The sequence below is a fragment of the Orcinus orca genome, chromosome 15 (assembly GCF_937001465.1).
Source record: "Orcinus orca chromosome 15, mOrcOrc1.1, whole genome shotgun sequence".
NCBI classification, from domain to species: Eukaryota; Metazoa; Chordata; class Mammalia; order Artiodactyla; family Delphinidae; genus Orcinus; species Orcinus orca.
In genome coordinates, this window is record NC_064573.1 from 42,378,889 (window position 1) to 42,645,984 (window position 267,096).

Genomic DNA, 267,096 nt, shown 5'->3' on the forward strand with positions numbered 1-267,096 from the left:
CCGGGGTAATAATAACAATAATGGCTATCATTTATAAGATGGGCACTATCTTATTTAACCTCTAACGCAGGTATCTTCACTCTTTGTTCACAGTTGAGGAAACTGTGACCTGGGGAAGTTAACTAACCTGCCCAAGGTCATTCAGCTAGCAAGGAATTCGAGCAAAGACTCAAGTTCAGGCATATCAGGCCACAAAGACAATACCCGTGAAGAAAATTCTTCATCATCATCGTCATGTACGTCCACGTTCGCTACTAACCTTGAATTTGCCTTCAATTCTCTCTTAGACTATAAGCATCTAGAGAGAGATTTGTAGCCCAAGTATCAACATCACGGAATGCTCTGGACAACTGATGGGAGGATCATTTAGTATAATGCGGCATAATCCCCACTTTCTAGGTGTTTGGGTACTAGGATGAATACTCATTCCCCGTGGTGAACATGTCTCAAGTAAAAACAATGGTGTACATTCTGAGGTAAACAGTATGATCCTAAAAAGACTCCAGTAACCAATAAGTAATATCCTAATTTCAACATGTTGTGATTTCAGAGGCTGTTGGTAAGTGACGTAGAACATATATAGACTTCTTTATGAGTTCACTTTGGTTCTGGGGGTGAATGGGGGTAGCATGGCTGGGTGAAAGGAGCACGTGAGTTAGTTCCAAATTCTTCACGTACCGATTGCCTGGCCTAGGATGACTGGGTTAACCTCTCTGCCCTTAGTTTTCTCAAACATTAAAAGGGATTAATAATACATACTTTATAGGATTATTATGAAAACCAAAGGGAAAACTTTAAATTTCCTTGCAATGGTCTAAAACATAGTAGATTTTCAACAAGTATTGGCACTTAATTTTTACTCTTTTAAAATCCAATTCAAGAAAGGTTTGCTGAGCTTGTATTATATATTATGCAGCAACTGCAAAGCAGATTTAAAAAGTGATTAGGAAACAACACTCCATAAGCTAGAATGGGGACAGATGTGTAAATAGCTACCTGCAATGTGATATAAAAAGTGCTATCTTAACAGAAAGGACAAAGTGGGAACACACAGATAGGAATGGTTAATTCTTTCTTTAGGATGTCAGAAATCGTTTGCAGAAATGGGAGAATTTCAATCTATATTTGAATGTAAGGAAAGAAATGATAAGAATTTGGAAAGTTTTGAGTGCAGGCAAGGTTATGGAATATTAATCTGCATGAGATTCATCCATCTATTCACGCAAACATTTACTGAAAGCCTACTATGTGCCAGGCACTGTTACAACATGCTAGGGTACAAAAATGAGAAGACATGGTTTTCCTTCAAGGAGCTCACAGTAGTGATTGATACAGAGGGATACTTTGCATTTTTACTCTGAAATTTCCTGTCATTTTTATAAAAACTATTAATAGTACTTAGGCATATTTGTAAAAATGGTCATTGAGGCCATAACTCAGATCAGTAGTAAAGTACAATAGAAATTCTAGCACTGTTGCCATTTTTTTCAAAATAATTTCTGTCACAAGAGGAACATTTGTAAATTTCCATTATTGGTTTGTTTGTTTTTTCCTTCTTCCCTCCACAAAATCAAGATTTCAGTCCAGGTCAACTTCTGAGCTTCAACTGTATGCACTGAATATATAATTTGCACAAGATATATCTGCCTTTGAAGAGTTTATAATTTAGTGAGGGTATGAAATTATCTCTCTGTAGAGATTACGGTAAAATTCCTTCTGAAGATTTATCTTCCATGAAAATTTAGAAGGAAGATAATAGAAAGCAAAGTAGAATTTATTAAATTGTTCTTTTAGAGTACCTGTAGAATCATTTCTATCCTAGTTTCTGCAGGTACACAAGAAAACCAAATTGTGCTGGATTTATTGCCTGCTCTGGGGATCTTGACAGACTACCAGACTACTTGACAGACTACAGACTAAACTTAAGTCTCTGTTTCCTTGGAACCGTTGGACATAGGCATCTTGTATTTCTCACTGAGAAATTTTACACCAAAGAGACAAAGGAGATTAAGGCAATAAACAAATTGGAATGGCTTAAGGAGACCTGGCACTCTTCCATGATATGACAGCTCTCCTGTTTCTCAGACCGGATTGTATTTTTTGAAAATCCAGCTATACATTCTTTTAAGAGACACCCCTAAAACATAATGACACAGAAATATGTAAATAAAAGTAATGGAAAAAATATATTAGGCAAATACCACCCCAAAGAAAGCTGGTGTAGGATAAAAATATCAGAGAAAATAGAGAGAGTAAGGCAAATAGAGATAAAGATGGCAACACAATAGAAAAAGGAACAAACCACCAAAAAGATATGACAATCATAAACTTTTATGAGCCTAACAACAAAACAGAACCAAACCAATGCAGTGACAAGTAGAAACTGACAAATCCACTATGATAGTAGGCAGTTTTAACAATTCTCCATCTGAAACAGAGATATCAAGTAGAATAGAGAATATTTCAACAGTAAAATTAACAAGCTTGTACAATTGGATGGGTCTAACACTCTGCACTGAACAAACAGAAATACATATATATTTTTTCAAACGTATTTTCAAGTACACATGAAACATTTACATAAATTGCTCACAAATGAGTCATAAAAGAAGTCCAATATATTTTGAAGAATTATCTATGAAACACATTTCCTCACCACCAAGCAACAAAGTTAGAAAGCAATAATTGAAAAAAAGCCTCCAGATATTTAAAAAGTTTTAAATACATTCCTAATAAGTCATCAGTTAAAAAGGGACACACGATAGAATTTACAAAATATTTAGAACCAAATGATAACTAAGTGTTATGTATCAAAACATGTGTGGCAAGTCAGAGTGGATCTTAGAAGGGGATTCAGAGCCTGTAGATACATTTATTTTATAAAAAGAAAGAAAGAAAGAAGGATTGAAAGTAAATGAGTTGACAAATCAACTCAAGAGATTAGGAAAAGAACAGAGTAAACCTGAAGAGAGTAAAAGGTAAAGCAAATAATAGCAATTAATAAAATAGAAAATTAAGAAAAAGTAAATCAAACCAAAAAAAACTGGTTTTCTCAAAACAACAACAGCAACTAACAAATTCATAACTCTCTAGCAAGACTTATCAAGAATTCAAAACAACCTAAAATGTCTCTCAACAGAGAATTATGGATTCTTCATGAAATGAAATGTATAAAAGGTATAATAGTTAGAAAGAAGATTAGAGATTCATGGTCAGCATGGATAAATCTTAAAAACATGTTTGGCCAAAAAAGCAACTTGCAGAATATGTATAAACATATCATTTTTGTAAATGTCAAAAGTGTGCAAATCAGGACTATGTTCTATTTATGGGCACACACACACGTAGTAAAAATATGGAAACATTCATGGGGTTAACAAAAACCAAAATCGAGGTAAAGTTTACACCACAAGGGAAAGAGGGAACGAGGGAAACGGGATTGGAAACGGGGAAAGAGAGGGAAGCCTTGTCTGTATCCATAATGTTTTTTCTTTATACGCATCTGAAGTAAATAAAGCAAAAAGTTAGTATTTGCTTAAGCTGGATTGTGGGTAGACAGGTAGTCATTATACCATTCTCCGTCATTTTCTATGTATTTGAAACATAATAAAATTTTAGAAGTAAAAACGTAGTTATCTTACGTAATCTTTTGTTCTTTCTTAATTCTCTCTCCTATCCTTCTCTCCTACCCCACAACTGTAACACAAAGGTCCCAGGTTTACCAGTTTATGTACCCATGAAGTTACACAGATATTAATATATTTCACCTCCACCTGGATATCTGAAAAACCTCAAATCCTCTTCAGGTTTCTCAGGAACTCCCTAGAGATATTTTGCCTCCTTATTCAAGTCACTGCCACAAGCCTTTTAGGGAGGTTTACCCAGAACACCCAGCTCTGTACGTAAAAAAAGAGGTAGGCCAGAAGGTCCAAAGCCACCTTAGGAAGAAAGGAATTTCAGACTTTGATGAGTAAATGACAACCAGAGGTATCTTTCACTTCAAATACCAAAGCACCATCTCATACATACACTCCTCTTATTTTTCTTTCTCTTAACCCACCCTACTCAAGGCACAGTGCAAACAAATCGCCCTGGGATCACTGCCATTGATTCTGCTTCCACCCAGTCTGCTCTCTGACCCACACCTGACCCACAGCCTACCGTCCCTCACCCCAACCCACACCCAATTCAGTCTTGCAGATAAGTAAGAAAGGCAGGAGATGCTCTTTCCCCACAGTTCACGTGAAACAGGTATTTCTTCTGAGACAAATGTGGAGTTTCAATCCATCTGGATGCAAGTCATCTAAAATATGACAAAAGCTACTAATAAACAGTTATTTGCAAGGGATTCAAATAAAACTCTCATAATTCTTAAAATGGTCATAAATTGTTCATGTTGAGAATTAAAGTTACCTTACACTGCCTTTGTAGAGTAAGGTACTTAACAGCTATACCAGTGCTTTTAATGACAACTTTACTGTATTAATTGCAGGTACCTTTCATTGCTTTCTTGAATCTATGCTAAAACATAAAGCAAAGCAAAAACAAAAACAAAAATAAACAAGAATGAGGGCTCCATTCTTAAGCTACTATAAAAATCTTGCTTTAAATCACTATTTTAAGGCAATAGTGTGGTGTCTCTAGGGCACCAAAGGAGATACAAAGGCACATGTAGATTGCCGATTAGGACTATTACTTGGATACAAAGGGACTACTCAGGCGAAATAGTATTGAAATGGTGGCTGTTTGGTGTGTTACTTTATCAAACCCTAAACAAGCTATACTTCTGTAATTTCACCATTGTAAAAAAAACATGCTAGAAGAATGATTGATTTTAAGATGACTTTTATAGTAACATAGGAAACTCTTAATGTTTTATAACAAAATGCTAACCCAATCGCTCACTGTATTGTCAGGTGTTGTACAATGCAGCCCATATTGTTGGATCAGTAAAAGCTTCCATTTGATACCAGTGGGAAAACATGAAATGTTTGTACCTGAGTAATAAAATGGAATATTTGTTGGCTTAACTTTACTTCTATATATGTTTGAAGCAATATCCCCACTGGTATATATTACAAATGATTGAAATAAATTTGGCAGGAAGTCTCAGAAACCAATAATGGATTTCTCAGGACATAGGAAAATATTTGCATTCCTGTACCCATTTTAAGCCAGGAAAGGAAAATAAAACTTATTAACACAAATTTGATTTTATCTTATGATTTCCCTTCCCCTCTTCTTTCCCTCCCTCGCCTCTACTCACAAACCCCCCTCCCTCATTGTTTTCCCTTGAGGTTTTCTGCTTATCTCATAACCCCTAGCAATACAGTTCTTGCCCATTTCCATAGCTCCGTCATTTCCAATAGGCTTTTCCTCAGGCACACACAGCTCTCCATCTTCTTTGTTCCACATTTACCTTGCTTTCCCATTTTCAGGTTTTCTCTCAGCTCCTACCCTGTTTCACCCTCTCTGTCTTTTTAGTCTGAAAGGTAATAAAGAGGATATTGTCATCTTTACTTCCCAGGGAGCTCGAGATGGATTCACCCCAGAAGATGGTAACCCTATTTCCTTTGTCAATTTCCATTGTCTATGTTAACCATATAAATGTAAAGAAAGCAGAAAAACCCAAACTGGCCAAATGCACTCCTCTGTGTTTCTTTAATCCTGAGCAAGGTGGTGTAAACTGCCCACCAAAGTTTCCCTGAAAATCAAGGGCACCAAAGCTCACATGTGTATTAATGAGACCCAAGATCATGTAGTTCAAATAAAAGCAAATTAAATATGCTAATGTAAATCTTGGCATTAATGAGATTTACTAATAAGAAGAACCCTATTAACTCTTTTTCTGGATGGAATTATAACTAATACAAAAAGGTCAAATGCTTTATTAACTTATTGCATCTTCCCTCCAGATGTGGGATTTGCTTTTTGACGTGGTACAAGCCCAGTGGCAACACTTAGTTTAACGAAATTCTGAAAGCACTAAGTGTATTTCGTCAGGGTTTTATGTTTTTTTCATGAAATAATCCTTAAGCAAGTATTCTTGTGCTTTGCTTCTCACTTCCTGATTTCATCTGACCTTGTGACACTTTTTTTGGCGGAATAATAGAACATAAAATGATAAGATCTCATTTGACCTAATGTCTTTGAGCAATACAAATAATGTTGGATGATTCTATATCAAAATAAAAATTTTAAAGCAACTTTCTAGTCCCTGAAACAATTTGGAAGTCAATACCTTCCCCCACTATTAGAAATGTAAAATGTTTTCATATTGACTATGCATCCCCCAGAGAGTTTGATTTCTAGTGAATATGATTCTACTAAAAGATCAAGCCCCAGGTAAATACAACGAGCAATTGAAAACGTTATTACCTTTCCTTATAGAGAAGTATAGATCATACAACATAGACTAAATGAAATGGAAAAGACCTTGGGAAAGACATGGCACCAATATTTAAATTGTCTAGGAGTGGTGATCATTTATTCTTCTTAAAGATCTCCAAGGCAGAAAACTTGGCAACGTCTTTCCATGGTCTATACAGAGATTCACCACTTCATAGTAGAATTCCTTCTTAAGTTTAACAGAAATTTTTGAAATTCGTGCTATTGCAAATACGTTTCTGGGTTTAATATATCTGTGCATAAAACTTCCTTTCTCGGGCTTCCCTGGTGGCGCAGTGGTTGAGAGTCCGCCTGCCGATGCAGGGGACACGGGTTCGTGCCCCGGTCCGGGAAGATCCCACATGCCGCGGAGCGGCAGGGCCCGTGAGCCATGGCCGCTGAGTCTGCGCATCCGGAGCCTGTGCTCCGCAACGGGAGAGGCCACAACAGTGAGAGGCCCGCGTACCGCAAAAAAAAAGCCCAAAAAACACAAAACTTCCTTTCTGTAGTTAGGTTAATTTACTTAGGGCAGTTTCTCCAAATTTAATTGGCAAGTAGGCATTTAAAGCCTCATTGAAAATAGCCAAATGCATAAATATACACCAATTTACATTTCCACCACCAAGAGATGAAAAAGCCCATTTCATCATATCCTTGACATCCAAACTGCTCTTGATGTTTAAAAAAAATGCTTTGTGTAGGAGTAATCCACCAAGTTACTAGAGTTTAGCAGGAATGGGTGTTCTCATCTTCCTTTCTTCAGATGGTTTGGAGAGTACAAAACCGATTATATTGTTACCAAGGAGCGGTGGAGGGCCGAAGAAGGGCAATGTACTTAGTGATTCTGCAACATTTGCATTATGTGATCCTCCATGTATTTCTATTTACTTAATGAATCTTTATCTATTATTATGTTCTAGACTCTGTTTAAGACTCTGGAAGCAAAAATGTTGAATACACATTGTTGTTCTCAAGGAGGTTACAGTTATAACTGAGCCGTTTCTCTAAATAGCATACAGCAGCAGTTAAAAGGAGTTTGTATACCAGCCTATTATAAACAATTCTAGGGAGAAGTCTGCTAAATTATCTCTGTTGTTGGTGTTACTTCTAAATCATATTTCAACAAATATTTATTAGTACCTGTCATATGCAAGGCACTAACCTGGGAGATGCAATATGAACCTGAAAATATGGGAGAAATTAAGTGTGCCTAAAGGCAGACAAATCTTCACGGGTCTCCAGTGTTTCTGCACATCTTTTGAGCAGAAGCATTGATAGCTTTTGTTCCGGAGCATCCTTTCAAGGATGTATGTATAGAGAATGGTCTTAGAAGGTAGAGGCAATGTCTCCCTTTGGAGCAGAGGGCAGTTTCTGTAATGTCCAGTAATAAAAGTAACATCTCCTTCTGAAGAAAAGGTAGGTCAGGTTTGCCTATTAAAGATTTGGTTCTCAGGGTGTCTTAGCTGTAACACAAACTCACTGTGCGTGCAGCATCCACCTGGGCATTCTGAGTCACGCCACGGGACTTGGGGGACAAGGAAAACTGATGTGAACATGAAGTTCATGCTGCCTGATGAGCTAAGAGTAATAAATCCTTTATCTCTGATCTGGGAGTCTCCTGTCTTCTGCCAGGATCCGTGAAACTGTGGCAGGCTAAATTGTTAGTTCCAGAGTGAGTAAAATCTTGATAGTGCCAATCAAGAAGTTTACTATTTAATAAGGAGTTTAAGAAAAGCACACATATAACCATGGTATGTTACAACTGTGGTCATAGTTACCCAAAATACTATAGAGAAGGACAAAATTGGTTCTGACCAAGAGATAGTTTCATGTAGGAAGTTAAGGGAAGGAAAAGGAAAAGACTCAAAAAATTATCATTCTCTTCCTATTTCTCTGACCTTTCTCAGTATCTTTTGCTGGGTCTGCCTCTGTTGTAGGAAGCCCTCAAGATTCTGTCATTGTCCCACTTCTCTTTGCATCTATGTCCTTTGGGAAATTTTATCCATTCACATGACTGCGGCTGCCAAATATGCATCTTCGTCCTTAATTTCTTTCCCAACTCCAGCTCCCTGTTTCCAATTGTCTACGTCATATCTGGATATTTTACAGGTGACCCAAATTGAACGTGTCCAGAATTGAACCTATTCTCTCATCTTCCGACATATTCACTAGTCTCTTCCTGAAACTGTTAAAGGAATCATCATTTCCAGGGCCCCATGCAAGAAATCCACAAGGAATTCTCATTGCTAGGCAGGCATGTCGTCAGAACACAGTCAGTTTAATAGAATCAGCCTGAGGTAAACTATGCCACTAGAGTCTATTAAGTATTGATACTGTCAACAAAGACTCATTTTGACCTGGGGGTTGTCCTATCTTTTCAAAGTGACTTTATCTCCAGTCTGATCCATAATGGATTGACTTGATAGTTCCATGTTATTCTTATTTCAAAGTTCTCATCCTTGTCCTTGTGCACAATGTCCTACCCATACTGGGTTCTACACAGACCTGCTTGGGATTCATGATCATTTTGGGAGAGCTGTTTTATCCCATGAAGTGAATTAATAAACAGGTTCTGAGGATATTACCTCCTTAATAAATATCCTATATCTGTTCCCTTATTTTCATGTCTAGAATAGACTGTCCTGTTTCAACCCTTGATCAACCATCACCAGCGTCTTCTACTGTCTCCTATGTGTCTTCTATTTCTTTCTTTGAATCCATCTTGTATACACTTTCCAAAACACTCTTTTCAAAAATTCAAAGCTGGTTAACAAATTCGGTGCCTAAGACCTCGCAGTAGCTCCCATAACGAACACCATAAGTCACCTACTACAGGTCCTTTATGAAAAAGTTCAAGTTCCTTCACAGGACAGACAAATGTCTCCATGATCTGAATCCTATCTAACTCTCCAGCTTCATCTCAGCCACTCCTTCCTTCAAATCTCAAGATACAGCAAAATCACACTAATTATAGTTCTTCCCATGCAATATGCTGCTTCTCGCTTCCATGCTATTACTGACTTGGCTCCTTTTCTCTAGGGTTCACTTCCTAAGTCTCTCCCTCTGTCTTGTATTGACTTGGCTAATTTGTTCTGTTGCGTGCTTCACTAGTCGGTCATCTCCTCGAAGAAGTCTATGATTTTCTCATTCAGTTCCTTGCCACGTAAGAGACTCCCTTCATAGCCTCAAAATATCACTACACATCTCTAATCCCTACCACACTGGATTGTAATTACCTTTATTTCCTGTGTTTCTGGCTCTCTTACTAGATTAAGACACTTGAGAACAAGAACTTGAGCCAATACCTATTGGCTTGTGCCTGGCATATAAGTATTCAATAAATATTTATTGAATGAGTGGATGGATAGATAGATAGGTGAAGAGTGGGAGATGAGCTATGAACATTTATGTAGCAATTCAATCAAAGTACATTTAAAATTTTAATGAATGGAAAAATGGACAGACTATAGTATGGTGCTCTTTTGAAAGGGTATTAGTTACCATAATAAACGTATCAGCAATAGAATAGATTTGGCTGCTGTTCCTAATTATTATGAATATTTTCTTTTTCTCCTGCTAAACTCCTGATAAGTTAGACATGTAATAGATAAACTGGAACATAGTCAATATTTTCAAACTGACATCTTTAACCTTTTTTAAATGGTAAATACAAAGCATTTATAATACTAGCATATATAAAGAGCAAAGTTAATATTAACATTGCCTGTGTTTGTCCTTCTTCTCTTCCTCTTCTTCTTCTTTTTAGTGAATTCATTTCCATTTATATCAATTCCAAAGTGTGACAAATGACTTGAATCCTTGGAAAAGACTGTGACTTTCAGGTGTTCAGGTGTGACTCTGAAGCACGTGGTAAGGTAGAAAAAAGAAACTCCAGAGAATAGATGATATAGAATGATAAAATATTTGAAAATAGCAGGTAAGACTTTAACTTGTTGTTACAAATGAAGTAGTGGGAAAAAAAGGTGTTTTAATCATCTGAGATACAAAAATAATGCAAGATGAATACATTTCAAAATATAATTTCAATGAGAGTTTGAGAAGAAAAGCAGAGATGTTTTTTACAACTACAGGGTCAGAACCTCTGAGGAGACCTACAGAGAGTCTGCACAATCATTCTAATGAGACCATCTTCCACTACATTAGCTTGAATAGTATAGAGCCAAGTGGAACTCAGTGGTCTTCCCCCTCATGAATCCCTAGTGCTTATTCAAATGTAGTGTGATTTCAAGGGTAGATCAACTTAAGCTAGATATGTTTATCCCTCTATAGATTTAATGGTGAGGATTAAAAAAAATTAAATGCATTTATTTATCTATAATAATAAAGTCAAGAAATGGAAAAATTTATAAGCTCAGAAAATGCAAATGAAGGTCTTGAACAGAAGCATGAAAAGCATTATCTTCATAGTTATATACATAAATATTTGCCTACTAGTTCTTATTTTGACATTTGATGGACTTTTACTGTACTTCAGTATTTTGTCTGGTAATTTTCTTGTTAAATTTGACCTCCCCAAATATCTTCAAAATTTTTTCTTATTCTTCTAGTTATAGGTGTTCTTACTAAATTTAGGAAGAATGTTTTATCCAGGGTCTTGCATCTACTATTAAATATTCTGGCCCACTCATAGAATCACATGTAGTAATTGCTAACTACACTCTATTTTTGTTACTTCTTAGTACTTGTTCAAATACTTTTAAAAGCTTTTGCCTTTAAAAATTCTAAAGGAAAAAGAGTTTTAAAAGGAAAAGATAATGTGGAATCTTCAGTATCCAAGTTGTGGAAGTGAAAATTCTTACATTTTGGGAAAGTAAATTGGCAATATGTATCAAAAGCCTTAAAAAATAAGTTTACACTTTCTAATACAACAATTCTCCCTTATAGGAATTTATATTAAGGAGGAAAATCATGAATACGCCCAAAGATTTACCTATAAGGATAGTCATGAGGATGTTATTAATAATATAAAAATTACAAACAATAAAAATGTCAAATCATAAAGAGTTGGATAAACTATCCAACTCTCTAAGCATGTTTCTTATGTGGAATACTATACAGTCGTTAATTTTAAAAATCACATTTTGGAATACATATCAACATGGTAAAATGAGTGAGAAAGGCAGACTACAAAATTATAGGTTGATCCAAATTAAACAGATACACACACATACATATATACTATAAGTAGAAGAATATGCACCAGATACGAAGAGTGATAAATTGTTAGCAGGGTGATGGGATTATAGGTTGTATTTTTTCTTTTGGTGGATTTTCTATATTTTAAAAATTTTATAAAATAGACATTTAAACACCATTTTGGAGAATTTTAAATTTGTTTCTGAGGTGAGGGAAAGGCATAAACTCTTCAAGAAGTGGGTTTGGGAATGAGTAGAAAATCTACTAGAGAAGTTAAGCATGAGCTCAAGCAATTCTACGTAAATGAAGGTGACACTCCAGCCTTCATAAACCAGGAACCTGAGTATGAGAGCAGTCAGGGAAGAAAGAGGCATCCAGTTTGGACCAGGGTGGTCGGGTGTCCAGGAGAGGTGTCCAGCATAACCCCACTTTCCCTGTCTTTCTCTTTTCACTGGTTACTTCAAAAGAGGGGTGGAAACATATGATGGACTTTCTTTAGAGGATTTGTCAGCAGGGAGCTAAAATCTCATTATCTTTCAAGGGAGAGGCTTAAAAATGGAACTGCCTCTGACACTAAAACTCCTTTGAAGCTTCAAATCATCAGAACACCAACAACAAAGCTGTACACATCCTGTGAAGATTTCTGGCACTAAGAAATATTTACTAATAATTATTATTTGGGCACTAATAAAAATAAAATGAAAGGTTTTCTACCTGTGTTTTGTCACATTAAATACATTTATTAAGAAAATATAAATTATATCATGAACCATACCATTTTCTAGGTGGAAAGAATCTTAGCTTATCTACTTCTTAAGTGATATAGCCAATTAAGCTATCTATTTCTTTAACTAATAATGTTAAATGTATGATTCAAAACAATTTATTAATATATGAAAAATAAATAATTAGTGATTAGTTAGTAATGGTGCTTTATTTTAGTAAAGTACTTCTTGAAACTGCAGAATTGGATAGCTAAACTATGAATCACTTAACTACTCCTTTGGAAAGCCTTTCACATAATTTATAAAAGCACACGGGAGTCAGGACCACTACTCATCACCAGCAGCTTCTCAGACTGACATCTTGTGCTTGTTTGGGAGGAAAAACACCATCTACAAAGAGCTTGCTTCTTCATAAGCCCAAACCTATAACCTATAAAGTTACACACATGCACACACATGTACAATGATGATTTTGGTAAATACAGTAATTAAATTATCATTTGCTCTTTATATTTCTGATTATTTTTGAATTTTAGAAGCTCCTACAACTTCAGCCATAATGTTCCCTGCTTTGCTAAATTATAAACAATGCACAAAAAGAACTATTATTTAAAATGGTGGTTTTAACACTGTAGCTTGTGTTATGGACTGTGAAATAAAATTAGTGGATCATGACTGATGTTGAAAAAATTAAACAGTAAAGAATAGATTAAAAGATCAGGATTCAGTACACATTAGAAGTACACAAAAAAGTATTATTTTGGAAAACTTTTGTTTTGATAATATGTGTATTCTGGGTTGCAACGCGATACATATTTTTAAATGGGGCTATGTTGTATATGGTTTCAAAAAGCAAACATGCCCACAAAATCCAACTTGCAACTTGGAATGTTTTTCCTTAATATGGATATTTTCCCTTAATATTCCTACTTTGACACTGTAATATACGTATTATTCAATGATCTACTTAAGAAAGGCACATCCTGTATCAAAAGCAGGAAAGGAAGAGATGACAAAGTAAAATTCTGAATATGTTTTAAAATCCTTCCCGAAAGTACCCATATGGGATATGCTTCTCTATGGTATTTTGTTTACTCATTTATACATTCTCTTGATAGATAGATAAATAGATAGATAGATAGATGAAAGAGAGATAGATGGATAGATAGGTTGATCAATTTACCTATATAGAGAACTTACTATGTGACAAGTGCTGGGGATGCAAATGTAATAAAGCAAGGCTTTCTGACAGTAAAGTCCTGGCAAAGGAGACCACAAATAAGCTAACAAACAATAAACTAACAATATGCTAACAGTTTTAATGTGTTGTAACTGATGGTCTAGAGGTACATTTCTAGTTCAGTGACAAAATTGCAGAACTTGATTTTAATAAATAAAATTTAAATTTTCAGATGAATGAAAAGAACTGGGGGCCAATCTAATAGTAACCATTGTTGTATGGAACTAGAACCTTGAAAATTTCTAGACCTGATGAACATTAATCATTTAAAATCCAGAGATGCAGTGTCCTGCTAAATAATACAGAGTGTGAGGATGACTCGGCCTATTGATTATTCAGTTCAACATTAAATGAGCACTTTCCATGTGCCAGGCATGGTAACGAGAGCTGGAGAAACAAAGGTGAATAAAATACACTTTTAGTGGCCATGGCTAATTGTGGTCTAGTAGGGAAAGCCAACATAAAAACAGATAATGAATCATAGAGCAACTCTCACAATTAAAAGGGTTGGGGGTATTGCCAGGTACGATGGTGACACAGGGAAAGGAGTGGTCAGCTCTTTGCGGGAGACAGGATTTCACGGAAGAGAAAGGAAGAAAGGCATTCCAAGCCAAGAGGACCACCTCTTGAAAGGGAAAAGAGCTTAAGAGACCTAGAAAACCACCGGGGCTGTGAACTTCGATATCACGCTTGACCACTAGCATATTATATGACCCAGGACATTCCGATACGGGGAAAACCAACATGTAATGTTTTTTTCTTGCAAAGCTGATGATGCAGAGAATTAACGAGATATGTAGGTATAAACAGAAGTTTCACAGTTAGGAAGTCGTGAAATGTCCCTCCTAGGAGTCCTATAGTATCATATGCCTGATTCACTCCCGGGCTTATCAGCATCATTAGATCAGCATATGAAGGGTCATCATGGCCACTGCCTGGATCTGCTGGGTAGCAGGGCTGGCTTACTGTGAAATTAGTGTAGAATAACCCCATAGACTCTAGATTTAGGGACTCAGGTCCCACAGCTGGGAGCAGGCACCTGGGTTTCCTGTTTGAGGAATGATGCTCTCTACTCTTTGCCAGATGTAACTGTTCTTCCAAAATCAAATCATTTCCTCACCGCTCCATTTGCCTCTTCATTTCTTTTTTAAATTTTGCCCTTCAAAACCAATACTTCTTTTAATAACAACAGCAAATGCTTCCATAGCCCTTCCTATGTGTCAGGCCCTATTCTAAATGCTTAACATATATTAAAGGATTACATTTTCATATCAATCCTATGAGATGAGAACTATTATTGTTATCTTAGTCGATCTAGGCTGCTATAACAGAATATCATAGACTAGGGGGCTTATAAACAACAGAAATTTATTTTTCACAGGGCTGGAGGCTGGGAAGTCCAAGATCAAGGCGCTGGTAGATTCTGAGTCTGGTGAGGGCCTGTTTTCTTGTTCAAGACCTAATCACCTCCCAAAGGCACCACCTGGGGATTAGGTTTCAACATACGAATTTTGGGGGAGCACAAACATTCAGTCTATAGCGATTATCCCCATTTTTCAGAGGAGGAAATAGCAAGTTGCCCAAGATCCTGAATAGGAGCAGAGTCACTAATGAAACCCACGCCATCTGGCGCTGGAGTCAATATTTTTAATCACCATAAAATGCCGCCTCCCACAAACGTCAATTTAAAAAGGTATTTGGCAGGAACCAGGGAACAGCACATTGAATTCTGCTCTACAGAAAATTTTTCTTGGATGTTTCTTTTTCATAAACTGCAAAATCTTATAAGTTTTGCCCCTGTACACAGCTGTTATGCTTTTATGTACGTGGTTTATATCGGCCCAACAATCTTAAGGAACACGCCTCCTCATATCATGTTTGGAAGTGTAGGTCAGCCAGACTGAAAGATTACCCTTCTCAGCTGATTTATTTTCCGTAGAGTTTAACCAAAACTCTCTCTGTCTCACAAATAAGATCTTTCTGAAAGAGTTCTGCCACGACAGGAGACTTACATAAGAATTTGTAGCTCATTAAAATTTCTTCCCTCTAATACTCAAGGTTGAAATGAAAACTTTTCTGCAAGGCCAGCATTAAGAGCAAATCTAAGTTCTTTATTGATTAAAAAAAAAAAAGCTGATTGCATTAATCTTTTTACTTTTTATCTTGTCTTTCAGTCACAAGTCACCAATCCTTTCATGGGAAGGAACTACTTCTATTTCCTGAAGCTTTTAAAGAGGATATAATAGTCGCAGAAAGTTATTTTTTAAACTCAATCTACCATATATGGTTTTAGGATCTACAAACTGGTTGAAGGACCCCTGACCCTATCCATTCTTAAATGTTTCTTATATCATTTTTGAACTCAGCTTTATTTCCAGAAATGATTAAATATTTAGATAGAAAAAAAATTAGCTGGCACTTAGCTCCTTTAAGTTTTTAAAAATTCTTCTTTCTGTGGGCAAAACTTAGAACTTTATGGACCTGTGATTCTGAGTAAAACAGACACTAAAATCTTTCCCACTTTTTTTTCAAGACTTTTCCAAAAACTTAACATCAGTGACAGAAAGGTCAAAACTTTCAGCAGAAGACTTTTGTGAAAATTATCGCCAGTATTTCAAAGTGAGAGGACAGGGAAAGTGGGAGTAGAAGAATCTCCGTGTTTTTCTTTAATTGCTATGGAGAGGTTTATTCATTGGCACAGAACTAAGCCAGCCCACTGAAAGGCAGCGGATGTTTTCAAGTCCCCTTGGGCGGGCGAAGCAGGTGCTGTTTTGTCTTACATGCACTGAACACTGAATACATATTGAAAAATATAAAGAACTGATATGTAACCCTTTCACCTGGCCATCATTCACCTCTGCCGGTGTAAAATAACGCTAAAAAAAAAAAGATTAGCACATAAATGTCAGGATGTGCCTGAAGAAGCAGGAATCTTACAGCCACCTTTACATTCTGAGCTCTGTCTGCAGTAAGCAGGCCATACTCAATATCGGGGAAAACAGAGTGTTTGTCACGGAAGGCAGACTGTGGGGTTGTATCTCGGCAAGGCTATCTACAAGTGTGTAATCTTGCCAGGCTATCTAATGTCCTGGTACGCGTATCTAGAAAACGGGAACTATTCCAACCTTTAAGCTTGGGAGAGAAATGAGTGATAAAAGCATGTGAAAACATCCGGTCCCAGTCGTCTCCCAGTAACCCTTGGCGTGTCCACAGCTGTTGTTAGCCTCATCTTCTGCGGTCTCCAGCAGTTTGTCCATACAATGAAGGTACTAAACCGACAGACACCTTCCCCTGCGTGGGTACTCATCATTCATTACCTTTCTGCTTCTCGGTGCTTCGGCCTTTTCCATTCTGCCTAGCAGCCAAAGTCTAGACTGCTGGGGGTAACTACCAGCTGCGTTTCTGGAGAATTGTAGGGCTGGCGGGGGACACGGCAGGGGATGGTCCCCGCCTGCCTTTCCCAGCTTCGTTTGTCTGTGGAACTCTCAGGAGGTGGGCACCAAACAGGTCTTTTTTGTGTTCTGTAGTAGCAACTCCAGTGCTAACAGGGTCGGGGTAGACGGGAGAGTGCCCGACATGAAGACTGAGAAAGATTCCTGAGCTCGCTGCGTTCCTCCAGGGCGCCCTTCGGGCAGGCCCTGGATAGCGAAGGAGTGCGGGCGCGCGGTGGCGCCCGGGCGAGGTTGCAGGGCCCCCGAACGGTCGGATGGGGGAGCGAGAGCTAAAGCTTGCAGAGCGCGCCGAGCCGCCTGAGCCGCGGCCAGACCCGGGAGCCAACGGCGAACGGAGCCAGCCGGGCTACAGCGGGAGGAGGCCGAGAGGGAGGCGGGGCGGAGCGGGGCGGGGCGGGTGGTGCAGGGGAGGCGGGGGCGGAGGCGGGGGCGGTGTCTCCCCGAGCTGCGCAGGCGTCGCTCGCACCTTGTTGATTAGTCAGTGCTGGGAACGCTGCTATGGCGTTTCTCAGACCCGCGGCTCCTCCTCACACGCTCCAGGCGGAGGGAAGGAGGGGTAAAAGAAGGAGGAGGCGAGCGGGCGGCCGCCGCAGCTGCAGACCCGGGGCCAGAGGAGGAGGCGGAGCGGGAGCCGCCGCATACACCCCGGCCGCCGCCGCCCGCCGCCGCCGGCTTGCTGCGAGTCCTCTCCAGGCTTGAGGGCACGCGGGGCGCCTGGCCATGTCCCGCAGCGGCAGCTGAGCCGGCCGCGGGCCCCCTCCCTCCCCGCCGCCGCGCCCCCGGGCTGCCCGCGGCCAGAGTGCCCTGCGCCTTCCGCGCGCCCCAGACCGCAAGTGCGAGCAGCGGCGGCCGCCGAGGCGCGGGTGGTGCAGGCGGCGGCGGCGGCGGCGGCGGCGGCGGCGGCGGCGGCGGCGGGAGCGCGGGGCCGAAGGAGGCGGGGAAGATGGACCCGGCGCCCTCGCTGGGCTGCAGCCTCAAGGATGTGAAGTGGAGCTCCGTGGCCGTTCCGCTGGACCTGCTGGTCAGCACTTACCGACTGCCCCAGATCGCGCGGCTGGACAGCGGTGAGTCCCCGCCCGCGGACCGCAGCCTCGGCGCGTCTCTGCACGCGTGTGCCCGGGAGGGTGGGACCCTGTGGGGAGTGGGCTGCCCGCCCCCCAGCGTTGGACTTGGCTCGAGCGGCTGCCGCAGCCCTGGCGCGTCGCTCTCAACTCCCCCCAGCAGCAGCTAGAGGTGTGAAAATCAGAGCCCTAGTAGTATAATTTAAAAGGACGCAAAAAAAAAAAAAAAAATTCAACATAAGGGAAGCCTCTGCAGATAGTAATCTTGGAGGCGAGCTGTCTCTCTTCACCCGCCTGCAAGAATTACTCAACCTGGGAAACCCTGTATGAGTTATCTTAGGCAACTTTCTTACAAAATAATTGTGCTTTGGGTGGCACCTTTATTTTGGATACTCTCCTCCCCCTCCGCCACAAGAAGGAACAGATTTTAGGGGAAAGGCTCCTGGGTGACCAATGGAAGGGATCACATTTCTCGGAGACGTTTTATTACAGCTTGTCTGTTTTGTTTAACTGAAGAGAAAGTAATTTAGGGCTGTGTGTAGAAAATGTTTTTAGCAGAGGTGATGGTATGCTTAAGGTTAATTATTAGCTTAGCGCCTTTCTAGCCTGGAAAATAATTGAAAATACACCAACACCTGTATTGACTTGGAACTTGAGCTCGGAACTAAGAAATGCTTGTGTTTCCTGAAATTGACAACCAGAAACCAACCAAACGTCTCCCAGCTGTTTGTTCTGCAGTTTGACATCTACAATCGAGTAGATGGATGTGCATACTGTCAAGCAATAGATACCTTTCAGTTTGAGAGTTCTGACGTGTAAGGTGGCAGTTTAGGCGTGTTTTGTCCTTTGTGTTTTGGTAATAACTTCAGTTGATGTTGGCTTCGTGCGATTTCAGACTGTTTGCAGAAACAGGCTTGCTTCTGCTGTGGGGCTGCCAGAAGCACCTGGGTGCAGGCTGGCGGGCAAGCAGATAGAGCTGTGGTCACACAGGCCAAGTCAGAACAGCACTGAGCAGAAAGATGTCATTTCAAGTCACAAGGACTTGGGTTACTCCTTTTCTGGAGTACAGGAGTGAGTAACATGAGACGTATAAACGTCCAAAGGCATTTTTGTTCCCGTTCTTTTCTGTGGGGTTAGATCAGACATTTGAAGTACTGATGTGAAAAATAAAGGCAGGAAAGTTCATGAACGCTGAAAAACAGTCTTGGCATGCGTGTTAGCCTTGTTTGATTGGTGGTGGTAGTGGTGGGCTTTGGGAATAAACTAAGAGTTTTAAAAGTAGTAATGAAGTGCACGTGAGTTCAGGGAGGGTCAGGTGGTGTGTTGAGGCATTTCTGCTTAGAGTGGGCGTGCTTTAAATATGCGTCTGTAGATCAGAATCAAAGAGAGAGAGAGAGCGAGAGAGAGAGAGAGAGAGAGAGAGAGAGAGAGTGTGTGTGTGTGTGTGTGTGTGTGTGTGTGTGTGTGCTGACAGTGTTTCATTTACTCTTATACCGTGCAAAATTGTGCATATTGGAAGGTTATGTGAGTCCTCACCTTTTCCTACCGTCTCTCATCTCTGCACACTCCCCCAAAACTTACTAGCTAGGTAGTGAACATTGGTGTGTGTGGTGTAAAAGTCACCCAAAAGTTTCATTAAACTGAAAGTTGAAAGAGGCTGAATACCAGTTGCAGACGTGTTAGCTTTATTATCCACTTTCCTCTCTCCGCCATTCATAAAAAGGGTCTGAATCAACAGTGTACTCATCCCACACTTCTTTTTAAAATTAGGACGTGGGTAGCAAGTCTTAACAGCGTGTCCTTTCAAGCTGTGGATTTTGATCACTACGTGTAATTCCAATTCTTTATTGTAAATTTTCTCTTATTCCTGCTTGAGAATCACAGTGACATACACAAGTTTGGAATCATAGCCAAATACTGCTTTATACCTTGTTTCTTTCACTTAATCCCATTGTTAATGTTTTTTAAGCTGCATGATGTTCCATGGGATGATGGCTGTATATCTAGTCCCCTGCAGCGGACATCAAGCGGCTTCATTTTTTACTATTATTAAGTTGTGATGTAATGAATACTCTTGTACATAAATCTGTTTGTTTGGGTTAGTATGTATTCCTTCCCTGCTGAGTAAGCACGTAGATCCGTTTTAAGTCCTTGATACACATTGTCAAATTGCTTTAGAGGTTGTACTCATTTATACACAAATGAGAATTTTCGGAGTACCAGTGTCCCTACAGCCTTAAAACAATAAGTATTTTACAAACAACCAAAAAAAAAAAAAACTGCTAATTTGAAGGGGAAAGTGTTAGATTACCAATTAAATTTGGATAGACTTTAAAAGAACTGATGATAGATTCCATGCTTATGTTTTAAAATGTTTCACAGCAATGCTTAGAACATGTTAAGGATATGCCACCATGCTATATGTGAAATTTGTGCAGTCGTCGTCCTGTGTATGTCCTTTTGCCGGTTTTAGTACTGCAGGTACATTTTATACACGCACGCCCTATACTTAGACATGAAAGGTAGTCATTTTCCAAATCACTTGTTTTCAAAGAGGTTAAAGAAATGGAAAAACATGACAGTAGTTGACATTATGTCAAGAGAAAACTGTTGGCTATTTTAAACAATCATTAAAACCATTAAACATCTGATTTCATAACTTGATTATTGAAGGCCTACTATGTGCTGGTACATTTCTAAGTGCTTGATATATTTCTCATCCTTAGCACCCCATTTTAAGGACTTTGCGAGCCTTGAGATTTAGAGAAATTGAGCGACATACCTAGTAAATGGTGGACTGTGGTTTTCAGCTGACTTTCCGATTCTAAAGACACCTTTTATCTCAAACTGTACTACCTCCTTCTACTAAATGGGAGTAGATTTAGAGTAGGTCTAACGTCTGCTCTAAATAGCCCCACTGTCTCTCTGAGAGCTTGAGGACAGGAAAGTCAATATTTTTAAAACAGTGTAGACAGCGAATTAAGCGCTGGCCTCATCCATCATATCTAGACGATTTTCTGCTTCCTAAAGGAGTGGCTGAAAAGAGGTAAGGGGCAGAGGAGAAGAGAGTACAGAATCTGAGAAAGAAGGGAAAAAGCGGAGTCTGAGGGCTTAGGGTATGTAGATGTGTCTGTCGACATTACTCCTTAGGACATTTGCCATGTTTAACATACTAACTATACAATAAGTAAGAGCTTTCCAGTTCTTTGCCTCATGCATGTCAGTAATGAAATGCCAGTCAGACGCATTCAGTATTCCATCCCCAGTGGCGAAATTTGTCATCGTATCAGATAAATACAAAATTAGTGAGCCTTTATGGTATGGTCTCATGAGTCTTTCTGGAGACTAAAAGTACTCCAGCGGTTCTCCTTAGGAGTGAGGTACATCTCTTCAGCCAGTGTCTAATCCCCATCAGCAATGCAGTTAAGATCAGATATCTAACTTCATCATCAATTTTAGAAACTTGGCTGCAGAACCAGGTTCAACAAATGTGTTTATGACTAAGAAGAGGGTGGAGAGAATGCTAATCCTCACCCCATCATCAGCCCATCCCCGCTCAAAGCTAGGTAGGTGGGGAAATTGTTCTGTCTCTGTCTTTTCAATATTTTGTCTTGGAAGGGTTTTCTGAAGGGTTGTTCTACAGCAGTGTTCTTACAGCTTTTTTGCTCTTGTAGTGCCTAAAAATTCTGTAAAACCCTGTACCCTAAGCATGTTTTTAAGTTCATTGCTAAAACTTTTCATCCTAAGTTTAAATAGTTGCAAAGGATGTCATTTTTCAGCATATTGTAAATGTTGACTTTTTAAATTGTTACATCATTTAAAAAACTCTGTAGTGGAATCTATATTTAATTCCCAGTATCATTCATTTTTAAAAACGCAGGAGTAAGTTCTTAACAGTAAAAGTCTTACATCTTTCCTTTTTCTCCTTAAATTCATATTTCCATTTCCCTTCCCCTACAGACTTCTATCTCAATGTAATATAGTGTTTTTGTTTGTTCATTTGTTTTGGTAGAAGGAAGGATTTATTACTTGCAGTAAATAAGGAGAACACTGGAGATCTTTCCCAAAGCAGTGTCTCCCAATGTAATATAGTTTTATGCATGAAAGTGTCTTATTGATCACTCTGTCTTACGTAACAAAAAAGAATATAAATTGAAATGTAGTATTTTGTATTTCTTTTGGCCATAAGTCTCTTTTTATTTAAATATTTCAGGTTGTTTAAAACAAACAAGTGGAAATTACCTGTCTTAGAGAAGTTGTTCACCAAATGCTGGAGACCTGATCCTCAACACGCATCACCCTTTTAATTTGTTCCTTTGTTAGTTGCCCTGAGCCCTGTGTTCTTTACACCCTGGGGTAATGAAGATTAGAAAGATCTGGTGAAGGCGATGTAGATGCATTGCTTTTGTAAAGTGGGAGAAGGAGCTTTGCGAAGGGGAGATGACGGAGGACAGCTTCCCTTCATCAGGAGATGGATGTCCCTCCATCCCAGTCTTGGTTTCAGGCAGATCAGTTTTCAGACAAGAGAATATTTGGAAGTTGGGGATTTAGAAATTGACTCACGTATAGCTATGATGGTGAATCCCTTGGGAAGTGTTGGCTTTGCTTCAGACACATATCCCAGTTCAAAGAATGCTGGTCTAGAGCAGTGAAAGGTGAGCTTATGGTCCTGTCTGCTGAAAGAAGGAGGAAGACCAAGGCTGCGTGAATTGCCAGGGAGAGAGAAATAAAGATGGTGGGCATTGGAGGCAGCTGCGTATAAATTAGCAGCAGTCTGGCCCTCCTAGCTTTGTGGAGGAATCAGAGTTGACTCTAAGCCCCAGGTGTGTTGGGACTGTGGGAGCTTTGGTATTTGCTTTCTGCTGAGCTGCTTCTCTAACTTTACCATGTAAGTGCCTGGAGGGCTGATGGTGCAGAAACAAGGTGGACACTCAGATGGCAGTGAGGGTCCACGTGGCTGTTTGCAAATGTCAAAGGTGTTTATAGATTCAAGTTTTATCTTTGAAATTAATGTAAATTCCCAAAATCTGCTCCATGACTGGTGTTACTTTAATATATATTAAAAAATTTTTTCTAAAGTAACTTAATCTAAGTCTTTTTCTGGGAAGATGTGCTGTGCTTATCTTTGGTTTCATTTCCCCTGGCATTCTAAGTTGTAAGAGGTTACGTGTGCCCCAGGTGAGACAGTTGCTTAAAGGATACTGGATTTGGAGCCTAGAAACCTCCGTTCAGTTACATGCATTGCCATTTCTTAGCCATGTGATCTTGGGCAGTCTCTTAATCCCTTTGATTGATATTAAAGTTTTCTCATGCAGAAAAAAAAAATGTACGTTATACTTGCCCATGAATCTCATAGTTATTCATTAATCTGTTTATTCAATAAGCTAATATTTATTAAGGCCCTACTATGTGTCAAACCCTGTTATAGGTATTGGGACAGTAGCACGGAACAAAACAGAAAAAAACCTCTGTCCTCATGCAGCCTACAATCTTATGTATCTACTTACTATGATAGTTAAAGGCAATAATATATGTGAATACATGTGTATTTTATTATGTTTTTTAGTTAATTTATTGTTTTTTGGCCGTATCACGTGGCTTGCAGGATCTTAGTTCCCCCACCGGGGATCCAGCCTGTGCCCCCTGTGGTGGAAGCTTGGAGTCTTAACCACTGGACTGCCGGGGAATTCCCAATACATATGTGTTTTAAAACAATGTATATGTAAGATTGACATAGTGCATGCTCAGAGCAGTTGATGGGGAGGCTTCAGAAGCCCCCCCTTCTGTTGCCTATCATTTAGGCAACAGAAGTCCAGTGAATAATAAATAGATTTTGCTATCCTTACAGATAAAGAAGCTGAGGGAAACGTTCTGTGTGACTTTAGTCCACTTCCTTCTCAGTATTCCAGGTTATTGACTTAGTAATACACAGGTTATAAAAAGGTGGTGTAAGGTCTTTACCAGAGAGAAAGTCTTGTAAACTAACTCAACCAAGATTGGGTTTGGGAGAGACAGGAAGTTAGGTTTTTTTTTGTTTTTTTTTTCTTTGCGGTACGCGGGCTTCTCTCCGTTGTGGCCTCTCCCGTTGCAGAGCACAGGCTCCGGACGCGCAGGCTCAGCGGCCATGGGTCACGGGCCCAGCGGCTTCGCGGCATGTAGGATCTTCCCGGACTGGGGCACGAACCCATGTCCCCTGCATCGGCAGGCGGACTCTCAATCACTGTGCCACCAAGGAAGCCCAAGAAGTTAGTTTTAACTTTAGGTTTTAACTTAATCCAGAACCACATGTGAGCCTGACCTAGTGATACTGAGACACTGGAATCTTTTTTTAGTGCATACTCATCGATGCTTTTATCGAATTGATGATGATTTTCAGAGCACCTACAGTTGGAGAACTATTAGCAGGAAAGAAGTGCCTAGTATGATGTTATACACAAGGTGGGTTATGAAGAAAGTCTCTTGAATATTCTTTTATATACCATATACTTTTACTTTCCTCTCGTCATGTATTCTAGTTGACCATGCCTAAAAATTATGAAAAAAGAGTAGGAGAGGACCTTGTGGAGGACAGTGGATGGAGGTAAACATTTAGACCCACAAGACGAGATTTGGACATGGCTCCTTGAATGCTCTTGCTTTTCAAGTAAGATGGCTGTTTTGAAAGTCTTAAATGAGTATCCACATGACCAGTAAAACAAATCTTAAGATGCTCAGTTCATCTGTAAAAGGAAAACTGGTTTGACCATTGTGATCAACTGCATCATAGTTTAAAGAGAGTATTTTAGTCTCTTTACCTCATTTGGCTGCCTTGTTGAAATAGCAAGTTCTAGTAGACCAGCTTGTAAACTCGTTTATTTTTGTTTGAGATTCTTGAGGTATCTGTCTTTTCACTTAGTAAGCTGCAGTTCTAGGAAGAATCATAAACTCCCTCTCGTCTTCAGCAGGGCTATCAATCTTAAGAAGACCAGCTATTATATGCAACTTGAAAAATAGCTTTTATTCCTGGTTTATGTATCATTTTGTCATACTTGACAAAATATACCTGCTAAAATATTTTTTAAATCTCATGGGATTAACTCCTCTTTTAGATGACATTTCCACATGAAGATGCTCCCCCCACATCTCAGCCTCCACCCTTTTTCCCAGTTTCACAAGATTGTTCACTCGAATTTCAGGTTAAAGGTATTTAGGGTAATTTTTACTGTTTCTTAGCTTCTAAGCACAATGCCTGGTACATAGGAGGCATTCAGTAAGAATGTAATAAATTAATAAGCAAATTTCAGTATTAAAATTTTTAAGGTCCAAAATATCGGTATTACTAAAGCTGTCTATGACCTCTGCTAGTCTGACATAGAATTTCACGCTTGTTCCACTTGAGATAAGGTGGTAGGTCCTAAAATTAGCAGTAGGGAAAAGAGAGACTGGTAGAGCATCATGATGAAATCATGATTCTTAGGGTCATTAATTATCAATGTTGTAAATAAGTTATTTCTAGAAATTACAACTCAGTTTTTCAGATTTTTTTGCTTTCTTACTAGTTCTTTCATTCTGAAATTAAGATGCCTTCTTTACATATTACATGTAGCTATGTCATTGAATTTTTAATCTTATATCACCTAGAATACCATAAATCTTTGGGACTAGTCAACTCTTAAAACAATAAAGAAAAACCTGATTGGAGAGTCAGCTAGCCATTTAACTATCCATTGTCTCATCTTCTCAGGGCACCAGGGATTTTACTTCTAAGCAAAACAAGCCACTTGATTTAAGTAGTGTTACAAAACTACAACTGCTAATTTGATACAGTTGTCATCTTCCTAGAATAGCCCCAAGATTGACTTGAAACCATAGTGTCTTAATCCCAGACAATGAGTTTCCTTTTCTGCCATTGCAGGAGTATTACATAGTGGTAAAATAAAAAGGAAAAACCAATATTCCTGAGCTGTTTTCTAGTTTTGGGGATGAATTACTTTATATATACTTACAGGCAAGTCGTTTTAATTGATTCTGCTACTTCTTAAACCTACTTTGAAGTATTTAAATACCACTTGGGCTTTGATGACTTGAATGGTTGTTTAATAAATATCAAGTTATTGAATTCAAAATGCAATGTGAAGTCTTATGGTTATGAAGCTAGTTGTTATTCAGGCTAATATTTAACGTGTACAGTAAGTTACTACGATTAGCCCTGGTTATAGTTTAGAGAGGAATGTAATTGTGAGCAGTGCTTATGTTTGTATCCTTGTGAAGATTTAAAATAGGTTATATTCTGTTGTTTTTTTCCACTCAGTAGAGAAAAATTTCCTTGGTCAGACTTTTTTTTTCAAGGTGACAGTTTTCTCAATACCAGACTTTAAGATGTTAGAAATGAAAATTTGCTTTTGATAATTAGTTCACATTGACAGTATTTTCCTCCTAGCAGGGAACCAGATTCAGATATCCAAGAGTAACTGGAAAAGGGTAAATATTTACTTTTCTATTTTTAAACATATCTTGTTACCTTGTAGGTAATTAGGAAGCACTGGTTATAAGAGATTTTTGTCATCCATTCAAAAAAACGTTAATGAAATGCCAGAGGAAGCTCACTTGAATAACTCCAGGCCATCCATCTATGCAGATGCTATACTCCGTGATTGATATTCACTTTGAATTGCCACTCTCTTCCTTTAGCAACAATGGGCAAGTAGGGAATGGCTGGAATCAAGGACCTAACATCTATTCCATTGTCATTCCTCGTCCCCAGTAGCTTGTGCTATGAAATCTTCAATTTGTTTCAGGTTAACATTTAATGTAATGCAGAATCCATTTTTACCTTGGACCACCGACCCACAAAATCAGTCAAGCACCAGACCCAAGTTAAAAACAATTCAATTAGTTATGCCTAAAGAGGGCGAGAGCTCTAGAAGGTTCAGATTACTTATTTAAAAATAATAAAGAACATAAAGCTTCATTAAGATATTCTGCTGTTATTTTTTCCTGTTTATTTTGGTCCAGTCTTTGGTCTGTTAAGAGGAAGGGAGCCACTGAGAGTAAACAGGATCGAGAGAAAAATTTTCACAAGCTCAGCATGGCCAGGTACATCAGTTTAGGTTAATTTCAACTGTATGTAACAGGGACCAAAAAAAAAAAAGGTGGAGATTTCTTTTTCATATAACTAAAGTCTAAAGGAACACGGTCCAGGATGATAGGGCAGATCCACAGAGTCAAGGACCCAGGTTCCTCATGTCTTTCTGCTCTGTCATCCTCAGAGGTAGTTTTTTGTTTGTTTGTTTGTTTGTTTTTTGCGGTAGGCGGGCCTCTCACTGCTGCGGCGTCTCCCGCTGCAGAGCACAGGCTCCAGACGCACAGGCCCAGCGGCCATGGCTCATGGGCCCAGCCGCTCCACGGCACGTGGGATCCTCCCGGACCGGGGCGCGAACCCGTGCCCCCTGCATCGGCAGGTGGACTCCCAACCACTGCGCCACCAGGGAAGCCCCTCAGAGGTAGTTTTGACTTTATGGTTCTCAGTGGCTTCTAGAGCTCCAGCGATCGTGTCTGCATCCCAGACAGGAGGAAGGGAAAAAGGGTATGTTTTACTGCACCGTACTTACATCTCATTGGTCAGGACTTACACACTCCTATATGGGCAGGAAGGCAAAGAACTGGAGTCTTAACTGGGCACAGTGCCCAGGGATTTTTACTGCAGGAGAGGGAAGCAATGAATATTGGGAGCCGCCTAGCAGCTTTTGCCATTCAGATTTTTGCTTTGATGCCTTTTCTTTACTTTTTTTCTCCTATTCAAAACTTACTAAAATAGTCATGCCTTGTAAATAACTAGTAAGAACCTCCTGTATAGCACAGGGAACTCTACTCAATACTCTGTAATAACCTATATGGGAATAGAATCTAAAAAAGAGTAGATATTTATATGTATAACTGATTGACTTCGCTGTACAGCCGAAACTAACACAACATTGTAAATCAACTGTACTCCAATAAAAATTAATTTTAAAATAAATAAATAAAGTTACTGTGCATCTTAAGAAAAAAACAAAAGTCATGCTTTGGGCCCTAATTCCTTGACATCTCCTTGTTCAGGTTCTTCCTTAGCTAAGAGAGTAGGAACTTCTTGCCCCAACTTACTTTTCTCTCTTCATCCTTGAGCTAAAACCTTAAAGCGGTTCTATTTAAGAGGCCCCTTATTAGAGGTGGAAGTACTTTATCAGTAAGCCATGAAAAGTTGTATACTCTAAGAAATTGTTGTTAGAAGGCACTCTCACATTCTTTTTTGGTTTGTCTGCTTGTCAGGTTTTGTCCCAGACCTGATATACACATGGGGATAGTTGTCCAATTTTTTTTTTTTTTTTTGGCTGCATTGGGTGTTTGTTGCTGCGTGCGGGCTTTCTCAAGTTGCGGCGAGCGGGGGCTACTCTTCGTTGCAGTGCGCGGGCTTCTCACTGCCGTGGCTTCTCTTGTTGCGGAGCATGGACTCTAGGCATGCGGGCTTCAGAGTTGTGGCTCGCAGGCTTCAGTAGCTGTGGCTTGCGGGCTCTAGAGCACAGGCTCAGTAGTTATGGTGCACGGGCTTAGTTGCTCCGCGGCTTGTGGGATGTTCCTGGACCAGGGCTCGAGTCCATGTCCCCTGCATTGGCAGGCAGATTCTTAACCACTACACTACCAGGGAAGCCGTGTCCAGTTTTTTAAAGGTGCTTTTTTTCCTGCTCTATTTCTTTTGCCGGAGAGGCTTGGCGGGTTTTTTTTTAAAACATACTATTTCCCCCCCAGATATCATTGTTATAGAGAATTTGGAAACAGAAACAGAAATTTGGAAACATTTTCTGTAGACAGAAAATGACAGAAATGAATATCAGTGTTAATTCCAGAGGTTATATAATTTGTTATGTAACCTTTTTTTCTTTTTAAATTTTATTTATTTATTTTGGGCCGCGTTGGGTCTTCGTTGCTGTGTGCAGGCTTTCTCTAGTTGCGGCAAGCGGGGGCTACTTTTCGTTGCAGTGCCGGCTCGCAGGCTCTAGAGCGCAGGCTCAGTAGTTGTGGCCCACGGGCTTAGTTGCTCCGCGGCATATGGGATCTTCCCGGACCAGGGCTCGAACCCGTGTCCCCTGCATTGGCAGGTGGATTCTTAACTGCTGCGCCACCAGGAAAGTCCTGTAACCATTATTAACATTTTCCTATTATGCAGGCATGCCATGTAAATGGAGAATATATATAAAAGTGAGACCAAGCTATATGTAAAACTTTTAAAATTTTGCATTATATCATGAGCATTTTCTTTCATTATTAATATTCTTTGAAAATAAAATTGTCATGACTGAATGTGATTCTTCTATTACCAGTTAACCATTATTTGACTATTTTCCACTTGTTAGACATTTAGTTGTTTTGAGTGTTATGTTTTTGAGGCTATCTTTATACTTAAATTTGTCAGTTTTATACATCATTTCATTATTTGGGATTCCTGGAAGTGGGATTAAAAAAAATTTATTTTTTAGATTGTTGATGTGTATTGCTAGATTGTATCCGGGAAAGTTTGTACCATTAACAATGAATGAGTAATATCATTGTGCATCTTTGAATATCATAGGTGTTTTTCAGTCTTTGCTAATTTAGATAATTTAAAAGTTGGCACTTTTTCTAATTTGTATCGCTTTGATGACTAGTAGAATAAATTCAATGATTTTATCATATTTGTGAATTTTATGAGTTATTTGTTTAGTTTTTCGGTAGAGTGTTTTTTTAAAGCTTCTGTAATAAAAATAAAATCCTAGTGTCCTTTATTCCTGGTTTTTCTGCAGGATGTTTATAAGTAATCTCCAGGTTTCAGGTGGGCTTAATCACTTTATAAACTTCTGTTCTATTTTTTCCAGTTAATGTTCATAAATAGGTATTACCTGTTTCTGAAATTGAATAAGTGTGGTTAATTTACTTTTCTTCATCGAGTTGGATATTGGATTTAAATGTTATGTTCAGTGTTGCATTGTGGCCAGTCAATAATCTCATGAAAATCTTGATAAAACCATGTTGTGTGTTCGTAACTATAATTATACATACAGAATTTGAATCATGTCATGGAGAGCTCCCACTGGTATGTCATTGTTGACAAATTCCTGTGCATTGCATAAAACTAAGCTGACAAACTAGGTTCATTACTATTCACTTTTAAAGACTAAGAATGAATAGACAAGTTTATAAAAATATTTCATTATTTTTACATGTAATCTATAATGAACCCTGAAGTGCTGCATTTAGGGCAGGTAGAGTTTTCCTATTCTCTCTCTTGTAAGCATTAGGTTTTGGCAAATTGAGAACCTGTTGAAGCTTAGAATCTGAGTGCTGATGTGAGAGAATAAATACTAGAGATTCACAGATAACTTCAAGACCAGGAGAGAAGCAAACATGATAGTTTGAATGTCGTTTCATTTCCTCTGTTGAATATCTGTGCAAATGTCGACTTTGATGTAGTAATGTTTAAGAAGAAGGGAACTGGAGGTAAGAGAAGGAAAGCCCGGTTTAATTCTTTCTACGTATAGACAGTGATTGATGGGGGAATGAAATACTTATCCCACTGCCAACTTGGCACCTGAGGACTCTATAAATAGTTGTCTTTATCAGAGGCTTGAGGTGACAGTTGCTGAAAGCACAGTACAAGATGACTTTGAGAGAATCTTTTAGTGCCAAAGAAGAAGCCTCAAATTAACTTCACAGGGGATCAGGTAGCTTGTGAATTGTACTTGCCCCTCCCCCCAGTCTTCTGTCTTTTTTCTTGACCCTGTTGGGAAGCTGTCAATCTGAGCAGGTTGTATACAGTTGAATACAGTAGCTATCTGAGGAGTTTCGTGTTAATGGACACTAGAGGGGGAGGGAAGAGGAGAAATATATGAATTAAGTTATAAATATCATGTATAGTCTATTTAGTTTTTTAAATTGTCACAATGAAACAAAACTTCATTTCTCCCAATTATAAACATCATGTATTCACAATTAAAAATTTGAATGCATGGAAATATTTTAAAACTAAAGATAATCTGAGGTCCCACCATCCTAAGATAACTTGGTGACCGTCCTCTCTTGCATCCTCTATTCTCTTTCTCTCTTACACTCTTATAATTTTACAGAAACAAGGCATTTTATCTACCACTTTTGTGTTTTGTTTTTTTGCTTTCTCCCTTCACATCAACCCCCATTCCTCCAATCCAACCCTGCCTGCCCACACAATCCACTTTAATAATCCAGGAGTATCTTTCATATTTCCTCTATACTCATATAATTCTGCACTGACGTTAGATTTACAGTCCTCCCTCAGTATCTGCAGGGGATTGGTTCCAAAACCCCCGCAGATACCAGACTCTGTGGATGCTCAAGTCCACATAGTAAAAATGTCCGTAGTACAGTGGCCCTCTGAATCCATGGGTTCTGCATCCATGGATCCAACCAACCTTGATTCGAAGACAATACTGAACAAAATTCTGTCATTGCTTTTTAAAAACAGGATTATATTATACATACTTGTGTATTATACATACTTCTTGGCTTCTTGTTTATGTCACTCATGGGAATCTTTCTAAATCATCTGGTGTAAAACAAATTCATTCTTTGTTAACAGCTGCATAATAGTCCATGGTACGGGTATACTCATTCTTCTGTTCATTTGTGTTCAACTTGTTCCTAGTTATTGGTCTCACTAAACCTCCATGTACATGATGTTGTTAATTTGTTCATTATTTCTATAAAAGTCTGGTTTCTCTCACATATCTTTTACTTCTCCCCCAAGCATCTTTGATGGCACTGTCTTCCTGATTCTCTTAATCTCACATGCAAGGACCAGAATGAAATCTTTTTAGAAAAAATTATTTAGGGAAAGTGGGTCTTCTATCCCAGTATCAGAACCCAATTCACAGAAGTGGACCCGATTTAACAGCGGTTGCCCAAATGCTGTCCAAAAGTCGGTAACAATTCTCATTTCCATCACTGATGTATGAGAATACCATTTCTCCAAATCTGTGACAACCATTAGATGTTATAAAGTTTAAAAGAAATATTTGCCAGACTAATGGACATAAAATGAGATCTGCTATGTTAATTTGCATTTGCCTGACCATTAGTGATTTTTGTGCCCTTTTAATGTCTGTTTATCATGTAGACTCGCTCTTCTGCGAATTGACATATTTTTTGCTGCTTTTTCTGTTGTCATTTTATTCTTGCCAATTTCTAGGTGCTGTTTATATTATTATAGAGATTTTTTTCTTATTTACATTTACCTTATCTGTTGACTTTGCTTGTTATATGTATCCACTCAAGAGTTTAAAATTTTTACTTAGACAAGTGTCTTTTTTCTTTTTCTAGAAATTTCATGTAATGTCTGAAACATTTATATTAACATAATTCCACACAAATAACCCAATGAAAGTTTAGTATTAGTTGTTTTCTTTGTTTGTTTGTTTGTACTGCAGGTTCTTATTAGTCATCAATTTTATACACATCAGTGTATACATGTCAATCCCAATCGCCAAATTCAGCACACCACCATCCCCACCCACCACGGTTTTCCCACCTGGTGTCCATACGTCTGTTCTCTACATCTGTGTCTCAACTTCTGCCCTGCAAACCAGCTCATCTGTACCATTTTTCTAGGTTCCACATACATGCATTAATATATGATATTTGTTTTTCTCTTTCTGACTTACCTCACTCTGTATGACTAGATCCATCCACATCTCAACAAATGACTCAATTTCGTTCCTTTTGATGGCTGAGTAATATTCCATTGTATGTATGTACCACAACTTCTTTATCCATTTATCTGTCGATGGGCATTTAGGTTGCATCCATGACCTGGCTATGTAAATAGTGCTGCAATGAACTTTGGGGTGCATGTGTCTTTTTGAATTATGTTTTTCTCTGGGTATATGCCCAGTGATGGGTTTGCTGGATCATATGGTAAATCTATTTTTAGTTTTTTAAGGAACCACCATACTGTTCTCCATAGTGGCTGTATCAATTTACATTCCCACCAACAGTGCAGGAGGGTTCTCTTTTCTCCACACCCTCTCCAGCATTTGTTGTTTGTAGATTTTCTGATGATGCCCATTCTAACTGGTGTGAGGTGATACCTCATTGTGGTTTTGATTTGCATTTCTTTAATAATCAGTGATGTTGAGCAGCTTCTCATATGCTTCTTGGCCATCTGTATGTCTTCTTTGGAGAAATGTCTATTTAGGTCTTCTGCCCATTTTTGGATTGGGTTGTTTGTTTCTTTAATATTGAGCTGCATGAGGTGTTTATATATTTTGGAGATTAATCCTTTGTCCGTTGATTTGTTTGCAAATATTTTCTCCCATTCTGAGGGTTGTCTTTTCATCTGGTTTATGGTTTCCTTTGCTGTGCAAAAGCTTTTAAGTTTCATTATGTCCCATTTGTTTATTTTTGTTTTTATTTCCATTACTCTAGGAGGTGGATCAAAAAAGATCTTGCTGTGATTTATGTCAAAGAATGTTCTTCCTATATTTTCCTCTAAGAGTTTTATAGTGTCCAGTCTTACATTTAGGTTTTTAATCCATTTTGAGTTTATTGTTGTGTATGGTGTTAGGGAGTGTTCTAATTTCATTCTTTTACATGTAGCTGTCCAGTTATCCCAGCACCACTTACTGAAGAGACTGTCTTTTCTGCATTGTATATCTTTGCCTCCTTTGTCATAGATTAGTTGACCATAGGTTCGTGGGTTTGTCTCTGGGCTTCCTATCTTGTTCCATTGATCTATGTTTCTGTTTTTGTGCCAGTACCATATTGTCTTGATTACTGTAGCTTTGTAGTATAGTCTGAAGTCAGGGAGTCTGATTCCTCCAACTCCGTTTTTTTCCCTCAAGACTGCTTTGGCTATTCGGGGTCTTCTGTGTCTCCATACAAATTTTAAGATGATTTGTTCTAGTTCCGTAAAAAATGCCATTGGTAATTTGATAGGGATTGCATTGAATCTGTAGGTTGCTTTGGGTAGTATAGTCATTTTCACAATATTGATTCTTCCAATCCAGGAACATGGTATGTCTCTCCATCTGTTTGTATCATCTTTAATTTCTTTCATCAGTGTCATAGTTTTCTGCATACAGGTCTTTTGTCTCCCTAGGTAGGTTTATTCCTAGGTATTTTATTCTTTTTGTTGCAGTGGTAAATGGGAGTGTTTCCATATATTCTCTTTCAGATTTTTCATCATTAGTGTATAGAAATACAAGTGAATTCTGTGCATTAATTTTGTATCCTGCAACTTTACCAAATTCATTGATTAGCTCTAGTAGTTTTTGGGTGGCATTTTTAGGATTCTCTATGTATAGTATCATGTCATCTGCAAACAGTGACCATATTACTACTTCTTTTCCAATTTGTATTCCCATTATTTCTTTTTCTTCTCTGACTGCCATGGCTAGGACTTCCAAAACTATGTTGAATAATAGTGGTGAGAATGGACATCCTTGTCTAGTGCCTGATCTTAGAGGAAATGCTTTCAGTTTTTCACCATTGAGAATAATGTTTGCTGTGGGTTTGTCGTATATGGCCTTTATTATGTTGAGGGAGGTTACCTCTATACCCACTTTCTGGAGAGTTTTTATCATAAATGGGTGTTGAATTTTGTCAAAAGCTTTTTCTGCATCTGTTAAGATGATCATGTGGTTTTTATTTTCAATTTGTTAATATGGTGTATCACATTAATTAATTTGCGTATATTGAAGAATCCTTGCATCCCTGGGATAAATCCCACTTGATCGTGGTGTATGATCCTTTTAATGTGTTGTTGGATTCTGTTTGCTAGTATTTTTTTTTTAACATCTTCATTAGGGTATAATTGCTTTACAATGGTGTGTTAGTTTCTGCTTTATAACAAAGTGCATCAGTTATACATATACATATGTTCCCATATCTCTTCGCTCTTGCGTCTCCCACCCTCCCTATCCCACCCCAGTTTGCTATATTTTGTTGAGGATTTTTGCATCTATATTCATCAGTGATATTGGTCTGTAATTTTCTTTTTTTGTAGTATCTTTGTCTGGTTTTGGTATCAGGGTGATTGTGGCCTCATAGAATAAGTTTGGGAGTGTTCCTTCCTCTGCAATTTTTTGGAAGATTTTGAGAAGGATTGGTGTTAGCTCTTCTCTAAATGTTTGATAGAATTCACCTGTGAAGCCATCTGGTCCTGGACTTTTGTTTGTTGGAAGATTTTTAATCACAGTTTCAATTTCATTACTTGTGATTGTTCTGTTCATATTTTCTTTTTTTCCTGGTTCAGTCTTGGAAGGTTCTACCTTTCTAAGAATTTGTCCATTTCTTCCAGGTTGTCCATTTTATTGGCATAGATTTGCTTTTAGTACTCTCTTATGATGCTTTGTATTTCTGTGGTGTCCTTTGTAACTTCTCCTTTTTCATTTCTAATTTTATCGATTTGAGTCCTCTCCCTCTTTTTATTGATGAGTCTGGCTAATGGTTTATCAATTTGTTTATCTTCTCAAAGAACCAGCTTTTAGTTTCATTGATCTTTGCTACTGTTTTCTTTGTTTCAATTTCATTTATTTCTGCTCTGATCTTTATGATTTCTTTCCTTCTGCTAACTTTGGGTTTGCTTTGTTCTTCTTTCTCTAGTTCCTTTAGGTGTAAGGTTAGGTTGTTTATTTGAGATTTTTCTTGTTTCCTGAGGTAGGCTTGTATAGCTATAAACTTCCCTCTTAGAACTGCTTTTGCTGCATCCCATAGGTTTTGGATTGTCGTGTTTTCATTGTCATTTGTTTCTAGGTATTTTTTGATTTGCTCTTTGATTTCTTCAGTGATCTCTTGGTTATTTAGTAATGTATTCTTTAGCCTCGATGTGTTTGTGTTTTTTACGTTGTTTCCCTGTAATTGATTTCTAATCTCATAGCGTTGTGGTCAGAAAAGATGCTTGATATGATTTCAGTTTTCTTAAATTTACAGAGGCTCGATTTGTGACCCAAGATATGATCTATCCTGGAGAATGTTCTGTGTGCACTTGAGAAGAAAGTGTAATTTGCTGTTTTTGGATGGAATGTTCTATAAATATCAGTTAAATCTATCTGGTCTACTGTGTCATTTAAAGCTTCTGTTTCCTTATTTATTTTCATTTTGGATGATCTGTCCATTGGTGTAAGTGAGGTATTAAAGTCCCCCCTATTATTGTGTTACTGTCAATTTCCTCTTTTAGAGCTGTTATACTTGCCTTATGTATTGAGGTGCTCATATGTTGGGTGCATATATATTGATAATTGTTATATCTTCTTCTTGGATTGATCCCTTGATCATTATGTAGTGTCCTTCGTTGTCTCTTGTAACATTCTTTATTTTAAAGTTTCTTTTATCTGATATGAGTATAGCTACTCCAGCTTTCTTTTGATTTCCATTTGCATGGAATATCTTTTTCCATCCCCTCACTTTCAGTCCGTATGTGTCCCTAGGTCTGAAGTGGGTCTCTTGTAGACAGCATATATATGGGTCTTGTTTTTGTATCCATTCAGCAAGCCTGTGTCTTTTGGTTGGAGCATTTAATCCATTCATGTTTAAGGTAATTATCGATATGTATGTTCCTATGACTATTTTCTTAATTGTTTTGGGTTTGTTTTTGCAGGTCCTTTTTTCTCTTGTGTTTCTCACATAGAGAAGTTCCTTTAGCATTTGTTGTAGAGCTGGTTTAGTGGTGCTGAATTCTCTTAGCTTTTGCTTGTCTGTTAAGCTTTTGATTTCTCCCTCGAATCTGAATCTGAATGAGATCCTTTCCAGGTAGAGTAATCTTGGTTGTAGGTTCTTCCCTTTCATCACTTTAAGTATATCATGACACTCCCTTCTGGCTTGTACAGTTTCTGCTGAGAAATCAGCTGTTAACCTTATGGGAGTTCCCTTGTATGTTATTTGTCATTTTTCCCTTGCTGCTTTCAATAATTTTTCTTTGTCTTTAAATTTTGCCAGTTTGATTACTGTGTGTCTCGGCGTGTTTCTCCTTGGGTTTATCCTGTCTGGGAGTCTCTGCGCTTCCTGGACTTAGGTGGCTATTTCCTTTCCCATGTTAGGGAAGTTTTTGACTGTAATCTCTTCAAATATTTTCTCTCTCTCTTCTCCTTCTGGGATCCCTATAATGTGAATGTTGTGTTTAATGTTGTTCCAGAGGTCTCTTAGGCTGTCTTCATTTCTTCTCATTCTCTTTTCTTTAGTCTGTTCAGCAGCAGTGACTTCCACCATTCTGTCTTCCAGGTCACTTATCCGTTCTTCTGCCTCGGTTATTATGCTATTGATTCCTTCTAGTGTAGTTTTCATTTCAGTTACTGCATTGTTCATCTCTGTTTGTTTGTTCTTTAATTCTTCTAGGTCTTTGTTAAACATTTCTTTCATCTTCTCGATCTTTGCCTCCATTCTTTTTCCAAGGTCCTGGATCATCTTCACTATCAGTATTCTGAATTCTTTTTCTGGAAGGTTGCCTATCTCCACTTCATTTAGTTGTTTTTCTGGGGTTTTATCTTGTTCCTTCATCTGGTATATAGCCTTCTGCCTTTTCATCTTGTCTGTCTTTCTGTGAATGTGGTTTTTGTTCCACATGCTGCAGGATTGTAGTTCTTCTTGATTCTGCTGTCTGCCCTCTGGTGGATGAGGCTCTCTAAGAGGCTTGATGGGAGGGACTGGTGGTGGGTAGAGCTGACTGTTGCTCTGGTGGGCAGAGATCAGTTAAACTTTAATCCACTTGACTGTTGATGGGTGGGGCTGGATTCCTTCTCTGTTGGTTGTTTGGCCTGAGGCAACCCAACACTGGAGCCTACCTGGGCTCTTTGGTGGAGCTAATGACAGACTCTGGGAGGGCTCATGCCAAGGAGTACTTACCAGAACTTCTGCTGCCAGTGTCCTTGTCCCCATGGTGAAACAGAGCCACCCCCTGCCTCTGCAGGAGATCCTCCAACACTAGCAGGTAGGTGTGGTTCAGTTTTCCCTGGGGTCACTGCTCCTTCCCCTGGGTCCCAATGCGCACACTACTTTGTGTGTGCCCTCCAAGAGTGGAGTCTCTGTTTCCCCCAGTCCTGTCAAAGTCCTGCAGTCAATTCCCACTAGGCTTCAAAGTCTGATTATCTAGGAATTCCTCCTCACATTATCAGACCCCCAGGTTGGGAAGCCTGACATGGGGCTCAGAACCTTCACTCCAGTGGATGGACTTCTGTGGTGTAAGTGTTCGCCACTCCGTGAGTCAGCCACCCAGCACTTATGGGATTTGATTTTACTGTGATTGCGGCCCTCCTACTGTCTCATTGCAGCTTCTCCTTTGTCTTTGGATGTGGGGTATCTTTTTTGGTGAGTTCCAGTGTCTTCCTGTTGATGATTGTCCAGCAGCTAGTTGTGATTCTGGTGTTCTCGCAAGAGGGAGTGAGAGCACGTCCTTCTACTCCACCATCTTGTTTCCTCCTAGACAAGTGTCTTTTTCCTGTGTTTTCACTCTTGGCTGAGAAAGTGACTCCTAGATTGTATATACATTTTCTTAGATATTCTAGGAAGATTGAAAAAAAATTTTTTTTAGGGCTTCCCTGGTGGCGCAGTGGTTGAGAGTCCGCCTGCCAATGCACGGGAAACGGGTTCGTGTCCCGATCCAGGAGGATCCCACATGCCACGGAGCGGCTGGGCCTGTGAGCCATGGCCGCTGAGCCTGCACGTCCGGAGCCTGTGCTCTGCAACGGGAGAGGCCACAACAGTGAGAGGCCTGTGTACCGCAAAAAAAAAAAAAAAAAAAAAAAAACCAAACAAAAAACCCACAATTTTTAAAATTTAAGTCTTTAGTCCATCTGGAATTAATTTTTGCATATGACGTAAGATTTTTATTTTCTTTCGGACTGTTGTGCCAGCCCAGTTATTCAAAAGTATGCTTATTAAATTGAATATCATTGTCAAAGTTTTGTTCTTTAACAGTAGAAAAGACACACTTCATCCACACCTGTCTTTTAGGGATTGCCTTGGGCTGTGATGTAAAAACATGTAGGTTAATGAAATCTGAAAACAGATTTTTTAAAAAATTCTTTTTTTTAAATTCTTTTTATTAAAAAGAAGTTGTGGCTAGAGCTGTCCCTAACCTTGATTTACTCTTCTTTTCCAATAGCTGTGGGAGGTCTGAGATTTTTTTTCTAAATAAAATTTTAATTCATTTTAAAGCCAGTGCTACCCTGTTGAGTCTGGGAAATGATAGTAACTTGTTAAATGCCTTCTGGAAGCATAGTCCAGATGCTTTGGCAATAAGTTGTCTCCAGGGAAGAATTTGTTTTAAAATGATACTGTACTAGGCTGGTGTGTGTGTGTGTGTGTGTGTGTAAAAGAGAGAGTATGTGCCTTGCAAAATTTCAGAAGCATTTGCAAGGCTGTGCTCATCTTTTTAACTGTTTGATTAATTGAAAGTGTATTTACCCCATTATTTTTTGGACAAGGAGCACACTTCACACACTATTCTTAACGGATATCTGTGTTTATTGCTTAAAAATCCCATTATGACCCACATCTGTTCATTTTTAAAGGCTTAAAGTAAATTTCTCTTAATGTTTTCCTTACCTCCCCACAAATCGTGGATGGCATTGTCTTCCTGATTCCTCTTAATTTCACATGCAAGGAGCAAAATTAAATCTTTTTAGGAAAAACGTAGGGAAATGTGGACCTGGTATCTCAACGTCCCAGACTTTCTGCTTAAAAAAAGGAGAAATAAGTGTGAGAAGAGAACTCATACAGAGATTATTCTTTGAGACTTTTTCTACTGTAAGACCTTTGTGCAGAACTACAACAAAATCTCAATCGTGCATTCCATAAAGTCCTCCAAGCTTTATGAAGTTGGAGTTGGGTGTGTTTAAAAGTTTCATCACTTCTCTTTTTAGGTGTCTTTGTGAGCCATCTGAGAGCCAGGATCCTGTCTTCTCTTTCCATTGTACATTTCACAGGGTCTAGTAGGACCACTGGATGTCCACCAGATGGATCAGAAATCCTGTCTGAGTGACTCTGCCACAGAGCTCTCTGGACATTCCAGCTTATCCCTAAAGTATTTGCAAGCTCCACCCCCGGACACACACAGGTGTACATACTCTATTCTTCACCTTCTGACCTTTTAGCAAGTTCTGGGCATGGAAAGAAGTGGTAACCGGTTTGTTACCTTATTTGGAAAACGGAGTTTTGCAGATGTAATTAACAGTTTTGAGATGAAATCATCCTGGATTACATAAGTGTGCTCTAAGTTCACTGACTCCTGTCATTCGAAGAGAAAGGCAGAGGGGGGTTTGAGACAGACAGAAGAGGAGGGAGAGATTAGAGTGACAGAGCCACAGGCCAGGGTATTCCTGCAGCCGCCAGAGGCTGCAAGAGGCAGCGAACAGAATCTCCCCTAGAGCCTCCCAAGGAAGCACAGGCTTGCCGACAGCTTGATTTTGGACTTTTGGCCTCCAGAGCTGTGAGAATAAATTTCAGTTGTTTCAAGGCACTCAATTTGTGGAAATTTATTATGGCAGCCAGAGGAAACTACATATATACACGTGTATGCACATAAGCACACATACATATGTAAACACACACACACACATTTTGCTGGCCTATAGTTAAATAAAGTGTCAGATAATTTTTTTAACATCGGAAGTTATAAATGTGTCATCTCGTTTTCTGGATTTTCCCAGTGATAGAGTTTACCCTAACATCCATCAGTAGGCTGATGGATAAGTGGGATTATGGAATGTGGTTTTCACAGCGTGTTTGCTGAGCAGCTGTGGATCACACGCTCGCTGTCTTACAAGCACAGTATCAAGTTCCAGGAACATGAAGGTGAGTGAGTGCAGTCCTGATGCTCAAGGAGTTCAGAGGCCCACTGGGCAGGTAGATTCTTAGAAGTAACTATTATCGTGTAATAAGCGTGGAAACGCTTCATCCCAGAGGTCAGTTAATGTTGCCAGGAGCTCTGGAGGCAGGTTTCACAGAAAACATTAACTGACTGCTGAGCTAGACACTGACGAGTGAGTAGGGTTCCAGTGGGTTTAGAAGAGAGGATGCTCTTCCTGACAGAGGTTAGGAACATCCTGAACAGAGGCATGGAAGGGGGTGGTAGGAGATGAGGCTCAAAAGGCAGTGGGGAGCAGATCTTGAAGAGCTGTCACATGTTGAGGTTGGACCTTTATCCTGTGGCTTAGCTGCTGGCTCTTAGCCTTTCCCCCGCCTTCTAGGACACAAATAACACATGGTGTTATAACAGACTCCACTGCAGCAGAATCCACTCAGGTCCCCAAATTTGATGCACTTCAGAATGAAACAGTAAATAATGAAGTAGAGTGAGATGTTTAGCCTACCTCTCCCAATTCTCAGACCAACAAGGAGTTTTTTCTCATAACGTGTGAGCTACTGATATCAAGAGCAGTCTCTGGAGAGGCTCAGTGTAGAATCTTGGGCCATGTGTACTTCCTTGCCCAGCTAATGATAAACTCCATCCCATTCTGTCTCAAGAAAACCTACTAGAGTTTGTGAGTCAAGTTTTCATAGAGAAACTTGAGTCCACTCCAGTTTTTATTTTAGGAATAAATTATCTCACAGACTTCATATTTCACCCAATCCTAGTATTGAGCAACACTTTCTACAACCAGCTGTGTCACCGCGTCACAGCTGCAGATGAGTGTGTAGACAAAGGGCTCATCTTTGTTCCTGTGCTCCTAGCACGGTCCCTGGTCACAGAAGTGCTCCTCTAATGTTTGTTACTATGAACTGAGGGGAAATGTTGGACGGCTTTCCATATGGGAAGGGCCCAATTATTTAGATTTTAGAAGGATCGTTCTGGTGTCATTTAGAGCAGGAAAAATTTGGAATTATAGAATGACAATATTTGGAAGCTATGGAGTTATAATCAGGGAGAAAGATGGTCTGCAGCCAAACCTAAAGTGGGAGTGGAGAGGAGGGGGTGATATCCTGGAAATATTTTCAAGGTGAGATTTCCAGGACTGATGACTGGATAGATGGGATATGAGGAGGAGAGAAGCACTCAGGAGTCCTGAGGCTCCTGGGGGGCTGATGTCCTTGTCAGAGGTATGAACACAAACGAAGGAGCAGATTGCGGGTGAGTGCATTAGTCAGGGTAGACCCGGTGAGGCTGCAGTAACCACTACAAAATGTCAGTCTTTGAAAATAGCGGAGGTTTATTCCTCCCTTGTGCTATGTGTTTATCACAAGGTGGCCAAGGACTCTCCTCTATGTGCTCATCCTCCCTGCAGGACCCGGGCCCAGAAGCCCGTGTTTATGCTTCCACACCTGTTGAGGAAGGAGACAGAATACGGCTTATCACGCACTGGCCCCTTAAAGATTCTACCCAGAAGCGATGCCCCTCACGTCCCTCTTACATTTCATTGTTGGTGGCAAATCCCACGGCCACACCTAACATTCAGGAGCGTGGAGATGTGCAGTCTTGCCATGGGCTGGGAATATGACTCCAGTGACTGTTGTGCTAATTGGTGGATATGTTGAGCTTGAGGTATTTATTTAAGGGAAATTCCCTTCAGAAAAAAATTACAAATCATGGCTTGCATCTTGAGAGAGTTCAGGGCTAGAGAAATAGTGTTGGAAGATTTCAAAGTTGTTGGTCATAAAACAGGCCACAGGAGTGAGTAACATTGATCAGGAGGGAATAGAACCTGTGCTCATGATGGTAAAATATCAAGGTTAATAAGCTTGTGGTTCCAAATATTGCAACCCCAAAGCATATTTTTTTAGCAGTTTATTTTAACTTTTAAATAATTTTAAGTAACTGTTGACATAGGTGTTGAATTAATCACTTAAACGGAGTTTAGCTTTTTCACACTCCAAAATCACTGACTTGCATTTAGTAATTTAAAAGGTGCCGTTAGATTTTGCAGTAGGATTTCGGCCAATTTTCTAACCCAGCATGGAGGAAAAAGTATTGCCAAGGATAGCTACTGTATTTCGAACTAAAGATCAGTTATAAGTTGATTGATACTAAGATTGCTGAGTACTCAGAAAATTAGAATACCTTATAAGATTTTCTAACTGGTTGTGCCTCAGACAGAAAGATATGGGCTTAACCTTGCTCTAATGATGCTCTTTTTATAGCTCCGATTACTGGCAAAGGGAGTAGTTAATAGCACTTTTCCCCGTTTGCCGGTGTGCATACATAAGGAGACATGATGATTTTCTTCTCCATTCTCTTAAAAGGTTCTTGTGCTCCTGCCTCCTGACCTCCATCGAAGTCTACACCTAAGTTACTCACATTTTAATCTTTTCGTGTAGACATATGTGATTACCACAAATAAACCCTCCTCCCTTCAAGACTATGCACTTAACAGGAAAATGAAAAAACAAATCTGGTTTAATGCATGTCACCATTATTTCTTTGAAGGAAACTGCAGAATTACAATAGTAGTGATGGTAAAAATTCTGGTCTTCACAGCTGAGGTGAACGAGTATTTGTCAGGCTTCCACTTTTTGTTAGCACTGTATCATGAATGGTTGCAAAATAAAGAAGGAAGCTATACTTTTTGCCTTCTTGTCACAGACACATAAAACTATTAAAAGCAACTCTTCCTTATTCCTCAAGCAAAGCCATTGGTGTTTACTCCTGGACGATGATTATAATTAACATTTATTGAGGGTAATTACAGTGCTGGTTATGGTACAATACTTTATATACATTATCTCATTTAATTCTCATAATAGCTCTTTGACGTAAGGCTACCTACCAGGAACAAGAGGCTGAGAGAAAGGGAATAATATGCTCAAGGTCACACAGCTGGGAAGACGGGCAGCGAGCTGCCAGCCGGTTCTGGAGCCCTGCCTTCCCTCCTGTCGCCTGCCTCTCTCAGTTTTCCGACCAACGAGGAGTTTTTTTTCCCCACTCATATTGTACATTACAGAATAAGAGAATCTTCTGTTGATCATCTTTATTAAAAATTGAACCACTCGTAGGCAGGGTACCAAGAGTAGGCCTGGGTGCACTAACTGAAGTAAAGAGAACCACCAGGGCCCCAGAGAACTGTTAGTAGAAGATGGGAACTAAACTGGACACTGGGAATTACCAGCTGAGGGAGGTTTTCGTTTTAAATGTTTGTTGTCTTCCTGCCCCGTCCTCCCCAACAAGAAAGACTCAGGGTAGAAGTTGACATGGAAAAGCCGAGTAAGAACTGTCTTCATTTTTCCTTCTTGGCATCAAAAATGCTTGTTCCTTAATTGCCTTCCATGGTCTATGCATATGTGTGTGTGTGTGTGTGTGTGTGTGTGTGTGTGTGTATTTCTATATGTAAACCCATATGTATAGTCAAAGCCTTCACTTACCTTGGGGCGAGACTTGATGAAACTCCAGCCTTTCCAGAGAGGCTCTGCTTCTGATGTCCATCTGTCAGAAAGTCCACACTTGTAGTCAGATCCCTTCCCTTGACTGAGGAGTAGTGTATTTTATGGTTACAGTGTGACACAGCAAGCACTTTGGAAACCGAGCAGAAACAGGTTGGTACCATCAAAGGTGACAAGAAAGAACATAAGAGATGCAGTCAGGGCCTGTGGTCACACTTAGGCTCCGACACCAACAGATACCCTCCCCACGAATACATCTCTCTACCGGGCAGTATTTTCACATTGTGTATTGATTAGAACAACATTAGCGGTGGTTCTTGCCTAACTTCTTGGGGATCTGATGAAAGCTGCAAATCGACATGTGCACAAACACAAAGTTTTTTACATAATTTCACAGTGTTTGTTATCTGCCCACCTGTTGCCTGAAGCCAAGGACTCAGAACCGTGAATTAGCGTGTCCTGTCACTGCACAGTACATGGCCACCGTAGCGGGGCACAGTCACTGATGGCATTAGAAGGGGAAAGGCAACACCCCATCCTGGAAGTTTATTACTTTATCTTACAATCATCAGTTGACTAGGTAGCATTCTGCACGTTGGGATTTTCTCCGTGACGGAGGGGGTGGCAGTGCCCTGGGGTGGGAAGTGGTGAAGAACGTTTCTCAGAAGTGGAACTCTGTGCCATTCACACAAATCTGATTTCGCTTTACTTGGGTTCCCCCCACCAGAGAGCAGCAACTGTGGCCAGGTCTGGCCCGCTGCCTGTTTAGTAAACTGAGTTTTACCAGCCATACCGTTCATTCACATACTGTCTCTGGCTGCTTCTGCACTTGAACAGCAGAGTTGAGTAGTTGCGTCAGAGATTGTGTAAGCCTGCCATGCCTAAAATTTTTACTCTCTGGTGCTTGACAACCCTTGTCCTAAGCTATTTGTTCTTACCCAGTTTTCTTTGAGGTTGGTGTTGTTTATTTACATAGATGAAAGTAGAGATGTCTGTAGATTCTGGAAAACGAACTGATGTGGACGGACCAGGCTTATGTACACTCACATTTAACAGTGGTTTAATCAATGGTAGCTATCTCTTTGAAAACAAGGCAAGAGAGCTCTCCAGATAACCCCCTTTAGAAATACAGTAGAGCAGTCCTTGATTATTTGTAGTCTTATCTCTTTGTGAAATGGCTTAATTTTCACGCTAGGCTGGGTTCTCCGGTGCCCTCTCAGAGCATACTTGGTCAACACAAACTATATTATTTAGTGTCACACTACATAACACAGAATCAGGAAAGCAAAACCACCTCAGTAATCACACATAATGAATTTCAACAGCATAACTTCTAAATTCAATTGTGTGTCTCTTGGATTATCCATAGTACCTCTTTTCATTAATGTCACTAAAAACTGTCTGCAGAAATAAAAATGGCAGTTGTAGAAACATGTCTTTGATGGATAAAGCAAATGGAAAGAACAAACTAGTATTGACACAAGGCCCCTGACCTCAAGAAATTTAAATTTTAGTACTTTGTCTTTTAGTACTAGCATTATATCAATTTTTACAACTATTCCAGCAGATTTGGATGATTTAAGAAAGAGAACTGAGTCTGTACCAATCCAGAGAAGTTGTTATTAATCATTTATTGCTTTCCTGTAAAACAAATATAGTTTTCTAGACTTCACCACCACACTGATATATGAGAAGAAATGAAAAAGTTACATTAATGTGTATATTTCCTCTTTTTAAAAGTTTGCTTTTCTGTAAAGCCAAAGAATTTTTTTTATAATACTGAGAGAAGGAGTGTATATCATAATACTGGTAGGACTATGACTTAGAAATTTATTGGGTTTTGTTTAATAAGCTTTTAAATATACAAAAGTAAAATTTGAAAATTGAGAATTTAGTTGAATGATAAACAGCTAAGCTAACTTATTTCTTATTTGAGCTATACATCCCGCCAGAAAAAAAATTGTCTTAAATTTGGTAGTACATATTCAGAGATTCTTTGGCCTAAAACATGGAGGAATAATTTGTGTAGTAAATGTAAATGAATTATCAGAAACCTACTCATAGCTTCCTACTGAATGTAAATGAGATGGTGACAGATGCTGTTAATCTGTGTGAAACAGTTGTGACTGCTGTTTGTGTCTGCTTGTAATAGGGGCAGCATATATAGTTTTAAAAGCAGCAAAGTTGCATGTACTTAGTGCTCTCTATGTATTCAGTACAATCAGGGCCATTGATGGCTTGTGGCAGTTGAGCCTACTGGGATGATGTATACAGTAAACATCTCTTAATAAGATACTGCTGCCCAGTTACTGTTGTGAGATTGTGCTTGGTAACACTCACCAGGGCTAGATTTTTCTGTTTTCATTCTACACTTCATAGAGTTTCATCTTCCCAGAGTCTTGAAAATTTAACTTCCGCATTACTTACCTGGCATAATTATAGGAATTGCTAGGGGATTTGAGAAGGTGTGGGTGGAAGCAATAATAGTCAACGAAGGAAGCCTCATACAAGTCATGTTGATAAGCTCATGATTATAGCAATATATCAAATAGAGAAGCACTGCTACTACATTCATTGACTTCCTGCTGATTTTTGTGTTTTGGTTTGTTTTTTTTTTTTTTGGAAATTGTTATTCTTTTGGTCTCCAGTCAGACATGGATTTCAACCCCAATTCCCTCTTGACCCTGTGTGTGAATTTGAGAAATTAAGGAACTTTTCTGAATTTGTTTCCTATGTGGAAGATCCCGGCTTGCCCAGGATAGTCCCAGTTTGTGTCTCTTGTCCCAGAGTAATTATTAATAGTGCCCTCTCTCACTCTGTGAAGCGCCCTGGTTTGGACAGTAGATTACATGGATATCCTATTTATAGGTGAAGTGGAGGTAATACCTCCCCCCAGCCTTGTGATATGTGGTGATTCTATGAAATAACATGAAAATGAACAGCATGATTCTTTTGGTTTACAAAAAAATAAAATTTTTGTCACAGTAGATAACCTTGAATTCTAGAATAATGCTGAATAGTTTTATTCATATATATCTTATACATGCATACATATTATGGGGAATTTGCGACAGATAAATAGGTAGATATCGTATACATACATACATATATTAGTGAAATTGCTGTCTGAGAAATGGAGAGAATATTTTGGTGACCATTAATGGTGCATCAGGAATCAACACTCTCTGTATTTTGAAAGGAGTAATTACTACTGTATTTGTATCATTAGAAATTTCTGCTGCACAGCTCTGTGTATCATTGTTTCAATGTCCCTGTCTGCTATTTGAATTAATTTGAAGGCTGTGGTACCCTTGTGGCAGAGCATGATTTAAAATTTAGAGCAGTTCTTTTGATGAGCAATATGCATTTTACCTCAACACTACATTTCCTAGGATAACACGGTTTTGCAACTGAAATGATATTTGTGAGAGTGATTTCTATCATGCTACTATGATCTTATATTTTTTGCTAGAAAAATGAATCTAGTTTAAGACCATATGATTTGATTCTGGGATTATTAAATACGCTAATTTAATATTTGGGGTTTACTGTAGGGATTTTAAACTATTTTTAGAAGGTGGAAATAATATGTTATGCTATAGTAAGATGATTGTGCATTGGAATCTTACAAAGCAAACTACACATATTTCTACATAGAACTTTGGCAGTTTTAACTAGGAGTCTTTAGCTTCAACCATTCAGCTTGACTTAGTCATCTTTCATCGGAAGATTTCTGGTTTATATTCAAAAGCAAGAAATTATTCATGAATTCTAAGTTATACCATATGCAGTAATTTTGACAAGACTATTTATACTATTCCTTTCCTTTCCTTCCTTCCTTCACTGTGGATGGTGCTCTGGGGGATTATATGCCTCCATTTGAGGAGCAGATGGCTGTTAAGCATTTCTGATGAGCTGTCTTACACATATATCATAGGTAGTAAATTTTTTTCTGTTCCTAAAAGATGCTTAGAAAGGTCTATAATAGTTCTTTTGCCATTTTGTGTGTGTGATCCTGAATGAAAGCTATACATCTTTTTAAAAAATTCTATAATTCACCCTTCTTACTACTGAGTGTAGGTTTTTCCACTTGCATCCCATTAGTCTGTATAGGTGGTGATGCCCTTCTCCAAAATGAGGAATAAACGGCAGGCTTGGGGTGGGTAGTGGAGAGACTAGGTGATGAGGTCAGGGGCTGGATGTGCTGAGCTTGACTTGCTGATAGCACATCCAGGTGGAGATGTTACCCAGGCAGTTGCTTGCTCCCATCCATGGGCACAGGTGTTCTGGGGTCACATACAGGCGTTGGGTCCAGATTGATGAGTGGGAAGGGAGGCAGAATACTCTTCCAGAAGGAATTATTTCCTGTGCTAAATCTTGAAGGACAGATAGGGATTAGCCAGCTGAAGAGGGCTGCTCTGTTTTCCTTTACCTCTCAAACACTTCTTACCCGATGTGGCCTTCTATTAATCTTTGAAAGTTATACCCTTTTAAATGTTTGTGATATAAGCACATACACATTCAATATAGAATTTTCTGAACCAGTCCATCTAGGAAAAGAGACAAAGAGAGTTTTCCCTTGCCAGTGTGAGGTTAATTCATAAGGGCTGGTTAGAAAGAACTGGGATGGGATCTGGCACTGTTGGGTGGTTAAAACTTACAGGGGCAGCTTGGTTCAGCTGCTTTTACTGTTTCCTTTTTAGAAGTATTAACTCTCTTTACAGTTAATCCCTCATGTGACGACTATACCTTAACCAGGATAGAATGTGAAATTTCTGGTGACTCCTAAATATGCTCTGGGATTGTTGCTGTGTTTTGAGATCTGGCTTGATTATAGGCTTACCTCTTTGAAGCCAGAGAGGGCCTTCTGTCTTAGCCCAGGCCAAGCAGTTAACGCCGTTAGAAACCAAGGCTCACAAGAAACTGGCTCAGCCCTACGTCTGAGCTCCATGCTATTTGCACAGAGTAGGTGACTTTTTAAAAAAAACTTACTAACAGCTTTATTGATGAATAATTCGCAGCTCATAAAATTCACTCTTTTGAAGTGTACAATTCAGTGGTCTTTGGTATATTCAGGGAGTTGTATAACTATCACCACTATTTTATTGCTACCGAAGGAAACCTCGGACCCAGTAGCACTCACTTCTCACCCCGCCCTCTCCCTAGCTGCCAGGAGCTACCAGTCTTTCTGTCTGTATGGACTTGTCTGTCCTAGACATTTTGTATACATGGAATCATATAGTATGTGGCCCCCTGTGACAGGCTTCTTTCACATAGCATCGTGTTTTCAAGCTTCATCCATGTTGTACGTATCAACACTTCGTTCCTTTTTATGGTTAACTAATAGTCCACTGCATGGATTTATCCCATTTTATGTATCCATTCATCAGTTGGTGGCCATTTGGGTTGTTCCTACTTTTGGCTCTTATGAATACTGCTGATATGAACATTCAAATACGGTCTTTTGTGTGGACATATATTTTCATTTCTCTTGGATATATGCCTACAAGTAGAATTGCTGGGTCATATGGTAACTATATGTTTAATCAGTGGAGGAACTGCCAGACTCTTTTCCAAAATGTCTGCACCATTTTACTTTCCCACTAACAATGTATGAAGGTTCTAATTTCCACACATCTTTATTGTCTGTCTTTTTTATTATAGCCATTCTAGAATGTGAAGCGGTGTCGCATTGTGGTTTTGATTTGCATTTCCCTAGTGACTGGTGATGTTGAGTATCTTTTCATGTGCTTGTTGGCCACTTGTGTATCTTCTTTGGAGAGATGACTATTCAATTCTTTCCCATTTTTAAATTGGGAAATTGTTGTTGAATTACGAGAGTTCCTTATGTATTCTGGATACATGCCCTTTATCAGATACATGTTTTGCAAATATTTTCTCCCATTCTGTGGGCTATCTTTTCACTTTCTTTTTTTTTTTTTTTTTTTTTTTTTTTTTGCTGTGAGCAGGCCTCTCACTGTTGTGGCCTCTCCCGTTGTGGAGCACAGGCTCCGGACGCACAAGCTCAGCGGCCATGGCTCACGGGCCCAGCCGCTCTGCGGCATGTGGGATCTTCCCGGACTGGGGCACAGAACCCGTGTCCCCTGCATCGGCAGGCGGACTCTCAACCACTGCACCACCAGGGAAGCCCTCTTTTCACTTTCTTGATGGTGTTTTTGGAAGCATAAATGTTTTAACTTTTGATGATTTCCAGTTTATCTGTTTTTTATTGTCATGTGCTTTTGGTGTTACATATAAGAAACCATTGCTTAATCCAAGGGCACAGATATTTATTCCTATTGTGTTCTTCTAAAAGTTTTATAGTTTTAGCTCTTACATTCGGGTCTACTGAGTTGATCCATTTTTCGTTGGTTTTTTGTATAGATTACTTACAAATGATGGCTTTTCTGTGCTTCCCAGCTATTTTATCTTTGAAGTATTTCTGGTGTCTCAATCCACATGAAATTACATGAAAAGTTTTAAGAAAAATTCTTTTTTTTCACTCTTCTGTGTCTTATGTTTGGTCATTTGAGAGAATCTACTTACTGGCATACAGTGATTAATTTCAACTTTTTTTTAACCTACTGCTATTGTGAGCTGAAGAATACACATGTTCTCTTTTACAGTAGCAAATACAAGTCAGCGTAGTACTGAAGACTCTTGCTCTGTTAACCTGAACAGTTGGTCTCTGTTCTAGAACAATATCTTCATTTTCTGAGAACATTTGTTTGGGATCTTTCAATGAAAGCATCTCTCTTTCCATCAGCCTCTTATCTGCACAATGAACAAAGCTACTGAGTAGAGGGCAAAAGCTTAAGACATGCAGGTGATTTGGAAACTGCCACATCCCATATGCTGTAAATGCTGAAAATTTACATCTAAATCAAAGTTGAGTTTGGAAACTTCACAGTCTATTCTACTCTTCAAATAATATGCTACAAAGTTTTCTTATAACGTCATTGATTATTTTTATTTTTCATTAAAACAGAATGTTTTTTAGTGCTTTAATATGCCTAGTTCAGCAGGCAGTGATGCCTCTCGTTTTGTAAATAGCATGTTTTAAATTTAAGGGTGTCAGTGTCTCTTAAAATGTCCTTTATATTTCAAAGAGCTTCAGCTACCTTCAAATATCACACATTGAATGAAAAGCTGAAATGGAATTTTTGTACTGAATTCACATAAATCGGTTTCTATTCTTTAGTTATTATTTTGGTATACTTAGCTTTTCAGGTTGTTAAGAAAATCATTTTGTTCTAAATAGCTTAGCTTCATACTTTATGGTGATGAATATAAAAATTGAGTATTACCTGTTAAATACTGTCGTAGTTGTGATACAAAGGGTAACGGGCATTATATAAAGCCATAAACTAGTTTACTTAGCAATATTAAATAGAACAACAGATTTTCAATACTGATTTTTATTTTTAAAAGATAGGTCAATAATGGTTTCCATGTAGCAGTTCAGTAATTTAGTTTAGTAGTTGGCAAGACTGCTTCTAGCCACTTCAGAGGGGTTTCTTCTGCCAAAAGAAATTACAGTTTGCACCTGCCGTGAAAATGGATAGAAGCGGGGTTCAGCCTCACGGGATTGCCTTCTGGGGCTAGTTTGTGAACTGCCCGCAGCGCTGTGACAGTGACCTTTCCAAGGAACTCGGTAGGCGGCAGCAGGGACAGGAAGTTTGCTATATTTTGGAATGCAAGCAAAAATATTGGTACATTGTCTCTCCAGATGACTCTCAGAGCACTTTTCTTTCTGTACGGGGTTGGGAGGGTGGGCTATGTATGGAGAGATTTGCCATGTGGGTTGGCTTGTGTCCGAAGAAGGAACCCTTTCAGATTTGGGTCTGATTACAGAAACGGAGAAATAAAGCTGCAGTGGGGGCTGCTTTCATCTCTGGATATAAGGGAAGGCCTCTGTCTATTGAAACAGTTGCTTGTGTCTGGGTGAGCAGTCACCAAATAGAGAACACGACCACAGAAGTCCGGGTCAAGCTAGCAGCTTTCCTCATCTGCTTCTTCCATTTTTTTTTTCCGAAGCTGTGTTTTCTTGACTGGTGACTGTTAGTAGCAGCCTAACATTTATTGAGTGTTTACTCTGTACCAGGTGGTGTGCTTTTCTTTAGCTGGATTATTTAATCCCCACAGCAGCAGCATGGAGATAAACACTGTTATCTCCATTTTACAGAGGAGAATAGTGAATCTGGGTTGTCCATGGAGTTGGGCTACCAGAGCCCAAACTCTTTTGCGAATTTTGGGAAAAAAATTTTAAAATAGTCTTAGTTACGGTAAATACTGCTTTCTGTATATTTAAATGCATACTATCTGAGATCTTGCTTCTGCACCTCTAGGCTTCCTCAGAGGATCCTTGTCTCTTTCAAAGACACTGTAGGAACTGGGGTCCTAATGTCTCTTAAGTCTTTGATACAGCTTCTGCTAGTTATGATTACTAGCTCTGTATTTCATTGAATCTTACAAAATTATCAATTGTAAAAGGCACTGTTATTTTATATACAGTTAAGAAAGAATACAGATGCCAAATAAACTGTAGCAGTGCTTCTTATCACCTACAGTTTTATTTTATACTTGTGAAATAAGCTCTTTGAGACTTACTTAGACATAGATTTTCCATTCTTGGGCCATAGAAACAAGAAAATATATGTGAAACATATTTAGGTATTTCTCAGTCGTCTTTACAATCCAAGTTGAACTCCTCTGCTTTATTTTGCCACTCAGCTGTAGATGTCCGTGCTTTTCCTACACAATATGTCCTCTGTGCAATCAGGAGCATTGCTGAGACAGCATTTCTTAGGAATGCTCTACCGTTGTCTCCAGGATCTTCTTCCAAACTACAAGTTCTAATGAGTATGCACAGGAAATGAGGATACAGCAGAACCACCACCTAGCCAGCAGTGATTGTAAGATGGCAACCCAAGTTTGGAGATGCGTCATAGAATCAAAATATAGTACTGTGATATTAGAGGAAGAAACAGAATCAAAATCCCAGACTTCTTAACTTCATCACCTTTACTGGGGCTCATCTTTTTATCTCTGGAATGTGCTCGTGCTAATTATGAGTAATGATAACAAGAATACAGGCAGTGTGCTATTTCTAGTATTACACGTGGCTGGGTGGTTAATTCACTCTGGACAGTTTAATAGCAAATAGCAACAGTCCTGGGATCTGAAGCTAAAACATCATGATGTGGAGAAATGCCAGAAGCCGGCTGTAGTCATGTGGAAGCTGTGTGAGCTTAAGCAAGTTACTTCTCTGTGCCCCATTTTCTTCATCAAAAAAAGATAGTTTCCACCTCAGATCCTTTTGCTTTAATGAATTAATTTCTATAGTGCCTTTAAAACATTGTCTTCTCTACCAGTAAGTGCTATTTATGTTAAATAAATTAGTGAATAAACAAATAAATGACTGGTATCATCAGGAAGTATGGAGCAAGCTGTAAGCAGAGGCCAGCCAGCGAGAGAGGAGAAGGGAGCAGACGTGCAGAAGCCAGGAGGCCAGGGGCCTCCTGCCCTCCTGCAGGAACCTAGCACTGGAATCCCCTGGGTAGGGCTGGGGGCTGGGCTCGCACCTTCGTTGTTTACTTCATTGTTTATAGTACTTTCCCTGAGTGTAAATAAAGGTCGTGTGTGTGTGTGTGTGTGTGTGTGTGTGTGTGTGTGTGTGTGTGTGTGTGTGTGTGTGTGTGTAAGAGAGAGAGAAAGAGAGAGAGAGGGAGAGAATGGGTGCTAAGATGCTCCACCCAGCATGGCCCTCAACTATCTCAACCTCTGACCAGGAATCGTCTTACCAAAAATAACCCCACCTTTTAAAGTTTTTAAAAATTATCATTATTAAAGATGGCTTGGTCATTCTGTGACTTTGCAACCAAAGCATTTTAACTGCTTCTTCAATATCTTTTGGTCCAGAAATGACCCAGGATAAGGCCCAACCCACAGGTTGTAAATCTGTTGAGCCCTCTTCAGTTGGAGAGGTTTTATAGGACCGGAGAAGCCATCTGCAGCATCACCTTATCAGAAGTAAATTTACCTAAGCAATCACTGAGCTTCTCCTTTACAAATTTCCGTTTTGGGTTCTTGATGGGCGGGCCAATTCCGGGCTTATCTGATGTCAGCCTGGGGCAGGACCAAGGCTCTTATTCTTACGTAATTCTGCCTTCTTCCTCCATGTTCTTTTGGGGGAAGAACTGAACTTCGCTGCTTTACAACTCCTCACGTTAAATAACCGAACTTATCAGCACGGGGTGAAGAAAATGGGCCTTGGAATTCTGCAGCCTGCCTTCCAGTGCCCGTCAAGGCTTCACACCTCAGTTTTGTTCTTTCTCAAATAGGGAGGCTGGTATTTACTCCAGAGAGCTATTGTAAGAACCCTCTGCAATGTTGTAGCTTCAGCTCTTAGTCTTTCAAATACTAGTGCCAGCTCAATAAAGTCAGTAAAACTTGGTCACAATTAGATATCCCACCTTTGTCCAAAGCAGGGGTGCGGATGGGGCTAGGGATCAGATGGGGACCTTTTCCAACAATATATACTCCCCGCCAAGAGTCCTTGCTGCAATGAGCCACTCTTACTCCTTGGGGCGGGGCCAGAAGCCAGAGATGAGGTGCTGCTTCTCTTTCCATCCTCCAACCTGGAAGCTCTTGCTTGGGGGACACTGGGCCCCCAAATTATTCACCTTGAGAAGATTTAATGCTTATTTCAATGATAATTCCTTTAAAATCTTTTTTGGCAGACATACATATCTTCCAAGCAACCTTGGAAGGTCGTATTGTTACAGTTTTCATCTTACAGATAAGAAAACTGAGATTCAGCAGTTCGGTAATTGCCCAAAGATAAAAAGTAAAAGTTAAGTTCCATTGTAAACTTATAAATCAGCCAAAGTCAGTTCCTGGTTTTCGTGTTTCAGTGTCATTTAACAGGATGAGGCTTTGACAAGCTTTTGTTCTTGACACTCGTTTGTTCCAGGGGCAGGAAAGAATGGGGGTCTGTCTTCTGTTTCTGATCCCCCCTTTCTCAGCACAGTTTGTGAGATTCACAGCTCCCTGAGGGGAAGGGTCAGTTTGATAAGGGGTTCAGCTGCCTCTAGGGCTGAGGGGCCATGTGGAGGAGTGCTAGCTGTCATCATGGGAGCCAGGCACCCGGCCAAGGTGAGGAAAGTGTGAGGGCTTAGTAGGACCTTGTGGAAGGAAGTTCACCGATTGAAGCCATAAATTCACAGGGCTGGTGGCCATCCCACGGCTGCTAGCTTGCATGTGAACTGAGGGTTAGACCAGAGCAAACAGACTTTCTCTGCCAGTTAAAGCGGAAGCATGTTTATTTTTGTCTCTTATTTAGTTGTGTGTTGTAGGCCTTCTCCCTTCCTTATTTTTTGCTGAGAGTAGAAATGGCAGCTGAAGTTCATTCCTTTCCAAGTCAAAAAGATAGATTTGCAGGGCAGAAACAGAGGCACAGATGTAGAGAACAAACGTATGGACACCAAGCGGGGAAAGTGGCGGGGGTGGGGGGGGTGCTGGTGGCGGTGTGATGAATTGGGAGATCGGGGTTGACATGTGTACACTAATGTGGATAAAATGGATGACTAATAAGAACCTGCTGTATAAAAAAATAAATAAAATAAAATTCAAAAAAACCCAATAAAGGTACGGTAAATTTATAGAGGATCCCTCCCCCCCCAAAAAAAGAAAGAATATAGAAATGGGGAAGGGGAGCGTGTTTAGTTGCTCATATTTTGGGTGGGAACAGTAGTTCAATAAATTGTTTTTATTCTAGGCTTTTTAAGAGTGTTGGGTTTTGGCTATTCTGAGCTATTGGCTATTAGTTTACCATTGTAAAGAGACCAGTCCAGTTGTTGCTAGATGAAATATGAGGGTCATAAACATTGCATAAAGGTAAGCTCGGTTTGCCTGGTTTAATGATGTGAAGAGCACAGGAAGGGAAATAAAAGCAAATTTCCAGGTAAGTTAGACCTGAAACATTCTTTAAAGCATCAATTTGAATTATCTGTATCGGATTTTTAAGAAGGAAGTAGATACAGCGACTAAAGCATCATTCTTTGTCCCATTTTCTGGTGTTTGAAAGCCCCCTAGTTTCCACCTGTCTGTATCTGGAGGTAGAGTGGCCTTGACTCGGGGCCATTCAGCTTGGTACCCTGTTTCAAGGTGTAATCATCATCCTTGACATTCATCATCCCCGGTGCTCACTTTCTTCTTTACCTCTGAATACTCTAGAAAGTGAGTTTCTACCAGCATCTCTGGTTGTGGCATTTTAGACACCAGAGAGCTCGGGATCACAGTTGAATGCTTGCAGGCTGGAGTTGTTTTCACTTCTGTCCTTTCCGTATAGAACTAATGGCAGGCAGTTTTTATCACTTTACACATTTTCTCATTCAGCCCTTTCTCACGTCCCCGGTACCATGTAGCAGAACCCGGGAGCTAGAAGGAAGCCCCAAGACAGTCCTACCCCGACCCCTTCCTATGATGGAAGAGGCTACAGGAGGAGGCAGGGGCTGGAGGTGACTTGTCTCCAGGTCGCTGGCTGAGTAATGGTCGAAATATAACTAAAGTCCACGTCTCCCAGCTCTGTCTGGTGCTGTTTCAACCATAGCACGTTACTTTGGTTGGTTGAATTTGTTTGTTGCCCAGCTGTCACTATTGCCATTTTAATGATTCTATATCATTATAATGGTTTAAAATCTGTGTGTGACATGAACAGCCATGTGTTACTTTCTCTTAACCCATATACTAAGGGCTCCCTGTGTGCAGAGGCCGGGTTGGGAGCTAGACCTGGCATTTCTCGGTTAATTCCATGGTAACTTTTACAGTAGGTGAGGGAGCTAGGATTTGAATCTGTTTCTCTGTCTTCAAAATCTCTGCCCTCTCAGTACCTCACAATTACATATTCAGAATAAATAAACCTCTCGCACTTGAGGTTTTTTCAGTTTTAAATCAGAAAATATCTAATCAGAATAATGCGTTTTTCTTAAACTATTATCCTGCTTTGCTTTAATTTAGAAGTAAAATTCAAGAGAAGCTCTTGGAATGAATAGGGTGATGCATGTAAACAGTCCTAATAATGAAGCTGCATGAAGTTACAGAAATGACATCTGATTTAAGTGGCTTCATCAGGTTGGATAAGAAGGGACATTGATTGATAATTGGCTACAAAAAGAGGCCTTGTTTTTACGCAAGAGTTTATGTTCCAGCTGTTAATTTGAAGTGTTTCTTTTAGGTTAAAAAGATCTAGATAAATACATGTCCTTTTCTTATTGTAATAGTTATTTTTCTTACTTGTGCATCTCTACATTTAAATCATTGAAAGTTTTACACACATTCATCTAAATGAGCAGTAGAGCAGAGCTACAGTGATTGCAGGAGTGTGAAGCTGCAATGGCCCTATGTTCTGTGTTGTTCTATGTAACTTCCTTGACCTTCAGAGGCCCTCCAGAGAACAGCTCCGATAGGGCTGGTTCTGTGCTGCAGCTCTTACATCCCTTCCCATCCCCCCAACCCCGAAGTTCTCGTGTGGAGAACACTGATCTAAAACCTCTACCACCAGTATTTTTCTTTATCATTTGATGACTTAATTAGTTCTGCCTTCTTTATTCTCTTATCATACTCACTCCCTTTGGTGCCTCTCACTGTTCTTCTTGCCCTTTATCTAAGGAGAATGACTCAGTTTTTGTTAGAGGCAGTAAATACAGGGAAAGAGACATTGAAATTAATCAGACCTGAGATTGAAACTCAGTTCTACTGCCTTAACTAGCTGTGAGACCTCACTGACATGTTTTTACTTGTAAAACAGGGCTAGCAATACCTCCCTCACAAGGCAATAAGAAAGATTAACGAAGGTCATACATGAAAGCACCTAAAACCGTGCCTGGCACACTCTAGGAATTCAAACCTGAGTACTCCTCACCCTGTCTCTCACCCTTTTCCAGGTTCCATTGCGAAATTAGGCATAATATCTCTAAAGTAATTTCATGAAATTTTACATCTACAGCAGCATCTTTCTCCTTTTTAAATAGACTGCTTTTTCTCATATAACATTTTTAAACAACCAGATTTTTATTTTATGTTATTATTTTTGTTTAATTACTGCCATTATAACTACATTGATTTCTCCTGTTATGAAAAGAATCTCATTATTGGTTACATAGACTTTGTGGGATATTCTGCAAACCTATCTACCATGTATAATATTTCTACAGACAAAAACGACCTAGTTTTCAGACAGCCAATTTAATAATGTTAGAAAACTTTTGCTTTGTTTTTTAACTTGGTATTTTGAAAGAATTTTAGACTTACAAGAGTTACAAAAATAGTACAGTGAGTTCCCATATACCCTTAACCCATCTTCCCCTAATAACTGTAATAACAGTTATCAAAGTTAATGTTGGTTCAATACTATTAATTAAAACAACAGACTGTATTTGGATTTCACCAGTTTTTTGGCTGTTGTCCTTTTTTATCCAAGATTTAATCCAGGATCCCACATTACATTCAGTTTTCCACTTCCTTAGGCTTCTCTGATTTGTCACAGTTCCTTGGTGTCTCTCCTTGTCTCTCATGATCTTGACACTTATAAAAAGTATTGGTCATTTACTGTGACTCAATTTGAGTTTGTCTGATGTCTTCTCTTGATTAGATTGAGGTAATTTGTTACCGCCAAGGATACTGCAGACGTGATGTCCACATAGCTTTTTACAGGTCTAACATTAGTCACTTGGATGAGTTGGTCTCTGCCACGTTCTCCAGTGTAAAGTTCCTGTTGATCCCTTGGTAATTAACTAATATTTGGGGGAGACACTTTGAGACCATGCATATATATATATATATATGTTTCTGCTTAACTTTTGTGCACTCATTTTAGCATTCATTGGTACATCTTGCCTGCAGCAATGTTACAGTGGTATTCTAATGGTGATTTTCTTGTTCATTCATCCCATCTACATTTATGAATTGGAATTCTTCTGTAAGGAAGATTTGTCTTCTCATATTTATTTTTTTATTATCATTCATTTATATCAGCATGGACTCATGGATATTTATTTTATCCTTTGGGTTATAATTTAATATTATCACTATTTACTTTGTTGATCAAATTGTTCCAGCTTTGGCTGTAAGGAGTTCTCATGGCAGTTTCTGTGTTCTTCTGTGTACCTTCATCTTTTTTTTAAAAGCACTTTTTTACTTTCTGACCGCCCCTACAAGATGTTCCAGGCTTATTTTCTATTTACCCTACCTCAGCCCTCACTGAGGGCTTCTCCAAGGAGCCTTGATTCCTTTTAATAAAGGTATGTTTATTGCTACTGGAGTGTCACTGCTTCTAGGCCTCTCCGCAGACAAAGTTAGGAAATATATGTATGTAAACTAACAAATGTCTACACACACGTATCTCTGTATTTTCATATCCATCTATCTGTATATGAACTGAGGGGGTTCATACTGTATAATCTCTGTTTCATATCTAGCACAGGGTTCATTTTAACTTTTCTCTTCTGCTTATTTGTAACTTCTTTTTCCAGCAGTGAGAAGCTGGCTTTCAGTATCAAAAATCAATTGATGGTATCCATGTGGATAAATTTTTGGATTTTCTATTCTGTTCCATTGATCTTTGTGTCTATCCATTTGCCCATACCACAAAGTCTTGATTATAGTAAGTCTTAAAATCAGCCAGTGTGAGTCCTCTAACTTTCTTTCTCTTACTCAAATTGTATTGACTGTTCTAGTTCCTTTGCCTTTCCCTATGAGTATTAGAATCAACTTGTCTATATTTACCAGTAAAACTCCTGCCAGGATTTTGATTGTAATTGTGTTAAATCTATAAATCATTTTGGGGAGAATTGATATAATGAGTCTTCAAATCCATGAACATGCTATGTCTCTCCATTTATTTACATCTTCTTTTGATTTCTTTCAAAGGTTTTATAGTATTCCCTGTATAGAAACATACCTGTACATGTTTGGTTAGATTTATACATAAGTATTTCTTTCTTTTTTTAACAAAAATTTAAATGGTATTATATTGGAAACAGACGAGTGGATATCCTTACCTTGTTCTCGATCTTAGGGGGAAAACTTTCATTCTTTTACCATGATGTGTGATGTTAGCTTTGGATTTTTTTTTTTTTTGTAATGTCCTTATCAGATTAGAAATTTTCTGTTCTCTTCCTACTTGCTCAAAGTTTTTATCATAAGTGGGTGTTGTATTTTGTGAAATGCTTTTTCTATATCAAGTGAAATGATCACGTGTGGGTTGTGTTTTTAGCCTGTTAATTTGGTGAATTAGTTGGCTTGAAACATTAATCTCGCCATGAATTCTCAGGGTAAACTCCAGTTGAAAGTGGTATGTTACTATTAATGTTAATATTTTGTTGAGGCTCATGAGGGATATTGGTGTCATTTTCTTTTCTTGTGCTGTCTTTGTCTGGTTCTGCTATCACGGTAATTCTGACCCCAGGGGTGAGTTTGGAAGTATTCCCTTTTCTTTTATTTTCTAGAAGCAGTAGAATTGGTGTTATTTTTTCTTTAAATGTTTGGTAGAATTTGCCAATGATCTGGGCTTTGGGATTTCTTTTTTGAGAAGGTTTTCTAAGTACAAATTTCATTTCCTTAATAGAAAACTGATCAGGTTATATATTTTTTCCTTCAGTGAGTTTTGATAGTTTGGGTTTTCAAGAAATTATTCCATTTCATGTAAATTGTTGAATTTATGTGTGTAGAGTTGTTCTTATGTGCTTACTTTGTTTTCCTTTCCATGCCTGCTGGGTCTTATTGATAGCCAGATGTTGATAATTTTTTCTGATTTTGATAGTTTTTCTGTCTCTTTTGTTCTTTGTCAGCCTGGCTAGAGATTTATCGATTTTACTGATTTTTTTCAAAGAGTTAAGCTTTAGCTTTGATTGATTTTTTTCTCTATTTTTTTCTGTTTTTAATTTCATTGATTTCTGCTTTCATTTCCTTCTTCTTCTTAACATTTCTTTGATTTCTGCTCTGTTCCTTCTGATTGCTTTGGGTTTATCTCTCTCTGCTTTTTCTAGTTTCTTAAGGTTGGAGCTTAGGTTGTTGATTTCAGACCTTTCTACTTTTATAGTACAAGCATTTCATGTTATAAGTATCCTTCTAATTGCTGCTTTATTAGCATCCCACGTACACTGAAAATCCCAAAAGACATTGTTTTAATTTTTGCTTTTAACCACCATACAAATTTTATAGAAATTAAGAGGAGAAGAATAGCATACTCTCTTTTCCCAGGTATTTACCATTTCTGTTGCTTTTCTTTATTCCTGATGTTTCTTTCTGGTACCATTTCTCTGTTTGAAGAACTGTCTTTAGCATTTTTTTTTTTCCTAAGAGGAAATCTGGCAAACAAATTTTCTCTTAGTTTTTCTTCATCTGAGAGGGCCTTTATTTCACATTCATTTGTTAAGGGTATTTTCACTGGATGACAATTCTTTTCTTTCAGGACTTGGAAAATGTTCTACTTCTTTCTGGCCTCCATGATTTCTGATGAAAAGTCAGCAGTCATTTCATTGTTTTCCTAGACTATGGGTCACTATAATCTTCTGCTTTCAGGATTTTAATCTTTGTCTTCAGTGTTCAGCAGTTTGATCGTATGTGTCAGGGCTTGGAATTCTTTGAGCTTATTCAGTGTGGTGTATGCTGAGACTTCTGAATCTGTAAGTTTATATCTACCAGGTTTCAAAGCTTTCAGTCATTATTTTTTCAGACATTTTTTTCAGCACATGTTCTTTCTCTTCTCCTTCTGGGACTCTGATGACATGAATATTAGACTTTTTGGTATATTCTCATGGGATCCTGAGGACCTGTTCAGGTTTTTTTGTTTTTTGCTTTTTGTTTTTTTTCTTTCTGTTTCTGTTTCTGTTTTGCTTTCTGTTTCTTTCTGTTTTTTTTCTTTCTGTTTCTGTTATTCTGTTGAATAATTTCTATTGATTTATCTACAGATTTACTGACATTTTCCTCTATTATCTGCATTCTATTATAGAATCCATCAGTTAATATTTTAGTTACTGTATTTTTCAGTTCTAATGTTTCCATTTTCTCCTTTATATTTTCTGGTTTTAGGGAGAGACGTTTTATCTATTTGTTTCATGAGTGTTCACTGTTACTTCTTAAACCATAGTTTTAACAGCTGCTTTAAAGTCTTTGTCTCATAATTTCAGTATTTGGATTGGTGTCTGTCTTTTCCCTTCCAAGTTAATGTTTTCCTGGTCATTTGTATGCCACATAATTTTGGTTTTTAAGCGGGACATGTTGAATGTCCTTTTATGAAATTCAGGGTCTTGAGGTCTTGTTTAAATTTTAAGCAGAAAATTGATTTGGGTTCTGCTTTGCGTTAGCAGACATTCAACAGGTTAGGTTCAGGTTACAAGTTTCCACCTGCCTTTTCAGGCTGCGGTTCCACTGACAGTTCAGTTTTCACAACCTTTGCAGTGCTAATTGGATCTGACTTCCTTGTGCCCCACCCTGTAGCCAGGCTGGGTCTGGGCATTGTTGTATGCTGCAGTTAGCGCTCAAGGCGTTTGGTAGGCTGCTGAAAGTCGGAACCATGCACAGCTCAGAGGTGAGCCCAGGAGTGCTGTACAACTTTGCAAAATTTCTCTCCTGAGCTTCCTTCTCTTTGTGATCCTGCCGGCATTTTCTGGCTCCTTGGGAGCCCACTTCTCAGTCCTCTAGCCAAGAAGTCAAAGCTCTAGTTTTTCCTCTACCCTGCACTACCTGCAATTGCATTTGTGTCCAGGGGAATGCTGCAAGAGGCCAGGGAAATAAAAAAGCAACAGTGATTTGCCCATCCTCTTGGGACCACCACTTCTCTGGTCAGAGAGGGTTCCTCTCCTGAGAGTTTTAGGGACCTGCCGAGCTCCTCTCTGCCCATAGACAAATTTAGCAATAGTGTACAGTATTTGTGTACAGGTCTTTTATTCTTTAACATGACAATAGCAAGTTAAAAACGTGGTTTTCGAAGCTAGTAGGGTCAGCTCCATCCATCCCCTTCAGTGTATTTATGTGTGCCATTCATTTGTAATATAGTCAGATTCATTTGGTAAGAATGTTTTAAAGGTTGGGTTTCACATTTTTAAGATACTCTGAGACACCAGCACACCCTAACATGACTGCCTTTGGTCTGTTTTCTGGGTCTGAACGCATGCAGAGTTGTGCTTCAGTGTCAATTGTTTCTTCCAGTCACCAGCCTCCTCTCACTTTGATTTCACTCAGCAATGCTATTGTCCATTCTCATGGCAGTGCTATAGTACAGACTGATTTACAGTATTCTAGGACTTGATTGGTGATTATGCCATGACAGTTATCCTGTAATGCATTTGCTAACAGAAAAGGATAAGGCTTCTTTTTTTTTTTTTTTAAATATTTATTTGGCTGTCCCAGGTCTTAGTTGCAGCATGCAGGATCTTTAGTGGCGACATGCGGGATCTAGTTCCCTGACCAGGGATCAAACCCGGGCCCCCGGGCACTGGGAGTGCAGAGTCTTAACCACTGGACCACCAGGGAAGTCCCAGACAAGGCTTCTTAAAACTTCCAGTGACATCCGTTGTGTTTCAGAATTCAAATGAAGATATAATGCTGTGACATGCTGTTGGAAACCAAATTGTTACTGTATCAGGACTGGATATGGTAACATGTTGCTGGATTTCTTGTTAGTGGATTGTCTATGACAAACCATGATTTCTGGTCTTTTTTTGAATGTCTTTACCAATCTTTGTAGTACAGAAAGTGGCCAAGTATTTAGCTGGGTTTTTTTTTTTTTTTTTTTGCTTTTTTACATGTATACTCTAGGTCAATAGCAATAAAGATTAAAGAATGTCATTCCTCCCCTGCACCAGGAAGGGGTGAGCTAGAAAGGCTCTCTGTTTAGAATTAAAGTTCACCTCTAGTTGGATCAGTGCTTTTCATTAAAGAAGTAAAGTGTTCTTTATCCACATAGATTAAAATGTTGTCAAGGTCCCAGGCCGGAAACACAGCCGGCGAACTGAAGTGCTCTCTGGCTTCTCTCAGCTTGAAATCACTTTTAGAATTCGACAGTACTGTGTTGTGAGACTCCTGGCAGCACCTGAATTCAGAATAGCATGCAGCCTCTCCTTCTGCGGTGACCATGGCTTCCTTTGCAGAAGGGCTTTGTCTTGTTATGAAGGTTCAGGCTTGGTTATTGAGTGCCGGGGACAGTGATTCTGGGAGGTGGACATCATCATCCAGAGTGCTGAGGTTGACTTGTGAACTACATATATTTGATTCTTAGGAGAGAAATAATCCTAAGTGGCAGATCATCGGTGTTAATGTCACTAAAATGATTTAGAATATTAGTGGTGGGGGGGGGAGGGGAGGAAGACTATCAGGGGGAAGATTTAAGAGGAGTGGATTTCTAATAGCTAGTGTAGAATGATATATAGTTTGAATTAACTTGTTACTGAGATACAAGAAGCCTACCAGTACATACAAATTTGAACTGGTGCATTTCCCTTTATTCTTTGATGGAGATAATAAGCCATAATATGGGCAATAGATTCGAGATCTCCAAAATTGACCTTGTCCTTTTTGTCCCCCAGTAGTAAAGGGAAGTAAGTGATCACCACAGTCTTCATTTTTAGAGAGTTATCTTTTCAGGGAAAGGGGCAGTACCCAGAGAAACATAAAATTCATTCCATAAATGCTTTTGAAAATGTATACTTTGGCTAGGGCTTTGCAAATGATAAAAACAAACTCAAGCTGCTTAATCAGAAAAGAATACTGGAGTATCATGAAATCCAAGGGCAAGAATGCAGCAAAGGATGAAACAAGGAACTGAAAAGATGGAAAATGATCTCATTGGCTCATCTTGGGTTCATGTGTCCTCGCTTGAGCCAATCAGCTGTGTCTGGGCAGTCGGGCATGTAGTCCAAATGTTCTATGGGGTTCCTTCTCTGTGGGGAAAGAGTGACATTTATTGATGAAGGGTTAAACTAGATGGAACCCTGCGAAGTGATCTATTACAATGCCATGTTTAAACTTGCCGGCCTATTATAATTAAAACTCTAATAATGGTGTGTGGCCTTTAGGTAGGTTACACAGTTTATCAAACTCGCAAATATAATAAGCTTTTCAACCATTTTCCTTCACATGCTGTCATACTGTTCTAACAGTTTTCCTCCAGGTGGCTGCTGTGTATCTCAAAGATCACTGCATTGCTAATTATATATATATTTTAAAAATATAATGCCTTTCTTCTTACATAATCCACTACCATTTTTAGAACTCTCTATAATGTACTTTTCCTCCATGTATAGTCATATCTCTCATGCAATTTTTCTTAAATTGCCCTGGACCCCTTTTTTTCTCCATACTGTTGTATGTTACCACTTTTTTGAGACCTAAGAAATTTAACTTTCAGATTTAGAAAATATGGCTTTAATATATTAGTAAATGATGTGGCATTTTTGAAAGGTCACATTTTTTTATGGTTGGAAGGAAAATGGGAAATATTTGTGAGTCATTTTAGCTGTCTCAGTGAGTTTAATGCCAGTTTTTCTCTCTAAGGTTAGATGCTTAATTTCAACACAAAGTATCACTTTTCTCCATATGCCTGACTTTAATTTTTGTGACATGGCAGAATAGACTGATACAGTCCTTTGGAGTAGAAGTTTGCATGTGTGGTAGTGGGTGGTAAGCATGTTGCTTCTACCAGCTTTGCTCCTCATGACTCTTATGGTATTGGTGTTACAACCAGACCACAACTACCTTATATATCACCGTGGTCAAGCACTATCGGTTCTCTCTCCAGCTCTGTCATTTATTAACAGAGTGATCTTGGGCTAATTATTTCACCTCTTGGAGCTGTTGTTTTTCTCATCCATAAATTTGGAGAAAAGAGTTTTTAGAGCTATTGACTTTTAAAAACAATACTTAACACTGTTCCTGGAAATTCATCACTGATAACTAAATGGTAGTTACTATTAATTTTTAGTAGATGACGTGTGTTTCTTGTAAAATGCAACTTCACTAGTGCAAAGCCCCTATCTAGTTAAATTGATATCCATTTTGTTGCTTTGCAGTGGTATGTGGCTTTCCTAAACTTGGAGCTCGCGGAAGCCATGGTTAGAAGTTGGGGCAATGAGGGAAATACAGACATAGGAGTGAACTGATAAAATAATTGGCAAACTCATTAGCTATTCAGGGAATGTTAAACTGATTGAGTTGATTACTTTGTGAAAGCTCGAAGTAGAATTAAAAAGAAGAATTTCTGTAGAATAAAGTAGTAACATATTTGAAGACTGAAACTCACACGAAGTAGAAAATAGAAATGGAAAGAACAAACCTGTATACAATAAAGTGAAGTATAAATTGAAGCAAGAATTGCTGTCATGTATGTATGTTACCTTACATCCTGAAATGCACATTTTAATAAGTAAAAAAATATAATTTTTAAGAACAGTAAAACAATCCTGCTTTTGCCTGCTGTCAGCCAGGCCATTAGTAGAACATTTTATTTTCTTTTGGGCTCTAGAACTAAAGAAAGAAAACTGGACAAGATCCAGAGAAGAGTGATAGCAGGAACCAAAGGACTATTAAAAAAATAAGGCCCATGAGGAAAGGGTGAAGGAGTTGTGAATCTTTCGTTTGAAGAGAAGTTCAAGAGGCCACTTAATAAGTCTTCGCATATGTGAAGGGTTGTCATGAGAAGGATACTGAGTAGTTGTTTCCTTTCTCACTAAGAACTGAAGAAAGGGGAATGGTGCCAGAGAGACGTGGGTTAGATAAAAAGAAATACTCCTTGCAGAGAGAGCAAGGCATGAAATCTGTAGTCAGATTAGCTGGTCCACATATCTTTGACTGGACTAGACAGCCTTGGTCCTTGACCGTTTGGCTGTATTCTTTTGAGGTTGGCTTCACTGCACACCTATGGACTTAAATCTTGGCCACAGAGGTGGCACTTTAAAATCTTGTACCATCTTGAATTTCTTGACTTTTTCATGCCTGTTTCTCTTCTTTATCTGCTCCAAATTACGAGGTGGTACAGAGCACAGAATGAATTCTTGTAGCCACTGAAAGAGACTCTTAGACCTGAATAATTAGTAGACTCGTGAGGCAGGTGTCCCCTCCACAATGTTTGTCATATATACTTGGAATCACTGTTTACCTCAAACAGTATTAAATTACATTTAAAAATAGAAACTCTTTTCCTAGGGAGATCTTCACAGTTGTTAATGGGAAAAGTCTCCAAATAAGATTTTATACCACGATGACAGTTTAGCCGATTGGTTAAATAGCTGTGTTTCCTATCACTAAATATGGAAAAGCTTTTTTTTTTTTTTTAAGTGAGAGCTGCTGAGTTAATAGAGTTTAAAAGTGAAATGTATACAAAATCCTAAGCACATTTATAGTGGACTGTGTAAGTGAGTGGTAACTAACAGATGTATGCCAGCCCACTGGGGTGAAAATAGTGGAAGGGAGGAGCCGGGGGATGATTTGGTTGACATTTACTCAATCACACAGACACTTAATTGGGACTGGTACAGAATTTTAAGTGCCTTTTTGGGGACTTACTGTTGTGATCTTTCTTTAGAACAGCCCTGATATACCCTTCAGAAGGCTGGCCTGGGAGGACGTTGTCTGTGCCAAATTACAACACAGAACAAGGGGCTGTTCTCTTTCATTTGCTGAGAATAGTGCTTAATAAGTACTATTTGACAACATGCTGAATTAAGAGAATGTTATAAGGATGTTTCACGAAGGAAAGTGGGTAAAACATCTGATGTTTACAAGTTCTATTTACATGTAAGTTGACAGCAGGATAAAGCCATGCTTAAAGCTTTATTTTAAAAATTTTATTCATTCGTTTGAATATATATGCTGAGAGAAAATGCTTTTATCTGGTTCCAGATATACTTTATATCTCTGTATAGTTAACGCCAATTTTTTTCCGTGTTGGTTTGAAATGTATCAGGCCCTGGTAAACTGCCTTATGTTAACCAAATTCATGCAATACTGATTTGTAGCCCGGGATACATCCCTGATTATTTCCTGTTTCTTTTGACCTTGACTTTTATCCCATTCTGGTATCTTAGTTTATAATCATAAGTAAAGGGAGAAAGAACTCAAAAATTTTAATAATATTTCTATGTATATTTCAGTGTCATAAGCTAACTGTCTCAAGTTTAATGTTATCATAGATTGTAGCATATGAAAGTACTGCTGTGGGACATTCAAATGTAGTTCCATTTATTAACACACATCTATAATCTATAGTCAGGTATAACCTATGAAATAATTAACTTGTGTGTTGAAATATAAAATAGTATAGTGATTTGTGACTTCTAGCTAGGTTTCTCACTTAAATATGCTTTAAAAATGGGTTTAGATGACCCCCAGTGCCCTTGCAACTTGAAGATTCTGTGCGTCCCTGATACTGAGCTTGTGTGAGGCCTGTAGCCTGTCTGAATACATGGGTAAGTAGCAGTCTGTGTTATACAGCTGTAGGCTGATGATATACTCGTGACCTTATTTTAAAGAGAGATTTGTATTTTGTCACTGCAATAGGGCCTAAGGAAAACCTGAATTTTTGTGTATTCAAGTAATACATCCCTTCCTTTTCTTTTCCTTACTTAGGATCTAGTGCAGTTCTAATGAGCACAACAAGTGCTGGAGTAAAAAAAAGGAAGAGAGAGAAAGATATAAGGATAAACAGAACAATTAACTAGTGACTAGTTTTCAATGCTTAAAAAAAATACAGTGTATAGGGAGGGTGGGAGGGAGATGCAAGAGGGAGGGGATATGGGGATATATGTATAGATATAGCTGATTCACTTTGTTATACAGCAGAAACTAACACAACATTGTTAAGCAATTATACTCCATTAAAGATGTTTAAAAAAAATAAAAGGATACTCTTTTAACCCCCCGCAAAAAAATACAGTGTAAACTAATACCTTACCTTATATTTTATTCTATTAATACCTGGCAATTTTGTGGCATTTGTGATTCACAGAATGCACTCATCAACGTCCTCATTTAATCCTCACAGACAATTTATGAAAGAGGCGCTGTTCTTTGCATTTCAATTAGAAAACTGCTTCTGAGGGCTTCCCTGGTGGCGCAGTGGTTGAGAGTCCGCCTGCCGATGCAGGGGACACGGGGACACGGGTACACGCCCCGATCCGGGAGGATCCCACATGCCTCGGAGCGGCTGGGCCGGTGAGCCATGGCCGCTGAGCCTGCGCGTCCGGAGCCTGTGCTCCGCAACGGGAGAGGCCACAACAGTGAGAGGCCCGCAAAAAAAAAAAAAAAGAAAAGAAAACTGCTTCCGAGATTATTGTGACTTAACTGGGATCACGCAGCTAGTATTGGGTCAGGATTCAAACTTTGCACTCAGACTTCAGAACCAGCTGTCTGTCTTTTCTGTTCTTCACAATATTCATCTGGGCTGGGTTTACTCTGAAACTATATTGAGATATACAGTTTAGGTGGCAGTCTGCATATGTGCTCGTGTGAAATCTGGGTAAATCATTTATAGAACAGGCCGTTTAGTTTTCCTTTTCATCTGGCTTAATGAGATTGCATGGTTTAAGACTAAGAAACAGGAAGTCTTCAGTTGCTACTAACTGACTGGGAACCTTGTGTCCATTTCTTCAGATATAAAATGAAGGCAGGTGGCATTTAGGTTCTCCAAGCTTCCCTCTAGCTCTGAAATTCTGTGATTCCAAATTTATATATTAAAATTTAATTTTTAAATTAATTTAATAATTAAATTTAAAATTCTGCTCCATTCAGAATTTAAAAAAAAAAAAGTTGCCTCATATGATGAGCCCACCTTTTTTACATTAACTTTCTCCTAACAGTCTATGCCAGGGATTGATAGGCTTCGTTTGAGTTTTAGATAATATGGTAGCAAAATCCCAGATTCTATTCTGTAAGAAATAGTTATCACATGGTGAGACTCTCATTCTGAATTTAAAGAGTGAAAAATGACTGCAGAATGCCAATTATACAGGAGTTTATTCCCCAAATGTAAATTGAGACTTAGTATTAAGTACTTGGGCTGCCAAGACCTTGAGCTCCCAGCCTAGCATGGAAAGCCAGGCCCACAATCATGAAATGTCGTTACAGCTAGAAGGCCCCTGGGAAGGATGCGTACAGAGTGCCAGGAGAGTAAGAGAAGGAAACAGTTCCATCCGTGGGATGGAAAATGGAAGGGATGCACCAGTGAGGACTTCACCAAGAATGGGGTTTTACCAGATGGAGAAAGGATAGTAGACCATCCTAGGCCGAAGGAAGCATGTAAGAGAAGCAGATCCCTTAAGGAAACTACTTCAGAGAACCCCAGCTAGTTCTGTTTGTATCACGTGCTGGAGGTTGACTTGCTGGGAAGGTAAGCTGCACCTAGCATGGGAAAGTCTTGTATGGACTTGAGACTATCCTAGGCATTAAGGAGACATTCGAAGAAAGTAAGGAAGAACTGATGTCTTGCAAAGATGACAGAGAAGGCAGTGTTAGACTCTGAAATTTCTAGCTTGAACAACTGGGGGGGAAGGGCATTCTGGGCAACAGGATGAGCGTGAGAAAAGCCCATGGACACCCGAGATAGATAGCACACAGGGCTGTGCTAGTCTCCATCTATGGGCCCTTCTTTGGCCCTCTCATGCCTCAGACCTTCCCAGTGTGATTACTGTAGCCAGGTCAGGAAGGGTTCCATGCTGTACTCCATGGATTTTGGACTTTTTTCTCTCAACAGTGAAGAGCCATTGAAGATTTCTAAGCCAAGTAATAATGAAAGTAGATTTGCATTTGCAAGACTCTAATTGCAGCAAAATGGAAGCTAGGTTAGAGGGCTGCCACAATCTATACGGAAACACCCTTACAATATTCCTGCTGAGAGCTGTTGGGAGCCTGCATTAAGTGAGAGCAGAGGGATGTGTAGAAAGGGATGGAGCCCAGAGACTGAGTTAGAATAATGACAGCAATAATATTAGCTGAGATTTATTGAGGGCTCACCTTGTACCAGGTGCCTGGTGTAAATGCTTTATATTCACTAATCGTGTAAGCCTTACAACAGCCCTATGAAGTAGACACTGTTATTCTTATCATCATCATCTACATTCTCCAGATGAGAAGACTGAAGTACAGAGACATTAAATAACTTGCAGAGTTACACAGCCAGCAAGTGGCAGTTTGGGGATGTGAACTGAAGCACGCTGTTTCTAGAGTCCACACCCGTAATGACTGCATTCTGTCAGCAAGTGGCAGTTTGGGGATGTGAACTGAAGCACGCTGTTTCTAGAGTCCACACCCGTAATGACTGCATTCTGTTGCCTCTGGATCAGTAGGCATCCATGCGATTTGGTGAGGAGTTGGATGTAGGTGATGAGGGAAGAGGTACCATTGGCAGTGACTGCTTGGTTGACTGGGAGGGTAGAGCTACCCCACACAGAGATGCGAGGAGCCAGGGCTCTTGGAGGAAAGATCATCATTCTGAGATATATCAAGTTTTCAGGTTCTCATGGGGCGTTCAGCTGGTGATATCCAGATGACAATTGGATATATAGACCTGGACTCAGGGTTGGCCTGTGCCTGACAGTTGCGTGTAATTCTAAGTGCAGCTGCTATCAGGGCAAAGTAATGAATTGGCAAAGCTAAATATAGCTCAAACTATATTCATAATCGCCCTTTATCTGAAGGACTCTGGCGTATGCCCTTGCTGTATCTCCCCAGAAATATTTATAAATATTTCTCTACATAGGTCCATGCAGGTCCATGCAGTGGAAATACTGGGGAGGGAACTCCAGCGTCAGCATAAGTGGGACTAATCTGGGGATTCTCTGTAGTGAAGACAGCTCCAAGGCAGAAAACGCGTATTGAACCTGTGTATTGAACCAGTGCAGTTAAATGCTGTGTAGCTCTTTTGCATCCAGTTTTGGATTCCATTCTTTACAATCTAAATGGAAAGTACCCTTTACAAACCTCCGAAAAGGTGTGTGGTTTCTTGGTGGTCCTTGGAACAGATGAGTGAGGTGGTTGTTTAATCCCAGCCAGGGTGGCAGTTCAGGGTCAGCATCATGAAATCCAAAAAGCAGAGGAGTCGTTTAGAGCCAATGCCCAGCAGTAGTCAGATGCATTCAAGGAGGTACAGATGAATGGAGTTCAAGTGGTAGGCACATTTCTCTCCATGTCAGTGGACTGTACTTGCTTTCCAGAAAAAAATGTTCTTTCCCTCTCTATTCTAGGGTTTAAAAGTACAATCAAAGGAACGTAGCAAAGAAACCTTGGGACCTAAGCATCATATAAAAAGTAATAATTTTGAAACTACTTAAAAGTTCTGATTATTATATCCAATTAATTTTAAAAAGCCAAGTGAAATTGTTGGAAATTATTTTAAGCTTTATTTTTAAATACAGACTAATAAGTTTTAGCTGCATTCATTTCTCAATTTATCTGATCGTTAGATTCTGTTTGCCTCCAGAATCTTAAGTGAACTGTGTTCTTTTGGCCTACCTGAGATGTTAAACGTAAGCAGAGCTGCACTCTTACTTGACTGTGCCACTTAGCTTGGGCAAGGTAACAGCAGTTTCGTATCCTAATATCTCAAAGTATAAATTGATTGTGATTACTTTTACCCATAAAGCCTCTTTGGAAGAGACATGAAGTTTACCCATAATACTCTTGACTTAAATTCTATATCTGCTGTGTGCTGGAATGACCAGCTTTCTTCCTGTATCACTCTCTGTGGGAGGCAGAATTCTAAGGTGACCCCCTTGGTGGCCATCCCCTGGTGTTATACCAGATTATGTTATGTTATATGGCAAAGGGAATTTTGCAGATGTAATTGAGGTCCCTAATCAGTTGACTTTGAGATAGAGAGATTATCCTTAGTGGGCCCAACCTAATCAGGCAAGCCCTTCAAAATAGATAGTTTTCTCTGACTGGTTACAGAAAATGAAGGTCAGAGATACTCAAAGCATGAGAGGGATTCAACATAAGGCAGGTTCTTGTCCCTAAGGTAGGGAGGGGGCCACAGGGCAAGGACTTGAGAGCAGCCTTTAAGAGTCCAGAGTAAGTAGTCCTCCAGCAAGAAGAAAACAACTGCCACTGAATTCTTCCAACAAAAAGAATGAGTTTAGAAGAGCACCCTGAGCTTCAGATGAGAATCCAGCCAGCCAGCATCTTTTTTTTTTTTTAACATCTTTATTAGGGTATAATTGCTTTACAATGGTGTGTTAGTTTCTGCTTTATAACAAAGTGAATCAGTTATACATACACATATCTTCCCATATCTTTTCCCTCTTGCGTCTCCCTCCCTCCCACCCTCCCTATCCCACCCCTCCAGGCAGTCACAAAGCACCGAGCTGATCTCCCTATGCTAAGCCAGCATCTTGATTTCAGCCTGAGCAGAGAACTCAGCCATGCCGTGCCAGATTTCTGACCCATGTATAAGCTGCTAAGTTTGTGGTAGTTTGTTATGCAGCAATAGAAAACTGATACACTGTCCCTCGCTGCATTTCTCCCTATTAATGCTGGTTACTGGTCTTCAGAGCTGCAGTGTTACCATCTCTCAACTTAGTGTATTTTCCATCTGTTGCCCTAATAGCCACAACTGCATTAAATTAAGGAGAATCCTATTTCTTTTCCCCTTTTCTCTTTTAAAACCCTGAGCCCAGTCTTACTGGTTCTTATTGTGATTCTTCATCTAGGTTCCAGGCTTTGAAGGGAGATAGGGAAGGACTTACCCTCTTCATGTTGTTAACGTATCATCATGCTGAAAGTGATTTCAGGATGTAGTTTCTGTTCCATTTCCCTTTATTGACTTAGTTCTTGGCGATGTTATATCCTGCTGTCGAAGATGTTTCTCATGTTACCCATTGGAGTGGATCTGTTATCTCCATTTCACATGTAGCAAATAAGCAAAAGAGCAGTATGTGGCTATCCCATAGCAGGGGTGGGAGTGGGACCTAGAATAGAAATAAATGTGTGTGACGGTCTGGTGGGTGTTTCTAGAACACAGCAACGAGGAGCAGTTGATCAGACATGGATATCAGAGAGTCCCACCAGTGCAATCTGTAAGCACGCTAAGCAGAAAGTATCTCGTTTTGACTGTCTGACTTGGGGGGAAAGAACGCAGGCTGTCAGTTTTATATGTGTGTGATTGTTCTATTTCAGTCTCCTTGGTTTTATTTAGACCCTCTACCTAGTATTTCTCTTGCATCTAGAAGAAAAATAAATTTTGAAATGGAAGAAAATAATCTCTCTTTTTATTAAGTTAATGGAATAATATTCTGGACACTCGTCCCCTGGATAATTTATAAAATGATTTCTTTATTTCTTAGAGGTGGAAGAGAGAATGGAATGGGGTAGAAAGTTTTCCGTATTCATTTTGATTATATCCACATCATTCAGGTAAATTTCTTTAATTAGCTTTGCCCTTGCCTGAAAAAAAATTAAATATATTTATATATTATTAACTATATTCCAACTCTCTGCTGTCTAGCTCGGCAAGCTTAGACTTAGAACATGCTGAGTGATTTGGTCACGTTCACATAGTGACTCACTGATGGATCTTGGTGGGTGGAGCCCCCTCATTAATTGAGCCAGACTGTGCTTTCCCTTATTTGTCAATGTTTGCGAAACCCTTTCAGATGTTATTTAAATTTAACATAATTTAAACTTCACTAATAGTGACCTTTATGTATAATTGCCAACCTAATTTTGATCAATTAAAATAGATTTCTAATTTTAAAAAGTATATGCGTGCATAATACACTTGAGAACTCTTAGAACTGTATTTTGCCTTTCCTCAAGCCAGCCAAATATTCCATGTCTCAGATTACACACTTAGGAAGTAGCCCTGTGTACAGAGGAATAAATGTCAAAGTGATTTTTTTCGTTACATTTTGCCTCAGAAAATTGTACTAATAATTTATCTGTAAACAATATATCAATAGTTGGTTAGGTGATATAACTAACCAAATTAATTGATGATGTCTTTCCATCAATATCTGTAAACTCCTGGTTTTGCTGGGGGGAGGGGAGTTGGTTATTTTTTTAGATTTTTAGAAAGAAAGGATTTTTTTTTTTTGCTTTGTTTTGTTTTCCAGTTCTATTTTAGGAAGTTGCACCCCACTTATCAGAGACACTATGTACTTCTTTTAGGCCTACGATATCTTTATAGACTTGTCTTTAAAATTTGGTGATCTGATTTTTTTTTTAAGTTTCTGACTGTTTATTTCTAGTATGTTAATATGGTGTTCTTTCATGTGGAACTTTATTTTTCAGTTATATTTATTTTATTTTTTAAACTTTAAAAATTTTTTGGCTGTGCTGTGTGGCATGCGGGATCTTAGTTCCCCGACCAGAGATCAAACCCGTACGCCCGGCATTGGGAGCACGGAGTCTTAACCACTGGACCGCCAGGGAAAGTCCCTGAACTTCTTTATTACATGTATTTTGAAATTGTAGAGGTAAAGCGTTGTCTAGCTTCTGCCTTCAGGGCAACCCACCTGGAAAAATAGAAATCCAGGTGTTACTTGGCATCTGTATTTTTCATGTTACCCCTGTTTTATGTGTTCAGAGGTTTTATGTGTTCAGAAAAATTTTTTTTTAATTTAGTGGTTTTGTGTGTTGACACTGGAAACATCATTAGATTTTCAACAATGGCATATGTGCGAGTCTTTGTTTCTTTTTTTCAAAATCTTCTTTGGATTTCTTTTGAAGGCCATGCAGGATTTTTGGAAATCGACTTAATGGGAGAAAAATTCTAAAAACTGTCATATATAATTAAATATTTTACTAAGATTGTATCTTTTCATGTAACTTCTATAGCAGTGAATCATTTTTTTTAGTTTGATTCTTCAGTACTTTATATTTTATTTGTCACATAATAAAGCTCAAGGGACTCTAAACCACATTTGAAACTAAAAATGACAGTGAAAACCCTATAAGTTTGACTCATGGCTCAGTTTATCCTCTTGAAATAAAATTGTTGGATTTTTTTTAATAATTTATGTTCTTTTTAAAAAAAGTGTATTTATTTATTTATTTAAAATTTTGTTTTTGGCTGCGTTGGGTCTTTGTTGCTGCGCACAGGCTTTCTCTAGTTGCAGCGAGCAGGGGCTACTCTTCGTTGCGGTGTATGAGCTTCTCATTGTGGTGGCTTCTCTTGTTGTGGAGCATGGGCTCTAGGAGAGTGGACTTCAGTAGTTGTGGCTTGCGGCTCTAGAGCACAGGCTCAATAGTTGTGGCGCATGGGCTTAGTTGCTCTGCGGCATGTGGGATCTTCCTGAACCGGGGATCGAACCTATGTCCCCTGCATTGGCAGGCAGATTCTTAACCAGTGCGCCACCAGGGAAGTCCCAAATTGTTGGATTTAACATGACATTTACACCTGGTGAAAATCATCCCTTTATTTTAATAGTTGATGTGAAGCATACACTGCAAATCATTGCACATTAATTATCAGAGCATTTTCTCATTGGAGAAAGAAACTGTTGTGTACCTGAGTCCAGCTGGTAAGAGAAAGGGAACTAATTGAGGAAGGAAATAAGTCAAAGTCATATTTTTCACGAGCTTTCTATCTATACAGTACTATCCTGATCCTTCACGTTTATCCTCATCCACTCATCCCAACTTCCTTACAATATTATCACCATCATTTTAAATGTGAGAATTCTGAGGCTCAAAGATGGTAAATAATTTTCCAGAGTCATATAGTTAATAAATATTAGAATCTCAATTCAAACCTAAGTCTGGCTCCAACTCTTAGCCTATTGAGATCCCAAACTGCCTTCCACCTAACATGTGGAATCATCATACATTCATTTGAATTAGTGGAAGCAAAGAGCTGGGGGCAGGGCAAGGAGGAGGGATCCTAGGAATGTGCCTGGTGATTTGGCCTTTGCCTGCCCTCCCTTTTCAGAGCTTGGTGTCTGGAGGAGGCTGGGATGATGCCTGCATGTTTCGATGCTTGGTCTCTGCGTGATTTTATGGTATAACATTGCCTCGCACCATGTGATAAATAACACATGTTGCACCAACCAAATGCATCATCTTATGTTCACTGTCCAACACTGGAGGACACACGGGCTCTATCAGACTTATGGAGAGAGGAATGTCTATATTCTGTCTTTTAATGGATTGGCAAAGTGTAATTTTCCTATGTGAATCTGAGCCCCCTCCCTCACCTGCCAGAAATGTGATTCCATGGTATGTGCCAGGCACTGTACTAAGAGATTTAGTATATTGTCAATGTTTGTAGAAATACTGATACTACAATTGCTCACCTGTTTTTCTAAAAATCACTTGACATAGAATTCTTATCTTTTAAATATTAGGTACAGTACAGTATTTCAGAGCATAAAATTTCAGATTTGCCTTAAGTAGGCATACTTCTGTTTCCTACAGCAGAAGTCTATTATTCCTGGTAAATCTACTGTTGAAAAGGGAGTCCTTTGTCCCAGGGTTCATTTGAAAAGAGGTAATAATATATCCTTAATCTCTCTCTCTCTTTTTTAAACATCTTTCTCTTTTGTTTTATACATTCCTTTTTGCTTAGATTTCACCATGAAGTTCTTTGATTCCCTTACCATTTAGTGTTTTGTCTAAATTCATCTCTATTTCTTTCTCTTCTTGTTGGGATTTCACAGTAAACCGTAAAATGTAAAAACTCTTTCACTTGCTTAGAACCCAAGGTTACAGTTTTTGGGCCTTTGAACAGAGTATTCATCTGAAGAAGGGATCTTAGTGTAGATTTGTGGATGTTTGTTTAGGGTGGGAAGAGATCAGTAGGAGATACTTGAAAAAACAGCCTTTCTAAATACTCTGCTTTCCTCGAGGGGCTTAAATATTGAATAAGACCTTAGTGCTTAATTTATACTTAGACCTATTTAATGTGAATGCTCACTCATTTCTACCCAAGATTGTTCATTCAGAAAGCACTTATTATATAGCTGTTCTACACCCGGTGGTCTTGTGGAACGCAAACCAGAGGAGAAATAGAAATGATGTTGGGCCTGAAGAGTTGAAGATCTGGTTGAGGTGACAGGGTTCCTGGTTGTTTCATGTCTGTGCACTCAGAGTAAAGATAGGTGCAGATTTAATAGTTCTTAGCATTTGTTTCATCTTTCTAAACTTTAGATACTTTTAGTCAATAGAAGAACTAGGCATCACTTTTAGATTAGTCAGCATGCCATGACAGCAGATATTTGGCTTCACTTAATCAGAATATTTTACAAGAATAAAAATATCCTGGGGGCTTCAGTTGCTTTCTTTGACATTCCTACTCATTTTCAGAAAACAGGGACCTCTTAATAATGGGTTACACTAGAATTTCTGTGCTGCAGGTTCATGGCCAAAGTGAGATACAAGGGGAGGAGTTGAAGTTTAGCTACTGGGTCTTGATTCTTAGTAATGGTCAAATGGACGCTTCACCCACAGGCTGTGGAGTGACTTCCTTCCTCTGGCACTCAGCATGTGGTATCACTGAAGTACTTGACATTAAATTCTTCTGTTGATGGTAAATTCTAGGAAATTCTAGGAAAGCTGTTTCACTGTTCTTCTCAAGATTTCTTTTTGCCATTAATATAAGAACACTTACTATTTTTCTCTCTGCATTTAGGAATACTTGATATTACCCCATTTAGAGCCATACCCTGACTTAGATTCATAGATAACCTAGAGCCAAAGCTCATAATACGTGAATTTAACTATCCAAATGTAAGTTAACATTTAACTTTTATCTGTAATTAGGTACAAGTAAAGAGTTCTTATCAATGTGTGACAATATTTTTAGCAATTTTTGAGTAATGTGCTGGTCTTTATGAAGTAAACTTGAGTTAGTAAAAGTAATACAGTCTCTGTACCCACAAACCAGTTAGGAAGCTTGAAAGAAATTATCAAAAGCATAATATTGATGAATGCTGTTTCCTGTAAAGTCTGGGAGATTATTTTGAAGTAAAAAATCATTAGATACCAGCCGTTGTTCAGATTTTACAACCGGGAGGTAGGCTTAGACAGTACATCCTTAGATAGGCATCTTTAATACAATCGGTTTCTTAAAGATGAAAAACAAAAATTATTTTCTGTTTTGAAACTAGTTTACATATTTTGATTGTATAATGTAGGCACCACAATTCTTAATTTATTCTAATACTCCTGTATCATTTTAGGCTTGAGTTTGGCTGCAAGTCACAGAGACCCAAAGACCAAAAGTTCAGGTTGGGGTGTTGCCCAAGGTGACAGGGGCCTGTTTTTGTTGTTGTTGTTTTTCAGTTGCTATGTCATGCACTCAATTTCAGCCCTAAGTTTCCTTCAAGGTCTGAGATAGTCGCTACCATTCCAGTTCTGATAATCACCTCCATATTTCATCCATCAGGAAGAATAAAGAGGGAAAAGAAAGGCACATGCCCTCCAAAGATACGTCTTGGTTGCCACTTAAGTTCAGTGTGGTACTGGAGATTCTAGCCAGAGGTATTAGGCAAGAAAAGAGGGGGAAAAATGGCATCCAGTTGGAAAAGAAAAAGTATAACTATATCTATTTACAGATGACATGAACTTGTATATAGAAAATCCTAAGGAATCTACAAAAGAAACTATTAGAACTAACAAGTTCAGCAAGATTTCAAGGTATAATATCAGTATGCAAAAATCAGTTGTTTCTCTACACTGGCAGTGAACACTCCAAAAATGAAATTTTAAAATAATTCTATTTGCAATACCATCAAAAGAATAAAATACCTAGGAATAAATTTAACAAAAACAGTGTAAGACTTGCACACTAAAAACTACAAAACATCATTGAAATAAAGATTTAAATAAACGGGAAGACATCCCATGTTCATGGATCAGAAACATTAATACTGTTAAGATGACAGACAGTTCTCCCCAAATTGATCTATAGATTGAACACAATCCCTATCACAATCCTAGCTTTTGAGAGACAAGAACTGGTAAGCCGATCCTAAAATTCATATGGAAATGCAAGGGACCCAGAAAAACCACAATAGTCTTGAACAAAGTTGGAAGACTCACATTTCCCAATTTCAAAACTTATTACAGAGCTACAGTAATTAAGACAGTGTGGTTCTAGCATAAAGATAGATGTATAGGGCAATGGAACAGTATTGGGAAACCAGAAATAAACCCTTACATTTATGGTCAATTGGTTTTTGACAGGGAGGCAAGACAGTTCAATGAAGAAAGAGTAGTCTTATCAACTGGTGCTTGGATAACTGAATAGCCACATGAAAAAACAAAGTTGGACCCCTACTTACAGCATGCAGAGAAGTTAATTCAAAATGGATCGTAAACCTAAATATAAGAGCTAAAAACTATAAAATGTTTTATAAAATATTTTAAATCTTCATGATGCATGGGTTATGCAGAAATTTATCAAATATGACACGCAAAGCACAAAATTAAAAATAAATTTGACTTCATCAAAATTAAAAAATTTTGTGGTTCAAAGGACACTATCAACAGAGTGAAAGTATAGTTCATGTAATGTGAGAAAATGTTTTCAAATCGTATGTCTGATAAGGAACTTGTATCCAGAATGTTAAAAATAAAATAAAGACTCTTACAACTAGGCATTAAAGACAAGCAACCAAATTTAAAATTGGGCAAAGGATTTGAATAAACATTCCTCCAAAAAAGATACACGAATGGCCAACAAGCACATGAAAAGATGCTCAACATCACTAATCATTAGGTAAATACAAGTCAAAACCACAGTGAGACACACTTCACACCCACTAAAATGCCTATAATTTAAAAGATGGATAATAGCAAGTGTTGGAGTATGTGGAGTCCCTGGAACTCGCATTCATTGCTAGTGGAAATGTAAAATGGTGTAGCCAATTTGGAAAAAAACAGGGAGTTCTCAGAAAGTTAAATATAGAGTTACCATATGACCCAGCAGTTCTACCCCAGGTATGTATTTGAGAGAAATGAAAACATATGTCCATACAAAAATTTGTATACTGATGTTCATATCAGCAGTATTCAATAAGTGCCAAGATTGTAAACAGTCCAACTGTCCATCCTCTGATGATTGGACAAATAAAACATAGTATATCCATATAATCAAATATTTGGCCATTAAAATGATGTACTGATGCATGCTACAACAGAGATGAACCTTGAAAACATGCTAAATGAAAGAAGGCAGACAGAAAAGCTCAAATATTTTACACCTCCATTCATATGAAATTTTCAAAATAGGCAAATTTATAGATACAGAAAGTAGATTAATGGTTGCCTAAGCCTGGGGTGGGGAGTAGGGAATAATTGTTAATGGGTTTGAGGTTTCTTTTGGGGTGATAGAAATGTTCTGTAATTCAACAGTAGTGATGATTGCACAGCTCTGTGGATATACTAAAAGCATTGAATTATAAACTACAATCAGTTGATTTTCTGGTATATTAAAGATTTTAAATCTATATATATATATCTTGGAAGTTACATATACTACTTGCACTACATCCCATTGGCTATAACCTAGTTACTGTGTTACACCTACTTGTTACGGGGCCTGGGAACAGTAGTCTGTATTCTGGGCAGCCATGTGCCCAGCTAATATAAGAGGACTGTTACTGAGGACAAGGAGTGAGTGAGGTATTACTGGATGTCTAGCAATCTTTGCCACTTTTCCAAGTTAAAGGGGAATCATAACCAAAAAAAAAACTGCTACAAGTTATTATGGTTAAGTCAGACAATCGTGTTGATATACAGCTTCCTATTAGCCTGAAATAATAACCTGTTTGTTTTTCTTTTTAAAGATTTTACATACAAAGAGAGGATGCAAAGGGCTCATGAGTACCAGTGATCCCCTGGTGGTGTCTTTATGAAACCTGGTCCTCGCAAAATTTATGGCTGTGGTAACCAAGTTGATCGTTACAGCCTCCTCTACTTTATTTATTGAAAAAGTACTGATACTTTTAAGAATTTTTGAGAAGTCTATAAATGCCATTTCAGAACACACAGTGAAATCAATAATAATTCTTTTAATTATTGAGATATAATAAATGTCAAAAATAAGGAAAGCATATTGTTTTCTGTATAAAGGAATTAGTCTTTTCAAGTTGTTGTTTTTTTGTTTGTTTGGTTTTTTAGCATTTAAAATTACTAAACCAGGATTAATGGGATGGATTATTTCAGCATCTAAGAAAAAAAAAAGGAACATTTTTTAAGTTTCAGGGAATGGATTTCTCTTTTGAAATAGTTTGTTATTGGCATAAATGAAAAAATGAAATGAAAAAAATATTTCATTTTAAAATGAAAAATATTTTATTTTATTTTTATTTAAATTTATTTAAATAAATTTATTTTATATTTAAATAAATTTATTTTTATTTAAATAAATTTATTTTATATTTAAATAAAATATTTAAATATTTTATTTAAATATTTAAAAATATTAAAATATTTTTAAATATTTAAAATGAAAAAAATATTTCATTTTAAAATGAAAAAAATAATTTCTTGTGTATGCTATAAAGCTTCATTATTTTCAGTTGATAGGGAAATTTGGTAGGCCAGAGAGGACTGGCAAAACATAACATTTTATATTTTTTATTGAAGTATAGTTGATTTACAATGTTGTGTTAGTTTCAGGTGTAGTTACAATTACATGAGTATATATTACATGTATATGTAGTTACAGTTACATGTATTCAGTTACATATATATTCTTTTTCACATTCTTTTCCATTATAGGTTATTACAAGATGTTGAATATTGTTCCCTGTGCTGTTTTCCTATTTTATATATAGCAGTGTGTATCTGTTGATCCCAGACTCCTAATTTATCCCTCCCCCTCACCTTTCCCCTTTGGTAACCATAAGTTTGTTTTCTATGTCTGTGAGTCTCTTTATGTTTTGGAAATAAGTTCATTTGTATCATATTTTTAGATTCCATGTGTGAGTGATATCATACGGTATTTGTCTTTCTCTGACTTACTTCACTCAGTATGATAACCTCTAGGTCCATCCATGTTGCTGCAAATGGCATTATTTCATTCTTTTTTATGGCTCAGTAATGTTCCATTGTATATATGGACCACATCTTCTTTATCCATTCCTCTGTCGATGGACATTTAGGTTGCTTCTGTGTCTTGGCTATTGTAAACAGTGCTGCTATGAACATTGGGGTGCGTGTATCTTTTCAAATTAGAGTTTTCATCATTTCCTGTTACAGGCCCAGGAATGGGATTGCTGGATCATATGGTAACTCTATTTTCAGTTTTTAAAGTAAGCACCATACTGTTCTCCATAGTGGCTGTATCAGTTTACATTCCCACCAACGGTGTAGGAGGGCTCCCTTTTCTCCACACCCTCTCCAGTATTTATTATTTATAGACTATTTCATGACGGCCATTCTGATTGGTGTGAGGTGATACTTCATTGTAGTTTTGATTTGCATTTCTCTGATAATTAGTGATGTTGAGCATCTTTTCATGTGCCTGTTGACCATCTGTACGTCTTCTTTGGAGAAATGTCTATTTTGATCTTCTGCCCATTTTTTGATTGGGTTGTTTGTTTTTTTGATGTTGAGCTATGTGAGCTGTTTGTATATTTTTGAAATTAATCCCTTGTCAGTCACATTTTTTATGAATATTTTTTCCTATTCTGTAGGTTGTCTTTTCCTTTTCTTTATGGCTTCCTTTGCTGTGTAAAAGCTTTTTTTTTTTTTTTTTTTTGCCGTACGTGGGCCTCTCAGTGCTGTGGCCTCTCCCGTTGCGGAGCACAGGCTCCGGATGCGCAGGCTCAGCGGCCATGGCTTACGGGCCCAGCTGCTCCGCGGCATGTGGGATCTTCCCGGACCGGGGCGCGAACCCCTGTCCCCTGCATCGGCAGGCGGACTGTCAACCACCGCGCCACCAGGGAAACCCTGTGTAAAAGCTTTTGAGTTTGATTAGGTCCCATTTGTTTATTTTTGCTTTTATTTCCATTAGTCTAGGAAACGTATCCAAAATAATATTGCTGCAATTTATGTCAAAGGTATTCTGCCTATGTTTTTCTCTAGGAGTTTTAGAGTATACGGTCTTACGTTTAGGTCTCTAATCCATTTTGAGTTTGTTTTCATATATGGTGTTAGAGAATGTTCTAATTTTATTCTTTTACATGTAGCTGTCCAGTTTTCCCAGCAACACTTGTTGTAGAGACTGTCTTTTCTGTATTGTATATTCTTGCCTCCTTTGTTGTAGATTAATTGACCATAAGTGCATGGGTTTATTTCTGGGCTTTCTGTTCTATTCCATTGATCTATGTGTCCGTTTTTGTACCAGTACCATACTAAAACATATAAAATTTGAAAGGATGTACAGGCATTTAATCTCAAGTACTGTTTCAACAAAGAGATAAATTTATTATATATTTTTGGTAGGTATGTTGTAGTGATTAAGAGGATAAGCTTTGGGGGAATTCCCTGGCAGTCCAGTGGTTGGGACTCTGCACTTTCACTGCTGAGGACCCGGGTTCCATCCCTGGTTGGGGAACTAGGATCCCGCAAGCCGCAAGGCATGACCAAAAAAGAACATAGCTTTGGAATCTTTTTGACATAGTCCTGAATCTGCACTTTTCTGCTTATTAAATCTGTGAGCTTAGACTACACTTAACATTCTGAACCTTAATTTTTCTTACCTGTAAAGAAGGAACAGTACCTACCTCATAATGTTACTGTATTACATTGAAATAATATATGCAAAGCATTTAATTAGTGTCCGATTTACTGTTGGCACTTAATAAATGTTTGTTTTATTATCATTGAAATACAATCATTAAGATAGAATGAGGTATTTGAAAATCTGTTTGCACATAAGTGGGAAACATTTTTATGGAACCCTGTGTACAGTTGTCAACTTGGTATGAAATGCCTTTTTTTATTGGTAACTCAAAAGTGAACTTTTTCTCATCTTGGGATGAACTATCAACTTCTCCATTAGTGAAGTTTTAACTAACAAAATTTTATTGCAGAGAATGGAGTAAACAGACGCTAATTCTAAGTTTCTCATATAAAATTTATTTTCTAGGAGAATGCATAGAAGGGCTGCGGGAAAATGACTACCTTCTGATTCATTCGTGCCGTCAGTGGACCACCATCACTGCCCATAGCTTGGAGGAGGGGCACTATGTCATTGGGCCAAAGATAGAGATTCCGGTACATTATGCAGGTAAAGCTCCTTTCAAGAGACAAGAAACGGCTAATGAAGGGTACTTGAATATGCTAATTTTCTCTTCCACAGTGAGAAAATAGGAATTGTCTATAAACTAGAGGGTATAATGACTTAGAAAAAGATGAATGAAACACTTTGGTTATTTTATCAGTGAAAGCTCAGATTCATTTTGTCATAGGCATTTCTAATTAATGCATGTAGTTAAGCGTGAATTCTTAAGCACAGATTCTTATTAGATATTTATAAAATGAAAATGGTACAAACACAAAGATCATCTCTGGAATGATAGTCCATATGCGTAACCAGCCTCTGAACACCAGTATCTCTGAATAAACCTGAGCACGATTTGTGAATGACTTTGATGTCATGGTTTCACAAGATACCATTTCACAAACAAGCATTGTGGTCTGGTTTTAAAAATACTGGATTGAAAGGTCAGATACCTGAACATGTCCCTCTTTGCAAGGAAGCGTTTAGAATACAGGCAGCAGAGGTGACCTCACTGCTTAGTTGAATCAGGATAATAACTACCTTCTTGCCTCAGTTGGAACTCCATTCAGTGTAACAATGTCATTTAACTAATTTTTATTAAGGGCTTTCTAAATACCAGCACTGTCCTAGGAGTTTATGATACATCTAGTAGCTTAAATCCACTTTCAATAGTGGCGGCTTACAAATGCAGTTTTTAAAAAACGTTCTGTATATATATTTCCTATACTTTCTTCTGGTGCTTATAGTTCATTATGTGAAGGATCTTGATTTTTTCTCTACTATTGTTAATTTTTCAAAAGTCTCTAGCAGGACACTGTAATTGATTAGCTATAAATTGTATAGCCCTAGACTGCCGTCATGTTTTTGAGTGACTCCTCTACATTGCCCAGAGAGTTGTCTGTTTGGAAAAGAGACCTTGCTATATCCCCACTGTCTAGAACAGCAGCAAATGGTGTGTGTTCAGTAAATATTTTTTGGATGAATGAATGGTTTGGTCCCCTTTTTATTCCTAGGAGTCTTCATTGCTAGTTATGACCTAGAGATCACTAAATTTCTCAAAATCCTTCTTATTCCAGAAAAATTATAAGAAAGAATTTCTCTTGCCTGAAACCCTGTCCTGGAATTCTCTTGCCCAGATGTAGGAGTAGACTTCATAGAAAAAGGAGGAACATATAGCTACAGAAAGTATTACGACTGTGAGATTGGGAGCCAGGCCAAAGGGGCAGAGAATGAGACAGACCCTCCACTTGCCCAGTGTCTCCTGCCAGTGGTCCCACAACAGGTGAGATCCATGCTAGTTTTAGCAGAACCAAAATTCTGTCCCTTGTGGAAAACCGAGAAGGAAGGTGTAAGATTGTGATTCACATATATGATTTTACCTAATCTGCTGTGTTCTTCTTTTAGTAGATTGAGTTTTAGCCTTTCCCCCAAATCCATTGCTCCATGACATCATTCGTCCCAAATGCATGCTGTCATTTGATCAGTTACTCAGATCTCTTTAGAGACTCCGTATGCCACCAGTCTCTTTGACTTATTGCTCAGAGCCCTCACAGGGGCTGGTTCTAGTCTACTTCTCCAAACTTACCTCTTCTACTCTGAAGAGTGAGCCTTCCACTCTAGCTAGATTAGTCACCTCACTGTGTCCTGGATATCCTGAGTACTTTTCCATTTACACCAGTCCCCGGCCGGCGTTGCCTTCCTTGGCCGTGCTTTTATCAGAGCCTGTCATTGCATCAGGAGGGGGCAGGTACCCCCGACTCTCCCCATGTGGTCTTCGATGTACTTACCGTGTATCACATTCATTTAGCACACATCCTCGGGCTTCGTTCAGTTACCTTTTCCTACAAGCACACACATCTTCACTTGCCAGCTGCACTGTACACTCCTTAACAAGTGAGACCAATTCTAAAAACCTTTGTGAGTCCTTAGGATCTATACACAAAAGATACAGTTCTTTATGGCTGCAGATGCTTCACCTAGGGATCTCAAACTTGGCTGTACATTGGAATCACCTGGGAAACTTTCAAAATGGCTGATGCCCAGTTCCCATGTCCAGGGTTCTGGTAATTGGTTTTGAGTGTGGGCTGAGCATTAGGATTTTAATAGCTCCTCTTGTATGTAGTTAAATTATGCAGCCAAGGCTGGGAATCCTTTGTTCTGGAATGGGCATTCACAGTGTCAGATGATCAGATTTCCCTAAACACCTGCAAATATTTGCAAATGTTTTATTGTTCTGAACATTTTTTAAAATAGACATTCACCTTCCACTGGGATAAAAGATATGGTATGTTCAACAGCTTACTCTTTATCTGCAGGGAAAATGATAGTACACTTAATTGGGAGACCCCAGGGCGTGTATTGCAAATGATACTATTTTTTTTAAAGTGAAATTGAGGTCCCAAGACTAAAAGGAAACATGAACACTAAGACTGTACCACTTCACATGAAAAGAAAGAAAATATATTAAAGGAAGAAAAACTTGAAATAGAACTATCTTAGTTCAAGCTGCTATAACAAAATACCATAGACTGGATAGATCATAAACAAAAGAAATTTATTTCTTGAGAAGTCCAAGATCAAGGTGCCAGTAGATCCGGTATCTGGTGAGAGCCCAATTTTTCTGGTTTGCAGATGGTCATTTTCTTGCTGTGTCCTCACAAGTTAGAGAGAGAGAACAATCATCCTTCTCAAGTCTGTTCTTATAAGGGCACTAATCTCATTCATGAGGACTCCACCCTCATGACCTAATTATTTCCTGAAGGCCGCACCTCCAAATTCCATTACATTGAATTACTTTGATTTTGGGAGGATGTAAACATTCAGTCCATAACAAGTAACCAATGGTTTATGAGACATTTGATAAGATTATTTCAAAGAGCAACCTAGGGGATATTTTATTTCAAAGAATTTATTATCAAGTCCAGCCTTTGGAAGCGAGTATAAAGTAAATTGTGGAGACTAAAAATATCATATATGTCTCTGGTTTATTAGTGTTTTAATTTTAATTCGTAGAAGAAACCCTTATTCATGCACGTTGTACTAATTTGTTGTAATTTCATATAGGTTAAGAGTCATCACTCATTCTTTGAGGAAAATTAATAAATAATAATTAAATATGTTTAACATAGTAATAAAATCTACCAGCTTTGTAATCAGCCTAGTTGGATTCCTGGTTCTGCCACTTACTGTCTGTATTTGGGCAAGTTACTAAACCTCTCTGAATCTTAGTTTCCTCATCTGTTAAGTGGGGATAACCATAGTGCCTTTCTCTTCAGCTAGTTGTGAAGATTAAAAGAGGTAATGCAAGTGAAGCACCTTTCTGAGCGCTTACTAATTCCAAGTGCTCCATAGTGTTAATAGTGGTGATTATGGTAGTGATAGCAGTAAAATGTTTCTAAAGATTTAACTGTTTATTTTGAAGTACAGATTACAAGTTGAATTACTTTTCTGCTCCTTAAAGCAGGCTGAATACTGATACCCCTCAATGTTGTTTTGGCTGCTGGGTTTTTTTGTTGTTGTTTTAAACTTTTTACTTTGAGGCTGCAATCGTATGATATATTCCTTTATACTATTTACCCATCTTTACCATCATTTGCCATGTTTGTTGTATTCTTTTCCTCCATCTCTTTCTCTGCGTGCGCACACACACACACACACACACACACACACACACACACATACCCATATTATTTATTTATCCCGAATCATTGGAGAGCAGACAGCACACATCCCCCTTAGACTTCATTATGTATTTCCTAAGAACAAGGATATCCTCTTATGTAACCACAGTACTGTTAGCAAATTCAGGACATTTAATACTTTAATCAGCGGTCCATGTTCCAGTTTTGTCAGTTGTCCCAATAATATTTTTTCGCTCTGGGACAGCACCTAGTCTGGGACCCCTTATTGTATTTCCCTATCACATCTCTTTAGTCTCCTTTAATCTGGGATAGTTCCTTATCCTTCCCCTTATCCTTCCTTCCTTATGTGTTTTATGACTTTTTTTTTTTTTTGGCTGCGTTGGGTCTTCGTTGCTGTGCGCGGGCTTTTTCTAGTTGCTGAGTAGGGGCTACTCTTCGTCGTGGTGCGTGGGCTTCTCACTGCGGTGGCTTCTCTTGTGGAGCACAGGCTCTAAGCACATGGGCTTCAGTAGTTGTGGCACACGGGCTCAGTGGTTGTGGCTCGCGGGCTCTAGAGCTCATACTCAGTAGTTGTGGCACATGGGTTTAGTTGCTCTGCAGCATGTGGGACCTTCCGGACCAGGGCTCGAACCCATGTCCCCTCATTGGAAGACTGATTCTTAACCACTGCGCCACCAGAGAAGTCCCTATGACATTTTTGAAGAATATAGGCAAGTTGTTATATAAACTAGCCCTCAATTTGGGTTCCCCAGGCTGTTCATGATTAGATTGAGATTATGCACTTTGGGCTGGTTGTGTCCTCCTCAGGGAATCACATCTAGAGACACGGGATGTCCCTTTGTCCCTTATTGGTGACATTGATTTTGATGTTGTCTGATTTTGGTGTTGTCTGATTTCTCTGCTGTATAATTACCATGCTTTGTGTTACTGGGAAATTTGAAAGAAGGTTCTTTGAGATTCTGTAGGTATCTTATTCCTTCTCTAACTCCCCCCTTTTGTTGAGCAGCTATTGATGTTTCCTGTCTGATTCAATTTTTACTTTGAAGGTGGCAAAACAGTGCATTTCTAACTTAACTCCATCATTCCTTCTTATATGTGTTGTCATTCTACTGTAAGGAAGAGCTGTTCCTTCTGTCCCATTGTTCAGTTAGTTACCTTTAATTATCATCAGCATGAAATTATGGATTCTTACTTCAGGAAGGGGGTCGAAATATCTTCCTGTCCTTGTTTATTTTGATGCTCAAATTGTCTCATATTTTGCCATTTGGGTACAAGCTGGCCCATCTGTCTTTATGACATGCCCCCTTTTCCTTATTTTCTGTTGTAGGTAGCAACCATTCTTCTCAGTTAGTATACCATTTTCATCAGGGCTACTGCACTGTCCTATTCCAGGCAACGCTCCTTACTTTGTGGTCTCTGTAAATGGTGTCCCTTGGAGTTGTGCAGTGCACAGCCAAGGCAGTTGTACACAGCTCTATTCACATATGTTCTGGAAAGTTGTGAAACTCAGCATTTTTAGAAAATCACAGAGTGCCTTTCCCATATTTTTTATCAGAGATTTTCATGAAATTCCTCATGTGAAAAGAAATAATTTCATAAAATTTTCAGAAAAGAGAAATATGACTTGAAGTCCCTTATCAGAATTATACTCTGATGTGGTGGTAATAAGAGTCACCTTACTCTGAATTCTGAAATTATTAGATGTGCTTTGAGAAAAAAAAATAAAGACGTCCCTTATTCTGACAAAATAAGTTTTTTATTTGGGAAAAGGAATTTTCTTGGTTTAACAAACAGTTGATTCCAAGAGAGAGAATGTGTTCAGTCAGCATCAGCATCACATATTTTGCTAACAGCAGGGAAACCACTCAAGAAAAATTGGCATAGTGTTTAGAAAAATGATTGCAGCTTTCAGACAACTTTTAGTCAAAAGGTATCAGAGATCAGTTTAATCTAAACTCTAACTTCTTGTTGCTACCGAAAGGGCAAAGATTTCCTAAGGAATGTACAACACAGAATGTGGAATTTTTCTGCATTCTGTGTACTCAGACCATCTAAATTCCTGCCTGGCACTCCATCAGACACTGCTAACTCACCCTGCACGCTTCCTGACTTGTTAAACCAAAAAAAAAAAAAATTTATTTTTAAAAATTAGAAAAGGGAACCTAGTGCAACTTAATTATAGCCAACAGTTTGTAAAGATGAATGATTTCCATTTTACAAATCACATTTCTATTCATCAAATTCCTTGTGTCTCTGCAGCTCAGAGTGGTCAAGCTCGCGCATATTGCTTACACTAAAGCATGTGTCTCAGGGTTTACGCTGAGCCCTTCTAGGGCCTTAAACCTAATTTGGTATTCACAATTTGACATTTTGTCCTTTAAAACTAGTATAAACTTCAGGCTCCACAAAAAGCTGGATACGCCGTTGCCTCTGGAATTTTATTTGCCCTTTTAAGCTCCAAGTTTCCAACCTATAAAATGAAGTTTTACCTTAGAAAATGTCGTGAAGATTTTCTGAGATCTGACTTGTGTAAATGACTCAACACTGTCCCTGTCACGAGATGAGTACTAAACAATGTTACCTCCTCGTTATCAACTCTGTCGTGAAAACCAGAAAAAGCTCTCTCTAGAGACACAGCTCTGAGAAATCAAATGAATCAGAATGGGAGGTGTCTGTACCCGTGATCCACCACTTGGGGAAGTAGTGGAATTCCGACTGGGTTTATGAAAATATAAATCATTTGACGGCGTGCTTGGTGTCATCATCACCGAACAGATTGCTCCTTGAATATAAGCATCTGAGATAAACTCCAGCCACGTTTGGCTTCTATTTTTAAATTCTCATCCTCCTGCAAATCTGGTGAATCTTTAACAAGCTAAAATGATCTCCGTACTGCCCTCCTAGCTACAGTATGTACAGAAATAGGTAACAGTGGAGCCCAAGGTTGGTTAGAATTGCTTATGAAATCTGCAAGGCCCTTCTCAGCAAGCACCTGCATTTATATCAGCAGTACCTGTTTTTAAAAATGTAGGATGTGCAGTGTCTGTCTCTCGGGCAAAATTATCGTAATGTGGTATTCTAACATAACCTTGAATTGTAATTACTGAACAAAGGGAAGTGTTGAAACAAGCTAATTTTATTCTCCTGGGTTGTGAGTTTAATTAGTGTGAATCATCTGTTTACAAAAGTGACTACTTTTGTAGAACATCTTGTGTACTTTCTCTGTTACATGGGATAAAGCTTATGTGATAAAATGGAAAGTAACCAAATGGTCTTTTAAAAAGTCCTCAGGACCAATGTAGTATGCCAAGGGACATTATCCCAACCAGTTTTGCCAGTAATAAATATTAGCTATCTAAGAAACAACCATTTTTCATAATTGAATCTTTAGGTCACAGATTGCAATAACTCAGATTTATGTAGTGTTTAGTGTTCTCTTGTTAACTCAGCATTTTACTTGTATTTCTTCATGTAGCTTTGACAACAAACCCATGAGGCGGGTTCTATTATTATCTGCCTTTGTGCACAAGTGCAAACCGAGGTTCAAAGATGTTAAGGATCTTGTAATGTTACACAGTAATAGGTGTGATTTGAACCCAGGATATGCGGCTCCAGAACCTGATTTCCTCACCACAATTCTCTGGAAAGTGCTAGAAGGCACTTCGCACAAGGAAGATATTCTGACCATCACAGAGAAGAGAGATCTGTTAGAATTTGCTAGTAAATTGAGTAAAGCTTTTGCTTTTCTTTCCTTTCACGCACAGCTCCCCACTTGTAATCTGACTCTAGGGGAAAACCAAGGAAACATATATTTCTCTTGACCTTTTCCACATTCATAAGTCATCTGCGTACAGGTGACATTCCCATTTCTAAGTAAATTACAGGAAGGAGCAAAGACAGAAGAGCTTCCAGGAGAGCCTGTGGGAGATCGAGAGGATGCTGTGGGAACCTGGGGGCCTTCCTATCCAAGTCTGGAGGCCGGGGGAGAAGGTCTTTTAAGTGCGACTTAGGAAGTTGGTGATATTCAAAAGGACAGACTCGGTGAATAAATGGCAGGAAAATTAGACTTCACCAGGGGATTAAAAATGAGTGGAAGGTGAGACAGCAACACAGATCAACTATGTGTGCCAGTGTAGTAAAGAAAAGCTAAGGGTGATGACATAGGAGTGAAAGGCTTCTAATATTCATTTTTTAAGAATAATGGAGTTGGAAGCATCTTTCTCAGCTGGGGGGATGACTCAAGAGAAAAGGGGGGAACTAATTAAGTAATGTAATAGCCTGGTATCTGGGAAATTGTCTCTGCCATTGTTTTCCACCAGGGACGTTGTTACCCTCTCCCTCTCTACTTCTTTGTTTCATGATGTATTTGGTGTAGCTACTGTAACATAGTGTTTGTGGTCAGAGGTCAGGTGAATTGTATCGTTCACATTTGGGTATTCACCCAGACGTTTAAAGTCAAAACAAGGGTAAAGAACTTATGTAAGCATCTGCCTTTGATGGAAGAATGACTGGAGGACTGTCGCCAGCCTTCGGTATAGTTTTCTAGTTTCACTTCTAAATGCTTAAGGATAATACCCCAAGGAAATTTGAATATGAATGATATTCATGAGGAGATGATTCTAGGGAATTATCTTGATTTTGTTAAGTATTGTTAGGTATGATACTAGTATTACAGTTTTGAAGGAAAACATCCTTATTTTTTAGAGACATACTGAATTACTTAGGGGAGGGGAATATGATTATCATTTATAAAATACTTCAAAAACAAACAGATCAACATAGACAAATATTGGGCGGGCTGTTAAAGTTGTTCAGTCTAGGTGACGGGTAGATGGTACAGTATTCATTTTCTGTATGTTTTGAAAAATTTTGTAATAAGGAAAAAAGTTGACTCTCTGACAGCAACCAACAGCAAAGTTAATTGTCGTGTATAACTCTTCAGTGGTATTCTTACCAAAACCACTTCTGCCTCAATCCTTGAATCCTACTTGTAGTCTTAGTAAGTTGTTCTGTTCCAGTGTCAAGTGTGGAAATAGCCCAGTGAAAGGTGAACTCAGAAAGAAATGATTCTGTTTTCACCACATGGTGCAGCCATCCCAGTTTAGCAGCTACCTGTGGAGACTTGATTGCTCCCAGCCTGGCCGGTTCCCAGGGGCTTACCTAGTTGGTGGTAGTGATTTAAGTATAAAGGAGGAAGGAGGTGTGTGTGTATGATTTGGAAAGAAAGGAAATTATTTTTTATTAGTTTCTCCTTAAAATAAGAGCTTTATGGGAGAAATGGAAAGGGGGAATATGAGTAAATACAGGGAAAGTTATTTGGTGTCACACTGTGGCTTTTCTTTTTTTTTAAACATTTAAAAAATTTTATGTATGTATGTATGTGTGTATGGCTGTGTTGGGTCTTCATTGCTCCACTCAGGCTTTCTCTAGTTGCGGCGTGCAGGCTTATTGCAGTGGCTTCTCTTGTTGTGGATCATGGGCTCTAGGCGCGCGGGCTTCAGTAGTTGCGGCACGTGGGCTCTAGAGCACAGGCTCAGTAGTTCTGGCACACGGGCATAGTTGCTTCACGGCATGTGGGATCTTCCTGGACCAGGGCTCGAACCCGTGTCCCTGCCTTGGCAGGCGGATTCTTAACCACTGCGCCTGTGTGGCTTTTCTTGATCTATAAATGCTGGTAAAACAACGTTTATAAAAATTTGAGAATCCGTCAATTGCTGTTTTCACATTTTGGCCTGTTTACTCTCAGAATCCTTGAAAATCACACACTGCATCTACAACAGAAACTCTAGGATCCAAAACATAAAACAAAAAACTCTGGTACAAAAACAGGGATGGTGTTTGGGGTTCAAAACTCGAAGGCTGCTGTTTTCTAATTTTTTTTTCTACTTCTCTGTCAGTACTGAATGGAAAGTTGGTACTTGAAAGGGATACCTCCAACTTGAGTCTGATTTAACCTATGAGATAAATGTGATTAACATCAGGTGGAAAGTTTGAACAAGCTGCCTGTAACCACACTGTTAATGGGGTGTTTAAAACATGGGTGGGGATGGGTTCGTCTCACTTCGTAATTTGATTTCCATATTGGATTTGTACCTCCGAGAGGTGGTGTGATCTTTTAAAAAGTTCCCTTTCAGCTTTTAGGGATTGCTTTTTTTTTTTTTTCTTTGCGGAAAACAGACTTCTGTGTTTCAAAACTGATCTCAATGCCGGTAAATCTTCCTGAAGTCACTTCCCTCCGTTTCTTAGAATTGGAATCGCTTACCTTTATGACTCACCCTCCAGGTCAGTCGTGTGCTGGTCTTCTGTTAAACCGCTTACCCAGCTGGGTAGTTGTCAGGAGGACTTGTCCACAGGAAAACGACAGACCACGTGTACCATGCGAACTTTTGTGACATTTAGGGCAAGAGCATAGATGATTCAGAACTTGCATGTGTGCTTTTCCGGAAGGTATACATTACCAAGGCCTCCAACCTGTTAGGACTGGTTTACAGAACATCATGGGGTTTGTCCCTAAGAGTGAGTCAAGCCAGTGAGTGAGCGTGAGACCAGCAAGAAACACAAAGCTTTTATCTTCTAGACGTTAAAAATCATTGTAGGTAAATGAAATGCAGGGGGCGCATCAGTGTTTGAAATAGTCCATGTCTCCCCTCATGTCATTTGCATCCCATGAGCTTCATATTCAGTGGCAGCTGTGTCTTTGCATACAGCCCTTCACACCATTTCATCACCCCAGCTTCCTTACTTGTAGTAATGAAGCCAGTCACCCAGGGAGGGAATTTCAGCCCTCCATCACCTCATGCCCTTTCCTCTTTGCCCCTGTAAGTAATTGTGTGCCAAGTCTTGCTGATGCCATCCCCACTGTCCCTGCCAAAGCTGCTCCCCCTTTCCAACCTGCTTTCACTGGGTCTCTGAAGACCCGAGTGCCTCCTTCCCAGCCCCCATCAGTCAGGTTATTTTTTCTCAACTAGAGCTGTTACTTTACCACTGGCCGGGACGTGTCAGAGGCGTCCTCCAGGTAGGTGCAGACTGTCGTCTAATCAGGACCCTTCTGAGACCTGACATCCATTCAACTATAAGAGCATGCTCTCCGGTACACACCTCTCAGGGCGCCAGCCCCACTGGCCTGTTCGTTGTTCCCCAGATGGGCCCCACCCGCCTTGCCTCACTCTGTGCTGCTTCTAGTCCTTGGATGGCTCGCACATCAGTCACCCCCCAGCTATGAGACCCTACCTCATACACCACCTCCCCTCAAGAAGCTTTTCTCAATTTTCCACAACGTGTGTATAGATAAGGGCCTTCCTGTTTAGAATCCCTATAATACTTTGTGCTCAAGAGTGTTTATGTCTTGCTTTTATTCTCCTCCCTACTAAAGGCTCCTTGAGGACAGTCCTGTCTCTCACAGAATCTAGAACAGGCTTGGATAGTTTAAGAGCTCACTAAATATTTTTGAGCGAACTGAACCTGAGTCATCTTTAAAGAATGAACATTTTTTTCAGTCGGTTTACAAAGATGCCTGAGAATGCCTGGAGAACAGTCTGGTTTCCTTTTCCCTTGAAGCAGGCAAGTGTAGCTCTAAGCCCCTCCATGGATAGTAAGAGAAATGATCATGATGCTCTGATAGAAGTGCAAACTGTTGAATAAGGAGAGAGCAGTTCTGTCTGGGAGTGGGAGGTGAGGGTCCTCAGGTGACCATGGCAGGAAAGGGAGTCTAGACCAAGTGCCAGATTAAGGAAAGGTTTGGATTATGGGCAATAGTGAAAGATAATTTAAATGGTTAGTGGGTTAGAGGGGGAAGGATTATTTAGGAAATGAGTTTCGAAACCCAGCTTGGAACAAATGTAAAGAGATTCAAATTCTAGGATGAATTATGGGAACAGTAATCTCTGTGTTTTGTGGGCATCCCTCCTAATCTGTGTCTCAAAAAGATTACAGGAGGCCACCACCTCCCACACTGATCCAGAATGGACGATGAGAAATCAGAGAAACTGGATAGGAAGTTGTTGAAATAACCTGATGAAAGATAATGAAGACCTGACCTAGGCTGGGGGAAGTGCTGATGAGGTAAAAGTTGATATCTAGATGCAGGGGACAAGGAAAAAGGAGAGAAAGGTAATTCTGAGAATTTTTTTTTTTTTTGGTCCAGTTTTTAAGGAAACAGACTTTTGTTTTTAACCTCCCAGGCATAGGCCTTAGCTTGTGGACTCTTTTTCCTAATGGCTTTCATTTATTTCTGCCATTTTCTTTTTTGCTAAAACATTCTTTGCCCTTAAAATAAATGTTGTCAACAAAATAAATGTCAAGTTCTTCCTAGAAAGAAGTAGAGTAGTAAAGTGAAGATTCAGATTTCTTTTAAAATGCTTTTGTGATCTTGTTGGGACACTCAGGGCCTTCCAGTAGAAGTTTCACATCATCTCAGGTACTTAGACTTCTTGATTGGCAAGAATGTGCTTATCCTTTTAGTTCTTGAGCCTGCCAGGTACATCAGAGATAGGAGTTCCACAGAAAAAGTGTGTTTGGAGTAAGGCGTCAGGTGATAGGAGGGGAAAAAAATATATACAAAAATCTCAAGGACTAAAAGATTGATACCATAAAGATTTAACAGTTTTGCCTATATCTGGCATTTACTTATTTCCTACATCCAGTAGGAATTCTTTGTTCTATGTGTCAAACTAGGAAAGGTTGATGAACTGAATGAAATAGTCCAGTCGTATATTTTCAGTGCTTACAATGAAGACATTCCTCTGTGAAGAAGAACATGTGTGTTTTGTAGGTTGACTCGTTAAGATCAAAACATCTGTTATGGAGTCTGTCACAATTCTTAATAACTCTGTTACTTTCTTTAAGAAAAATAATGTTTGTTTTCTATAACATAGACCAGTGGTTTTCAACCACATTTGAGCAAGCAAGTTGGTCAACCAAGTTGAGCGTCTGTACCCACCTCCCCTTCCCCAGCACATTTGGCAATATCGAGAGACGTTTTTGGCTGTTGCAACGAGGGATGGGGGGCTATTGTGACCCAGTGAGTAGAAACCAAGGATGCTGCTGACCATCCTGTAATGCCCAGGACAGCCGCCACTACAGAGATGTCGGTGGTGCCGAGATGGAGAATCTCAGATAACAGTAATAATGTTATTATTATGCTGTGTTATCAAAAAATATTTTATGCTGTGTTATCAAACAATCTCATTTTGCACAGAGGCTGCCAGGCAGACATTGTCTAGAAAAAAGTATCAGAGTTGATTTCTAAAACATAACAAGCTGTTGCCCAGACCGAAAAAAACATGTTAAACAGTTTGTGAACAGACATCACATTCTGCACACACTGCCTGAGACTGACAGCAACCATGTGTGTCATGGCAGAAAAATTCAGGGGGCAGCAAAGGAGCAATCCCCTTTCGTTGCAAAGCTTTGTTTATCCTCCAGGACTACCCTGGCCCCTTCCTTCTCCCTTTATCTTCTCCCTTTATATATATATTAAAAAAAAAAAAGGTGTATCTATCTGTAAATGCCTAGAATAAACAGATTTTAAAAAACAACATTATAAAACCTGGTTTCCCTACTTCAGATTGTAGTATGTATCTACATAAAATATGGTTCTTCAGATGCTGTTGAAATTGAGAATTTTACGTGTTGTATCTGTGTGGGTCAAGGTCTGCCCCCCACCGCCCCCCAATAGAAGTGTAGCATCATTTCTCTTTTATTGTTCTATCTTCTCCTTTCCCATTTTAACAAAGTTCAGGTGACTGAATAGGGAGTCCAAATCTAGCAAGGAGAGGCTGCCTTGAAGCAGTGCTGCTGCGGGTCTGCGGATCTATTCAGACATTGATTGAATAATGGAACACGCTGGAGACGCTGGGCAGTGGGCACAGAGGGTGGAGGGAGGAGTGCAGCGGAGGGAGTGGTAGCACATAGGACCCGCAACAGTGAGTAGCCGGGAGCACCTACTGAGTGGGGGCCAGGCCTGTATCACACAGAGCCATGATTTCATTTCATGGTAGAAACTGTCCCCTTCCAGATGAAGAACCCAAGGCTTTGGGATCTTAGCCAAGGTCCTACCGTCAACAGGTAGGAGAAGTCAAGATTGAAACCCAGAGCCATGCAACCGCGAAGCCTGCCCACTCCGCCTGCAGCCTCCCTGCCTGCCACGGGGGCCAGATCCCAAAGTTCTGATGGCCCTTCTGGGTTTGGGTTGCACCTTGTCAGCATGAGCTCACTCCCATGATTTTATATGTGGGTTTTAGAGATAACCCTTCGGTAGCAGGTGGGGACAGCCCTTGGTGACTAGCGTAAGTAAGGCGGAAGCAGCAAATAATACAGCCCGTTGCTCCCGGGGCTGCTCTCGAGTTTCTCAGGGGCAGGCCGGGTGAATCATGAAGAGAAGGTTATTATCTCAAGGGTGAGGAAGCATTTCGATTGGGGCTGTAATTATTCGGTCTGTTTTTCCACCTTTCCTTTACCTGGCGCCCTCTTGTCAGCCAGTATGCGCTGGCTGGTAATATTCTTCTGCTCATCTAGCAGGCAAAGCTCACAAATTCGAGGGCATTTTGTTCCTCCTCCCTGCGGAAAGGCCTTCTTTGTGTTCCCAAGGTGTAAACGAGCTGGGCAAAGAGCAGTCCTTTGGGGCAACAACCCCATGTCTGGATTAACAGGGCAGACAAGTAGGGAAACGTAAAAAATAAAGGCACGTAAACTGAACTACAGAATTCCTGGCATAGATCACTTCACTTCACCTCGGCCCCACTCTCCTGAACACACACATATATGCACAGTGTTTCATAGCGAGTGTGTCTTTTTTGTGAGGTAGTGGAAGGAAGATGAGGTGATGCATTTTACCTGTTGCAGGAACCATTAGGAGACTATATTCTCTTTGATGTTTGGTTCTGGTGTGTTTCTATGTGACGACTGTAGAGCATGTTGCTGTGTAGAGAGATGATGTCACTAGTGCTGCTGGTGTCCAGTCATCTCCGTCTGCTGTCTTCATGCTTGACCAGCTGGGCACTCTAGACCTTGAACGACATTGAGGTGGGAGGAGCCACCTTGGGTCAGCTCTATGGTTCCCGCCAGACTCAAGGTCATTGCCTCCTGCCTTATGGCAAAAACCAACAACAGTACAGAGTTAGGAACACGATGAGGGTTCCTACTTTCACCTCTTCTCTTCTGTGGCTGTCTCAGTCCATTCGGGTCACTATAACAAAGTATCACACACTGGGTGGCTTATAAGCAGCAGAAATTTACTTCTCACAGTTGTGGAAATGGAAAAGTCCAAGGTCATCATGCTAGCATGGTTGGGTTCTGGGGAAGCCCGCTTCTGGGTTGCAGGCGGCTGACTTCTTGCTGTGTCCACTCATGGTGGAAGGGGCTAAAGACCTCTGTGGGGTCTGTCTTATGAGAGCACTAATCTCATTCATGATGGTCCCCCTTCATGACCTAAGCGCCTCCCAGACGCCCCACCTCCTAATACCATCACACAGGCTTAGGATTTCAATGTATAAATTGGGGAGGGGAGACACATTCAGTCCATAGCAGTGGCCTAACAACTTGAATTTTTCTCCCCAACTAGAGTTCGTACTCTACCAAAATGACAATGTAGAGAGGAAGTTCATTGATCTGGCTCAGCTTCTTAGGGGCTATGTGATCGTTTCTGTATGTTGCCTAACTTTTCTGTGCCTCAATTTCATCACTTATAAAATGGGGAAAATAATACCTATATATACTTGTTTTGAGGCTGAAATGAGCTTAGAACTGATGCTTAGAAGAGCATCTGGCATATCCTAAGTACTGTATAAATGTTCTGTGCTGCTGTTACTGTGTAGTTGATGTAGTAAGACAAAAAAGGAAATGAGATTTCAAGCATTGGAAAGGAAGAGAAAACTACCATGATTGTCTTACAAAATCCCAGTAAACCAACTGAACCAAAGATTATGATTAATATCAGAATTTAGTGGTCAGATACAAGGTTAGGTTATAAAATCTATAATGTTCTCTAATACACTAGAAATAACCAAGTGGAAAATGTAAGTTTTACACAGTAGTACAGAGCGGCATCCAGAACACATTCTTGTTTCCCTTGTAAAGACCTTCACTTGATCTGAATGAAGATAGATAAGCCTTGAGATGTCAACATGTCTATTATTCCACAAGACAAGTGTTTCTTTGTTGGCGTGTGAAAACATGTTAAATGTTCTGTATAGATTTGTTTTAATACTTAAAAGTGTCCTCCTACCTTTACATGGAGGATCTTATTTACAGATTTCCTCCAGAAATCTATTTTGGGATATCCTGAAGAGTTCATACCATACTTTTAATTCAGTCAGTTGTCTGAACATGATGAGGTGTGATGAGACAGTTTTCTTAAGATCACCGTCCAGATTTTTTTTTCAACTAAGTACATGCAAACCCCCTGTTAGCAAGTAAGGTTCCTGGAAGTCAGGTTCCTGGCAATCTGTGTGTGGCTGCACAGTGGCGATTATGGTAGTTCTTGCTCTGGAGTGGCCATATGAAGTCTTGACAAAAATCTATTGATCACTGTACAGACAAAGTAGGTATAAATTGGTTTGAAGAGCCAGGTATGTGCCATTGTCTTTTTAAGTCTCTTCACTATTGGAATCATTTCCAAATCACTGGATCTAACTTCCAACCATTGGCTTTAATCAAATGATTCCAGTTTGACTGCCTGTAGGGTGGGCGGGATATCTAGCATGATATTGCTTTAGCTACGTGAGACCTAATTCAAGGAAGAGATCACTCCAGCTGGCAGCTTTTGAATGGTTTCGGTTTCTCAAGTGATTCTTGACTCAGTTTAATTGATCTGAATGAGTAAGATGCAAAGTCCCCCAAACTCAGATGAACCTGTGATAAAACCCACACAGCTTAGGATTTAGAATTGCATTTAGAATTGCTCTTTCAGGTGTGCAGATGCTGAGGCAGCTGTGTGGGGTGGAATGGGTCTTAGACTTGGAGTCAGAAGTTGTAGATTCTGGTGTTTGCCTCTGCAATTTACATTATCAGCTCTGTAACCTCAAAAAGTGCCTTTATTCTTTCTCAGTTCCCAAGTTTTTAAAATAAGAATGTTTGTGAATATTAAATACATTGACTATAGAAGCTTTGTAAACTATAATGAACTATCCCTTTGCAAAGCATTACTTTTAGTAGATCAAAATATTCCTGGTTCTCCATATACTTAGTACCTTCTTTAAGAACAAGTGAGTGTCTTTTGTGCTTAGAATAAATGGTACCTGATCTTCAAGCCATTCTGAGTCCTCTCACCTTAAACCCGACTGTTGGAAGCACTTCTTCTTCTTGTAAGTTTCATAGCACTTTATTGAAACCATGTCTGGCACTTGCGTATACGTGGCCTTTACATGTATCTGCTACTTTATTTTAGCTCTTAAAAATGACATTGCAGTTATTTAATTATTTAATGCATTATCTATCTTTGCACTCTTCATACTACCTTGAAGTGTGCCAGGTACGTAGAGATGCTTAAATGGTTGAACAGTTGGAGCTATAGTGTTTTGCTTGAATCTAAGGAAGGGTCTATCATAAGATGAGTACTTGATTGTTATTATCAGTTTGGTTTAAGCTAGAGGTAAAACAGTATCGTATGGGCACGTGCCATCAAGGAGGATATTACTTGCAGGGAAGATGGAGAGTTAAGTCATGGAACCAAGGACACATAAACTTGCATCTAGAAAACCAACCTGCAAATTAAAGGAAGCACTCTAATTGTACAGAGCAAGAAATGGCGTGAGAAGTAATGACTGAACACAATGTACAAAATTGACCAACTGCCCAGAAAAGGAATTGATGACCATGTGATCTCACTTTACCTTCAGCCGAGCATCACCTTTCTAACATCTACTTGAATGTTCCTTATGCCTTTGAAGACCACGCTCAAAACATTTGATAAGAAATATGTAGCGTGAACCCTGGGTTCATATTCCTCAGTGGCAGCTGAAGCATTTCACATCAGGGAATGCAACCCAACCTTATCACCATTGTTGATGAAAGCTGCTGAAATCACACACTAGATTTTAAGCATCAAAGCTCCCAAACAGTGTATTGGCAAAAGGAATTCTGTTAACTACATTCTTCATCAGTAAGAACTCTAGGTTTGCATAGTTTATTTGGGGTGGATATCAATGTGTTCATTTTGCCAGAAATTCTTATCTGTAGTTTTCTAAGGCCGTGAAGTCTGATGTGTGAAAATAATTGAACCTCCTATGACCAGACACCACTGATGGTAAATCTGGTTCACTTTAAAGCAAATGATGGAAAATCACCAGGTTCATATATCTCTGAAGGTTGAAAAACCAGTCAGGACAGCACATAGTGACTGACCTAGTGATCTTCTCATGGAAAAACTGGTGGGCAGCTAGAGCACATCGTGTGACAGCTGTTCTATTTTGGCATCTTCTCCCAGATGCCTTATTTTCAGGTGGCTTTGCTTGTAAGGATATGCCCTGAAGAGCAGAGAAATGCACTTGTTTTCACTGTTTCTTATCAGTCTTCTTGGGAAAATGTGCAGGAAGAGAAAAGAGAGATTTTTTTTTCTTTTGTAATTTGACCAAACCAAAAAATCATACCAAGTAAGTTGTTATCCTAAGTCCTCTTTATGTTGTATACCATTTTCCACTTGTTTCTGAGAGTGAAAGTGGGTGAGGGCCACGGGTGCCTGTGTGTTCTGTTGCTCCCTGGAGAACTCAGTCAGGGACACTAGGAAGCAGTGTATCCAGCAGGAAGCACCCATTGTCGTCCCCTCTAATTCGTCCCCTGAAAAAGGACATGTTGCTTTGGACTTGAGTTCTGCACAGTCTTGTTTACTGCATCCCAGAATTCCGTTTATAACTGTGTCTGTTCCATGGTGGTAGAAAGAAATCCCCTCTCCCCCACCCCCACCCCGCAAGTGGAAGCTAGTTTTTACCTAAGTGGATAATATTTCCTTTTATTAAAACGTGGCCAGAAAGAGTTCTGTTTTGACATTATAAACGAGAGTTAGGATTATCTACCAGGTGGATACGGCAATTGTGTGTGTCCCCTCCAGCTAGGCTATTTGACTATTCAGTTTTTCATTCTCTAGTTAAAAATTAAAATTCAGATATTAATGCTTTTAAATCTTTCTACTATATACAAGACTAGGGAGAGTGATTCATACAGAAAAGCTTTATCAAACATGTTCCTTCTGATAACTTCGAGGATAACTTCTATAGAAGGGAAGTTGGCATCAGAACAGGGAGAGTCAGGGGTGAGGGTGAGAGGAGAGAGAGCTGTAACCAAATGAAGCTGCTTGGAAGCTGCGGTGTCTGGGTCCCTCCATTAAAAAAAACCTATACAGTACCCAGTTTTCTACAATAAAACCCTACGTCCTGTTCTCTTCTCTCAAAGTCTTTAGGGACTGCCTCTTCTGTGTTACAGTTCCAACCTCTTGCCCCATTTCCTAGTAGAGCGAACCCCAAGCCAAACCCAGTGGCCATTCGGCTGACTGGGCCAGTTTAACCAGTATTCCCAGCTCTGTTGACATTGCAGCACCACACTAGAGAGCTTTTGTGTTGTTCCTTCCGTGGTGGTGAGACAGAAGACAGGTGTGGAAGCTTCACAGGGTGGAACTTGCCCCTCTGATGACTCACTGGGTGCCACTCTTTGGGTGTATATTGTCAATACCCCCTTGCTAGGAGGTTGTCTGACCTCAGGGGTGTAGCTGCTGGGGCTTTGCTCATAAGGTTGCATGTTTAACCCGCTGGAAACATTCCAAGTGGGTAATTGCTCTCCACCTTCTAAAATCAATGGATTGGGTGTGTCTGTTTCCTAGGCTGACTGTTCTATGTTAAATTTCTCAGAAGTAAGAATGAGATTTGTTTTGTCAAAGGGTAGTGTGTGTCCCATGGAGATGTTGGGTTTTGATTTAGAAGAAGGACTGTGCTTCTTTTATGAGTGTGCTTATGATTCTGATAACTTGAAGAGTGGTTTAGGTGTAAAGATACAACTTGTCTTATTAGTACCTAATAATTTCATAGACAATAAATGTTGTTCCTTGTGTCTGTTGTGTTATTAGGTATGTGTATTTATGTACAGGCATACGTCATTTTATTGCACTTTGCAGATAGTGCATTTTTTACAAATTGAAGGTCTGTGGCAACCTTGTGTTGAGCAAGTCTGTCAACACCATTTTTCCAGCAGCATCCTTTTTAAATTAAGGTATGTACATTGTTTTTTTAGACAATGCTAATGCGCCCTTAATAGGTTACAGTATAGTGGAAAAGTAACTTTTATATGCACTGGGAAAACAAAAAATGTGTGTGACTCTCTTCGTTGTGATATTTGCTTTATGGCAGTGGTCTGATATCTCTGAGGTATGTCTGTGTATATATGCCCCTGAGTGTGTGTGTGTGTGTGTGTGTGTGTGTGTGTGTGTTTACACACACACACACAGGAATGTGTGGAAAAAATGGTTACCAAAATGTCAGTGTTGGCTATCTCCAGGTGATTTTAACTGATTTAAAAAACAAACCAACCCAAGGGCTTCCCTGGTGGCACAGTGGTTAAGAATCCGCCTGCCAATGCAGGAGACATGGGTTCGAGTCCTGGCCCAGGAAGATCCCACATGCCGCGGAGCAGCTAAGCCCACGTGCCACAACTACTGAGCCCACGTGCCACAACTACTGAAGCCCGCGTGGCTAGAGCCCGTGCTCTGCAGCAAGAGAAGCCACCACAATGAGAAGCCTGCGCACCGCAATAAAGAGTAGCCCCTGCTCACCGCGACTAGAGAGAGCCCACGCGCAGCAACAAAGACCCAATACAGCCAAAAATAAATAAATTTTTTAAAATAAATAAATAAAAAACAAACAAACCCTAGGTGCAAACTATTACATTTAGGCTGGATAAACAACAAGGTCCTACTGTATAGCACAGGGAACTATATCCAATCTCTGGGGATAAACCTTATGGAAAAGATTATTTTTTAAAAAAATGTCTCTGTGTATAACTGAGTCACTGTGCTGTACAGCAGAGATTGGCACAGCATGGTAAATCAATTATACCTCAAAAAACAAATAAGCAACCGAAACCCCACCTTGAACCCTGTTTCTCCATCTAGCAGCTCCTCACCCAAACATCTCTGCCCCTCACCTCTCCTTTGCCGCATAACCTACTGTGGTCTGACTTTCATTCTCATAACTTGGCCGCCATAGCTTTTACTAAGGTCCTTAGTGCATCCTGCTTTCTCCATCTAACGGGTGTTTTCCAGCCCTTTCGTTGCTGGACCTTTCTACCACATGTGAGGCTATTGTTTGTTTTTCTCCTTGACGTTGTGGACTGCCAGGACATCACCACTTGCTCCCGGTTCCAAGCTCTGTCTCTCTGTGTCACCCGCCCCTTGGCACTGGGTGTCACCCAGACTGCCATCCTTGGCCCACTCAGCTCAGTGGAGCTCACTCTAAAGCTACCACCCGCCCTTAAACCTGCCCTTCTTCCTGTATCCTGTTTGGTGGCATCACCACCCTAGCCAGAAACCTGGAACTCTTCCCACGACTTCATCCCCCACATCCTGTGATGAAAAGTTCACTGATTCCATCTCCTCTGCATATCAAATGTGTCCTTTTCTTGAAAACACATGTCTACTGCCCTAATTCAAACCCTCTTTGTTTTTCATTTATAGTGGCCTCTGAACTGCCTCCAGTTTTGTTCCCCTAAAATTCGCTACCCACACAGCAGCCAGAAAGGTCCTTGATATTTAAGACACATAGGATTTTTAATTTACACACCTTACACCTTTGCTTTAAATCGTTTCATGGATCCCCAGGCCAACAAGAGAAAGTCACTATGACAAATTAAGACACTCTGACACTTCGGTCCTGCCTGCCCAGTTCTGCATTTGTATAGTTCCCACACCCGCCATGTCCTTCCTTTAGTCATGCTCTCCTCTCCACCTAGAATAGTCATCCGTCGTCCAGGAAGCATCTTCTGGTCTTCTGGTAACCATCTGTCTCTGACATTGCATGTCCACATTTATAATTGCCTTCCCCCACCCCCCAGTAGATCCTGAGTTCTTTGAGGGCAAGTACAGATCTTCCTTTGTACCTCTAGTGCTTATCAGAAGATCTGGCATGTAATAAGACAGTAAATCTTCGGATTAATGATGTGCCTATGTAGTTTGAATTGTTGATACGAATTAGGATATATAGAGATTGTCAACAGCAGATAGTTCGTGCATAATCTTAGTGTTAGTGTTACCTTGGCTTCTATCACTGATCGCCAGCCTATGTGGTGAAGGTGAGGAGAGTTGAGCTTGCGTGTTTTGAAGTGGCACACTTAATATTTAAACTTCCCTTCTGTATGTTTGATTTATTTTGAAATTTTGAATACAAGGGAAACAGAAATTTAGGAATCTTTAAAAGAGTGTGACTTATAAATTGAGGAACATTGGCTTAAAGAAGTTCACAAAACATGACTGCAAATGTTGGGAGTCATGCCTATAGTAAAAATTAATCTTACACTTTATAAGCATTGTCAATATAAACTAGTTACATTTACTTTAAAATTGCCACAGAGTAATGTGTAAGCTGTCAGGCAGTGGAAACTTTCATAATTTTCTTCATCTAGAACAGAGATATAGATATAAATATATATATATGAAATCTTGTCTTAAGTACTTTCTGATGATGCTTATAGCAACTTACAGCTCAAAGGGAAGGGCTATCTTTTTTTTTTTTTAACTTTTTTTTTTTTTTTGCGGTACGCGGGCCTCTCACTGCTGTAGCCTCTTCCGTTGCAGAGCACAGGCTCCGGATGCGCAGGCTCAGCGGCCATGGCTCACAGGCCCAGCCGCTCCGCGGCATGTGGGATCTTCCCAGACTGGGGCACGAACCCGTGTCCCCTGCATCGGCAGGCGGACGCTCAACCACTGCGCCACCAGGGAAGCCCTAGGGAAGGGTTAATCTTATTCATCCCCTAAATTTCACAGTTGAAGGACATGAAAGACACACACATCCATATCCAGAGGGAAAGACACCAAAATGATAACTGTGTCAGACTGATGTTGGAAGAATTCACTGATGGTATAGTTGATTTACTTTTTATTTACAAGATGCCCCATGAAGTGGTTTAGTTAATCAGGAAGAAATTAAATACAAAGTCTTTACTTTAAATGATACCTCACTCAACCCCTGCCAAAAAAAAAAAAAATCTTCATGTTTTCAATAAAAGTATTGTTTATTAGCAGCCATAGAAATCATTCTCTCATTTTTAAAAACTCCATGGGAGCTTGAGATGTGTGTGTGTGTGTGTGTATGTGTCTGTCTGTGTCTGTGTAACAAATAATATTATCAACAAAGTGTTTGTTAGTGCTGAAAGTAGAAGGAAAGAGTTACAGATTAGTAAGCTTTAAATACCTCTCTACAAGACTGATTTCTAACTATCTCTTCTCTAAAATATGCCAAGAAATGTATTTAACGTAAGCAGACTTCCAGTCATTTGGATCATTGTTCAAATGATGTGAAAGTTATTGATGTGAAAGTTATTCTACATCGTCTAAAAAGAAGCATATGGGCCCTGAAATGTGAATCCACATTTGGAATTCATTTTGTCTTTGACTCACTCATTCTCAGGATGTCTGATAACGTGTAGTTGTGCCGCAATATAGTCGTCCTTAGAGCTTGTGTGGGAAAGGCGGTACAATGAAAGTAACGTTCGGATGCCGTTACAGTTCCAGTCTGCCTTCACGAGGAACAATGGTGTAGGTGTACCATTCGGATCAAGTGGAGCCTTATGGTCCACTTTCAAAAAGGACAATTATTACATTTCATGTTTACTTCCCAAAGGGGATTTTTCCTTGGTTAGCGATATTTAAATGAAAGTGCTGGGCAGTAATGCCTTTTGTTTAATTTCACTGTTATTATTGGTAGGGAACTAGATTTCTCAGATTCCTGATCAAAATGATGCAAAGTCTCATTTTGAAAAGCCACATTTTTGCTGTATGTGTTTGGCATGAGTGGAGGGGGAGGGAAAGGGGACGAGGAGAGGAAGAACATGGGAATGAATGGGTCACAGTGGCTGGGAGTGAGCTAGAAACATACCTAGGTCCAGGTTGTGAAGGGTCTTTATAGATCCACTTCCACTCACTAAAGTTAATACTTTACCCACTTAGGACTTAGCATCAGGGTCTGCGGAGACTTTATGACCTTAATATATAAAAGATAGAGTTCCCGCAACCTAGAGGTTGTCAGTGAGGCAGTGGGAACAGTGACGCAGAGTAGAAAAGGAGAATGCTGTATTTACCAACTGAAGAAATATCGAGACCTCTCTTTCAATTCTACTGTGTGGCATTTTTGCCTGATTTTCCATGAAAATTACTTGACTGTCACCAACTGTGACACACTGCCAACGGATGTGAAGATCCACAGATTCATAGAAGTTCTGTCAGGTTTTGAAATAATAAAGAGCTCAGTTTTGATCCCTGGTCCTTATTGGCAAGTGACATTCGCTAAGCATTTTTCTCCCTGCAGAGGGGCAAGCACTGATGATACAGGCAGTGAAACTACTCAGAATGGTACTGTCATGGTGGATACATGTCGCTACACATTTGCCCAAACTTCTATCTACAATGTGTGCCACAAAGAGTGAACCCTAAGATATGGACTTCGGGTGATTATGATGTGTCCGTGTAGGTTCATCAGTTGTAATAAATGTCCCACTCTGGTGGGGATGTTGATAACGGGGGAGACTGTCTTTGAGTGGGGGCAGGAGGTATTTGGGAAATCTCTCTACTTCTCAGTTTCACTGTGAACCTAAAAGTGCTCTAGAAAAAAAAAATACTTAAAAAAAATAGATGGATTTGTCAGGAGTAGGAGATTATTTTAAGAGTGAATACCTCATGTGTGTCATAGTCTTTGTGGCTCTGCTTTAAATCCCCCTTCCCTTCATTGCTCAAGCCCCGCATTAGTGTCACCTCCCATATGCACAACCTCACCTGGTTCCCTGGGCAGTTAGTCATCCCTCCTGTGAGTGAGCTTTTCTTCTCGCTTCCACGTAGCCCTTCACTTTGAATGGTTATTCTGTTTCATCTATGTCTGCCTGGCTTGCTCAGGAGTGGGACTAGACCCTGTTCATCATCCTTGTATCCCTAAAACCTAGGAGGGTGCCCAGCTTGGAAATGCTCAATAAAGAAAATAAAACAGAGCAAAATAAAATAAAATTTGGACTTTGGCAATGAGGAACTTATTGAGAGATTGTTCTTCTTGTGTTTGTTTTATCAGAGAGGTAATCTGGAAACTAGGTGAAGAGTAAGAGTGCCTCAAAGGAGAAGCATACATTCTGTAAATCATCGGAATTTGGGTTATCCCTAGATGTTATAAAATCAAATATCTTAGGAGAAGAAAAAGGCTTAGTCTGAGTCTTAGGATCAAAATGTAGTCTTAGTCTAAAACAACCAGTTTATTGCTGCTGAATTTATAGTAGGGAAAAGCCTGCTCTTACCCATATCAGCTGGTATTATATGCATAAACATATCTACTAAGCAGTGTTCTTCTGCCAGTCAAAAATCAGTATCTGGGGCTTCCCTGGTGGCGCAGTGGTTGAGAGTCCGCCTGCCGATGCAGGGGACATGGGTTCATGCCCCGGTCCGGGAAGATCCCGTGTACTGCAAAAAAAAAAAAAAAAAAAAAAAAATTAAGTATCTAATGTAAACCCTAAGCATTGTTGCTATTCGTTAAATTTTTTTTAATACTGTTTGAAAGCAGTAGTTGATCAGTTTTATTTAAATACAGGCGATTTTCTTGGGCTTTGCAGCGAGGAAGGGATTTACATAGACATAGTTTTTTTTTTTTTTTTTTTTTTTTTTGCGGTACGCGGGCCTCTCACTGTTGTGGCCTCTCCCGTTGCGGAGTACAGGCTCCGGACGCGTAGGCTCAGCGGCCATGGCTCACAGGCCTAGCCGCTCCGCGGCATATGGGATCTTCCCGGACCGGGGCACGAACCCGTGTCCCCTGCGTTGGCAGGCAGACTCTCAACCACTGCGCCACCAGGGAAGCCCTACATAGATATATTTTAAAAGAAAGTGAAGTGTTTACTGTTTTTATTTGATGTGGGCTTTTTTTGTTGTTATTGCTGTTGGTTTTGTTTGACAGGAATCAGTTTACAGCTCTGAATGGCAAGGTTGTAAATGAAGAACGGAAACTCTGCCAGAAGGCATAGGGAAGGCTTAAGGGAGATAAAGATGTTGTTCTTGTAGATTCTCAACTTGCCCTTGTCCTTGCAGCTTAGCATCAGTAACTCCTCTCCATTTAAAAAAAAATTTTTTTTTAATAAAAAGTACTATTAGCTTTCAGTGTAGTTTGTTTTTAATGCAGGGTGTTCATTGTGAAGCTCTTGACCCTAATATAGTGATATTTGGTTTCTCAACCTTACATTTCACCTGTTGGCAATAAAAGCTGTATTATTACTGAGGACCTAAATTCCACCCACTGGTTTTTCCAGAATATTTGTAGGACTTTCTCAACTACTAGGAGCTGCCAACTCAGCTTTGGTATGTAGACCTCCCAGCTAGCCGGAAGCAAAATATAATTTGAATCACTCCTCTTTGTTGCATAACTGCTGGTTGACTCTGGTACTTAGTTTTCGTTAATGGCTTTAATCAAACTTTATCTCATGTTATGATGTAGTCATTAGACTTTCTTGTAAAAGTGGATGAAGAAGATGATTAAAAAGCTGCATTGGCCCAGCTTCCTAGTCTACGTCCCTTTAGGTGTTTGAATGGATAGATCTGAGTGAATAAGAATGTTTCTCTATTATGTACAGGTCCCTTCCTATTAAATATATATACATGTAATACACTTTAAAGACTTTTCTCTTTCTTACTTTCTCCCGGGGCAGCCTTTGCCATACCTTTATTTATAAATTCATTTGTGCAGCACGTACTGGGCGAGGACTCTTCTATGCCAAGCAGTGTACCAGTCCCGGAAGCAGACGGGAACCATAAGCCTGCCTGGAAGAGGCTTGCTTACTGTGTTGCACTGTAGCTAAAAAGTAGCACCAAAGAGGGAAACCCGAGGGGCCTCATCATCTAGAAGGCGCTCCGAACTGAACTATGGAATAGTGGGTAGAACTACAGAGTGGTGTTCCTGCCAGGTCATGGGGTGGGGAGAGGAGAGAAGTGTTAACAGGAGTCCAGTCTGGAGGACCATGTATCATTTACTAAGAACTTTAAGCAACACCTAAGGAATATTATTTGAAGAGGTTTTGGACACATTCCACCACCTCCATAAATCCTCCCCTACCTAACAGTGGAATTCCTCATTTAACTTTTACTTATCCCGTGCATTACCTCCAGAGATTTAACTCCTACTGAAGAAGAAAAAAAAAAAGCACACTTCCTTTGCATTATTTTAATGGCATTGCTTTCTTTCTAAGATTAGCGCTCAGAGGAAGGCCCTGTGATGAGGTGCTGGTGGCAGAGGGGGTAGATAACCAAGAAGTGATTGGAGCCTGAAGCGGGGGGGGGGATCCTAAATGAGACATGGGTGGGATGAGACTGGCCAGTGGGGGTAGGAACGAGTCAGGAAGTATGCAGTCACTGTCCTTAGAGTTCTGATCAACCCTACCCCCTCTTCCATTTCCCCATCGTAATAGATAAAGGATATGTACCTATAGTGTCCATATTTTTTGAACCAAAAATTGAAACCATGATCTTATAAAAGATTTTTGTACCACTGCCTGTGAGATATTTAGACTCTTTTATTGGATTTACAGGAAATCTCCATGTTATGTTTGTGTAATAAAGAAAATATTCAAAATCAGGATGGTTTCTGTTGCTTTAGTATAGCTGTGGGTGTGGAATAATGGTATTTCATGATGCTGTGAATGGCTAATATTTTTTTTCTGTTGAATAAACTAAACTGTCTATCATTGCCAGAATAGAACATCAAAGTTAAAGGCAATTGGAGTGATGTTTATTGTTTCCCAATAAAAATAATTCTGTATATATATGAAGGTTCTGGTCAATATTTTAAATTACTATTCTGAACCAGCATTCTTTGTGAAGGCTAGAAATGAAAATTCCATCTTAGTGTCCTTTGCCCATTTTTATAAGTTCCTGTAGGTGACCAAAGGCACAAGCTTTAAAGAGTCTTTGGTTTTACTTTTTGTTTTGCCACTCACTACTCTGTGATTTCATTAAGTTAACACTCTGGAGATCAGTTTCCTCCTCAACTTACTTCATGTGCCTGGTACATGGTATGCTCACGTATTTTACAACTTCGATCTGATTATCTTTATCTCATGTACTGGTGCACCTTTTCCACATTTTTCTACTGCTGTAACATTTGCCTTATGTTTATAAAGTAATTTTCTGTACATCAGTCCTATGAGCTAGATTAGAGAATTTTATAAGTGTGTTTTACTAACATTAATGCATTCACAAGATACAACGTGCCTTTGTTAACACTAGCACATCAGACTTTTATAAAATCAATGAATATAGTTCTTGCTTTTGGATTTTGCTTTTCTCCCACATTTGCTGTTTCTGTGTTGCATGCTCTGTGTGGGGGGGAGGGAAGGGCAGGGGTGAACACTTATGGCCCTGAGATATTGAAATTATTCCTTTTATGGTATCAGAAAGCTGACCTCGACCAGAGTGTGCCTTAAAGTCAGATTGGTAAGGGCTTCTCCTGTGGTATTTCAGAAAGTTCCAGGAAGTTACCAAGCCTCTTTAGAACAACCCTCCTTTCTATGTGTTGATGACTGAAAATCTTCAAAGGCTTTATCTCTTATGAAAGTTCAGAATGTTCCAGAGCTCCTAGAGTTAGGGGTACGGGGGGCGGGGGGGATTGAGTTAGCTCATTTAAGCCTTTTCTAACATTTGCATAAAATTTAAAATCTTTTAGTGAAGCTTGATTTGTTAGGAAAGAAGCCTGCGACCTAGGCTTTCAGTGCCCAGATCAGAAGGGATCTCCCACCAAGAGGTGAAAATCTTAATCAGAGAAAGTCTTAAGAAATTTTATTTCAGTTCTACCAGCTGTAAATAACACGTAGATGATCATTGGTAATTCTAACTAGGATGATTAAGTGTACAATTATGACACTATATTCATTTTATAAAGAAACAACGACGAGGTAATATCCAAAAAGTAAATTTACCTTTGCAGAGGAATGAAGCCATGATAAAGTTAATGGCTAGGCAATTGTTTTTGATTTCCTGAAAATAATTGGTGTTTTAAAGGTTTACTGTGTTCTTAAGTAATATTTTTTTGGCCTTGAAACAGAAAAATATTTTTTTCCCTTAAGAAACATAGGTATGCTTTTGTAATCATCACAAGGAATATTGTGGTATATCCAGTTTTTCAGGAATATTTCTGTTTTGATTAAGTCAGACTCATCAATTTGGACTCACAGCCAAATCCCCCATATTCTTTATTGATAGAGCTGAATACTTACAAGCTACAACTGCAGTTTGTTCTAATTTAAGCAAATTTGATATATGAATTTAGATATAAAGGTGTATAAGTTAAGTGATTGTATACTTGACATTCTGTGTTTGCCATAGACTTTGCCTTGGAAGAACAATCTTAGCTAGTCAATATAAAATAATTCACTGTAGATGAAAATGTACAGTTTTACAGAGAGGTACACAAATGGATAACTGTATAATCAGTAGTATATTACTGTTTTCAAAATGCAAACTCTGCTGATAAGCAGCTCATCTTTCCTCAGTAGTATACATTCTTTTGTTTTGATGTTTAAAATATCCCGAATTTTCCTCTTTTGAAACAAACTGGAAGGGCAGATTGTAGTATAAATAGATGAAGTTGGGGCTCCCCTGGTGGCACAGTGGTTGAGAGTCTGCCTGCGGATGCAGGGGACACGGGTTCGTGCCCGGGTCTGGGAAGATCCCACATGCCGTGGAGCAGCTGGGCCCGTGAGCCATGGCCGCTGAGCCTGCGTGTCCGGATCCTGTGCTCCGCAACGGGAGAGGCCACAACAGTGAGAGGCCCGTGTACCGGAAAAAAAAAAAAGATGAAGTTTTTTCTTTGACATCTTGCACAGTGTTAGGCATTTGATCCCAGCTTAGTTATCATTTGGTTAAACCATATACACTTATATCAGTTGCTTTATAGTTGAGCGTTTCATGCTTCTCAATAATTTTTCTCTTTTCTGTAATTTGCCTTTAAACTGAAGTATGAAAAACTGAGAAAATCACACATTCCATTTGTCCATTACTGATTACCTACATATATTTAGAAACTAAAGGAACATTATAATTTCAAATATTATTTATAACTTAAAGCACATTTAATTTAGGAATACAGTACGAGTTAGATCCTTATAAACCCACTAAAATTCTTTGAAAGGTTTTTACAAAGGACACGAAAAGGTCTGACCCTAGAAAATGACATACTCCAGAGAGATCATTTGGGTACCTGAGGGTAAATGTACTAGAATGGAAAGGAAGTATGAGTAGTGAAGGTGATGCAAAGATGAGGAAACTGTATCCTGGAATAGGAATTCTGGGAGCTAGAACATCTAGTATGGGAAATACTGAAGACCATAGCTACTTAGTCCAAATACTGAGGATTTGCATGTTCAATTATGGTACCTCTGTCTTCTGCCTTCCCACCCCCCTTGCCAGACCAGCTGTGATAGTAGCTAGTAGCTATTGAAGGTGGCAGAAATGGTTTATAAACTTTTATTTTTGTACAGTTGCTTGACAGTAGTCATTGTTAAGCAACACATGTAGATGATTCCACTTTAAATGGAGGTACACATTGATGTAAAAACATTCACTGTACTCAACATTTTAATTATTAACCTGGCACATAGGTCTTCAAAAGATGTTTGAATGACTGGTTTCCATTCCAGTTTCTACCTATCTATTTAACTTAACTGATGCTGATTTTATATGGGGTAATCATAATATACTCTATAAAGTCTACTAGGAAATATAACTGGTTTACATATTTTTCTAAAATAATTGTCTTAAACGGGATATTGGGAAATTATAAAATGCTGATGTAAAGTCTTTCATAGAATGTCTTCATTCCATTTGCTATTGATAGGGAGGGGGAGAGTGGGATGTCAGACTTCCAAATACTTTGAAAATAATTTTCTATCTAAAATCAAAACTTAGAGAGTTAACTTGTGCACCCAAATGAATTTACAGTTAATCGTACTATTGAAGTTGTTAATAAGTAAGATTTTGGTGGATTCTTCCTTCTTTTTTCATTGAAGGGAAACAAATATCCAAAACTATTTTGATTTAATTTGGGGATATCATATTTTTCATTGATTTTTGCAGCCAATCAAAGATTTGCCTTCCTCATCGTGCTTAACTCGTTCTAACATTAAAAATAGCCAGAGTCCTTAGGCTCCTGCCAACAAAAAGTGTTATGAGGAGGTGGTCAGATGTGTGTGGTTATGGGCAGGGCAGGTGCAGGAGGTAAGGAGCCAGTCTCAGATATCAGGATTATCTCTAGGTGATCCCAGAAGTGGGTTGTCCGCATATGAATGTGTTCCTGTGTGGGGTGATGAAGGTGATGGTAGTGATGACAGAGAGGAAAGAAAACTCATGCACCTGAGACCTGATGGGAGTGTGCTTTGTTTCCTTACAGTTGCATGGTAGGATCTAAGGATTAGGTAAAAATCAGAAGGCTGTCACCTGTGAGAATTTCAGTATTTTTAAAAGAATATTAAGTAGAAATATATTTCTACCTAACTGGAAATGCTGCCATAATAACAGAATTTCTGTTTGAGGTCTGAAGCAAAGGGAGAACTCTGATTAAATGTGCCAGTTCAGCACAAATGTTGAGTGTTTGCTGTTTCCCAAAACCAAGAAAAAGATGAAGTGAAGAAGCAAATAGGGGGTAGACCCTTAAGAACAAACGGAAGAAGATAGGAGAGGACAGAGCATGAAAGATATTAAGTCTCTAGAATAAATAATGGAAATTTCACCCATAATCTTCCAATTTTCAGTAGAATGGAACCATAGTGAAGATGAGATGCCAGTATTAAAAACAGGAGGTCTGTGAAAGTCAGAACACCTGGTATAACCCCCAGAACGCTCCCTCGCTTGGCTTTGGAGTGTTTGCTGTCCAGTGTAACTCATCCAGGTGGAAGGATTCTCTTTTGGAAAGGCGATCCCCCAGTAAAGGGTCTGTAGATACTAACATTGGGGGGTTCCCTAATGAAATAGTGTGCTCCCCAGCTGATCAGACTACAGTGAAATTAACAAGTCGACAAGTCCATTCACCTGCACAGAGCTTCCCATGCATCCAAATTTTAGTGCCTCCCTCTGAGGTGAGGCAACCAAGGAGCATCCGCCTGTGGGGAGTGTCTGCAACAAGACTGTCCAAGCAAACCACATACCGGGAAAAAGAAATCTTGGCACAAATGCCCTCCAGGAATCAGAAGGAAAGTTCCGTGATTGTCTGAAAGAGATCAAAGGATAGAAGATATTTTATTAAACAAAACCAAGGTTTTTATTTTAAAAAGAAACAGAATAAGCAAGCTCTTCTTTTAGAAATTAAAAATATTGCAGAAGTAAAGAAGTTCAGTGGAATGATTGTATAACTAAAGATGAGGAACTCTCCCAGAAAGTAAAATTTTGAAGAGGAGAGGAGTATAGGAGAGGAAAGAAGAGAAACAAAGTAGACAGCGTGAGGCTCAATGTTTGAATAATAGGTGTTCCAGAAAAGGAATGAATGGAGGTGATCATGAGCATCATTTTTTTTTAAAAAGAGAGAACCAGTACCTGATGTGTTTGACCATGTTGAGAGGGGTTTTATGCTTTGGATCAGCAAGAATTAGTTACTTAAAACACAAAGCAACTGTACGGCAGTTATTTACCCCGCAGATGGGGATTAAATATTGCACAGGAAAGAATGTAATCCTTTTGGTTCTACTGTGACCTGTATCATATAAACACTGAATATTGATTCTAATCCCCAAATTAAACTGTCATGGAACCTAGTTGGGAGGATTGGGACAAGAGAGTGTAGAGTGAGTGTAGGTGGTATCATAAGCCTCCTATGTGACGGGAAATCAACAGAGGATATATACAAGTCATACCTATTTAGAAACAGAGAGACAGATATCAGAAGAAATGCTCAAAGAGGTAAAAATGAACAGCTCTGGGGAGCAGGCATCAGGTTGAAAGGTGTAAGGCGGGAGCTGCTGTTGCTCTTTTTATTATAACACACTTAGTGCCATTTGACTGTTAAAACTATGGGAATGTTTTACTTTGAAAATAAAAGCAGGAGACAATTTTTTGAACAAAGCCTGCCACGTCCAGTGTATGGATGTCACAGCAGGAGGGATGTGAACTGAGTGGACGGCTGGGCAGTTTGGGGAAGGTTCTCAGGTCCTCCCCCTTGGGTCTGGCATCCCCGGCTTGCGCAGGATGCGTCCTTGTCACAGAGGCCCCACGCCTGGCAGAATGCTCTGCCATCACTGTTTCCAGATTCTCAATAATTTAGGGACAAGGGGCCCCCGCATTTTCATTTTGCCCTGGGCTCTGTGAATTATGTAGCCAGACCTGCTTCTAATAGATACATTGTTTGAATTCCGGCCTGGCTGAGGTTGCTACTACTTCCTTTGACTCTGACCTTCTAGTGGCCTGTTTTCACCACCCAGGCATTGCTATGGCCACAAGAGTTGGAGTAAACTGACATTCCTTGCAGATGAAGGGAGTTTAGAGAGAGTCTAGCGGTCATGGATTACATGACCCCCTCCAGAAAACTGTTCTGGCATCTTCTATCAGTTAATTCTTTGTCTTTTTAAAGAAGACATCTGACACAGAAAGAAGTTGTGGTGGTGGTGGTTGTTTAATAGACCTTATTTTTTAGAGCAGTTTAGGTTCACGGCAAAATTGAGGGAAAGGTTCCAAGGTTTTCCATATACTTCCTGCCCACACATACATGGCCTCCCCCATATATCCCCCCACCAGAGTGGTATACTTGTTAAAACTGATGAACCTACACTGATCCATCTTCATCACCCGGAAGCCCTAGTTGACATCAGGGTTCACACTTGGTGTTTGCTGTAGTCTGTTCCGGCTGCTATAACAGAATACCATAGACTGGGTGGCTGATAAACAACAGAAATTCATTTCTCACAGTTTTGGAGACTGGGAAGTCCAAGATCAAGGCACAGGCCTGTGTCCTCACATGTGTGAAAGCGGGGAGGGAGCTCTGTAGGGTCTCTTTTATATGGGCACTAATCCCAGGCCCCATCTCCTGATACCATCACATTCAGGATTAGATTTCAGCATACGAATTTGGGTGGATGGGGGCACAGATATTGTCAGTCTGTCTGTAGCAGTGTTGTATATTCTGTGGGGTTGACGACTTTATAATAACGTGTATCCATCATTTTAATATCATACGGAGTCATTTCGCTGCCCTAAGAATCCTCTGTGCTCTGCCTGTTCACCTCTCCCTGCCCCCAGGCCCTGGTTATTTTTAATTCTGAACCATGTGCTGAGTTAAATGGTTTTCTTAGGAAAGAGTATCGGGGCTGCCCAACAGAGAAGTGGAAAGCTAAGCTCACAGCATCAGGAAGAAGTTGATGGTGCCCCTGAGGTATGAAAGGATCCCCCTCAACCAAGGAGGGCACAAAGAAGGCTAAAATCGGGCACCTTTTGGCCAACTGGGAGGTCTCACTTGACTTTCTGTAACGAGCAGCGCCATCTGCAGGCAGTTCTTAGTTCCTGGACCGTCACCGCATGGCAGTTGGCACATCCCACCTGTGTCACTTCCAGGGCCAGTTTGGGAAGCACACACGTCTGATGCGCTCTTTGAAGGGTTCTCCTCTGTCCCTTCCTCCACGGGCTGACTGAACCTGTCAGATCTGCTGCAGCTCTCCTGGCCTGTGTGTGTCACTCGAGCTCAGTGGTGGGGGCTAAGCTGAGTATGTCCTGTGTATATAGAGGAGGGGACAGACAGTGCCAACGGAAAGGTGGTGGCTTGTCGCCATAAAGTGAGGAGGATGGTTTTCCTGTTTAGTTAGTAAGTTCATTTCAGAGGCAGTTACCAAGGAGGATCCTTAGAAATGCCTAGAGCAATAGCAGTCACAGTAGTCTTCGTGCAGCCCCCAGAATGATGTGCTTGAAATGCACTGCTAATATGGATATATGCCTTCTGCTGTATTTATTAAAAGTTGTTATTTATAGTTATATCTCATTGATTCATTAAAATTATTTAAAATTGTAGTGCTCTAGAGATTACTGTTGAAGGAAATAGGTGTGACTTGTGACTTAGATGAAATTTTTTCCTCCCTCCCTCCCTCCTTGCCTCCTTGCCTCCCTTCCTCCTTCCTCCCTCCCTCCCTCCCTTCCTTCCTTCCTTCCTTCCTTCCTTCCTTCCTTTCGATAAAACAGTTTTGTAAAGAGTGAAAGCTCCCATGCAGGTAACATTACTTCCGGCATGCCTTAGCGTAGCAGGTGGAGCTGATGAAACAATTGGAGGCTGGCCTTTTTCCTGGTCTTATTGGCTCTTCTTGATGTCCATTCAGTTCACATGCCTGACACTGTGCTGGACACTGGAGGTGCAAGGTCAAACAAGATAAAGTCAGACACTGTCATCGGGGAGCTCTCGGTCCAGGGAGGAGAGGCGCTAATCAACTCCACATTGAGATAAAGGCTGTAAATGAAAAAGTCAACGTGTCTTCAGAGCTGAAAAGGAAGAGCTACTTTAGGTTCAGTTCAGGAAAAACCTTTTTGAGGAAATGACTTGTGAGCTGAAACCTGAATGATACGTTAGGAAAAAAAGAGCATGGCCGGCGCAGGGAACAGAGTGTGCGAAGGCCTTGAGGCAAGATACATGCTCTTTGTGTGAGAGAAATTCACAGAGGGTCAGTGTCCCTAGAGCTCAGAAAGGAAGGAGTAAGGTAGCACAGCACTGAACCCCCAAGGCAGGGAGGGACCACGTGGCCAGGACCCAAAATTCCATTAGGGTTTTTATTTTAAAATCATACATACAACAGAAGCCATTAGGGAAAGGTTTTAACAGCAAAACCGTAAGTCTCGAATCTTCAGAATATCGTCACAGTAATGGTTCTCTTAGGAGGTAGCTTTCACACCTTACTGGCTTAGTCATATAAACCTGGGTTCAAATCCTGGTTTTGCTCTTTGCTAGCCATATGGCCTGGGGTATATGGCTTAATTCGGTGAACCTCAGTTCCTTACTTGTAAAATTGACATGGTAATACCGTATACCATAGTGGAGATCAAAAGACATATATAAGGCACTTGTACAATAGCTGACATCCAATAAGTTCTCAATATATGGTGGTAGTGGGAATAGTAGTTGTCATCTTTGTTGTTGTTGTTATGTTTTTGAGGAATTTAAACAAGTATAAGTGGGCACAGGAGCAGAGTAGTAAATAAACTGGCCATTAAATAGGAAAGAGATAAATAGAAGAGCATGTTCTACGAATCAAAGGAAGGAGTCCCCAGAATTACATTTATATAATCGTGATTGGAAAACTCAAAAAGCCCAGCAGTAAAATTTGAATAATTTCACTCTTTTTCCTAGTTGGCGTTTTTCCTTTGTAGAATTATAAAGTTAAACAGCTTGTAAGAGTTTAGAAAGCAAACGTGCGAGATTAATATGAATGGTCATGAGACATATTCGAAAATCCCTGGTCTGTCGTTATCAGTGCATTTTGAATTAGTCATTTTCTCAAGGAAAAGATTTTGGAGACTGTAACTTTTTTTGAAATAGGAAAGAATTGCTAACCTGACCTGCTTCATGGTGATTCATTCTTTTCCCATTTTGCCCCTTAAAACAAACCAAGAAGCCAGATGTTTGGTTGCCTAAGATGAAAGCCGTTTCCTTAGAAATTCTGAATGAAAGGAAAGTGCTTCTCTAGAATGGCAAGGTCTGTTTGGAGGTAATCACGACCTGATTCAGGCAGTAGAATGTGGTTCTAAGAATGTTGCTCGTAGCAACAGAGTACTTGAAGATATGTTCATTTTCTAAAATAAGCCTTCTCTAATAACAAGTGTGTATGGAATTTTCCTGAACTCTATTGAATGTTCTTTTTTTCAACAATTGTGTAGACCTAAATCATATTCAGTTTGGTCCGCTTATAATTTTTTTATTACTTCTGTTTGCTTAAAAAGCCTCCATGTCTTCTATGGAATATTTCTTTACCTGCTAACACACTCTTCTTTGTTCTGTCTGTGAATGTAGATCAAACTTAAGGGTGTTAAAGGTATTAGGAAAAAATCCCTTCATTCCCCTATATTTATAAATATCAGGATGAAACCAGTAATTTTTAGTTGTCATTATTTAAGAAGATAAAAATAAAATAAGAAATTTCCAATGTGTTTGTATGTTTGTTGAATTTTTTCCCCCAACTCTTGTTAGTGACTGAAACATTGAGTTGTGAAGCTCTGAAATGCAAGTGGAAAGCTAGTAATTTTCCACTTTCCTTCCTGTTCTTGATTTCTTAAAGTAAAATATTGATATATGAATAACTATCATAAACAGAAATCCAGATAAAACAGCCATATCTAAAATGTATCTATTACAAAGATACAAAATAAGAAAATTTTGTTTACTTATCTAAGTATACAATTCTAGGTAGTGTTATTTTGTTCTTCATCATAAGCTTCTTGTTTTGAGAGTCTTTTTAAAAAGGAATTAGATATAGATTTGTAAAATTGTATACCTGCTAGGTAGTTTTGGAAAAAACGTAGAATACCATCATTAGACATGAGCTCTTCAATACAGATAATGATCTTAGGACTGTTTTCTCTTGAAGTTTTTTTCCTTCTGTCTCTGCTCCAAATTTTCATTCTTTTAATGCCCAATAAAGACAATTTGTTTGTGGAGTTTTCTGGAACAGAGTCCAGTGACACAGTGATCTCTATGGTAAATTTATCATCAGGCAAACACACTAGCTTTTTCTGTCACTCACTCTTCACTTACCTTGCCCATGACATCTGCTTTCTCACAAAATATTTAAACACGGTAAAGAGTAAAACACTGGAGGGAAGTCATAGGACTAGAATTCTAACTGCTGCTCTGCTCTGTTACCTCAAGCGAATCATTTAACCTCTCTGGGCCAAGTTTAATGAGTGAATCAAGGGAGTTGGCCTTTGCTCTGTGGTCTCTTCTAGCCCGTTCTGGGGTGATCAAAATGTCAATCCTGCTTTTGTGGAGGTTTAGAGAGAGTTATAGCTTGTTTCTCTCTTAGCTAAATGTGTTGTTAAAGTTTTAAATTTGCATTGTAGATAGAAAAGAAACAAGTTCTTATGTGCAGGCAGTGCTGGCGATTTTTAGAGTTAATTTTGGATTCTCCCAGATGAAAACTAAATTCTTCTAGCCATAGCTATCTCTCCTTTGCCTTAACGTTCACTTAGTAATGTAACAAATATTTGTTGACCTAATGTGCTGGGTACCAGGCACTCTTTTAGGCACTGAAATAGAATGTATTGTATACTATAGTTGTCTCAAACTTGGCACATATATGTATTTTAATGTTTTTCTTTCATGCTTTCAGATGAAGCTATTAACATTTAGAAGTGCACACAAAATCTGTGAAACTCTTTCACATAATCCTTTGCTAATGTTGTTTTGTTTGTATTGTTAAATAATATTTTCACGGGCTTCCCTGGTGGCGCAGTGGTTGAGAGTCCGCCTGCCGGTGCAGGGGACACAGGTTCGTGCCCCGGTCCGGGAAGATCCCACATGCCGTGGAGTGGCTAGGCCCGTGAGCCATGGCCACTGAGCCTGCGCGTCCGGAGCCTGTGCTCCGCAACGGGAGAGGCCACAACAGTGAGAGGCCCACGTAACGCAAAAAAAAAATAATAAAATTAAAAAAATAATAATATTTTCACCACTAAGAGGAATTTCAATGTAAGGTACACAAAACATAAACATGAAGCAGAAACAACCTCTGGTACTAAATTATTACTTTATTTTTACTGTATCTTGATAGTGCTAATGAATTTGTTGGTTTAGATTATCAAGATGATTTATGCCTCATGTATGTTGTCTGTGGTTCTTTGGCTTCCCTAATTAATATTTATCAGTTTCTTAACATAGACCCATCTAAGACATCTTGTATGAGTCATTATATTATTTGTAATGATTCATTTCTAACTAGTCAGTTTACTAATAGAAGACTTTATAATCTTTGTAATGACAAAACTTTGTTTCTTGACTTCTGAGAGTTTTAGTTCTCCCTTATTCCCCCTATCCATTTCCCCCTCCTCCTTTCTTCACAAGTTCCACTACTTCCCCTTCCCTATATTAACTCCCCCAGCTCTGTAATAGTTCTAAATCAGAAAAGTCCAGGTTCCATTAATAAGTATTTCCACATAGTCATAGGACAGCATGGAATCACAATCAGAAGGCATCTTATAATCCACTTGCGAAAGATGGTGTGATTTCAGTGTAGTCAAAGTGATTAAATAGTCATGTCTTAGGGACTTCCCTGGTGATGCAGTGGTTAAGAATCTACCTGCCAGTGCAGGGGACACAGTTCAATCCCTGGTCCGGGAAGATCCCACTTGCCGCAGAGCAGCTAAGCCTGTGCGCCACAACTACTGAGCCTGCGCTCTAGAGCCTGTGAGCCACAACTACTGAAGCCCACACACCTAGAGCCCATGCTCCGCAACAAGAGAAACCACCACAATGAGAAGCCCGTGCACCTCAACGAAGAGTAGCCCCCACTTGCCGCAACTAGAGAAAGCCTGTGCACAGCAATGAAGACCCAACGCAGCCAAAACTAAATAAATAAAGTAGATAAATTTATTTTAAAAAAATAGTCATGTCCTAGACAAGTTTCTAGAAACATACAGCCCACAAAAACTGAATCAAGAAGAAACAGAATAGACCAGTCACTAGAACTGAAATAGAATCTGTAATTTTCAAAACTCCCTACAAACAAAAGTCCAGGACCAAATGGCTTCACTGGGGAATTCTACCAAACATGAAAAGAAGATCTTTTGTGGATCCTTCTCAAACTCTTCCAGAAGATTAAAGAGGAAGGAATCTCCCAAAGTCATTCTATGAAGCCACTGTTACCCTGATACAAAACCAGACCAAGACAGTACCAAAAAAGGAAATTACAGGCCAATAACTGATGAATATAGATACAAAAATCCTCAACAAAATATTAGCAAACCAAATCCAACAATACATAAAAAGGATCACACACCATGATCCAGTTGGATTCATCCCAGGGTCATTAGGATGGTTCATCATATGCAAATCAATCAGTGTGATACACTACATCAATAAAAGAAAAGACAAAAACCACATGATCATCTCAGTAGATTCAGAAAAAGCATTTGATAAAATTCAACATTCATTCATGATAAAAACTCTCACCAAATAAAAATCTCAACATAATAAAAGACATTTTTGACAAACCCACAGCCAATATACTACTCAACAATGAAAACCTGCAAACCTTCCCACTAAATTCTGGAATAAGACAAGGATGCCCAATCTCACCACTTCTCTTCAAAGTAGTATTGGAAGTCCTAGCCACAGCAGTCAGACAAGAAAAAGAAGTAAAAGGTATCCAAATTGGAAGAGAAGAGGTAAAATTGTCACTATATGCAGATGACATGATACTATATATAGAAAACTCTAAGGACTCCACACAAAAACTACTAGATCTAATAAATGAATTCAGCAGAGTAGGAGGATATAAGATTAACATTCAGAAATTGGTTGCATTCCTTTACACTAACAATGAAATATCAGAAAGGGAATGTAAAAAGACAGTACCTTTTAAAATTACACACCCCAAAAATAAAATACCTAGGAATAAACCTGACCAAGGAGAAGAAAGGCTTACGCTGAGAACTATAAAACATTAATAAAGGAAATAAAAGGGGATTCAAAGAAATGGGAAGATATCCCATGCTCTTGGATTGGAAGAATTAACATTGTTAAAGTGGCCATACTACGCAAAGCAATCTACAGATTTAATGTGCTCCCTATCAAAATGCCTATGACATTTTTCACAGAACTAGAACAAATAATCCAAAAATTTATATGGAACCATAAAAGACACAGAATTGCTAGAGCAATCCTGAGGAAAAAAACCAAAGCAGGAGGCATAACTCTCCGAGACTTCAGACAATACTGCAAAGCTACAGTAATCAAAACAGTGTGGTATTGGTACAAAAACAGGCATACAGATCCATAGAACAGAATAGAGAGTCCAGAAATAAACCCACACACCTATGCTCAATTAGTCTTCAACAAAGGAGGCAAGAATATAAAATGGGAAAAAGTCTCTTCAGCAAGTGGTGCTGGGAAAGTTGGACAGCTACATGTAAATCAATGACGTTAGAATACACCCTGTAACCATGCACAAAAATAAACTTAAAATGGCTTAAAGACTTAAACATAAGACAGGATACCATAAAACTCGTAGAGGAGAGCATAGGCAAACCATTCTCTGACATAAACCGTCCCGGTGTTTTCTTAGATCAGTCTCGCAAGGCAATAAAAATAAAACCAAAAATAAACAAATGGGACCTAATCAAACTTACAAGCTTTTGTTGAGAAAAGGAAACCATTAAAAAAAAAAACCAAAAAGACAGCCTATGGAGTGGGAAAAAATATTTGCAAATGATGCAACAGACAAGGGCTTAATCTCCAAAATATACAAACAACTTATACGACTCAACAACAACAAAAAACAAACAACCCAATCGAAAAATGGGCAGAAGACCTAAATAGAAATCTCTCCAAAGAAGACATACAGATGGGCAAGAGACACATGGAAAGATGCTCAGCATCACTAATTATTAGAGAAATGCAAATCAAAAGTACAATGAGGTATCACTTCACACCAATCAGAATGGCCATCATTAAAAAGTCTACAAATAGCAAATGCTGGAGAGGATGTGGAGGAAAGGGAACCCTCCTACACTGTTGGTGGGAATTTAAACTGGTACAGCCACTATGGAAAACAGTATAGAGGTTCCTTAAAAAACTAAAAATAGAATTACCATATGATCTAGCAATCCCATTCCTGGGAATATACCCAGACAAAACTATAATTCAAAAAGATACATGCACCTCTAGGTTCATAGCAGCACTGTTCACAATAGCCAAAACATGGAAACAACCTAAATGTCCATTGACAGATGAATGGATAAAGAAGATGTGGTATGTATATGCAATGGAATACTACTCAGCCATAAAAAAGAATGAAATAATGCCATATGCAGAAAAATGGATGCAACTAGAGATTATCATACTAAGTGAAGTAAGTCAGAAAGAGAAAGACAAATATCATATGATATCATTTATATGTGGAATCTGAAATATGGTACAAATGAACCTATCTACAAAATAGAAACAGTCTCATAGACATAGAGAACAGACATGTGGTTGCCAAGGGGAAGTGGGGGAGGGAGAGGGATGGACTGGGAATTTGGGGTTGGTAGATACAAACTATTACATTTAGGATGGACAAACAACAAGGTCCTAATGAATAGCCCAGGGAACTATATTGAATCTCCTTTGATAAACCATAATGGAAAAGAATATTTAAAAAATGTCTCTATGTGTATAATTCAGTCACTTTGCTATACAGCGGAGATTGGCACAACATTGTAAAACAACTGTACTTCAATTAGAAAAACAAAAGATATTTTTGACAAACCCACAGCCAATATAATACTCAACAGTGAAAAGCTGAAAACCTTCCCACTAAATTCTGGAGCAAGACAAGGATGCCCAATCTCACCACTTCTATTCAACATAGTATTGGAAGTCCTAGCCACAGCAATTGGACAAGAAAAAAAATAAAAGGTATCCAGATTGAAAGGGAAGAGGTAAAATTTGTCATTATATGCAGATGACATGATACTCTATATAGAAAACCCTAAAGACTCCACACAAAAACTATTAGAATTGATAAAATCAGCAAGGTAGCAGGATACAGGATTAACGTACAGAAATCTGCTACATTTCTTTACACTAACAATAAAATATCAGAAAGAAAAAGTTAAAAATACCTTTTAAAATCTCATCCAAAAAAATAAAATACCTAGGAATAAACCTGACCAAGGAAATAAAAGACTTATATGCTGAAAACTGTAAAACATTGATAAAGGAAATAGATGATTCAAAGAAATGAAAAGATATTCCCATGCTTTTGGGTTGGAAGAATTAATATTAAAATGGCCATACTACCCAAAGCAATCTACAGATTTAATGCGATCCCTGTCAAATTACCCATGACGTTTTTCACAGAACTAGAACAAATAATCTTAAAATTTATATGGAACCACAAAAGACCCAGAACTGCCAAAGCAATCCTGAAGAAAAAGAACAGAGCTGGAGGCATAACCCTCTCAGACTTTAGGCAATACTACAAAGCTACAGTAATCAAAACAATGTCCTATTGGCAAAAAAACAGACATATGGATCGATGGAACAGAATAGAGAGCCCAGAAATAAACCCACACACCTACAATTAATCTTCAACAAAGAAGGCAAGGATATACAATGGAGAAAAGACAGTGTCTTCAGCAAGTGGTGTTGGGAAAGCTAGGCAGCTGCATATAAATCAGTGAAGTTAGAATACACCCTCACACCATAAACAGAAATAAACTCAAAATGGCTTAAAGATTTAAATATAAGACATGACACCATAGAACTCCTAGAAGAGAACATAGCCAAAACATTATCTGACTTAAATCATAGCAATACTTTCTTAGATCAGTCTCCCAAGGTAAAAGAAATAAAAGCAAAAATAAACAAATGGGAACTAATCAAACTTAAAAGCTTTTGCACAAGAAAGGAAACCATAAGCAAAATGAAAGATAACCTACAGACTGGGAGAAGATATTTGCAAATGATGCAACTGACAAGGAATTAAATTCTGAAATATACAAACAGCTCATACAACTCATATCAGAAAAACAACCCAATCAAAAATGGGCAGAAGACCTAGACATTTCTTGAAAGAAGACATGTAGATGGCCAATAAGCACATGAAAAGATGCTCAACATCACTAATTATTAGAGAAATGCAAATCAAAACTACAATGAGGTATCACCTCACACCAGTCAGAATGGCCATCATCAAAAAGTCTACAAATAGGACTTCCCTGGTGGCACAGTGGTTAAGAATCCGCCTGCCAATGCAGGGGACACGGGTTCGAGCCTTGGTCCAGGAAGATCCCACATGCCGCGGAGCAACTAAGCCCGTGTGTCACAACTACTGAGCCTGCGCTCTAGAACCCACGAGCCACAACAACTGAGCCCACATGGCACAACTACTGAAGCCCACGCGCCTAGAGCTCGTGCTCTGCAACAAAGAGAAGCCACCACAATGAGAAGCCCGCACACCGCAACGAAGAGCAGCCCCTGCTCACCGCAACTAGAGAAGGCCCACGCGCAACAACAAAGACGCAACACAGCCAAAAATAAATATATTTTTAAAGAAGTCTACAAATAATAAATGCTGGAGAGAGTGTGGAGAAAAGGGAACCCTCCTGTACTGTTAGTGGGAATGTAAATTGGTGCAGTCACTATGGGGAACAGTATGGAGGTTCCTTAAAAAACTAAAAATAGAATTACTGTATGATCCAGCAATGCCACTCCTGTGCATATATCCAGAAAAGATGGAAACTATAGTTTTTTTGTTGTTTTGGGGTTTTTTTTTTTTGTGGTACACGGGCCTCTCACTGCTGTGGCCTCTCCCATTGTGGAGCACAGCCTCCGGACACGCAGGCTCAGCGGCCATGGCTCACGGGACCAGCCGCTCCGTGGCATGTGGGATCCTGAAAAAACTTTTATTGAGAAAACTTTTATTGAAAAAACTAAATGCTTTCGATTCTATTAGCATCTGATTGGAACTTGTTTGTGCATTTCTTTATATCCAGGACATTTAAAAATATTAATTTAACATAAATGGAATAAAAATCAGTGAAAAAAGATGTACATATAGGGTCTCATTCTAAATAAAAAATCAGTATAGCTTTTATTTCCATATTAACATCTGACTCTTCTAAAAACTCAGTGCTCTGTCAGAAGCAACAGATGATCTAGTTGGCATATGGAAATTTATAATTGAAAGATTTAGTGTGAGTTGGTCTTCTATTAATAAAAGAAATAATTGAACTCATTTGCTTTGTTATTTACATTCTGAGTCCCTTCGTGGTCTGAATTTATACCACGTACATATTAGCAGCAATTCCCAAAGGGAAGTAATTGAGAGCGCCTCTATCCCATGGTCACAGCTAGAGAGTTTCTTCTACAGATCCCAAATCAACGTGGAATTCTCCATCCTCCACTCTCATCCTTCTAAACCCATTTTCCATGGAGACTTTTGCCTTCCCTCATAATCACAGATGCTCACAGGTCTGGTCTTTTTAATCCTGGGGAAAGAGAAATTGATCCACAGAAACGAGGGAGGTAAACTCTCGCTCGTATCGATCCTCACTAGCCTACCCCTAGACCCTGCCCCCCTCCTCTTTCTAGTAGGTTGGCCAAAAAGTTCCTTCGGGTTTTCCGTAATGGAAAAACCCGAAGGAACTTTTTGGCCAACGAGTATTTCACTTTCTACTCCATCTCACCTCCCTACCCCTTGCCAACTCCTCCCATGCTCCCATTCAGCTTGTCATCCCCAAATGCCTGATTCTGCCCCTCATCTCCTGAAAATGCGGTTTCTTAGAGGCTACTGCCCAGCCTTGCCTTATGGAACATATACCCCCAAATCCTCTAATAGTGACTGGCACTGGCAGAGTTCTGGGCCCACAGTGAGAAGGACAGCATTCCCTGCTCTCAGACCAGCATGGCAGCACAAGAACATGCACCCCAGGCCAACCCTAAATCAGCGTTCTGTAGAACTCCTGGCCCTGTCTCAGTACTGTTATGTGTTAAATCAGGTTTTGTGTGCTGATCTGGCAGCTTAATCCCCAATTTTCATCTTGTTTCTCTGGGAAGATGTCAAAGTTTTGAAGAACTGATTAGTAAATGAACTTTTGGAATAACCATACATTTGTAATTTGGTGCCTGCCTGTTTCTGATAAGAGGGTATCCTGCAGCTGCTCAAAAGGGCTTTGTTTGGGATGGGGGTTGAGAAGGAAAAGAGTTACCAGTTTTGCTTTAAACATTGAGAATTTTTGGCTCTAAAAGCACTTTTTAATCATTTTAATTTGTAGTATTTTTCCGTTTAAATGTGGGCATTTTAGACGTGATGCGTTTGCACAAACATGTATTTCAGACACACAGAATTCCATAAATCTGCATATCAACAGCTGTGTACCTACACTGAAGAAAAGATTCCCTTTCACAGGCATTTCTTTACGGCCTAGAAACTGGTATTTTAATCCATCTTTTCAAAGAATGTACTGAGAATTTTAATGTAGGGTAGCTGGTCGGACTTGAACTGTGGCATCGACTCATGCCGAGCAAAATTTGGGTTTTTTAGATTAGTGATGTTTTCTGTTCAAGTAAAAGGCCTGAAAAAAAAAAAAAGAGAAGGTATTGCTTTAGAAACACATACATTTTCATTTTTCAGGATGTTACCTAGAATGTTTATTAACCAGGTTTCCAGGACATTGAATGTTTAAGGTCATCCTTGAACCTAATTATCTCTACACTTCTCAAGGTTAAACTCACGGCTAAATGAAGCAAGGTTAAACTCATGGCTAAATGAAGCGTATATTCGTGAACTTGGTTGAATTGTGTGAAACTTGTGTCATGCAGGCCCTTTAATCCCCACTGTAAAGCTTTTCTTGCAAAATGTCTGAACCTTTATTAATGTATTATTTATATCAGAGTTGAATTAGGGCCAAGAACTGTAATTGTTGTTCTCCTGCTTATATCAATAATTTTACATAAGTCTTCTCTACTGATAAATTTGAGTCAGATTAATGAGTAATAAATCTAAAGATAACCTTTTCAAACCATTGGAGAGCCAAGAAAGTGAATATATAATTGTGATTAAAAGGGATATATGACTAAGGCACTCAAATGCATTTCATATGGTGCCTAAGTACTCCTTTCTGGCTTAACACAATTGAATGAAAATTACTTCCTAGTTATATTAAAATAGTGTCACTGATTACTTTAAACTCTTTTTTTTTTAATGATGTAAGGAAATACAACAGTGCACTATAAAATTTAAACTTGAGGGGACAGAAGTACCAGAAGTTTAACTGAAAGACTAAGAAATTAAGATACAGGTTTCTAGAAAAATGCTGTGTCAGCTTTCTCACAAACTCTTTTGCTAATGTTTGCTCTCTTTCCAGTTAAAAATAGGGATACCATTCAAAACCAAAGTACATTTATCAAAAAAGTAGGAACTTATCTAATAAATCACAATTTTATTGAAACATCATGCTTTACATTCCTGATAGACCATAAAACTTAACGTGGAACAGAAATGTAAAACCTTGACCAGTGGGGTTTTATGCGTATTTTGAAACTAGAAGGCCATCACTTGGTTTGCTTCTCCAGTATGAACTTTGATGTTTTTAAAACTCACATTACCTTTTTATTGTATAAAGTAGAAATGAAAACTCTTCAATGTATAGTTTGCTAAAATAAAGGACAAACATCCAAATAAGAACTTTAAGAAGTGATTCACAAACTATGAGTTTATTTGACATTTAAAGCTATTTTTAAAACTGCATTTAAAAACTCTCTTCACATTTCTTAGAGAGAAGGGGTCTTATCTTTAGTTTGAAGTAGTAACAGCTAGACCTCATGTATTGGCAGGAATATTGACATCCACAAGTTTGAGTAGAAATGTTTATTCTTCCTTATACCAAATTTAAATGTCTTTGGGTCCATACTTAATATCTTAAAGACCCTGACTTAAAGCAGTTGGGGCAAGAAGGTACTAATATTAGCCAAAAATCCTAATCAGGGTAGTTCTGTTGAATTTGAATTGTTATGGGTTATTTTATTCTTACTTCTGAATTGTAAAGTGGTTATATTACTTTCATAAATAGGCTTTTTTTAAGTCTCTGTGTGTATGTATATTTAGAGAGGAGAGACACTCTGAATGACTCATTCTGAAGGAGGGGGGGTCAGTTTTAAACTTTTCAAATAGCTTCCTTTTCTCCTTTTCCCATTTCTTTACTGAAGCTTACGAGTTACTGTACATAAAAAGTGTTCCCTTTCTTTTAACTATCTCTACTGGTTGCCAAGGTGTAAATCAGAAAGCCCAAGTTTTCTGTCTCCCACTTCATAAACAAGACTCAGTTCTGCTTCAGACTCTTGGAGCCCTGCCAAAGTTGTCATGATGATGTCAGTTTACCAAGAATGTTCACATTTCTCATGCTGTGTTCCACATTCCCTGGACTCGAGCAAATGTCCTTTTAGAGCTCATTGAAGTTTTAGGGTTGGATTAAAAAAGCATGCCTTGTTTTCAATACTTCATGCTACCTTTTCAAAATCAAGGATCCATTTTTAACACCATGACGGTTTACAAGCCCATGATCCATTTTGTATTTGTTGGTTAAGAAAATACAGAATGACCAAAAGTTTATCAGGTGGTGAAACCAATAAGATTTGCTAGTTTAGTAAATTGAAATTGTATTAATTTAGTATTCCCTCATTCATCAACTGCTTATTTCATATCTATATTTATAATCCAGTATATTTATTTTAATATAGTTCTTGATTTTCAAATTTTTACAAATAACAATGGCCTCTACCTGTATTTGGAAAGACATAGGTAGACGTTACTCAGTGTACAGAATTCTTAGATCTCTTACAGTACTTCTTAGTTCTTGGCTAGATTGGAAATCACTGTGCTGTAGATGGTTATTTCTAGTTATTTAATAAGTGATTTTGGCCTGTAAGCCATAAACATTAGAAAAACCTGACAATTTTAAAAGATTATTTAGAGAAATGGCTGCATTTGAAGGGAGTAGTTTAACTTTATATATACCTGTCCTGGTAAACTTTATGGAAAAGTTATGAGGACCATGAAAATTTCAGTCCTTCCAACATTTAAAATGTGTGTAAGTTCAGTTTTATGATAACGAAGGTTTAAAATAAAATCTGCTCTGTTTTATATCTGCTACATTTGGGCAGTTTATGTGTTGGGAAATGGACTAAATATGATAAATTCTGTGAAATATATTTGTCCTCAGACAGAATTCTTTGTACACACCAAACAGATGATGTTTACATGGATTTCTTGCAGTTAATGTTCATTAATGACCTAATTAGCCGAAAAACTAAAGTACCAGCTAATAGTTATTTATATTGTAAATATATTTGATTCTTTTTATATCCTATTTGAGTGGGTAAATTACATATTTACAAAGTGGAAAGGAGGATTTTCCTTAATATTCATGTTTAAATTGAACTCTGGTTGACTTTCTAGGCTGAGGTTGCACGTTGCCTACTTTTCATTTCGTTTATGGTAATGTGAAGTATGGATAGTTTTCTTGTCATCACCCAGTTTTGATTCATTCAAAAGAATGGAACTTCTTGAGACAGATCCACTAGCCAAAGCTAAGACAAGTATTGTTAATCACAGGCAAAACCCTGGCCCTCTGCCTCTCTTTCTCATCAAGCAGCATACTGTAGCCTTTTGATAATTTCTAGAGCATTTCCTCGTGGCTTTTTACGAAAGTTTCAGAACAGGTTTAAACTAGGCAAATTAAAATCTAGTTTGAATTCAGAGATTTTTAAACCTCTATTTTAAGAAATAATTGCAGATTCCAAAAGTAGTTTTCAAATTAGCAAGGAGGCCTCAACCAGTGTTTCCTTCCTGTGGTAGAACTCCCTGTCATGTTCTCTGGAATGTCAGGAGTGAATTTGCAGAGCTAGAATGTCCTACTGGGTCAGACTTCCAGATCCTACCTTCCCGGAAGTTAATTCATGACAGTGATAGATCACAATTAGTGAATTTTTTCAGGCATGTTTATGTAATGGAACATTGTCGAGGTCATCAGACTAAGGAAGTAGTTACCTGGCATGAAAGGAGCACCAGGATAAGTGTCTGCTAGTCCCAGTTTCGGTTGTGCTGTTTTCAAGATCACTGTTACCGCTCTAGGGACAGAACCTCTCTCATAAACCCTGTTGTACTCCTTTTTCCATTGTACTCATTTCCAATTTTATCCATTGCACAAAATACATAAATAAATAAATATATATATATATATATATATATATTTTTTTTTTTTTTTTTGGCGGTATGTGGGCCTCTCAGTGTTGTGGCCTCTCCCATTGCGGAGCACAGGCTCCGGACGCGCAGGCTCAGCGGCCATGGCTCACGGGCCCAGCCGCTCCACGGCATGTGGGATCTTCCCGGACCGCGGCACAAACCCGTGTCCCCGGCATTGGCAGGTGGACTCTCAACCACAGTGCCACCAGGGAAGCCCCATAAATATTTTTTTAATTGACATCCATTTGGTCTTTTCCTGTGATTTCAGTTAAAGTAGTTGTTTGTTTTGTGTATCCTATGGCATTTTCTAAAGAAGAAAATAGTTCCTCTCTTCCAGAAGTCCCTTCGAATTGACCCAAACTCATCCCCTATTATCCAGTGAGTACAGTTGCCTCCGTTCACCTTTGAAAAGATTGCTTTTCTAAATTTGGTTCCATTTCACATTTCTCTTGTCTCCTTACTTCCGCCATGAGCTCCCTTTTGTTTCTTTGTTCACAAGCAGCCACCTGGAGTCCTGAGAGGGTCTTGCTGCACAAGGACAGGAGGCTAGTTCCTTGGTCGCGGAGCAGTGCTTTCCACAGGCCAGAACCGCACTATGAGTGTTGGTTCGTTGTTTTTAATGTTCTTGCTACTAAACTTTAATCTTTTATTCTCTCAACAATTTCTTTTTATCTTGAATCGTCTTAAGGTCGCTTCTTTTTTTTTATTCTTGGACGCACACTGCTAGCAGTCTGGAGACACAGTGTATGCATAGTTACATAAATTAAAGGCCTCAAACCTGGCTCTCGTAGCGGGGGTTTATATGCAGACTTCTCCAGATTCTCTCCAAACAGAAATGTAGCGTGAACGGAGCCAAGACCAGATTGAGCTGAACTAACTGAATTGAGATGGTGCTGACACCCTGTCTCTTCCCTTCTCTTTAACCCGGTGATGACCTCCTTCCCTTTTGGGGGAAGTGCTTTTCAGACCTGCCGCCTTCTGCAAAGCTTGTTGTCCCCTGCAGTTCAACTCTGCTTTATCAACATTCTTCTAATGTTAAGTTTGTGTTTGGGGAACCTCGGTGAAAGTTCTTGAATCATATTCTGTTAAGTTCTCCAAAATCCAGTGATTCCACGTCTCTTTACTTTTCAACGTCTGAAACACAACCAGGGAGTAATCAGTCAATCATTTCTCTGATTCCCATAACATTAATGCACTAAAAAAAATAAACAGAACTATAAACCATTTGTTCTTCTGACCCCAAAGGAAAGCCCAAACTCTTTGGGTGAATTGGAATTTTATTTTTATATGTGATCTGAAACAAAAGAACCATCAACCAGGACTTGGACACATTTTCATGTGCTAAGTTACCTCTAACAATATCTATCACTTTCTAAGAGGACTTGCTTTATATTGATGAAACGTATGCAGAATACTTAAAGGAATTCTCATAAAAGGATGGTCCAGTTGTATTGGGAGTTTGTTTTTGTAGATCTAAACCAGTTAAGGTCAATGATGTTATTTTCCATAAGGGGGCCTCTGTCTGTTGTTAATTTAAAATTCTATACTCGCTTGACTTAGCTTCTTCAGTTATGTTTAAATTATGCAGTATGTTGATATTGATATGATTTTCAGCTTTTGGTAAACGTTGCAATTTATGTGGGGACTCCCGGACTTTAACCCAACACAGAGTTAAAATGAAACCAACCCAGAGTATACTATAAAGTAGACAGTATAACCGTAGTGGAAAGGACATCTAACATTTAGACCAATTCTGTGCTTGTTGCCAGTTTCACCAAATTAGCATTGCCTTATCAAGGTTGTAGTGAGAAGACGTGCTAAAAGCTTTCCTATTTTTGTAGTCTATTTTAAGAACTCAGTATTGATTAAAATGGAATTAATATGTCCTTTATCTTTTTTCATATCATAATTTTTTCTAGTTTATCACTGAATGATATTTCTAATTAGCAGTTGAAAATTTTGCTAAATTTTAGTGTTGGTTTAGATTTCAAAAATTAAATGAGATGAATGTGATTGCTGGAGAGGACTTCCCATGCTGTGGTAGTAATACTGGATTCCTAACAATGGTCTTCTAGTACATAGACATTTCACTTATTTGTAGTCATTTTAACCTTGTCCAAATGCCATGACTTTGTAATTAATCTGTCCCTGGATAATCAAGAGTTGACTGGGGCTCCCCTGGTGGCGCAGTGGTTGAGAGTCCGCCTGCCGATGCAGGGGACATGGGCTCGCCCCGGTCCGGGAGGATACCACATGCCGCGGAGCGGCTGGGCCCGTGAGCCATGGCCGCTGAGCCTGTGCATCCGGAGCCTGTGCTCCGCAACAGGAGAGGCCACAACAGTGAGAGGCCCGCGTACCGCAAAAAAAAAAAAAAGAGACAGTTGACTGTACTCTGTGCCTGTGTTTGACTTGCTCATACGTTTTACTTTTCTCGTTTGCTTATAGACTATAGACTGTTTTATTGTAGACTATTCATTAGCTGTCTGATCTGTTACTTCAGTATTACAAATTTATATATAAGTATGCATGTGTTTTATCATCTGGTAATGTCTTACTTTGAAAATGGTTTTTGTATCAGTAATCCTTAAGCTTAATTTTTACCAGCATAATTTAATTTCCCAAAACTTATTCAAATAATTAGGCATTTCTCGATATAGTAAATTGCTGTTTACTCAGCATAGTGAGTAGTTACTTTTTTCCCCACTTAGTGTGATTAGACATAATCATTGATAATTTCTGTGAAGAAGCTAGCAGTATGGGACCAGGTTTCAACAAAAATGTAGCCTTTTCAATCTAAGTCCAGTTGGATGTCTGGGTCCAAAAAGAGATCATATGCAAAAGAGACAGGCTGACGGTTGGGGTCTGGAGGTGGGACAAGGGAGGCAGCACAGTTGTGTGAGTGTAATGCAGAGGTGGTATTAACACCGCTTACCAAGCTGGGCATTTCCAAGACTTCCTCCAGGGTGGATGTGAGAAGACCAGAGTAGGATGCACGCAGGCCCCTGGAGGTCTGAACCTTAGCAGAAACAGAACAGAATTGATACAAAGACTGCCAGTGTGACCAGGAGGGGTCACACTGTGACACACACTCCCCACCCTGGCCTGGCCCCACCCAAGTGCTTGGGTTGGAAGGGAATCAGACACCAGCCCTGTGTATTCAAGCATTGGGCGGAAGAGCTGGGAGTGGGAGGTGCCTGTGAATATCCTGGACTGCCGCCCTTGGCAGACTGCTAGGGAGTGGGTGGCTTGCTGACACTTGGACATACATTCTAACTGCTCAGATGGCTCTAGACAGTGCTAAAGATGGCAACCACTGTTTCCTATGAAGATGAGTAAATGCTTGTTAGGTAAATGGTAATCTGTTACACTAAAATATATAATAATCTGGAACATACCAGATTGATTATATGAAGTACAGGTTTTGCTTTGTTTTCTTTTAACCAGCTTGTTTTTAAAGTGCTCATGTGAAAAATTCTAAAATTCATATGGAACCACAAAGGACTGTACAAAGCTAAATCAAGCTTGAGAAGGAAGAACAAAGCTGGAGGCATCACAATTCCTGATTTCAAAATATATTACAAGGCTACAGTAATTAAAACAGTATGGTACTGGCATAAAGATAGACATATAAACCAATGGAACAGAATAAAGAGCCTAGAAATAAACCCATGCATATACAATCAACTGACCTTTGACAAGAGTGCTAAGAATACACAATAGGAAAAGGATAGTTACTTCAATAAATGGTGCTGGGAAAACTAGATACCCGCATGCAAATAAATGAAATTGCATCCTTATATTACACTATACACAAAATTCAACTCAAAGTGGATTAAAGGCTTAAACATAAGACCTGAAACTATAAATATTCTAGAAAAAAAACATAGAGGAAGAGCTTCTGGACATTGGTCTTGTCAATGGTTTCATTGATATGACACTAAAAGAACAACAAAGGCAAAAATAGACAAGTGGGACTACATCAAATTTAAAAGCTTCAACACAGTAAAGGAAACCATCAGCAGAGTGAAAAGGCAACCTACGGAATGGAGGAAAGTATTTGCAAATCATATATCAGATATGGGGTTAATTTCCAAAATATGCAAAGGATAAGGAACTCCTACAACTCCATAGCAAAAAACCTGATTTTAAAATGGGCTAAATACTTGAATAGGCATTTCTCCAAAGAAGAAATATAAATGTCCAACAGGTATATGAGCAGATAGTGTCACTCATCTTTAGAGAAATACAAATCAAAACCACAGTTAGAAATCACCTCATACCTGCTAGAATTGCTGTTATCAAGAAAATAATAGACAGGTGTTGGTGAGGATGTAGAGAAATTGGAACCTTGCACAATATTGATGGGAGTGCAAAATGGTACAGCTTCTATGGAAAACAGTATGGAGATTCCTCAAAAAATTAAAAATAGAACTACCATATGATCTAGCAATCTCACTTCTGTGTATTTATCCAAAAGAATTGAGATCAGGATTTTGAAGAGATACTAGCATGCCAGTGTTCATTGCAATATTCACAATAGGCAAGATTTGGAGACAACCTAAATGTCCATTGACAGATGAATGTATAAAGAAAATGTGGTCTCATATGCCCAAGGATTGCAGTAGGCTCCTAAGCTTCTCCCCTCTACCCCTCCCTGCCCCACCCTATCCCTATCCTCCATTTGGGAGCCAGAGTGTGAGAATCTTTTTAAAATACAGTTGGGGTGGACTTCCCTGGCGGGCCCAGTGGTTAAGACCGCACTTGGGTTCGATCCCTAGTCAGGGAACTACGAGCCCACATGCTGCACGGCATGGCCAAAAAATAAAATAAAATAAAATAAAATACAGTTGGGGTCAGGGGTGCCAGCTATCCACGGAGTGGAAACTCCACGTGTAACTTTATAGTCAGCCCTTCATATCCGATGTTCTGCAGATTCAACCAACCGCGGATGTTGTAGTATGTATTTATTGAAAAACAATCCATGTATTAGTGGGCCCATGCATTTCAGACCTGTGTTGTTCAAGGTCCACTGTACAAATCTGATTGCCTTACTGCCGTGTTAAACAAACTCAAGGGGCTTCTGTTTGCTTATAAGAGAAATATCAAAATTTCCCTTTTGCAGGAAACAAATTCCAATATATGTCTATTTTCTTTTATCTAGTTGATTTTACATATTTGAGCACAGAGAAACCTACACAAGGATATGTAAAACACTTTACATCAGTCCTTAACGGAGTAGGGTCGGAGGCAGGGCCGACTTGTGGCCTTAGCATGGTGGCTAAGAGCCGGACTGTAGGACTAGACTGCTTGGGTCCACATCCAGCACGCACTTGCTAACTCTGTGGCCTTGGGCAGGTAACTTAAACTTCTTTGTATTGTAGGGTTAATAGTAGCATGAAAGCATTTGGCAGGTGCCTAGCACCTAGTAAGTGCTCTGTGTTTTCCTCTGTTAATTAACAGTTAATTAATTTTTCTCTCTATTGTTGAGTTGCTATAATAAATATGCTTTACTTTTACAACACATAAATTTAGAAGAAAGTTTTAAAGGAAAGGGGGAAAAAAGATCCAAGGATATCTGGGGGCAGTTCTTACTATTGCCTGCAAAGCACTGTATGACAGGCCCCTGTCTATTAGTAACTTCATCTTACGCTACTTTTCTTTCCTTTGCTCTTCTTGACCCCAGTCACCCCAGTCTTCTCATTTCCTGCAGCCTGACCTCTGCTCATCTTTCAGGTCTCAGGTCAGAGTAATTTCTCAGGAAGTCCTTTTATTGGCCCCTTAGACAAGGCCAGATCCCCTTGACCTCATAGAACTTTTTTTTTTTTTAAACAGCATTTATCCAAGTTGTAATTACATATTTCTTTGAGTGTTTGTTTAGTGATTGACACCCCATCACTTGACGAGAACCTCTGAGAGGCTAAGACTGACCACATCACCCACCATTCTATCCCCCGTGCCTAGCACAGCAATTGCCAAACTGAGAAGGAAAGGGGTGTTTCAGGAAACCCACCAGGTCGGTGTGAGGAGCCCCTAGGCTCTATGAGGACCTGGCAGCAGTGACACTGGAAGGGAGGGGAGCTGCTGCATTTTTAAGGGTATTGTCATTTCTGCCAAGAATTTTTAGTTGTATCCAGATATCTTGGAGCCCCCAAAGATAGCTCCTCAAGCATTTTTTTTTTTTTTTTTTTTTTTTGCGGTAAGCGGGCCTCTCACTGCTGTTGCCTCTCCCGCTGCGGAGCACAGGCTCCGGACGCGCAGGATCAGCGGCCACGGCTCACGGGCCCAGCCGCTCCGCGGCATGTGGGATCTTCCTGGACCGGGGCACGAACCCGTGTCCCCTGCATTGGCAGGCGGACTCTCAACCACTGCGCCACCAGGGAAGCCCCTCAAGCATTTTTTTATTTCAGAAGTTTTTCTTAGAGGCCTGCAGAGAAACTCTTACGTACAGAAATGTGAATCCTGCCCTCCGAGATCTGCCTGCAGCACTAGGACAGTGTTTTCACCTAGTAGGTGTGCAGGAATCATAGCAGGTATGCTTCTTTAACCATCATCATGGGCTACAGGACCAGCATTCACATCAGCAACTGGTATGGAAGCCAAGGACTTAATAAATTTTCATGGTTTAGTGTTAAATAAAATTAAGAAGGGTGAAGCCCAGTATGTTAGTCAGGCTTCTCCAGAGAAACAGAACCAATAAGGGGGGGGGGGTGTGTGTAAAATAGAGATTGGTTGGTTGATTGATTGTAAGAAATTGGTTCATGCAGTTGTGGAGGCTGGCAAGTCCAAAAGCTGGAGGCTGGAGGCCCACGGAGGAGCTGCCATTTGCTTCCAAAGGCAGATGGCTGGCAGAATCCCCCTTCTTTGGAAAACCTCAGTCTAATTTCTCAAGGGATTGCGTGAGGCCCACCCGCATCACAAAGGGCAATCTACTTTACTCAGTCTGTTGATTTAACTGTTAATCCCATCCCCAAAAATGCCTTCACAGAAATATCTAGAATAGTGTTTGACCAAGCATCTGGGAACCGTGCCTGAGCCAGGTTGACACACACACGATCAACCATCATACCCAGTAAGCGGCCCTTGCCTGTGCTGTTAGCCTGCTCCAGGAAAGCTCTGAAGTGCTGCAGGTCTATAGAAGACAGCCTCTGCGTGAGGTTCAGATTCTAGTCCGATCATCTAGAGCTTATATGTAAGGTGCCCAAAATATCCAAAAGAACCTTAAAGAACCAGAGGTCTTTGTTACTTACATAAAGTTCAGGAGCTTTGCTGTTGTTTTAGAGGTATTTAAGCATCATGGTTTCCTTGTTTTGTTTTGTAGTTTGCATTGCCTTTCAAAAACAAAGTGCATGTACTCACCCCCAGAAATCAGCATCTCATGTTTTTTTCCCATTTTATAGTTGAGGAAATATATTAGCTTTTATGCCAGATTGATGGCCATTAAGTGGCTGGGTTGAACCTCGGTCTTCTCATTTTATGTTGAGCCTTTCCCCTCTTTCCCTAACCCCTTGTTCCATAACATCTCATTTCTAAAGGAGGAGGGAGGGGAAAAGAGAGAGAGTATGAATGAATATGAAAATGAATATTTACAGAACTCCTACCTGAATTCAGTATAGGAGAAATAAAAAATTTTACCAGATTATATGCTTGCCTTGACCCCTCTGGGGCTGTGGCTCCTTCAAGCCAGAGGAATTTAGGTTTGCTGTCCATTCCTTTCTAGTTCTACATTATGGGTGACTATATTTATGGACAAATAAATATTGAAACTCTAAAGAAATCACCTCCTTCACTCTCTGGGTCACATTCCCTACTACCCTGTAGCATTTAAGAGTGTTTTCACAGTCATCACGTCTGCCAGGTTTGGGTCTTGTGTTGTGCCTCCTTCCAGTTTGTTTGGTTAGTTAGCTAATGTGTTTTGCATTCAACCAAGGAAATTCAAAATACTGTCTCCAAGAGAGCCAGCTAGAGTAGAAGTGCTGTCCAACTTGAGAGTGGTAGGCCGGCTGAGTTCTCTGGGTGATGATTGAGCAAACCACCCGCTAATTTTAGGCTGGGAAAGGATGGGGCACAAATTGAGTTTTCAGTAGAAAAATAACGTCCTGCTAAGACGTCCTATAACCTTGGAAGTATCTTCTGGCTCTCTAGCTCTTGGCCATTTTGAAGCTTCATATCCCTACTCATTATCGGATTAAGTGTAGTGAAGACTTCAGTTTTGAAACTGTAACTTTCTGCCTTAGATCACCTGGATCTGAAAGGTCACGAAAGCGAAGCTTGTCCTTCTTTCCTATGACTAATGTAGGTGGGAAGCAGTGGGCCTCAGGCACCCATAAGTGGATAAGCTGAGCAGTAGCACGCAGGGCTACAGAATTTTCCTGCATTACCACTTTCAAGCTTGTATACCAGATACTGAATTGTAGTGCAAAATGTGTATTAATTGCCCGTACTTACAGACATATTGTAACTTTTCAAAAAATTTTATTGTGAACACCATCTGCCTTGGCTTGTGTGGATGAAGTTTAAGTTTATAGCCAAAGCTCCATTTGGTCCTGCACAACAAAATTGCATATGGCTTTGTTAGTCCCAATTCTGACATCTCTTGGAGCTAAAAACAGTCCATTAAAAATAAAACATATGGGGCTTCCCTGGTGGCGCAGTGGTTGAGAGTCCGTCTGCTGATGCAGGGGACGCGGGTTCGTGCCCCGGTCCAGGAAGATCCCACATGCCGCGGAGCGGCTGGGCCCTTGAGCCATGGCCGCTGAACCTGCGCGTCCGGAGCCTGTGCTCCGCAACGCGAAAGGCCACAACAGTGAGAGGCCCGCGTACCGCAAAAAGAAAAAAAAAAAAATTAAAAAAAAAAAACTATGTTTTCCAGGGATTGATTTCCTAGAGGCAGTGCAAAAGCATAATGTATCTTTGCCTTGAATATAGAGATGACATTTAATAGTTCCTAGTTTTGAACTTCCTAGATTATCTCACTGAATTTTCATGACAAATCTGTGCAGTAGGTAGAACAGTTGTTTTATAAAATAAGTGGAAACAGAGAAATAGTATTCACCTAAAGACCCCTGGACTGCATATTTTCAGCAATTACCATTTTTGGTTGCCTACTTTGAGTCGAGGGACTGATTCTAGCTGGCTGTGTTACCTACATCTGCTAATATTATTTAATCCTCATAACAACCTGTGGAGTCGCTGGTAGGGTTCTCACTTTATAGACGAGGAGGGTAAGTTTCAGGAAGGTTAAATAATCTAAGGTCGTGTTGCTGGTCAGGTAGAGCTCTTCTGGTCTGAAGTCCATGCTTTTTCTAGCCTTCAAGCTTCACCTCATTACAGTGTTCAGATTGATGTCATTAAGTTCTGTGGCCGTTTATGACCCATATTTGATTTTTAGTTCATCAGAGCGTTTGAGTGGGGAATAGGTCAGAGCCAATGGAAATTTGACTTGTTGGATCCTATGGTTGCTGTATGCTAACTTTTATAGTAATAAAATGCTATATAAATCCCTGTGTTTGTGTTGTTTATGGCAATCAAGATGTTTCAACTGAAAAAAATGCATATTGTCAGGGAATTAAGATACTTAAATTCAAGAAGTATTTATAGAGCACCAGTATTTGCTAGGTGCTGTGTGATTGGTACTTTCATGTCTAGTATCTAATACGATTTTTACAATGTTCCAGCAGGCCTTAATTATTGCTTGTTTGCAGACAAGGAAACCTAGCCTCAAAAAGAATAAAATACTTGGGGAAGGATACACAACTAGTAAGTAGAGCTAGAGATACACTGGGGTGTTTCACTTCACGTCCATTACTTTTAGTCCAGTGTTAATGTTCACAGCTTCCAACATGCTCTGTTGCTACTGTGGTCACTCCGCCATCTCTCAACCCACCATCAACACAACCCATTCCTTGTCATTTGCATACCCTCCCTTGTGAATTTCAGAAAATTTTGTGATCAACCCAGGGAGCATTTCCTGAATTGTAACTAAAATTGTCTATGGGAGATCATGCATCTAAAGAAGGTACTATATTATGCAGCCATTAGCATCTTGTTGAGGGACCTCTGCTTTTCGGAATTCATTTCACAGGAAGCAATGGAGTTATCTATCCATCATTTCTGAGAAATAAGACAAGTGATGGATACATGTAGTTCTAATCAGGACAACTCATTACATCTTCAGTGGGTGTTTAAGGAGACCTGAGGTAATTGAACATGGTAATTGTGTTGCTGTATCTGAAGGGTTTGACTGACACTTGTTTTGTTTTGCCTGAGCCCATAATTGCAGAAATATTCTCCCATGGTGATTAGTTCCCAATTTAAAATTGACTGTTTTGGGCTTCCCTGGTGGCACAGTGGTTAAGAATCCACCTGCCAGTGCGGGGGACGTGGGTTCGAGCCCTGGTCTGGGAAGATCCCACATGCCGCGGAGCAACTAGGCCCATGCGCCATAACTACTGAGCCTGCGCTCTAGAGCCCACGAGCCACAACTACTGAGCCTGCGAGCCACAACTACTGAGCCCGTGCACCACAACTACTGAAGCCCGCCCACCTAGAGCCCATGCTTCACAACAAGAGAAGCCACCGCAATGAGAAGCCCGCGCACCCCAACAAAGAGTAGCCCCCGCTCGCTGCAAGTAGAGAAAGCCTGCGCGCAGCAACGAAGACCCAACACAGCCAAAAATAAATAAATTTAATAAATTTAAAAAAATAAAATTGACTTTCATTAAAGGTAACTCCATAATGAGACCAGTGAGGACCCAAGGTGTGTGCTTTAATGATAGTAATTCCCTCCTCACTTGCTGCTTGACCAAGTGCACAGAGAAGATGTAAGGCAAAGCCTTCCTCTTAAGTCCTGCTTGAATTGCAAGAAAAGAGGAGGTCGAATTACATTGCCTTTAAGGTCCCTTCCAGCGTTAGCATTCTGTGATTCTTTGGAATATTCACCAAATGGAAGTTCAAAAATTGATTCTGCTTTCACACTGAGAGGGAAGAATGCCCACAATTCAATACAAGATTAGAAGCTGCAGAGAGGAAATAGTTGTCTTGAGTGAGTTCTTTTATTGGAAATCAGCCTTGTACTACTGGACAGGAAATTAAGTGCTTGCCTGGGTCATTAATCATTGTGCCGATTTGAAAATTAGCAGTGGGGGGAGGTGGTTATATTTGAGGAGGAAGGAAGGAGTGGGTGGAAGGAGCGATCCTGAAAGTTCCCCCTTCAGAGTGGGCATTAGCTGGAGAAGATAGAGTGATACCAACCACCCCCATCTGGTGCAGGTGTCTCCACTATTTCTGCCAAGTCTCCTGATTGTTCCCACACATCTCCTACTCCAAACTCTCCCATCTCTGCCAAGAGGAGGGAAAGAAAGAATTCTGGGATTTTCACCGAGAAAAGGCAGAGAAGTGATCATCTAATGGGGGTCATATTTCTCTGTTTAGCTCAAGAGGGATATTATAAGGGAAGAAGATAAGATTGGGATAGCCATAGTTCTTGTCAAAGTTACATTGAAAAGAGACAAAAAGAAAAAAAAAATATGAGTAATAGGTTATATCATGTCAGGACAGCTTGTGTCCTTCAAAACAACTCCAACTTTTACTGTCTCTCTCTTCCCAAGTAGAACCGCACTCAGGAAATCATCTGCTGCCACGTAAAGTTGGAGCTTTTTTCTTCTGTTACTTGGGCTAGAAAAGTATCAAGACCATCCTTGCTTTCCTTTTCCATCCTCCCTCCCGCCACCCCGGTATGTAACAGTTTTAGAGTGTTTGCACTTTTCTGTGTATTTTTCCTTTAAGGTGAGAGGTTTTGGTAAATAAAAACTTGGCAGCAGATTTTATTTCCACAAAAATAACAATTCTGACATCTCCGGGTATCATCTCTCTCAAAGGTGTTCCCAGGGGAGTTGAAATATACCACTGGACTTTCTCATCACTCATCAGAACTGCCTTGGAAATTGGCACCCCTTGCGGTCTGATTGACTAAGCCTTCTATAACACTCTCTCTTCTCCTAGGGATTTTTCTGATGGGAAAGTGGCTAAATTAGGTTGGGAGTTGAAGCATTTGGCTCGGTTACGGTTTGTGTGAGGCTTTGCTCTTTCTCTGTCTCCAGACACTTGCTTCTTTCTGACTGTAGTTTCACAGTGTTCCTAACTGCTGGGTGTTCAGTATGGTCCTTAGCGTCCCTGATGAATCCTGTCCTGAATCGTCCTTCCGAGCACTGCAGGGGCTGGCCTGCTTGGTGGTCGCTCTCAGGCTTGGGTGGAACAGAAACAGACTGCTCCATTCTCCCTACAGATCACACTCCAGCCTGCATAGAGATCGGCATCTTTTCCCCAAACTAGTCACAGCTGCTCCCACCCTCACCCCCATTATTTACACCAGGGTTGAGTACCTAGAGATAATTCCAAAATTTAAAAAAAAAAGAAATCAACACCAGGTGAAGCGTCATTGTCAGCACGGGAAGAGTCTTTGGAGCAGCTAATGAGGCAAAGGATGAGATGTGCTGCTGTGAGCCAGCCGCCTCTTCACAGGAAGTCACACAGACTTGCAGTATTTGGGGCTCTCCTGAATGAAAACCAGTAGCCAGTTTCCCACTTGGTTGGAGTTTAGCTAGCTAGCTCGAGAAGTAATGTCAGTTACTTGGGAACTCTTGAAGTCCTGACTTGGAGAACTGGATCCCAACAGTGCCTTTAGGGGCCTTCGTCTTCTGAGGATGCACTCCTGCCTCCTAAAACCTGGCTCTTGTAGTCATAATGACTTGTAACGGCCAGAGCCCTGGTCTTCTCCATTCCTTCTCCTTGACTCTGTAACACCAGACACCAGCAGGAGCCGTCCTTGAAACTCTACCTCCCACTGTCCGTGGCGGTCCATTCTCCTGGCTTCTCTCCATCTTTTCAATTCCTTCTTTGTCTTCTTTGGTTCATCCCTGCTGTGTTGGCCTTAAGACTCTGCCTGTTTCTCTTTCTCTTTCTCCCTCTCCCTCCCTCCCTCCCTCCCTCCCTCTCTCTCTCTCTCTCTCTCTCTCTCTCTCTCTCTCTCTCTCTCTCTCTCCCTCCCTCTCCCCCACCCCTTCTCTTCACGTCTCCCTCTCTTCATCTCTACAGAAAACCTAACCCTCCCAGCTTCCAGTGTCACCTCCTATAGGTGACTCTTTACTCTTGACCTCTCCCATTCCAAAGTTCCACTGACTGCTGAATACACTTCCCCTTTATCATCTCAGCTTCAACTTACCTGAGGAAAAAAAAAATTTTCACCCCCTAAACCCTGCAGTGTATGTTTTTGTTATTGTCATTTCAATCCATGTCATAGACCACCATGTTGGTCCCCATACTCTTTCTCCTTTGTGCCACTGTTCCCAGGAGAGGGCTCAAGCAGACTTGCAGGGACGTGTATGAGGTCGTTTCCACGTACGAAGCACTAAGCGCCAAGCACCGCACTGAACTCTTTCCTGGGCCCTGTCCCACTCAGTCCTCACAGCTTCCTGTCAGCTGGCCAGTGGGAAGGGACTGTGCTCTCTCTACCCAGAGGTGGGAGCAGACATCGCCCTTTCCCCTCCTCCCCTCCGGACATCCCAGGACTGACTGTGTACTTTGGAATAGGAAGAGGGTGTGGGTTGTCAATCCAGGCTGCCCGTGAGGGCAACGCCCTTGGGGATTCTGTAGCTGGAGACTCAAGTGCCTTCCCTCCTTCTTTGCCCCCCCCCCTTTTTGGAGTTGCAGGACTTGGTTCTGGGGTGCCTTCCCTGTGCCGGGCTCCTTTGGCTCTGCCTGGGGGAGGAGAAAAATACACGGCTGGCATAGGCTTCCGCACTGAGTCTGAAAGAGGGCAAGAGGAGGAGCCAGGAGGAGTTCAGTGTGCCCTGACCAGTGGCAGCTTCGCTCTGACGTCCTGCCTTCCTGGCGCTCCTTCATTCATTCAACCAGTCTGTCTGTGTGTATCGCAGAGGTACGCTGGGCAGCACGCTGGACACTCAGCCCCAGCTCTCCCCTGTGACCGGAAGAAATGAACTTTTTACAGCTCATTTTATAGTTGATTTCACTGGAACCATGGTAAGTGCCACAAGTGTGTGGCAGGCACTTGTTGGTCGGGGCTCTTCGCCGCGCTGTCTCCTGGCTTTCCACGTGAGGAGTCGCGGTGCAGGGTGGCCGCTGGGCGAGGCGCACACCCCGTGCGCCAGCGGGGCGTCCTCTGCTCACAGCATGGCAGTAGGTGGAGCCCACCCACCCGTCGCCAAGTCCATCAGGCCAGCCCTGCCCAGGGCTCCACCTGCGCTCAGGTATTCTTACCACCTCCGGCGTTTTCTCCTCACTCTTCCACCTCCACATTCTCGAATCACCCAAAGCCCAGCCCACCCTCAGGGCCTCCCTCGTGTCCCAATTTCTCCTCTGTCCCAACAGTGCCATTGTATTCTTTCTCTCCTCTAACATTATAGCTGATGGCTCTTCTATGAGGAGTTGTTACGGGTTCTCAAACTCCATACAGGCACTGGCAGTAGCAGCATCCCCTGGAAACTTGTCAGTAATGCAGTCTCAGTCCTTGGCCCCTACCGTCAGAATCCGAGCTGGCGGTGGGCCCAGCAGGCTGTGCTGTAACAAGCCCTCAGGTGATGTTGATATACACCAGTTTGAGAACCACTAGTGGTGTCTCCTTTAGAATTTAATGGTGTGTTACCTTATTTTCTTATTTCCTGTTTCATAGGTTAATACTTTGTTTCCACAGCGAGATTGTAGGTCTACTATTTTGCCTGCATTTCGTCTTTTCACACAGTGTTATTAACAGTTTAATATACATTTGGTTGCACCCCTGAAAGCTGTTCCAATCAATTTTCACCAATTTCCATATGACTAGTAATTTCATCTTGGTCTGCTTAGGAATCCGTGGTATACACAGAGCAATAGTAAATTCACAATCTCTGAAACCAGTTGAGAAGCTCTTATTGGTATAGAGTACATAACACAGGAAGGGCTGTAACCCGCAGACCATTCTTCATGGGTTTAAGTGTGGGAGAGAAATGTTCTTAAGATGATTAGATTTTGCTACCCACACAATGGATGGCAATAGAATGGAACGGGTTGGGGGGGTGGGGACTTAGTATGACATCAGTTTGTTGGAAATGATGAAATAAAAGAAGGAGGAACAGATTTTTTGTGATAAAGTACGTGGTTAGGTTGGAAGGTATTTCGCATTCACTTCAAAGGCTAGGGTCTAGTTATGTTGGCATATTTCTCTGGGGGGGCCTGTATGAATTTTGAGGAGAATGCTGTAAGGCACCTGTTGTTTCAAGGGAGAATATTTTTAATGTGTTGATCAAACCCAATGCTTGACCTGTAAGACATTCAAATTTTTCCCTTCTTTTCTTCTTTCTTTTTTCCTTCCCTTCTTTCCTTTATTCTTTCCTTCCTGATATAGTAAAGTGTTAAAGATACTAGTGATAGATTTTTCTCTAGAAATAACAGTCTGGGAGAAGAGTTTATTTATTCTATTTCATCATGATAGTCCTTTACCTTCCCACCCTCCCATATGCAACCATTTAAATGTGTTTCTGGTGCCTTTTTTCTTTGGATGTGTTTTTATGAAAGCACAATGGTTTATGTGCAAGTACTTTAGATTTACATAAATTATACTGTGTTTTAAGTCTCATATTTTTTTTCCATTCAGCCCTGTGTTTTTAAGGATCCGCTATGTTTTTATTTACTTATTTTAAATTTATTTTATTGAAATATAGTTGATTTACAATGTGTTAGTTTCTACTGCACAGCAAAGTGATTCAGTTATACATATATACACATTCTTTTTCATATTCTTTTCCGTTATGGTTTATCACAGGATATTGAATATAGTTCCCTGTGCCTTACAAGGATCCACTATGTTTTTAAAATCCATTCTTGTTTTACTGTGTGTTCATATGCTCTCCCAAGAATGGGCAGCAAAAACCCTGCTGCTCTGAGCATCCTCCTGCATTCTCCTTATGCTCTTGTTTGAACATTTCTTGGGGATGTGAATCCAGGAGTGGAACTGCCGGCCTTAGAAGTTTGTAGAATTAATTTTACTACCTGGTGTCAGATCGCTCTCCAGAATGGCTGCCCCAGCCTCACTCCCATCACAGTCTAACAGGATTCCTTACCCACATCAGGAATTCACCATTTTTGTCTAATGAATGTGAAGTAATAGCTCTTCATTTGCATTTATTTGACTATTCAGCTTCTTGTCACCTGCCTGATACTTTTTTTTTTTTTTTTTTCCCTGCCTCCTGCTCTTTAGGATAGCCTTCTTGGTAAATTGTCTGTTCATTTTCTGGCCTACCGTTGTGTTAGCGGTGGTGTCTTTTTTGGTGATTTGCAGCATTACATGGACCAGTTCAGATATCAATCTCTTTTCAGTTTTGGGCTTCGCAAGCGTCATCTGTTCCATCACTGCTCTGCCAACTTTTCCCATGAAATCCTCTACTGAACAGAAATCCTTAATTTTAATGTAATGTAATCGTTATTTGGCCCTGTAGTTTCTGCTTCTGAAGTCCTTCCTTGCCTGTAGGTGATGTCAGGTAGGGATTCATTTTTAGTTTTTCTCTGCACAGTGAGCCAGTTTTACCACACCGAAGTCTGAATATCTTTTCCAGTTATCTTTGTCACATAATATAATGATGTCTTCCATTTCCCAAACTCTCTCGAAATTCATTCATTCCACAAGTGTTTGTATAAGTTGAAATGACTCAGAAGGCTAGAAGAATAAGCTGCCTCTCACTGACTAGTAAGAATAACACTCATGAAAACAATGTCAGCACACCCTTATTCTGGCCTTGGAAAGTTTCAGCTGGACTCCAGGTGGAAATAGAGTGTAATTGCTGAAAGAATCTATCTGTTGACATTGTCTATTCTACTTACAGGGAGTTGATGATATCAGCCCGCATGAACTCAGGTCCTGTCTCACTGTATCCTATAGTGATTAGGTTTATCAACCATGTAATCACTTCAGATTTATGAATTATTTACAGGGCACGCTAAACATGCTACCCTAAATTATTCACATCTTAAAAACTGGATAGGCTTCCCTAGTGGCACAGTGGTTGAGAATCTGCCTGCTGATGCAGGGGACACGGGTTCGAGCCCTGGTCCGGGAAGATCTCACATGCCACGGAGCAACTAAGCCTGTGCGCCACAACTACTGAGCCTGCGCTCTAGAGCCCGAGAGCCACAACTACTGAAGCCCGCTCACCTAGAGCCCGTGCTCCAGAACAAGAGAAACCACAGCAGTGAGAAGCCCTTGCACCACAAGGAAGTATAGCCCCCACTCACCGCAACTAGTGAAAGCCCACGTGCAGCAACAAAGACCCAACGCAGCCAAAAATAAATAAATTAAATAAATTTTTTTAAAAAACTGGATAGGTGTTGGAAAAATTCAAATGTATGTAAATGAGAGAGAAGGAAACACAGAGACTTGTATTTTTTTTCCCAGTAATCTCTGAGTGTCTGAAATATCCTTAGCACTCTGCACGCTGCCTTGAACAGAGTACTAAGTAAATAAATCATATGCTTTGAACTGTTATATTAGTTTGACTAATAGTTAAAATAGGGAGGGAAAATGAACTCAGCCCTTATTTTCAGTTCTCTTATTGAATCCAGGCAATAAGAAAACAATATTTATTATCTTACTATTAATCAAATGCATACTGCTCTTTGCTGAATATTCTTGTACATACATGGCCTAATTTAATCTTTGCAACAATCCCATGAAGTAGGTGTCAGTTTCAAGTATTGCAATTCCTGTTTGTTTTCTTTGATACTGGTTTTCTTCACTGTAAGCTATCATCACCTTAGTATAGTGAATTTTCTATATATATTTGCATATATATATTTTGTATATATTTGCAAGGCCAAATGCTGCACTTTCATCCCTCTTCCTAGGAGCCAAATATTAATGAAGACAGTGTTAAGCCTCTGTATCAACATGGATATAATCTACCAATTTTTTGATGATTACTCCTAATTTGACAGATTATTAGCCATCATTTCCATTCAGCATCTATATGGGTTCTCAAATGTTATAAATTCTTACAGTCGCCTTCTAACATCCCTGGCACGTTAAATGTTTTTGGTTTTTATTTTTAAAGAAATAAAATTCTACAACCAGAAAAGGAAAAAGTCAAATCCCCTTAGCACAGTTTCAGAAATCACAGTCACTGACTCACCCCTTATTGTTCTTTTTAAATTTCCCCCAGAGATTTAGGTTTATTAAAAGCCTGATCTTACATTAGAAACAAGAGTATTTTTATTTAAATGTATCTCTGTGCCCTGACAAAGTCACTCCTCTCTGTAAGAGTCCTTCTTCTCTCCAGCCTTGTTTATCCCATCAGACATTCCTGCCAGAAGCAGCCCTGTTTACATAACTGCTCCCGTTGGATGGAATATTTTACTGAGCGCAGCCCTGCGCTCACACCACAGCCTGTTTAACATGGAACAGGGACAGACCTGAAAGGCACTAGAGAATGCTCAGTGAGCTCGATCTGCATTGAATAAAAGTGGAGGCATTTGGATGAAAATGAAGCTTTGCAAAAAGGGAGCAAGTGCAGGGATGTGTTGTCAGCAAAGACCAAAGCAAACCAAAGAGGAGAGAGTAGTTCTCTGGTGAAGGGGTGGAGGGGGAAACCTTCCGATGGCTCTGGAGTGTCGGACATAGGTATGTATTTACTGTTTGAAAGCATGCCATTCATGAAACCCTTGAACAGAAATGGAGCCCTAGGTCTCAGAGCCACAGCATGGCTATTGCTTCTCCGTTTTTTAATTAAAAGAAAAAGATTTAACAGGAACGAAGGGCTCTTTGTCCTGTAGGGCCTTTTCCTTTTACTAGAGTTTCTGTTTTTTTACTGCAATTTTGACTGATTTCTAATAAGCGTAGGACTCTCATCCACAGCACTGTGGTCACAAACATATTAGAGTAATTGTATTTTGAGTGTGAGACATTCTAACTGGAATTGCTCTGCATTGAGCAGAGGGTACAGTAGGCAGCTTGTCGTAGAGAAGATAAAATTGGCCATCTCCCATGCTTTGTCTTTCTGTCCCAGAACCAGGTGGCCGTGCTCCACCCTGAATCCACATCTTCAGCATTTCTTTCTCCTCTCTTCCTCCCAGCTATCTGGCTGCCAGTTGTGCCGCTTCTTTAAATTTAGAATGCTTCTTAATGGCTCCTCTTCTGGAGTTTTGCCCAGATTAATATAAGAAGGAGCTAACGCTGTTCTCCTAACCAGTACAACGTTCCAAAGAGTATCGTGATGACATTCCTTTTCATTCGTGACAGGTACATCTTTGTCTCATTTGACTTCGCTCTGATGTTCATTGAGCCCTTATCAAGTGCCTCTCATCAGGTGAAGCCCTTTATGTAAGTTTAATCATCCCAATAGCTGATGTTATGTTAGTGTTACTGCCCTTGCATTATGGAACTAGGAGACACACGGAGGTGTAGAAGGTCATGACTTAACCAAAGTTGCCCAGTGGGAGGGAGAGCCAGGATTTCAACTCCAGAAGTTCATATGCTTAACTGCTGTGTGAAGATGTAGAGGCAAAATGATAACCAATGAGTACGTGCTAAGCCATGAGAACAGAGCATGCCTGGCTCCAGGAGTGCCATACCTCAGCTCTGCTCTTGTATCGACTGCAAGCCTTTAAAGAGTTGCCTTGTTGGTGTGTGTGTATATATGTATATGTGTATGTATTTATATATACACATACGTACTCTTTATTTCAGAGTAGTTTTAGTTCCAGAGCAAAATTAAAGGGGAAGGTACAGAGATTTCCCATATACCCCCTTCCCCTACACAGATACAGCCTCCACCATATCACCATCCCCCACCAGCATAGTACCTTTGTTAAAACTGATGAACCTCCATGGACACATCATTATCACCCAAAGGCCATAGTTTAAATAACAGTTCACTTTTGGTGTTGTACATTCTATGTGTCCAGACAACTGTATAATGACATGTATCCACCATTATAGAATCATACACAATAGTTCCACTGCCCTGAAAATCCTCTGTTCTCTGCCTACTCATCTCTCCCTCTCCACTAATCCCTGAAAACCACTGACTTTTTTACTGTCTCCATAGTTTTGCCTTTTCCAGAGTGTCATATAGTTGGAATGATACAGTCTGGAGCCTTTTCAGATTGGCTTCTTTTTCTTAGTAATAAGCATTCACATTTCCTCTACATCTTTTTTATGGCTTGATTGCCTCGCTTTTTGTAGCTAAAGAATTTGGTGAAAATGTACCCCTAGCCCTTACAGAAATGCCATTTAGGACCTCTACAGTATGTTTTCATTGAGTGTCTCTGCTAGCTTTTCCATCTTTAAGTCCATGCACTGAGCCAAGGTGGGCGTTAAAATTTGATGATTCTCCCCACCCCCCCTTTGATTATGCCGAGTACGCTCTACATCAGAGTTTTAAGAAACCATTCGTGTTTCTCTACATGGAGTTTTAATCAGTTCAGTTTTGGCCTGAAGGTTCAAAACTAAATCCCTTATAATCAAGGCACTTTTTTTCCTAATGAAAACCACAGCTTGAGCAGCTGCTTGTATTATTGTCTCTCCTCTGTGGTCCCACTGGTGTGTGGGAGTTTACTGTTGGGCTGTGGAAAAGGGAGCAAACGAGAATCCAAGAAAGGGGTCATGTTTCAATAGAGGAAGAATGGTGGAATGTTAAAATCCTTGAGTGTTTTCCTCACCCTCCCCACACTTTGGACATGCAGTTTGGCTCTCTTTTTCCTTTTTAAATACTTCCATAAGGCATGGAAGAGAAGCATATATCATATGAACCGTAGTATTGAAAACTCCTAGACCTCAACTTTGATTCTATACAGAATACCTTCATTTTTGCCTGTAGTTGTAAAATGACAACATAGCTTTAAAGTCTGTCTGTGTCGTGTACGTCCATATTTTGTCCATCTGCGTTGGTGGGGTCTTCCTCTCCTTTGTCTGGGTTGAAATTGTGTTTATCCGTGTGTAATTTTTTTTCTTGCATCAATTTCTGTCTCATTTTCTTTTTTAAATTTGTTTCCGTATCTCCTTTTCGCCTCATTTTCCCTGCTTCCCATTTTCTCTTAACCTTTGTTTTCCCCTTCATTTTTTTGTACTATGTGATTTTAAGCTCTACAAATAAAAATTGAAGTTTTACTTTTGCTGTTTGTAACTTTTTATGTAACTCTTTAATGTAGATAAATAGATCATTTTCTATTTCTCCAAAAGGATCCTACCTCAAATAAAATTGCTTTTTACTTATTAGAACCTTGATTTTTTTTTTTAATGTGGGTTTTTGATCCTTAATAGAAGCAGCTGCTTCATCCCAGCGACTAGTTCCAATGCTAGAGATTAGAAAGAGTAGCTGGGTTCTCTTTCCACCGAATGGGTGAACTATTGGTGACACTGTGTACCTTCTCTGCTCCAGTCACCCTAAGTTACCCAGAAGTGAAGATAGGTTTTATCATGTAACCAGTTGCCAGGGTCATTGTGGGGATTAAACAGGACCATCTGAATAGCCCTCCACACTATCAAAGAAGAATTCGTTGCATATGTAAATAGTAAATGACCCTTCTTCCTACTAACTTTGGGGAATTTTTTCAGTAACCGACAAGGCACAGTCAGCTCCTCTCTCTGTCAACCTCATCCTGAGGAGGGAGGTATTAGTGGCTTGGGGAAGCAGCACAGTAAAAGTGGGCTTAGGATGAGAACGCACGAGTGACTGTCCTGGGCTCGCTATTGACTTGCTGTGACCAAAGACATATTCCTTAATCTCTGCCAGCTTCAGTTTCCTCGTGGGTAAAGTCTCTAATAATCCCCGCCCACTACTGTGGATTGTTGAGTGAGGTAATGTGTGTGTGAACACCTTTCGATTGAAAGCAGGCTCTCGGTGGAGTCATCCTGACATGGCTCCAGTCCAGAGGCTCAGACTCCTTTTTCTTTTGTTATTTTGTCTTTCCACATCCTGTCGAGTCTCTTTCTTAAGAAGCTGGTCACTTGGTATGCGATTCCCTCTTCTAATTCTTTGTCAGTGCTGCCATTTAACATGTTCTGGCCTTCAGAGTCAGGCAAGACCTACCATCATCCGTTACCACGTTTAGATGGAATACCTGTGGTAGAGGCCAGAAGTAGAGGGAGCTCGGCTATGTCCAGGCAGAAGGCTGTCAGCAGTGTAGGTCTTAAATGAGCTTGCTCATAAGCTTAGGCTAAAAGCTGTAAACGGAGGCCTCCCACTTAAAGTCATCCTTTCAATTTGAGGGAAAAGGAAGCACCCCAAGAGGCTAGACTTCCCACCTAAATTTCTCAAATATTTCCTGATATCTGCCCACTCACATGGCATCACGTCAATCAGTATTGTGTTAAGCCCTGTTCAAACCACAGCCACTCCCTCCTGTCTCGTAGAAACCCAGGGTAGTCCCTGGGTTAGAGGAGACTTTTTTATTTGAGTGAATCATTAAAAACTATTAATAACTAGGTGCATTTACATTTTTTAAAAAATCCAGATTTCCTGCCTCTGGAAATCAGCAGGTGCTGGAGCTCTGAGGTGGCCATCTCCACCTTTTTACTAATTTTACTAATTTACAGCTTCTCTGGTCATGTAAATATTTGATTTTGGTACTCTGGAAGAAATACATACCTATTCTGTATATTTACATACACACATATATATGTATTTCTCCTACTCTGAACGCCTGTTCTTCAAAGCAAGCATTTAGTAAGTTTCTAGTATGGACTCAAATTGAGCTGTCAGAGAAGCAGAAGACATGATTCCTGCTGTCAGGGTGCTTGTGGTCTAAGAGAACAATACAAAAACAGGTGAAATAAGTAGGGAATAGTTCAACAAACTCCGGTGATAAATATGAACAAAGATGAGCATGGGCTGAGGTTGTGAGGGAGAGCTTCATGGATGACATTGGACTTGAGCTCATACTGAAATTCATTCCCTCATTCAGCTGTTATTTATTAAGTAGCTGCTATGTGTCTTGCACAGTATTGGGCACCGGGAATAAATAGGTGATTGACACACCCCCTGCCTTCTTTAGAGAGTTTACTGTTTAGTTTACAAAGACATGTAAACAAATGAGAATGATAAAATTTACATGCTTGGATAAAGATCTATAGACAATGAGATCACACAAGAGTGCGGCCAGGTATATACCTGAGCTAAGAAGATTTTTGATAGAGTAGGTGAAGCGTGAATTGGTTTTGGATGAATAGCTTGGCCAAACCTGGGAATAGAGAAAAGGCATTCCAGATCTTGAGTTCCGTATAAGAAGAAGTATAATTCACTGTGGATGGATCTAGATGGATTTTAGCATAATGAGAGGAAAGTAAGGGTCAGATCTTGGAGGGCCTATATATTCTCTACAAAGTTAAATTTTACAGGAGGTGGAAGGCCACCAAAGTCTTTTAATCAGAGGGTAGAAGGGCATACACCCCCGCCCCCAGTCTGTCCTCCACTGCCTCCACCCTGCCCCTCCCCAGAGGCTGACCAGCAGGGCGAAATCAGCAGACTCTCATGCCCTTTGATTTCCAGCTAAGTTCAGCCATTGGATAGATAGCCCCAGCAGGAGATGGGCGGGTCAAGGGAGGAAGCTGGTCATGGTCTTTATATTCTCCAGCTTCATGGCTCCCTTGAAGGATAGCTTGGGAACAGCTGCTTCTCCCCTTCTCAGGGCAACCTTATTTACATAACGTTCTCCTTCCTGTAACTAGTCCCTCCCCCTGGCACCACAGGCCTATGGTGGTGACCTCTTCTCTGATACTGTCCCTAGCTTCTCACTCTGCTTCCCCTGCAGCCCACCCACACCATCATCAGTGACCCTGTTGTAAATAAATCCTCTGCAAATTATCCTCATTTAAAATATGATTCAACTTTAATTTTAAGCACTAGTGGAAAGAATAGTTTTCTGGAATGGAAGTCAATGGGTAAAGCAATCAACTGGTAAAACTGGCCAAAGCGAGAGATGTTGTAGTTTGTTCAAGAAAGGGAATGGAGTTGAATTGACACCAGTTGAACGTGAGGGATTAGGGAAAGGGAGGGGTTAAGGATGACCACCCGGGGTTCTGACTTGGGTGGCTGCTTGATTCAGAAAGTAGAAAGATGAGTTCAGTTTTGCATGTGTTGATTTTTTTTTAATTTATTTATTTATTTTTGGCTGTGTTGGGTCTTCACTGCTGCGCGTGGGCTTTCTCTAGTTGCGGCAAGCGGGGGCTACTCTTCGTTGCAGTGCGCGGGCTTCTCATTACGGTGGCTTCTCATTGCGGAGCACGGGCTCTAGGCACGCGGGCTTCAGTAGTTGCAGCACGCGGGCTCAGTAGTTGTGGCTCATGGGCTCTAGAGCACAGGCTCAGTAGTTGTGGCGCACGGGCACGTGGGCTCAGTAGTTGTGGCTCACGGGCTCTAGAGCACAGGCTCAGTAGTTGTGGCACATGGGCTTAGTTGCTCCACGCCATGTGGGATCTTCCCAGACCAGGGATCGAACCTGTGTCCCCTGCATTGGCAGGCGGATTCTCGGCCACTGCGCCACCAGGGAAGCCCCGCATGTGTTGATTTTGAGAGAGATCTTTGTGGAAGAAGTGTTGGAGATATGCACCAGGTATTCGGTAGACCAATGCGGAATTCAGGAGAGATCTGGCTGGAGGGAATGTTGGTGTGCTGTCAGCTTGTAGGTGGTCCTTGAAGCCAAGGTGATAGAGGGGGTCCCCCAGGAGAGCTGAGAGAGTGGGAGGCCCACAGATGGATACTAGAGGTTTTGGTTCTCGTTTCGTTTTATTTACACACAGAAAGTCAGCCACTGGGCTGAAGGGAAGGCGAACGGTAAAACCAGAGCTGTGAAAGGAGATTTACCACAGGCCATGCTCACCACCAGGCGTGATAGGGACCAGGGAGGCATGAATCATGGGGAGCCCCACCTTCCCAGTAGCACGAGACTTACTTCTCACTGCCTGTTGACCATAACTTCCCAGCCAGCAGCAAACGGGACAGAACTGAATTTGACCACCTCTGACTCTCTCTCTTATCTCTACGCATCTCAGCATCGTTGCTGTCTCTTCTTAATTAGCAAAATTTATTTCCATTTTTCATTTCTGACAAGTGACCTTTTTTCCCTCTGAGTGAAGGAGAGTGTGTGGTCCTACTGTCTGTTCAGCATCATACAGGTGCTTGAAACTTAGACGCCTCACGTAGGACTTTGGGCCTCTTAGCTGTCTGTGCTTAATGTATCATCTCTGTTGAGGCGAATCACTGTGATTATCTTGAGGGACACACACCAAAGAATGGATATTTTCTAGATGAGAGTTATTCCCTGTCAGCAGACTAATTATGTAATATAGTTTTAGAAGCACATCATGAAAACAGTGCAATAATAGTACCAGTCTTTGCTTTTTACATATTACCTTCAATTTCTTTAACCTGTCATCGAGGATCGTGGTGTTGGATTCGTTCCTGGGAATTTCAGGGTCCTGCTGAGAGAACAGCTCTCACAATGGAGATGGTTTATGAAATTAACAAAACCGTTGAAAGACAATGCAGTTTCCTCCCTCTCCGGGAACAGGGTTTTGACAGTAACGTCTCAGAACAGATGTTTCAGCGATCTCCAAATGTTTTCATTTGGTGGCACAAAGACTCTGTTATTCATGAAATGGTCTGTTAAAAAAATTAGTTCCTCCATGTGGGGATTGTGGGAAGATGTGTTGTATAAATTGATTTCACATTTTGTCAGGAAACCGGCTCTTAACTCTTTAAATTGGCTCCAGGATTTGACTCTGACAAGTTCCGACTTCCAGGCTACAGCAGTCACAGGGAACAGAGCAACACAACGGCTCAGCATCTTTCCCAGAAAACTTCAACTTGACTCATCTGAGAGGGTCCTGTTCTTTTATAGGAGAATAGAAGCCATAAAATACAGTGAGAGGAGGTGGGCACGTTTGCTTTTCATTTGCATTATTCTCCTAATACAATCCTCATGTGCAGCTTAACACATCTTGATTTTAGACTCGTATTTAAAGGGAAAACTGCCATTCTAAGATGAACATGGGCCGGCTTAGGGTGTAGTTTCAACTACCTTACAAGAGACCTCAGGATAACTACTTAGGTGTGTTGGTCATTTTCATTTCTGATGTCTGATGTCTTTCATTTCTTGATGTCTCCCTGCAGGACAGAGGTCAGCAAACTGTGTGGCCTCAGGGCCAGATCTGACCTGCTGCTTGTTTTTGTAAAGTTTGATTGGAACACAGATGTTGTAATTCATTTACATATCATCTGTGGCTGCTTTTGAGATACTTCGCCAGAGTTGAATAGTTGTTAACAGAGGCCATTTAGCCCACAAAACCTAAAATATTTACAGAACAAGTTTGCCAACCCCTGAAATAGGAAGTTGCATATATCCCATGACCTGGTATTTAAAACATTACATTAAAACATTTGATACATTTAGATTTTAAAGGTATTTGTGGGGTGTAAGAAGTATAAAATATTTATTTGGTTTTAGACCATTAAACATATGACAAGAAAATGTTTAAAATAATAATATATGTACACAAAGAAACATGAACTAAAATCTTACAGGACAATATAAAGAAACTATATGGAAAAGAGGAGACAGAAGTTAATGGATGATATTGGATATTCAATAAACAGTTAAAAGAATGAATGAGAGGAATCAGTTTTTCTGATGTACAGTATGTTCAGATGTGAAAACATTTGGTCATATTTAGCTGCTACTTTGTTTTTATTCTTATTCTTTCATCTGTGTATGTTCATCATTCCCAGAATAGATTCTTGTCAGTGCTCCCATGCGTGTGCTTCTGAGGTCTTCCTGTCCATCTTTCCTGAGATGACAAACACAGGTGAGACTAGAAGGTTAGAATTTATACAGCTTTACTGTTGACATCACAGACACACCAGATAGGATTATTCATTTGGTTCATATGCCAGAATGTATTTGAGGCTGCTAACAGTAAGAGATCTCAGACACAAGAGAAAAATAACTAAAGAATGCTTGAAGAACGAGCACCCAAACTGAAAGAGAAGAAAAACGGTGTTAAGGGGATAGAGGTGCTTTATATCAAGAAACCCAGGCTCTGTTCTTTGAACCAGAATATCAGCGATCACGACAAACAGCAAGGAAAAGAAAATATAAGCGTTCTGAAGCTGTTATTTCATGAGATGAAACATCCTATTTTATCAGGAGGTATTCCATCACATGATCTTTTTTACGGACGTGAACAGTATCTGCAGTTTTAAGAGAAGGCAGAGACGTTCTCTACCCACATGGATACAGCAACCACTAGCCACATGGGCTTTTGAGTGCTTGTAATGAGGGTAGTGTGAACAGAGGTGTCCCGCAAGTGTAAAACCTACATGGGATTTAAAAGACTTAATGTGGAAAAAATTTAATTAATGATTCTTATATTGAATTTAGATGTATTGGTTTAGATAGAACCATATTATTAAAATAAATTTCACCTCTTTTTACTTTTTTAATGTGGCCATCATAAAACACATAATTGCATGTGTGGCTTGCATTGTATTTCTGTGAGGCAGCACTATTCTGTAGGGTGATGTCTCATCTGATGTGAAAGTGTTAGGATTTGGTGACACATCCTTGACTTGTGAATGTCTTTCTGAAGGGACAGAATGGAATTTAGTATAGGCATGTAGCTTTCAGGTAATCTGTTAACTCAGAGATTGTACATCTACAGACCACTTGGCCTGCATACAGATCCTCCTGCCTTCGGAAAGTTTTTCTAAAATATTGATCAACATTTTAAAATAAGTTAAACTATTTCATGCTCGTGGAAAGATAATTTGTAGACTTTCATAAACTATACTTGGTTTAGTGATGGTAGCTCGACTTGGCTTCCAAATCTACAATTTATTTTGTTATTCTGCTAACAAATTAGAAAATATAAATTACAGTTGCAGATAATTGGAAGTGTTGGCAAATATCTGATGTCTCTGTCAGATGATTCTGGGTATTCCCACCAAATTCCCACCAAATGGACCCATAAATTTGAAGTCTTACTCACTGGTGACTACTTTTTTCCCCTTGTGTATTACATCCTGGTGCTGAAAGACTGTTTCATCCTGGAAGACAGTTCCAGTTGCTTATCTAATCTGTTCTTTGGTTGGATCGGTCCCTGAAAAATATGTCTTGAGGTTCTGTACCTTATTCACATTTGAATGATTTTTAAGTACACCATTGCTTTCTTTCTTTGTTGAGTGAAAACATTCATCTGTAGTTCAGAAACAAACCTTGTGTATAGTAATGTAGTTCACCTTTTATTTATAACTGTGAAAACCTGCAGTTACTTATGCATTGCTTCATTGTTTGCTAATTCCAGGACTATATTTATTACACAGTTATTAAGTACCTATTGACTTTAGACATGTTGAATTTGGTGCTAATGGGACTTCCAAGTATAAATATCCAACAGGCCCTTAGATGTCTCTAGAAGTGAAAAGAAATGTAGACTGTGTCAAATATATTTATTATATATTTGTACAGTCGTTTGTACAAGAAAAATTCAAATGTTTAGCTTCACTGATCTTCAAAGAGATGCAGATTAATACAGGAAGGAGATGCTTTTTAATATGCATTGAATTGTCTAATTGAAAAAATACTCAGTGCTGGCAAGATTGTGCCCCAACTAGGAGGCAGGTAGCCTATTCATAGAAATATAAATTGGTTTTGGTATTTTGGAAAAAAATACAGCTGCGCACGGTAAACATAAGGAATTGTGTATTATTCTTTGGTTTAATAACCTCACACTAGAAAATTTATCCCTAAAATGTGAGCCAGAAGACAAAAGAAAATCTCTTTGCAGAAGAGGGAAGGGAGCCCAGAGTTGCTGAATGGCTACTTGTGCTGAGTACTTTGCATCATCTCACTTAATCCCCACAGCAGCCCTATGAAGTGTCCCCACTTTACAGGCAAGGAAGCAAGGCTCAGACGGATTAGTAATTTGCCAGCATCATAAAACGTGTACATGGCAGAGTTCCCACTTACATTAGGCACGTGCCAAACTCAGACTGACCATGTAAGAATAGAAAAATAGTTAAATCCATTATTAAGTGCTGTGCAAGTATTGTAAGTGTCATCGCGTGGGAAAATGTAGGAAAATACAGAAAGAAACAGTATAAAACTGTAGATAAGCCAGTTATTAAAAATTTGTACATAGACTGAGTAGAATAATGACAAATGAAAAGTTTAATTTGGCAGAATTTGTTTAAATAAGTAGTATTGAGATTGCCATAATCTTTTTGATTTTTTAAAAATTGTTTTTTATGAAAAAGGTACAATCCAACGTATTTTGTATTTTCAAATGTGTTGTTCATCCCTCTACATTTTCTAAAAGGTACATGAGCTGTTATGTCTATGTGCATCCTCTATTTTGTCCTCATCACCTATCCTTTAACTCTTGGAAATGCCTCCATCGAGGTTCATCGCTAGCAAAAGCCCTACGTCCTTAAACCCTCCTGAAATTACTTTCATTTTGTTAAAACCCAAATCTGCATATGCCCTGAAAACACTGCTTCCTTGAAGGCCTCTCAGGTGGTAGCTCTATTTTTTTTTTTTTGCCCCAGAGTTGAGGGGATATAAGTGTCTCTATGGTCTTCATTGCTGCCCTGACCTTCACTGCTCCCTAAAAACTCAGCTGTAAATCTCTTGTCATCAGACAGCATCCCCTGCTCCCCCATTGTTGGTACATTCTCTACCAAGCCTAGGATTCCTCCCTCATTTCTCCATGGTTCTCACTCCTGGCTCACTGCCGTTCTCCCCAGCAGTGCTTCTCTCCTCACCCTTGGAGATTTCAGTGCTTACCTGTATGATTCATTTGATACCCCTGGCTTCTCAGTTTCTTTAGCTTCTCACCACCACAATGCTTACCTCCCATGGTCGCCCCCTCGACCGCAGCATCGCCAACAACTCCATCCCTCCGTGATCTCAGTCGTATACATACCACTCTCTGACCTCTCTCCTCTGCCTGGTTCTCGAGCTCACTCCTCCAGGGCACGGAAATCAAGTCCGTCAGAACCTGCCATCCGTTGATCCCATGATTATTTTCATCCTCTTCCCTCCCTCCCGAGATGTTGGGTCCAGCTCAAGCTCCGTGAACTCCCTTGCATACATCCTGCCTGCTTTGTCCCTCTTTCACGTCTCATACTCACTTGGCAATTGGCTGAATCCAAATCTCTACCTGCTTCACGCCAGCCCCCGGGCGTCATACATTGGCTAGAGGAAAACACACAACTAGAGTGTTTGGTTTCATTTTCAGATGCTGACCATTAACCTCAAGTGGGAACTTAGGGCTGCCCACCAGACATATTATGGTATTCATTTTCACTGGATTTTTTTTTTTTGCGGTACGTGGACCTCTCACTGTTGTGGCTTCTCCCGTTGCGGAGCACAGGCTCCGGACACGCAGGCTCAGCGGCCATGGCTCACGGGCCCAGCCACTCCGCGGCATGTGGGATCTTGCCGGACCGGGGCAGGAACCCGTGTCCCCTGCATCGGCAGGCGGACTCTCAACCACTGCGCCACCAGGGAAGTCCTCCCCAGACTTTTTACAATCTTCTCCTCTTTCCTTAACCTCCAACACCTCCTCTCTCAACTTTATTCTCAACTGATGCCTTCCTTCCCACTTTTGCTGGAAATATTGAAGCAATAAGAGGGAGCTTCCCCCAGGTCCCACTGAACCTGCCACAGATGGACTCCTGTTGAAGGCCAGCTCCTCCACTCTGGTGTCCCCCCATGTCCTCAAGGATGTGCTCCAGCAATCTTGCTCATCATCTGTGCGTCATTCCCATCAGCATCAAACATGCTGGCACTTCTCCCATCGTATTGAGGAAACAAAAACACTCTCTGGGCCCCATCCCACTTCCTCCCTTTAGCTACTACTCAGTGTCTCTTGTCCCCTCATCACAGAACTCCCCAAAACATCACCTGCTGTCCATTCTTGTTATTCCCAGCTCTCCTTTCTCAGGCTCTCAGGTTCAATCAAGCTTTGGCCCAGCTATTCCACTGCTCGTATCAAAATCCCCAGTTAAACACAAGCTGCTAAATCCAGCAGTTCTGTCTCGTTTCACAGTCCTGTACACAGCATTTGACGTCACTCCCGCTTCTTCTCCTTGAGGCACTCGAATCACCTGGCTTCTAGAATGTAGCACTCTGGATTTTTCTCTTATTTTCCTGGCCATTCCTTAGTCTCCCAGCGCTCAAACCTTGGACCTCTTCTCAGTCTACACTTGAGACCGTGGTTGTCATCATTAAAGTGTCATGGCTTTGGGCTTCCCTGGTGGCGCAGTGGTTGAGAGTCCGCCTGCCGATGCAGGGGACACGGGTTCGTGCCCCGGTCCGGGAGTATCCCACATGCCACGGAGCGGCTGGGCCCGTGAGCCGTGGCCGCTGAGCCTGCGCGTCCGGAGCCTGTGCTCCGCAATGGGAGAGGCCACAGCAGTGAGAGGCCCGCGTACCGCAAAAAAAAAAAAAAAATGTCATGGCTTTAAATATCATCCATGTTCCAGTGGCGCCCAGAGTTACTGTTTCCAGCCAGACCTTTCTCCTGACATCCACACTTATGTATCCATCTAAGAGCTTTCGGGATATCTCTTGTTTCTATGTCTAATAGACGTAACCTGTCCAGACTGAATTCCTGATCTTACCTCCTCATTCTTACCCCTCCAGACCTGCCCATCTCAGTTAGTGGCAGCTCTGTTCCTTAGCCGCTCAGGCCACATTCCTCACTGCTTCCAAACCCCGGCCGTCTCATACCTGGATGATTGCAGGGCCCTCCTAACTGGTGTCTGGGCTTCTACGCCTGGCACCTTTACAGCGTGTCCTCAACACGGCAACTAGAGTGATTCTTCTGTAACGTTGGTTAGATCGCCTCTTCTGCACTTAGACCCCCCCAGGTGGCTCCCCATCGCACTCAGATGAAGAACCACAGTTCTGCAAAGCTGTGGACAACCTAAACCACCTGTTATTTCTCTGACTTTCTTTCTCTTCCTTCTTAGCTTCTACTCACCCCACTCCAGCCACAGCATGCCAAAGACGCACCAACCCATCCGCCTGAGGGTTTCTGTGTAGACTGTTGCGTGTGCTTAGAGCTCTAAGAACTCACTGCCCAGCTACATCAAAGTCACTGTCTCAGCCACGCCTACTCTGGCCACCCTGCGCTCTCCAACCCCCTCACCCTATTTTTAATGGTACTTCTCACCTTCTGTCTCCCACTTCAGTGTAAGCTTCAAAAGGACAGAGATTTTTATCTGGTCTCTTGATTGATTTATCTCCAGCATCTAGAATAATGCCTCCACCTAGTAGATGCTTTAAAGAAAATGTGTTGAAAGTATGGAAGTTTCCCTGTTTCTGCCTGATGCCCCGTGGACGCATGCAGAGAGATCTGCCTCATAATAGCTTTTCATTCCTTTTCAAGTTTCTCAAGTGTTATATTGTAAACAGTGTTCAGAAAATGACCACTAAGAAACATGGCGTCATGGACTTGACTGTATATGGTCTTTTATTCTAAACCGAAAGCAGCTCCTCTAGAATGTGGCAGCAGTATCACAAATACCAAAAACGTCCAAGCAGCATAATAGAGCCTTGACATTTTTAGGAATATGTTCAGAGTTCTTCAGAAATCCCCCAAATTATGGATACTTTCATAGTATATTCTACTCTCATGAATTTCACACATGGTAGTAAAAAGGAAAGATGGAAGCTACGTGCTGCTCCAGATGCCGAGTGGCTCACTCACTGCAAGGGGGCTCCTCCCAGCACCCGCCCCAGACCCCTTGGTCTCAAGCCCCACGCGTGTGCCGCAGCAGCCAAGCTATAGAATTGCAAATTATAGCAGCTCCTGAGCCCTCAGCATCGCCTACGTATTGTTGAAACCAAGGATATCTGTGAAAGCTAAGGGTCCACGTATTATTTTATTCCATTGCACATTTTTAAAAAAATCAGTTCCCCCAGGCCTCTCAGACTTGGTTTTAGAATATAATGTATGGGGGGGGGGCATTATTACAACTAAACGGCAATGTGACTTATGGTTACAAACAACATGAGCAACCATGTATATAACACATTAAGTTTTCAATGTCGAGTTTACATTACAAGTAAGCATCTATCAAATTTGTTATTGATCCTCTGGTAATAAACTCTGAAAGTAAGCAAAAAAAGAAAAAATGTGTTCGCTTTCATTTTTAAGCTGATTTTTAAATAAATATCCTAGTTCAAGAAAACCTTTTGCCACGGTAACTTTTTCTTTTTTTAAATGATAATGCTCAGAAAGCCTTTGACAGAGAAGAGTTGGGAGTAAGGAAGGGGGATGCTGTCACCACGGTGACAGCTGTCCAGCGTAAACATCTCATATCTCTTCCGTTTATCACGTATTTCAGGGCAATTCAAGCTGCTGGAACAAGACCGAGATATAAAGGAGCCAGTGCAATATTTCAACAGTGTGGAGGAGGTGGCTAAAGCATTTCCTGAACGCGTGTACGTCATGGAGGAAATAACATTCAACGTGAAGGTAGTTCTGAAAGAACCAAAGATTTATCCTCACTAAGATAATTTAGCTTTCAGGTTGTTGTGTACACAGTAAGTGCTCATCTGTGCCTCTTAGGAGGTTCCGTCTTCCGAATGAGTTGGTGTCAATGGCCAAAACTGGTCTCATAAGAACTGTGCTGTAGCTGAGCTGACCCCCACCCCAAAGGTTACTACACTTAGTTAGCATTATCTTTGGCTAGAATAACTGTTAAGGCAGATCAAAGGTTATTTTCCTTTTTTAACATTTGGACTTTATTCCCTAAGATGTAACCATTTTTTGGCCGCATCTTCTGTGAGGCTAGATGCTCTACTTGGAAGAGCAAGCAAAAGGCACATGGTGAATCTAATACCAAACACTTATTGAGAGAAAGAGGGACTTCCAGAGCATGCCCTGACATCAGCATGTATTCATTCTGTCTATATCAGTCTACAAAGGAGGGAAAATTGATGTATCGAATGTTGCCCAATAGGTACTTATTGATCCTTGTTTGTCAGAGGAAAGCTGAATACTGTTTACTGTGCTGTGTTGGTTTTGCATTCTTAAAGGGACAGTTCTGTCCCCTCCTACACAGTGAGCGAGCTCCTTGACGAGAGTCTGGTTAGAAGAGGGACTAACCAGAGAAGCGATGCCACCAACCAGGTCCAGCCTTGTTTCAGCCTGCAAACCCACTGCACTTTCTTCAGCCACGTCCACGATTACACTGACTCATTTGAGAAAGTGTTCACATTGAAAGGATTTTCTGTTTAACCTCATTTCAGCAGGAAGTCCAACTGAGTCACTGTTCTCTGAATATTTCAAGATTTAGGGAGCAGATGCCGGATTCTTGGAAATCCACTCTATGTGAAAAACAGACTACATGGTATCTTGGCCCAAGAACGCAAGTGTCTTTACAGGTGGGTCACTCCACCCACACTCCCAGGAAGCGGGGAGATGCCCAAGACAGCTTCCTTAGTGGAGAAGTGGCCCATTGAATTAGCTAAGTCATTCTTTCCCCCAGTTCTAAAACACAGCTGCCATAATCTGCTTCCTTTAGTTTTATTATTAAAATGATGTTGTATTTAGTAAAGTTCTTTACTCACCAAATTATGCTTATGTTCAGAGTATTTACAATTTTTAACTCCTTCAGTGGCCCGGGCTGTGAGTCCTTAAGACAGCTTCTGTTGGTTTACATTGAAGATTTGTGAGAAAGTGTTCATTTTTAAACTTTCCAAGGTTCATTGGCCAGAAGTTAATCAAATCCTATTTCATTAGTGTCTTGATTTGATTTAAATCTCTCCTTAAAACTTACATTTAGAATTAACTAAATGAAAAAAATTTTGTTTAGAAAGCAAAGTTAATACTGCAAAACTCTCTTCTGATACATTTCGTTTGCTGATAAATGATGAGGAATCTAGCATAAAATTTTTTTATGATTTTTTTAAATGTCCTCAAGTATTAAAATCTAATATTCAGTCTTTGGTGGCATATTGTTTACATGAAAGATTTTTAAAAGATGCCTCTAAGAGCTGTTTGTGAATTTGTATTGAACCAGCAATGAATGAAAAAATAATACTGAAACTAATACATTTTGATAGGGGTTTTTTTCCCCACAGAATACCATGATTGGCTATATTGATTCAAATGTATATAATAGAGATATCATTTAAAAGTTTAGCACAACAGTGTGAATGTACTTAACACTACTGACCTGTGTACTTAAAAACGGTTAAGATGGTAAATTTCATGTTATGTATATTTTACCACAATTTTTTTAAAAAGCAAAAAAAAAAAAAGTCAGTTGGACTCCCCACTGAAATGAGGCCGAACAGAAAATCCTTTCAATCTGAACACTTTTTAAAATATGTCAGTGTAATTGTGGCTATTACAGATAAGTGTATGGGGTAGAAGCTTATAGCATCCGTAGAGCTGGTTGGATTTGGGTTGAGTTCTGTGCTATGCATACATAAATATTTAATACCTCTAGTCTATCACTCATAAAGTTGTAAGAGGTCATTACTTAAGTCGTCTTTCAATGCTATTCCAAGAAGACGCGATAAAGGAACCTCAAGAAATTTACAGAGATATACACAAAAGTCTGTGTGCTTAGTGAGTAAACACCCACGTAAATAAATAAACCGAGGAGATTTGGGGGAAGGATGCCTGGATACTGCCTGGATTTTAAAAGAAAATGTTGGATGCCATGGTCTTCTTTAAAAATTGATTCTAATGTATACACGAACATATATGTAGAGCTTAATGTGAGACCTAATTGGGGGCAAGGAAGTGCTATGCTTGGTTATTACTTCTCCTGGAGAGGGAGAGAAAAAATGAAAAACAGTACAACCTATTCATAACTATAGCTATTACAAACATTATTAAATATAATGTAATATGAAATATTATATAAATATAGCTATTATCCAGCAAGCAATTTTTTACAAGATAGGAGAATTCAAACCTCCTTGGAAAATTCAGCCTCTTCTCTCTGCTTCAGATACAGTGTAAATTAGACCAAGAGGCTAAACAACTATAGAAATGACTAACAGTTAAGAATTGACAGCTAACTGGCGTCATGATCGTCAAAAGGCACAATTATTATTTGAAATAAAGAAATATATTTTTATGCACATATATTCATATATAGTTACAAGTGCAAATTGAAATGAAGCATGATAAGAATACAGAGTAAAACAAAAGTATTGAAAGAATAAGAACTAGTTTTGTTATTTTCAAGACTATAGCAAACTTTTATCTAAAATTTAACAGATAGTATTAGTACTATTTACATATTTATTTCAAAATAATGTATTCCTTTTATCTTAAAGAAAATATGTCTTTAAAAGATGACTTGATGTGTTTAAAAATGATCTGCCCAATTGTCCCATCATTGATTAACTGTGTGAAATGAGTTAATATATGTTAAACGTTTAATTCTTTAAGCAGCAAATATATTTTGAGCCCCTACTACATGGCCCACCCTGTCCTAGGCACTGGGGGTAAATATTGAATAAGTAAATCCTTGCCTGCTTGGAGATTACATTCTATTGGGGAGGCAGGGAATAAATAAGCAAATAAAAACACTACCTCCAAATAAAGCAATAGAGAAGACATTTGGATATACAAGTCCGGAGCTTGGGGCAGGGTCTGGCTTGGGGTGTAATATATATTTGGGGCTTATCAGCTCCTAGGTGGCATTTGAAGTCATGGGGCTAGCTGAGTTCACCTACATCTCAACCAAGGGTGCTTCTCCCCACCCCCCAGGGACATTTGACAATGTTTGGATACAATTTTGATTGTCACAGCTTGGGGAAGGGGTGGGTGCTACTGGTGTCTAGTGAACAGAGGACAGAGATGCTGATAAACATCCTACAGTGCCCAGGACAGCCCCCCAACAAAGCATTATCCAGCAAAAACGTCCAGAGTGCCAAGGTTGAGAAACCCTAACCTAGAGTCTAGATTAAGACAGGAGATCTGAGGACTGAGCCCTGGAGCATTCCAGCACTGGGGTCTAGAGGAGGCAGAAAGGAGTAGCAGATAGAAAGACGGCAGAGCATGTGGTATCCCTGCAGCCAAATGACAATAGCGTTTCAAAGAAGAATGGGCAATTGTGTCAAATGCTTAGTGATTGAGTTAGATAAGCACCGGGAACTAACCATTAAATTTAGCCTTTAGAAGCTTTGAGAGGAAGGAAATAATAATCAGCTCAGAGACCCAGAAAACAGTTAACCAGGGAGGTATAGTAGGGTGGTCCCACGGTTTTGTCAAAGTAAATTTCAAGTGAGATTACTCGGCACTAACCCTTTTTTCTTCCAGCCATCTTCAGCTGGAGAGTTGGGTATATAGTCAGAGTTGGGTTCTACCAGGCAGTGTAACAGAGATGAGCAAAGGCACAGATGAAGTGCCCTGGAGTGGCAGGTAGCAATGAGCCATGAATACAAGACGTGTAACCCCAATGAAAATTGGAGATCCTGACAGGGTTAAGGAACTTTTGATGTGGATTTGTTTAAGGAAGTGATGTGCAAAATAGGAGAGTGGTAGGGCGTCAAGTCCTTGAAATTAAACTTGAGGCAGTAATATAGGAAATGATAGGAGTAGCTGTTTTTCAAATCTAAATAGGCAACTGAGGTGGGAGGAACAGAAAATGGGAGACGAGAAGGTCAAGAAAATGAAAGAATATGTGGGCAGGTAACCTCTTGCTGATCATTTTGTCCATTTCCTCCAATCCCTCCTAAGCTGATGGCATTCGATGTTTTTACAGCAGTCACCCGCCTCATTCACCACTTTTTCCCTCTGTTAATAACATGCAGTTTTTGGTTTCCATGGTAAGAATTTTGTTTACCTGCTTTCCTACCTATTTGTTTTTAACTGTAATAGGCATTTTCTCAATTACCTCTTTTAGTTTTTTCATCAGCTGTCTCTGTTCTCATGTTTACTTTCAAAGTCAGAAGATGTCTTAGTTCTGAATTGGTCATTCCAACCGAAGGCTCAGTCCTCTCCCCTTTAATAAGAAAAATAGCTTCACCAACAGTTTTTCAGCCCGACTTCTTTCTTTAAACAAGTTGCCCGTTATCTAAAGAGCATGTCAGACTGTGTATCGTAGCTCAGGCTCTGGATTCAGAGTTGAGGTCAGACACCAGCTCCAGGCATTGACTGTGACCTTGGGCAGGTCACATGACCCCAGGTGTCTTCACCTCCAAAATGTACAAATCATAGATTTGTCATGAGAGTTAAATGAAGCAATGCATTCATGTGCTTTGCAAGTGTCTCATGTAGGGGCTGGCTAACTGCAATCTTGGGGGAAGGCACCTGTCTTGCAAATAAAGTTTTATTGGAACACAGCCATCCCCCTACACTTAGTGTTGTCTGTGGCTGCTTTCATGATACAACAACGGCACAGTCTGGTAGTTGCAAAAGAGACCATATGGCCCACAAGCCTGAAATTATTACTCCCTGGCCCTGTAAGAAGAGGTTTGCCAACCCCTGATTCAAAACATAAAATCCAACTAAATGAAGTTTCACATTTTAAAAAAATTTCCCAGCACAGATGATTTCACTTACTCTTTATTTAGTACTTTATACTCTGTGACTGAATATTAGAACAGAGTATTTATGTGTTGTTGTTTCAGAATACCCTTTCACCTCAGATACTTTTTTGGAGACTTATTATGCCAGTACCTAGTGAATTATTTTACATGTCTTCCAGCCTCTCAAACCCAGCCCAGTAATAATGAGAAATGTTCCCACACGTGTATTTTCTGCCATCAAACTAATGACTAACAAATTAAGCCTTGATGTAAGTCTGTCTTTCCTGTGACATTTGCAGAGAGAGCGGGAAGAAAGGGCAGCCTTGGATTTGGCACTGGGTAGCTTGCAGCTCTCCTAAAGTGGGGAGGAGGCTTCCTGCTTTCAGTGCCCTCAGGCACAAGCTTTCTACATTAAAATGACTGCTCCCCAGTCCTAGGGAGCCCAAATGCACTAATCTGGATGCTATAACGTTGCTATTTTCGTTCCAGTTAGTGAGGTCCAAGCTTTCAGCTGTTCCAGCATAGATTTCCCCGGAAGCAGAATAACAAGTTTGCATTGTCTCAGCTGGGGAAAGTGCCCCACTCAGGAACTGTGAGATTTGGGCCAAATGTGGAATGTAGTCGCCGCTTCAGCCCACACAGACCTCGTAAGAACCATTACCCTGTGGCTGGGTCAGAGCTCAGCTGACAGTCCTGTCACCTGCGAATCAGCTCCTGCTAACTGGGCTTGGCGCTGGCAGGGGTGGCAGTGCCTCACGGCAGAGCTGCTGGAGTGGAGCGCAAAGGATCTCAGGATCAACTTCTTTTAATAGGGAAAAAAAATCGTGTAAGATTCAGAGAACTTGAGTGATAGCTGAGCTTCTCAATACTGAAAAACGTGACCAAGAATAAAGTGACAAACTGTTATAAATAATCCAGCAGGACTAGGAAATTTATAGACTCTGAGTTTTGATAATCATCAGATGTTAGACCTGGAAAGGCCCTTACACATTGCTTTGTCCTACTCCTTCTTTTAATAAATAGGGAAACTAAGAAACAGATGTCAGCCAACTTCATTGATGCATACAAAACCACAAAACAACTTAGCTGCAAAGCCAGATCCCCTAATTCAATCCAGTCATCCTTCTACTCCCTCATATTCTGTCTGTGGATTTGAGATAAGGCCCGTGATTATGATCAGAAAATCCTTTCACATTGACACTATAGCTTGCACGGTAAATTCATTTTCTTTTTTTAAAAATCTAAATAAACATATTCAATAATTATTGCCTAGCCAGATCCTTTCGTCTTTCATATTTCTGAACTGCTTATGGTCTGACACACAGGATTTGGCAACTTTCTGAATGTTATATGTGCCGATTTTTAGATCTTACATCATTCCAGAGTATGTTGCCAATATTTCAGAAATAAAATCCTACAAGTTAACTTGATGTTTTCTATCAGCAGTGGTACAGTTTCTAATTAGATAGCACATGTCAAAATGAGCCCCTTCAAAAATGCTACTGTAACATATTAACCCAGAATTGTTTTAAAGTATTAACCAGTATTCACAGAGAAACAAGATGGGTTCTTGCATTGTTGCTTGAAGCAGTGGTAAAGACACAAGGAAGTAGCCAAAATGCATCATTGAATAAATAAGCAAGAGTTCTAAAGTTTAATATGTTTCCTGCAACTTGATGCTGAACTTTGGATTTTTTCCAAGGCTTCTAACTTACTGAGAATCAGCCAGCTTTTCCCCCAAGCCGTAGATTTGAGGCAATCTGTGTGCCTTTTATCTTAATATATTCATTCCCCTTTTTAAAGCTGCCATCTGAAAAAGTGCTGAAGAAATAAATATCTTCCCCCTCTGCCAGCCAGTTAGACTGTACTTTGTTTCCATACCTAAGATAGTTAACAAATTAAACATATGTCATGTTACTTCCTTGACTCATTTTAACAGAACACACTACAGACAAGGCCTTGGAGATACATTAATGGAAAGCATTTGGGCTGCTCTTGATTCTAACTCTTGTCATAATTATTTTACTCTCTGCCATCTTTCTCATCACGTTTGTCTTTTAAAAGGCAAAAACAGCGTATGACTAGACTTTATTCTGTGTGCATGGGCCATCCTGTATTCGTCCTGTAGAGTAATACAAAATAGTGGGACTGAGTTCTTTGGTTGTTTTGTTTTATTCTTATACTAAGAGTATAGTTGAGTCGCGGTGGTCACATCATTCCTAGTTTAAAATACCATTCCTGGGGCTTCCCTGGTGGCGCAGTGGTTGAGAGTCCGCCTGCCGATGCAGGGGACGCGGGTTCGTGCCCTGGTCCGGGAGGATCCCACATGCCGTGGAGCGGCTGGGCCTGTGAGCCGTGTCCGGAGCCTGTGCTCCTCAACGGGAGAGGCCACAACGGTGAGAGGCCCGCGTACCGAGAAAAAAAAAAAAAGAAAGAAAAATACCATTCCTGGTTTCTGTCTTGACCATTCAGAAAAGGAATCGTCATGCTGTAAGTTTATAATGATGTCACACAGGTGTTTTATTCCTCTGATTCTTCACAATGGATAAGGATCATTTGCTGTGGCATTTTCTACCTCTGTGGAGCCTTTAGAGCGTGAGTAGTTCTAGGTAACCAGCTTTTGGGGTAGCTGTGAATTTTAACAAAAATCCTGTCCAAAATGACTGTAATTTTCTTTCAGTTTCTTAAAATGTATTGTACTTTCTATCATCCGAAAGAGAAGTACTGGAACAAAATTTAAACTTATCCTCATCTCCTGTTGTGTATGACTTTTACTTTTATATGGGGAGACCCTACAACCCTGAGAATTATGTGCTCTGTGGTCTCATTTAAATTGTTTGTTTGTTGCCTCTTATGTTTGTTAGAATACCTGCTTTAACAGTCCGTATTTCCAGTGTTGATTTCCACTTCTATTCCGCTGTGGGCTGGAAACTGGTAACCAAGCTGGATAGAGTTTTAGTTAGATGGGAGTAAGTACCCTTAAGGTCCTTAAAGCCTTTTCCATAAGCCCTAATATCACATCTTTTTGCTTGCTCAGAGGCTTTAGTTCACTACCTTGTTCTTGGCTACATTTCAGAGAGATCAGAAATTACCTATCAGTACGCAACCTGAATTTTGTCAGATGTGAGAATGAATTTTAAAAATGAAGAGTGAATGAATTTAGAAGTAGCCGGTTTTTATTTGTATTTTCCAGTTTTTAAAAAATTCATCTTTTCCTTACCATGAGTCAGATGTCATTTATTTTCAAGAGTCATTCAGAATGATAAAATTGGATACAATGGTGAGGCTAATTATTTCAGTGTTTGAAGACAGCCCCAGTGCTCTTTTCGTCATCTGAGGTTTCAAGACCTCTGAAAAACTACCAGTTGGCAAGCCCTCGGCTGCACCGTCACAAATTAAATCATGGCCGTTGTACTTGTCATCCTTGCCCTATTTCCTGTTTAAAAAAATAAAACACTCAGGATTGACATTGTCTTAACTCTTCATGCCCTTTCTTTCTCATTTTCTGCCATTTTCCCAAAAGAAAGAGTTACAAAAATCGAAGTTTGGGGGGAAATGAGCTAATATTAATCAAATATTGTCTAGTTAACCAAATATCAATCAGATCAATCCTGATTTTTTTTTTCAGGTGTTGAGATTTTAACCTCTGTTACGTGTTTCATCTTTAAAACAACTATTCTTAGGGAACAGGTTGCCAGTCACCAGGGACAGAGAGAAACAGAAGAGGTAGGGAGAGAGAGTATGTGTATGTGTGTAAAATTTTATGTCAGTGTTTTCAAATGTTGCTTGACCTTGGGGTATTAATTCTGAATGGTATTATGAACAGTAAAACCCTGGTAGTTTCCTGGATTAGACCTATTAGAGTTGTTTAGATAACACACTTTGAATGACTTCCTCTCAGGAAATATTGAAACTGGAAATGTTAACCAGGCACGCATACCCAAGCACTTAGACAGAATGCATTTTCTTTTGCTATTAAAAAATGTTTAAAGGAAAGAAATTATGCAAATAAATCACATCTGTAGAAACCAGAGGAGACTGTTTGGCTCAACTGTCAAAGGAAGAACACTTACTTATGAGCTTCTTCCTCTGTCACTGACAGTGACCGCGAGATTGGTCGGTACATTAGTCTCCTAATATATGCAGAGCTAATTGTCAGCGTGAATGGTGACATCACAGTTGGAAGCATGGAACCACAGATGGTACGCACATATGTTATGCATTTTTATGTATGGGAGTAGGAGTAACTTCCTTTAGAAGTACAGACATACACAAAAACGTAGACAAAACTGTTGAGTGTGCCCAGAGAGTGACATTTACTGAAGATAATTTAGATCTGTTTAATCTGTGTGAATCGTGTCTCACAAACTATGTGGACATTCTCTTTCAGATCATTTGGTGTGCAGTACTCACTAGACCTATAATTTCTTCATTCTGGAAGGTGTATGTTTATAAAAGTAAATAAGGAAAAATAGAATAAGTACCAATTGAAAGAAGCTAGAAAGAGACATTTCTTCTTGTTATTCCTTCATGTTTGAGAAGCACTGTTGGCTCCCTGTATGTTCACTGGAAACAGTTTGTTGTATGAGTGAACATGTGTGTGTTTCCTCAAATCTCATGAGAACCCTTTCTCAACATCCTTGTCTCCATTCTGATCCAAATGGATGAACTGCCAACTTTTTTTATAAAGTTCCAATTAAAAGGAAGTATAGCAATGCATCTGAGCGTTTTGGAGACCAGTTTATCCTAAAACAGTATATTCTGAATCATTTCAACATGTTCACTTCCTTTGAGATACAACTGTAATGATATTTCAGTCCCTATTCTGACATTAAGTTTTATTCTGGGATAACACATTCAATAAAAACTTGAGCAATTCTTTAGTACAGAAGGAAGGATAATGCTTAAAGGTAGCAGTTTGGGCTTGAAAACAGTAGTGCATGAAAATAGAAAATAACGTGAAAATACAGAGATGTGAAAGGTTAATGTGAAGCAGAATTATAAGAATTAAAACATTTTAAGAATTACTGTTAATAAAAGTAATAATAATGGTCTCCCCTTATTGGGGGCTTACCACTGTGGGAAGTTGTTTACCTACATTGGTTAAGCTTGAGAAGTAGCTGATGGTGTTCTCATTTTACAGATGAGGAAACTGAGGCTCAAAAAGGTAAAACACTTCATCTGAGGTCACCTAATAGTAAACAGGATTCAAACTCAGCTTGTAGTTTAGTTATTAGTATTGTACCCTTAATAGTATTGTACCAATTAATTTCCAAAGAACATGGTTCCTTTTATTCATCTATACCAGGGGTCAGCAACCTTTTTCTGTAAAGGCGCACAAAGAGTAACTAGGTTAGAGTTTGCAGGCCATACAGTCCCTGTTGCAGCTACTCAACATTGCCAGTGGAGAGTGAAAGCAGCCACAGACCGTGCAGAAACAAATGGGTGTGGCAGTGTCCTAATAAAACTTTATTTACAAAGTCATGTGGTGGGCCAGAGTTGGACTGTGGGCAGTAGTTTGCTGACCTCTGATCTGTGTTATTATAAGCTTAACTAGTTGCCAGCTGGAAGTAAAAGGGATAAACCAAAAATTAAAATTAATAGCCAGTGAATCTTCATAAGGACCCTTGGTGACCAAAGTCAGGAGAATAAAATAACTGAAACGTTGAAGCTACAGGTCCTGTAGGAAAAGACAGTCAGCTTTCATACGTGCCAAGTACTGTCATGTATAAATGATATATTAGCTTCAAAGAAAACCCTCTTCTATATTCTTCAAAACTGTCAAGGTCATAAAAAACAAGGCAAGATAAAGAAACTCACAGAACAGAGGACTAGATGCAATGTGGTATCCTGGTTTGGTCCAGGAACAGAAAAAGGACATTCATGGAAGAATTTAGTGCAATCCAAATAAAGCTTATAATGTAGTTAATAGATTGTACCAATGTTCATTTCTTAGCTTTGATAACATGCCATGGTTTTGTAAGATGTTAACAGGAGAAGCTAGGTGAAGGGTATACAGGAACGCTCTGTACTGCCTTTGCAACTTTTCTACAAATCTGAAATTATTCCAAATAAAAAGTTAAATTTAATTTATTTATTATTAATTAATTGATTTAAATTCCTAAACTAACTCTAATATAGAAGTCCAGGTGAATGCTGAATCTGAAAATAAACACAGCTAAGTTGAGGTCTTGTTAAAAAATAATAATAATAACACTTATCTGAGTCCACTTAAATGGATTTTAAACCTTAGGAGCCTGAACTGCTGTTAAAACAATATTGTGCTGCCATTTATGTACTGATAATGCCTCCTTCAGAGGGATTCCCTTCACTCCAGAGACAACAGAACTGTTTGTTTTATATAGCACTAATGTTGATCGACAAACTCCTTTTCCCAAAAGTTAAAATTATATAGAGATGACCCAGAATGGGTAAGAAATTATTTACAAGGATTCTTACTACCTAGTTTTCTAAAGACATAATGATTCCTACTCAGTAAGCAATATGAACAATGTCAGTCACTTGACCCAAGATGCTTTTTTATTAACATAAAAGAAAAAATCCATCTCAGGCTTAATGTAAGCCTGATACTAAAATGTGATAAAGATAACATAATAATAAAACTGTAGACTAATCTCACCTGTGACTAAGATACCTCAATCATAGATCAAATGCTATCAAGGAGAATCATGCAGTATATTTTTTAAGTGCAACATGATCACGTCGAGATTTTTTCGGGCATGTAGTGTTGTTTTACTATTTGGGAATCTATTAAAATATAAAATACATCAAAATGAAAAATAAACATATGACTGTCTTATTGGATACAGAAACAGCATTTGGTAAAAAAAAATTAATTTAATTGTAGAAACTTTTAGAAAACTAGAATTGGAAAGACACATCACTAATAAGATTTTTTTAAATATCCATTTCAAACCAACAAATTTCTCATAGTTGATATTAAAACACAGATGATATTCACATTAAAATGTGAAACAACACTCTTGCCACCACCACTCTGTTGTGGGGAGAAAGGATGAAAACTTTAAAAATGAAAACAAATTTTTCGACTGCATAAGATATAATTACCTAGGAATCCCAAGAGAATCAACTGGGAAGAACTATTACAATAAGATTACTGGACACACAGAATAGCAGCAAAGTATATTCAACAAGACAGTAAACAGTAATGTTCAGGTATTGATAACAAAGGCAAATTTAAATACTAATAAGGGAAATAAAAGATATGAATACATGGTGAGAGTTTTCATGTGCCTATTTGGAAATACTAATATAATGATGTTAGTTCTTGTCAAAACACCATGTAGATGTACTTCCAGTAAAATTACCAATGCAAACCATGGGCAGGATGATTCTAAAGTTCATCTGGAAAAATAGGCAAAAATATCTAAAATTTCCTATTGCCATGTTTTCTTTTAAGTTTTTATTTTTAAATAATTTCAATCTTAAAGAATTATTGCAAGAATAATATAAGATCTCCCTAACCACTTTAGATTCACCAACTGTTAACATTTTGCACATTTGTTTTATCATCCTCTACTCCTGCATGTGCATATACATACATATGTATGTTATGTTTTTCTGAACCATTCAAGAGTGAATTGCCTACATTATGCCCTTTGCCCCTTAATAGTGTATATTTCCTAAGCATAAGGATATTTTCTTATGTAACCACGGTACGTTGATAACAATACTTTTATTTACAGTCTGTGTTCTAACTTTGCCAAGTGTCCCAGTGTCGTACTTTATAGTATTTTTGTTTCTTCCAGTACAGAATCCATTCCAGAATCACGTATGGCATTTACTTTTCATTTCTCTTTATTTCACTTTAATCTGGAACAGTTCTTCAACCTTTCTTTGTCTTTCATCACATGGATGTTTTTCAAGAATACACACCAGATATTTTATAGAATATTTCTCAGTTTGGGTTTTTCTGATATTTCCTCATGATTAGATTCTAGTAATGAATGCGTTTTTAAGGTGGAATGTTATGTGATTGAGGTCCTGAACTTCTCAGGGAATCATATCCAGAGGTACGTGATGTGAACATGCTTCTCTTTGGTAATATTAAGTTTTATCACTTGGTCAAGATGTGTCCAGTTTCTACCCTCTACAATTACTTTTCCTCCCCTGGTAATTAATTAGCTTCTGGGGATGACATTTTAAGACCTTGCACATTATCTATTACCTTAATCGAACTTCTATAAATTCAGTATTAATGATTCTAGTGTATAATCTTTACTGTAATAGATACAAAATTATGATTTTTTCCAATTCCACCACTTCTTTACATTTGTCAGCTTTTCCCCCATTCATTTTTTTCATTCATTCATCTTTTTGTTAACAATATGGACTTAGACGTTCCTGTTTTATTCAATAGATTATAACTCATTACAGTCTTCATTTACTGTGGTACTCAAACTGTCCCAGATTTAGCCAGCGGGCGCTAGTTCAGGCTGGCTCCTGTGTCTTTTTGACATGATCCCATCATCTTATGAGCACTTTCTGGCACAACAGAATGTTCCAAGCTAATCTTGTATCTTTCCTGCCCTAGCCCTGGAATCAGTCATTTGTCCCAGGAGCCCTAGTTCCTTTTAATGGGGAATGAGTTGGGCACTAAGTATACTTGGCGATAGTTGGAATCTTTGCTTCTAGTCCCTTGGAAAGAACAAAGCTAAGTAGTATGTGTGTGTGTGGTTTCTTCAATTATGAGTTGGTACTAATACGTCCAATTCCAATCCAACCCTGTGGAGTTCTTGCTTGCTTTTCCCAATTCCATACTTCCGTCTCCCCTGCCACGGTGAAAACTCTGGCTCCCAAAATATCGACACATTTACTCATTTGTTCAGTCCTACAATACACATAGAGTTGTTTGAGAATCACTCTACCCCTATACAAAACAAATCTACTAAAAAGAACACAATCTTGGTTGGTCTTTTCTTTTCCTTACTTGTAGTATATAGTCAGTGTTCCAAAGTTACTTGGATTATTTCTCTGTCCCCAGGGCTGTTAGTTTATTCATTTGAAATACAGTTGGGTTCATCTGTTTCCATTTGCATTCAGCTTTTTTTTTTAATTTATTGTTAACTTTTATTGTACTTTTTGAATATATAGGCCATTAGCCTACTTCCTAAAAGACAAAACTCTATAGCAAGGTTTACTCACAGAGGTGTCACTCTCCCCCATGTCCCTTCCTCCCTCCCCTCCCTCCTGTAAGTGACCAATTTCATTGTTTTCTGGTTTATTTTTCTTGTGTTCCTTAAAAAAAAAATAAGCAGAAATACACACACACACACACACACACACACACACACACACACTTTTTCTTCTTTCTTAAACAAAAAGGCAATATACCATATAAATTTTCACGTGCTTTGCTTTTTTTTTAACTTAGTATATCCTGGAATTTATTTCATACCAATTCACTGAACTAACAGTACTCATTCATTTTCACATAATATCATTTCGTGTGTGTACCATAGTTTATTCAATCAATTGTCAATGTTTGGGCATTGAAATAGGTTCCAGTATTTTACAAATACAAATGATGCTACAACGAATAACCTTGTACATGGGTATTTTCATACGGTTGGAGAAATGTCTTCAGGGTAAATTCCTAAAAGTAGCATTGCTGGGTGGAGGGATAAATGCATGAATAGATTGGTTAGGTATTGCCAAATTCCTGGCCACCAGGCTTGTACTATTTGCATTTCCACCAGCTATGAACAAGAGTGCCTGTTTCCCCATAGCTTTACCAACTGAGGGCAGTGTCTAGCTTTTGAATATTTATCAGTGTTCTAGGTGAGAAATGGTATCTCAGTGGAATTATAGTTTACCTTTCTGTTTAGTATAAGAAAAGTTGAACATCTTTTCATAGATGTATCTTTTTAGTAGATTGATTATTCATGGCTTTTCTGTTTTTCTGGAGGTTTTGGGGTCTTTTTTAAAAACTGCTTATGTATTAGGGATGTTGGCTCTTTTTCTGTCATATACACTGGAAATATTTTCTGTCAGTCTGTTATTTGACTTTTGACTTTGCTTCTCTTGTTTATTTCCATCTAAAAACTTTGAGTCAGAATAACCACAAGTGAGGGCTTTTGTCATCAGATCTCAAAATGTATGACAAAGATACAGGAATTAAAACAGTATTGTTATGATAGGAAAATAGGCAGAAAGGTCATAGGGTAAAATGGCCCCTAAATAAATGCTAATATATGTATACATTTGAGTGTATGTGTTTTATAAATTTAATATATAATAAAAGTGGCACTTCAGATCAGTGATGAAAGGGATGGTTATTTGGAAATGTACTGGACACTCAGTTAACTATTTAAAAAACTGAAGTCAGATCCCTACCTTAAATAATCCACCAAAAAAATTAAATAAGTTAAATATTTAATAAATGAAACCATCAAAATGCTGGAAAAAAATATTGGTTAATGATATCAACATTTCTCAACCTGAGCACCAGTGAAAATTGGACTGGATAAATCTTTGCTGTAGGACCGTCCTGTGCCTTGTAGCATGTTTACCACCATTCTTTGTACCCACTAGGTGTAAGCACCCTCCCAGTCATGGCCATCAAAAATGTCTGAAGACACTGTCAAATGTCCCCTGGGGGGGGGGGCAAAACCACTCCTAGATCAGAACCTTGATCTATATCTTCTCAACAAGTAGACACATAACACCCAAGAATGAAATCACAAAGGAAATGTTTGAAAATGCTGCATAGAAAAAAACTTTAATACTTAAAGAAGGCATAAAATTGAAATTCAAGCAACATATTGGAAAATGTATAGTATAAATGACATTCACATTGCATAAATAGTAATCGATAAGATAGCCATCACAACAGAAAAATGGGTGAGGGACACAAGTAGACAATTCACAGAGGAAAAACTCTAAATAGCTTGATAAATAAATACCAAAAAATATTCACAATACTAATATTCAAGCATATTCAACATAAGACATAAATAAATGCAGGACACATGCTTTACTTTTAATATTGGTAAACATTAAATTTATTCAGCATGGGTATGGGGAAACATAACTTCATAGAGTAGAAATATGTCTATGTATAACATTGATGAAGTACAATGGGTAACACATATTAGACCTTTCACATGTATACACAGCTTTGTCCATGCAATTCTACTTCTGAGACTTTATCCTAAGGAAATAATTGAAGTGTAAAAAAGTTTGCTGCAGTACTATTTATACTTGCTAAAAATTGGGAAATCCCATCTGTCTAACAGTAAGGAATTGGTCAAATGAATTAAGGCATATCCATATATAATGGAATATGTTAGGTTAGTATTACAATTGATGGAGTATATGCACAGGAAAATGGATAAATTACAGTGAGAAGCAGAGCAATAAAACTGTATGTGTATTTATATATCTCTGAGATAGACTGATACACTCATTTCTTTTTTTTTATTTCATTCTTTTTAATTGCTGAGTAGTATTCCAATGTATATATGTACCACATCTTCTTTATCTGTTCATCTGTCAATGGACATTTAAGTTGCTTCCGTGTCTTGGCTATTGTAAACAGCGCTGCGGTGAACATTGGGATGCATGTATCCTTTCAAACCATGATTTCCTCTGGATGTATGCCCAGGAGTGGGATTGGTGGGTCATATGGTAGCTCCATTTTTAGTTTCTTAAGGAACCTCCATACTGTTCTCCATAGTGGCTGCACCAATTTACATTCCCACCAATGGTGCAGGAGGGTTCCCTTTTCTCCACACCCTTGCCAGCATTTATTGTTTGTAGACTTCTTGACGATGGCCATTCTGAGTGGTGTGAGGTGATACCTCATTGTAGTTTTGATTAGCATTTCTCTAATAATTAGTGATGTTGAGCATCTTTTCATGTGCCTCTTGGCCATCTATATATCTTCTTTGGGGAAATGTCTATTTATGTCTTCTGCCCATTTTTTGATTCGGTTGTTTTGGGGTTTTTTTATGTCAAGCCGCATGACCTGTTTGTAAAATTTAGAGACTAATCCCTTGTCACTCGCATTGTTTGCAAATATTTTCTCCCATTCTGTAGGTTGTTTTCTCATTTTGTTTATGGTTTCCTTTGCTGTGCAAAAGCTTTTGAGTTTAATTAGGCCCCAGTTGTTTATTTTTGTTTTTATTTCCAGTACTGTAGGAGGCGGATCATAAAAGATATTGCTGAGATTTATGTCAAAGAGTGTTCGGCCTATGTTTTCCTCTAAGAGTTTTGTAGTATCTGGTCTTACATTTAGGGCTTTAATCCATTTTGAGCTTATTTTTGTGTATGTTGTTAAAGGATGTTCTAATTTCATTTTTTTACATGTAGCTGTCCAATTTTCCCAGCACCATTTATTAAAGAGACCATCTTTCCTCCATTGTATAGCCTTGCTTTCTTTGTCATAGATTAATTGCCCATAGGTACATGGGTTTATTTCTGGGCTTTCCACCCTGTTCCATTAATCTGTATTTCTGTTTTTGTGCCTGTACAGTACTGTTTTGGTGACTGTAGCTTTGTAGTATAGACTGAAGTCAGGGAGCCTGATTCTTCCAGCTCCATTTTTCTGTCCCAAGATTGCTTTGGCTATCTGGGGTATTTTGTGTCTCCATACAAATTTTAAGATTTTTTTGTTTCAGTTCTGTGAAAAATGCCACTGGTAAATTGATAGGGATTGCATTGAATCTGTAGATTGCCTTGGGTGGTATGGCCATTTTAACAATATTGATTCTTCCAATCCAAGAACATGGTATATCTTTCCAACTGTTTGTATCATCTTCACTTTCTTTCATCAGTGTCTTATAGCTTCAGAGTACAGATCTTTTGCCTTCTTAGACAGGGATATCCTTAGGTATTTTATTCTTTTTGCTACAATGGTAAATGGGATTGTTTCTTTAATTTCTTTTTCTGATCTTTTGTTGTTAGTGTATAGAAATGCAACAGATTTATGTGTATTAATTTTGTATCCTGTAACTTTACCTAATTCAGTAATGAGCTCTATTAGTTTTCTGGTAGCATCTTTAGGATTTTTTATGTATAGTATCATGTCATCTGCAGACACTGACAGTTTTCCTTCTTCTTTTCCAATTCGGATTCCTTTTATTTTTTTATCCTTCTCTGATTGCCATAGCTAGGGACTTCCAAAACTATGTTGAATAAAAGTGGCGAGAGTGGACATCCTTGTCTTGTTCCTGATCCTTTCCCCATTGAGTATGATGCTAGCTCTAGGTTTATCATATGTGGCCTTTATTACGTTAAGGGATGTTCCCTCTATACCCAGTTTCTGGAGAGTTTTTATCATAAATGGGTGTTGAATTTTGTCAAAAGCTTTTCCTGCATCTATTGAGATGATCACATGGGTTTTTGGGGGGTTTTTTTTATTTTATTTTATTTATTTATTTTTATACAGCAGGTTCTTATTAGTCATCCATTTTATACACATCAATGTATACATGTAAATCCCAATCTCCCAATTCATCGCACCACCACCACCACCACCCCTGCTGCTTTCCCCCCCTTGGTGTCCATACGTTTGCTCTCTACATTTGTGTCTCTATTTCTGCCCTGCAAACCAGTTCATGTGTACCATTTTTCTAGGTTCCACATATATGCATTAATATACAATATTTGTTTTTCTCTTTCTGACTAACTTCACTCTGTATGACAGTCTCTAGATTCATCCACGTCTCTACAAATGACCTAATTTCGTTCCTTTTTATGGCTGAGTAATATTCCATTGTATATATGTACCACATCTTTTTTATCCATTCGTCTGTCGATGGGCATTTAGGTTGCGTCCATGACCTGGCTGTTGTAAATAGTGCACAAAAGAACATTGGGGTGCATGTGTGTCTTGTTCAATTATGGTTTTCTCTGGGTATATGCCCAGTAGTGGGATGGCTGGGTCATATGGTAATTCTATTTTTAGTTTTGTAAGGAACCTCCATACTGTTCTCCATAGTGGCTGTATCAATTTACATTCCCACCAACAGTGCAAGAGGGTTCCCTTTTCTCCACACCCTGTCCAGCATTTGTTGTTTGTAGATTTTCTGATGATGCCCACTCTAACTGGTGTGAGGTGATACCTCATTGTAGTTTTGATTTGCATTTCTCTAATAATTAGTGATGTTGAGCAGCTTTTCATATGCTTCTTGGCCATCTGTATGTCCTCTTTGGAGAAATGTCTATTTCGGTCTTCTGCCCATTTTTTGATTGGGTTGTTTGTTTTTTTTTAATACTGAGCTGCATGAGCTGTTTATATATTTTGGAGATTAATCCTTTGTCTGTTGACTCATTTGCAAATGTTTGCTCCCATTCTGAGGCTTCTCTTTTCGCCTTGTTTGTAGTTTGCTTTGCAAAAGCTTTGAAGTTTCATTAGGTCCCATTTGTTTATTTTTGTTTTTATTTCCATTACTCTAGTAGGTGGATCAAAAAGAATCTTGCTGTGATTTATGTCAAAGAGTGTTCTTCCTATGTTTTCCTCTAAGAGTTTTATAGTGTCTGGTCTTACATTTAGGTCTCTAATACATTTTGAGTTTATTTTTGTGTATGGTGTTAGGGCGTGTTCTAATTTCATTCTTTTACATGTAGCTGTCCAGTTTTCCCAGCAGTGCTTATTGAAGAGACTGTCTTTTCTCCATTGTATATCCTTGCCTCCTTTGTCATAGATTAGTTTACCATAGGTGTGTGGGTTTATCTCTGGGCTTTCTATCCTGTTCCATTGATCTATATTTCTGTTTTTGTGCCAGTACCATATTGTCCTGATTAGTGTACCTTTGTAGTATAGTCTGAAGTAAGGGAGTCTGATTCCTCCAGCTCTGGTTTTTTCCCTCAAGACTGCTTTGGCTATTCGGGGTCTTTTGTGTCTCCATACAAATTTTAAGATTTTTTGTTCTAGTTCTGTAAAAACTGCCATTGGTAATTTGATAGGGATTGCATTGAATCTGTAGATTGCTTTGGGTAGTATAGTCATTTTCACAATGTTGATTCTTCCAATCCAACAACATGGTATACCTCTCCATCTGTTGGTTTCATCTTTAAATTCTTTCACAGTGTCTTATAGTTCTGTGCATACAGGTCTTTTGTCTCCCTAGGTAGGTTTATTCCTAGGTATTTATTCTTTTTCTTGCAGTGGTAAATGGGACTGTTTCCTTCACTTCTTTCAGATTTTTCATCATTAGTGTATAGGAATGCAAGAGATTTCTGTGCATTAATTTTGTATCCTGCTACTTTACCAAACTCATTGATTAGCTCTAGTAGTTTTCTGGTGGCATCTTTAGGATTTTCTATGTATAGTATCATGTCATCTGCAAACAGTGACCGTTTTGCTTCTTCTTTTCCAATTTGTATTCCTTTTATTTCTTTTTCTTCTCTGATTGCATGGCTAGGACTTCCAAAACTATGTTGAATAATAGTGGCGAGAGTGGACATCCTTCTCTTGTTTCTGATCTTAGAGGAAATGCTTTCAGTTTTTCACCATTGAGAATGATGTTTGCTGTGGGTTTGTCATATATGGCCTTTATTATGTTGAGGGAGGTTCCCTCTGTGCCCACTTTCTGGAGAGTTTTTATCATAAATGGGTATCAAATTTTGTCAAAAGCTTTTTCTGCATCTATTGAGATGATCATATGGTTTTCCTCCTTCAATTTTTTAATATGGTGTACCACATCGATTGATTTGTGTATATTGAAGAATCTTTGCATCCCTGGGATAAATCCCACTTGATGATGGTATATGATCCTTTTAATGTGTTGTTGGATTCTGTTTGCTAGTATTTTGTTGAGGATTTTTGCATCTATATTCATCAGTGATATTGGTCTATAATTTTCTTTTTTTGTAGTGTCTTTGTCTGGTTTTGGTATCAGGGTGATGGTGGCCTCATAGAATGAGTCTGGGAGTATTCCTTCCTCTGCAGTTTTCTGGAAGAGTTTGAGAAGGATGGGTGTTAGCTCTTCTCTAAATGTTTGATAGAATTCACCTGTGAAGCCATGTGGACCAGAAGTTTTGTTTGTTGCAAGATTCTTAATCACAGTTTCAATTTCATTACTTGTGATTGGTCTGTTCATATTTTCTATTTCTTCCTGGTTCAGTCTTGGAAGGTTCTACCTTTCTAAGAATTTGTCCATTTCTTCCAAATTGTTCATTTTATTGGCATAGAGTTGCTGTAGTAGTCTCTTAGGATGCTTTGTATTTCTGTGGTGTCTGTTGTAACTACTCCTCTTTCATTTGTATTTTATTAATTGAGTCCTCTCCCTCTTTTTTTTGATGAGTCTGGCTAATAGTTTATCAACTTTGTTTATCTTCTCAAAGAACCAGCTTTTAGTTTCACTGATCTTTGCCACTGTTTTCTTCGTTTCTATTTATTTCTGCTCTGACCTTTATGATTTCTTTCCTTCTGCTAACTTTGGGTTTTGTTTCTTCTTCTTTCTCTAGTTCTTTAGGTGTAAGGTTAGATTGTTTATTTGAGATTTTTCTCGTTTCTTGATGTAGGCTTGTATTGCTATAAACTTCCCTCTTAGACTGCCTTTGCTGCATCCCATAGGTTTTGGATCATTGTGTTTTCATTGTCATTTATCCCTAGGTATTTCTTTATTTCCTCTGATTTCTTCAGTGATCTCTTGGTTATTTAGTAACATACTGTTCAGCCTCCATGTGTTTGTGTTTTTTACATTTTTTCCCAGTAATTGATTTCTAATCTCACAGCATTGTGGTCAGAAAAGATGCTTGATATGATTTCAATTTTCTTAAATTTACTGAAACTTAATTTGTGACCCAAGATGTGATCTATCCTGGAGAATGTTCCATGTGCACTAGAGAAGAAAGTGTAATCTGCTGTTTTTGGATGGAATGTCCTATAAATATCAATTAAATCTATCTGGCCTGTTGTGTCATTTAAAGCTTGTGTTTCCTTGTTAATTTTCTGTTTGGATGATCTGTCCATTGGTGTAAGTGAGGTGTTAGGAGTCCCCCACTATTATTGTCTTACTGTCGATTTCCTCTTTTATAGCTCTTAGCAGTTGCCTTATGTATTGAGGTGCTCCTATGTTGGGTGCATATATATTTATAATTGTTATATCTTCCTCTTGGATTGATCCCTTGATCATTATGTAATGTCCTTCCTTGTCTCTTGTAACATTCTTTCTTTTAAAGTCTATTTTATCTGATATGAGTATTGCTACTCCAGCTTTCTTTGGATTTCCATTTGCATGGAATATCTTTTTCCATCCCCTCACTCTCAGTCTGTATGTGTCCCTAGGTCTGAAGTGGGTCTCTTATAGACAGCATATATATGGGTCTTGTTTTTGTATCCATTCAGCAAGCCTGTGTCTTTTGGTTGGAGCATTTAATCCATTCACGTTTAAAGTAATTATCGATATGTATGTTCCTATGACCATTTTCTTAATTGTTTGGGGTTTGTTTTTGTAGGTCCTTTTCTTCTCTTGTGTTTCCCACTTACAGAAGTTCCTTTAGCATTTGTTGTAGAGCTGGTTTGGTGGTGCTGAATTCTCTTAGCTTTTGCTTGTCTGTAAAGCTTTTGATTTCTCCATCAAATCTGAATGAGATCCTTTCCAGGTAGAGTACTCTTGGTTGTAGGTTCTTCCCTTTCATCACTTTAAGTATATCATGCCACTCCCTTCTGGCTTGTAGAGCTTTTGCTGAGAAATCAGCTCTTAACCTTATGGGAGTTCCCTTGTATGTTATTTGTCATTTTTCTCTGCTGCTTTCAATAATTTTTCTTTGCCTTTAATTTTTGCCAATTTGATTACTATGTGTCTTGGTGTGTTTCTCCTTGGTTTTATCCTGTATGGGACTCTCTGCACTTCCTGGACTTGGGTGGCTATTTCCTTTCCCATGTTAGGGAAATTTTCAACTATAATCTCTTCAAATATTTTCTCGGGTCCTTTCTCTCTCTTCTCCTTCTGGGACCCCTATAATGCGAATGTTGTTGTGTTTAATGTTGTCCCAGAGGTCTCTTAAGCTGTCTTCATTTCTTTTCATTCTTTTATCTTTATTCTGTTCTGCAGCAGTGTATTCCACCATTCTGTCTTCCAGGTCACTTACCCGTTCTTCTGCCTCAGTTATTCTGCTATTGATTCCTTCTAGTGTATTTTTCATTTCAGTTCTTGCATTGTTCATCTCCGTTTCTTTGTTCTTTAATTCTTCTAGATCTTTGTTAACCATTTCTTGCATCTTCTCAATCTTTGCCTCCATTCTTTTTCCGGGGTCCTGAATCATCTTCACTATCATTATTCTGATTTCTTTTTCTGGAAGGTTGCCTATCTCCACTTCATTAAGTTGTCTTTCTGGGGTTTTATCTTGTTCCTTCATCTGGTACATAGCCCTCTGCCTTTTCATCTTGTCTATCTTCCTGTGAATGTGGTTTTTGTTCCACAGGCTGCAGGATTGTAGTTCTTGCTTCTCCTGTCTGCCCTCTGGTGGATGAGGCTGTCTAAGAGGCTTGTGCAAGTTTCCTGATGGGAGAGACTGGTGGTGGGTACAGCTGGCTTTTGCTTTGGTGGGCAGAGCTCAGTAAAACTTTAATCCACTTGTCTGCTGATGGGTGGGGCTGGGTTCCCTCCCTGTTGGTTGTTTGGCCTGAGGCGACCCAACACTGCAGCCTACCCGGGCTCTTTAGTGGGGCTAATGGCAGACTCTGGGAGGGCTCATGCCAAGGAGTACTTCCCAGAATTTCTGTGCCAGTGTCCTTGTCCTCACAGTAACACGCAGCTGCCCCCAACATCTGCAGGAGACCCTCCAACACTAGCAGGTAGGTCTGTTTCAGTCTCCTATGGGTCACTGCTCCTTCCCCTGGGTCACGATGAGCACAGTACTTTGTGTGTGCCTTCCAAGAGTGGAGTCTCTGTTTCCCCCAGTCCTGTCAAAGTCCTGCAATCAAATCCTGCTTGCCTTCAAAGTCTGATTTCTCTAGGAATTCCTCCTCCCATTGCCGGACCCCCAGATTGGGAAGCCTGACGTGGGGCTCAGAATTTTCACTCCAATGGGTGGACTTCTGTGGTATAAGTGTTCTCCAGTCTGTGAGTCACCCACCCAGCATTAATGGGATTTGATTTTATTGTGTTTGTGCCCCTCCTACCGCCTCATTGTGGCTTCTCCTTTGTCTTTGGATCACATGGGTTTTAATCTTCAGTTTGTTGATGTTCTGTATCACACTGATTGATTATCGGATATTGAAAAATTCTTGCATCCCTGGGATAAATCCCACTTGATCATGGTGTGTGATCCTTTTAAAGTATTGTTGGAAACCACCCAATTAAAAAATGAGTGGAAGATCTAAATAGACATTTCACCAAAGGCATACACATGACCAAGAGGCACATGAGAAGATGCTCAACATCACTAATTATTAGAGAAATGCAAATCAAAACTACAATGAGGTATCACCTCACACCTGACAGAATGGCCATTTTCCAAAAAATGAAACAATAAATGCTGGAAAGGGTGTAGTGAAAGGGAACCCTCCTGCACTGTTGGTGGGAATGTAAATTGATACAACCACTATGGAGAACAGTATGGTGGTTCCTTAAAAAACTAAAAAATTGAACTACCACATGACCCAGCAATCCCACTACTCGGCACATACCCTGAGAAAACCGTAATTCAAAAAGAGGCATGTACCACAGTGTTCATTGCAGCTCTATTTACAACAGCCAGGACATGGAAGCAACCTAAATGGCCATCGACAGATGAATGGATAAAGATGTGGCACATGTATACAATGCAATATTACTCAGCCATAAAAAGAAATGAAATTGAGTTATTTGTAGTGAGGTGGATGGACCTAGAGTCTGTCATAGAGAGTGAAGGAAGTCAGAAAGAGACAAACAAATACCATATGCTAACACATATATATGGAATCTAAAAAAAAATGGTACTGATGAACCTAGGGGCGGGGCAGGAATAAAGATGTAGACATAGAAAATGGACTTGAGGACATGAGGGAGGGGGAAGCTGCGGTGAAGTGAGAGTAACATCAACATATATACACTACCAAATGTAAAATAGATAGCTAGTGGGAAGCAACAGCATAGCACGGGGAGATCAGCTTGGTGCTTTGCAATGACCTAGAGGGGTGGGATAGAGAGGGTGGGAGGGAGGTTCAAGAGGGAGGGAATATGGGGATATATGTATGCACATGGCTGATTCACTTTGTTGTACAACAGAAACTAAAATAGCATTGTGAAGCAATTATACTCCAATAAAGATGTATTAAAAAAAAAAACTTTAGTTCTGAAAGCCTTCCAAAAAAAAAAAAAAGTATTGTTGGATTTAGTTAGCTAGTATTTTGCTGAGTGTTTTTGCGACTGTTCATCAGTGATACTGGCCTGTAATTTTCTTTTTTTGTGGTATCTTTTTCTGGTTTTGGTATCAGGGTGATAGTGGCCTCACAGAATGAGTTGGGAGTGTTCCTTCCTCTGCAGTTTTTTGTAATACTTTCAGAAAGATAGGTGTTCTCTGAATGTTTGATAGAATTTACCTGTGACGTCATCTGGTCCTGGACTTTCGTTTGTTGGGAGTTCTTTAATCACAGTTTCAATTTGAGTACTTGTGATTGGTTTGTTCATGTTTTCTATTTCTTCCTGGTTCAGTCTTGGGAGATTGTACCTTTCAAAGAATTTGTCCATTTCTTGCAGGTTGTCCATTTTATTGGCATATATGGTAGTCTTTCATGATCCTTTGTGGTGTCAGTTGTGACTTCTCCTTTGTCATATCTAATTTTATTGATTTGAGTCCTCTCCCCTTTTTTCTTGATGAGTGTGGCTAAAGGTTTATCAGTTTTGTTTATCTTTTCAAAGAACCAGCTTTTAGTTTCATTGATCTTTTCTGCTTTTTCTTCATCCTTATTTCTGCTCTGATCTTTATGATTTCTTTCCATCTACTAACTTTGGGTTTTGTTTGTTCTTATTTTTCTAGTTGCTTTAGGTGTAAGGTTAGATTATTTATTTGAGATTTTTCTTGTTTCCTGAGGTAAGATTATATTGTACTAAACTTCCCTCTCAGAACTGCTTTTGCTGAGTCCCATAGGTTTTGGATCGTCACGCTTTTGTTTTCATTTGTCTTTAGGTATTTTTTGATTTCCTCTTTAATTTCTTCAGTGATCCATTGGTTGTTTAGGAGCATATTGTTTAGCCTACATCTGTTTGTGTTTTTACAGTCTTTTTCTTGTAGTTGATTTCTAATCTCAGTGTTGTGATCGTAAAAGATGCTTAATATGATTTCAATTTTCTTAAATTTACTCACTTTGTGGCCCAGCATGTGATTAGTCCTGGAGAATGTTCCACGTGCACTTGAGAAGAATTTGTATTCTGCTGGTTTTGGATGGAATGCTCTATAAATATCAATTAAGTCCATCTAGTCTAATGTGTCATTTAAGGCCTGTGTTTCCTGATTGACCTTCTGTCTGGATGATCTGTCCATTGATGAAAGTAGGGTGTTAAAATCCTCCACTATGTATTACTGTCGATTACTCCTTTTATGGCTGTTAATATTTGCCTTATATATTGAGGTGCTCCTATGTTGGGTGCATATATATTTACAGTTGTTATATCTTCTTGGATTGATTCCCTTGACCATTATGTAGTGTCCTCCTCTGTCTCTTATAACAGTCTTTATTTTAAAGTCTGTTTTGTCTGATATGAGTATTGCTACTCCAGCTTTCTTTTGATTTCCATTTGTATGGAATACCTTTTTCCATCCCATCACTTTCAGTCTGTGTGTGTCCCTAGATCTGAAGTGCGTCTCTTGTATACACCATATATACGGGTCTTGTTTTTGTATCCATTTAGCCAGTCTGTGTCTTTTGGTTGGAGCATTTAATCCATTTACATTTAAGGTAATTATCAATATGTATGTTCTTATTGCCATTTTGTTAATTGTTTTTGATTTGTTTTTATAGGTGTTTTTTCTTCCCTTCCTCTTTTGTTCTCTTGTGATTTGACGACTAACTTTAGTGTTGTGTTTGGAGTCCTTATTCTTTTTTGTGTGTGTATCTATTGTAGATTTTTGGTTTGCTGTTACCATGAGTTTTTTGTTATAGCAGACTATATATAAACAAGATTGTTTTAAGTTGCTGGTCTTTTAATTTCAAATGCATTTCTAATATCCTGCATTATGCTCTCCTCTTCTCATGATTGCTGGGTTTTTTAAATATTTATTTATTAGCTTGGTTGCTCTGGGTCTTTGTTGGAGCAGTGGGCTCCTTACTTGCAGCTCACAGGATCCTTAGTTGCGGCTTGTGGGCTTCTTTGCTGCAGCACAAGGGCTCCTTAGTTGTGGCATGCAAACTCTTAGTTGCAGTACGCATGTGGGATCTAGTTCCCTGACCAGAGATCGAACTCGGCCCCCTGCATTGAGAGCATGGAGTCTTATCCACTGCGCCACCAGGGAAGTCCCCCATGATTGCTGGTTTTGATATCATATTTGTGTGTGGATGATTTCCTACCTTTACTTTATGTTTGCCTTTACCATTGAGCTTTTCCATTCATAATTTTCTTATTTGTAGTTGTGGCCTTTTCTGCCTAGAGAAGTTCTTTTAGCATTTGTTGCAAAGCTGGTCTGGTGGTGCTGAATTTGAATTCTCTTAGCTTTCTCTTGTCTGTAAAGCTTTTGATTTCTCTGTCAAATCTGAATGAGAACCTTGCTGGGTAGAGTATTCTTGGTTGTAGTTTCTTCCTTTTCATTACTTTAAATATATCATGCCTCTCCCTTCTGGCCTGCAGAGTTTCTGCTGAGAAATCAGCTGATAACCTTATGGGAGTTCTCTTCTATGTTATTTGTTGCTTTTAGTATTTTTTCTTTGTCTTTAATTTTTGTCAATTTGATTATTGTGTGTCTCAGCATGTTCCTCCTTGGGTTTATCCTGCCTGGGACTCTCAGCACTTCCTCTACCTGGGTGGACTGTTTCCTTTCCCACGTTAGGGAAGTTTTCAGCTATTATCTCTTCAAATATTTTCTCAGGTATTTTTTCTCTCTCTTCTCCTTCTGGGACCTCTATAATTCAAATATTGGTACGTTTAATGTTGTCTGAGAGGTCTCTTTGGCTGTCCTCATTTCTTTTCATTTTTTTTTCTTTATTCTGTTCTGCAGCAGTGATTTCCACCATTCTGTCTTCCAGCTCACTTATCCATTCTTCTGCCTCAGTTACTCTGCTAATGATTGCTTCCAGTGTATTTTTCATTTCAGTTTTTGGGTTGTTCATCTCTGTTTGTTTGGTCTTTAGTTCTTCTAGGTCTTTGTTAAACATCTCTTCTGTCTTCTCAATCTGTGCCTCCATTCTTTTTCTGAGATCTTGGATCATCTTTACTATCATTGCTCTAAATTCTTTTTTGGGTAGATTGCCTATCTCCACTTCACTTAGTTGTTCTCTAGGGTTTTATCTTGTTCCTTCATCTGGGACATACTCCTCTGCCATCTCATTTTGTCTAACTTTCTATGATTGTGGTTTCCTTACCGCAGGCTGCAGGGTTGTAGTTCTTCTGCTGTCTGCCCCCTGGTGGATGAGGCTGTCTAAGAGTCTTGTGCAGGCTTCCTGGTGGGAGGGACTGGTTCCTCCCCACTGGTGGGTGCAGCTGGGTCTTGTTTGTCTGTTGGGCAGGGCTGTGTCAAGGGGCATGTTTAGTGGGCAGCTGTATGCTCAGGAAGACTTTAAGCAGCCTGTCTCTTGATGGATGGGGCTGTGTTCCCTCCCTGTTGATTGTTTGGCCTGAGGTGTCCCAGCACTAGAGCCTACAGGTTGTTGAGTGGGTCCAGGTCTTGGAGAGAAAATGGCCACCTCCTCTAGGGCTCACACCAATTAGTACTCCCCAGAACTACTGCCACCAGTGTCTTTGTTGCCGCAGTGAGCCAAAGCTGCCCCCATTGCTGCAGGAGACCCTCCACAGCAGATAGATTTGGCCCAGGCTCTTATGAGGTCACTGCTTTTTTTCCTGGGTCCTGATGCACATGAGACTTTGTGTGCACCCTCCAAGAGTGGAGTCTCTGTTTCCCCCAATCCTGTGGAATTCCTGAGATCAAACCCCGCTGGCCTTCAAAGCCAGATTCTTTAGGGGCTCCTCCTCCTGTTGCCAGACCCACAGGCTGGGGAGCCTGACATGGGGCTCAGAACTTTCACTCCTGTGGGAGAACTTCTGTGGTACAATTATTTTCCAGTTTGTGGGTCGCCCACCCAGCAGGTATGGGATTTGATTTTATTGCAGTTGTGCCCCCTCCTACCATCTCATTGTGGCTTCTTCTTTGTCTTTGGATGTAGAATGTCTTTTCTGATAGATTCCAGTGGTTTGTTTTTTTGTCGATGGTTGTTCATCAGTTGTGATTTTGCTGTTTTTGTAAGAAGTGAGCTCACATCTTCTACTCCGCCGTCTTATCTCTGTCTTTCCGTTTATATAAAATTGTTAACAGGTTATCTTTAGTGGTCAAGTTGTGTAGAAATTGTTCATTTTTATATCTGTATTTTCTAATATTTCTTCCAATGACTATGAATAGTTTTCATAATAAATAGAAGAATGGGGAGAAAGAAGACATTTTTTAAATCCTTTGTCCCAATTTTAGAACATTTAATAAAATTAGCAAATTTTTAAAGGTAAAAAATTAGAATTTTAATAGTTTAAAAAGAATTTTCTACAGTGATATTCATGAAAGCATTTTTATAACTGAAAAAGATACAACGATAATACTAATGTCCCAAAATAATTGTCCATATGGTAGAATACATAGGAGAAGAAACTAGAAGGATGTTTATCAAACCATTAACCATGGCTGTATCTGCATCAGGTTCATGGGTGTTATTTTTTGGGTGTTTTTCTTCTGTATTTCCCAAAATGTTACAAATGAATACAGGGTACCTTCTTCTTCAGAAAAAAAAATGCTTTTAAAAGTCTAAACTAACATCATCTTGTTATTGTTAACCACATAAATATTACAGGAGAAATGGATTGTCTAAATTTAGTATTAAATAAAACAGCATTTTCCTTTGTGTATGCATGTGTGTCTTAACAGCATGTTCACTACTTCTCTGTGTGAATAAACTAAAGACAACTACCCTAAAATTTGATTTATCCTATTGTAGGTTGCTTCAGGTGAATGCAATGAAGACACCGAAGTTTACAACATCACCCTTTGTACGGGAGATGAACTCACTCTCATGGGCCAGGCAGAAATCCTTTATGCAAAGACTTTCAAGGAGAAGTCACGACTCAACACCATCTTCAAAAAGATCGGGAAGCTCAATTCCATCAGCAAGCTGGGGAAAGGCAAAATGCCGTGCCTGATTTGCATGAATCACCGGACCAACGAGAGCATCAGCCTCCCATTCCAGTGCAAGGGCAGGTTCAGCACCCGAAGCCCTCTGGAGCTTCAGATGCAGGAGGGCGAGCACACCATCCGCAACATTGTGGAGAAAACCAGACTTCCCGTGAACGTGACCGTGCCCAGCCCTCCGCCGAGGAACCCGTATGACCTCCACTTCATCCGGGAGGGGCACCGCTACAAGTTTGTGAACATCCAGACCAAGACAGTGGTGGTTTGCTGTGTGCTGCGGAACAACAAGATCCTCCCCATGCACTTCCCTTTGCACTTGACTGTCCCCAAGTTTAGCCTCCCAGAACACCTGGTGAAGGGGGAAGTATGGCCTGAAACCCTGGTCCATCACTGGCTGGGTATCTGCCAAGAACAGTTCGACATCGATGAGTATTCACGGGCGGTCCGCGATGTGAAGACCGACTGGAATGAGGACTGTAAGAGCCCCAAGAAGGGCCGGTGCACTGGCCACAACCACGTTCCCAATTCCCTTAGCTACGCTCGCGATGAGCTCACCCAGTCCTTCCACCGGCTCTCCGTCTGTGTGTATGGCAACAATCTCCATGGCAACAGTGAGGTGAACCTCCACGGCTGCAGGGACCTGGGGGGAGAGTGGGCCCCCTTTCCTCATGACATCCTGCCCTATCAGGACTCGGGTGATAGTGGGAGCGACTACCTTTTCCCAGAAGCTAGTGAAGAATCAGTGGGCATCACAGGGAAGTCAGAACTTCCTTATGAAGAGCTGTGGCTGGAAGAAGGCAAGCCCAGCCATCCGCCTCTCACTCGCTCCCTGAGCGAGAAGAGCAGATGTGATCAGTTTCGAGGTTCTGTCCGGTCCAAATGTGCACCTTCTCCCCTTCCTGTCCCCGGAACTCTGGGAGCAGCAATGAAGTCTTCAGAGATTGCCCTACCTCCACCTCCAGTGCCTCCCAAATCTGAAGCCGTAAGTCCTTTCTGGTTTTGGGTGATGTGCTGGTCCTTCTATCTCTCTGCTCAGTCATCTGCTAATTTATTTTCTTTCTTAAAGAAAACTCCCCAATGGAAGATTATCAGAATGAGCAATTTGCTTAATTTGGAGTGAAATAGAAATATTTGCTGGATTATTTTTACCATTTGGGAGTTAGAGTTTTACTCTACATTTGATGAGAAATTCTTGGAGAGTTTTTATTAGGAGAGGTTTAAACATGCTGCCTAGAGAACGGATAACAGCGAGGGGAGAGCAGAAGGCGGAGACCAGATAAGAGGGATGAATATGGTAACAGGTATGAAATGATGACACCCTGAACCACAGCAGTTGGTAGCAGCAGATGGCAGGGAGAAACGAGCTGCTTCGGATCATGTTTCAGAGGTGGAACCAACAGTATTTACTGATTAAATTGGATGTGGGTAGTGAAGGAAAGAGAGAAATCAGGAGAAACTCCTAGATTTGTAGCCTGAGCAGCAGAGTGGATTACTAGTGCCACTTACCGCTGATGCGGACTGAAGGAGGCGTGGATTTATTTGGGGGAAGGAGAGATCAAGGGACATCAGCATCATTTGTAACTCCTCACAATTACATTGAGATCAAAGCGTCATGGGGGTGCTCACTTACACACCACACATACACACACACAGGTGCCAGCCCGGTTTTGCTTACCACCTCAAACGTAACTCACTCAGCTGAGGAGGAGTCTATCAGATTTTAATGTAAAAGGTCATACAGGACAGGAGAAGGAGCCCTCTGTTTTGACCATGTTCTTTGATTGACAGGCACTCTGAACCTTCACGACTCATTTTTGATCATTGGATTTCATTATATCTGAAGGGCAAAAGCGCTTGAGGCATAGGGTGTAATTCTGTTCATTTATTTGACAGTATCTGTGGTAGTGGTTTCCTTTTTTTCTATCTCTAGCAGAATCCTTTAAAAGAAAAAAAAAGAAAACTAACACAGATCACAATAAATAGAAGAATTACAATCAAAACCCATCTGACTGAAGGACAGATTGGAGGGATGGGGTCTCCCCTTGGCCCTGTCTACTCTGCCCCCACCAGGTGGTCTCAGGACACCTCTCTGGAAACACAGGGCTGTGTAGAGCCTCGTATCAAAACCATGGGCTAGATACTAGAAAAGTCACCATCAGTGACCACTGAAATCATGACCCTGGACTCCAGCAACTTCCCCTTTTGTAGGGAAGGTAACAGATGAAAAGAGAGGACTACTATACAAGTTAAAATGTGGGAAGTATACATAGGTCACGTATGGGGGGAGTTCAGAGGAGAAAAGAACTTCTAGTTGTGCAAGAGAAGCCTTCATGGAGATGACATTTCAGATGAGCCGAGAGCATATACATGAATGGAAAGAGCAGAGAGATGGGAAAGAAGGGCGTTCCAGACAGAATGGCTTGAGCAAAGGCAAGGGCAGATGAGGGAAGACGCAGAGTTTTGCTGGGCGAGTGGAATAGGGTTGAAGAGGGAGTATGAAGGGCAGTGGTGTCTTCAAGGCTGGAACCAGGTCATGGACAGCTCTGGACACCAGGCAGCACTTTGTGCTGGGCGTCATACATAGCTGTCCATGCAGAGCCCTCACTGCTGCAAAGCTTTCCTGAGAGAAGACCCACCTCCAGCTGTTTATTCCAGGACATAACAACTCCCCAGAAATTGCAGGTCTCTACTTTCCCCTGCTCCTTACAAGATCTACCAGGGATCTTAAGGCACAAGCCCAGAGATCCCCGTATCCAGTAGGGGTTGTGGAATATTTGGGGGAAGTCTTGGTCGAGTCAGAGTCCTTGGTTCTTTTATTCATGTCAGATGGTGTTCCCCCAAAAAAACAGGTAAAAGGTGAGGGGACACTCCTAGTAAGTACTTCAGGCATTCTTAGGGATGTCTCAATTACCTGTGTATGTGATGTTGCTTGAAGCTTGGAGGCTTCTCTTCAATAGGAATGTGACCACATGAGCTTTTCCTGTAGAACTCTGGGCCCACCTGGCACATAACGGGGACTCCTGTTTGTTGACTGATCGATTGACTCATCCAAGGTGGTCCCACCCAGTTATTTACATAACCAAGTCTTGAGGTAGGAAACTGGCAGTGATTGTTTTCACTGAGGCTAGTGAAAGATGAGTAAGAACACAAATATTAAGAGGCCCTATCTTGACCCTGGTACTAAAAGAAAAACGTTAGAGTTAAATTTGAAACTAAAAGCAAATCTCACAGCAGAAGAAAAGGTTTGGGCCTCCAGTCTAAGCCGTAATTTCTTATGACATAAGAGAACCTTCTCAGAGCATATTCGGTGTTTATAGAATGCTCTAATCATAAAGACTTTTTATAAACACGTGAAATTACTTAATTTTCTTTTTTTAAGAATTAGGCATTTCAAATGAAGTCATGTTTTTATTGGTTCTGTGACCGTGAAACAAATTTTCCAGTTTTAGGATGTGCGTGGGATCCGGAGAACGTCATAACTGTTAGATGTGGCTTCAGCTTGTAGCTTTCAAAAGGGAACTTTAATGGGGCATAAATTCAAGTGCTCCCACAGAATTAAACTTCTTTGGATAGTGACAGTGGGGTGGGTCCTGGGAAAAAGCTGGGCCATAGAAAGGGAAGCAGAGCTGATAATTGGCAAATGAACGCTGCTTTGCCACAGTCCGTGTCCCAGTCATGTTAATATCTAGAGGGACAGTGGCTCCACTACAGTGTATGTCAGCCTGTGCCTTTTCTCCTTATTCTATTCTTCACTCCCTACTTCAGGGTCCTAAGTTACAGCAAATATCTGTGCTCTTTCTCCAGCAGATTTTGGCAGTCTTTGTTTCTGTAAATGAGATGAAAATCTTTCTCCTTCAACAGTAATTCTTGCTATGTTTCCAGCAGTGTGCTGCAGTTCCGGCATCATCTGGTTAATGCTTGCCCACTGTCCTATCCATATGCTAAAATGGAAAACTAGGCTATGGGGCCAAACAGAAAATCCTCAGTGGAGGAGTGATCAGTTTAGCCCTGTTAATATACTTTGTACTTGATGTGGCTACTTAGAATTATGCTCTAGTCTGTACCTTTGTAAAGATCGTTAAATACAAAGGTTTTTTTTCTTTAAACACAAAACACTGCCACTTACCTTTCCCAACAATAAGAGGCTATTCCCCCCCTAACTGGAACATCCCAGGGAAGAGTAAACAGCTCCTGGTTCCAGGCACAGAAGAGAAATTGTTGCAGATGAGCCCAAGCTGGGGAGCTGCCCAGCTTACTGAGTGGTGACATTTTCATTTTTTTAAATTGTGCAGAGTGCCCTCAAATCAGAATGACCTGACAGTTCCTCTTGAGTGGGTTATCCTTAATTGGTTCATATGTTCTAAACACATCCTCTATTTCATAACATTGTGGGCCTCATTCCATAATTTTAATTTTCTGGCTGTTGGCTGATAATGTCTAAAATATTTACCCAGATACTCTCTACAAGTGACAGTCTTCAAGAGCTGCCCTTTTTTTGGTGGTGTTTTTTTGTTTTGTTTTGTTTTTTTCCTCTTTGGAAGATGCCATTTTGGAGAGCAGTGACGGGAAGGCTTGATAGTGCATGAAATCTATAAATAGAATGTTTGACTCTCAGACTATTCTGGTCAATGCAGTAAATTACAAATCAGTATCAAAACTACTGGATCACAACTCTTCTATAGCTATGTGTGCAGTAGTATCAAACCTGAGGACCCCAGAACCCAGGGATTAATTCATGTCCTCTGTCTGTCTTTAGTAACAGAAAAACAAAAGTGCATTCACTCTTGGTTGGATGTTAACGTGGCAGCGATTCTTGAGATTCATGAAAGAAAAATCATAAAAGGAGCTCTAGGTCGAAACCACTGGTTTAAAGCAAGTTTTCCTGCAGTGTGGATGAAGAATTTGTTAACCTTTGGGATTGACAGGATGCCCCCTGACAATGACAATACGAGAAGCAGTACGGACTGAATTGTAAGATGGATTGTGGTAGCATACATTCATTGTTATAAGGCTGAAGTCTATCATACATAAAGTTCCTGTAATGGAGCACACTGTCTTATTGATGTTTGAGAAAAATAAGACATAAAGGACGAATTTAATCCAGATCTACACTGCACCTAGTTCAGTAGGTGCCCGAAAAGACTGCACTATCCAGGAGTCTGAATCTGCAGACTGAGCAGCTGATGAGAAAATAGCAGGGGACACCAAGCATCCTGAGAGTCTTCATTTCCCTTCTCAGTGGAATTTCACCGGGAGCAGAGAGGAGTGATCTGCCACACTATGTGATGGGTCATGAGAGGCACAAAACATCATGTCCAAGAGCCACACGTGGATTTGCGTCCTCACTCTGCCACTTAGTAGCTTCATAGCTTCACACCTTGGGCAAACTAACTTTCTGAGTCAGTTCCTGTGGCAATTAATAACAGTGTCTTCATTGCATTATTGTATTATACAAAGTACTTGGCAGTTTTCCCTGACACTCGGTAAGCATTCAGTAAATAGTAGCGGTAACTTAATATGGGATGCATTCTTTTTTAGGGTTAGATAGAAAATAATTTTTTGGAGGTTATTTCCCCTGTCCTTCCTTGCCTAAGGTGTAAGGCCTCTCCAGAGAGTCGTGGAAGCTGATGGGGACAAGGACACCTACCTCCACAGACAGACCAGCAGAGAGCCTGGCACCCAGGCAGGGGACAGTCATCCCCGCATTCCAAAAGTGCATCCTAACAGGCTTGAAAAGTAGCAAAACATTCTTTTCATCTGACTTTTAAAATGTCTGCTTGATAAGCTAGATGTTATGTTATAGTTACCTACCTGTGGAGCCAAAATTGTAATCATGACAAACCAAGAAAAGAGCTACAGAAATGCTCAGCATCCTGTGGGCCCCAATAATATGTAATCCTTTCATGGGGGATTTGGGGGTTTTGTAGAACTATAGAGTACCTATGAAAATGCCACATGTGGTTCTAAGGCTGCAATATGTGTCAAGAAACTGAAATTCCTAGGAAAACCTCTCTAGAAATATTAAAGCTGAGAAGTTGCCTTGACTAATTCCATTAGGCATGGTGAGGCTAGGTCATGGTGCTACCAGGTGTCACACCTGGATGTGTCCACCCAACAGAATGAGGGCCCTCACGAGACCACCCAAATTAAGAAAAAGTCATAAAAATATATTGTTTAAAAACCGAGAGAACTGATTCTTAAGAATTGAGCTATAAGAATTAATTCTACTCTACAACCAGCAAACACTGAGGTAAGAGGCGGCAGGACATGCATACTAAAAACGGCCTTGCACCAAAAAAACGAACCCAGGCTACACAGGATGCTCCCACATAAAAATAGCCCTCCAAGACCACAGTAGATAATTGTTTCTCCTAAATTCATAGAGTAAGAGAAATATAAATAAAATTAAGAAGCAGAGGAAACACTCCCAATTAAAAGATGAAGAGAATTCCCTTGAAAGAACAAACAATGAAACATACCTCTTCAGTCTAATAGACACCAAGTTTAAAAGGAGATAATGAAAATACTGAAGGAATTAAGAAGGGCTATCAATAGGAATGTAGATTACTGTAAAAAGGAACTACTGTAGAAACTATAAAAGAGGAGCCAGGAAAAATTAGAAAACTCATTTGCTGAGATGAAAACTGACTGAGCTAAAGGCAATGAATAGCAGATTGAATAATGCAGAAGAACAAATAAGTGTTCTGGAAGATAGAATAATGGAAATCATCCAATCAGAACACAGAAAGCCAAACGGGGGGGGAAAAAAAATGAAAGCAAAATAAGAAACCTATGGGATAATATAAAGCATGCCAATCTACACATAATAGGGACCCCAGAAGGAGAAGAAAGAGAAAAGGGGTTCAAAAATGTGTTTGAAGAAATTATGGCTGAAAACTTCCCGAACCTAAAGAAGGAAACAGATATCCAGGTACAGGAAGCACAGAGGGTCCCAAACAAGATGAACCCAAACAGACCTACACCAAGCCATATTATAATAGAAATGGCAAAAGTTAAAGAGAGGAAGGATTCTAAAGGCAGCAACAGAAAAACAAAGAGTTAATTACAAGGGAACCCCCCCATAAGGCTATCAGCTAATTTCTTAATAGAAACATTTGCAGGACAGAAAGGAATGGCAAGATATAGTCAAAGTTCTGAAAGGGACAAATCAACCTAGGATACGCTACCTAGCAAGATTATCATTTAGAAGGAGAGAGAAAGAATTTCTCAGACAAGCAAAAACTAAAAGAATACAGCAATACTAAACCTATCCTAAAAGAAATATTGAAAGGTCTTTTCTAAATGGAAGAGAAGCAAGAAGGTATAGGAAAGAGAAAATCACAATTGGAAAGTAAATCACTTAATAAGCCAGTAGACGGAATTTTTTAAAAATCAAAAAGATTTTTTTGAAAGTGATGACAGCCACAATGAACAGCAAAAGGATAAATATGAAGATGTAAAAGAGGACGTCAAAATCATAAAATGTGGGAGAGGAGAGTAATAAAATGTAGACTTTTGTTTGTTTTTTTTTAGAATGTGTTTGAGCCTATATGACTACCAGTTTAAAAGCAAGTAGATAAGAAGGGGTTAAAATACTTGAAAAAACGAGGTAACCACGAATCAACACATAAAATCGACTTACAAAAACCAAAAAGAAGAGAACACAAGCATAATATAACAGGAAACCATAAACCACAAAAAGAAAAAGAAAGGGACAAAGAAGAAATACAAAATCAACTGGAAAACAAGGTTTAAAATGGCAATAAATAGATATCTATTAATAATTACTTTAAGTGTCAGTAGACTAAATGCTCCAATCAAAAGACAGGGGAATGGCAGGTTGGATTAAAAAACAAGAGCCTATAATATGCTGCTTATTGTAGGCAACGCATAAAAAAGATACCCACTTTATGGCAAAGGACACACAGACTGAAAGTGAGGGGATGGAAAAAGATAACTCATGCAAATGGAAATGACAGAAAAGTGGGGGTCTCACTACTCATGTCAGACAAAATAGACTTTAAAACAAAGGCCATAAAGAAGGACACTATATAGTGATAAAGGAATCAAGACAGGAAGAGGATATTACATCCTCAAAATATATGCACCCAATATAGGAGCATCCAAATACATAAAACAAGTACCAATAGACATAAAGGGAGAAATTGATGGGAATACAATAATAGTAGAAGGCTTTAACACCCCACTCACATCAATAGACACATCTTCTAGACAGAAATCAGTAAGGCAGCAGAGATCCTAAAGGATACAATAGAACAGTTAGACTTAATTGATATCTTTTAGGACATTACATCCAGAAAAAAACCAGAATACACATTCTTTTCAAGTGCACACAGAACATTTTCTAGGATTGACCGCATACAAGGGCACAAAACAAGCCTCAACAAATTTAAGAGTATAGAAATTATTTCAAGCTTCTTTTCTGACCACAATGGCATGAAACTAGAAATCAACCACAGGAAAAGAAATAAGAAAAAAATGATTACATGGAGACTGAACAACATGGTACTAAAAAACCAGTGGGTGAACAACAAAATGAAAGAGGAAATCAAAAAATACTTTGAGACAAATGAAAATAGAAACACAACCATACAAAATCTATGGGATGCAGCAAAAGCAGTTCTTAGAGAGAAGTTCATAGTGATACATGCCTTCCGCAAAGAACAGGAAAAATCTCAAACAACCTAACCTACCACCTAAAAGAATTAGAAAAAGAAAAATAAAATCTAAAGTGAGCAGAAGGAAGGAAATAATAAAGATCAGAGAGGACATAAATAAAATAGAGATTTAAAAAGCAATAGAAAAAAAAAATCAAAAAAAACAAGAGCTGGTTCTTTGAGGGGTAAACAAAATTGACAAACCTCTGGCTAGGCTCACCAAAGAGAAAAGAAAGAGGACCCAAATATACAAAATAAGAAATGAAAAAGGAGAAATAACTGATACCACAGAAATACAAAATAAAATAAGAGAACACTATGAACAATTATATGCCAACAAATTCAACAACCTAGAAGAAACGGACAAGTTTCTAGAAACGTACAGCCCACCAAAACTGAATCAAGAAGAAATAGATAATTTGAACAGACAGATCACTAGAAGTGAAATAGCGTCCGTAATTTTAAAAACTCCCTACAAACAAAAGTCCAGGACCAGATGGTTTCACAGGTGAATTCTACCAAACATAGAAAAAAGAACGTATACTGATCCTTCTCATACTCTTCCAGAAGATTGAAGAGGAAGGAAGGAATGTATGCCCAAAGACATTCCATGAAACCACCATCACCCTGATACCAAAGCCAGACCAAGACAGTACCAAAAAAGAAAATTACAGGCCAATATCTTTGATGAATATAGATGCAAAAATTCTCAACAAAATATTTTCAAACCAAATCCAACAACACATTAAAAAGATCTTACACCACAACCAAGTTGGATTCATCCCAGGGTCACAAGGATGGTTCAACATAGCAAATTAATCAATGTGATACACCACATCAACAAAAGAAAAGACAAAAACCAAATGATCACTCAGTAGATGCAGAAAAAGCATCCATTCACCATAAAAACTCTTACCAAAGTGGGTATAGAGGGAACATATCTCAACATAGTAAAAGCTATTTACCACAAACCCACCGGCAGTATAATACTCAACAGTGAAAAGCTGAAAGCCTTCCCACTAAATTCTGGAACAAGACAAGGATGCCTACTCTCACCATTTCTATTCAACATAGTATTGGAAGTCCTAGCCACAGCAGTCAGACAAGAAAAAGAAATAAAAGTTATCCAAATTGGGAGAGAAGAGGTAAAATTGTCATTATATGCAGATGACATGATACTATATATAGAAAACCCTAAAGACTCCATACAAAAACTACTAGACTGATGCACAAATTCAGCAAGTTAGCAGGATATAAGATTAACATACAGAAATCTGTTGCATTTCTTTACACTAGCAATGAAATATCAGAAAGGGAATGTTAAAAAAAAAAAAAAAAAAGCCCTTCTAATCACATCAAAAAAAAAAAAAGGAATAAACCTGACCAGGACTTCCCCGGTGGTCCAGTAGAAGAATCTGTCTTCAATGCAAGGGACGCCAGTTTGATCCCTGGTCAGAGAACTAAGATCCCACATGCTGCAGGGCAACTAAGCCCATGCGCCACAACAAAAAGATGCCATATGCCACATGCCACAACTAAGACCCAATGCAGCCAAAAAAAAATAATTGTTTTTAAAAGTCAATCTTAAAAAAAAACCCGACCAAGGAGGTGAAAGACGTGTATGCTGAGAACTATAAAACATTAATAAAGGAAATTGAAGATGATTCAAAGAAACGGAAAGATATTCGCATGCTCTTGGATTGGAAAAATTAATATTGTTAAAATGACCATACTTCCCAAAGCAATCTACCCATGTAATGGATATCCCTATCAAATTACCCATGACATTTTCCACAGAACTAGAACAAATAATCTTAAAATTTATATGGAATCACAAAAGACCCAGAATCGCCAAAGAAATCCTGAGGGAAAAAAACAAAGTTGAAGGCATAACCCTCCCAGACTTCAGACAATACTACAAAGCTACAGTAATCAAAACAGTGTGGTATTGGCACAAAAACAGCATATGGATCAATGGAACAGAATAGAGAGCCCAGAATTAAACCCACACCCCTACAGTCAATCTTTGACAAAGGAGGCAAGAATATAACATGGGGAAAAAAAGTCTCTTCAGCATGTGGTGTTGGGAAAGTTGAACAGTCACATGTAAATCAATGAAGTTAGAACACACCCTCACACCATACATGAAAATAAACTCAAAATAGCTTAAAGACTTAAATATAAGACATGACACCATAAAACTCCTAGGAGAGAACATAGGCAAAACATTATCTGACATAAATCGTACCAATGTTTTCTTAGGTCAGTCTCCCAAGGCAGTAGAAATAAAGCTATTAAAATAAACAAGTGGGACCTAATCACATTTACAAGCTTTTTTATAAGAGAAACTGTAAAACGAAAAGACATTCTACAGACTGGGAGAAACTATTTGCACATGATGTGACTGACAAGAGCTTAATTTTCAAAATATACAAACGGCTCATACAACTCAACAACAAAAAAGCGAACAACCCAATTGAAAAATGGGCTGAAGACCTAAGTAGACATTTCTCCCAAGAAGACATACAGATGGCCAACAGGCACATGAAAAGATGCTCAAGATCGCTAATTATTAGAGAAATGCAAATCAAAACTACAATGAGGTATCACCTGACACTCATCAGAATGGCCATCATTAAAAAATCTACAAACAACAAATGCTGGAAGGGTGTGGAAAAAAGGGAGCCCTCCTGCATTGTTGGTGGGAATGTAAATTGGTGCAGCCACTATGGAAAACAATATGGAGGTTCCTCAAAAAACTAAAAATAGAGTTGCCATATGATCCAGTAATCCCACTCCGGGGCATATATCCAGACAAAGCTATAATTCAAAAAGATACATGTCCCCCTATGTTCATAGCAGCACTGTTCACAATAGCCAGGACACGGAGACAACCTAAACGTCCACTGTCAGATGAATGGATAAAAAAAGATGTGGTGCATATATACAATGGAATACTACTCAGTTATTAAAAAGAAAAAAATGAAATAATGCCATTTGCAGCAACATGGATGGACCTAGAGATGATCATACTAAGTGAAGTAAGACAGAAAGAGAAAGACAAATACCATACGATATCACTTATATGTGGAATCTAAAATATGACACAGATGAACTTATCTACAAAACAGAAGCAGACTCACAGACAGAGAACAGACTTGTGGTTTCCAAGGGGGAGGGAGGGGGAGGGAGAGACAGATTGAGAGTTTCGGATTAGCAGATGCAAAATATTATGTATAGAATAAACAACAAGGTCCTACTGTACGCACAGGGATCTATATTCAATATCCTGAGATAACCATAATGGAAAAGAATATGAAAAAGAATGTGTGCATATATGTATAACTGAATCACTTTGCTACCCAGCAGAAATTAACACAACATTATAAATCAACTATACTTCAATAAAATAAATTTTAAAAAAAAGAATTGATTCTACTCTGAATTTTTATTTTGTCTTTGGGCTTTCTTCTACTGACTATTAGTATTAGAGAAGACAAGGGGGGAGGGATAAATTCGGAGCTTGGGATTAACATACACACACTACTATATCTAAAATAGGTATAATATATCTACATTCCAGTCAAAAAATTTTTTAAGTGATATAAATTAAAGCTAAAATAAATAGAGAAGGCACTAAAGGAGAGATTTTCTTAAATAAACCTTGGGTATTAATAGTCAAATTTAGGTAATAAAAAGATTAATCTGCAAGTGATTACTTACTTTTCAAAATAATTGCTCTACGAAAGGATTCACTCAGGATTCCACTAATTAATGCGGTCTCCTAAGGCATTTGACATTTAATTAATTTTAATTACAGCTTTTGAGGAGTACTCTGTAAGCAAGCCATACCTACATTTCCCATTTGTTAATTGAAATAAGGACTGAATTATTATTGTGTTTTGGTAATTTTGAAACTAATTGCCTTTGGTTTTGTGTAGGTTATTTATTTTTAAATGAAACCTTCTAGGCCAAGAAATTTTCTCCTGTGTCTGCCGAAAGTCTCAATGATTAGAATGTTAATAAAGTCATTGTAATATTCTATGGGATAGCCCTTGTTTCAAATCTGCACTCTTGGGTTTACCATTTGCACAAAATCACATTAATGGGAAAGTTATATACTATTTAAATATATCTATCATGCATTATACTCCTTGCTCAGAAAAGGTCTTTATTCTCTGCCCCAATGGCATAGTCTTTCTTTGGAGTCCAGGGAAGCACCCTGGAACTTAAACAAGTATTCTTTTCAGAACTGCGTGCCCTTCTTGTTTCCCAGTAGCGGCCTGCTGTGCCCTCTGCCTTGACTCCCTTGCCTGAGGCCTGGAGGTTGGAGGCCATTGCAGACCCAGGCCTGCCTTAGGTCCTTATCATCCGCATACACAACGGGAAAAAGAAACACACACATCTGAGAATCAGGATTTCAACTGTAAATCACATCTGCCCTGGCGTAATTCATCAGATAGATGTTCATTTATTGCCATGTTGTCATTGTAAAACTTTAATTTCTGTTTGGCTGAAAATACCCCTGATGGGTATGTGACAGGGTTGTGAACTCTTTGTATAAAAGCCTCTTTATAAATAAGATTTCTTAAGGCTGTAATGATTTTGTTATCTGGGAGAGGGAGTGTGGGAAGAAATGTAAAATACAGGGCAGAGGGCATGCAGTGAAGGCAAAGTTACAAAGTTCAGGGAAGCATGGTTACAAAACTCCTTTCTTTGCAACACTGACATTATCCCGAAGTCAGCTTTTTAGAGAAGAAAACTCATGGTAAAGGTGAGTCCAGTTTTAGATCAAGCTCCCCTATAGTGTCTGTGTTTTCTGAATTAGTGTCAACATAGAAACAACATGATCCTTAGTCCGCCTAAGGATGGCCGAAGCCCGTTAGTGACTGCCCACAGTTCCAAGCAGTGTGGTCTTTGAGCCGAGATTTTCACCCACAGGTATGTGGTGGCAGATTTTAGACTGTAGACAAGGAAATGTGAGGCCTCGTCGGCAAGTGTCTCCAGGTCCATTGCCTTGTATTTAAAAGTTGAATAATTGCTGCTATGAAATTGGTATTTTTTTTCCCCAAAAAAAGTTCAGCAAAGAACATTGCATAGTAAATTTTCTGTTTTCCTAAGCTGTCTCTTTGGTCCAGTTAGTGAAGGGGTGTGAAAGTGTCATTTCTTCCATAGAAGACGAGTAGGGAGTTCTGAGAAACTAAGACTTTCCAAGAAACATCATCATACCAAAGAGCCCCCATTCCTACACTGTGCAGTTTCATAAGCACATTGTGTGTCCTTTGTTTGTTGTATTCTTTTAATCCCTAGGAAGTGTCAGGAAAAGATAATGTCACAGAAGAAAGTAGTTCATACATGTATGAAATACTCCAATTGTATGTAATGTGTGAATTTTTGTCTTCTAAACATTTACATTTAACCCTGTTTCCAGCCATGCAATAATGAGCTTTGTGTTTGTAATAAATTCTCACGTGTTATCTTTAACATGTGGCTATTTAGGGAGAAGACCTTGTTTTCCATTTTTCACAAATTATTGGTCCTTCACCCCGGGCTCAGTTTCCTCCCAACTAAACAGACTTATAGCTGTGAGGAGTGGGGAGGGGAAGGGATGCTTAAATACCTATTCCAGGAGTCGAGAAATCAAGTTACACTTTCTGGAGAGTATTCAGAAAATAAATAGCCCCATTCCATGACGCACGAGATTCTGACCACAGGTTGGAGTTGGGTTTTGACTTTGTCAACCACCTTCACATAGTAACACGAAGCTTTCCAAAGCCATTTATTTTATTGGGTGTGTCCATCTTTGCTTTCACTGTTAGATAATAAGCTGCCATTGATTATTTTTCTGGTTTTACGTGGCCAGTGCTGGCATGGTGAAGGCAGAGAGCAGTGGGGAAATGTGTTCTCTCCGTCCCAGAAGTCAATGTGCACTTAACCTCCAGGTTACACGCGTGCATGTACCTACCCAGGCACGTTTTCAGGTTTCTTCCAAGTTAAAAAGAAAAAAGACATGCCTCATTCAATCCACTATCCCTTTCTAATAGCTGTCTCCCCCTTCCTTCCCAGCCCCTTCCTTCCTTCTTGAAAAGAGTGGTCTGTCCTCACTCACTCCACCCTCACCTCCTGTTCTGGCTTTGACTCCCTGGAATCTGCCTCTGGTCCCCTCACTCAACTCAAGCTTCATTCACTAAGATCCCCAGTGACCTGCTAACCGTCACACATCTTCCCGACCTGCCCTGACTTCCTGCCGTCGTTCTGTCTTCACACCATCCCTCTCCTGAGCCACCCTCCCCACCATCTGCTTCCTTGACACCACTGGGGACTGTTCTGTGCCGTGAGTGGTGAGATGCGGTCCCTTGCGTTTCTCCCCCTTGGTCTCCCTCCACTGGCCCCTTAGGGGTTCAGCCCTCTTCCCTTCTCATCTGGGATCTCAGTGCCACCAGGACTTCAGATTCTATCAGTAGAACACTGAGCTCGACTCTTTTCCACACTGAACCCCTTGGTTTCTCCCAAGCTCTGTTCTTCCTTCTAAGTGTCTGTCTGATAAGTGGCATCAGGATTCGTCTCGCCTTCTAAGCCCCCAGTCCAGGGCATCGCTCTGGTGGTTTATTCCTGCCCATGTACCTTTTGTACACTCACAATTCCTTCCTCCTCCAGACTTTCTCAGTATAATTTCCTGTGAGTTTGTTCTTCCCCCGCCCTCCTGAAGCATTCATGGTGCTCCCACGGACCTTCATTCCACCTTCTATTATTACAGGACCGACTTGTATCTCAGTCGTGTGTTGGTCTCCCTGCCTCCCTCCCAGCTAATTCCAGGGGCTACTCGTTCTTGTCTGCGTTACTCAGCACCAGCTCAGTGAGCGTGTGATGGGCGCTCAGCATATAATTGAACAAGTCAATAGTAAATGGAATGAATGTCATTTGTAGGAAAAGGGAAAGCGACACAATGTTCTTCGGACTTCTAGGGGCAGTAGATGGTGCCTGTGATCCCGGCCATTAGCCCTCAGGACGGACACCTTCTACAGCTTACTTCAAACCCCACTAGTAAATGTTGTGTGTTAGATGGCAGTCACGTAAATATGCCTCCCTGAGAATATGCCTCGTAGACTAAAAAGAAGTGATGGTTCTAGAAAGAGCAGAACTCCCCAATTCCACCTCGCAATAAATTAGCTTTCTGTTTAGCTCTGGGTTCACAGTCTGCTGCTTGAACACTGGGGAGAGGTGTCTTACTCCTGGGTGGCCGGTATCTCATCTCTGATAAGACTGAATCACTGAGCATTTCTTTAGAAAAGGGAAGACTTGTTGTGGAGAGGCAAGGATGAGAGGATTGTGCTGGAAGTAAAACCACGTATAAGAAAGGCTTTAGACCAGAGAACTGCTTGTGAAGCCAGGCTCTGGGTACGTACGGGTGGGAGTCTGCTCTCCCTGAATCTATGTTGTGGTCATTGACCCTGTCATAACCAGTAGGTGCCAGGAGCTTGGCTGTAAACACTCAAGCTACTCATCACCAGAAATTACCTACCAGTAGGCAAAAGTCACCCATGATCCGCGATGGGCAGTAACACCTGCCTCAGACAGAACGCCATCCCCCCCCTTAGCACCAGCGTTCCGGGTTTATTCCTGAGAATCCAAGTACCTCACCCTCGCCCTGCACTGCTCCTTGAAGTTCAGTCTTAAATGCTGCACTGAAGGGCCGAGAAGGGCTCTAGTCCGTCAGGCATGGTGTGTCGGGCACGGTGTGTTCTATGACATCCTCATTTAGAAATACCGTCATTTTCACTCTGACACCACGTCCAGTGTCGTGGTGGCAGAGTTGATGGCGGCCATAGGGGCCAGGTCTGCTGGCACCTTTCTTCCCCTAGATTGACACCAATATGAAGACAAAAAAATTAACGTGGAGCCCAGATGACTTATCAATAACAGTCTCCACATTAAAATATAAAAGGCATTCTTTTGGTATAAGTTTGAAAATAAAAGTGCCTTGTTGTATTTGTTTTGTGACATCCAGTAACCTCCACCTGGCATTCTGTGTACCATATTTGTGCCAGAGGTGACAAATCCCCAAACTCTGCCATCCACAGAGCAGTAAGAACAATGACGACGGTCCCTACCATTTCCACTTTCGGGCTTATTGAATATACATGGGAAGTAAGTGAATATAAACAGTCTGTTGGCAGAGTTCAGAAGCAACGACAAGTACTGGTGGCTACTTGTGATGGTCCCAAACCACGCCTGTAACAGTTAGAGCTGGGCCTTAGGAAGTGACAGGAGGGGATGGGCAGTAAGAACTAAAGCAAAGCGAGAGGCAGGAAAGCACAGGGTGTGTTTAGGTGACACGGAATCTGCCCCATTGGATGGACCCATGTATTCATACAGAGGAGTAGTGAGGGAAATAACTAGAAAGATGGAATCAAATGGGATAATTTCCTCTAGCGAGAAGAAATCACTAGAAAGACTGCAGCAGGCCTCAGTGGGAGACAGGAGAAGCTGGACTTTATCCAGCAGTCAAGGGGGGCCACTGGAGATGGGAAGTAACAAGATGAAAGCCACATGCTGAGACTTTGAGAAGGAATGTGCTGAAAATGTAGCACTTAAACGTGAAATTGAATACGAGGAAAAACTGGAAACAGGGTGATTGGCCATCTGGTCTTACAAATTGCCTTTATTGTCAGATAAAATTCATTTCAAGCCACAGCTACCTTTCTCTTGGATATAAATGTCCCACGATGAACCAAATCAAGAAGCAAAGAGAAGTCGAATAATTACTGTTAAAAGGAGGTACGAGATAGAAAGTAAGGTGGCACAGTAAACCCTCACAGTGTGTGGGTGTATCACTTCTGAACCCCAAAACGTATACATTCCCCCAAAGCATATATAGTTTTCCCATAAAATGCTGCAGTATGACTTCACTTGAGCGTCCACATCTGCAGCCACACGTTAAAAGTAACACGGGGCGGCGCGTCTACAGGGCCATCAGCCGTGCTCACCCTGCGAGGGCCGCCCTCCCGCAGCTGCCCAGGGTAGCATGCACTAGTTTTGTTCCTCCACAGTGTTACAGCTGAATTCCTGTCGCCGATGGGGTCCCATTGAAGTCGGGTTTTGTTTTGTTTTTAACTACCTTTTCTCCAAAATGGGTTTCAAATAAGCCTAGTTCTTTCCCATTGAAGTCACACAATTACACCCAAACTGCCCCCTCATGACAAGGGAAGAAATCTTTCTTTGGTCTCATGTTAGTATCTTCTCACTGACACCATCACACACATACATACACACACACACACACACACACACACATGACGGGGTCCCATTGAAGTCGGGTTTTGTTTTGTTTTTAACTACCTTTTCTCCAAAATGGGTTTCAAATAAGCCTAGTTCTTTCCCATTGAAGTCACACGATTACACCCAAACTGCCCCCTCATGACAAGGGAAGAAATCTTTCTTTGGTCTCATGTTAGTATCTTCTCACTGACACACATACACACACACACACACACACACGACTCCTTTCAGGAGTCATGTGGCCATTTCAGAAGCTTTCCATATTTCAAATGCTGTTTGGAGTGTAGCTGGAAACGTTCCGGTCAGCCGAGCTCACCTCACCGGGCCCTGTGACCTACAAATGCTTCTTCTTACTGCTGCCTCCCCCGTCCCCTCCTGTCACCGGGAAACCTATGGGGAAGCTCTTTAGGACTGTCCAGTTATGGAAGGAGGGGGCAGAACCAGATGTCAGGAACCTTGAGAGTCTGGGGTTATAAGAAGAGAAGAGAGGACTTCCCAGAGATCGGAGTCAACTACAAGTGGCTGCTTTTCTGTGTTCCGAGACCTAGGTCAGCTGATGATACTCAATTAAAATGCACAGTGTAGTCGACCTCTCAGCATATCATAATTGACATCTAGGTAAGTGGTCCCTAATGAAATGTATTTAATGACTAATTCCAAAATTCAGAAATTTCTAAATCAAATTCAGCCTTAACCCTGTTTTCCTGATGCTTCTCTCTAATCCCATGTTGAGAAGCGATTGTTTATTTTTAAAATGGAAAAGTTAACCGACGGACTCCTTATCTTCCTTCGTTTTCCATGATTCCTGTTATTCTAAGCGTAGACAGAACCAAGCACATCTATAAAAGCCGCACCCATCCATCCCAGATTCTAAAGACATTCCCTAAGAAAGAAAAACACAGTTGGCTACCATACAATTCGCTGACAAGACAGAAGGAAGATGACACAATATCTTACTTATTTTGTAACCAGTGTATGCTCCCAAAAGCCAGGGAGCGGAGTGATCCAGCCAGAACTTTTCAGTGTCCTAGTTGGTTCCCAACTTCTTAAGAAGATCCCAAAGTGAGGCAAGAGTCCCCCTGGGCCAGCTCACAAGCAAGCCTCCCTCTTCCTTATCCGAACCTCATTTCCTTCTCCACCACCACCTTTTGAAAAGCTCAGAAAGAGAACGCCCGCAGCTGTTGGAGAAGAGAATCTGCTGCTCTCAATATTCTGTTTTAGCCTAAAGGGCTGCTGCAGAAGAAAAACTGTATGCAGTGGGTCCCAACAACCAGGGTGGTGGGCCCTCCGGGTGGGAGCAGTGATTCCCAGACCCAGGGAGAAATGCAACGGCTGAGACTTTACATGGCTTCTGTTTCGCTTAGAATTGAGGTTTGCCTGGTCTCCCCGGGGTCACATGACTTTTTTAACATCTGGTTTTCTCCAGCAAGTGAATCAGGCCTCGGAAGCCAGTTAGAGGGCCGGGGTGCAGCGTAGGTGGTAGACGATGCAGTGTAACGTGAGCCCATTTCATTTGGTCTTAAGCAAACTCCAAACCAAAGCTAACAGGAGCTCTGTTTCATTGTCTTCATTACCCAGAGCCCCTGGGACAGAGGAATCGAAGGCAAAGGTGAAAAAAAATGGGTGGGAACACAGCCTAAAAGCAAGCAAGGGTGGTGGTGGGTTTTTTTTTTACAAAGTCAGAATTGGCTCTGTTTTTACCTAGGTAGTTAAGGGTAGACTAGCTGAACCAGGTGTAAACTGCCCCCTGCTGTCTGACACAGAGAAGTACATAAAAATATCTGCCTCGTTAAAAAGAACCGTATTCTGAAGGCCGGCAACAAGCTGGGGCGAAGGCAGGCAAGGGATGGCACAGGTCACCTGCCTCCCTCTCTGGTGTGAAGATGAAGGAGGGTGAGGGAGGCGGTATTTTTCGGACTTGGAGAGCTGCTTCGTTACGCCATCTGCCGCCTTGTTTCTCAGAGTGTGGTCCGTGGTCCAGCAGCGTCCGCATCACCTGGGAGCTTGAGGGGCAGAGCCTGAGATGCAGAGTCTCAGGCCCCACTCTTGGTCTACTGAGTCAGAATGTGCATGAAACAAGATCCCCAGGGGATTCATGTGCACAGTTACCTGTGAGAAGCCCCGACTGTAACCTCAGAAGGAGCCTTTACACTAGACAAGGTCCACTGTTCCCTAAGGTTTGTAGCAAATCGAATTCAGTTTGAACAGTGAAGAAATACAACTCGCTAGGAGAATGGAATCCTTCATTCATATCGTGATCACTTAACGCCCTTATTTTCGTCCTACTCCTGTTTCCTGTGTCCTCGTGTATCACCGGCTCTTTACCATGCTGTCCTTCCCATTACTTGCTACATTTCTGCAGCACCTGCCAAACCGTTTCTTTCAAAATCGCTCCATCTCTGGCAGCCTCCTGTTTCCCACAGTCCTTGTTTGCTCAGGTCTGCTCTCCCTTTCTTCCACCCCTGCCGGTGTCACGTAAGAAGAGCAGCCACTGGGCCCTCCGGGAGGGAGCTGGCCCTGTGCGTAGTCCGAGTGTCGCTAACCCCACGTGTTCTCTTCTGCGCCAGGTCAGGGAAGAATGCCGGCTCCTGAACGCCCCGCCTGTCCCGCCCCGCAGCGCAAAGCCTCAGTCCACCAGCCCCTCGGTCCCTCCTCGCACAGCCAAGCCGGCGCGGCAGCAGACTCGCTCTCCCAGCCCCACCTTATCCTACTATTCTTCAGGGCTGCACGACATGTAAGTCCTATGCCAGGGCCCACTTCCACATGGTTCCCTCATCAACCAGGTCCCCGATCCTTGAGAACCGTGTCAAGGAGCCATCCCCTGGGCAGGGTGGTAGGAGAGGAAGTTTTCTTTTAAAAAAAGAAAAAACAGTTTTTTTTTTAACTGGATGAGCATGATGGGGCCCTGTTGGTTCTGAGCTAGGATGGACAAGCCAGTGACCTAGGAAGATGCTGAGTCTGTGAGGGGTTCAGTGGTTAAGGCTGGCATCTACTTGTCTCCGCTTTGACTTCAACACACACAGACAACACCCTCGAGGAGGACCCGGAACGGCAGGGTCCTGTCGGCCGTCTACTCTGAATTCCACCCAGTGCTAGAATCCCTGACCATCACTGTAAAGCAGTCTTACACTTCCATCTGGATCCTCCCAGTGCCGTGAGCTCATTCTTTTGCACTGCAGCTCATTCCATGGTTGGCACATGCCAATAACTTTTTTTAGAGATCTTTCATTATATGCAGTTGAAATCTATCTCCATGTAACCTTCAACTGTTTCTTAGGTCTAAAGAAACAAATGTAGGTCCACCCGACCTCTCTTGATCAGGCTGTGAAACCATGAGGTCAGCCAAGATGTAAGTCTCCTCCAAGAGGCAGCCTCGGTCCCACCTGCTGTCCCCCCATCACCCACCTCTGAGCACACTCTGGTTTCACGGTCACTCTTAAGATAGGACCCCAGAGCTGAGTGTGATCACATGTGACAGGTTAAAATAGCTCTCCTTGGCAGGTACTTTTTTGTTCCCTGGACATTTAAATCTTTATGGTGATGTTACTCAATTGTGCGGAAACCAAGGCAAGAATAAGGATTTTATTCGAAACATTTCTTCCAGCCTCAGACTCTTGGATGGATATAAGGTCATCAGTGGTGGTGATGTAGTCCTGTCACTGTAGCCCAAGAATGACAAGCATGAGACACTCATTTACTGCTCTCTCACTCCACCCTTGCCCACTGCAGACATCACTAATCAATCACAGCACCTGTTGGTGATAAGCCCAAACAAGGCTAAAGATTTTTCTCATCACAAAGATCCAAGCACCCACTAACAATGATTTTCTTGTTAAAAAAATTATATATTTGCCATCTCTGCTATAGCGTATTAAATGAGTATCTTCATATCCATAGTTAACTGATGTATTTTAGTAATTTAAAGATTCTTTAAAAAAAAAAAAAAAAGCCCAGTGAGGTTAAGCAGGTACTTTACTTTAAGAAATATAATATTTGTTGCCTAACTACATTTTTCTACTCAGAAGTGACATCAATGGGATAAGGATAGGCTGGATGTTTTACTTTTCTTTTTTTTCCACTCATCTCTCTCTCTCTCTGTGTTTGGCTTTTAAGCAGCATTACTAAAAGTGACACGAGTCCTCCTGAAAGCGCTCCCGTTTCCTGCTACCCGTGTAACCGAGTGAAAGCAGATTCCATGGACCCCAAGTCCCCGTTTGGCAGTCCCAGTGCTGAAGCTCTGTCCTCCAGGCTCTCATGGCCTAATCATTATTCGGGAGTGTCAGAGACCCAGACCAGGAGCGACTTCCTGCTGGATCCGAGCAGGAGTTACAGTTACCCCCGACAGAAGACGCCGGGCACGCCCAAGAGAAACTGCCCGGCAGCCTTCGACCTCGACGGCCACGAGCTGGCGGCCAGCCCACCCGGGCCCGGGCCCACGGAGCCCGGCGGTAGTGCCCCGGGGTGTCCCAAGTCGGCCAGCTACTCTCTGGAGAGCACGGGCGGGAAGACCCTGACTGCAGCCCCCACCAAGCAGAGCATCTCGTGCCCCGCCTTGCCTCCCAGGGCCCCGAGGCCAGTGGAAGAGAAAGCCGCCCTCGACACCCTACCTTTGCCTCTGCAAATCGATGGTGCTGAGGAAGACCCCGAGTCTGGGTCGCCGGACCTCTCCGAGGACCCGTACTTTGTTCAGAAGGGCACGCAGGACATCTTCTCCATGTCTTACCCCTTCTCGTCACCCCTCCACCTCCAGCTGGCCCCCCGCTCCTGTGGTGACGGGTCCCCGTGGCAGCCACCCGCCGACCTGTCGGGACTCTCCATAGAGGAAGTGTCCAAGTCCCTGCGGTTCATAGGGTTGTCCGAGGACGTCATAGCATTCTTTGTGACCGAAAAGATTGACGGAAACTTGCTTGTTCAGCTCACGGAAGAAATCCTCTCCGAGGATTTCAAACTGAGCAAACTGCAGGTGAAGAAAATCCTGCAATTCATTAATGGCTGGAGGCCCAAAATATAGCCAAATAACCCCAGGTAGCATTGAAAAAAACAGATAAATGTGTGTTCTAGAAGGGGAGGGCTGGGACACAGTTTCACATTTTTTTTGCACTAAAAACTTTCTCTGTAAATAGGGATAAGAGAAAACTCTTACTATGCAGATTATGATTTTGAATGGTGAACAGGCTATTTTGTACATCAATAAAAATGCTGTACAGAACACTTAGAGGTGTGCCTTGTACATCACTCAACACTCAACAGCTGCTAAAAGACAAAAGGCATGCTCAGAGAAATAACTGTTACCCAAGTAGGTTTATGCGAGAAGTTGTGATATTTATTTACAAAATAGCCAAAGCTGAAAGACATAAGAATCTTTAAAAAACAAAAAAAAAACACCTTTGAACAATTCCCTCCTTTGGGAGAATCAACTTTAGACAATTTATTCTGTGCTCTGTTGTTCGGATTGCTCAGTGCTAATTGTTTTACTCTTGTGCCTGAAAATGTTAGTGATACGAAATGACACTGCAGTGTTATGTGCTTGGTGGGGATCTTTTTATCAAGAGGCATTTTACAAAAGTCATGTGCTAGTAGAGAGGATCTATGATGTCCTTAGGAATAATAAATCATGACCACAATAATTTATCTGTAACTGCTGCTAATTTTACTGAGCAGAGATAAAGAAGACCAGAATATATACGTATATGTATATTTACACAATACAAATGTATGTTTTAAACATCGGTATGAGTCTGATCTTTTAGATAACATCTGTTCACTTTCAAATATCCATTGAAGTTTGGGGCCGTTAATTAACTCGACTCTCTTAGGAAATGGGACAGAATGATTCCAAAGATTCTCAGAACCCTGTCCCTCGAAGCTCAGTCTTATCAGGCTCCATCACAGAAAACTTGGAACAAATCAGTAGAGAGTCTGTATTGAAGAATTAAGTTTGATTTTAAACCTATTACAGGCTGGGTTTTACATAGAATACTCCCATGCTGATCAGTGTCTGGGGAAATGACCATTTCTGTCGAGTGATAATTCTTCTCGGGTTTGAGGGTCTTATTCTCCTGGTATGTGGTGATGAGGGGTCTGGAGAGCATTTCTCAGAGCGTGTCAGGTGTTCTCAACATGCTTTGTGCTTTAGGAGAGCTCAGAAATCAGACATACCATCCTCTGCTTTGATATGTGCTACATCTGTTGCATCATTTTTTAAAGTATCAATAAGAGTACTTGTTTAGTTCAGAAATCTTCTCTCCTCTCTTCCAAAGAAAATACATGATTACCGTACTTTCATTCCAACAACCCCAGGACCCAGTCTGACAGTTTTTGCCAAACGTGAATAAATACTCCAAAATATAATGGCATCAACATAATTCTTGACTTTTTGAAGGAATATAAATCTTAGAAAAGTTTTTGTTCTCCGAGCAGCATATCGTCCCTAGCCCTGTCTCCCCAAGAGTCTGTCCCCACATTCGAGATGGGCAGACAGCCACCCAGGTGTCAGTGTGACTTGCAGGACTGGCTTGTATGTTATTATCCACTCTTCTTGCTCATCAGAATAAATACACAAATGGAAAGACAAGACCCACCAGTCTAGTTTTGCAGACCTGTTCAACATATGGCTTCATTTCTGGGCATTCAAGATATTTTTAATCCATCTCATTGTTTAGAATTGGGGTGAATTGATACCTTTTCTCATTTTCCATCTTAAATCTCTTTTTTTTAAAAAAAGCATTTTCCCCCCAACATGTCTCCCAAAATGCAAATACTCTAGGTTAAAAGTGCCCCATAAAAGAGTACCCTGTAGAATCTATCAAACTGTAGCACCTCTTCAAAAGTAACTGACAAGTTTATATAGAAGTTTCTAGTACTGCACTCAGATGACATGCAGCGCCTCCATGACTTTCATGTTGAGAAAGCATCCTTCTGTGTGAGGGGCAACTCCCTAGGTAAAGCTAACCTCTCAGAACTTTCCTTTAAAATAAAAACAAAGGATGATGTTGAAACGTTGCAAGTTTTCTTTGGCAAAACCCTGCTGAATCCATCCGTGAATCCTTAGTGCTTGTATGCTTTTCTCAGTTCAAGAGGGAGGAATGAGTGGGTTTGAGTTTACTATGACAGTTGCCCCACATAAACAACTGATTCCTTTTATCTTTTTTTCTTTTTGTTTGTTTTTTTTTTCTTTTGCAAAACCTCGACACAAAGTCCTTTTTGTTTTTTGTCTTGGCATATGTACGTTGAGTTTATATCGATGGCAACATAGAGACTCCTTGAGGGCAGGGACTATGGCCTTTCATTCACATACTCAAAATTCACAGCCTCATCTGTGTGCCGGGCACTATGCTAGTATGACTTGACAGGCTGATAAAAAGACAGTTCCTGCCCTCTTGGAACTCATAAGGTTTATGTTTAAAACCACAGTTGTTGAGACTGGGTATGTGCAAGAGAGACATGAGCTCTCCTGGCAGTTGGATGGATGGAGAGTTAAGTGTGCCCTGTCCCTCAAGAACCCACAGAAGGAAGAAATGGCAGCCTCTATCAACAGGGTATAAAAGAAAAACTACAAGACCATTGAAACTCGGAAAGCATTGGAGGCAGCAAGTATCTCTGACTCCCACTGACTAGTGTTCTTTTCTACTGATTGGACTTTTTTTTTTTTAAATTGGTAGTAAGTATCTTCTGGTATCTGTAAAGCCACATGGCGCCCTTACTAGACAAGGCACGCATAGCCAGAGAGAATCAAGACAAGGAATGCAGAACAGGGGTAGGAAGGAAACAGCCCTTCCCTTCTGAGCTGCGATTTTTGCAGTGAAAAGCAGTGTACAGAGATCCCCACATGCAGAACCTTTTCTAACCAACCAGGTCAAGACTGAGGACATCTTCTGGCAGGTTCCCTGCAATCTGTGCACTGACCCCTGTGCTTGGGGAGAGTGTCCAAACGGCACTCTTTCTTGGATTCCTTAAATGCATGGCCAAAACCATCGTGACCCCCTTAAGAAATACAGCAATAAACCAAACCAAGCAGCTAAAATGTAAAACGTGGGCCTGATTCATGTTGGGACGGAGCACTGAAACACAGATCAATTCTTTCTCAGAATCGCATCAACGCCTGCACGTTCTCTCTCTTTTAAGTTGAGCTGCTCAACTTTATGAGCTGTGAAATTTACATTTAGACCCTTTCAACCCACATAGAACATTCACATTTATGGAGTTGCAGCGAGCTGCCCACTCGGCTAAATTGCAGTGTTTATTCTTGTTTCACGTAGAAATAAAACAATCTTACAGGGAAATATTATGACTGTCCATTCCAACTGTTTTCAGACGTGGGTAAATACCCTCTGCCGACATTCCAGAAGCACCTGCACACCGTGCACACGACTCCTCGAGAAGTTCAGGGGGTGGGGGTGGATGAATAGAGGGCTCTTCATTTTCCAAACACACTGTATCACAAATCACTACTCATCATGCCTAAAGAGTATGAGCTTAACATTTGGAATAACAAACTGAAAAAAAACACAGTTCTCCAAAGACCACTGTGAACGATTGAAAGAAAATTTCAACTTCAGTCCATCAGAAAAGTGAAATCTGCTGTTGGACACACAAGACTTTCAGAAACTATGACCATTAATCCCAATTTTCTAGGAATACAATGGCACCAGGCTGCTAGGGCAAGAAAAGTAAGATGCCCAGAGTGCAAATGATGGAAAGTAGGATTTTTATACTGTGGGACTGTAATAGTGTGGAATTCTTATGACCACTTCTTGTCCAATCACATCGTTTAGTCTTCAGAACTTGGTGTTTTAAAATTTGTCTCATTGTGAAAGCTAGAAACAAAGGGTAAACGTGATTTCTGTTAAAAGTATATACAAATATCTTCTGTAATTTTGCTGCTCTAATTTTTAGGCTATGAGTTTTGTAATGAGCTTATCAGATGATGAATTTCCTTTGTTTACAATCTCATGTAGTAGGGCTCAGATCATTTCTTAGCTATAAACCTCTTCTCCCATTTTCATATTAAGCTCCATTTAAAATATTGCTTAAGCTAAGCCTAAAAGTTGAATTCAATTAGTCAAAAATTGGGGAGTTTTCCTTGACTTAAATGAAAATGGTATATTCTTTTCAAAGACTTTTGTAACCATCTTTACAGTTACTTTGCTTGGAAAAGTGGGGTTGTTAACTACCAGTTAACAGTTGCATTATTTCCAGAGCATTGTCTATGGGCCCAATGTGTACCTCAAGATAAACATGGTATGTTTTGTCTAAAAAAATTCGTTGTTGATTTAAATGGTTCTGAAATGTCTATAAATAAAGAAATTTTAAAAGTTGCTCTTCTTGCAATCGTTCCTCAGTGAGTTGGACCCCTGTGTGGTTTTCTAGAACCTCTCTTTCCCATCCTCATGGAGGAGAAGAGAACTTGTCTGAAGGGTTTCTGAAGACTGCAAGCTCACTCCATGTTAACAAGAGACTGAAGACTGTGGTTATCGAAAGTGGAAGAAGCTGGGAACCAGGTAACCTGGTGGCAACCAAAGAGAATCTAGTACCTGTGTGGTCAGGAGTTAGGACAAAAGAAATATAGATGGACTAGTGAGCTTTAAAAAACTAATAATGGGGGAGGGGATAAATGAGGAGGTTGGGATTAACATATACACACTACTGTATATAAAATAAACAACAAGGACCTACAGTACAGCACAGGGAACTACGTTCAATATCTTGTAATAACCTATAACGGAAAAGAATCTGAAAAAATATAGATAGGTAGATAGATAACTGAATCACTTTACTGTATACCTGAAACTGATGCAACATTGTAAATCAACTATACTTCAATAAAAAAAAATTTTTAATTTTAATAAAAATACATGTTTGTACAGAAAAAAAGGACAATAGAAATTCGTATCTCTGGCTTATATATAGTTTAATTTCTGTAATTACAATTAGCATCACAGTGAGTAGATGTGGTAGAGGGTTTTAGAGAAGGTCATGAGCATGCAGCACGCTGCAGCGTCCACCAGTTTTACAGAGAAGTTGGCAAGTGGAGGCTGGTTAAGCTTTTATTGTACTCAAAATAGCATGAAGTAGCTTCAAACTGTCTTACTGAGCGGTTCAGGGGAGGGTTGAAGGGCAGGGAGGACAATGAGATCTTAAGTCCTTGCCTGGCTAGGATCTCCCCAGCTTCACAATCACCGAAAAATCTTCCTGCCTTCTTTTGCTAGACAAAGCATCCCTAAATCATTCATTCCATGTTATACTGAAACCTTCAACCCTTCTGCCCTATTTCACAGGGATAAAACCTGTGACTATACCCACAGGTGGCCACTTTCCTGATTTCAGGGATGTGCACTGGACAAAACTATAGGGTTGATGTGACTGGGCTAAAACGTCCAAGGACCTACCGCAGGGTTCTAGAAGTACTTACATCAGATATACACTAGGACATATGACTCCCCCAAGTTGGATATTGCCAAGTAAATCTGAGTTTAGAAATATATTGCGTTAGAAGACTCACAGACACAGAGAACAGACTTGTGTTTGCCAAGAGTAGAGGGAAGGAGTGGATTGGGAGTTTGGGATTAGCAGATGCAAACTATTATATAGAGAATGGATAAACAACAAGGTCCTGTTGTATAGCACAGGGAACTATATTCAATATCCTGATAAACCATAATGGAAAATATGAAAAATGTATATATATGTATAACTGAATCATTTTGCTGTACAGCAGAAATAAACACAATATTGTTAATCAACTATACTTTCATGAAACTAATTTAAAATAAATAAAAATTTTTAAAAGAAATACATAGAATCAAATATCCTCCAAATCCTACCTATCTGAGGTTAGAAAAAGCCAAATCATTGAAAACAGTGAGTAGGTGGTGGGTAAATTGCACTGAAATGAATTTTCCCTCAAGCAATCCCCTCTCCCACCTCAGCCCCTCCTTGCTTAGGTACTCATAGGCATCCTTCAGGATTCACCAAGTGTCATCCCCCAAGCTGATTTGGTTTCACGTCTCTGTGCTGACAGCTCTCTGGCTACCCTTGTAAGCTATAAGTCTTTGGTATCAGGGCTTAGGTCTTCGCTGTCATATCTTCAAAAGTAATGCTACTTAAGATTCTACTGAATGACGGCATGATGCCATCACGTTCCTGATGGCGGCCAGTCTTCATGCCATCAAGATCAAGGCCCTGCAGCTGCATGATAACAATGAAGTAAAGTCAAAAGAATGACAAGTGAAATCTGGATTCATCATAAAATATCTAAGACTAAAAGAGAGTAAGATAGGAACCTGTTTAAAGATTCCAGATCGAGTTTGCAACATTTGCCAATGAATAAATTTTTCTTCTAACAGTTTAATGAAGGCAATGAGTTCAGTTCTTTAATGAATATAAAGTGAACTAGAAAAGATCAGTGTGTTTCTGTAGGTTGACTCAAATATTGGCTCTAAAAGACACAGGCAATTGAAGACTAGTAGATATGGTTGAATGACCTAAGCTAAGAGTGATCTCAGGACCAGAAGCAGTGATGGGTAAAGATAAGAAAGAGTTTGCGTGCTCAGAAGCACAGCTGGCAAGGAAATATTGTGCAGGGCATAGGAAATAGCATCCATGGGCAGATCACAGAAGTTTAGAGCCAGAGGGAACCCTGGAAATGATCTGGTCCAATCTCTTAACTTTATTGGAATGAAACCCATGGAGGTTAAATGACCTCACTGGGATCACACAAAGTCTGTGACAGAACCAGAGCTAGAAATAAAATCTCGTTTCCCCATTTTGTACTCGTTCCACGACAACCTTGTCTCCCAATTTCCTCAACTTTTAAAATAACATTTAAGGACTTCTCTAGTGGCGCAGTGGTTAAGACTCTGTGCTCCCAATGCAGGGGGCCGGGGTTCAATCCCTGGTCAGGGAACTAGATCCCACATGCATGCTGCAAGTAAGAGTTCACATGTCACAACTAAGGAGCCCGCCTACCACAACTAAGACCCAGCGCAAATACATAAATAAATAAATATTTAAAAAATAATAAAGAGCAAAAGTGTTTTTTTAATAAAATAATTAAAATTTTAAAAAATAAAAATAACATTTAAGGCTTCCCTGGTGGCGGAGTGGTTGAGAGTCCGCCTGCCGATGCACGGGACACGGGTTCGTGCCCCGGTCCGGGAAGATCCCACATGCCGTGGAGTGGCTAAGCCCGTGAGCAACGGCCCCTGAGCCTGCACCTACGGAGCCTGTGCTCCGAAACGGGAAAGGCCACAGCAGTGAGGGGCCCGCGTACTGCAAAAAAATAAATAAATAAATAACATTTAATCAGGTTTTTTTAAGCACATGGAATGCCCTACCCTGGTCCTCCAACTTCTCTTTCTTCTAAGCCTAAAATAGGAGCTGATGTTCCCCAGTCAGCGTTAGCTGGAAAGAAAAGAAACCTCTCCTGCTTGTAAAATGGATGCTCTGTGCATGTCACCTGCTTTTTGATCAAAAACTATGACTCAGTGGAGATACTGAGACAGGTGTAAGATGAAAAAACGTAAAAGAAAAAAAAATCCAAAACTAAATGTCCATCAACAGATGAATGGATAAAGAAGATGTGGTACAAATATACAATGGTATATTACTCAGCCTTAACAAAGAATGAGATAATGTCATTTGCAGCAACATGATGGATCTAGATCATATACTAAGTGAGGTCAGTCAGACAGAGAAAGACAAACATCATACATCACTTATATGTGGAACCAAAAAAAATGATACAAATGAACTTATTTACAAAACACAAACAGACTCACAGATGTAGAAAACAAACAATGGTTACAAAGGGGAAAGGGGGCAGGGGGTAATAAATGAGGAATTTGGGATTAACAGATACACACTAATCTATATAAAATAAATAACACGGACCCACTGTGTAGCACAGAGAATTATATTCAATAACTTGTAATAACCTTTAATGGAAAAGAATCTGAAAAAGAACACACACATATATATAACGTATATATATCACTGAATCACTTTGCTGTACACATGAAAATTGTAAATCAACTATAATTCAATTTGTAAAAATCCTCCCAAAAAAATCCAGGCATAGCATACACGCCTTTCATCCCCCTGTATCCAGGGTAGCCCCTAGGAAGTGTATAAACTGGGGCACCTTGGGAGAGAAGCAGCTGTAGTACTAAACATGGCCACAGGGTGCCAGGCTTTTCCAACCAGCTAATAACTACCCAAGGATTACTCCAGTCGAGGATCAGAGCAGAGTAAAATTTTAAATCCAGCTGTACTGGGGGTCTCTCTCTTCCCATCAGTCACTTTTCCACTTTCCTTAGTTAGCCAAAGGCATTCAAATCCTGAAGTTATATAAACAGAAAGAAGTGGCTCAAAAAAGGTAAGGGATTTGAAAGTGGGGCACTGTACAATTTTTTCAAGCCACATTTCCACTGGAAGAGGGCAAAGGAATATTCAAAGCGCAAAACTGACCTGTCAGAAACCTCGCTCCTTCTTGGCCCTGAGTCTCTGGAATTTTGAAAGTGAATGGTGCAAATCTGAAGCTCTTGCATACAGGAAGTTGTACTTGTTTTTTTTTTTTTCCATTGATTGGTTTTGAGCAACAAAACACCCTCAACCAAAACCAAAATCTATCAAGTATCATTACACTAAAGTTGACTTTAGTGTAAAGTTGACATTACGCTAAAGTTGACTTTTGAGAAAGTACATCTCCTTTAAGCCTCCTTCACCTTAACAATCAAACCATGAACCTACCTAATTGATCCTGAAGAACAAAGGAAAGATGAATTCTAACGAAGAGAATATCAGACTTCGGTTTGGGCATGAATATGTTCACGCTTCATTCTCTGTGCTTTTTACTACTGTCGGTGTAGCATAATTATTGACAAAGTAAAGGAAGTCTCTTTTTCAATTCAACTTTTAAGGAGGTGACTGATTTTACAAATCCAGTAAACTACCAGTAATTTCAGTTTTAGTTTAAGTTGCCAACTTGAAACAGTGTAATTGCCAATTAAAGTTTTCCCATAGCCACGCTTACCCGTTTCTATCACATTTCAGTGATTAGTGAATCCTGTGGAGAAATGGGACTTCTTCACATTGTCAAATGCTTGGCTATCCTGGCTCCGTGTTTCTGTCTAGGTTACCCTGTCCTACACACAAAGGCCCTCACTTTTGGTTCCTTGTCTCTGTGAAGACTGTAGAATATGCTGGTCCTGCATGTGCAGCCTAGCGGCCCCCCTCTAAAGCTGGAAAAGTCTAGCCATGTAAATTATCATTGAAGCAAAGCCTGAAACCAGAACACTGTCCGTGCAGCCCGGGGTCCACTCTTTGTGCAATCCCATTTTTTCACGGGTCTCACTAATCCCTGAGATCGGATAAGAACAGGTAAGTATGGTACATTCTGTGTACACCAGTGATCTGGGGCACATTTTGAAGAAGTAAGATTTCCGTATGTTAATCATCCTGGATGATAGAAAGGTGTGGGAGTTATTTGTGTAGGCAGAAGGAAAAGGCAACCTGCAGAGACGCCACTACTACAGTAACTCATAAAGTACTGGGATCCGTGGATCAGTTAATAATTGATAGTTTATTTGGAAGGCTGAGATAACTTATCTTTCACAGAAACTAACTGCAAAAGAACATTTTGAAATATGGCCTGGGGAAATGAAGTACACATTTCCTTCTTCAGTTAACTATTAGGTACGCTATTATTTAAACCTGGACAACTTCTTTGAGAGAGGTCGCGTTTATTTTTGTTGTTTTTTTGCCTTGGCATGTTGCCAGTATTGGCCATTTCTAGAGTATCCCTCTTCCATCCATAGGCTTTGTCCCTCCTGACTGTCACCCAGTGTCAGGGTGACATTTGGGGGCAGGAAGTTTATAAGGAAATCAGCAGCCGTTGCTAGAGTTGAGGATTTGACACCAGCGTGCCCTCAGCAACCCCAATACTCAAGTTCCAGGCTGTGAACGATCCCACTACCAGACTTGTTTATCCCCTAACTCAGCTACTGTCCTCACCAACCACTGTAGGTCTCAGTATTCCCAGTAGGGACCCCACCTCCTGTCTCCCCCCAGTCTGGGTTTCTTCTTGCACCTCTTGTCCTGGGACTTCTTAGATCTTAACCCAGACTTAGCCTAAATTTCACATTTCCCTGAACGCTCTTTTTGCTCTATCTCCAGTTAGCTCATTATGATGCCTGAAAACATTCTCTAACCCGAGTTTCGTAAATATGTCCTTGTGAACAGCCAAAGTGATCCAGCAGGCAAACAACACTGGAGAGACGGGACTGATCTCACAGGCAGATGGAAGAAGCCAGGGCGGCTGGTGTGCAGTTCTCTGGGTTCATTAATTGAAGTAATTTGGGCGGCATACCTCCCGTCATTCCCAAACAGTAATAATTTGCTTTTCCAATCCTGGCTGTATGAATGCTAAAGACAGGTTTGAACTTACTTTTAGTGTCAATAAAATATTGATCAGCCAGCCCCTCACCCTCTGGCATGTCCCTAAGTGATGTTCTCAGTATGTTTGGAGGAAAGTGTGTCTCATGTGCTCCAAGGTTGACCAACACACAGTTACTCTCTGATTCCCAGCCCTGGCACCGCACCCAGCTGGCCATGGCCACAGGTTCACTTCCTGCTTCTCAGCACAACATGGAGCTCCTGAACTCTCTGATTATACAGCCAGTCCTGCAAACAGGCTCCTCTTGTGATGTGTGTTTAGGCTTTTCCAGTCCTTCTGTAAAGGCTCTGTGTGCAGGTGCTCCATCAACCTGAGCTAGAGAGGTGCTTGCTTACAATGCAGGTATCCAGCAGGGTACCAGGCATCCAGGTGTATGTACATCCACATACCCCAACACCTATGCCTTGAACAAACATCCTCTCAAAGACTCACAAACTCAACCCATGAGGAAGTGAGCCACAGACCTCTTCATAACTGCCCCCGAGGCTACACAGACGCCCAGCAGAAGCTTAGAAACGCCACCCATACGGGCATGATTGGCCTCCTATACGTGTGTCCATCCTTTCCTTCAGGATAGAACCTGAGGGAGGGTTTCTTTTTCTGGTGACAAATATTTAACACCTTTGGAGTCAGCCAGTCCTGCATTTGAGTCAGAGTTCTGCTCTTTATTATTGCTGTGGCTATGACATCATTTTCTTACCTATAAAATAAGAATGACAACTACCTCTTAGAGTGGTTACGAAAATTAAATGAGTTGACATATGTGAAGCTCTTGACAGACCACTTAGTTCAAAAAAAGACTCAATTCTGTTTTGAAATAGAATTAAACCCCTTTAAAAATGAGGGACAATGCGGTGTGGTAATAACACACATTCCTTCTAACCATTAGCAAGTGCTTTTTGAGTATGTATTACGTTTTCTGCACAGACCAGGTACTAAAGCTGTTCTGAATGAAGACACGAGCTGATGGTTTACAGACAGTTAGCACAGTAATAAAATCATTCATTGAGTAATTACTGTGTTCCATTCGTTGAAACACAGGAAATCACATGCACTATCTCACTTAACTTACACGGAAGCAGTAAGAGATAACTACTACTGTTATTCCCGTTTTTATCTATTTATTTATTTATTTTGGCCACGTCATGCGGCTCGTGGGACTTTAGTTCCCCGACCAGGGATCGAACCTGGGCCCTTGGCAGTGAAAGCGCAGAGTCCTAACCACTGGACCACCAGGGAATTCCTTATTCCCGTATTTATGGATAAGGAAACTGAGTCTAAAAGGGTAACTCATCCAAGATCACACAGCAAGTAAATGGTCAACCTGGATTCAAATCCAAGTCTTTCTGACCCAGAGGCCGTGCTCTGATGCAGGGACACGTGCTCTGGGAGTCCACAGGGCAGAAGGTCACTGTGACTTGAAGCTCGGAGATGACCTCCTCCTACAGGAAATGGCTCCTGAACAGGAATCTGGAGGATGAGTAAGAATTAGGAAACGAAGGGGAGCAGGGAGAAGGTGAAGATGTGAGAGAGAAGAAAGCAGTATTGGCAAGGTCTTGGAGATGCAAGAGAGCATAGCGTCACTGACATAAATTGTTCAGGGGGACCGCAGTGTAGCGAGTAAAGAACGTCGGTGAGAACTGAAGCGGTAGGAAGAGGCCTTTCCATGAAGGCCATTGCATTGAAGGCAAGGGAGCCTGGTCTTCAAGCAGTGGAGAAACTCCATCATTGGAAGTAGGGAGTGACAGGAGCAGATAGGATCACTGGGAATGCAGCGGGGGAAATGGGTTGAAAGGAAGAAATCCTGGGTGCAGGGAGAGCCATTAGAAGCAACGAGGAAGCACATAGATAATTCATGCAAGTGTTGAGGTGTCCTGGGTGGAGTAACACCAATGGGGATGTAGAGAAATGGACCAACCGGAACAGAGTGGAGGAGGTAAAACAAAAGGACTTGGGAATCGATCCAACGTGGCAGCTACTACTTGGAAACAAGCGCCTAAAGCTCCAGGTGCCTATGACTCTCAAACTTCCGCCACTCCCCCTCCTAACACAATATGGGACCTGAAAGTAAAAGATTGATATTATGATGGTGTTTCAGGGGCTCCTAGATACGAGAAGAAACAATAGAATATGAATTTAATGATAAATGATGGTGCCTAATCGAGAATCTCCACTGGACCCTATCCTGGTTGGAAGGATGAAACAGGAGTTCAGTCACAAAGCATCCCTCAGCAGAGCTGGGCGGGGATCTACCAAGGGGGCGATCCCTACCCGGGGTACCCTCCTATCTGTCACCAGCCACACTGGCCTCTGAAACCACGGTGAGCCTGGGACCTCGTCCAAGTCAGAAGCTGCACAACTTGCTCCCCAGGGGCGCTAGAGGCTGCGCTTCCGCTGGGCAGGGCTGTGGAGCAGAAAGCTGTACCCAGAGCACCTTCAGCAGCACAGGTGGAACAGGGGTCACGGCTCCTGGGAGTAGAGGCGAGGAGGGATTGAGGATGGCATCCAGGTTGTCCACCTGGGCAACTGGATAGAAAAGAAACAGAGGAGCAGGGCGGGAAGGGGATGCTGCACGTCAGGCCGTCCACCAGGTGGGGTTCTGTTTGGCTGCACAGAATGAAGACCCAACTACAGCCGCTTAGTCGAGAAGGGGTTTGTTTTCCTCGGTAACAAGAAGCCCAAAGAAGGCACTTAGGGCTTGTACAGCTGCTCAAGGAGGCCATCCCGGAGCCAGGATCGTTCAGGTCTCCTGCTACACTACCCCGGTGGCTTTCATCCTCATGATTATAACTTGGACCCTGTGGTCACAAGCATTTTTCCTGACTTCCAAGCAGAAAGCAAGCTTGGAAGCATAAAGAGCAAAAGACACATGTCACTGACTCTGTCCTTTTTAAATCCCTAGAGATTTCCACTTGGCCAAAACTAGGTCACATGACCACCCCAGGGGCAAATGTCACTTAGGTATTTTCAACCCTGAGCAAATCAGAACCATGAGCAAAGAAGAAGAGACACTGGATAAACCACCAGCAGTGTCTTCACGGGCCCTTATGCAATATATATTCGTTGTCCCAGTGTCGGCCACGGGAATGCAGGCCATCTGCTGCAGATGTTTCTGATACATGAGTCAGAAGTGGAGGACAGAGCTGAGCTCTAGAACAAGTTAGCTCATTAACTCTCTGGGATCACATCCTTATTCTTGCCTGTATTTTCAGCTGTCTCAAACCCATCAAAAGTTTGAGAAATGCTGCATATTATATTGCACCTCCTGAAAATGCATAATGCATATTAGTATATTAAAGGCTCTGAGAAATTCTCAGTAAAAGCCTGTTTGACTATATTTATCCTAATCTCTCTCCAACATTTCCCAGACCTTGCTTTGGAAAGCTGATGGAGGCTACTACCTTGAGATCATCTAGTTGAGTTCTTCATGGCCATGTGGCTCACTAAAAATTAAGCTGTTGGCAGGGTATAAGAAATGTGGGATCTCCATGCCATATAATAGTAAGTACAAGACCAGTTTCCTGGGCAAGCAACTTATGTAGTCACACAACTCTAAGCACTTAATCCTGTTCCCATCCCAAGGGCTTCTAGGGCCCTACCTGCCCCTCAGGTCCTGACCATGGGTTCCTGTTGACCGATCAGAGGTCTTGGTAGCAGGAACCATTCTTGTCCTAAGCTCTGAATGGACCAATTAGAAGGCTAAGTGATAGTGACTCATTGATGTTGGGTCCTGGGTGGACCAATTGGGAGCCTAAGTAACAATGACTCTTTGATGTCCAGGAGCCTGAGTAAATCAATCAGAAAACTAAGTGACAATAACCCTTTCGTGGCCTCTGTCCTGGGTGAACCAGGTAACAATGACCCATTGGTCTTTTAGATCTTGAAAAGAACAATCCAGGAATCTGAGATACAGTGGCCTCTTTTTCATCTGGGTCTGACTGGACCAGCTAGGGGTCCAGGTTTCTGTCAATAAGTAAGGGTCCAAATACCAAAGACACCCTTTCTCCACGGTCCAGTGGGCCACTCTGGCTGCGGGGACTTCTGTAGCCAAGAGCCCCACCCTTCACTGATCACAGTACTGGTCCAGGGTTGATGGTGGGCATCGCTTGGGAGGGGGATCGTGTCCGTCCTGGGCTGCCAGTGTTTGCTGCACCACCCTCAGCCTTGCCCATGCCCAGCTATTTTTTTATTTAGTGTCACATGGTGGTTATGGCTGGGGTAGGGTCTGGGCCTTCCACCTCCACCCCTGCTGTAACCAGTCTTCCCTACTTTAATAAGTACCGGAGGGCATAAAAAAAAAAAAAAAAAATGCCCCAAACTTGGGTTAATGCTATGCTGTTGCCGTCTTGAGATTAATTTCCACAAGGGGCTCCAAATTTTCATTTTGCACTGAGCCCGGCAAACTATGTAGCCAGTCTCAGGCAAACAGGATAAAGAACAGATAGACATGGTTCATATTTTTAGCTTTTTACTATTTCAGGAGAAGGAGTTGCCTGCTGGTTGAAATACATTTGGCCTTCTTGCTGACATATATCAACATATATGAAAATATTAAAACATAGAACTGTTCTCTCATTCCTGTTAACACCCTTCCCCTACTCCTTTTTTTTTTCTTTCGGGGGGCGGGGGATGGATATGTCAAGTTTGTATTAAACGTAGTGAAAAAAGAAATTAGCCTCACTTTATCATAAATGGATATGAATGGGAATTTAAAACAAACTCTTTTTTTAACTGTAAAACAAAGGCACTAGTCTTTGCATTGGGGAAGGGAGTCATATTTTATTATGTTCAACATGAAGTACAGTACATGGCCTCTAGTGGATGCCCAGGTGGCTGATTGATTGAAATAGAGCTTGATGAGTGAATGGATTTGACAAGGCCCATCCAGAGATTAGAGAAACTCTCTAGACAGCCAGAGCCGGGACTCAGGCACCCCCTGCAGACTCTGGTGAAGGCCAGGATCTGTTTTCTACCTGGAGTCAATCCTTTTGTGTAGTTTGTTTGGGGTTCTGGAATTTAAACTTATTCCAGAGTAGCCGCTATCTCGTGACCATGAAGGCCCCCCCTTCCCCAGTACATAAAAGCCACAACCACAAATCAAACTGGTCCTCCACACTGAAGGAAATACCTAAAAAGAGGAACAAAACTGGTAATAATTAGAGCTGGATTGGAGTTCCTATCCATCAGGAATTTCTTTTGAAATCTCTGAATGTTGACAAGAAAGATAAGATGGTAGAAAGAGACTTACCCACAAGTCAACCAAGAAACGATTTTTTTTAAAGCTGATTTCTTTATCCTTAGCTCCAGACAAATATATATAGTTTTTAAAATTTATTTTTCCCTGTTCTGCCACTTCCAGCCTAAAATGTATTTATACCAACAGCCCCCATCACCACAACCCCCAGGAAAAACGAAGTGTTATCTTCCACAAAGGATGGTTGATGAGTCAGTATACTGCTCTGTCTAGGATAATCCACATCTAACTTTCTTCGACTTTGCAAAGCTAAACAGTCTTGGGAGCAGTATAGAAGGAATAAAATTGCCTTTAGGAAGCAAGAACCACACTTTCATTTCTTTGAAAGAGGAAAGTTAATCCCAACAGAAAAACAAAGAAAGCAACAAAACTCATATATTAGCAGAAAGAGGGAGATTCTTTGTTATTATTTGTCGTGTAAAATGAGAAGATAATGAACCATCAGGGATTGACCTTTTCACTGGAAGAAAGAGTTGATATTTCAATTCCTTTTCTGAGTCAGGAACTGGGTCTCCTCCGTGGCAACCACCAGAGCCATTTGTTGGTAGTGGGTGTTCAATACTATCTGTTGGTTATTTGATGGGTGAGTGAGTGCATCGGTTGGTTGGTGGATTTTAATTCAGTAAATCCTCTTCTTCTCTGATGGTATAGCAGCCTTTTTCTCATTTTCCTGGTCTTTGCTCTGTGATGCCTTAGGCTGGCTCTATCCTCCACACTGTTTGAACCAGCATGCAAGTCCCCGTATGAGCCATTCTCCAGAAGGTGATCTGGGGTCTAAGCTTCTCGTTTTGTCTCTAGATTATAAGCCCTCATGTCTTACTTTAGTCCTGGTCCCAAGACTGCCCCACCTGCCCCTCAGCCTGTCCCACCCTAGTCAGGTTCAATAAATATTTCTGTTGTTGGACTGGTGAATATAAACAAATTAACCATTCCCATTCTGCTTTTGAAAACAAACTCTTCAAGTAGTGAATTTTTAGAAAAGATATGTCTTGAGATAGCCATATTTACCTATTTAAATCTTTTTCTTAAATTTACAACTGAAGCCTACATTGAGTCTTACAATTGAAGCCTACAGTTAGTATAGAGTCCAGTGAAATAATGTCATGGCTTAAAAAAATACAGGGTACACAATTTTCCTAGCTTTTTAGTTTTTCTTTTTCTTTTCTCATTGAAAAAGTCTCCAACTTAATATGTAATTCTTGCTAAATTATAATATGATTTTCTTTCTATGGTTTGAGACATTTGCCTCTATTAGATCTTCTTCTCTCTCTGTGTGAACAACCGGATGCATTGTGCCACATTCGTCTCAAAGCAGATAGAATATCAGTAGTCACTTGGAGCATCTCCCAAAGGCTATTTCAGAGAAGATCTCTTTACCAGTTCCTTCTTTCAAAAGTTTTTAGAGAGCACAAGTCTTAAAAAAAAAAAAAAAAAAGTACACACAGTATAGGGTTCTGCCTGGGATTTAGAGCAGACAGGCAAAGGTTAACAAAAATAGAAAGAAATTTAACTCATCCCATTTAATTGAAAGCAATTTCCAAGTAGCTTATTTGTTATGAAGATAACTTCATCCGAGCATTTATTTAATAGTTAATTAGCAGCATCTCTTAAAAGATTTCTGCAGCCTAGAAAACACAAGGCCATAATCCCCACTAATAATATCAACTGATGAACAAGGACGCGGCACCTACGTTTTCAGCTGATGATGTGGGAAAGATCATGAAATCCTGCAAAACTCAATCTAAAGTGAGTTATAAATCGTACAGATACCAGCTAATGGATAATGAGATTCTGTTCTAATGTTGATAATGTGCAATGTAAGTGTTTCCTGTTTCTTAAATAGGATATCTTTGACCATTTAAACAAGTCTTTAGCACCAAACATCCACAGGCAAGAGTATATTAAAAAAGCTATTTTGTGTATGCCACTCGGAGGTAATGAGAAAATGCTTCGCAATGGGACACGCATAAGAGGAGACATCAATGTCTTATTAATAGGGAAGAGCACGCCGAGTTAATAGTACATTGATAACTTATTTTTATTGTCCCCTCCTCACCACGCTTGTGTGACTTAGTGATGTAATATTAGCAAGAAAACAAAAAGCCAAACTAGAACAATTACTGTCTCATCATTTTCTTGTATAAAAAATGTGCTTGCCTTTTACTGAAAACATTTTTTATCCTTGAGAACGTCATATGACCTTTTCAGAAATATCCTGTATCCAATACATCAACCCCCGACCCCAAATTCCCCACATATTTCCATACTACCCCTCCTTTTATCCAGCTCTAAATCCCAACTTTGATCTACTCAAAAATCCAATAAACACCCTAAAAAACCTGACTACTGTCTAAATCTCCCTCTAACCTAGGATATTCCCCCATCTTTCCATTTTACCCTTTGAGGAAAGTCTCAAAGACCATTTGGAATTTGAGCAAAGACTTCAAGGTGATTTTATACAAGAACCTGCAACTGGCAAAGCTTTATCCACCACGTTCTCTGTCCCTCTTGATGCCAGGCGCTCAGGGGGATACAAAAATGTATGTGATGCAATACCTGCCTTTCTGTCTAGTTGTGGAGATGAGACAAATAAATTTACTGAACTTGCATTTATTAAATACTTACTCCACGCCAGGAATTGCCAGCCACAGACAAAAAAAAAAGGAAGACACAAAGATTGTCCTTAAGGCGCTTGCAGGAGAAAACAAGAGGATAGACATGTAAAAAACTGTCAGTACATCAAAGTGTTTTAGGCTCTATGACAGAAGTATAAGCAGAATGTTAAGAGGGCAATGGTGGAAAAGTTTCCAAGAGAAGGATTTCAACTTTCAACACTTCCCTTGAACTGTCATTTTAAGAACTCATTAGAAAATATTCCTGATGAATACCTCAGTATCTTCCATGTTCGGTGCTATAAATTACTCCGATTTCCACTTAACTGTCACCTTCAAGAGACGTGACCACACTTCCCAGAATAGCGTAGCCACACGATCACAATCTTGTACTTAAGCTGATTTGTAATCCTTTGCCTACCATTTTTTCTTATGGTTTTACTGATTGCATGTAAAGTCAAAGAGAGCTGGAACTTTGTTCTGTCACCTGCTGTATCCCCAGAGCCTAAAATGCAGCCTGCCACAAGGAAGGTGCTTAGTAGTATTTATGAAGGGATGAATGGTAAACGCACAGGATTTTCTCAAATTGGCCTTGTGGCCAGCCCATTTGCCCTTTCTCGAATCTTCATATTTCACCCACCTTCCCTCCATCCATATCAGCCCTGACTCAATATCCAGTATTGTTCCACGGGGAAAGGTTTTACAGAATGCTCATCACACCCTCACTGAGACCCTCTCAACAGGCCCTGATGCTTTAGACTGGGTCACAGTTAGAACTGAGGCCTGTGACAATTGCAAAACTATTTGTGCTAAGTCTACACAAATATCCAATTGTAATATAATTTTTTAAATTTTTTATTTTACACAGCTTTACAGTTTACAGAATATTGGCTACATTCCCTCTGTTGTATAATACATCCTTGAGCCTGTCTTACACCCAATAGTTTGTGCTGTAATATAATCTTTAAGCAAGAAATAGTACAAACTATGTAAGAAAATAAATTCTGGATAATAAAGGTTTTATCTTTTTGCTATAAGTTTATAGTCTTTTAGTTCAAATTTCACAAGGATTTGGAATTTGGGGTGATGGGTTTTGTTCGCTGCCTAACATTATATGTCAAACAGAACGACTGCCATTCTGAGAAAAGGGAGCATGACACAATTATATTTGATAGGCAAGTGAAAAATGTACCCTGAATATTATTTAGGCCTAACCAGCTATTAATAATGATCCAAACAAGATATTGTCTGTTTTAAAGCTTCTTTCTGAAGACTAATTCTTTGAAATGTGTTATTTACCAGGGCTTTGATTATGCTAATCTATTCAATTCAATTCTATGAATGTTAACTGAGTACTTTCAAACATGTGGGGGCGGGGAGGGGTAGAAAGATGAGGGGAAGTCTAGGAATGTTGTAAAGATGAATAGGAACCCCAAGAGTCCTATAACCTAGTATCTTACCATGTGTTATAGAATAGTTTTATATGGACATTCCATATTTGAAAAGAGCATGCTTCTCTTTGTGTTTTCAGTATTCAAAATGCGAAAGAGGTCAGAGAAAGCTTCCCCCTGTCCCAGAAGCACCTCTACCGATGCAGGTTCACCCAGCCCCCCAAACTGTCATGGTTCTAGTTTTCCTGGTCACCTTCTCTATGGGAAGATGAGCAGAGAATCTGTTGCACTGAACTCAGAAACAAACGTCCTCTGCTGCTCTTGGAGATAACACCCACAGAAGGCTGAAAATTAAAATAAAATAAACAGGGCTGCAGATTGTTCAAATTAGGCTCCATGAAAGCCAGAGGGACTGTCTGTCGTTTAGCTGTTAAATTAGACCGCGGCTGCTGCCGATTTGAGAGCAGATGAATGAATGACAAGTGTTAATAAACCCGGGAAAAGGTGCAAAGTAAGCCACAGGGAAGCAAGGAATGCAGAGCAGATGGACAATTGGATTTGAACAGAAGGAGTAAAATGGAATTTTTAGGTTGAGGTTTTTTTTTAAAAGATAGCAATAACCTATATTTCTACAGATGGACTTCTTTGCTTTCTGAAAGATTTTTAAAGTTCATCTCTTTCCATTTGCTGTCAGAGAAGGAGGGCTAGGGGATGCTAGTAAAAAGATACAGATAAGAATTCCATGGGTAAGAGTACTGGATGTTTTCCGTAACTTTCAGAGAGCATTTATCACTTTGTACACTGAGTTACAATACATCAGCATTTTATAAGACTCTAAACCCAAATACAGGTCAATGAAATTAATCAATTAACTGTCTACCTCCAGTGTGTTGAAATACAAAAGAACTATTCATTTGCTGCATTTGGCAATGAACTGTAGATGATAAATCTTGCTATTTTAAGAACCAAATCTTTTTCATTTGAAACTATTTGTTGAATGAATGAATGAATGGGTGGATGAAATGGATTGTACAGTTGCATTCAGTAGCATTGAAAATAATTTCTGGGTGAACTTGTAAACAGAAGTTACACTGCAATACCATCAGGACACACTTGGGCACTGAAATGTGAGTTGGAACCACAGCTTTACTTAGGCGGTCCTCACCTGGAGGGTTGAACGTTATGAATCAAGTCTAGAGGGCAGTGGGATTGGCCAACCAAGAGACTGTCATTAATGGTCACTGGGCACCTACTCTGAGAGGACCCTAAAGGGTAAGTGATCAGACCCCACGACTGGCTTAAAAAAAAGCAGTACCAGGTTTCTGATAGGTGAGGTAGAATTAAGTTCTGCACATCCTTAGTAAGTCCAATATTTTTCCTCTGGGAAGCTCTCATGAACTCACATCAAAGTCCTAGGGAACAGGAATAAAGACACAGATGTAGAGAATGGACTTGAGGACGTGGGGAGGGGGAAGGGTAAGCTGGTACAAAGTGAGAGACTGGCATGGACATATACACACTACCAAATGTAAAATAGATAGCTTGTGTCCACCTAGAGGGGTGGGATAGGGAGGGTGGGAGGGAGACACAAGAGGGAGGAGATATGGGGATATAGGTATATGTATAGCTGATTCACTTTGTTATACAGCAGAAACTAATACACCATTGTAAAGCAATTTTACTCCAATAAAGATGTTAAAAAAAAAAAAGCAAAGCCCTAGGGGAATGGTGAAATGCAAAGGAAAAACCAAAACAATTATCCTTATATAAGATCCTGGGCTTCCCTGGTGGCATAGTGGGTTGAGTGTCCACCTGCCAATGCAGGGGACACAAGTTCGAGCCCTGGTCCGGGAAGACCCCACATGCCGCGGAGCAACTAAGCGCATGTGCCACAACTACCGAGCCTGCACTCTAGAGGCCCCGAGCCACAACTACTGAGCCTGTGTGCCACAACTACTGAAGCCTGTGCACCTAGAGCCCGTACTCCACAAGAGAAGCCACCACAATGAGAAGCCCACGCACAGCAACAAAGAGTAGCTCCCACTCGCCACTACTAGAGAAAGCCCACACACGGCAATGAAGACCCAACACAGCCAAAAATAAATAATAAAAAAACAAAATATAAAAAAGATCCTTATGCAACACTGATAACACCACCACACACTCTAGCATGGTTTCAGAGAACACAGGACAGCTCCAGCACATCAGCAGCAGTAGCAACCTTCCATGAAAGGACACCTTCAGGACAGCCATGTCCCAGCCTGGCATCACCGCTTAGCCACCGTGACACAGCTGCACCACCACCAGAGACTATGGGCACTCGCAATCAGTGATATTGAGCATCTTTTCATGTACTTACTGGATATTTTTATGTCTTATTTGGAAAAATATCTATTCAGGTCCTCTGCCCATTTTTAAATATGACTGGTTTTTTGCTATTGGGTTGTATGAGTTCCTTAACCCGTTATCAGATAGATAGTTTGCATGTATTTTCCCCCATTCTCTAGGTTGCCTTTCATTTTGTTAATGATTTATTTTGCTGTAAAGAATCTTTTTAGTTTGATGTTGTCCAATCATTTATTTTTGCATTTCTTGGTTGGGCTTTTGGTGTCATATCCAAAAATTCATTGCCAAGACCAATGTCAATGAGCATTTTTCCTATATTTTCCACTAGGAGTTTTACACTTTCAGGTCTTATGTTTAAGCCTTCAGTAGACCCATTTCAAGTTAATTTTTGTGAGTGGTGAAAGATAGGAATCCAGTTTCATTCTTTTGCATATGAATATCCAGTTTTCCCAATACCATTTACTGAAGGGACTAACCTTTCCCCACTGAGTATTCTTGGCCCTCTATGAGGGTTTATTTCTGGGCTCTCTATTCTGTTCCATTGATCTATGTGTCTGTTTTGATGAAAGTACCATACACTGTATTGATTACTAGAGCTTTGTAGTATAGTTGGAAATCAGGTAGTGTGATGCTTCCAGCTTTGTTCTTCTCAGGATTGTCTTTTATAGGATTAAGTATAAGAAATTCGAATGTTATTTGTGTTACCAAGTCCAAGCCTGTACTGCTTGCTGCATGACAGGCCAATAAATGGAGAGAGAGGTTGTTGGGGCAAGGAGTAGCAACATTATTCTGAAAGCCAGCAGACCAAGAAGATGGTGGACTTGTGTCCCAAAGAACCATCTTGCCTGAGTTAGAATTCAGGCTTCTTTTATACTGAAGGGGAGGGAGTAAAGCCAAACACTTCCTGGTTCTGGTCAGCCTCAGGAGGGGACATGATGATTTCTATCTCCCTGCAGTTATTCACAGGTGGGCCTGGTCAGGATGTTTCTTATGAAGCCGACAAAGGTATTTTAGCTTAATGCTCATTACCTGGGAGGCAGGCTTCCCAGAGATGGGCCATTATGTATAATTTAAGCTTATAGGCAACATCCCTTTAGGGATTAACTTGTAATAGAATACAAAGGTTCTTCCCTATTACTACAATTCCCCACTGTCAATGTCCATTCCATAATCTTGTGGGAAAAGGGACAAAGACCACTCTGGCTACTTCCAGAAGCTACAAATATTCCTTAGAATCTTTAGTCAGTCCTTTATCTACAACTATTCGAACATGATGAACCCCCTTAGCACTTTGTTCATTTGTAATTCAACTTGGGGTTTTGGTTCCAGTTCCCAATACATGTACTAAATTCCTGTGTTGTTTATTTGCACAAAATTACACAAATTGGTTGACGCTTCTCCAGCTACAGTGAAATTACCATCTACTTCAGTTGGATGGGCAGACCTGTTGGAGGCAAATGCGTGAACAGAGGTTGGTATAGAGCCCAAAGTTTTAACAAGTTGGCAACTGCTAGTTCTTTTAGAGCATTTACAGATTCTCTCACCTGGGCAGACACCTGGAATGGCCTACCATACAATATTTCAAAGGGGCTTAATTTAAGCCTGCTTCTGGGAGCCACTGATCCAGAGCAAGGCAACTGGCAAGGCCTTACCCCAAGTTAAGTTGGTTTTCATTTTCTTAGTTTTTCCTGTTGATTGTGGTCTCCAGGATGAATGTAGTTCCAATGCCTTAATCCAAATCAGGGGATAATTTCCTTAAGAAGGGCTTTAACCAATTAAAAAGTACTGATTTTAAAAAATAACTTGGAAGACACTGGGATAGCCAAAAGGCACAGAAAAAGACATTCAGCATCACTAATCATTAGAGAAATGCAAATCAAAACTACGAGGTATCACCTCACACCAGTCAAAATGACCATCGTCAGAAGTCTACAAACAATAAATGATGGAGAGGGTGTGGAGAAAAGGGACCCCTCCTACACTGTTGGTAGGAATGTAAATTGGTGCAGCCATTACGGAAAACAGTATAGAGGTTCCCTAAAAAATTAAAAATAGAGCTACCATATGATCCAGCAATCCCACTCCTGGGTATATATCTGGAGAAAACCATAATGTGAAAATATACATGCACCCCGAAGCTCACTGCAGCACTATTTACAATGGCTAAGGCACGGAAGCAACCTAAATGTCCATCAACAGAGGAATGGATAAAGAAGATGTGGTACATACATACAATGGAATATTACTCAGCCATTAAAAAAGAATGAAATAATGCCATTTACAGCAACATGGATGGACCTAGAGATTATCACACTAAGTGAAGTAAGCCAAAGACAAATATCATGATATCGCTTATATGTGGAATCTAAAAAGATGATACAAATGAACTTATTTACAAAAAAGAAATAGGCCCACAGACATAGGAAAAGACCAATGGTTACCAAAGGGGAAAGGGACAGGGGGAGGGGTAAATTAGGAGTTTGGGATTGCCATATACACACTACTATATATAAAATAGATAAACAAGGACCTACTGTATGGCACAGGGAACTGTACTCAATATTTTGTAATAACCTATAAGGGAAAAGAATCTAAAGAAGGATATATACATGTATAACTGAATCACTTTGCTGTACACCTGAAACACAACATTGTAAATCAACTATATTTCAATTAAAATTTTTTTAATAATTAAAAAAATAAAAATAACTTAAAACTGCTACACACAAAACAAATCGTTCACAAAATATTCTCCTTTCCTTCTGAAGGTTTTATGATGCATTGTTATCATTAATCAGTCTTTTACTATTAAACTTAAATGGCCAATTGAGACAATTCTGAGACCATTCTTCCACCACCGATTAAGACTGGCATAATGGCCAGAGCGGCTGGGACAGCTAGCTCAAAGGGAGGGGTTAAGGTTTGAAGCAACATATCCTCACTCTCATTCCCTTCCTTTTCTTATTTTCCCTGATGTAATAGCACAAATGCTTGCACATAAGAATTTCATCATTCTTCCCTGCTCTTCACAAAATAGCTAAAGAGTCATTCAAAAGCCACTGTAAAACCATAAATAGCAATTGATCACCTCTAACCATTAAAAGGTTGCCTTTTTGCTTTGGCATCAACCAACTGGGATTACAATGCAATTGAAAAGAAACTTGGTTACTGCTGTGACATACAACAATTTAAGATAATTACTAAAATTATGACTGATGGGACTTACCTGGTGGTCCAGCAGTTAAGACTCCATGCTTCCAATGCAAGGGGCACAGGTTCAATCCTTGGTCAGGGAACTAAGATCTCACATGCTGCACGGTGTGGCCAAAAGATAAAATAAAAATTAAAAAAAAAATAAAATTATGACTGCTATCATTTACCAGGATATACTAGAACTTTAGGAGTTCCATATGATTTCCAGAATGTGTACATTAATAGCATTTACCCACATGATACAAGAAGTTTTATCACCACTTATTTGATGATGCTGCCCACATAATTTAACATACCAAATAAGCCTAATTAGTTTAATATTTCTCTCTCTGAGATGGAGAGAAAATAATTTGAGTTGTTCCAGGGACCCTTTGGAAAACCTCAAAGTTAGCTAGAGGTCAAGTGAACTTCATTTAGAATTTGATCTTTGGGAACTTCGTCAAAAATATCAAAAAGTTTTAATCACCGATAGTAAAAGAGCTCAAAGGCAAGTACAGATCACTTAAACAAAGAAACTCGCAATCTATTACCAAAAGCAGTTCAATATTTTAAGAAAACTTTGTCCTCTTAGAGAACCAAATTCAGGTTTTGTGCCACTTTACCTTTAAAATTCATTTTCTTAAGTTCAATCTTAGCCAATCCTGACTACGCACAAAACTCTTTCAGTGTTCCTCCTCCACAAACTTTCTGTATCCATATTACTCTGCCCCTCACTTTCTTTTCCATTCAGAAACAACCAGCTCTAGGACAAAACCACCTTTTTCCCTTTTACAAAATGCATTTTCATTCCTCATACCTTCTCTGCTGAGGACACACATCCTACATCTTTGCATACTGAAATGTTTCCCTTATAATTCTTAACCTTAAAACCTTAATCTCTAGTGAAAACCAAGAAGCAAGTACTTGTAAACTGTCATACCAGCATTTCCTGATTGACAAACTCTCTGGAGAAGGCAAAGATAGGCAAATTTAGATATGCCCAGCAAATAATGTTCTAATATTTTATCCTATTTGAAATGACCCAGATAGTCAATGAATTCTCTTCATTTAATTTAGTTTAGTTTCAAAATACAAAATCTTGAGACTATTTTACATAGACATTCCCCAAACGTAATTATTTCTATAGAGTTTACCTAAAACTCTTAACTAATTTACCTCTATTTTATTTACTCAAAAGCTTTATCATATTATTTTTCTTGCTGACATATTTTGTAAGAAGAATAATAAGGTCTTATTTAATTTCTAGTAAACCTAAGTACAATAAAAGTATTATGCTTAACGTTGATGACTCAAAAGGCATGTCTGTATTAATCAAGTCAACAAGCTTAAGTTAACTCTGATACCAGATATTAATTCAATACCAAATATTTCCTAGATCATGTGAACCCAAAATTCATTCTGGCCAGTTTTTTATATGAGTATATATATAAGCACTTAATTTCCTTAAAGACAATTAATTTTGGAAATGCCACACAACTATTAACACACATACAAACACACAAAAAAACACAGGGGCCCACAGTTCCCGTTCCAAAATTTCAGCCATGAATTGGGTACAACAAGGTAAAACCCACCAGTTACAAAAGAGGTTGGATTCAAATTGGGTTTCTGGTAGTTGGGACAAATCAAGGTCACCTGTCTAGATGGCTAAACACTTTTTACTAGTATTTATGGAAAAGACACTTCTATTTCTATGTGTAGATTTTGGCGATTTTAGGAACCAAGTAGAACGTTTCTCTTCTTCCTGGGAATGTCTCACTCTTGGACAAGAACAGACAGGTTTTTTGTTTTTTCCCCGTTCCTTTCCTCCATTAGTAAAAGTTTTAAATATCACAAAACCGATTTGGCTGTAAATGGAGAAACAGAACCAAACAAAATGAAACAAAAAACCTAAAGGACAAGCAGAAAATCCTAAATAAACCCTCAAGTTCAATCTTGGGGTTTTACATACACCTGTGACACAGGAGACCATAAACGATGTAATTAACACAGCAAGGGTAGCAGTACATAGTACACAGAGTCCCAAGATAACCCTGCCTAACCCCCTTGTGGAGATCCTCACAGGTACTGTGGCCACACAATGTAACAATAAAATATCATCCTCTTCTCACCCATGGGTTCATAGCTGTAATCAGATCACTTATCCAAAATGCTCCTCAAAGCACTTTCTTTAGGGATAGTTGAAACATTCCCTTTTTTTTTTTTTTTTTTTTTGCCGTACGCGGGCCTCTCACTGTTGTGGCCTCTCCCGTTGCGGAGCACAGACTCCGGACGCGCAGGCTCAGCGGCCCTGGCTCACGGGCCCAGCCGCTCCGCGGCCTGTGGGATCTTCCCGGACCGGGGCACGAACCCGTGTCCCCTGCATCAGCAGGCGGATTCTCAACCACTACGCCACCAGGGAAGCCCGAAACATTCTCTATTTTTAAAGACGGAAATTCAAGCCAAAAAACCACAAACGGCACACACAAATGCTAGCGTCCAAAGAAACCAACAAACCGGTTCACAAATTGGGTAAAAGTCCAACAGCTCTTTCCTCTCTCCAACAGGGTACCCCACTCAAATACAAAAGAAATGGGTTTATTCCGAACAAAAAGCCCCAGAGAGGAAATAAAGTTCCCGGCTGTACACACTGGAGCAACTTACCCTACTGTATGAAGCCCCTCGGATCCCAAATGTCGATTCTTCACTCCAACTGCCAAGCCCTGGGGGAGCCGGTGCCACTTTGGGGAATTTTGAAGAAAAGATCCTTAGGACAAGCGGTCCCAGCAGCTGCTAGGGCCCAACTGGGGTTGGCTAGCCACAAGCAACAAGCCTCCTGGCTGGCTGGGCCAAAATGTGTTACTGAGTCCAAGCTCGTACTACTTGCCTCACGGCAGGCCGATAAATGGAGTGATGAGTTGTAGGGGCAAAGGAATAGCAACTTTATTCAGAAAGCCCGCAGACTGAGAAAAGTAAAGGCTCCTGTACCAAAGAACCAGCTTGCCTGAGTGAGAATTCAGGCTTCTTTTATACTAGAGGGGAGGGAGTAAAGCCAAACACTTCCGGGTTCTGGTCCGCCTCCGGAGGGCATGTGATGATTTCTATCTCCCTGCAGTTATTCACAGGTGGGCCTGGTCAGAATGTTTCTTGGGAAACTGACAAAGGTATTTTAGCTTAATGCTCATTACCTGGGGAGGCAGGCTTCCCAGAGATGGGCCATTAGGTATAATTTAAGCTTATAGGCAACATCCCTTTAACGATTAATTTGTAACAGAATACACAGTTTTTCCCTATTATATTTGGGGTCTTTGGTGGTTTCATATGAATTTTAGGATTTTCTATTTTTATAAAAACTGGGATTGGAATTTTTATAGGGATTGCATTGAATCTATAGATGGCTTTGGGCAATGTGGACGTTTTAACAATATTAAATCTTCTGATCCATGAATACATGACATCTTTCCATTTACTTGTGTCTTCCTCAATTTCTTTTATCAGTCTTATCAGTCTTTTCAGTGTACAAATCTTATCAGTCTTTTCAGTGTACAGTGTACAAATCTTTCACCTCTTTGGTTAAATTTATTCCCAAATGTTTTATTGTTTGTTTGTTTTGTTTTGTTTTATTGGGATATAGTTGCTTTACAATGTTGTGTTAGTTTCTGCTGTACAACAAAGTGAATCTATTATAAACGGGGCTGTTTTCTTCGTTTCTCTTTCAGATATTTCACTGTTAGTGCATAGAATTCAATTGATTTCTGTATGTTAATTTTATATCCTGCAAGTTTACTGAATTTGTTTATTAGTTCCTTGGTGGTGTCTTTAGGATATTCTTTAAATAGGATCACATCATCTGCAAACATAGACAATTTTACATCTTCCTTTCCAATTTGAATGCCCTTTATTTCTTTCTCTTGCCTGATTGCTCTGGCTGTGACTTCCAGTACTATGTTGAGTAGGAGTGGCTAGAGTGGGCACCCTTGTCTTGTTGCTGATATTAAAGAAAAAGCTTTTGGGGCTTCCCTGGTGGCGCAGTGGTTGAGAGTCCGCCTGCCGATGCAGGGGACATGGATTCGTGCCCCGGTCCAGGAGGATCCCGCATGCCGCAGAGCAGCTGGGCCCGTGAGCCATGGCCGCTGGGCCTGCATGTCCGGAGCCTGTGCTCTGCAACAGGAGAGGCCACAACAGTGAGAGGCCCGCGTATCGCAAAAAAAAAAAAAGAAAAGAAAAAGCTTTCAACCTTTCACCATTGAATATGACCTTAGCTGTGGACTTGTCATATATGGCCTTTATTATGTTGATGTTACCGCTAACGATAATTTAATTTTACTGCCCAGGCTAGGGAAACATATGCTATCCTGTCTGCCTCCAGTTTTTCATATACTTTTTAATGTTTAAGCCTCTAAACAGTTTCAAATTCATTGCAGTATATAAACTAAGTATAAATCTAAATTAATTTTCCCTATCCTGCTATCCAGTTACCACAATAATCTTAGTAATGACTTAGGAAGAGTTTATAGTGAGTTTATATTGTATTATAGTCAGGGAAGCAGTCATTCTCAAGTCCACCTCTGTCAGCCATATCCATCCAAGCCTTCCCTCAGGCTTCCCAAAAATTTGCTATAAGAAATAGCAAAGAAGAAAGTATCACTTTGATAGAACTGAGCTAGTGTCTAATACTGCCAGTGTATCCCTGTGATGAAACTGGCTGGAGCCTGCAACTGGGACCTCTCAACTAATGCCTGCACCAAAAGCCTGAGATGATGCCAGATGCAAGGTACAGCAGCATAGTGAACTGCACCTTTAGATGTGTATGTAGAGAAGAGAGAGACCTGGCAGGCCCTGAGTCCAGTTAGCCAAGTACATGGAAGATACTCAGCCCTGGAAACAAGGAGGCAGAGAGGCAAGCTGAGGGCAGAATTACCCTCTGGTTGCTGTATTGCTCCTGTTCTGTCATACATTCATTTTATAATATATGAGCAATGGAATAGAAACCTTTGGGCAATTCTTCTTCTTTTAACTCAGTACTATAATGTTCTGGTTTTCATTACTTTCTGAAGTGTTTCAAATATGATCAATTTTATGTAAATATGTACACATTTATAAATTCATATTGAATCCTTTTAGTGCTCTCGGTGACTGTCAGATTGTCAAGTTCTATTTTCTATTCTGTTATAACTTCCCTTGATAATGCATCAATGATGCATAAACCTATGTATTATATTTAGTTAGGATTATTGTCTCCTTTATTTAAAATTCTCAACTGGGAATATTATGTATCTGTCCATTTATTCTTGTCCTCTTTTATTTTTCATGTTAAGCTTTTTATGATTTTCTTAAATGTTGTGTGTCCTGAGTTAATTCTTAGTAATTCAATATTTGCACAAAGAAAAAAAGAGAATCTTTCATTATCATTGTATATTTTAGCATTATGGCACACACATAGAGTAATAAATCTTCAATATTTACGTTATATATACAATTAGGAGAACTTATTACCTCTGGCAATTTTTTCTAGATTCTTTTGAATTTTGCAATAACTGACTAATAATTACAAAATTAAAATATTTATTTCTTTTTGTGTGTGCGTGCGGTACGCGGGCCTCTCACTGTTGTGGCCTCTCCCGTTGCGGAGCACAGGCTCCGGATGCGCAGGCTCAGCGGCCATGGCTCACGGGCCCATCCGCTCCGCGGCATGTGGGATCTTCCCGGACCGGGGCACGAACCCGTGTTCCCTGCATCGGCAGGCCGACTCTCAACCACTGCGCCACCAGGGAAGCCCAAAATATTTATTTATTTATTCCCATTATTTACAATTAGTGTTTCCTTTTTAACTATCATCAGAATTTTTAGATCGTAACTAAGACTTTTCCTTTTGTCTGATAAGACTATCTCTAGTGCTAAATTAAGCAATTGTTTTTATTTCTACAAATCTTAACATATGCAATTTTTAAAACTGAATGGAAAGAAAACGTGATTAAGTATAAGAAATTCAAATGCTAAATAGAGTGGCAGTCTTTCATTCCTTTTAATGAATGAGAAAAAGATCTCTAAAGAATAACCATGCGGGGGGCTTCCCTGGTGGCGCAGTGGTTGAGAGTCCGCCTGCTGATGCAGGGGACACGGGTTCGTGCCCAGGTCCGGGAAGATCCCACATGCCGCGGAGCGGATGGGCCCGTGAGCCATGGCCACTGAGCCTGCCCGTGCGGAGCCTGTGCTCCGCAACGGGAGAAGCCACAACAGTGAGAGACCCGCGTACCGCAAAAAAAAAAAAAAAAAAGAAAAAAGAATAACTATGTGGGATGTATCTCATAATCACCAACTTTGGGGGGCCATTAACTACTTTCTTTTTCCCTGAAGTCTTCCAGAATAATGCAGCCTATGAATGGGGGTGGCGAGCAGGGGAGGAAGGCAGGACGTGGTGGGAAGGGGGCTCTGATACCAGGGTTGACTGTGTGTTGCAGAAGGATATGTAGCAGGAAATCACCCCCCAATTCCCTCCCCAGTACCTGTGGTATTTGTCTTTTTTCTTTTTTTAAGTGTATAATTTGATATATTTTAAGGGTTTTTTTTAAAGTATAATTGACATATAATGTTATATTAGTGGTTTTTCAAATAGAGAAGAGGATAATTAATGAGTCTAATTGCTCGGTCATCTGGTTAAGGAATCAAACCTGGCCTGTAGCATAACTGTATAAAACACAATCTTATCCTTTCTTTAAATTTTTAAAAATTTTTGGTCATTCCAACATCAGTTACCTATAGCAGGCACAAAATAGAGTGGGCATTCAATCCACAGTGATTTCCCAGCATCCATTCCATCCTACTCCTTTGCCACAAGTGTGTGCACTGAACCAGACTGGGCTGAACAGGGCACCTTGCCCTTGGCCGCAAGAAACTGGCACATAAGCTAAGCCATGGCAATCAAAACCCTTCCCCAGGATACTGCAGAATGGGGCTGGAGGCAGAAAGCACCACATCCTGTCTGCGGCAGAGCCGTTAGGACCTGAGTCTGGCAGCACCAGCACCCCGTCCCCTACCACAGAGGAGCTGGTTTTGTAGAACAAAGCCAGCACACACAAAGAGGTGGAACTGGGACGGCTGAGAACGAGACTTGGTAGCACACACGTTCCTGATTCCATTCATTCCTGGGGCCAGCTCGAACCCAGCCTTCCAAAGGTCAGAATTTGCAAGCCAATACAGTCTCCATTTGCTTAAGCAAACTTACCACTTCTTCACTTATAAGCCAAGGAGTCCTGAATTATACAACCAAAAGTCAAGTTTCAACTCAGCTGTTTCTAGAATTTATCTTTCTTACTTCTCTGGAATTCCGCTGGGATGTCTGTGACTAAACAGCAGTTGTGCTTCCTTAAAGAAAGCTACACTTTCTTTCTCATTTCTCATAGACTCTGCTAGGGAGCAGTGGTTAAATGCCTAGACTCTTGAGTCAGAAGGTCCTGGTCAAATTGTTACCCCAAAATTGGGTTCGCCTCTTGGTGGGTGTCGAGCCAAAAGACCAATTCAAAGAGCAGGAGAAGGAAGGATTTATTTCTTGCAGCAAGTAGGGAGAACACCAGGGATCTTTCCCAGAGCAGTGCCTCCCCAAACAGCAAAACTGGGGAAATTTCAAGCTAAAGGTATATGCATATTCATGAAGGGGTTTGGGTGGTATATGCATATTCATGAAGGGGCTTGAGCAGAAGAGAATTCAGCATAGAATTGGGGCAAAGTTTACCAGCATCCAGGCTTCAGCTGATTGAAGTCAAGAGGGTCAGAAAAGGTTAAGATCATCATCCCTTAAGTTCCAACCAGTCTGGGGTCTCAGCAGGTCATTACCATCCTCCACCTGGATGGGGGGACCTTAGTTCCTGCAGAACTCAGATATGTATCATATTGGTATGATATCCCTTGAGGAAGAATCAGGACCTTGTTTTGTTGCTGAACTACTGTTTCTTGACTGCTTTTCCCTTGTTCCTGAATTCCCTCACTTCCGTTAAGATCATTAATTACTGAGACCTGTTCAAGGGCAGGCGTGCATGAGGCCAGGCTTAGATCACAAAATGCCTTAGGCCAAAAATGGCTTCTCTTATGTCAGGAAAGCCATGCCTGGTTCTCTTTCTCCAGGGACTCCCTACCTTATCTGTTTATAAAATCTCAGCTCAAGGATTTACGAGCTGAGAGATCAAAGCACAGGGGTGACACATGTTTAAATGGGTTCTAGTTAATGGGGAGGTTTTTTTGTGGGCTACTTGTCGATTGGCATATCACATAGTTTATGAATGCCACTAGTCAGTGGACTCTGATAGAATTATCTCGAGAAAACATTCCCATCTGTCACTCAGGGCTATCATTCTTTAGCTTTCCCTTCCTTCCTTGTTCCTTCTTATATTGTTACTATAAATGATCCAAGAAATTATAACCAGAGGCAGCGGCAGCCAAAAGAAGACACAAATTGGAGGCAGATTAAGAGGATTAAGAATAGAAAAGTTTCTTGGGATTGTTAGAGCTTCCAAGGAGAGAAGTATATTCAGTTCTTTTCTGATATTAACTACATTTTTTATAGTTATCTTAATATTAACTTAGGAGCTTTCAGGCTACGAAAATTAATTCATGAAATACTGCCGAACTATGGAAGCGGAGAACACCCGTGGGAGTCGGATGAGGGATCTGGCTAAGGTTTACAGATAAGCAAGGGTTTGTTGTACATTGATGACAGTGCAGGTGCCTTATCAGTTGGCGCATTATCACACCAACTTGACAACCCCACGTGCTCCTGACATGTGATAGTTTTCCAAGGCTCCATCTAAAAGGAAATGTTGTATAATCCTAGCTGCTTTGGAGGGTACCAAATCACTCTCATTAAGCTTTATGAAGACTGAGTCATTCCCCAGAAAGGGGACACCTTTGATCTAAAGCTACTCATTCAGAAAGGTAGTCCTTAAGGACCTGGGGATGACTTTGTTTTCGTTGGTTATACAATCATCAGAAAATGATGACAAAAACTTAAATCTTTTTATGGTGACCATTAGAGTAAGAACACAAGTCAACCCCAAAAAACATGTAATATTTGAAAATACTTGGAAAAGGAAAACAAAACAAAACAAAACTGGGACTTCCCTGGTGGCACGATGGTTAAGAATCCACCTGCCAATTCAGTGGACGTGGGTTCGAGTCCTGGTCCTGGAAGATCTCACATGCCACGGAGCAACTATGCCCTTGCACCTCAACTACTGAGCCTGTGCTCTAGATCCCTTGAGCCACAACTACTGAGCCCGTGTGCCACAACTACTGAAGCCTGCACACCTAGAGCCCGTGCTCTGCAACAAGAGAAGCCACCGCAATGAGAAGCCCTCACACCGCAACAAAGAGTAGCCCCCGCTCACCACAACCAGAGAAAGCCCGGCACAGCAACCAAGACCCAATGCAGACAAAAATAAATAAATATATAAATAAATTTATTAAAAAAAAAAAAAACCCAGATAGCTAACTCAACGCATTATCTGAGCTATATACACTTGAGGTAGTTATATGAAAGATGTACAAATAAGATTCCTTTTTAAAAAATTCTCCTTACAGTTTAGATGTCCTAATGTAGTGATTGGGAACCTGCAAACAATTTAATCACTTACAAAATTAAAAATATCTAACCTTTTCCCTCTTCCCCCTACGCCTGCCCGTGCATGACTTTTCCAAGCCTCTGGAAGATCTGTTTCTGTGGGGTCCACGTGTGGCTGGACAGACAGGGAGCTGGGAAGGGAGCTCAGGATATTCTTGGAACCTGTTCTAGCCATCAGCTCTGGAACAGAAGGGCCTACTGAATGGCAGAAACCGGAATCCAGGCCTCACGTCTTCAGGAGGCCAAGAACAGTTAAAAGCAGAGCTGAGGAGAGCCTTAAGTCTGAGGCTTAGTCCTTGGATTGGCAGGTCAAATAATAAATTCCTTGGTAAAACAAACTCTTCAGTCTGAGGAACTCCTTTGCAGTCTCAGTCACACTGTTCTTCAGTCTGAGGAACTCCTTTGCAGTCTCAGTCACACTGTTAGATTTTTACCTCACTTTCCCATACAGATGATTCTGCTCCCAATTCCGATGTCAGGAGTGGGCATGCGGGCAGGAGAGGCAGGCGTTTCCCACACCACCAAGGAATTCCCCTTCACCAGCTGGCTGTCCTACAATTCAACTCAGTTCTGACACTATCTACCCGGAAATAGCATCAGACTCCACAAATTAAGGACTTAGTGGTACCCTAGATGTCAGTTGCAAATCCAGGTCGCCACCCACGCTTCTGATCCAATGACCCCCCTCCTTGGGTTGGATTAATTTGCTAGAGGAGCTCACAGAACTCAGAGAAACATTTTTCTTACCAGATTACTGTCTTATTATAAAAGGATATAACTCAGGAATAGCTAGATGAAAGAGATGTGTAGGACAAGGTATGGGGGAAGGGAGTGGAGCTTCCATGCTCCCTAAGCAGCCCACTCTCCCCATCCTGCCATGTGTTCACCAACCCAGTTGTCCAAACCACAGCCTTTTGGGGTTCAATGGAAGCTTCATTATACAGGCACAACTGATTAAGTCATTGGCCATTGGTGATTGATTCCACCTCCAGTCCCACCTTTCCCTGGAAATCAGAGGGTGGGATGAAATTTCCAACCCTTTAATCTTGGTCAGTTCCCCTGGCAACTAGACCCCATCCTTAGGTGAGTTCCGAAAGTCACCTCACTAACATAAGACACCTTTACAGTTCTCATCGCTTAGGAAATTCCAAGATTTTTAGGAGCACTACAGCAGGAACAGGAAGACCAAATATATATTTCTTACTAGAAATCACATTATCACACATACTTACCAGAACAATTTCTTTTCTGTTTGTTCCACAAGTAGAGGTTTGGTTTAGTTTGGCTTTGCTTGATAATTTTCTCCTTAAAGAGTTAACGTATGTTCTGTATAGGTAGTACTTAAAGGGCAGATCAGATGTATCATCTCCCACTCCTGAGGTATGGCTGGCTCCTCAGTGGAGTGTGTTAAAAAAGAGACAGCAGGGGCTTCCCTGGTGGCGCAGTGGTTGACAGTCTGCCTGCCGATGCAGGGGACACGGGTTCGTGCCCCGGTCCGGGAGGATCCCACATGCCGCGGAGCAGCGGGGCCCGTGAGCCATGGCCGCTGAGCCTGCGCGTCCAGAGCCTGTGCTCCGCAATGGGAGAGGCCACAACAGTGAGAGGCCCGCATACCGCAAAAAAAAAAAGAGACAGCAGGCCCCAAATAGAGTCACTTGTGCTAACCTTGCATCAGCAAACCAAGACTTAATACCTAACTTAATTGCAGTTTCAACCCCTCCGCTCCCCTGCCCGCCCCACCCCGGCAGAAAGGTAACCTTTAACCAGTCAACCTGGAATCACCTGGTTAGCATTGGTGAGGTCATCTGCCCCTTCCGTTCCCTTTAGGAAGGTGACCTTGCCTAAAACAATGCATTCTTTGCTAATAAATTTCTTCTTCTGGCCCTTTCACCTTTAAAACCCTTCCCTTTTCTACAGCTTGGTGGAATTCTTTTCAATTTGCCAGATAGGATGCTGTCCAATGCATGAATCGTTTAATAAAGCCAATCTGAGCTTTAAATTTACTCCGTTGAATTTCTGTTGTCCAACAGGTGGCACACCCTGCCTACGGCACCACACGTACATAGCAGAGTTGGAAAAAGCACAGATTGAAGGCCAGATTGACCTAATTCTAAACACAGTATTTTTCACCTGCCAAATAAGGATAATACCACAAAGGACTGTTGTGAGAATTAAATATATAAAATGCCTCACAAAGTCTAGAATTGAGTACAGGGCCCTCGGAAAATATTAGTTCCCTTCTCCTGACCAAGAAGAAGGTTAGTTCTCTTCTTCTGATCTTGCTAATCTCCAAAATCCCAAAAGAGATTTATGAACTGTCCACCTCCAGGGGCCTGTTTCCACCTGCTAGGTTGGTTTGAAATGGGCGTTTAACTGGCCAGTGATTGTTTCCATAACAGCGTTTCCCAGCCATCTGAGAGCTCTGATGAAAATTTCCTATAATCGGTAACTCTAATGATGGCAAGCACTTTGTCTCTGATGTAAACTACATCTGAGCACTGGAGTCAATGTACTAGAAGGCTTCTAGTCTAATGGCTTTAGCAGTCAGACATGAGTTCAGTGGTGAACTTTGGATTTATGGTAAAATTCTAGACGCCGAAGTATACTTGTTTGTACCTTCTGCAGTCCATGTTCTTATTTAAATATGATATTAAAGATAAACTCAATAAACTTTTATTTAAATAATTTTTTTTAATTTTTAATAATTTTTTTAAGAAAGAGAGATTTCCTAGAAGAAAGCAATGCCACAAGCTCATCATGCCAAAGGAGAACATTTGATATAAGTTTATAATTTTGACAGAAATTTCTTGTCCTCAGTATAGCCTTTCAGGGGTCAAGGCTGGAGTCTTACTTTTAAAGATCTCAGTTTCTAACTGGTATGTGCCGCAGAGGGCTCTAGAACCCTGATGGGAACGAAGTTTCTATGAGCACAAGCTTGACACGTGTATATGTGTGTGTATGTAAGTGTGTGTTGGGTGGAAACATTTAATAGGAATGTTCTAAAACAAATAATAGGACAGTAGAAAAAAACAAAATAAATATTTATATACAGATATGTGGGCTTTAAAGACTAAAAAAAAAAAAATTTTAATAAATAAAGATAATTTGATTGGAACCATTCTTTCCAGGCCCTAAGCAGTGGTGTCCAAAGAAATAGAGGGATTTTAATGTCATTTTGAGCCCCAAGATTAAATGATGTTCACTCTCTCCCACGTTATTTAAAAGAACTGATTAACTCATCAAAATCCCCAGGTACAAAAAGGCCCAAAAGAGTGAATGAAAAAAAAAAAAAAGAGTGAATGAAAGAGCAAATGTGAGTGTTTAACAACATGGGCATGATTTTGCCTATGGAATAAGGTGTAATTAAATTCTATGCAAAATGTGAAATTCTTAATTTGAAATAGCACAGTATTAAATGTCGTAATAAAGAATCTCTCGGGACTTCCCTGGTGGTCCAGCGGTTAAGACTCCGTGCTTCAAGGCAGGGGGCGTGGGTTCCATCCCTGGTCGGGAAACTAAGATCCCACATGCCGTGCTGCATAGCTGAAAAAAAAAAAAAAGTCTGTCTCTCTCTCTCTGTGCAAAATTAAAATAATGTGAAACATCTTAAATTTAAAATTCTTTAAGGATCTCATAATTTTAAAGCTAGTGGCCCACAAGAATTGAAAACTGTGATTATGCTCTAACCATAGGGCAGTGCCACTTTAGCTGATTTCCAGAAATACCCATCATCCCTTGCCAGTCAAAACTGGTAGAAACAAATGGCATCACAAACTTGCAATCAAAGGCCTCACAAGTCTGACTTGACAACCGTGCTGAATGGTGGGCATGGAACCACAAAATGATGCTTCCACGGGAAAAGGTCTTTAGATGATCAAATCCAATTCCCTCATTTTATAGGATTGTAACATTCCATTAAAGGGACCTACTCTCTGCTTTTTTTTGTTTGTTTGTTTGCACCTGGTGGCATGTGGGATCTTAGTTCCTCCACCAGGGATCAAACCTGTGCCCCCTGCAGTGGAAGCATGGAGTCTTAACCACTGGACTGCCAGGGAAGTCCCCCTACTCCCTGCCTTGAAACAATGATGAAAAATCTTATACTCCCCCCACTGGAGAAGTGGTTAGTTATTTAATACCTTAGACCATGTATCTTAAATAATCACAGGATACAGGGATGATGGAAAAAGTAGTTAAAGAAAAATATCCTGGTGTGAGAATCATGGCAGGTACTGGATCACAACAGACTGAGATGGCTCCATTTCCCCTCTTACTTTAAAGAAAACTGGGTGTGGGATGGGAGTTTTTGTATAATTGAAAAAGAGGAAACATTTATGTAAACTGTTATATGCTCCAGTTATAACCTTTGGAAACCACTGTAAAAATAAAAATCCATATACTATTAAAAAGCTTAAAGCCTGGGCTTCCCTGGTGGCGCAGTGGTTGAGAGTCCGCCTGCCGATGCAGGGGACACGGGTTCGTGCCCAGTTCTGGGAAGATCCCACGTGCCGCGGAGCGGCTGGGCCCGTGAGCCATGGCTGCTGGGCCTGTGCATCCGGAGCCTGAATCTAACAGGTAACTCAAATTTGGACCCAATATGGCTACATGATATTAATAAATGGCATTTTGCTAAAGTGTATACATACCTACTCACTCCCTTGTCCTCATGATATCTTCATATACTACATATGAGTAATATGACTATATTCATATATAAGAAATCGGAGAGGTTTTCATCTATTGCTCCTAGAATTGAAAATACAAACTTCTCAAAAGTTTATCTCATTCTCAAGTAGGGAATTCCTGATTATGGAATAGTAACAGCTTGTCCATAACTTGGTAGTGTTAATCATCCAGGAACCAAACAATGGGAGACAAATAACATTTGCAGCACAAATGGTCATGACACTGCATAGAAAAAAAACAATGATGATATCAACTTTTGAGGGGCCGAGTTCTCTTATCCAGGGTTTTAATCGTAAACTGCCAGGAACATGTGTTGTGAGGAGAGGCACATATACAATTATTTTTAAAAAACTGCTTTTAACTAAAAAAAAAAAATCACTGAGAATAATCCATTATCATCCAAGATTCTCCCTCCTGCTTTCTTACCCTCCCTTTCATCATCCCTTTGTATTTCCTCTTCTAACAATAGCAGTTCTTACCTACATAGTGGTTGTGATGTGCCAGGCGCTGTTCTAAGCACTTTACATATATTATGCAGTTTATCCTCGCAACATTATGAGCTAAATAATATTACTACTCAGTATAGAGATGAGGAAATTAAGGCATAGAGAGATTAAATAACTGTCCCAGGTCACACAGCAAATGTGTAGTGAGATTTTTTTCTTTTTATAGCTTTTTTAAAAATTTATTTATTTTTGGCTGCATTGGGTCTTCATTGCTGCGCGCGGGCTTTCTCTAGTTGCAGTGAGCGGGGGCTATTCTTCATTGCAGTGCATGGGCTTCTCATCGTGGTGGCTTCTCTTGTTGCGGAGCATGGGCTCTAGGTGCACGGGCTCAGTAGTTGTGGCTCTCAGGCTCTAGAGCACAGGCCCAGTAGTTGTGGCACACAACCTTAGTTGCTCCGCGGCATGTGCGATCCTTCCCCGACCAGGGCTCGAAACTGTGTCCCCTGCATTGGCAGGCGGCTTCCTAACCACTGCATCACCAGGGAAGCCCCGTGTTGTGAGATTTGAACCTAAGCAGTGTGGCTTCAGAGTGTACACTCTTAACCAAGAGCGTGTGGGCAACAATTTCTCTTTTGTCGCTAAAGTGACTTCCTACAACTTCCTTTGATTAGTGGTATATTCATACAATGGAATATTATTCATCTGTGAAAAGGAATGATGTACTGATGTATGATACAATGTAGATGAACCTTGAAAATCTTATGCTAAATGAAAGAAGCCAGACATAAAATGTTACATATTATGTGATTCTAGTTACACAAAATGTCCAGAATAGGCGAATCCATAAAGACAGAAAGCAAATTAGTGGTTGCCAGGGGCTTCAAGGTGGGGCAAGGAGGAAGGGGAGTAACGCTTAATGGATACAGAATGTTCTTTAGGGTGATGAAAATAATCTAGCGCTGGATAGTGCTGGTGATTATATAACACTGTGATGTACTAAATGCCACTTCAAAATGGTTAAAATGGTGAATTTTATAGTTTAAAATTTTTTAACACAATAAAAAAATTGGAAAATAAAAAGTAATGATGGATGGAACTGCTGCTATCTTAGCCCAAATCAAGGCAGTGGTGCCAAACTGAACTAATAGTCATTGTAATCTTCACTGTTACACACTTGCAGTAAATAAATAAATGAGTAAATAATTTTAAAGCCAATTTTACTTAAGAATATCCTTAATGAAGCAGTAACCATTATTAACTGTACAAAATCTCAAACCTTGAGCATACATCTTTTTTATATTCTGCCTGACCCAATGGAACGTATTAATAAAGCACTTCTGCCGCATGATGAAGTACAATGATTATCTTAAGGAAAAGCGCCTGTAAGATTTTTGAGTTAGATGAATTGGCCACTTTTTTCAAAGAATACCATTTTTACTTTAAAAAACACTTAAAGGATAAATAATGGTCATTCAGACTTAGTTATCTGGCAGATATTTTTTCAAAATTGAATGAAGACTATGATTTTATATACATATATAATGTAATATATAACATATATATAGTTTAATACATTATATATGATCTTTAGTGTCCCTTTGCACAGCTTTTATAGTGGCTCTCTAGGTATTACATTAGATATATAATTATAAGTTAAAAATTGTTACATTATATATAAATTATTTATAATTTTGTATATATATATATATAAAATGTAATACAATTCAATAGAGGAACTATAGCCTTTTCAACAAACAATGCCTAGAGCAATCGAACATCCATGGCCAAAAAATTAACTCAACCTAAACCTCAAACCTTTGATAAAAATTAACTCAAAATGTATCACTGAGTTAAATATAAAACAAAAAATATATAAATATCTTTTTAAACAGGAGAAAATATTCAGGATCTAGGGCTAGACAAAGAGTTCTGAGACTTGGGTATACCAAAAACACAATCCACTAAAAGGAAAAACTGATAAATTGGACTTTATCAAAATTAAAAGCTTTTGCTCTGCAAAATATCCTTTTAGGAGAATGAAAAGACACGCTGCAGAGTGGCAAAATATGTTTCCAAACCGTACATTCAACAAAGGGACAGATCTAGAATATATTTAAAAGTCTCAAAATGCAATGGTATAAGAGCAAAAAATCCATTTAGAGCATGAGTAAAAGATGTAAAGAGATAGTCCACGGAAGATGATATAGAGATGGCAAATAAGTACATGAAAAGATGTTCAGTATCATGCATCACTAGGGAAGTGCAGACTAAAACCACAATGAGGTATCACTACACACTTAATCAGAATGGCTAAAATAAAAAAGAGTGACAAGGGACTTGCCTGGCGGTCCAGTGGTTAGGACTCGGTGCTTTCACTGCTGAGGCCCGGGTTCAATCCCTGGTCAGGGAACTAAAATCTAAGATCCCACAAGCCATGCAGCATGGCCAAAAAAAAAAAAAAATAGTGACAAGTGAAAGAAGCCAATCTGAAAAGGTGACTTACTATATGATTCCAACTAAATGATGTTCTGGAAAAGGCAAAACCATGGAGACAGTAAAGAGATTAGTGGTTGTGGGGAGGGGTGGGTAGGGAGACGGGTGAATAGGAAGAGCACAGAGGATTTTTTAGGGCAGTGAAACTATTCTACAGGACACTGTTGTAGTGGATACATGTCATTATTCACCTGTCAAAACCCACAGAATGTAGAACACCAAGAGTGAATCCTAATGTAAACTATGGACTTTCAGTGATAATAACGTATCAATGTAGATTCATCAATTATAACAAATTTATCTGGTGGGGATATTGATGGTGGGAGAAGCTTGTGTGTATGTGGGCACAAGGGGTATAGGGGATATCTCTCTAAGTTCTGCTCAGTTTTGCTGTGACTCTAAAACTACTCTAAATAATGGAGTCTATCAGGAAAAAAAAAGTGATAACACCCAAGCTGGTAAGGATCAGAGAAACTGCATCACCACTGCTGGTGGGAATGTAAAATGGTATAGGCACAATGCAAATCAGTAGCAGTTTCTTAAAAAACTAAACATGCAACTACCATATGACCCAGCAATGCTCTCCTGAGCATGTATCCCAGAAAAATGCAGAGTTATATCTATATGAAAACCAGTACATGAATATTTAGAGCAGCTTTATTTGCAATAACCAAAATCTGGAAACAACCCAAATGTCCTGCAACAAGTGGATGATTAAACAAACTGTGGTGCATCCATGGCATGAAATTCTATTCAGCCGTGAGAAAGGAACAAATTATTGTACACACAACAACCTGGATGAATTACAGAGAATTATGCCGAGTTAAAAAAAAAAAATCAATCCCGAAAATTTCTATACTGCATGGTTCCGTTAATATAACATTTTTAAATGACAAAACTATAAAAATAGAGAACAGATTAATGATTGCCAAGGGTTTTTTGTTTTTCCCCCCCGCCCCACTCGCTTGGCATGCAGGATCTTAGTTCCCCAACCAGGGATCCAACCTGTGCCCCCTGCAGTGGAAGCCTGGTGTCTTAACCACTGGACAGCCAGGGAAGTCCCAGATTGCCATGGTTTAAACAGGAGGTGGGAACGAGACAGAAAGGGACTTGGTTATATGAAGGCAATTTGATGGATTTTTGTGGTAATGAAACTGTTCTGTAGTTTGTATCAATATCAACATCCTGGTTGTGATACTGCACTAAAGTTTTGCAAGTTGTCACCGTAGAGGGAAACTAAGTGAAGGGTACACAGGGATCTCTGTATTATTTCTAACAACTGCATGTAAATCTACAATGATCTCAAAATAAAACTTGAATTTTAAAAGTTCAATGAAGTCATGTACCTGTCATACAAGGAGGACAGTACTTATTGCCGATGATAAACTTTAAGCTTTCAAGCAAAAATTAGCATTTTGGAAAATTTGTTTCTGACACCATGAGCATTAACTTCCAAGACTTAAAAGACTTTTTTAATGAGATGAGTGGTGACATTAATGTTATGTTTTGATACTGTGTGATGAAATGTACCAAAAGTTGTAAGAGCTACATAAGTCAGTGAACCAATATTTTCTAAATAATCAATGCACGATATGACAAAATCATGCATAGATGAAAATCCATTCAAAATATGAGATAGACCAATAGATTTACTGGATGGAGTACCAAAATTCATTGATATGTTTTCAGATTCCAATTGTATCTAACATTTAAGAAATTACCATTTGTCCACTTTTAACAAAGGATATTCAAAACGAATATCCGTAATGACTTGGAAAGCTATTCAAATATGCCTCCTTTTTCCAACTACATATCTGTGTAAGTTTAGATCTTCTTTATATTCTTCTACAAAAATAATATATTGCAACAGACTGAATGCAGACACTTATGTAAGAATTCAGCTGTTTTCTATTAAGCCAGATATTAGAGATTTGCAAAAAATGTAACACAACACACACTCGTTTTGCTAAATTTTCTTTTATTTTGGAAAATACAGTTATTTTTCAAGAAAATAGTATTTATGTTAACACGTATGGGCTTGTTATTTTTCAAGGATTAACAAAGATATAGTTTTCAATTTTCCTCATTTGAATGTCTAGTATGGTAAGAACTGATAAATGGAATATTCATATGCAAAAGCTCTTTGGGGCCCTCAATAATTTCTAAAAGTATAAAGGCTCCTGAAACCCAAAACTCTGAGAACTGTTCTAGGAGTTTAAAGTGTTCTTATTGATTGTAGTTGTATGTTCAAACAGATTCTAAACCAGACTCACATACTGTGGGGCTTAAGTCAGAAAACAAGAAAGGGAATTCCCTGGTGGTCCAGTGGTTAGGACTCTGCGCTCTCACTGCTGAGGTCCTGGTTTTGATTCCTGGTCGGGAAACTAAAATCCCACAAGCTGTAAACATGATCAGTAATAATAATAATAATAAAGGAAACAAGAGAGTGGCCAGTTTTAGAGCTGTGGGGGGCACATGTCCCCAGGGAGAAAGGAGCTGCCCTCTGTCCCTCCCTACATCGGGACAGGACAGCATGGAAATGCTGAGATTCCACATGGAAGA

General features: G+C 40.0%; 1 protein-coding gene and 1 long non-coding RNA gene across 6 annotated transcripts; one reads left to right on the forward strand and one right to left on the reverse strand.

Moving 5' to 3' along the window:
• Window positions 1-17,483: 17,483 nt before the first annotated feature.
• Window positions 17,484-226,367, forward strand: GAREM1 (GRB2 associated regulator of MAPK1 subtype 1). 5 transcript variants are annotated; one of them, XM_012534444.3, is made up of 6 exons: window positions 17,488-18,025; window positions 85,377-85,517; window positions 168,646-168,776; window positions 198,903-200,075; window positions 219,618-219,784; window positions 221,164-226,367. In XM_012534444.3, exons 1-6 carry the CDS (start codon window positions 17,905-17,907, stop codon window positions 222,059-222,061), a joined length of 2,631 nt encoding a protein of 876 aa, XP_012389898.1. In that variant the 5' UTR covers window positions 17,488-17,904; the 3' UTR covers window positions 222,062-226,367. The 5 variants fall into 5 exon arrangements, with proteins under 5 accessions (XP_033291125.1, XP_012389898.1, XP_004273760.1 ...); XM_004273712.3 differs by having other exon boundaries at window positions 17,489-18,025; window positions 221,167-226,367; XM_033435233.2 differs by lacking the exon at window positions 17,488-18,025 and adding an exon at window positions 162,019-162,095 and having other exon boundaries at window positions 85,466-85,517.
• LOC125961246 (uncharacterized) lies at window positions 200,887-221,742 on the reverse strand. Its single transcript, XR_007471684.1, has 3 exons — window positions 221,658-221,742; window positions 202,005-202,093; window positions 200,887-201,030 (listed from the first exon to the last, which is right to left on the reverse strand). It is a non-coding gene; the product is annotated as an uncharacterized LOC125961246 (long non-coding RNA).
• Window positions 226,368-267,096: the final 40,729 nt, after the last annotated feature.

Coding starts and splice junctions, on each gene's coding strand:
- GAREM1 (XM_012534444.3), top strand. CDS start 17,905: ATGGACCCGGCGCCCTCGCTGGGCTGCAGCCTCAAGGATGTGAAGTGG. Junction 18,026..85,376: donor GATCGCGCGGCTGGACAGCG/GTGAGTCCCCGC, acceptor TTTATTTTCTAG/GAGAATGCATAGAAGGGCTG. Junction 85,518..168,645: donor GATTCCGGTACATTATGCAG/GTAAAGCTCCTT, acceptor CACGTATTTCAG/GGCAATTCAAGCTGCTGGAA.